At 38.5% G+C, this 288,358-nt stretch overlaps 2 protein-coding genes across 3 annotated transcripts; one reads left to right on the plus strand and one right to left on the minus strand.

Moving 5' to 3' along the window:
• Nucleotides 1-8,824: 8,824 nt before the first annotated feature.
• Selenof (selenoprotein F) lies at nucleotides 8,825-42,103 on the minus strand. Its single transcript, XM_048351705.1, has 5 exons — nucleotides 41,976-42,103; nucleotides 33,410-33,577; nucleotides 17,544-17,607; nucleotides 11,923-11,972; nucleotides 8,825-9,493 (listed from the first exon to the last, which is right to left on the minus strand). The coding sequence occupies exons 1-5, from the start codon at nucleotides 42,048-42,050 to the stop codon at nucleotides 9,362-9,364; spliced, it is 489 nt and encodes a 162-aa protein (XP_048207662.1). The 5' UTR covers nucleotides 42,051-42,103; the 3' UTR covers nucleotides 8,825-9,361.
• A 514-nt stretch (nucleotides 42,104-42,617) lies between these two features.
• On the plus strand, nucleotides 42,618-188,388 carry Hs2st1 (heparan sulfate 2-O-sulfotransferase 1). Of its 2 annotated transcripts, none has more exons than XM_048351706.1 (7): nucleotides 42,618-43,123; nucleotides 147,693-147,931; nucleotides 164,622-164,707; nucleotides 170,716-170,854; nucleotides 180,566-180,663; nucleotides 182,323-182,480; nucleotides 183,670-188,388. In XM_048351706.1, the coding sequence occupies exons 1-7, from the start codon at nucleotides 43,000-43,002 to the stop codon at nucleotides 183,897-183,899; spliced, it is 1,074 nt and encodes a 357-aa protein (XP_048207663.1). In that variant the 5' UTR covers nucleotides 42,618-42,999; the 3' UTR covers nucleotides 183,900-188,388. The 2 variants fall into 2 exon arrangements, with proteins under 2 accessions (XP_048207663.1, XP_048207664.1); XM_048351707.1 differs by having other exon boundaries at nucleotides 183,673-188,388.
• The last annotated feature ends 99,970 nt before the right edge of the window (nucleotides 188,389-288,358 follow it).

Below are 288,358 nucleotides of genomic sequence, written 5' to 3' on the forward strand. Positions count from 1 at the left end.
CATATGTCTCTTGGCCATTCTCATTTCCTCATCAGAGAAGTCTCTTTGTAAGTCTTTAGCCCACTTGATGAGGGGGCTATTGGTTCTTTGTGGTTTTGTTTTGGAAGAAGATAATTTTTTAGTTCTGCATATATTTTAGATATGAGGCCTTTGTCTGTTGAATGTCCGGTAAAGATCTTCTCCCTGTACACTTACTTTTATTTATATTTTTGGTACTGAGGTTTGAGCTCAGGGTTTTCATTTCATTAGGGAGGTACTCAACCACTTGAACCACACCTCCAGACCTATTTGTTTTGCTTTTGATAGGTTCTTGCTGACTTTGCCCAGGCTGACCTTAAATTTTCAATACCCTTGTCTTTGTCTTCTTAAAAGCTATGATTATAGGCATGAACTACAATATCTGGCTTGTGAATTTCATTGGATATTGTGTGTGTGTGTGTGTGTGTGTGTGTGTGTTGGTACTAGTTAGTGCTTGAACTCAGGGTCTTACAATCTTGCTGGACTTTTTTCTCCCATGGATGCTGCCCTACCACTTGAGCAATATCGCTAGTCCAGCTTTTTTGTTGTTGTTGTTGTTTTATGATGATAAAATTTTGTGGACTTTTCTGTCCAGACTGATTTTGGACTCAACCCTCGGTTTTTAGCCTCCAGAATAGCAAAATTCTAAAGTGTGAAAATTCTAAAGAGTTCTATGTTTTTAGAACGAAGGTTGTGCAAGTGGATAAAGCCCAAGCTTTGTTTTTATATTTATTTGAATATATTAATTTTTCACTTGTAAAGATGTAAAGCAATTCAAAAAGAAACCCTTAAGAATATAACTCCTTTCTTGTTTATTTGATTAGAAAGTGCAGGTGATCTTAATGAGGTATTGATTAATGCCAACAGCTGATCATCCATGGATTTGAAAGAAAGAAATATTGAAAAATTCAAAATCAAAAGAAATCTTCCAACTTCAATTTGTGCAACACTTTGAGAGCACTGGGGAGACCAGGCCTGAGCATTCCAAGGTCGTGAGAAAAACCAGCATGATGGCAAATAGTCAAAACAGGGGGCAGAAGGACCCACACAGACTGCCAGCAGCAGGAAGTGGGAGAAAGAGTAAATATCCATTCTTGAAGTTACAGTGAGAGAACCAAGACATGTCAGTAAGACAATCTCCAGTGATTACTCCCCTCTCCTCCTCCTTCTGATTTCTCCCTGCCAAGTTCTAGGATTCTAGCAAAAGTCATATCATAATGGGAAACTGAAGATGATGCTGGCTTTCTTCTCTGTTGATAGCGATCTATTGAAAGTTCCTCAGAATAAATCCGGTGTCAGCATTCTCAAATGCACCACTGAAGAACTGAGGCATATTTCACATTTTCCCCCTAGTTTACAAACATGTACATAATGTTAGACAGGATAAAATATCTTGCTACAATGAGGACAGATGATATTCTTCACTTTTACTCGTTCTAACAGACTAATAACTTGTTGATGATATAATTTGACAAGAGGTATTTCTTCCAGAGCTAGTTTATCACTCAGAAACTTTTTCACTTCTATTTGCAAATCAACTACAAAACCTATTTTTTGTGTCATATTGTTCTGTTGTTCTGCAAATTCCAACACCATTGTTTATACACAAAAGATGACTTTGTTTTTTACATCTGTTCAGTCTTTCCTTGTAAACAGTGTTAAGTGATTCATTTAATTAGCTTTGATGGTGTATCTTATGTACAATCAAACATAAACACAATCCCATGTGTTAACAGCTAATGAGGAAAACAACCACCTTAGAAAAGGCACTGGCTAGGGACTCTGAGGAGTAGTCTATCAGAAGTCTGTTCAATATCAGAGAGTAGTAATTTCAGAACACAATTTGCACACGGTCTACACCATGAACACTTAGGTTCATCTCTTTCTTGCAAATCTTATAACTGAAAGTTGATCATTAATGCATGGGGTTTTGCAAAAGGTGACCTAGTCAGTATTCTCTGGAGAAAGAATCAATAGAATCTGTCTAGCTATATAAAAATCTAAGGATTTTTTTTTTCAATTTTAAGTAAACTTGCTCATGTTAATTGTAGGGGCAAAAAAGTCTGACAACTGTAGTACAATACAGCTAACAGAAAGGGAGTTGTACTGCAATCTTCAGTTAGGTATCTGCAGTAAAGACTGAAGGCCAGAAAGTGTATTTCAGGATTGAGGAAGAATTCCTTCCACATACGGAAACTTCTGTCTTTCTCTTATTCAGGTCCTCAACTGGTTGGGTAAGGCCTGTTTACATTATGAAGTAGTTTGCTTTACTCAAAACCTACTGTTTATAATTTGCTAATCATATCTAAAAAGTACCTTTGCAAGAGCAGCTAGTGTTGACCAAAAACTGTGTGCTACAGCCTAACCAAAGTGACTAGAAATGGGAATGTTGAACTATTTACAATAAATCACTGTACTCATGAATATAATGACCATTTTTATAACAATTACAGATAAAGTGACCAGACCTACAGTTACTGTGTTAATTCATTGAGAACTGTATTTGCAGTATGTGGCTGATGAAGTTGATTTGCTCAGAGTAGAAACCTGGAAGGCAGTTTCTGTTTCTTGTTTTTGGTGCCAGTCCTGGAGTTTGAACTCAAGGCCTGGGCACTGCCCATGGGTTTTTGTGCTTAAGGCTAGTGCTCTAACTCTTTGAGCAACAGATCCATTTCTGGCTTGTTATTGGTTAATTGGCATGAGTTATTGGTGCCTGGTTGCAAATTCTTATTTCTAGTGAAACCATTAGAATTCCTAAGTGTGGGTATATCTGGAAATACATGCAGAAATTAATAATTTCTCAGAAAAAAATCCATAAGGCAACACACACAGGCACACACACACACAGACACATATACAGAAACCCACCCATATCACTCAAATGGTTTGGGCTGTAGATGAAGCTGTGGAAGTTTCATAAGGTATCCTTCAAAATTTGTTTGACACTTGCTATGTCTCTGAAAGGCTATAGGTTTGGTCCCCCGTCTGTGGTACTACTGGGAGGTGACAGAATCTTTAGCAGGTAGAGCTTAATGGAAGGATGGTAGGGCATTGGAGGTATGCCTAGAGGGAATATTGAGATCTTGGTCCTTTCCTGTACTTACTTTTAAATGTTTTTAAAGTTTAATTTAAAAAATGATACAATGGTGAAGTACAAAGGAGTTATAGTTCCATAAATCAGGCAATGAGTACCTTTCTTTTTGGATGTCACCTCTTCCCTCACTCTATCCCAGTTTTCCCTCTATGTACTTATTTTTAATTTGTTCTTCTAGCTATTGGTTTTCTCTGACATTGTTCCCCACTGTGATGTTCTGTCTCATCACAGGCATAAAAGCAACAGGCCAAGCAATCATGGATGGAAGCATCTGAAACTGTGAGCCAAAGTAAATACTCCTTGTAAGTTGATTATCTCAGGTAGCATCACAGCAACTGAAAGCTAGAAGACTTCACTGGGTCTATTCTATTCCTTTTCTTTTGAATTTGAGTTTTGTGATTCCCTAACAAGTAGCAAATAGAGGTGACTCTGACATGTCTGGGCTCAGGCTTTAAGAAACTGGCAGTTCCCCAAGCCAAATGAACTCCAAGATATGGAAACAAGAGTTTTTACATTGTTGTTATTTTTAATGTACTATGGGAAATTATTTTCTCTTTCGATTTTCTTTCCTATGGTGTATCCCCATCCCCTGTTGTCACTGCATTTGATTTTGGTACCCTGGGTATTGTATATACACTTATCTGAATTAGGGAAGGGAAGGGGAACAACAAAATCGTAAGACAAAGGACAAAAGGTGAACCAATACAACAGCAATACTCACAAGACACTATGTTGGAAATTAACTGTAAAACTTGGGGGTGGAGAGGATTGCTGGGGAAGCAAAAGGTGAATAAAAATGAGGGAGCAGGTAACAAGTTTGACAAGAAATGTACTCACTACCTTATGTATATAATTGTAACCCCTTTGTACATCACCTTGGCAATAAAATTAAATTAAAAAAAAAAAAAGAGGCCAGGTGCTGGAAGCTTATGCCTGTAATCCTAACTACTCAGGAGGCTGAGGATCGAAGTTCAAAGCCAGCCTGGGCAGGAAAGTCCATGAGACTCTTTATTTCCAATTAACCACCAGAAACCTGGAAGTGGTGCTGTGGCTCAAGTGGTAGAGTGCTAGCCTTGAGCTGAAGAACTCAGGAACAGTGCCCAGGCCCAGAGCTCAAGCCCCACAACCAGAAAAAAAAAAAAAAAAGAAAATAGCAGTTCCCACTCTTAAGATGCTTATTTTTGGAACCCAATCATTATGCTATGGGGAAGCCTCACATGCCCAAATGGAAAGTAAGCCAGACAGCCACTCCTTGTTTTCCAAGCTTCCTCTCATAAGTGGATCTTCTATTTCTATTTGAGCTACTCCAGTTGGTAATTTGTAAATGAAGTGGTTTTAAAGGAGCTCTGTCCACATTACATATCTATGCGCAAAAGAAATAGTCACTACTTTAAAACATTGTTGGGGTGGGAATAAAGACATAAGAAATGTGGCTAAAGTTTGGTTAGGGTTAGACATTGTTCACAGGTGGGAAAATGTAGACATTGTATCAGAGGGCAGTACCCAGGTGTTCAAACTAGAAAGGAACAGGAAAATAATTCAATCCAGAACAGACTTTACAAAATACAGTGGGAAATGGGATGTGTAAACAGGCCACATATACATTCATGATCTAGGACATCAGACAAGAATTAGGAATTGGGTAAAAACTCTAGCTGAGGAACTAACTTTGAGATTAGTGGATGTGGTGGAAAATGCTGTAGTGGGGTCTTAGGATGCGGGGGTAGGTGAGTCACATGGGTCCATGCAGTTCAAAACTAGTTGCGGCAAGGGGCTGGGAATATGGCCTAGTGGTAAAGTGCTTGCCTCGTATACATGAAGCCCTGGGTTTGATTTCTCAGCATCTCATATATAGAAAAAGCTGGAAGTGGCGCTGTAGCTCAAGTGGCAGAGTGCTAGCCTTGAGCAAAAAGAAGACAGGGACAGTGCTCAGGCCCTGAGTTTAAGCCCCATGACTGGCAAAAAACAAAACAAAACTAGCTGAGGCAATACAGTGAGACTATTATAACAGCCCCAACAAAAGATGGGGGAAGGAAGAGTGCCCAAGTATAGTTGAACTAATAGGCACTTCCCTTTAGCTCACATAGCTAGTGACTATTCTCAGGATTCTTTGAGTATATACAAAACAACCTTGAAATCTCAATTTAAGAGTTATGCTTAGATCTGTCTTTAATTTTTCCCCTCAAAGATTGATGTAGTTAAAAATAGTGAATTGGGAACAAAAAGTATAAAGCTCATGAGGATATTGGTCATAAGTTAAAGCACTACATAAAACATTCATTTCCTTAAGTGACTATCTGCTGATTGCCCATAAACTTCACAATTGATCATACTGGATTTTGTTATTCCCTTAAAGATTTTTCTTTATCTGGTTTTGTTTCCAATATCATCTTAAGATGGTATGAACAGTATCATTTTTACCTACTCTCCCAGCCTCATTTCCTATTACTTTTTTTCTCTGACCTATTGGTCCCAGACACCTTGACCTTCTTTTAGGTGTATGAAGATATATTCTCCTAGATCAGTAATTCCATCTGATCTCCCTTACCTGGAGGGCTTTTTACTCTGCTTTTCTTTTGATAGCGTCTGTTCATCTTTCAGCTAAGCTTCAGTTTGAAGGTCATATTCTCAAAGATTCCTAAACTCATTTATGTCTCCTTTGTAATTCACTCCTAGTCACTTCAATTTTGTTTTTTACTGTAAGTAATTGTATACTTAGGCTTTTAAGCTGTTCAAAGGTTGCCTTTCTGACTGGAATACAGAGAGCAGAAGAAACAGGTAAAATTGAGAATCTAAAAATATCAAAGATTTAAATACCAATCTGAAGAATAGTGGAAGGTCAAGTTCTTAATGCACTAAAGTGGCTCCTGTTGGTATGACTGTAAAATGACTATGCTCTTCATTAGATCAGAAACCTACAGGATATGCAGAAGTCAGGGCCCTCAAGTCACTGATGGTAATGTAGTGAGTATGACCACTTTGAAAAACTTGGGCAATTACTCAAAAAGTGGGGGCCGAAGAAGTGGATGTAATTTGCATATACAAATCCTTGGGTTTCCCAGCATGAGAAAAAAGAAAAAGTTGTACTTAAATGCATATAGTTGCATTATTCATTAACCCTCTAAAATTGAAACCCAAGTCTACCAAATAAATGGGGCACTAACTATATACAGGGACACTGCTCAGTCATAAGGAGACAAAGAACATTGGATGAAACTCTAAAATATACCGAGTGTAACATGCTAGACCCATGGCTAGTAGGGCAGGCTGGTGGGGAATGACCACTAATGGGGACAGAATTCCTTTTGGAAGGATAAAAACTGTATGGTGAACATATTAAATTACTGAATTGTATACCCAGTAGGTGAATTTAATGATATGAATTTTTTCTCAAAAAATGTTAACTCTTGTTACTAATGGTAGCTAATATGCCCTATGTTACTGAATTAACTGATATTGAACTAGTTTCCAGGAAAAATATGGAGTTTGCTTCTGGGCATCTGTGGGTCACCTCCCCATTAACCTTGTTCATGAATAGTCTTGCTTTATGTTTATGTATTGACTGCACTCCATTCTATATGCCTGGGTCATTTTAAAGTAAAATTCCCACCATCATGTGCAAAAACGTGAAAAATGGACATTTAAAAGGTATAGCTATGCCCCTATGAATGCATAAGATAATGCTAAGTGAAATGAACTCCATGTTATGGAAATGAGTGATATACACTGTTGTAATTACTTTCAACATGCCACGTGAAACCGTAGCTTCTATTGATGATGATCCTCTTGTATCCCCTTCCTGTGGTGTACCTGCCCTATCACTGTATCTTATCTGAGTACAATGGAAATGGTACATACTGGTATTAGAACTAGGAAAGTGAAAGGGAATACCAAAATCGAGAGACACAGGATAAAAAGACAAACGACTATAAAAGCAATACTTGCAAAACTGTTTGGTGTAAACCAACTGAACACCTCATGGGGGGAGAGGAAAGGAGGAGGGAGGAGGGAGGAATGAGGGAGGAGGGAACAAACAGTACACGAAATGTATCCAATGCCTAATGTATGAAACTGTAACCTCTGTGTATATCACTTTGACAATAAAAAACCCCAAAAAAACCAGAAAACAAAAAAACAAATGACAACTCAAAAATGAAAAAAACAAAAAAAGGTATGCCAATATTCAAGTAGAAGGAATACTTACCAGTGAAGCTATATGACACTGAAACTACTTCCTGCATATTTGTAAATATTTTCATACCCTAGCTACTGCTGATTCAATTCATGCATGTTGGGGATCAAACTTAGTCTTACGTATGCTAGACAAGTGTTCTAACACAGAGCTATATCTCTACCTTTAACTATTAAACTATGCAGGATTTCCCTTCAAAGGCATTTCCTGTATTTCATTAAATTTTTGAAAGTTCTCTGGCTTCAAATCTTAAAATATGATACTTTAGTTTTTATTCATAGTTTTACCCATAAGAGGCCTTAGCTGTGGGCTGGGAATGTGGCTTAGTGAGGATGTGGCTTAGGGGTAGACTCCTTGGCTAGCATGCATGAAGCCCTGAGTTAGATTCTTCAGTACCACATAAACAGAGAAATCCAGAAGTGGTACTTTGGCTCAAGTGGTAGAGTGCTAGCCTTGAGCAAAAGCTCAGGGACAGTGTCCAGGTCCTGAGTTCAAGCCCCAGGACTGGGGGAGGGGGAAGAGGTCTTTGCTAAATTTAGAGATACATTAATTTGTTGTTATATAAGTAATATAGTTTGACAAGGTGGGCAAAGTTGCAATGATTAAATAGCTATATCTGTGGTGATTCTGAATCAAATGTGAGACTTTGGCTATAAAACAATACTTTTTGGATTAGTATCAATACTCTTTTCCTGGTAATCAGGGCTTTTTTGTCTTTCAAAAGCTGTTCTTTGCTTGCAATTGGCAAAAACCACTCTCAATTGGCTGAATAAATTGAACCTCCCAATTAAAAAGTTGGGGCTTGGTAGACACTCTTATTATTCACCAGCTTGAGAACTGGGAGCTCTAAAATACAGTGGGGCTCTTCAGCTTCTTTGATCTCTCACAATAACATGAATACAATAGTTTTTAGGCCTCTCTTCACTACCACTCCATGTTAGGTACTCATTTAACTGGCACTTTCTGCCCAGAAATTAGCCTAATTATTTTGTATGCCAATCTCAAAAGTTTTGAAGTTTCATTCTTCAGTACCACTGTTGTTCTGTATGTGGTGGCAACTCCATTATTTTTTCCAATGCCCACAATTGGCTTAATATCGCTTTTGTGTTGAAATAGCAATAACCATTAGGGATCAGTGGCATGTTAAACAGGTCTAGTTTTATCAAATATTCATGCCATTGATGATCTAAAGTCAACCATAGTTTGCTTGCCAGGATTTCTTATGCTTAGCCCTGAGTTTCAGTCTCAAGATTGGCAAAAAAATAAAACAGCCAAGATGCATGCAGAAATAACATTAACATGAAAAGACAAATTAGAATAACTTTGACTTTTGAACGTTTTTATTTATATTTTGGTATCACAAGTGATCATCTTTTAAATGAATATTTTCTCTAAGACTGTAAAGCACAAAAATTTGCCAAATATCTGATCTGCACAAATCCTTAAGAAAGGTTTTCTGTGTAATCTTCATAGACGCAAATCTTTGTGTATGACCCATTCTTAACTGTAGATCTCCACGCTGTTTTCACAATAATGAAGCTACAAAGTTATTCTGAAGGACACTCATTACAATCTAAATAATATTTCTACTAAAAAGAAAGTTGTGGAACACAAAACACCAGAGGTTCTGAGGAGAAGGTAATTTGTTGAGGTTCAGTTTATCTTACTTGCTTTATAGTTTTCTGTCATTATTTTTGAAAGAACACATATCACAATAGTCATCTCCATTACTTCTTCCTCATTTAGAAATCTGTTGTTCATAAAACTTGACCAACTACCAAACTACCATTTGCATTTAACCACAAGCTTGTTACACAAAGCATTTCATTAGAGGTATCAACAAATGCAAATGGACCGAAATTTAGAAAAAGTAGGTTTTGTGAAGCTTGCTCACTCTTACATATTATGGGCTGTGCTGCCACCTCAATTTCTTACTAGATGTTTAATGCCTCACAGTGAAAGGCTGATCAATGGAAGCATGCAAAACTATTTTCTATGTGCCACAATATTTCATTTGATAAAGGCAACAAAACAATAGGATAAAATTTAAACAAGGTTTATATGCGCTCCAATTTTTCACTGAGAAATTCTTCCACACTATCCGTGTTCCATTTGAGGATGCTTAGCTCTTCGGCAATGTTCCCGTTGTCGTCCAAAAGCTTTAGTACAGGATCTGAACCACGAACATACTGTATAAAAGAGGGACATGATCATTTGTTTCTGCTGTGAAAGGGCCTTCTTATTCTCAACCAACATCAAAACAGCTTTAAAAATGTAACAGCAATTTAAAACATTTTAGATACAACATCACAACAGACCTTAAATGAAGTCTTTTAAGAAAGAATAAAATGATTCATAAAAATGAGAGAAAAAATATTCCTTCGAAACAGAAAAGAATCTGCTGGTATCAAGATAGTTTATTTGGGACTTACAGCTTATTATGAGTGTAACAAAATAGTTTTTGCACACATGACTCATACTCAAATGAGCTTAAAATCTGATAGTGGTGGTAAATGAATTCAAAATAATCAGAAGAACGGTATAAGAACCATGTTTGAAATACGCTGTGCATAAAAATAATTATACATAGAAACCTATACTGGACATAACTTTTCTTTGGCTTAAGAAATGTATTGATTTTGTTGTAAGCAGTTTAGAATTAGGTAGAGTTCGTGTAACTTCAGACCCATTAGTTGGATCCTTTACAGCTCTGTGAAATTCTAAAGCTGGGAAAAGACAGTAAAGTGAACTCATTTGTTAAAAGATTAACTCTTTGATTTTAAATTACTGGAACCTGATAACTAAGATACAGCTATATTGAGGAAGGGTACTTCCTTACAGCTTCTTTCAGCAATTAGACTTCATGTGGTATTTTTTCAAAATTCTGTGGCTTATGGATTCCATCTATGGAAAGAAGTTCTGATGTAATTAGTAACACTCAGTACATTCCAAAATGTGTTTTTGTTGTGTGTGTGTGTGTGTGTGTGTGTGTGTGTGTGTGTGTGTGTGTAGTTGGGGGTTGAATCAAAAGCCTTATGCATGCTAGGCAAGTATTGTACCATTGAGTTGTACTTCCAGTCACAAAAAAAAAAAAAACAACCCTAAAAATCAAGAATAGTCTGCTTCACTCAAGAGTATGAGAATAAAAATACAAGCTATAACCAGACATTGATGGCTCATGACTGTGCTTCTAGCTACTCAAGAGGCTAAGATCTGGAAGATCCAAAGAATGGAGGTTTCAAAGCCAGCATGGGCAGAAAAATCCTTGAGCTGGCAGCATGGCTCAAGTAGTAGAATGCCAATCACTTAAACAAATTAATCAAGTGTTAGGCACTGAGTACAAACCTGATGATAACCCCCACCCCCCACCCCCAAAGAAAAGATAAGCTACAGAATGGCAGGAATATCTTTGTAACACACACACACATCCAATAAAGGATTCATATTAGTCAACTCTTAAATTTCAGAAAAACCAGAAACAACCTCTTCCAAACAAAACAAAACAACCTAACCTAACAATCCAATTAAAATGTGGGAAAATAAGCAAAAATAGATAGATGACAGATAAGACTGCACTAAACTAAAAAACTTATGCACAATTAAAGAAACAATGGAGACACTGAAAAGACAACCTACAGAAGAAAATATTACCAAGTCACACAGAGGCTAAACTATACAATCCAGCAATTCATGTTCTTAGGCATTTACCCTAAATGAAATGAAAACTTTTGTGTACATAGAAATTATATTAAAAAGGCGTTAACTATTGGCCCAAACTAGAAACAACAGAGATGTCCTTACATAGATAAACAAGAAAAAAAAAAAGAATCTGTGGTACAACAGAATATTGTTCAACAATAAAAAGGAGCTATTGAGGCATAGAAAAGATGCTCACAGACTGTTATATGCACATTGATAAGTAAAAGAAGGCAATGTGAAAATACTATTATATGCATTCTACAAAAGGCAAAACTATAAATCAGGAAAAAGACAAGTGGTTGCCAATGGTAGAGAAGACAGACAGAAAGCTGAGAAGTAATCACGATCCATAGGGCAGACAAAATATTCTGCATGACAATGTTATTATGCACTTGGAAAAACTTCAACTACACAACAGAAAAACTGAACCTTAATACAAACTTAATGAATTCTAACAGAGGAAATCAAGGGTAAGGGTGGAGGCTAAACTAAAGAGTGTATGGAAAATCCATATTTTCTGTATACAAAGAACTACTCTAAAAATCAAAGGTTATTTATAGGTATTTGTACTTATTTATATTATATTTATAATAATAATAAATAGCAATTTTTGTGTGTGGGTTCTGGGGCTTGAAATTAGGGCCTCTGGACAGTTCCAGAGCCTTTTTGCTCAAGGTTAGTGCTCTACCACTTGAGCCACAGTTCCACTTCCAGCCTTTTTTGGTAGTTAAAAGAGGTTAAGAATCGCACAGACTTTCCTGCTCATGTTGGCTTAGAACCTCAATCCTCAGATTTGAGCCTCCTCTATACCTACGATTACAGGTGTGAGCCACCAGTGTGTGGCTATAATTACTATTTATACTTATTTCATTTCAAAAAGTAACAGTTGAGAAGAGAAGGTCCATTACGATAATCTTACCTTGATTTGTAGTCCTCGGAACAGTTTAGGTTTATCACTTCTGACAAAAGCTTAAAAGAAAAATGATTCAAATTGTTATGTCAAAATCTCAGCTAGCTACAAAGACCATTACCAAAAATGGAAATAAACTTAAACCAAGCATTGTCTTATTCAAACAGGTATTAAATAAATGGAGAGAAATGCCACATATTTCATGGAAGACCACACATTTTAAGACATTAGCTTTTTCAAATTAGTAAAAACACCGAACAGCTCATCTGTAAATGAGAATAGTCAAAGTAACTTTACAAAGTTAAAATATGAGGGAACAATTTAATTACATATTTCATGATACTGAGACTAGCATACTTGAACAATTAAAGGAGAAAAATAGTTATTAATCAGAGAAAAGGAGTAGGAAGGGATATAACACATCTGGTGCATATGTGAATTATTCAATGAAAACTTGAGAAAACTGTCTACTTGGGAAGAAAAGAAAACATAGGTACCTACATTACATCTTATATTTAAATACATTTCATATAGAGTAAAATTTAAATGAACACAAAAATACTGGTTATCTACTATATGTAAGATAGCAGAAATATAGCTACATCAGCATTAATTCCTGTCTTTATATAATTTACGGTCTGATGAAGAGGCTAAATGAATAATTACACTTGTGGCAAATGCTAATAAGACTCAGGATACTTATTTGTACTTAAATGAATACTTAAATGAATATGGGAAACAAAATTCTTTCCCTAAAAGAAATGCTTTATAGATTTGCTTGCATAAAAATGAAACGTTAGAGCAGCAAAATCACCACGATTATAAATATGACCAATTGGTAAAAAGTATCTCTAACTTACAATGTATAAAAAGATTCTTACAAGTAAGGAAAAAATCCCCAAGAAATGGACTGAAGATAGAAATGTATAATGTAACAAATATAAAAAAGTCAATCAACAATTGACATAAATGTTCAAGTACATTAATAATTACAATGCCAAAGAACAAGATATTCACATACAGAGCAATGAAGATTTTAGAGTACAAAAAAAAGGGAGCAGGGAGAGTTTTTTTTCTGGGATAAGCTGTGGGAAGTGGTATAAACATCCTGTGGAAGGGTATTTATTAGCAAGTAAGTGTTAAAATGTACTGTTTTAAGCTTGCCAGTCTACTCATAGGATTTACTTTATACTGATCCATTGTACTTTTTAATAATATGTTCAAGGTCCTCATAAAAATCTAGATATTTGGAAAGAATCTAAATAAGTGAAAGGCTACTGGTAAAATGAACACATCAATCACTAAAAAATTATACTCACCTATATTTATTTGCAAAGAGGCAAACTTCTGTGATGGATAGAAATAGTTTGTTTTTTTTCCCCTATGGGCATTGAATGATTGATAGATACTTGTCCCTAAATAGTTTCATTTACAAATAAAACAGCTCAGAAGCACTAAATAAATGCCTCAAAACCACTATTATTTAAACAGAAGGCTTTATCTGGAGCACACATTTGGGGAAAATTTTAAGAAGCATTCCCCTCTTTTTTGGTTGTTAATGTTTTGTGTCATGTCAACATTTCAAGAATGATTACGTCTAACTGATCAGATTGTAAAAGTTTAGAACACTTAAAAATACATACAGCATTTTGTTTAGGTACCTTATAATACTGGGCTTTGAAAACTGGGCCTTGTGCTTGGGAAAATTTTAAGAAGCATTCCCCTCTTTTTTGGTTGTTAATGTTTTGTGTCATGTCAACATTTTCAAGAATGATTACGTCTAACTGATCAGATTGTAAAAGTTTAGAACACTTAAAAATACATACAGCATTTTGTTTAGGTAGCTTATAACACTGGGCTTTGAAAACTGGGCCTTGTGCTTGGGAGACTAGTATTCTTAGGCCATATTTCCAACCAGAGAACTTATTCTTTAAACTTAAGAATTAGAAATCAAGTGCACTTATTGACTTTCATTATAAAGTTACAATATGTTGCATTTTCTTTTAAGGTTTTGTGGACTTGAGATAACCAGATAATGAATCTTTTTCCCTGCAAACCTTAATTCAGAATAAAACTATGCTTTTCTGGCTAAAGTTCTGTTTTCCATTTGATTTCATTCTTTAAGATTTGTACAAATATTCTGCTCATTCAAGAACTTCTAAACAAAAGTGATCGTATGATATCATACTGCATTTTAGACTGTTGGCTAACCCTCTAGGCATGCCTGGGCGAAACACTATCGAACACACTTCCAAATGTGTCAATTCATTTTTCCAATTACACTAAGAAACCACTCTGGGGAAAGATTATTCTTTTCTGTATACAAAACAAAACTGTTAGCACATTTAGTAATTTTCATTCAACAGACTTTTAATAAGATGAAATGAGTGAACAAAATTTAAAGGAGTACTAAGAGGAGTCCCTAATGACTGTGTCTATCAGCTCTTAACTCTCTTCTCTGCTAGGCAGAGAGATCCATAAAGCATTCTAATTCTGAATGAGGAGAACAATTGTTAGATACTTTGTAGCAGGCAAATCTTTTTACAAGCAGTAAAAGAACTTTTTAAAAACAAATCTTTTATGACTTACTATGTACACATGGCATTGGATCAGCTATCTGAGAATATGAGGAAACCAAGTTTTTAATTTCAATAAATAAAAAGAGCAGTAAGAAACCTACAATTTTCTTCAACAAATTTGTAAGAAAGAGAAGATGGTCATAAAGGCAATATGATTGGGGCCGGTGGTAGAGCGTGTGTTCAGAATGTATGAATAGTACTGGGTTCAGTTCCCAGAACCAAAGAAATCTAATTATTTGTATGCACAGCTGAAGGTCAAAATCAGCAGGGCTTCAGGCTTTTATATTAGAAAAGCATTCTACTCTTGACTGTATTCTAACCCACATGCTGTTAATTTAACAATAAGTAATATACACCCTGAATTAATAGAAGTAAGATTTACTATGTCAGAGTGACAAAAGGCAACAAAAATGTAACTAGAGACTGAAAATTTAAGAAATGAATATAAAATGATGCCCTTTCTGCAACACAATCTCAAAGACCAAGAGGACATTATCCTCAGCTCTCAGCCTCTTGAGTAGCTAGGTTTATAGGCATGAACCACCAGTGCCAGGCTTATTTTTCATACTTTAAAAAATAATAGCTCAATGATAATTAGTTCACAAATTTTGAAAGAAATCAATTCTATAACTATTTGTAGGAAATGCTCTAATGACAGTTTGTCAATTATAAAGGCAATTTTGTAAAGAGAACTTCAAAATGATACAGATGTGATTTATAACATGTATTAAATGTTTCATTCAGTTTTTCCCTTAGTGTTCTTATCTTGTCACTTATACTGTCCCTAAGAGCTAAGTTTTGTTATATACATTGCTGAGAAAGTTAAGAACCTCCTCTTAACATCAGAACGTCAGAACTAACGTTTGTCAGAACTAACGTTTAACAAACATATTTATACCAAGGATAGTGTAAGTGGGGACTAGATAATAAGTGTATGTCTTAAAGCTAAAGAAAAATGTTTGAATTACTTATTTCCAAAGTCATGTACAATGAAAATATAAATGAAAAGGGACAAAACAGACTTGGTGTCATATGTGTGTATGTGTATGTATGTGTGTGTGTGTGTATACATTACGACATATCTTTGATTACATAACATGTAGCCATTCAATGTAATATACTGATTACTGACTTTAAGATTTGATTATAAAAGTTTACAGCAGATATGATTAACACTTGTGAATAGCCATATAGTTCTTGTTCATTAAAAATGTGAATCATAATATACATTTAATAAAAATGTCATCTCCATCCACACTATTTCATATTATTATTTCACTCAATAATATAAACAGCACAACAAACTTCACATGGATTCTTAACTTTGCTCAATGAAAGCATTCATGTATTAAAAAATTGCTTTGTTTTTGGAACTTGGTTAGGAAGTATGATCTGAACCAATACTGGAATTGCTTAACATAGATATAACATGGCTGAGGCAGGGATTAAGTTCAAAACTACCGTAAGCTACACAATGAGACTCTATTCCCCATCAAAACCAATTTAAGGGCTTGGAATGTATGATAGAGTGCTTGCCTAGCGTGCATTAAGTCCTGGGTTTGATTCCTCAGTACCACATAAACAGAAAAAGCCAGAAGTGGCACTCTGGCTCAAGTGATAGAGCTGGTTAGCCTTGAGCAAAAGAAGCTTAGGGATAGTGCCTAGGCCCTGAAAAGCCCCAGACTGGCAAAAAAAAAGAAATAAAAAAAAAGAAATCAATGTTACCACATACATAAAACCTGATTTCATAAATAGGATGGCTTATTGCTGAATCAATGAAATCTAAGTCACAGAAGATTATTAATAAAACAATTCAGTCAGATGTGATTGCACACGTCTATAATTCTAGCATTAAGAGGCTGAGGCAGGAGGATTCTAATACACTAAGTTACACACTGATATTGTTTAAAAAAACCAACCAGCCAAAGAACAATATAAAAACACAAAAATACAAATCAGTAAATATAAATCATCAGTATAGCAGAATGTAATTGACAGAGCTTTGGCAATTACCACGTTATTTAAAATCCAGATCCAGGGGTAAACATTGCTTTTCTAATCACAGAACTTAAAATTTTCTTAGTAAAAGCTTAGAATAGGAATAAGAATAATCATGCTATCATTCGAAGAACTAATATAAAGGACCAATACAAGTTGCCATACAATTCTGAGTTTAGGTATCTGAGATGGGGGGGCAGGATAAGAGAGTAAGAATGTGTACGCTTAGCACAAGTAGAAATTAAAATGTGCACTATATTAGAATATATGCTTATTCTAACAAAGAATATATTTAACTAGATAGCTCTCTTCGAGACTCATTTAAAAATGACAAACTACTGGATGACACATTCCTGCGTCAAAATAGACATTATTTTATTATAAGCAAATCTCAGTTAGCAATAAAAGGCATGTATTCACATAGGAAATTTTTGTGAAATATGAAATCCCCCAAATATTTCACCATTAGTAAATAATGTAAGAAACAACTGAAAAATAAGTCAAATCAAAGTACATAAATAGAATAATTATGTATTTAAATAAAAGAGCTTCATTATTGTGAGTTCAGTGCATGCAAAGACAAAATATTCTTAGCCCAAAGCTTTTTTGAATAGGTAAAGATCACCATTGTTTGATGTTTACCTGAAGAATACACAGTCACAATGATCTTTTAACATATTTATCATTAAATTTCCTGTGAAGATATGCACATTATGACTCTCTTTTGTGTACTCAAATTAATTCTATTCTAAATTCACGCAATTTTTCATAAATTTAGTTACATTTAAAATATACTAGAATGCTGTGTTATTTAAAGAAATTACATTTACATATGCTAGAAGAAGAGTGTCATAAAAGTTGTTACTTGGCAACAGAATTTCCTTTTAAGAAAATAACTTCACGTGTTGTATTTTAAATTTCTATTTTATATACTGTCCATAAAAACAAACATGAACTAATTTCAGATACTGTTGAGAAAGTCTAATTCTAAGACTTAATAAAATTACTCTTGTGAAATGCTGACTTTAAATGATTCAACAGTTTACTACATACCTTGGACTTGAGGGAACCTCCCCAATTTTCATCCACAGACTTCAAGAATAGCTCCTGCATAAAGCTACAAAAGGAAAATCAGGCATTAAAAAACTTGTATGAGTTCATGTAGGCTGTGTAGAGAGTACTTGGCTGGCATTTGAGAGGCCCTGAGTTTCATATCCAGAAACATTAAAAGTCACTGTTAACTTTACAGGTAAGCAGATACACAGTTCCCCTTCCCCACCCCAAAAGTCAGAGCTTAGTAGGACTGTATGATTCCCGTCCCTAATAGGAGAGGAAATGGAGGAGCTATGGCAGGAATATCCCTTATCTGTGATTTCAGTTACTCATGGCCAGTAGGGAACTGAAAATATTAAATGAAAAATTAGAAAAATAAGCAAGTCATTAAGTTTTAAATTAAGCACTGCTCTAAGTAGTGTGGTAAAATTCTACTCTATCCTGTCCAGGGCATGAAATCATCCCTTTTGTCTAGTATATTCATGCTTTATATAGTTCCTGCCAATTAATCACTTAGTTCTTGTCTAAAAAGATGGACTTCTGTGGCACCACAGGGCTTGTGTTCAAGTAACCTTTATTTTTATTAATAATGATCCCAAAGTGCAAAAGAAATGATAGATATAAAAGCTAGCACTGTTATAGTTGTTCTATTTGGAGTAGTGGAATGTATTCCTTATGGTTAAGAAGGGACATTCTTACTGTACATTAAAAGCTTCAGGAAAACTTAAGCCCTCAATGAAGTATTTTTATATCTACCCCCAAAACAGAAGAAAACTGAATTTTACAGGATGTACTATTTAAAGGTATTACAGGAAAAGTAAAACGTTATTATAAAGGACTCAAATACAAACATTTTTCTTTAACGAAATTCAGATTCAGTGGCATACACTGATTTTGTAATTATGAAACCTAAAATTCTCTTAGGAAAAGCTTAGAAAAAAAACCCTCAAGTGCAAATATTTATTGCAATAAATTCAGCTGAAATAGATCCAACAGCAAATATTGTTTTGTTTTTTTTATAGCAACCAAAGCCTGCCCATTCTTTTATGGAATACTGCGATGCTAAGAGAATTCTGGCAAATTTTAAGAGCATAACACGTTGATTTCTTTTTAGTTTTTAGTCCAGGAGTTAAAAAACATGGATTTTTACCTTTAACTTTCTAAGACAGCATCTATTTAATAAAACCCGCACATATACCATGAATGGTTACTTAAATTTTTTTGAAAATGCACAAAAGCACAAAGAAGAAATTTCTAAAATACCAGTTGACTGCTTCAAGGTATTAAAAATATGTGTAGTAGCTCAGATATGATCTTCTCTAGAAAAACTTTGGTTGACTGATTTTTTTAGGGTTGCTTTTTTGTTGTTGTTGTTGGGGTTATTGAAATCAGGGTCTCATACTGGCTAGGTAGGTACTCTGCCATTTTCAGCCATACTCCCAAGCCTCCTGTGGTTTTATTTAGGGATCTTTTCAGTAAAGTTCCATAGAACTCTGCTCTGATTATTTTTATACATAGTTAACTCATGTCATCATAGAATTTAAATATTGCAAGATGAACAAAACAAAAGATAACTAAAAGTTGCATAATATTACTAATGTGACATTTAAACAGCATTAATTTGTGATGCTAATTGGCACTTTGCTTATGAATTTGTACTTACAGTTATTTGTACCTGCACTAGAACTTGATCTCAGGGCCTTATGCTCTCACTTTTTCTGCTCTACCATTTGAGCCACATCTCCAAATACAGCTTTTTTGTTAACTAGAGCTAAGAGTTTCCTAGGTTTGCTTAAGTTGGCTTCAGGTCATGATCCTCAGATCTCAGCTAGGATTACAGGTATGAGCTACCAGTGCCTGGTGAATTTTATAGTTTTTATAGAAAAAAATTGCTTCATGGCAAATAAATAATTTAAGTTAGTTATGATTATAGTAAGCTTTAAATGTCTTAAGGCACTTAATTATAGTTAAGTTTCAGTTGTATACATGAAACTTATTTTCATGCAGCTAGCAGAAGGCACTATGGTGGCTAGTCAGGGCTATTATTCATTGTTTTGTAACTAGATAGTCATTCCAAAATTTCTCATACCACAAATTTACACACAGTAAAATACACACTACTTACCAATAACAGGAATCCTCTAGGTCAAAGTATGAAAAGACTAATAGAAACTGGCCAAAACCTGCAAGACCCTAACTCTGAGTTTTAACCTAATAAATTTTACTTTTTAAAGTGATCAACACAAAAATATTAAACTTTTAAGTCTTAACCCTGTGGTTCATTTCTATAATCCTAACTACTCAGGTACTGAGATCTCAAGGATCTCAAGTTTAAGGTGAGCCTAGGAAGAAAAGACTACATTTCCAACATAACCAGCAAAACACTGCTGGAGGCATGGCTTAAGTGGTAGAATGACAGCCTAGCAAGCTTAAGGTCCTGAGTTCAAACTGGAGACCACCAAGAACAAAAACAAAAATAAAAACAAAAAACCTCAAACAAGTTAACTTTCAAGAAGGGTAATAAATAGAAAAAGGAAAATAGGAAGCAAATAATATAATTTCTCATAACCAGTTGGCAGTGTCTTTTTGCATGCAAGAAGTAAGCTTTATTTGTGCTAGATATGGTGGCTTGCTCACACCTGTATCCCAGCACTCCAGAGGCTGGGGCAGGGAGACTGGAAATTTCAGGAAATCAAGTGCTACAAAAGGAGACACTGGGGCTGGGGATATGGCCTAGTGGCAAGAGCGCTTGCCTCGTATACTTGAAGCCCTGGGTTCGATTCCCCAGCACCACATATACAGAAAATGGCCAGAAGTGGCGCTGTGACTCAAGTGGCAGAGTGCTAGCCTTGAGCAAAAAGAAGCCAGGGACAGTGCTCAGGCCCTGAGTCCAAGGCCCAGGACTGGCAAAAAAAAAAAAAAAGGAGACACTGTCTCAAAACCAACCAACCAAAAAACCCAAAATGAGGCCTTATTTGTACAGATAATCTAACTCTAGGCATCAGTAGTTCATTAGGATTTTACTAGCACAAATATAAAATACATGGACATCTTAAGTATTGCTAGGATTATATTTTAAGGTATAGGATCATGGATTAGTTAGGACTACTATTTGAATTACGGATTCTATACTTTTCATGTGCTTTTAAGATTTTGGAATAAAGCATTCCTTTTCTTATAGGAAGACTTCCCTAATAACAATTTACTATTGGAATACAAATTTTCCTCCTAACTACCTGTGGAACTTCTTGGAGGTATTGGATAATTTTGTTGTAACTAAAGTCAACTAATTTCTACAAAAAGGTTCAGATTCACAGAAAGACAAAAAGCTAATCAAGGCTTGTTGGGGGCATGTTTGCTGAGGTTTGTACTCTGAGACTTATGCTTGCTAGGCAGGTGCTCAACTGTTGAAATATGCCTCCAGCCCTTCAGTGGTTTTTCATCATACAGCTAGACTCCAAAATAATTTTAAGACAAAGTAACATCTTTTTGAGTTACATATACACAAACGTGTGTGTGTGTGTGTGTGTGTGTGTGTGTGCACGTGCGTGCGTGCGCTAGTCCTGGGGCTTGAACTTAGAGCTTAGGTGCTGTCCTGACCTTTAGTGCTCAAAGCTAGAGTCACAGCTATCCTTCTGGCTGTGTGTGTGTGTGTGTTGCTTATTAGACATAAGAGCCTCATGGACTTTTCTGCCTTGGCTGGATTTGGACTGCGATTATCTGATCTCAGCCTCCTGAGTAGCTAGGACTGTAGATATGTCACTGGTACCTGACCAACAAGTATTTTAAACAAAAAGAAGTTGTCTTTGGTAACTTGCTGTCATGATCATAAACACTACATCCATAGCAAATATGTAAACCTGGTCTAAGTCAGAAATATTCTGCTACTTTCCAAGTATAGACTTAATCTAATTTTTAACACTTAATATATTTAACTATGGTTCTAAAGAAACAAGACAATGACAAAACCTTGAAATGAACTTATTACATAAGTTGGAACAAATGAAGTATTAAAATTTCATATAACATGGTATATTAAAAGAGCTCAAGTTAAACACCAATCTGGCTTTTCCATTCACAATCTGCATACCTCTTTTGATATGTCATTCTCTGGGCTCTCATTTACTATTTGATAAGTAACTAACAATGGCTATTTCTACAGTACTTTCATATTATAGTTAATTCCTTTGTGTATATAAAACCCACTTTAATGCACAGGTAATAGTTTGCTATTTAAGGCTATCATTCATGGGTATCCAGTGAATAAAATGATCACTCTAAATTTTCTCAGGCTCTGAAAGACCTCTAGAATTTCCTGGGACATTTGGAAAATTACTAAACCCTGAAAACTATACAGATCAGTATCAGTATTGTAATTACTAATATTATTTTTTAAACTCCCCAAATGACTTTAATGTGTAGCCAGAGAAAAGAAACACAGACTTGTATATACTGTATTAATTAGGCAAAAATGGGCTTTCTGGTAAACAGACTAATCAAAGTGATTCTAATACGTGAACCAAAAATAAAACAACAACAACCACCAAGTAGTAAACCAAGTAAGCACCAATAAAGCAAGGCAAAGGTTACATTGTTTTCCTGGCTTTATGAAGTGTGGCTTGTAGCCATACACTCTTATCTTATATACGCTTCACTTGAAAAAAAAAGGCCTTGTGATTAAACTTGGATTTTATTCTCCCAAAGTAATAGTTTTATTCATATTAAAATAACAGTTAAAACAGTTTAATACAACGATTAACATGATTCTACATACATAAAATAATTATGAATAAAAGGCTACTTGGGTGAAGAAAAGCAAAAATTTTAACTTAACAGAATTCTATTTCTTATAGGTGCACTGATGATGGAATTCAAAAATAAGAATGTGACTGGGGATATATCTCAGTGTTAGAGTGCAATAAAACCCCCACACTAAACAAAAAACAAAAAATTTTAATTTCCTGTTCATTCTTGCATTTACTTATATTAAAAATTAAATATATTATTTTAAAGCACTAATTACATGTATACAAATAATGAAGGCACTACATTTTTTTGTGATCTAGTAGAAACTTTCGTCAAGATTTTGTATTTCTGAGAGGATAGCAAAGTAGTGACAGAAAAATCAGAGCTTCATTTAACAGTAAGAGTTTGTAAAAGGCTTTATAGCAGGAACATTCAGCCCAAAAGAGGAAGAAGCTGGGCAAATTATAAGCAAAGTATTAGCAGAGTATAAAGTATTAAACCTTAAGGTTTTTTTTTTTTGTTTTTTTTTTTGCCAGTTCTGGGCCTTGAATTCAGGGCCTGAGCACTGTCCCTGGCTTCTTTTTGCTCAAGGCTAGCACTCTACCACTTGAGCCAAACACAGTACCACTTCTGCCTTTTTTTGGGAGGAGGGTGCTTATGTGGTGCTGAGGAATCGAACCCAGCGCTTCATGCATGTGAGGCAAGCACTCTATCACTAAGCCCTCCCACCCCAAAATCTTAAGCTTTTAAGAGGAAAAAAGCAAACAAAAATTTTAATACTTAAATGATTGAGGATCTATGGCTGAGCACCAGTGCAAGCAGGGCGCTGGTTTTTCTTTCTCTTCTTTTTATTTTTAATGCACCTGACACCACATAGTCATCACACCAGGGGAGGGAAAACAAATCCACACCTTCAGATCTGAAGGCTTGGAAGCTTAGAAACAGTGGCACAGATGGCAGCTATCACTCCCTGAAGGCTCAGGCTACACAAGCTGCTCTAAACCACAGAAATGCTGCTCCTCATGAGGAATTCAGGAAGACCACTTGGATTTCTACCATTGTTGAGTGACCTACTTCTGAACCCCACAAGTTAGACTAGTGCTGCTGAATCTCCCTCCAATTCCAGAAACCTTCCTGGTGAGAGAGAAACTACCACCCAGACCCCACCCTAGCAGAGAGAGGGCTGTGGAACCTCACTCCAAATCCAGAATCTAGCCCACAGCAGTGGGTGAGTGAATGGCTTCGCCTTGGGGCTCCACATAAGCAGGGACTGGGACTAGTAGACTTTAAAACATACACAGATCCAAACCAAACGATCACTGGAGACTTCAACACACCACTGTCAACAATGGATCTATATCATGCAGCCAAAAACGCAGCCAATTGACTGACTGCATTAGACCAAGTGGACCTAACAGACATCTATAGAATATTTCACCAGGATGTGAGAATGACTATGACACACATTCTTCTTAGCAGCCCATGGAACATTCTCCAAAACAGATATTATCCTAGGTCATAGAGAAAGTTTGAACAATTTTAAGCGAATTTGAAATTCCCCTGTATCTGCCAAACTCATAATGGATTAAAATGAGGGCTTAGCAGTAAAAGAAACCATTTAAAATATTCAAACTCAAGGAGACTGAACAACACACTTGCATATTAAATATTTTTCTCAAGATACTAAAAGTATGATTAAAAGATTTAAGTCACAAAGCAGGTTTTCTTATAGCATATAAGCAAACTACATTTGTTAGCACTTTCATATTTATTTTGATGGAATTTTTCTTTACAAATCAATGGATACAGCTGACAGTAAGTGCAGTCATACGAATGACCCTAGTAATCCTAGCTTCTCAGGAAGCTGAAATTTGAGGATCAAGGTTTAAAGCCAATTCAGATAGGCAAGTCCATGAGAGTCTTATTTCCAATTGACCAGCACAAAGCCTAAAGTGGGGGAGTGGCTCAAGGGGCAGAGCACCAGCTTTGAGCAAAAATGCTAAGTGATAATGCTCAGGCCCTAGTACCTGGATACACATAAAAAATCAAACCAAAACCAGACAAACAATGGATACATATTGAGGGTTAGGGAAATAAATTTTCTTACAATTTTAGCAAAGCAAGCTGAAAAATACACTTCTCTGATACTATTCTCTTTGAGTTAATTATTCCTTTTTTGGGTGCTTCCTAGTAGAATTCTTGAAAATCTTATATTAGTGAATTTGTGTGAAATTGGAAGCTTATTAATTTTAAGCCTTATTCTACTATACTATTAAAGTGCTATTTTTTTCTGTATCTTTAAATCCTTTGAGAGTGGAAAGTTAACATTTACCTTAATTGAAATTAGGCTCTAAAGAAGTTAAGAATATGCTGGGGGGGGGGAATCTTTCCATAAAGATAAAATCAATATTCTACTAAAAACCAAATTGAAAATATACTAAAATAAAATAAAATGAAGCAAAGATGTTTCTGCATTGTCTTTACAATGTCCCACTGCATTCTACATCAGACAACTCAACCTTTATGAAACCTAAGGGGGGCGGGGGAAGAACTAGATTCCTTTTGATATCATAATGTATTTGTATATATACTTAATAGAATCTCTACTACTACCCCCTATCCATCTAAACATTAAATAGACACATGAATGATGAAGACCCATCATTTGGAACAATACCTTCAGTTCTACTCAGGAAATTCATACACAAAAAAGGAAACAATTTGAGAAATGAGAACATGACCTCTATACTTCCTATGGTCCAATCACCAGAGAATAGATAAAAATGACTTTTGACCTTGATATTTTCGGGAACAGTTTTTGAATAAAACCAATTTACCTCTTGATAATATTATATTTTAGAAAATGGCAAGCTATTCTCTGTATCATATACAATAAAGGAAGTATTTTGGTTTCCAGATTTTTAAAAAATACAACCTACATTTCTGTTAACTTGAAAAAAAATGAGATTTCATGTAAACCAACTCCACAGTTTGATGGGGGAAGGGAGGGAATTGGGGAAGGCGGTAACAAGTTTGATAAGTAATGTACTCACTTGTCTTACATATGAAACTGTAACTCCTATGTACATCACTGACAATAAATAAATTTAAAAAATGAGATTTCAGCTAATGTGGCATGTTGTATGCAACAAAAAGAGGAATTAATATAATCTTTTTTTGTGTGTTTGTTTTGTGCTGGCTTTGGAACTTGAACTCAGGGCCTGGGAAATGTCCCAGACCTTCTGTGATCAATACTAGTGCTCTACAACTGAGCACAGTGTTATTTCCAGCTTTTTAGTAGTTAACTGGTGGTAAGAATCTCATGGACTTTCCTACCCTGGCTGCTTCTGAACTGTTATCATCTCTGATCTCACCTCTCTGAGTAGCTAGAATTACAGGCATGAGCCACCAACATGACCACTATCATCTTTAAGAAAGAAACAAAAAATGAAAAAGGCTACTAACATCGGCTGGTTCAAGTATATCTAGCACACATGAATTATTTTTGTTCTTTGGTGGTACTGGAGTTCAAACTCAATACTTGTATTTTCTAATCAGATGCTCTATCTACAGCTTGAACCATGTCCTCAATTCACTGAATCATTTATAAAGAAATCAATGCATCTGGAAACTATAATAAAAACCGAACAGTACCAAAGAGGATAAAATAAGAAATCTTTCTCTGCCTCCCATTTTCCACAAAGTGATTTTTAAAATTATTTTTATTTGAAAATGGTAAAACTTTTGCACCACTGTACCTGGCTAAGACATACCAAATTGAAGAGATCTACTGATTCTTTCCTTCTGTTTTCTTTTTACTTTCTATTCTGTTTGGTCCTAATAAGCACAGAATATAATTCAAGCTATATTATGTCAGGTTCAAATCTCTAAAAAGAGATTTCATTACACATTTCTTCTTTCATTCTTAGAGGAGAGTGACTTTTGGCTCACTTTGGCTTCCTAGAGCCAACCTTGAGAAAAGTATTTAATATACAAATAAAACATTTATTTTTTTTCCTCTGAGGTAGCTATTTCTAGGAAATGTAGTTGTAAGGCAGCCTGAATAATTTCCTTTAAAAATATTATGATATGTGACAAAATGTTTTAATATATTTATAAGAAGCTGATCTTAACATCACATAAATGATATTAACTAAAACTTAAGTATCTGCACTTTACATAAATAGCTGTAACATTCAGATGTCACTATATAAATACATTCATTTATAATTACATACTAGCTGTGTGACCTTTTGTAGGACCTGTCTGCTCAATACTCAAACATGAAATGCAAGTATTAATGATACTGACCTTATTATGAGGATTATATGATGTCCATCAACTTACTTAAATTGGTTGGAATGGTGCTTTCATATAGCAAGAGCTTAATGTTAGTAGATACTACAAAATCAAATATTTATGTCATTATTTAATATTTCTAATTCTTAGTGATATTTATATCAATTTAAGTGCTGTCAAACATCACTCATCTAAACTTCCTTGGTGAAGAATAATTTATAATTAGAATATCTTTAAAGATACTTATACCCCTGTTTCTTTAGAAGAAATCAGTTCATGTATTGATGTTATAGACAACACAAAGGAAAGCTATTTTAGGAAAAGTGTAAAATTTCTTTAGTCACTACAATTTCATGTCCAGTAAGCTAAACTTCCATTTCATCTTCTTGTGTTTTTTACACAGTGGTAGCATTCTGTCTCTGACAGGTTAAAGCTGAAAATTTGCCAATGTCTTGAATAATGCTGTTTAAGCTGACTTTTGTATTACTCTGAAATTGGCTTTAGACTTTCCATTTAAATTGAAAGTCAATGAATATTTTGATGCCTCTTTATCAAAATAAAGAAAGATTATGGGGGAAGGACCAAAGATGACGCACTGAAGATAGAAGCTCTGTCTGCTCAATCAGAAACACAAAGCTATAATGGGAGAATCTAGCTCTAGAGTGGACAGCAGGCAAAGGCAAGCAGTCAGAGGCTAACCAATGAAGAAACCGCAAAACTTATATCTCAGAAAGTGGAGAAAAACCAACATAAAACAAAAAGTCCAAGTAACCTAGTTCTGATGTAGCTCCAGCATATAACTCGGCAAGGATCTACTCTTAGTGAGAATTATGGTTCCCCATGGATCCACACACAGCATTGATCTCTACTTTGGGCAGCCCACTACTTTTCACTGTGGATCTTCCCTCAACACAGAACTCCACTCAGAGCACCCTACTAAGCAATCTGCCAAAGCCCACTGCAACACAAAAGTACTTCTGCATAAGAAACCAAGGAGACCACCCCAAACATCGAACACAGTGCATCACAAACTTACCACTTTTAGGTGATCAGCAAGAAGGGAAGGAAGGGAAGGAAACAAGACCAGGGCTCTAAAGCAGGCACAGGATGTAAGAAGCTGAGGGAGGGAGCAGAAACAAGAGATAGAGTTCTGATCTCGAACTCAGACACCTCACGAGTATGGGGGAAGTATCTGAGATTGGTGCTTGAGGGAGCTGGGACCAAGGACAAAGTTTTGTGCTTGGAATTCCGAGACTGCACCTGTCTCAGCCCACACCAGACAAAACAGAATTCAGCTTCCATCTGACTGCATCAGAGACTGGCCCAAGCCAACAGTGACAGTGACCTGAGGGCAGTGCTCTGAGCTCAGCCCCAAATGCTATATGAGATAGAAAACCTGAAAAATAATAGCCAAACAGAAGACAGAGAAATAAAAAACTAAAATAGAAAGCCTCTCTAGCAGGAAAGATGACATGGAAGACAGTTTTGGGGCTTGAAGACAGAGTAGATATAATAGGACAGGAGATAACCATCCCTCCTCCCCCGCCCCCCCCAAAAAATCCTAGCAGCAAGGAAGGAGTTTACAAGAACTTCAGGACACAATCCAAAGACCAATTGGTGTGGCTGATAGGTATTGAGGAGGATGAGCAGATAACTGAGGGTACAGGAAATTATTTAACTTCAAAAAAGAAAAGCCCATTCAGCTAAAAGAGGCCTTTAGAATGCCCAACAGTCCAGACCAGACAAGAACCTCCCACCACCACATTGTGATTCAAACTGCTTCAGTAGAAACCAAGGAGGATACTCAGACAGAGAGAAAAGACTGATTACCTAATAAAGGAAAACCAGTTAGAATAACTCCATACTTCTTAGCTGAAACCTGAAAAGCAAGGAGGGCTTGGTATGTTGTATAACCAGCATTGAATGTGAATAACTACCAACCGAGAATATTGTACCCAGCTAAAACTTTAGTTCCTAACTGAAGGGTAAACACAAACATTCCATGATAAACAAAAGCTAACACAATTTATTGCCACCAAATCACCATTAGAGAAGATACTCAAAGATGTACTACATACAGAAAACCAACATGAACAGTAGGCAAAGGAAACAACACACAACAGATTAGGAGATAGTTACAGAAAGAAGAGAGACATACCCTTAAAAGGGTGTGTCAAATGATAGGAGCTATCACATATTTCTAGGTTTATACTTCTTAATATCAATAGGCTCAATTTTTCCAACCAAAAGATAGAGTGGCTGTGTGAATCAAAAGGTAAGATTCATCCATCTGCTGTCTACAAGAGCTGCATCTAACCGACAAAAACAAGTATCTAGTGATCGGGAAAGGTTGGAATGAAATTTTCAAGCAAATGATCCTCATAAACAGGCCAAAGTAACAATACTAATTTCAGAGCAAACAGACTTCAAATTAAAATCAGTAAGAAGAGATGAAGAAGGACATTACATATTAACACAAGGATCTCTCCCTTAGAAAGACCAAAGAATTTCCATTATCTGTATACTGAATTCTGGAGCTCCCAACTTCAAATAACTACTACTTGACCTAAAAACACACATAGACCCAAATACACTGATGGTTGGTGACTTCAACACATCACTGTCACCTTTGGATAGAACATTCAGGCAAAAGCTCAGCAAAGAAACATCAGAGCTAATCACATTGACCAGATAGACCTAACAGACAACTACACAATCTTTCACCCAGTAGCATCACAATATACATTCTTTTCAGCAGCCCAGGGAACTTTCTCCAAAATAGACCATTTCCTAGGTCACAAAGCAAATCCCTGCAAATTCAAGAAAACTGAAATTACTCCATTTATACTGTCAGACCAATATGGACTAAAATTAGAGCTCAGTAGCAAAAGCTATCATAGAGAAAATACTCAAACTCATGGAAACTAAACATTGCTGAATGATTAATGGGTTGTCAAAGAGACAAGGGAATACCACCCGCTTCTCAAAGAAACTGCAAAGTACTCAGAGGAAAGTTTATAGCTATGAGTACCAACACATCAACAAATTAGAGAAATCTCAAATCAATACTATGTAACTCAAAGAAAAACAAGAACAAGACAAGCTGAGAAAAACAGGAACAAGACAAACCCCAAACCGGTAGATAGAAAGAAATAACAAAAATTAGATAGGAACTAATCCTACAAAGCTAGCATTACACTCATCCCCAAACCAGAGAGGGACCCATCAAAAAGAAAGAATTACAGATCTATCTCTTTGATGAACATAGGAAAACACCGCCGGGATTTAGAAGCTTGGGATTCTAAAATGAAACTAGCTTCTCATAGCTAAATGCCACATTAATTTTTAGGCAGATTATGTTCTAATCTATTTTCCTGTTACAGGGATGAAAATATTTATATCATCAGCTCCTTGTAAAGATTAAACAGATAGTGTAGGGAAATATTTAGCACATAACAGTGTAAAATAAAGTCATATGCAAGGCAGTGCTAATTATGATGACAAAATTAAGAATTTGGAGTAATCTGTTTACAACAATAAAGAAAGTTAACAACAAAGGGAAAATGAAAATTCAGTTCTCTCAAAAAGTTATAAACACAGAAGGGAAGATATACTTCTACAGCAATATGCATATGTCAATACTGTATTATCACTGTATTGTCTCTGGTTGACTTGGAATGCATCTTAATCTCAAAGCAGGGTACAATACAAAATGATGCAACTATATAAAGCTGGCAAATTAAAATTGGCCCAAGTACACAGCGAGGTGGAAAGAATAAGGGGTCAGTCCTCAAACTATAGAAACCTAGAATGTTTGCCACAATTTATATTGGAAGTAGGTGCAAATAGTACAAATTTTCATATTCTAACTCTATAACCATAAGATACTTCCTCTTTGATCTAGGAGTTGAAAAATACAATTTTTTTTCCAATTTTTATCATCAGCAAATATACCATGTTGTAACAGTCTGACCTATTTTCTTTTATTGTACTTTGCCAATAGCAGGAAGTATTTTTTGTTTTCAATATTTTCTGCTTTTTTCATCACCAATTGGATACTACTAGTACATACTTCTACCACTGTCATCACCACAGAAGCAAAGGTAATTACCCATTTATAGAATAGGCACAATTCTAAGCAGTATAAATGTGATAAATTCATTCATCCTTAAAACCTTGTAACTATTATCTCTAATTTACAGATAAGGACACATACAAAACAATCAAATGACTTATCCAAGAATACTGCTGAGTAGCACAGACTATCTGAATTGAGGCAGTCTGATTTTAGGACCAGTGTCTTGACTGCTAAAGTCTCTTCTTGATTCAATCAAGACATGAAGAGCAAATTGTCTTGAAGATAAGAGAAACAAATGGTACAGAACTTTGGTAAATCTGGGTCCAAAAACCAAAACCAAAAACCCCAACCAAACAAAAATCCCAAAATAGGCACTAGCCTATTATTGCATTATAGCCTATATATTGCATTGTAATTATGTATCAACAATTCAGAGAGAAATACTGTACAGATTAAATTGAATACTACTTCAAATTTAAATGTACTCAATCTAAATAAAGGCTTGTCCAACTTGCCATATTTTTATGTTTTCAATACCAGTTCCATTAGGTTTAACTTGGTTTCACTAAACTTCTACCACAAAAGTAGGGTACGAAAGAATAATGAAAAAAAGGCAACAAGTAAAAACAGTTTTTATATGTGCTTGGCTTATAGTCTGGGCAGAGTTTGTATCAGGCAAAAGGTATAATCTTTCAGTTTACCTTCATGTACAAGGGAGAGTATAAGTATAAAGAAGTGCGTATTTATCGTAAAACACCCTTGCAGTCTTTGTGTGGGGTTCCAGTAAATAATTACTAACGGCGGAGTGTATCACAAAATAGAGGATGACTTATACAGATTCCTTCATCAATTTCTTGTAATTACCTCACCAAAAAAGACAGGAAGAAGTCATTTTAAATTGGTTAAATTCTATATTTTAAATGTATTTGAAATCATTAGAAAAAACTTACTGCTTAGATTTCATTTACATGCACAAGGACTAATTAACATATATAGAAAAAAAGCATAAAATACATTACTGATATATGTGAGCCAATCAAGTGAAAAACATATTAGACTAAAAGCTAGAGTTTGGGGGGACATTAGGAATATGAGGTTTATCATACTGAGAAATTGTTAAATTCTGCCTGAGCTGAGTATAGTACTATATTATTTGAGGTTTATCATACTGAGAAATTGTTAAATTCTGCCTGAGCTGAGTATAGTACTACATTATTTGAGGATGCATTACACCACCCAGTTGATTCATAGAAGCTTTAAGACAGTCCTGAGGTACAGTAAATTGTGTTTTAATTGCTCTGCATTTTGAGCACTCATGGCTTTTGCTTAATGGAGTTCTCTTGGAACCACATATGCATAGATACCAACGGTTTAATGTAGTGATACTTCAAAAGCTTTCTCCTGGTTTTTCTTTTAAAATAAAGGTGGGGAATAAAAAGGTTCCCCACTTGCCCGGCCATATAAGGGCTGCAAAACCACCTGGTCCATGATGGAACACAGACATGTATGCTTCTTGTCAGACTTCTTGTTGCCTATAATGATAAATTTTGTATGGCCTGGGAATGCTGTTATAAATATACATATGGAAAAGGTTCCCATCTCTGTCTTAGAACAATAAAAATGATCTTGTCACTGGAAATAAACATTAACCATGAAAAATTATCATTAGTGTTTGAAAGCTTTACAGATTTTAACATCTCAAACAGAATTTAACACGTACAAGTGATAGAGAATATTAAAAGGAAACTTAACGGAGAGATGCTAAATTTTTTTCTCCCTCGAAAGAGGGATCTCCCTAAACCTCTTTCTATCGTCCTTTATTTATTTCTGGAGATTGAATTAAGGGCAAAATTCAACTAGGCAAGTGCTTTGTACTGAGTTGCGCCACTAGTGCCTAAAACAATTTTACTTGGATAGCAAACATGGTCTTCTTAAGCTACTTTAGAGTTTAAAAAAACAAAATAAACAAAAAACCTGGGCAAATTCACTACAGTTCAAAACAGCAGGTTTTATAGGGCAAAACTACCCATCTCTAACTCAATTTTCAGGTGATAAAGGTAAAGTTAGGTATCTGGAATTATTAACAACAGGTGTTAATGTTTCTTTATTAACTAGATTTAGTTATAATTTATTGTCTACAATTATGCATCAGGTAGTATGTATTTTGCATTAATCTCAAATTTCTTCATAAAACTGGCTATCTAATATAAAGGCAAATGTATTTTATTAATTATCTTGTCTTCATTTGGCCAGAGTTAAGGAAGTCTGGACTAGGGCAGAATCTACACATGTAATAGTAGTTCCTTGTTGCTGGACAACTACTGCAGAACCCATTCCTGGTGACAGACTTAGTGGGCAAGGCAGGGCAAAAAAACCCGCAAGAGATAACTTCTTTATGTGTGTGCATGTGTGCTTGTGTTTGTGTTTTCCAGTACTGAACTCAGGCCCTCTTGCTCTGGCTCAGGTTTTTTTTTGCTCACAGCTGGCAGTCTACCAATAGAACTACACCGCTCATTCTGGATTTTGCTTTTTAATTGGAGATGAGAGTCTTGATATTTCTCTGCCTCATCTGGCTCCTAATTGTGATAATCAAATTTCAGCCTTCTGAGTAGCTAGGTTTATAGTCATGAGCCACCAGTGTTAGGCTCAGAGACTTCTTTGTACTTAGGTTGAAAACAACTTACATTTTTTTTCTTGTATCAATTGAACCATCTAATGGAAAAGGAATGCCAGAAAATAGTACCTTTTTGGTTTCAAATTGTGCTTCTTCCTGACAGCACCCTCTGCAATCAGGATCCAGCTGAAGTAGGCTGAATTGTCCAAGTAGATCACAAGAGCTGCAGAGTAAGTTGCTAGAGAAGCCCAACTCTCTGCATGCCTCTGATGAGAACTCTGCCCCCAAAGCAGACACCTGAAAATAAATATGAGCAAGAAAGCATAGTTTCATATACATATATGACTTTCAAAAGCAATTCCAACACACTGGTGATGAACTATGAAATGTTTCATTTGGAGACAAATTCTAAAATTTTTTTTTTTTTTTTTTGGCCAGTCCTGGGCCTTGGACTCAGGGCCTGAGCACTGTCCCTGGCTTCTTCCCGCTCAAGGCTAGCACTCTGCCACTTGAGCCACAGCGCCGCTTCTGGCCGTTTTCTGTATATGTGGTGCTGGGGAATCGAACCTAGGGCCTCGTGTATCCGAGGCAGGCACTCTTGCCACTAGGTTATATCCCCAGCCCCTCTAAAATATTTTTGAACTCTATAAGCTACATTAGTCTTTGGTTTTTGGGGCCTTAGCTTTTCCTGCTCAAAGCTAATGCTCTACCACTTATGCTACAGCTCCATTTCTGACTTTTTGCTGGGTAGAGATAAGAGTTTCAGACTTTTCTTCCCCAGCATGATTCAAACCATAACCATCAGGTCTCAGCCTCCTGAGTAGGTAGAATTACAAGTGTGAGCTACTGGTGCCTGACAGGCTCTAAAAATATGACCTCATTTATTTTAGTGAATAAATGGATTAATTAAGAAGATTTATTACATATCTTTTGTTAAACAATCACTAGTTTAAAAGTAAATTTTCTAATAAGAAAAATTAATTCCCATGTCATTTAAGAACTTAGTATCTGTTTTTACAACACTAGCTTGGTGTAGATACATCCAGCAGGGGAAGGACAGGAAGAGGAATGGGATTAGGGAAGACAGAACACATCAGAAATCAAACTTTTGGCTTTAGGCACTAGTTCAATCCATTTACATGATGTATAATCTTGGGCTACACTCTCTAAGCTTTAATTTCTGTACTAATAAAGCAGGAGACAATACTTTCTACATAAAACAGACTATGTAAAGATTAAATGACTTCTGTAATCATTCTGAATGACCAAAAACAGGCTTTCAAAAACATTAGCCAGGCACTGATGGCTCAGGACTGTAGTCCTAGCTACTCAGGAGGCTGAAATCTGAGGATTGCTATTCACAGCCCGCCCAAGCAGAAAAGTCTACGAAATTCTTATCTCCAAGTAACCGGGAAGTGTGATCGCAGTGGTAGAATGCTAGCCTTGAGCTGAAAAAACTAAGGGGTAGCATGAGGCCCTGAGTTAAGGCTCTGAAACCAGTACAGAAAATAAAACAAGCCCTCAAACCATTACCTCTCCTCCCTTATCCATTCGTCTTTCCCTTCTCAGTGTACAAGGCTTATCTCCATTTGTCCAAAGCCAGTCCGATACCTGCTTTGGATTCTATCATCTATTTCAGAAATTTAATTGCATTGTATATTTTTATTGTACATTCAAGCCCTATGGTTTTAATTGTTCTTGCTGCGTTGCCATTTAAATTTGCTAAAAAATGCCAAATGCAAAGGCATTCAAGCCTGTTCTTCAGCTATACCTTCCACAGGCTTGCCCTCTTTCCCTGTTTCCTTTTTTCTCTTTTGTGCATCTCTTAAATGTGGTTGCTTCCCACAATTCTCATTTTGACTCTGATTTACTTGCTTTCTGTGGAAAATATCTGCTGTGGCCATTACTGAATACTCTAAAGTTTTTTTTATTGAGTAGCAAGCTTCCAAAGCCAACAGCCTCCTTGATTTTGACTTAGATACTACATATGTATTAAAAATTCACAATCTTGCTATATCGAAACTTACCCGTCTCCCTTAAATCTAGCCCTCTGATGTATTTAGTAGCTTAAAAAAAGGGGGGAGGGTACCGTTTCTGTGACCACCCAGTTTCCCACCTACTCTCTCCACCATTCTTACAACTAATTATGTTTAATACATTCTCACAATTCTGTCCTTGAACAAACTCTCAAAACTTTTCTTCCTCAGTGGCTTAAATAATCCTTGCTCGCTCCCACCATTTCTCATTACTTATCTAATCCCTACTACCTCCTAGATATGAAGGGAGTACTGCAGTATTTTGAAGTAAAAAAAAAGCAAAACAACAAACAAACCACTTATTACTCTACATACCTTCCCCTCTAGAATTTTTTCATCACTTTTTCTACCTTGTTATTCCTATTTATTTCTAAGAACCTAATCAGTGCTTTTCTTTTAGGAAGACTTTTCTAAAGGATTCAGATCTCAATTTTAGCCATAGTACTTTTAGTCTCTGAAAAATTGGTGCATAATTACCCTAAAGTGCCACTTGGAAGACTGTAACATGTGAATCTAGGGTTTTTCTGACTCTCCAACAATATTGTGAGCTCTTCAGTTTCGTGAGGAAATGGTATTTTTGAGGGCTGTTCGATCATTGCTTTGCAGATTCAAGATTATGAATATAAAGAACATCCAGTACATATGTTTAAGCAACTTCACAGATGAAATTCCAATGATAAGTATAGCAATTCAAATCTATGTTACACCTGGTATGGTTTTATTAAAAAATAACTAAACAGCATGTAAATATGCACATGAAAGCCAAATACTATTTTATTTTATTTTATTTTTTTTGCTGGTCCTGGGGTTTGAACTCAGGGCCTAGGCATTGTCCCTGAGCTGCTTTTGCTCAAGGCTAGCACTCTACCACTTGAGCCACAAAGCCACTTCCGACTTTTTCTGTTTATGTGGTGCTGAGGAATCGAACCTAGGCCTTCATGTATGCTAGGTAAGCACTCTGCCACTGAGCCACCTTCCCAGGCCCCCAAATACTAAATTTTATAACAATTAGCCATTCTTATATGAAATTCTTAAGACAGGTCTTGACTAATAAAAATGAAAGTAGAATTGACCAAGAGATTCATTCTCTATTTTTCAATGCATTATTTTTGTAGTTATTTTACTCTTCACTGTCTGGAATGTCAACCTTCTCATGTAATTCTGAACAAATCTCAAACTTGGGACTGATGAGTTTAGAGAATGAACTCTAACATAATAACGCAGTCCAGATATTTTGCTAAGAGCTTGACATTATTCTTTAAATAGTATGGTTGTTTCCACTGAACAGAGAAAATAGGGGCTTAGGATAGTTAAGATAATTTGTCTGAAACTACACAGCCATTCTAATTGGGCTGAGGTGGAATCTCAATGTTGTTTTGATCTGATTTCTTGTAGGGCCAGAGATGTTGAGCATTTCTTCATGTGTCTATTATCCATCCTTATTTCCTCTTGAGAGAAGTCTCTCTTTAAGTCTTTAGCCCACTTATTACTGGGGCAGTTGTTTCTTTGAGGATTTGTAGTTTGGAGACTTAATTTTCTGAGTTCTAAGTATATTTTAGATATGAGGCCCTTGTCTGTTGTATGGCTAGAGAAGACCTTCTCCCAGTCTGTGGCCTTTCTATTTATCTTGCAAGCCATGCCCTTGGCCATGCAGAAGTTTTGCAGTTTCATGCAATCCCATTTTTCTAGCCTTTCTTTGATTTGTTGTGTTTCTGGGCCTTTATTAAGAAAGTTTTGACCTGTCCCAAGGAGCCCTAGTGTTTCTCCTATTCCTTCCTGTAATGTTTTCAGGGTATCTGCTTTTACCTTGAGGTCTTTGGAATAGCCATTATCAAGAAAACTAAAAAAATGAGTGAGGGGGCTAACAAGCATGACAAGAAATGTACTCACTACCTTACATATATAACTGTAACCCCTCTGTATATCGCCTTGATGACAAAATTAAGTAAATAAAATTACAAAAAAAAACTGCACAGAAATGATAGAGCAGCATTAAGATTCTAATCCTGGCCTACCCTCAGAACCTGAAATGAACAGGTCCCTATCAAATGTCATATGGAAGATGATTTCCCCTGAGCAGTGTTGGGCGGGGGAGGGGGGGGAGCCTAGTATGTGTGTGGTATTGGGGGTCTGCATGAGTACAGTAAATCAGTTTTATAGGAATGGATGAGCTAGTTGCAGTTTTCTCTCTTTTTCATGCTGTCACTTCCACTTACATTTTTTAACCATGAGTTCAAACATGTTTTAACCATGAGTTCAAACATGTAAGGCCCTCTCCAGAGGTAGTTGCTCTATCCCGGGCTTTTCAGACTGGAATGTAAGCTGAAATAACATATTGTTCTGTATAAATGACTAGGTCTCATGTAGTCCAAGGGAAAAAATGGGTTAAAACAACCTCTAACTACTGTTACTACCATACTGCACAACATCCGTAATGCTTCATTGAAATATCATCCCTTGCTTATAAGACATAGCAAGGTATGAGCCTATGAAGAACTGGGGTGGGAAATGGATCATCAGAATTCTGACTGAGAAAATATTATACATGATCTGAAAGGATTGAATACCACTTAGCTCTAAGAAGTTTTAGTAAACAGCTCTCTTAGGTTAAAAAAAATCTTTAGGTAATCTACTCTGAAAACACAAGAGAACAATCTAACAAAATATAAGTTATTTCCTGATGACAGGTTTCCTTTCTACCTCCTTTTTCTTTTTGTAACAAGTGCTGGATGGAGACTGAATCCAGAACCCAAGGCTTGCCAGGCAAATATTCTACTCTTGAGCTACATCTTGCTCTTTTGTTTCTGTATTTCATTTTTAAGATGGGGCCTTGCTAACTTTTGTTTAGTTTGGTCTCAAACTGAAGATCCTTCTACCTCTACTGCCTGAGTAGGTGGGAATACAGATAACAAGTCCTATAACTGTTTTATTCCTTTGAGACAAATGCACAATCCATGTAGTTTTTTCTCTAATTTCTGTTTATCCACAGTTCTCTACACTCCTTTTCATGTTTTGTTTTGTTTTTTCTTTCTTAAGAACACTACTAATTACAGAAGAGATGGGAATAAATAAACCTTAGAATAGTTAAAATAGTTCAATAAGGATGAATGTCTAGACTCTTTTGTTGATCTCTTTGGGGAGAAGTGTGTGTTAAGACCCCATATCTCTGGTTAGAGAGAGCTGGAATGATTCCCTATTGTTTGGCTACCATTTTCCTTCGATCTAGACTCTTATGAAGCCAATTTATAGTTTAGTGAGTGCGGTTTATCATTGTCCTAAAGCAACTGCAGTGATCTTGTTGACAAGAAATAGCATGAAACAAGACAAAGGACAAGGAGGTGATTTATACCTTAGTGGGACTTACAAAAATAAGCAAGGAACAATGACAAAAACAAAGTAAAGGAAAATTATCTGTTCTCTTTAGCAACACGAATTGTCATGGGGCAGGAAAAATGGAGGCATACACATGCATACACACCATGATCTGATTAAGATCATAGTGCAGGGCTGGGGATATGGCCTAGTGGCAAGAGTGCCTGCCTCGGATACACGAGGCCCTAGGTTCGATTCCCCAGCACCACATATACAGAAAATGGCCAGAAGCGGCGCTGTGGCTCAAGTGGCAGAGTGCTAGCCTTGAGCGGGAAGAAGCCAGGGACAGTGCTCAGGCCCTGAGTCCAAGGCCCAGGACTGGCCAAAAAAAAAAAAGATCATAGTGTAATGCAATGTAAAATATATAATAAAAACCAATACAAAGACATTACATCTGATTTTCCACATCTGGGAAGGGAATGTGAATTAAGCTATCATTCTAAACACCTTGCTTCACAGAGAACATAAAAAAATTAAGGACAAGAGTAAATTATTTGCCTTATAGTCAGTTGCTGAACTAAATTATATGACACCATGAATTTAATGGGCAGAGTATGGTAGAGGTGTATAGGATGCCTGTTTCTAAGAATACTTAAGTGGAATAGTGTGGTTGTAGCTAGGATTTAATCTGATTGGTTATTATTTTGTTAAGATGCTCTGATCTGTGGAGTCACATTTACAAGTGAATGGATAAAGTCACAGCATATAACATCTGAACTTTAATTTCTCTTCCTCCTACAACTCTCATACATACCTACAACTGGAATCAGATAAGAGCTATATGAAGTAAATTGTAACAGACTGTTTTATAGTAGTTTACAAATAGGCTTTGTGCTTCTATGCTGTCAGATCTTTGCTTATGGATTCCCTAATTCATTCACCAAATATCTTTGATAATCAGGTATTATATTATGTATGTCACTAGAGATAAAACAATAATCAGGAACAGTGAGCTGGTTTTTCCTTATGGCAAGGTCCAGTTAACTCAGTGAGAGAATACCATGTTGCAACAAGTTGTAATAGAATGTTAAAAGAACCTGAAAGAACTAGTACTTATCACTACTGGAGTACAGAGAGACTCCTAATCTCTACCTGGGCTGTTGAGAAGTTTGCCTGGAGAAAGGTGAGTTAAGTAGGTAAGTAGTAGAAACATTCAAAGAGTAGGAGCTGATAGGAAGCAGCTGCTAAGTGATGGAAACTCCATGGTCTGGTGAGGGATAACAGTATAGGAAATATAATAAAATGAGTGACTCCGATTTTCCATTTCTATCTTTTGTTCTCCCAGTAGAGCAAATATTGGGAAATAAGCCTAAATAAGCAAGTGCCTCGCTAAAGAACATCAAGGACAGACTCTATCTTAAAAGCAAGAGGAAAAGTATTAATTATGACAGACTTTAGAAAGAACACTTGGATGTAATGTAGAGATTTGGTTGGAAAGGGAGAAAATTAGACAGAGAAACTAGTTAGCAAAAATCTTATGGTACCCTCAGGCCAGAAACTGGCCTGAACTTAAAAGTACTACATGTGGAAAAAGAATCAAACATTAGATTTTTTTTTAAGGATTTAATGACTGATCCAGTTCAAAGAGAGAAAGAGAATTAAGAAGTTTCTGGCTTGGGCAACTGGGAAATGAATAGTCAGTCACTTAGATTTCCCAATAGAAATAATTCAAAGGGCAAAACAGAAACCTGGTATTTTTGAGAGATAACTGGAGAGAGATCTGTGGCCCAATGAAAAGATGAACAATTTGCTAACCAATTTCTGAGACATTCAGAAAGTAAAACCAGTAAGATTTGTTATCTGCCAGGATGTGAATTACAGCATACAAGGAAAGGAAGGAGTCAGAGATGCCTTTCAAGTTTCTGACTTGGGATTCTGTGCATGTTGCTGTGGTACACTGTTCAATGGCCTTGAGTTCCTCCTATCCTGGAATACTTCCTTCCTTCCACTGTGATTCTGTCATTTGTTCCATGTGGAGATGGAGTCTATTCCCCCACCTCCCCCACCTCTGAATCATGGACATGTCTTGGGCCTTGCTTTGACAAGTATTACACGATGGAAGTAACACATGAGATTTTCAAGGCAAGATCTTAGGAAGCATTGTTAAGCTTTGGTTTTCCTAAAGCACTGTCCCAAGATTGTTGTGAAGTTTGCAGTCTACTGAAAGTGAGAATTCACAAGGAGAACTACAGGTCTGAGCTGACAGTGCCAACTATAAATGATGATTCCCTTATATTTTGCAATTCAGCTAGAGATCCAAACTGGATAAAGGAGACCAGAGGAAATTAATAAAGCAATGCTCCTCTCACACACAGAATGGTTTACAAAATACTTTTAAGCCACGAAATTATTTTTTCTTGGGGATGAGGGGCTACACAGTGACACCAGCTTTCAGAGAATCAGATTATGAAAAGGCCGCTTGTTAGGGGAGAGATATCCCAGTAATTTCCAGATTTACTAAGTGACTAACAAAACTGTATTGGAATGTTAGAGACTTAAAAGAAATTGAGTTTGGGGCAAAGCGCGTGCGCACGCGCACACACACACACACTCCGAGGAGACTTTCAAATCTCCTTCAGACATTATTGCAGAGGACTGTGGAACTTAAAACTCCTAACTTCTTAGTTATATCAATTAAAGTCAAGTAATGTAGGAGAAAAATTTTCAGCAGTCCCAGCAAAGAATAACTTTAGCAGAATTAAGCTGCAGTAGTGCCTAACATGTTATCATTCACACAGCATGCAGTACGTGGAGTACAAACTCCTTATAAGTTAACTGAAGTTGCTTCCTAAGTAAGGCGGAAAAAGTCAATTTTCCTATTTCAAAGATTAAGAACACAGGTATCTGCTAATGGAGAAAATAGAAATTTAAAAAAAAAAAGGAAGGGGAACAAAGGAACACAGGAATTGCTCGAATGGACCAGAAATTCCTTAATGATGTAGAAGCCTTATAGGGATGGGTAAGGGTAGTTAGTTCCGTGTATTTCTGCACAATTTAAAAGAAATCTTCACTCCTTTCCAAGCTTTATTGCTTTTTTCCCCCTCTCGCCGCTGTGATGTACAACACGTTTCCAGTTAGAGTTGTGTAAGGAAAAAACTTCCCAAGACAGATCAGAAACTCAACCTGAAATACAGCCACGTAGCGCAGCGGCCAGAGCATCCGCCCGGAAGCCCGGTCCCTCCCACCCTGCCCCGGTGCGGCTCCCGTGCGGGACGCCATCTGCAGTCCTCCTCCTTTGCCAGGCCTCCGGCGGCCGCGGAACCGCCGCGGGGGTAACCGACACTCACCGCTTGAAGCACAGTCGCCAACAGCAACCTCAACCCAAACGCCGGCCTGAGCCACCCGCACTGCCCGGTCGCCATCGCTCCCAACTACCGTCAATCTCCGGACGCGCTGAGGACCCCCAAGGCTGAGAGGTGTCCATTCCACAGCCTGACTCGAAACCGGACGCCAAAGGCCGCTGCCCTCAAATCTCTTATTCAGCAGAGGCACAACGGAATGTAAGAACTTTAGGGCGATCGGATCTAAAGACAGTCGTCGGGTGCTTCCAATTACTCAAATCAGGCACTTTCCCTAACTCCCCATTCGTGGGTTTCCTTGGGCCCTTTCCTTTCATTCAGGACATTTCGTCAGGCAGCTACGAAGCCCCGCCTCCGCCAGTTTTAGCCCTGCCTTTTTCTCTAACTTGAGCCAATCGCATGCCGCTTTGGTTTAGCCCGGCGGCCATGGAGCCCAACCGTAAACCCAACTCCGAGCAGAACGCCGGGGGTCTGGCAACCAATGAACAGTGCCGACTCGGAGGGGGGGGGGGTGGAGTCTGTGGTTGCCGAGCAGCGTACGTAGATGCGCGCGCGTGGTGGCCGCGGGGGATGGGAAGGGGGCGGGGCGGAGGGCGGCGCAGTCGCAGCCGCAGCGCTGGTAGAGGAGCGCGCGTCCGTGAGCCGAGGAGGGTGGGAAGGAAGCCGGCGAGGGAGGCGGGCGGGCAGTCGGACACACCGGGGTCGAGGACTGAAGCAGTGGAGGCAGCCGACGGATCCCGGCAGCCTCCTCGCGCTGTGTTTCCTGTGCGGGCTCCTGGAAGGGGTGTCGGCTAAGTCGGCCGGGCAGGAGCGGACATCGGCGGTGTCGGTGCTGGCGCCTGGGGGCGGGGGACCGGAGCGGCGAGAAGGGGGGTTGCTGCGGCGGTGCGTTGCCCGGTGCGTCCTCTTCGCCCCTCTCCCGGCTCGGCGGGCTACTCCCGGTTTCTGCCTCGCCTCCGGGGCCCCGCTGCCCGCCCCCCGCGGTATGTCTTGATCCTGAGCGGCGGGTTTCATGGGGCTCCTCAGGATTATGATGCCGCCCAAGTTGCAGCTGCTGGCGGTGGTGGCCTTCGTGGTGGCGATGCTCTTCCTGGAGAACCAGATCCAGAAACTGGAGGAGTCCCAGTCGAAGCTAGGTGAGGAGCCGAGCCGCTTTGGACTGAGTGGTTTTGGAAGGGACCGGGTCAGAGGAAGCAAAGCAACCCGAGAAAAGTGGGCGTTCGTGTAACGTGGGGTCTGGTACCGGGAGCTGAGGTTGGGACTGGGGGTACATCGAGAGCGCACGCTCCGGCTCCAGGCTGGATCGAGCCCGAGTGGCGTTCAGAGCCTGCGAGGTCACGGGCCCGAGGTTGCAGGGGGCGCCCCGAAGTAGACATTCCATGGGGAGAGGAAAAGAAGACCGAACTCTGGAGAGCTAGCTGGTGCTTCTGGACTCCAGAAAGGAATGAGAGAAAGGATCGAAACGCCCCACCTCGCGTGTTCTCTGAGAAGTCCAACGGGAAAGCTCGGCGGGGTTGGGGAGGGCTGTATTCGAATTCGAGATCTGGGCACCTTGGTTGGGAAAAGAATCTTCTGGGCTTGGCGGGAAGGTGGACGGAGGAATGGATGCACGGAAATGGATGGAGATGCCGGGAATGCTGGGGAACGAGAGGAATAAATGCACTTGCATTTATTATTGACTTGAGTTGTACTCTTGCGTTGGGGGCGGTAAGGGACCTTAACCACTGACGGTTAGAGCGAGGCTTGTCAGGAAGAACTGGAAAGCGAAGGGAAAGCTTAAACGGCGTGGTAAACCATCCGGGGATTTAAATTCCTTCGCACTGGCGCTAAACTGATGATTAATTTGGGCTTCAGAATAGGGTTATATCTGCAGGCTGCTTCGCGGTGGTGTTTATGTAGTGAATGTAAAATAGGAGGGAACACTGAGAGAGGGGTTATAGTGAAATTTACGTTTGCGAAAGCAAAAAGATTATACAGGAAGGTAACCATATGGTAAAGTACCTTAAGCAGTTAACGATGTTTTAATGAGTGCAGGGATCTGAAATACAAAAAAGTGTGAAATTGCGAAAACCCACAAGAAAGCACAAATAAATAGTAAGGGCTTTCGGATTAGTAGAGAACTTTAACATTTAGCATTTTGAAGATGAAGACGTAAGTTTCAGAGTAATACATTTTGATTTAAAGGGTCCATGATACTTAAAAATAAGTCCAAGAGGTTGTAATTTGAATGTGGAAACGTCATGTGTATTTTCCTGCGAACACTTTCATCTCACCATCATCCCCTTAAACCTTTTGAAAAGCAAGCAAAAGAAAAAGTACGTTTAGCAGTATAATTTAACTGTAGTAGCTGAGGTTCTAGTTTTTTTAGACATTGAGTAAAGCTTTGGAACATTGTATTGAAGAACACCAAATAAATATGACTTAGAGTAACTATGTTTCGAAGAGAAACTAAAGATACTCCCAATTCTCACTTCTACAGTAAAATTTGAAGAGCTCTTCAATGTATTTACTATAAATAATTATTAATATTCGTTTTAACGATGAACTTGAAAATTGAACCGTATGCTTTTTCATTTGGAACCATTTATGTAGTATATGGTCATTTTCTGGCCTCAGTGATCAAGCTTTACAGGAAGAAAGTGATTCCTCTTGGAAGTTGAAAGTAAATTAAAATAAAAATTTGTAAAATTGTATCACTATTTGGATCTCTCTGGAGTTAATTTCTTAGATTGCTTATAATGGATTGCCTAACATTTTTTTCCTGTAGTACTTGCAAGTGATTTCCACAGACACAACTTGAATAATTTTATTAAGTAGTTACCTAAAGATGTAAAATGCCACAGGTTGAACATAATGTGCTTTCTCAGAATTTTCTTATAAGAAAATTCCATTGGGAATAGTAAATATCAAAATAGTTATATAAGAAAGAGTAAATATGCATCAAAATACTCTGAAAAAGAATTGAGGACTAGTGAGGGTGCCTGCCATGATTCTTCTACTCAGGTGGTTGAAGCAGCATGAGGATGGTGAAGGCCAGCCTAGGCCACATAGCAAAAAGATGTCCCTTAAAAAAATCCTAAAAAAAAAGAACCTTAAGTACAAAATACTTAGTAGTGTTTTGCATCTGAAGCAACATGACAAATAAAATGTGTAGCTTTATATCAATCCAGTCTTTACATTTTTTTTAAATGGGTTTGTGGTAGGGTGTGGTAGAATGGGATTGGGTCTTGTTGTATTATTTGGGCTGGCCCATAATTCCTAGCCTCAGGTGATCCTTCTACTTTAGCTTTCACAGTAACTACAAGTGATTTCCACTGAAAAGAGACATTGCCAGTAGTAATTTGACCCCTTAGTAAAGAAAGACAGAAGGCATATTTTGATAACCAGCCTCATCACTAGACTCTTTTTGTCTGTAATACTTTTATTCAGTCTTCTAAGATGCAATAAAAAGCTCTATTTCTAGAAATAAGATCTTGAGATTGCATAATTTTCCCAAGACAACATTGCTTAAGAGTATCAGAGCCAAGATTTTAACTCTGGTATGTCTGATCCCAAATGGAAGGCTGCTTTAATTATGCCAGGCTGATGGAGACTTTATATTGACCTGACATGAAGATTTCTGTTTGAAAAGAATACCACAAAATGAGTATCATTTTGAGAAAAATAACTTTCTATCATGAATTGGTTTAGTGTAATGTCTCCCCTTGTTTATATCCATATAATGAGCATAATTATATTACCCAAAGAAATGACTGAAATAGTTTATTTTGGCTACTGGAGAAGAAAAATTTTGGTTGTTTTCTATGAGTGTAAAATTATAAAATTGAACATTTTTGTTTGGCCTTAAGAAAAGAAAGAAATATTGAACATTTTGCCATTAAAGGTTGCTTTTTTGCTTTTTAGTTTTCTGCTATAGTGGACTACAAAGGACTGTATTGTCTGATAATATCTTTAATGCACCTTCATTAAAGGCATTGAAAGACAAAAATTTTCATGTTATTAAATTATTTTATTAATTTATTGTGTTTACTCATTGTATTTTTTTATTTATTTATTGTGCCTCTTCTGAGACTTGAACTCAGGTCCTGGGTGCTGTCCCTCAGCTATTATGCTCAATGCTGGTGCTCTACTACTTGAGCTACACCTCCATGTCTGGTTTTTTACTGGTTAGTTGATAAGAACCTCACAGACTTTTCTACCCCAGCCTGCTTTGACTCACAGTCCTTAGATCTCGGCCTCTTGAACAGATAGGACTACAAGTGTGAGCCACCAATCTTTGGCAGTGAGTCTCTTTGATTTGTCTGCCCAGCTGTCTTTGTCTTTTCCTTTTTTGTTTAAAACAAATAGGAGATTGCTCAATATATTTTTTTTGAAATTTTCTTTCTTTTTTTTCCATCTCTCCAGGTTAGTAGATATAAATTTGATTCATTCTAATAGCGGTACAGTAGTCTGCATTATGCAGGTACTACAAAATTTAAACCATTGTGCCAGTAATCGAAATTCAGTTTGTGTTCAGACATCCTCAACTCCTGCCACTCATCTTTATAAGGTTGCTTATCTTTCTTGGTGTTGTAAATGTTATGCTTATTGGTCTGTTTAGGTCTTTATTCATTGACACCTTTTTCACTAAGACATTTGTGTATGTGGGATTGCTTGGACAAAGGATTCATGAGTTTATGATTGAGTAGGCTTGAAAATCTTTTACTTTCCCATTTTTTTCTAAAGGTTACAGTAATCTATACTGCCAGCATACACTCAGGAACAGTGAGAACTCTCAGCTTTTAACTTTTGACACTCTGAAGCTGTGAAATATGTTGCTAAACGGATTCATATTTCCTTAATTTCTAGTTAGGTTGACTATCTTTATTCACATTTAATGCTTTGTACTTGTTAATTCATTTTCTACTTTTGTATTAGATATTTTGCTGAATTTTAGTTGCTTGTGTTTTTAAAAAATTAAAATTAATAATGAGTCATCTATATATTTATCTATTATCTACATCTATATTTTATTATGTATAACTATATTCCTCATATATATGAATATATATAAAACATTTCTTTTTCTCCATGTTTCTTACTTGTCTCTCAGCTATGACATGTCTTGCTTGTACAGAAGTTTTAACATTTATACAGATTTATCAACTGAGGCAAGTAGGTTTCATATGTTGCTTAAGACTTCCTTGAATGGAGTGCATATATTCTATATATTTGAATATGTTGTGATTTATTTTATACATTGAGTGCTATATATCATGCATATATTTATAGCATTTATTGTGATTTATTTCCTTGAATAGCTATGTATGACAAAGAGTATATTATAAAATAATCCATCTTTTCTCACTTTATGGTAATTCTTTTCCTTATATGTCAGGTTTTCACATGTTCTTTGATTTTGTAGTTATTTTAGTCCACTAGAGATTCTTTTTTTTTAAATTAAATTCCTTCATTTTCTCCCATCTATCCCAATTCCACCCACTCGGACAAGTTAACTTTGTTGTTCCATTTTCACATATGTATGTTGTTATTATGACTATGTTCACATACCATTCCACTTTCCATTTTCCTGCATCTTCCTCTTGAGCCTACCTCCCTCAAACAAAACACATTTCAGCTTCCTTAACCAGAGAGAGATTCTTTGTACTTGAAGAATCCATTTAGATTTCAAGACATCCATAAATACTTTGAAATTATATTCACACTTTTCATCATATTTGTGGAGGAATGTGATTCTCTTAATGGTAAAAAAATATAAAGTTATGGAATACAGTTTGAGGGTCCCTAATTGAAAAATCTCAAATCTAGAATACTGTCAAATCAAACTTTTTTGCACAATGGTATGATGTACAAATAAAATAATTCTCCTGGTTTTATGATGGTTACTTTCAAAATGTAAACACACCAAAAATATTATATAAAATTGCATTTGGGTTATATGCATAAGATGTATATGAAACATTTGATTTTGTGTTTAGATTTGGGTTCCATTTCCAATATATTTTACTTCGTATATGTGAACATTTCTAACTCAGAAAAAAAAAATTGAAATTTGAAAGACTTGTATCTCTAAGCAGCTTGCCTTCCACCATGATGCATTATTGCTTTACTACAGCTCTCCAAGCAAGGGAGCCACTTGATCACTGACTGGACCAAAGTCTTTACTTCCTTGGTAACCATCTCAATTCAACTGACTAAAACTGGGATTCATTGGGGACTTCTTGGAGTTCTGTGTTTATATTTTTTTATTACATTTAGAAATTTAGGGCCATTATTTTTTCAACTAGTTTTACTCTGCTCTTTTCTCCTGGGGAACTCAAATTATGCATATACTAAGCCAGATGGAAATGTACCACACTTCAGTGGTGTTGTATTCAGTTTTTTTCTTAGCCTTTTAAATTTATATATTGTACTAAATAACTTTTGTTGATAAAATTTCAATTTATGAATACTTTTATTCTGCAGTGTGTACTTTATTTCTAATTTCATTGAGTATATTATGAAAAAAGCACCTTCCATTTCACCAACTTGTTTGGATCTTAAAAAAAAAAAATCCCCCAGTTTTGTCCTAAGATGTTCTTACTTGCATATTATTGAAACTGGAGCATTGTTATGATATTTCTTTTGATATCCTTCTCTATTATTCTCATCATATATGTAATTTCTGATTTGCTTTCTTTTCTGTACATTATGGACCAAATTTTCCTCTTTTTTTTTCTTTTTACAAATTACCTAGGTAATTTTTAACTGAGGGCCAAACATTGTGAATTTTATCCTGTTCCATTCTGGGTATTCTCATATTCCTACTACACATTCTTAAAGCTATCCTTTGTGACATGTACATGTTACCTAGAAACAGTTGGAGTCCTTTGAGATTGCTTTTAATTTTGTTAAAGGGGATTATAGCAGCTTTTTACTCTTGGACTGATTTTGCTTTATTGCAGAGACAGCACAGGAAACCATGGTTTCCTCCAAAGCTTTCTGCCCAGTTCCCTATATATTACACCCCTCCCCCCCCATTTTGGCCAATGGGAACACTGGTTGAGTGAATCTGAAAGAATAAATTCACCTGCACCTTTTGAACCATCTTTTGAGGACTTGATTTCTTTATATGCATGCACTGATTGGGCTTTGCTAAAACTGTTTGAAGCTCCATCTTTCTCTGTAATCTGTCCAGCAAGTTTAACTAAATTCTCCCCCCTCCCCCAAACCTCTGATTCTAGGTTTTTGATTCAGGGAGCCTGTTGGAGTCCTGAATTAAACTGTCTGAGCTCTTCCTCTGTGTACTGTAGCCTAGAAACTCTTTTCAGGAGGTCATAGGACTTACCTCATTTTCTGAGTGGTTATCATTCTGCCCTAATTTCTGATTTAATATCCAGTGTCTCAAACCTGTTACACGTCTTATCCATTCTGTTTTAGTTAATGTAACAGTCCCTGTTACTCTGTCTTGCTTGGACAAATGCTTCTGTTTCCAAGTTGACAAAAGAAGTAAGTTTGCGACACACTTTACAATTGAAAACAGTAGCCAGGCTCCAGTGGCTCACTCCTGTAACTAGCTACTCAGGAGTCTGAGGTCTGAGGGCCACTGTTCGATGCCAGCCCAGGCAGAGAAGTCTGTGTGATTCTTATCTCCATTAAACTACTCTGAAAAAGCTGGAAGTGGCATTATATCTCAAGTGGTAGAGAGCTAGCCTTGAACACCAAGAGGCTCAAGGGACAGTGCCTAGCGCCTGAGTTCAAGCCCCAGGACTGGTAAATGTGAATGAGTGAATGAAATAGTACTACAAGTTGAAGAAACAAGTCGTGACTTAGGTTTCTCCAACTTCTTCATAATCTTTAACTTGGTTTTGAGCTCGAGCCCTTTGTTAGTTGTCAACTGAAAGTTAGAGGTGAGACTTATTCATTATAGCTGGATCTCCTCCTTTCCCCATGATCATTTCAAGTGAACTTAGATTAATTCTTTTATTGCTACCAATTTTATTCTGACTTTAAGAAACCAAGTTTTACTGTATTCATTTAGATGCAGTAGAGGCTTAGGTTCTTAATCTTAGACTCTTTCAGACTTGCCAATGAAGCATTTGGCTCCAAGAAGTGGTTTCTGCTTTTCCTGTAATGTATGATTGTTGAGCTAATTGTTCTGTTCTTGCTAGGTGTGGGTGGATGGATAGTGTTCTTTAGAGACTTCCTTTCTGTGTTATTTTTGTAATATCCTTATTCCAAACTAAATGATGGCAATAGTGGTGAGGGATGATTGGCGCTTGTGGTAATTATAGCCAATATTTTGCATGTACAGAAAATATAGTTATTTAATTCTCAGGTGTCCAACTCTATGATATAGATAGATATGATCCTTCTCCATATGACTCTGGAGTAGCTGGGATTACAGGTGAGTGCTATGCTTGGACATAATGACAAATCCCACTAGATTTTAGTCGGGAAAGGGAAATTCTGTTTGAAACACCTTAAAAATGGGCTCTTTGTGGTTATGGATTTGAGGTTAAGTGACTATTTAGGTGTGCAGTAACTCTTGGCATATTTATTTCTAATTATAAATTATGTTTGAATTGGGTTTAATGTAATTTAGAAACATTGGTTTGTTGGTAACCCAGTTTGCTAGTATGTATTTTCTATACTTTGTAAGAAAAAAGTTTAAGAAATGGGCTGATAATCTCGTTTGACATTTTTCTGCTACATTGCTTAGCAAGTTTTTGTGTCATAATCTGCATTTCTTCTTTTTCAACAATGAATTTTGCAACAAGTACCCAAGTGCAGAATTACTATTGTTTTCAAAATAATGCCAGTAACTCTTTTAGTTAATGGTAGCTTTAAAATGAGGCATTTAAAAAATTAGCTGTGTAGTATAAACATCATAGTTAAAGTCGTACTACAATGATGACTTTTTACTCAGTAAAGAAGCTGCACATTCTCCTCTGGGGTAGAGTTTAGTGATTAGAGTTGTCTGTTGTTCTTTAGTTCCCAAGATGCGATGTAAAAGTTTCAGTGTCTTAAGTATTCAGTAGCAAGAAGTACTCTTAACTTCAATATAGGCAGGTATGTTGAAGCATGGTGTAAAATTGGGTAATTACCTTAAAATAAAATTGACAGTTCCACTTGTGGTATGTCCCTACAATTCTAGTAATAGTGAGGCAAAGATGGAGCATGGTGAGTTTAAGGCCCTCAGGTAGCGATCATGAGACCTTGTCTCATTTAAGTTTTACTTATGCCTAACTGATTATCAAGCAGTCAATTTTGATGCTAAGATTTTTCAAGTTGCCAATGTTTTAAATTTCAGTGCAGTTTAAGATAAAATTGTTTAAAATAAAATATACTCAACTCTTTCATAACATGTTGGATATACACTCAATAAATTAGTTTAATCATTTTGTCCTTAGGAGAGCTAATTAGAATGTCTGACTTTCAAGGTAGGTGAGGAGGTTACTTCTTGGGAAGAAAAGGTAGGAGGATCAAAGTCTTAACGAAGGCCCTGGGCAAAAATGAGATCCTATCAGAAAAATAAACTAAAGCAAAACAGGTTAGAGGGGTGGTTCAAGTGGCAGAGCACTAGTTGGAGCCCTTGAATTCACAACATTAGTGCTGTGCTGAAAGGGTGGTTTGGGTCACTTAGCATGAAAGGCATATTTAGTTTCTTTATTTTTCCAAACAGGACAGAATAAAATCATTTACCATGGCCCTCTGGGACACACACACACACACACACACACACACACACACACACACACGTTTGTCTTTGAAGGTTAATGGGGTGGGGGGGAGGAAGCAAACAAATGGGTGGTGATCATTTATTGCCTTACAGGAGATTTCACAGTGAGGAAGTTTAGAAGTATTTGTGACCTTCCCTCCTGATTCTGGGACTTAGTAGTGTGATTTAGGAATGATGCTGTCTGGAATATCTGATAGAGGAAATGTCATTTTGTATGCCCCTTTTTCTTTTGTTCTAGGTTGGAATTTAGGATTAATTCTGTGACTATTTATAGTGTAGTCTTCCTTGTGGCCTCCACTTCCATAGTTTTCCACTCTGACTTCCCTTTCATGTAGTTTTTGCCCGTCTTCACCCTTTGCCTTTGGATCTGTTATTTGCAAATGGCACTTGAAACAAATAAGAATAAATTAACAAATACTTATATGTAGTAATTATATTCTAAGTGTTTTATATTATGATTTCATTTAATATAAATGATGCTTTTCTTTAAAGGTGTCAGAAAGATAAATGATCTTCAGATTAAATGTGAAAATGTTTGGACACTAAAAACACTATTGTTGCTGCTTACTATTGTTGTCCTAGAGTTCAATGAACTCCACAGTGTACATTGCTTGCTGCTGTAGACTTTCTGAATGCCCACACAGGAGTAGCATGTGCATATGTTCAGGTAAATCTAATGATACGATACTGCATGAGGTTTCAGAAGTGACATTCCAGTGAACCTTTTTCTCTATGAAAAGAGTAATCACTGGCAATTCTGACTGTTACTTCTTTCTGAAAATAGTAATTATTGGTTTTCATATAATTTCCAGGAAAGACTTGTTTTTATTTTTAACATTACTGAATTTTTATTTCTTACTAATCCTTGCTTACCTGACAGTTTTAAGTATAGACATTTTGAGTTGTGATGGGAATTATACATGTGCTTATGTATGTATAGCTAATTAAGTTTTAGTATTAGTAATGGCCAAATTAGTGAAGAAAGAAAGAACCCAAGCCCATTTCTCCATTTTTGAAAAAGTTTTGTGTGCTAGTTTTTTTTTTTGTAATTTTTTATTAATTTAACAAAATTTTTTTGACAAGGTGTTGTGCAAAAAGGGTACAGTTACATAGTAGGGCAGTGTGTACATTTCTTGTGATATCTTACACCCTGTTTTTCTTTCCCTTCCCTAGGTCAGGTAGATGTATATACAATTCACAATGTACCAAGAACATATACAGTAGCCACGTGGCCCAAGCCAAAGAAAGTTCACCTAGGGCGTTAAATGTAATGTCGTCATTAGACAATATGTCGACAATAGTCTAATATGAACGTACATACATAGCTTTTGAGCTATTGTATTCCACTGAGAGGTTAATTTTTGACTTTTATGTGTTGAGTAGTTGTTTGGTTTTAGTTACATAATGTAGGGTCACTGACCCAATCCTGTGGGAAATACCATTTGACAAGAAGTTTTTGGTTTCACAGACCTGGTCTCTACTGTCTCCCCTTCACCCCATCTTAACAGTCATATATCAGGGAGATCATGCCCCTTTGTTTTCTGTGTTCTAGGCTTGTTTCGCTCAACATTATTTGTTCAAGTTCTGACCATTTCCCTGTGAATAACAGTATTTCACCATTCCTAATTGCTATGTAGTATTCCATTGTGTATAGGTACCATATTTTTTGGATCCATTCATCTGTGGAGGGGCATCTGGGTTGATTCCATATTTTGGCTGTTGTGAATTGTGCAGTGATAAACATGGAAGTGCAAATGTCTTTTTGATATCTTGGGGTTTGCTGTTCAGGATAGATGCCTAGGAGTGGTATGGCTGGGTCATAGGGTAGGTCTATATTGAGCTGTTTGAGAAACCTCCATACTGTCCTCCAAATTGGTTATACTAATTTATACTACCACCAGCAATGTAGAAGGGCTCCTCTTTCCCTGCCCCACCTCCAGCATTTGTTGTTGCCTGAGTTCAGAGTATAGGCCATTCTAACTGGAGTGAGGCGGTATCTCACGGTTGTTTTTATTTGCATTTCCTTTACTGCCAGGAGTGTTGAACATTTCCTAATATGTTTCTTTGCCATTTTTATTTCTTTTGTGAAGTCTCTCTTTAGCTCCTTTGCCCATTTCATAATTGGTTTATTGGGCTTGGAGGGGCTTAGTTTTTTGAGTTCTCTGTAGATGACAGACATTAGGCCTTTGTCTGTTGCTGTGCTGGTAAAGATCCTTTCCCATATGGTTGGCTGTCTTTCTATTTTGGTGGCTATGTCCTTAGCTGTGCAGAAACTTTATAATTTGTAGTAGTCCCATTTGTCGAGTCTCTCCCCTATTTGTTGTGCCCCTGGGACTCTATTCAGGAAGTTCCTTCCTGTGCCTATAAGTTCTAGTGTCTTTCCTACTCTGTCCTTCAGTAGTTTCAAGAATTCAGGTCTGATATTGAGGTCCTTGATCCATTTTGAGTTGATCTTGGTGCATGGTGATAGGCTTGGGTCTACTTTGAGTTTTCTGCATATGGCTGCCCAGTTCTCTCAGCACCAGTAGTTGAAGAGGCTGTGTTTATTCCATTGTATGTCTTTAGCTCCTTTGTCGAATATCAGCTGACTGTAAGAGTGCGGTTTTATTTCTGGATCTTCAATTCTAATCCATTGGTCTTCTGGTCTGTTTTTATACCAATACCAGGCTGTTTTTGTTATGATGGCTCTATAGTAGAGCTTGAAGTCTGGTATTGTGATACCTCCTGCACTGTTTTTTTTTTTTTTTTTTGCCTAGAATTGCTTTGGCTATTCTAGGTCTTTTGCTGTTCCATATGAATTTATGGAATGCTTTCTCTATTTCAGTGAAGAATGTAACTGGGATTTTGATAGGGATTGCATTGAATTTGTATAACAATTTGGGCAGTATGGCCATTTTCACTGTATTGATTCTGCCTACCCATGAGCATGGGAGGTCTTTCCATCTCCTTGTGTCTTCTTTGATTTCCCTTATTAGATTTTTATAGTTCTCATTAAATAGGTCCGTCACGTCCTTGGTTAGGTTGATCCCTAGGTACATTTTTTTTTTTTTTTTGGCTACTATAAATGGAATTGATTCCATAATTTCCTTTTCTGCTTGTACATTGCTGGTGTACAAAAAAGCTGCTGACTTTTGTGGATTGATTTTGTATCCTGCTACTTTGCCAAAATAGTTTATTAGGTGTAGGAGTTTGGGGACTGAGTTTTTTGGGTTCTTCAGATATAAGATCATGTCGTCTGTGAATAGGAATAGCTTGATTTCTTCCTTGCTGATGTGGATCCCTTTGGTGTCCTCCTCTTGCCTTATTGCTATGGCTAGGGATTCCAGCACTATGTTGAAAAGAAGTGGGGAGAGTGGGCATCTGCCGGGCTCGGGTCGCCTCCCCTGGCACGGGGATTCAGGCTCAGCTGTGCTTCTAACAGCTCCCTTTCTCACCCTCTCCCCTGGTCACCCGACCCGCAGGTAAGGCCAGGGGGGAGTGGGGGGCTCAGGAAAGACCTCAGGTGCACGGGGCCGTACGAGATAGCTTTACCCACCTCCTTACCCGTGAAGAAAGCCAGGCGAGCGCAGATCTCGGAGACGCTTTGTGAGCAATCTGATTTATTAGGGCGGGGCAAAGGCTAATGGTAGGAAGGGAGGAGAGAAGGGTGATCGGCCAGAGCGCTGATAGGCTGGAGAGCTTGCCATAGTACCCCCTCATGAGCTAACATCACTTGGAAAGCGCCACGCCAGGGGTGAAAACCCGCGAGACTGGGGGCACATGGGCTGGCGAGAAAGTTTGAGGGGCTGTTCGCAAAGCCAGTTCTTCTGGTTCTGGACCCAGAGAAATGTGGCCTGCTTCCGCATTCCCCAGGGCTGGGGGAAGGGCAGCGTCTCGGGCACGCTCTCCAATGCCCTTCCCCCTCAAGGCCAAGGCTTCCCCAACAGGCATCCTTGTCTTGTTCCTGAGTTTAGGGGGAATGATTTTAGTTTCTCTCCATTTAATATGATGTTAGCAGTTGGTCTGTTGTATATGGCTTTTATTGTTTTGAGGAATGTTCCATCTATTCCTGTTCTCTCCAGAGCTTTTAATAAGTATGGATGTTGTATTTTGTCAAAGGCTTTTTGGGCATTGACTGAGATAACAATGTGATTCTTGATTTTAGTTCTGTTTATATGGTGAATTATGTTGATTGATTTACGGATGTTGAACCATCCTTGTGACTGTGGGATGAAGCCTACTTGGTCATGATGTATAATTTTCTTGATCAGTTTCTGGGTCCTGTTAGCTAATATTTATTGAGGAGCTTTGCGTCTGTGTTCATTAGTGATGTTGGTCTGTAGTTTCCTTTTTTTGTTGGGTCTTTGCCTGGTTTGGGAATGAGTATGATATTTGATTCATTGAATGAGTTTGGGATTTCTCCCTGTTTCTATTTCGCCGAAGAGTTTGAGGAGTATTGGTATTAGCTCCTCACTACAGGTTTTATAGAATTCGTTGGTGAATCCATCTGGGCCTGGGCTTTTCTTTGTCGGGAGGTTCTTGATTACCCCCTGTATCTCACTGTAAGTTACTGGTTTATTTAGTTGATTTATTTCTTCTTGGTTCAGTTTGGGCAGTTTATACTTCTCTAAGAATTGATCAATTTCTGTAAAATTATTGTTTTTTAGTGAGTAGAGGTTCTGGAAATAGCTCCTTATGATTGTTTGAATGTCGTGTGTACTGATTTTATGTATATGAGTCTCTTCTCTTCTCTTTTTTGTAAGTCTTACAAGGGGGTCTGTCAATTTTCTTTATTTTCTCAAAGAACCAGCTTTTAGTCTTATTTATTTGTTGAATGGTCTTTCTATTTTCAATCAGATTTATCTCTTCTTTAATCTTTGTGATCTTTCTCCTCCTAGTCATTTTAGATTCGATCATTTCTTGTTTCTCCAGCTGTTTCAGTTTCATCGTGAGGTTATTCACCTGCTCTGCTTCCATTCTTTTAATGTGAGTGCTGAGGGCGATGATCTTGCCCCTCAGTACTGCCTTAGCTGTTTCCCATAGGTTTCTTTGTGATGTATTTTCATTGTCATTGTGGCTTATGAATTCGTTAATTTCATCTTTAATTTGGTCTGTGGCCCAAGTGTTGGGTAACAGTGTGGGGTTTAGCCTCCAAGAATGTGTATAGCCTCTGTGGTAACCGTTGTTATTGAGGGTTACCTTTAATCCACTGTGGTCAGATACAATACATGGGATGACGTCAATACTTTTGTATTTGCTGAGGTTCTTTGTGTGGGCTATGACATGGTCTATTTTGGAGTATAAATCCATGAGTTGCTGAGAAGAAGGTGTATTGGGTCTCTGTAGGGTGGAAGATTCTGAATGGATCTGTCAGATCCATTTGGGATAAGGTGTTACTTAGGTCCTCAGCTCCCTTGCTAATCCTCTGGGTGTTGGATCTGTCTCTTGGAGAGAGTGGGGTATTAAAGTCACCCACTATAATTGTGTTTGGGTCTATCTTGTTCTGTAGTTCTGTGAGAATTTGCTTGACATACGTAGGGCCTCTTTTATTCGGTGAGTATACATTTATCACTGTGATGTCTTGATTCTGGAATTTTTCCTTGTATTAAAATGTAGTGACCTTCTTTGTCTTTTTGAGTTGATTTTAATGAGAAGTCCAGCTTGTCTGAGATCAGGATGGCTACTCCTGCCATTTTGGTAGGTGTGTTTGCTTGGAAGATCTTGCTCCATCCTTTCATTCGGAACCTGTTTTTATCCCTTGCTGTAAGGTGGGTCTCTTGTAGACAACAGATGGCAACTTTTTGTTTGCGGATCCATTCTGCTAGTCTGCTCCTCTTTATCGGAGAGTTTATACTGTTTATATTAAAAGAGATCAAGGTTAAGAGTGTTTTTTCTCTTTCCATTTTCTTGTTAGGCTGTTTTTCCTCTTTTTTTTTTTTTCTTGTCTTTAGTGAGATGCTCTTTCTGTTGGGATCTGGCTATTGTAGTTTCTTTCTGTTTCTGTCTGTGTGTCCTGTACGATTTCTGTTGGGTGGGGTTCCCCTCTTAGAATTTGCTGTAGGGCTGGTTTTTTATTCACATACTCCTTTAGATCCTCTTTGCTATGGAAAGATCTGGTTTTCCCCTTGAATATGAACTCCAGCTTCGCTGGATATTTTATTCTAGGTTGGCAGTTGTTGGCCTGTAGGACTCGGATGGTGTTCTTCCATTCTCTTCGCACGTGGTATGTTTGTGTGGAGAGGTCTGCTGTTATTCGGATCCTCTTCCCATTGTAATACATTTCTTTCTTCACTTTGGCTGCATTAAAAATTTGCTCTTTATTCTTGAGATCTGAATTCTTGATTATTATGTGCCTCGACGTGGCTTTTCTAGGGTCTGGTCTGCCAGGTGTCCTATAGGCTTCGGTTACCTGGATGAGGTCCCTTATGAGATGGGGGAAGTTTTCTGCAATCACTTTATTGAAAATATGTTGAAGCCCTCTGCTCTGGTATTCGGCTCCTTCTTCTATTCCAATTATGTGCAGATTATATCTCTTGTCTTTGTCCACCAGCTCCTGGATTAGTCTGCCCTGGAGCTTTACCGTTTCTTGGCGTGTGGTAATTTTCTGGACCTTATCGGCTGCATCATCGTCTGAGAGAGATTCTGGCTTCAATATGGTCACTTCTTTGTGCTGTGGATTCAAGTGCAGAGTTTATGGATGTCAGAGAGCTATTTATGGTTGCCAGATCAGCTCTGATCGTGGAAATTTCTTCCTTTAAAGAGTTGTATTTTAAATCTATTTTTTCATGCATTTCACTTCTCAGGATGTTAAGGTCTTCTTTAACGGAGGTTTGCACTGTATCCATTTTTTTCTTGGCTTCCTGGATGTCCTTCGAGACTTCCGCTCTAAACTCCGGGAATTGTTTTCTGATTTCGTTTCTGAGCTTTCCATCATTTCTACTATCATAGCCTCAGTTGTTTTTTTATTCTCTATCTCCTCTTCAGGAGGCCCACCTGTGCGCGGTACGCCCGGCCCCGGGTTGTTGGGGTGTGCTTGTGCCCTCCCGCTAGTTTGCTGTGGGAGGCGGTATGTGTGGGCCCCAGTAGGATCAAGTGTCCGGGCGCGCGTTGGTGCCCATGGACTTTGCGCCTCCGCTGCAAGGGGGGGCGTGTGATTGGGCCCAGGTGTCCCTGCTGGGCTGATATTGCCCACCAGTGAGCCTGTGACTTTTGTTCAAAAAGTCTGCAAGGACCAGGCACCTCAGGTGGGGCTTCTAATGCCTGCGGGTCCCCAGGCCCCTGTTGGGGAGTGGGTGGGGCCAATGCAGCCGGTTTAGGCTCCTCTGCTGCCTTGGCGCTGCTCCACCCCTGCTAGCTCCTGTGCCCTCCCAGAGTCTGAAGGGACCTTTTGCCACCTGATTTGGGGGTTCTTTGTTCCCTCAGGGTGGGGAGGGGGAGGGAGGGAACTCTAGCTTTTTTGTAGGTTTGGGTCTCTGATAGCTGGTTTCCCGTTGGGGGAGGGGGTAATGGGGAACTTACTGGGCCTGGATTGTGTTTGTGTCCTGCACTGCTGTTAGCCCTTCGGGGGTGGGGTGCTGGAGTGTGGCCATCGGTCGTTTGGTGGCAGTCTCGGCTCTCCCCTTCTGCACTGCCTGGTTCCCCTGCTGCTCACATCCGATCCTGGCCGTGGGGTCCCGTACCCCCTGGCCACGCCTTCTGTCTCAGTCGGTCTGCGCACCCCCTGGGCTCCATGGAGTCCTGCTGTCTGGACTCTGTGCTCCTGGCGTGACTTTTTGGCAGTTGGTTTGTTGGCGCCGGGTCCCCTTTCCCAGCCTGGCCCTGTTTGGGCCAGGGTCGGCAGGTGGGGGGAGGGTACCCTGAAGATTTTCCGGCTCTGTGCAGGTTATAGACTCTTCTTTTATTCATTTATTTATTTATTTTTGTTTCCTGCGTTTCTATGTTGCTTCTGCCTGCTGGTTTTGCTGGGTTCTTGATGGGGTGTTGGGTGCTGGAGTTCCCAGCTCGCTGTTCAGTTGGAGTGAGTTGGGGTGCCTCCCTATTGTGGTGGCGCCATCTCCCTCTCTCCATTTTTTTTTTTAAGTTGTCAGTTTTACCATGATGATTCATTGTCATATTCTCAATATGCAGAATAATACACAAATATGTTCCACAGGTTTTATTTGGATTTAGGAAGTTGAGCTTCCCTTAACTTTTTTTAGCTTATTACTGCATATTGAGTTAAAAATTGAGGATTACAGAATTAGAAGAAAACAATGAAGCCCTTATATGTCACCTAACCTTCCTCCATTCTTATGTGAAATGTGGTATTCCTTAGATGAAAATACTGTCTTAATTTTTATTTCTGTTTCAAAAGCTTAAGCATCAGTTAATCTAGTTTTGGACAATTATCTTCTTGAACAAAGTGACTTTATACTTTTAATAGATGAAGTTTATTTTAAGTATATAACTGTATGAGACAGGAGGTATTTGCTTTGCTTTTGTATTTAAACAATGTCTTAGGACACCACTCCTTGTTATTTTTGTACATACTGCGTTGCTACTTTAACTTGCAAACTTTCAGCCTAACCAATATGTAAGATTTTGTGTTCTTAAATCAATCAACAATTTCTCATGTACCAAAATTGAATACTAAGTACCAATATTGGCACTTAAGATAAATGTGAAAAATGAAGCAGAGAATGAAGGAAGAGCCTTTTTTAACTTTAAAATAAGTGATAAGTTTAGGTCATTTTTGAGAAATGACCAGTTAATGGGAAAAACAGAAAATTCTCTGAGATGAGAGGTAATCAAAAATTAATAAAGTCATAAAATTAATAAAGCCATAAAAATTAATAAAGCTGCTAGCTCATGTTTGTAATCCTAGTTAGTCTAGTGTCTTAGGTACAGAGGATTGTGGTTTGAAGCCAGCCAACACAGAAGAGTCCCAGAAATTCCATCACCAAAATAATCAGCAAAAAGCAGGGCTGAAAGTGTGCTGGAGTGATAAAATGTCAGGTGAGAAGAAGCAGATCAAGCACTCTTGGGGCTGAGTTGAGACCTTGGTATTTCAAAAACTTATGAAGTAAAATATAGTAGATTCTTTTAATTACAATTACAAAGTTAAATTGTATAACATGATGTGAGGCACCAAGCAACATTTGAGATTTTTTTTTTTTTTACTTATATGATGTTGAATGTAGTTACAAGTTTACAATTTAGAATTCTTTTTCCTTTTTCTTAAAAGTGACATTGGGGATTGAACCTAGTGTTTCACACTTGAGACAAGCATTCTATCCCCTGACCATGTTCCCTTACAATTTAAGTCTTATTTCACCTTTATTATTTCCTCTTAATTCTACTTCTTCCTGAAAAATAGTTTAGATTTATAGATGTCTGTGTGACACAGGATGGTTGAAAGAGGTAGAATGAGGAAGAAAAACAATATTTGTATATTGTTTTTATTTTGGTATTAAGCTACCCAAATATCTCTAGAGTTAACTTCTACTTCAGAGGTCTGTGGTAAAGTTTCGATTGCTAGCGTCATCATATCTACAGCCTCCCATTTAAGGATTGAAGGAAATATTCTATATTTGTGTTTCACTTCCAGAATAAAAGTGAGTTTCATTAATTTAATAATAAAAGGGAAGATCAGACATCTACACAAAAGAATTGAGATATTACAGCATTATGATAATGCTATTGTTACTATGATACAAATTACTTTTCAAGTTAGTCGTGCTCAGTGTAAAATCCATCAGTGTAGAATCATACTATTGGTTACATAGGAAAAAAAAACACCAAAACTTAGCTCCCAGTAATCTGTTTCTTTTAAATAGTAAAGAACAATTTGCTGGTGGCTATTGCATTTTTGTGTGTGTGTGTGTGTTGTACTCATTCCTGATTGTCCATAGTATACTATATATAATTTTGCAGAACAAATGCATTATATCCACTGCTAGTGAAGCCAACAACAGTCAAATCTTGCTTGCATGCTAGTTACTTCTGCGTAATGATTACTAAAATACCTGGGAGTCACAACTTAAGAATTTATTTCATAATTTCAAAGATTTTGGTTTGTAGCCCTTGGTATAGCCTAGGTGTGTGATGAGGCAGAATATCACAGTGGTGGGAGCCTGTTGGGGAGGAAGCTGTTTATCTAATGGAGAACAGCAAGCTGAGAAAAGAGACCAGACTGGGACCAAGTGTAACTTTCAAAGGCATGGACCCAGTAACCTACTTGCTAAAATTTCCACTACTTCCCCAAATACTCTCACCAATGTCACCAACTGGGGACAAGCATTTAAAACATGAGCTTGTGATGAGTGTTTCATATTTATCACCATTTATTTCTGAATAAAGTGATAAAGAAAAATTATAGACCTTTTAGGGTAGAATTCTCATGAAATATACCGATTTGTTGTTTGTAAAATTAAATTGATTATTTGATAAAGTATATTATTCTATTTTAAACAGTGTCAGTAATAGAATGTAGATAGTCATTAAAAAATATGCACTGTGGGCTGGGGATATAGCCTAGTGGCAAGAGTGCCTGCCTCGGATACACGAGGCCCTAGGTTCGATTCCCCAGCACCACATATACAGAAAACGGCCAGAAGGGGCGCTGTGGCTCAAGTGGCAGAGTGCTAGCCTTGAGCGGGAAGAAGCCAGGGACAGTGCTCAGGCCCTGAGTCCAAGGCCCAGGACTGGCCAAAAAAAAAAAAAAAAAAACAAACAAAAAAAATATGCACTGTAAGATGTAACAATTGGGAGCTCTTTTCAGTGGGAGAGAGAGACAGGCAAAGTAAACTGCTTTGCTTAGGCTACTACAAGGAGTCTGATTTTCTCAAGAGCTAGGAATAGCCCTGACAAAAAGGCAGCATGATTATGGTATACTAATTAACAGGACAAAGTATAGTACTGTTTGAAAGTAGTAACCTCAAGAAATTTATACACGAAGAAATCGTTTGTAGCCAGACACTGGAGGTTCACACTGGTAGTGTTAGGTACTCATGAGACTGAGATCTGAGGATCCTGGCTTGAAGAGAGCTGGGACATCGAAGTTTATCTCCAGCTAACCACCAAAAGCCAGAAGTGGAGCTGTGGCTTAAGTGGTAGAACACTAGCCTTAAGTGAAAAAGCCAAGGGATAGTGCCCAGGCCCTGATTTCAAGCCATAGCACTTACATTAAAAATATTTTGTTATTAAAATTTATTATTTTGAAATTCTTTATGTATTGGTTTTAGAGCCTTTCAAGCTATACAAAATCATTTTTGTGGTCATAGTTGAATTATATTTAAAAATTTAAATTACAAGAGTCAATATAGAACATTTTGAAAAAAGAAAAACCATCAGAAAAGTGATCAGAAAAGTATTATTCTTGGCATATTCTTTTGTATCTATTCCTTAGAGTGATTTTTATGTGCTTAGTTAGAGACTTGTTCTTTTCTGTTTATTCTGCTTGTTGACCTCTGAATTTTTCATGTATCTATTATTTGTGCTTCTCAAGTTTTTTCAAGTATTTCTCCAATTAATTTCTCTTTGTTCTGATATTCTCAGTATTCATGCTTATAGTTTGAGTAATTGACATGTCATTTTTTGTATTCAATTTCATTTTTATAAATAATTGTCTTCAGTTAGGGAAATTTCTTTTTTTCTTTTCTTTTTTTTTTTTTTTTTGCCAGTTCTGGGGCTTGAACTCAGGGCCTGAGTACTGCTCCTGGCTCCTTTTTCTTGTTGTTGTTGTTCAAGGCTAGCACTCTGCCACTTGAGCCACAGCGCCACTTCTGGCCTTTTTCTATATATGTGGTGCTGAGGAATCAAACCCAGGGCTTCATGTATCCCAGGCAAGCACTCTTGCCACTAGGCTATATTCCCAGCCCCCAGTTAGGGAAATTTCTATTGCTGTATCTTCAGACTTACTGTTTTTTTTTTTTTTTTCTTTTTCTTTGCTCTGTCCAAGCTACTGATGAGCCCATCAAAGGCATTCTTCAATTTTTTTTCTGTTAGGAATTTTTGTTATTTTCTCTGAGTTCTTAAGCATTCATTCCTTGTCTCTGCTTGCATTATTCATCCTAATTTTTACTTTGTGCCTACTTTCTTCCATTAGAATTTTTAAAATACCAACCATTATTAAACAAATTCTTGGTGTGATAATTCCACTATCTCTGTTTAGTTTTGATACTTCTGTTTCTTCAAACAGTTTGTTTTGCCTTTTAGCATGTCTCTGTTGCTGATAGCTGTAATATAAAATGGACTGTGGTTTTATTTAGGGTTTGGCTGTCTGTCAGTTTGTGTTGAGTATTGTGACTTTGAGGTCAGAGGTTAAAATATTCTCAGCTTTATTTGTTTTAGTTCTCCTGTATAGATTTCTCTAATGCCTTTTTTTTCCTATGTAGTTTTAACGATCTTATTATTACAGGAGTTTTGTTAACATGAGGGAAGGAGAAATATTCTTTAATCCTCTAGTTGGTTCTGTGAGCCTGTATCATTGGGTCTGTGAACCTGTATCTTTGGACTGTGATTTTTATAAGTGTTTTTTAGTTTCCCCATATACTAATGCTTCCCCAACAGATAGATGAGATAAGAAAGCCACAAGGTGCAGGAGGTTGCGATTTCCATTCCTGCAAATTAGTCTTTGAGGGCAAGCCTTTGTTTTTGAGTATTTGGCACATTTCAGAATACCTACATTTTTCTCCTCTGCTGAAAGCATGGTGAACTTTTCTCAGAACCTGAGAATATGAACTGTAAGTTGTCAGATTGTTTTTCCTGTTACAGTTTACAATTTTATTTTTTATTTCTTTAAAAGTATCTTAAAATGGTTTCAATTTATCATTTACATGTACAACACATCTTGATCAATCACTTCTTCCATACTCTCCTCTCTCCCTTGCCTACCCATCTTAAGTTTCCTAGTTCATTTTTACCTATGTACATTGAATGTTAAGACTGTATTTGTAAACATTGCCTGTTTGCATTTGTTGTAATTTTTGACTCGTTCTTCCCTGTGTCTGGAATTTAACAGAAAATGGCCTGCTTCAAGAGTCCTGTCACTAGGAGAAAGACTTATTACCTAGATGAAGATGGTCTCCCAGGTCTCTTACTTAGGGTCCACAGCTAAGTCTACATATGCATATTTCCTTCTTTCTTTTCATCTTTTCTATAAGTTATGGCTGCTAAGGGCAAGGGGGAGGCTGACCAAGTTTCTTTCTGTTCAGTTTTGGCCAAAATGGCGAAGAAATTAGTCTTCTTTAGAATTGGATGTGGCTGTGTTTATAGGTAGGGTATGAGGCAGATAGTGCAGGGTTCATGGATGCTAGGGCAACAGTTAGAACATACTTACCATGTACAGGACCACTTGCAAAGGCTCTCCCATGAGTCTGCCTACAGATCTGCTCCTATCTTCCATAGGAATATCCAGGGCCACTTGAGACTACCAAAATACATTAATAAAGATGCTAATAAAATTCCTGGTGCCAAACTGGTGCCATGTCTTCATTACTGGTATGTTTATCAGGCAAAGCAGAACCTTCATCCAGTGCATATGTGTGGGGGACACAGATGGTAACTGTACAATGAATGATCTTTGCTCCTAATATACCCAGGACTTCAATATAGAGCTATATAGAGCATGCTGCTTACAATCATCCCAAAGGGCCCTGACAAACCTTGGCATGCACATTGTTAGAAAAGCTCTACCTGTCAACTTGTCCATCAGTTTATGCTAAGCAAAGCATTGCCCAATCGCAACCCAGTGGCCCGCCTGCCTCATAAGTTATTAGTTCATTCTTTTCCCCAGCTGAACTTTTAAAAATTCTTTCTCTCCTTGTTAGCATTTTTTTTCTTTTTTTTGAAGTCAAGACTCCCTGTGTAGCTTTTGGATTGCCCAGCTGCCCATTTATTAGAAACAACGTGCTTGGGCATGCACACTTGTAGTCCTAGCTACTCTGGAGGGGGAGGCAGGAGGAATTTGAAGTTTGAGGCCAGCCAAGGCAGAGTTAGAGAGGTCTTATCTCAGAAACCCACAAACAAAATGCTGGAGGCCTGGCTCAATTGGTAGAATGTTCCCCTAACACATCTAAGGCTTGGTTTCAAGCCCTAGTTCTACCAAACCAAAATAAAAAACACTGGATAAGTGTTCATTTCATATAACTTCCTTTTTTTGGCATTTATGGGAGAATTAGTAAAATAAGCATGTCAACCAGTGATTGTTGGCAAGTGTTCAGATATTTCTTCTTTTATGTCAGTTACATTGGCACAGGTCATTAACTCCTTTTAAGAAAATTTTTTCTCACACACAGTCTCTTTGAAATAAGGATTTGAGATAAAGTGTGGCTAGCCAATTAGTGTCTACCCCACAGAGGTGTTGAGGTGTTGGCTGAATTAATTGGTTCTTAGTTCAGGAAATGATAAAACAGTGCAAATGCAATTTACTATTATATTTTGGGAAAAAATACTGGTAGAAGAAAATTCCTTAAGAGAAGACTTGAGTTTCTGGTAAGATCTGTAAAACTTGTGTTTTTTTTAAAAAAATAAAATACAGTTGTGAAATATTTGTGCAAAATAAGCTCCAATTTAAATTTCTTGGCATTATAAATGTACAGGAAGGTCTCTTAATGGTTTGCTTCACACTGCATTTTTGATTGATAAAGATGAACCATTTTCATCATTATTTGGACTTAATAAATGAAAATAGAAATGTAATGTAACAGAAGCATTTGTTTTCCAAATTTTTGGGGAAAGCAAAGAAAAATTACCTTTATTATAATAATATCAGTTCTGTCTTAATATTTGCTGGAGGCATTCATACTTTTTTTCTCAAGCATGAGCTCCCTAATGGTTTTTGCTATATAGTTCAGGCTTGCTTTAAACTCCCTATCCTCCTACCTCAGTGTCTTAGTGATAAGATTATACTAGGTATACCATCTTATCTGGCCTCTTAGGTCTTCTAAAGGCAAAACTTTTGAATATGTCCAGGCAGAAAACATTCTTAGAGTTTTTCTCCCGTGTGATATCATTTTTTTTTTAAGAACAAGAGTTAAATGCAGAAGCTTCATTCACACATTTCATGTTAACGAATAGTTGGAGGTAGTCAAAGTAATTAGTTATAAAAACATGTTTTCATTTCTCCCTAGTTCTTGTAGCTTACCTCAGTTTTCTGTACAACCTGTTTTAAGTTTACTTCTGTAGTGGGAAAATTGATTTGAATGGGTGGAAGGGGACCAGGATCAGAAAAAAATGTTACTGTATGTTGTCCCACAAACAAAAACTGCTGAGGTTACTTAACTTTACTTTGTTTCATGTTTGCATTGTTTTTACTTTGTGAAATTCTGAGTTAAGCTTATATGGTTAAGTCTTAGAGCAATGTTTTCCATCTTTCCTTATACATTTGGTCCACTTACAGAAAGTTCTAAAATTTCTGCTGCCAGGACTGGGAATGTGGCTTAGTAGTAGAGTGCTTGCCTAGCAAGCATGAAGCCATGGGTTTGATTCCTCAGCACTGCATAAACAGAAAAAGCCAGAAGTGGCGCTACGGCTCAAGTGGTAAAGTGTTAGCCTTGAGCACAAAGAAGCCAGGGACGGGTGCTCAGGACCTGAGTGCTAAGCCCCAGAGCTACCAATAAATAAATAAACAAATTCGGCTGCCGAGTTCCACTCTCCACAGTATTTCTTTTCTTTGATCAAATTTCTTTTTTGTTAATCATGGAACTTTCTTCATTCTGGAGAAATGGTTGGTGGTTGAGAGACAGATAAAATATGTATACCATTTTCCTCTCAATTATAGATTTACCATAAGCCTGAATACCTAGCATACACTTTTTAAAATATTAATGTTTCTTACATTTGTAATATAACACAGATACTTGAGATCTAACATTGAACACCGAACCCCTTTTCCTCCCTTCCCTTTCAGATACACACTATATGGATTTCATCTTTTCCAGAAGAAATATTTTTAGGGACCAAATTAGTCTCTTAAAATAATAAATCAAAATTCAGTGAAACTTGAGAGGAAAATGCTATGACAGAAACTTATACCCTATTGAGAGGTTACAAATAGTTATAAAACCAGTTCTGCATCTGCTCTCCCCCCCCCCCCCCCGCATTGAATGCTTTACACTGATTGTGTAAAGACTTTTCTGCCAAAAAAGTGTAAATGCTTGAAAACCTAAGCTGTAAGGGAACACAAAGGATTGATTTTGTTTTGTAAAAATTTACTGTGTGTTGAAATGTGATTATGGCTTGTGGACAAGGAACCTTTGGATGAACAGAAATGAGTGTTTATGGAACTAGGTTGTTGGCAGGCACAAATAACACTGCCAGTGTCACTCAAGCCAGCCGACTCTTTTAATCTGTTTTAAAGACTGTCAAATCAGAGATCAATCTCTTTAAATTTTGGATAATGAATAGAATTCACTTTATCTCTAATTTACAATACACAGTTATTGATTGAATTATCCTCGTTGTTTCTCCTTTTCTATTTGATTCAGATAAAAGGGCTGAAATGTTCCCAAAGGGAGTATGAGATAGCATGAGCATTTTTACAATTGTAAAATATAAGAAATTATTTTAAGAAAAAATCAACTTGGGAAGATTGTTGAGGACTCATTGGCTATGTATTTGTGGCATATTAAAACAAATTCATGTACTGGGTTGGAGAAAGATTGTCCTCATTTCAAACTGAGGCAAAGAGTAACTCTTGTCTCCTAGTAAGGTCTGAATATAAAATATAACCTAGAAGCTAATGCTTTGAATGCTTGGTCCTCAACTAGCGGTACTACTTTAAGAGTTCGTAGTTTCTTTGGAAAGTAGAACCCACCTGGAGGAAGAAGGTCACTAGGGGTGTGCTTTTGAAGGTCACAGTGGTTCTAGGTCTTCTCTCTCTGCTTTTTATCTGCCATGAAGTGAGCATTACCTTCTCATAGCCCTCCTTCCCCTCCTTAAAAAGAAATAAAAACCCTTCTTTATTAGTAAGGAAAAGGTAAATTCATAATTAGATTCTGTTCCCTCTGCATCTAAAGATGTAGCTTTTTTCTGAGCTCTCTTCAGTCAGTAATCCCTTAATATTTCCCTGTCTTGTGCTGGAGTTTGCCTTGTGCATCAAGGTTCCATCCTTAACACTGAGGGGTGGGCTGGGGGAATCTCATATTTCTCAAGTCTTAAAACTAGGAATTATTTTTTATTCTTTTAATATAAAATCAGTTAGCAAAGTTTTGGATTATATCTCTCTCAATGCTTGCTTTAAGACTTAGATTTCATAGTGAGCATGAGTTGTAAGGGATGTCACCTATCTTTTAAGTAACTTTCATGGCTGACCATTAAGATCTAAATTTAAATGTTGAAATATAGAACTAGAGGTATTGAGGGGTTATTAATAAAATTTGAAAAATTCACTGATATTAGATCCTCTGAAAGAATTTTAAAACTTTGGAATAGAATGTTTAGAAATTTGTACTTAGTGTGAAGTTGTATTAATATTATACCACTGAATAGTAATGTAATTTTTTCATGAGGAAAAACTGGGTTCTTTATTGAGGAAAGAAGAGGTAAGATCTCTTAACCAGCAGCTGGGCAAGTAGGAACCTCCAGCTACTGACCCACAAAGAAGTAAAAGTTTTGAGATAAAAATTTAACAAAGGATTTTGAAAGTCATTTTGAAACATTGAGTGTTATTTTCCACAAATCCAGCACTCAGTATCCCTTATCCCTAATACTATGTTTCCCTTTGGGAACCACCACAAAGCATCAAGAATCTGTCTGAGAAGATTAGGTTGTTAAATTTCTCTTGAAGGGGAATAGACTTTCTTTTTTAAAATTTGAATATGTGTTTCAACTCAACATGTATGAGTACAATGTGTCTTCATCAATATCACCTCCTCATTTTTGCTCCTTTAATTTCTCCTATCCCTACTCATTCCCCCAAGTTGACTGATTCACACATGCTCATTCAATATTATGACTTTTTCACCCACCCTTCCTCTCTTCATTGTTTTCCCTTGATACTCCCTCCCCACAATACACATTCCAGCTTTTGATATTCCTTTTATTACACTATAAGTCGTTCATAGGAGTTACACCATTGGACTTTTTGAAAGGGGGAATCAAATTTGATTAAGGATTCAAGAATGGATAGGAATTTGGCAGGGGAAAATTCAGACAAGGCGAAAAGCATAATCAGAATATGAAAATGGAGGCACAGGAAGTATATTTAACATAAGGTGTGAAATGTAGTATATTGTTAGGATAAAAGGATAAAGGGAGTATCAGGAAACTCAATTCCAGGTCATTTAGTAATGTTGTCTACTATTTATTGAGTGTTTATTACATTTCCAATTTGTTGGCCCTCTATGAAATCTCATTTAATTTTACTAGTAATTGCTTTGTGTAGAAGATAAAGATACTTTATGAAAAACTTGTGTTGAGGAAGTTTTGATGGTTTAGTAAGACTTAAAAGAGCTAATAAATTAAATTTGGGTCAGAATATCTTTAAAAAGATTTGAGTGGAGGAGTGGGATTGGTAGGTATGGGAAAGAATGCTGAAAGGGTTTTGATCAAGATTGGTTGTACTTATAGACTGATTTGTTGAATGGTAACCTCTTTAACTGTTTGAAGATAATAAAAATGAAATTAAAAAAAACAAGAATATACTGTCATTGTTGGATCCCTTTGTCTAAGTTTGGTGATGGGTGTTTTAGTTCACTGGAATTTCTTTATGTATATTTAAGTTTTTTTATGCCAAATCAATACAACTTGTTCCTTTGTTTTCTAACTCTCTTTTTTTTTAGCCCCCAAACATCTTTTGCATTGTTTTAATTTTAGCAAGTATTTGTAGTATCCCAACAAGATCTAGATATTCTGTACTACCTGAATGTATAGATATGAAAGGTGGTTTGTAATTCAGTGTTGTGTGCCAAATGCTTTCATTTTTATTCTCCTCACCAAGCTATGCCCTTTGAGGGAAGGAGACAGGATAGACTAAGGAGACACAAGGTAAGGTAGACAGGATAGAAACAGACTTCCAAAGAGCTTGAATAACATGTGCTGCCAAAGTTTTGTAGAAGACAGGATATACACAGAAGGACACCCCTCCCTAGAAGATGGCCATAGAGGGTATAAAAGTTTGAGTGTTTTAAAATATTATTTCTTACCTGCTTTTTTTTTTTTTTTTGGCCAGTCCTGGGCCTTGGACTCAGGGCCTGAGCACTGTCCCTGGCTTCTTTTTGCTCAAGGCTAGCACTCTGCCACTTGAGCCACAGCGCCACTTCTGGCCATTTTCTGTATATGTGGTGCTGGGGAATCGAACCCAGGGCCTCATGTATATGAGGCAGGCACTCTTGCCACTAGGCCATATCCCCAGCCCTCTCACCTGCTTTTTAAATTGAAGTTGTAAATTTAAAATATTTACATTCTTGCAAATTATACCATCTCAGGGAACAAGATCTGATTTTCATGAATTTTACTGGTTATGCTTAGCCTTTAATGCTTCATAAAAACAAATCTCTTGAAGAGAAGAGGTATCTCACTGTATATCTTTTAATGTTAGAATCTTACAATAAAAAAGATACCAGTTTTCTTTGAGAAGAATGTCTATTAGACATTAGATTATGTCTATTAGAATGTTTTCATTTTTATATCTTAATAATGACAATTTCAAAATGTCTTTAAGTCAGACCTTTGTTTTCCTGTTGATTATAATTATGGTTTCTTTTTGGTGGTACTAGGGATTGAATTCAGGCAAGCACTCTACTACTTGACCCAAACCCCACTCCTTTTCACTTTAGTAGTTTTGGTGATTTTGCTTTGGCAGGCCTCAATGTGCCCCTCCTACTTCTGTCTTCCTAGTAGCTGGGTTTACAGGAATGAAATACAAAATGAATCCTCGTGGGTAATTTTTCACTTGAAAAATTTATCATGTGGTCCAGGCACAGTGTATTTATTTTGTAAACTCTCTAGTGATAGTAGAAATAAAGTCTCCCCTATGCCATTTACTTTTAATTGCAATTGTAAAGGTATTGCTGCATTAAAGTTTAGCAATAGAAGTTATTAATTCCCTTCAGCTGAAAAATTTTCTATAGCATTAACATTATTAATGATGTATAGACTACATTAACATTTTTGTGGTCTTAGTTTTTATTTGGGGATTTATACTACAGTTTTGTGGATAATGTCACTATGACATATTTCTCAAAAAGGTTGAAATTGGGTTATAGCCAGGCTTAAATGAGAATATATGTAAAATACCTGCTATAAAGTATGACTTAAGAATAATTTATGAGATAATAGATACTACATGTGAGTATTCAATCAGAAGTATTTGGGTTTCAGATTTTGGAATATTTGCACATGTGTAATGAGGGGTTTTGGGGAGGGTTGGAATTGAAACACCAAATTCACTGACAGGTTGATTTTATGCAGTAATTTGGCTGTGCCTACATTTTCACTGTGGTCATGGCAGCACTTAAAAATTTCAGATTTTGGAAGAGTTTAGATTTTCAAGTTAGGAATCTTCAGCCCTAGAAATTTGGTGAAGTTTGTATTACAAGTACAGATGCTCCTCCCAATATCCATTGGATTTTCATTCACATCCTCGCCCCATCCTTGTGTTGAAAACATTGGCGGAGGGGGGGGTCATTCTCTCATCATACCATTAAAAATACAGTATAGCAACTTTCTGCATAGCATTTGAATTGTATGAGGCATTTTAAGCAATGTAGAGATCTCTTAAAGGTGCTGGTGGCTCAGACCTGTAATCTTATCTGAGGATCTGATCTGAGGGTTGCAGTTTGAAGTCAGCTCAGAGAGGAAAGTCTATGAGACTTTTATCTCCAGTTAACCACCAAAAATCCAGAAGTGGAGCCGTGCCTTAAGGGTAGAGAGGTAGCCTTGACCAAAAAAGCTCAGGGCAATGCCCAGGTCCTGAGCTCAAGCCCCAGTGTTGGCACAAAAAACAAAAGCAGAATATACAGGAAGATATGTGTAGGTTATATCCAAAAGCTATGCCATTTTACATAAGGGACTTGAGCACCTGCGGATTTGGGTAACTGAGAGGCACCTAGATCCCGTCTTACTCAAATACTTATGAATGATTATATTTGTAGTTAGGTGAAAAACTATCCTAAAAATGGAAATTTTAAGCTTATATTGTCTGATGTAATACCTACTAGCCATGTAGTTGTTTAAAGTAAATTTGTATGTGTTGACACTTTGGGCCACATTTTAAGGACACAGTGCAATTTTTAATCGTTTGCAGAAAGATATATTAGGAAGTATTTTTTTAATTACTGGTGTTCAGATTTCCTCCAATTATTAGATTTCTTAGAAAATTTTAAGAGTCTCATATTAAAAGGTAGTAAGTTTCATGTGCTCTTCTCAAGAAAGTTAGTATCCATTCTTCTCTTTTTTTTTCTGATACATGCATAATAGTAGTATGGCAGGGTCATAAGAAAGGCCTATTTTTAGTCTTTTAAGGAACCTCTATACTGATTTCCATAGTGGTTGCACTAGTTTACATTCCCACCATAAGCTTTTGAGGGTCTGTAACCCTCCTCCCCCCTTCATCCAGCATTTGTTGTTTTCTTGGTAACTACTAGCTGGGATGAGGTGGAATCTTAGTGGTGTGTGTGTGTATGTGTGTGTGTTACTGATGCTTGAACAAATTATGCAGATGAAATCAAGCATATGGCAAGATGTTTGACATGTATCATTAGAAAGTTACAAATTAAAACAATAGTTTGGCGAAGTGTGATTGTATATACTTCAGCGGCAGAGACACAGAGACAGGAAGAACATGAATCTGGGATACATAGCATGATCATTTCTCAAAAAATAAAGTTATATATGTAGGCGCTATGCAGTCTGTTAGAATGACAAAATCTTAAACACTGACAATACCAAATTATGGTGAAAATGAGGTTACTGTGAATATAGAACAACACACTTGTAAAACAGGTTGGCAGTCTCTTACAAACAAAAGAATACTCTTACCATATGTCCAGCATTATTATTTCTTGTTTATTATCCATAGAGTGAAAACTTTGGTTCATGCAAGAACAGTATACAAACAGTAGCAATTTTGCCCATAATTACTAAAATTTAGCAACAACAGGATGTCCTGAAAAGAGTGAATGTGTAAAGAAAGTGTGTTATGTCCACATAGTGAAACATTGCCCCTCCAGTAAAGGAAATAGGCATTAATTCATATAGTCAATTAATTTGGAAAACTCTTGAATTATACAAAAAAAACTACAGATATATCCAGCAATGTAAAGAAAGCATGGTAAAGTAAATCATAAATTTGAGTTAAGACTACATTGTTTAATAAGACTGGATACATGGTTGGTAGAAAAATTAATGCTGGGAAATGATTACTAAAAGGGCAGTTTCTATTTCTATGGGGAAGGCCAACTGTGAGGAAACACTTGAGGTTTCTAGGAATACTTGCAGTATTTTAGTTCTCACTGGGATTAGTTTTACAGGGCTCATTTTATAAATTTTTAAGCATACAGTTTTTCTTCACCTGTTTTTAATTGATGTGAAGTTCGTGTAATAGTATATTGCCATTTTAATGTGTACTATCCAGTGTGTTTATTATCTAGTGGGTTTATATTGATAGGCAAGCAACAGATAGTGTTGTGATTTTCCCCCTCACTTCATATAAACACTCCACATCAACCCCCTACCCCCATCCCCCTCAAATCCTATAGTAAATTGAATCCTGTTTTTGGTCTCGGTGGATTTGACTATTCCAAGAGCTAAAGGTGATGTTTCAGTAATCCCAGCACTTAAATGGCCCAGGTTAGGAGGATTTCGTGAGTTTGAAGCCATCCTGGAAAACATAGTGAGACTGCCTCAAAAACATAAAAGATTCAAGAATATGAAATTCTGAGTTCATTACTAAGAGTAATAAATTCCATTGTTTTGATTAAAAATAATCTGTTCTTCTCTGTGGACCACTTATCTCACATTAGTTTTTTATATTGTACTACCTAACATTTTAACTATTTTCTAAAATTACTCCATATTGTGAATTTCAAAACTATCTCTAAAGATTAACACTTTTTCTATTTCCCCTGAAATTTTCATTGAAGGTGAAGGTCCAAGCTTCTGGAAATGTAACTTCTGCCTTCTTTGTTTGGGGACTTAATCTGGCTGCAGATAACTCTTAATTTTGTCCCCCCTTGTCCATTTAGTGTTTTGTTTTTGTTGTTGTTGTTTTTATTTTGAATGCCAGCAGTTTTCTAACTTTTCCTGGTTCTCTCGTTCCTTAGGCCCACTGTGCTTGTTAGTTTATCTCCTCTTGATTATTTACCACCATTCATTAGTTCCCACTTTAGGCATGACATTTCTCCCAGAATATTGGAATCTCAATGGTCCTCTTCTTTGAGAACAGCTCCATACTTAGTTCCTTATTTTCTCAAATTTCCAGAATAGTTTCCTGCTGCCCTCTTCTGGCTGAGACATTAGATTGTCATTGAGCAAGTTTTAATTTTTAGTCTTAGAATTCCATTAATAACTGGGATAGACCAGTGGTTCTTAAGTCTTTGTGCACAGTTAGAAGAATATATATATACATATATGTGCATATATACATACATTTGTACACATATATATCTTCTAAGGATGTGCATCTCATTTGAAGACTCTTAATTGACCTGTAGTTGAGAAAGGGTGGCTTATTTTTGTATTTTGAGAAAACTTCCCTGGATGATAAAAATCTCCAACTAGTGATTAAATTTTAGCCACTGGAATAGAGGGCCCTTAGACTCCTATAGGACTTGTACTACTTGCTCTACGCTTGGTTCTTTATTGTTCATAATTTATGTCCATTTGAGGCATGATATATGTTTCTCTTTTTTTTTCTGTGCTTCTTTGGTGCTTCTCCACTGACACCCCCAGAATTGCAACAGCCAGAAATATGGGGAACTTCTTAAATTGGTGTCTCTTAATTTTATGAAATGTTATTTTTCCCTTTATGTTTTGATCTTGACATGCATAAAACATTTATATTATTTCTAATAGGAAACATCTCTTTAACATTAAGCTTTTGAATACAGTTCATTGTTAAGTACTATTTGTAATCATCTTTCTAACAATGCTTCTTGAATCAGGTATTGAGGCATATGCTTTAATCTCAGCTACTCAGAGATCAGGATGATCACATTTTTAGACCAGCATGGGCCAAAAGTTAAAAGACTCAGGGCTGGGGATATGGCCTAGTGGCAAGAGTGCTTGCCTCGTATACATGAGGCCCTGGGTTCGATTCCCCAGCACCACATATACAGAAAACGGCCAGAAGTGGCGCTGTGGCTCAAGTGGCAGAGTACTAGCCTTGAGCAAAAAGAAGCCAGGGACAGTGCTCAGGCCCTGAGTCCAAGCCCCAGGACTGGCCCAAAAAAAAAAAAATAAATAAATAAGTTAAAAGACTCCATCTCAACAAACAAGCTAGCTGCATAGGAGGATTGTAGTCCCAGGTCAACTTGAGTAAAAACTGTGAAACCCTCTCTGAAAAAAAATTTGTTTCTTGTCCATTATCTGTTTTCTTTTTTTTTTTTTCTGTCTTAAACCTTTTTTTATTCTTTTTATTTTTATTATAAAGGTAATGAACAGAGGGGTATGTTTTTGTGTTTGGAAGTAGCTCTTTCTAAGTTTGTTGATGGCTCACTTATTACATCATAGATTGTAGACTCTCACTGTTACCTCATTCCATACTATCTTATATAGAAAATCCTCAAGAAATTTTGGTATGATTTGAATTTAACTAAAAATAACCATATAGAATTTCATCATATGGGGGCTGGGGATATAGCCTAGTGGCAAGAGTGCCTGCCTCGGATACACGAGGCCCTAGGTTCGATTCCCCAGCACCACATATGCAGAAAACGGCCAGAAGCGGCGCTGTGGCTCAAGTGGCAGAGTGCTAGCCTTGAGCGGGAAGAAGCCAGGGACAGTGCTCAGGCCCTGAGTCCAAGGCCCAGGACTGGTCAAAAAAAAAAAAAGAATTTCATCATATGTTTGGTTAAATGAATTTGTTATTGCAAGATTAGGGATTGTGTCTGAGACTCAAAAAACTATTAAAAATCTTTTAAAAGCTTTTTATTTGCAACTATTTTGAATATTTAAGCAACCAATCATTTGAAGAAGAGCTAACACTGGTTTTTCTCAACTCATTTAATAAATAAATACAAACCAGAGAAAAATTTTGCTGAGCACATTGTACTAGGCTAGCATTACTCTGATAAGAATACCAAATATGGTTGTAGCAACAGCAATAAAAAAGATCAACTGTAGAAAATCTTGATAAAACACATACCTGATAAAATGGTATCAATAATACACAACCTTAAGATGTAATGATAAGGAAGTGAACCTTTTAAAATTGTAGAAAATTGAGTATAAATAAACACCTCACCCAACAAGGTATACAAATGGCAAATAAGCATATGAAAAGATGTCCAACCTATCTAGTTGGAGAATTGCAAACTAAAACCTTGGTAAAATATCAATATGTCTATTGGGATAGCTGAAATTCCAAGTATTGCAGCATGAGGATATGAAGTATTAAACATCCTCTTTCATTGCTGGTATGACTTGAAATGTATATGTTGAAGAAACATCTGCACTTCTATGTTTATTGGTGCAGGATTCACAACACTTAAGAAATGGGTAAAAGAAATGCATTACGTATCTATACAATGGAATAATATTCAGTTATAAAAGGAATAAAAACCTGTAATTTGCACCAACATAGATTGAATTGGAGATTGCTATGTTGGGCAAAAAGAAGCCATGCATAGAAAGATAAGTGTCTTGTGCTCCACTCATACACGAAATCTTACAAAGTTGATCGCGTAGAAGCTGAGAGTAGAATGGTAATTATCAGAACCTAGGGTGAGTAAGGGGACAGGAGGTGGACAAAAGCTCATCAGTGATAGTTAAGTTACAATTAGAGAGGGGCTAGAAGGCCTGGTGTGCTTTGCTATAGTAGGGTCACAATAGATAACAGTAGTGAACTCAAAAAGCTAGAATAAAGTATATTAGAGATTTTCACCATAAATGAAAAGTGTTTAAGGAGATAGATATGTTTAACCTAATTTAAAGAAGGCATAATACATACGTGTATTCAAACATCATGTTACTCCATTAGTACATGGATTTTTTATGTTTTTATATGTGAGTTTAAAATTAGGAAGGGAGATGGAGCTTGGGAGGATTGTGGTTTAAGGGTAACACCAGCAAAATGTTCATGAGACTTATCTTGACCAATAGTTCAGTCAGTGTGTACATGAGTCAACCCAGCTTTGTAAGAAACTGAGATGGAGGGTCCAGTTCAGGGCCAGCCTTGACAAAAATTATGGGATCTGTTCCTTTCCTTCACATGTTATTTAGAGTTAACTACTGTGGGCCCTTTGAGAAATTTTTATTCTTTCCTGAGCAACACTGAAACTGGCCAGGGTCAGACAAACATTTTGGTAATTTATAGTTAAGTTGGCTTACTCATATTTATGTAAGTCTTACATTTAATTTATTCTCTTCTAAATACTTAAAAGACTTTTGTCACAGAAATAAGTTTTGTATGTATATTTTTGTGTATATTTTAAAATCATTTCCATGTGATTTAAAAGTCATATTCGATGGAAAGATTAGTGTTTTCAAATTCTAGAATGTATCTTCCTTTTTTTAAACCTCTATTTTGGTGGTAGGCAAAGGAAGTAGTACTATAGTTCTCAGAATACTAATTGGCCAAATAAAAAAGGCATCTTAATTTTTAGCTTCTCTGAAATAAAGCTGGTTAGTAGCTCTTCCTCTGGAAGGATAAAGGCAAAAGAGAGAAAACACCAATCATCATATATTGTTGTTATAGTTATAGTAGCAATAGATTTAAATATAAATTCGGAATGTAAGTATAGCATGATAGTACTCACCTGTAATACCAGCACTCAAAGGAAGAATCATTAGTTCAAGACCAGCCTGAAGTACATAGGGCCACTGTGTCTCAGGAAGAAAAAAAATGTGAAATTTGTATATAACCTACTAAATAAGACTCCTTAAAGCCAAGTGTTTTAATGCACATATTATTAGTGTTTAAAATATTTAGTCAGTGATATTACGATGATCTTAAATTGTGCTGGATGAATTATAAGTATGTGTTTTAATTTATATGAAGTAGCCTTTATCATTGATAAGCTTAAGGTGTTATGCCATACCTTTGCTAAATATACTAATCTTTCAAGTGTAACTGATAGTTAACAAATCTCTGTCTCTGTGTGTATATCTATCCATTTATTATGTAGATGGATAGATATCTATATCTGTCTATATAAATCACTATATCACTATATAAATCACTGCCTTGGAGGCTGAGGCAGGAAGATCTTGAGGTCCACGCCAGCCTGAGCTATATATACAGTCATATGTTGTCACAAAACCAAAAATATTATTGATTTAAAAAGCTTATAAATTTTGTTTTCAGGATTTGTTGCTATGAGATTCTCTTTTGGTATGAGACACTGATGCTGTTATCTAAAAGTCACCATATTTCTACTATGTATTTCTATGAGCTGTAAATTTTGACGAAATACACAGAACGATTTACAGAGCTCAGATGATACCTAGTTTCACAAATTCAAATTAAAATGCCATGATAAATACATCTTTTGGATTCTTTATTGTCCTAATCTCCAGAATAAAAGCACAATGTATATCAAATACAAGATTATGATGACTGGAATGCTGTAATTTAGGTATCTGTAGCTGAATCATAGTGTTGTATTATATATTTAAAGCTTCTGTTCCATAGTGAATATCATCACATATTCCAAGTTGGAAACCTTCATGGGAATAGAATTTGATTGAGACCTTGCCAGTCATAGTAACAGCTGTTTTAAGACCACATTTATATTTAAACAGGAAAAATTGATCTGTTTGGAATTGTTAAAGTTGTTACCATGGTAAAGCAACTTGCTATCTCATCTTTTTATCTTTGCTGTTGAAGTGATCTTTGTGGCTACTTGTTCCCAGGAGAGTGGAGGATGAACTGTTCTGTTGGAAAGCTTTTCCTTAGGACAAATCCTGAATGCTTTTTAATAGGATGTAAGTTTGAGAGACTAAAGCTTTTTGAAACCATTGGATTTTGCTAGATATAATTAGAATTGATTCTTCCCAATTAAAAACAGGCATGATACAGCTAGAGCATTTTTTAAAGAAGAAAAATATGAGCCAAATTTAACATTATTTTTGACAAATTGAATAAATAACATCTAAATTACAGACTATGAAAATAATTTTATTTGAATGAGTCTATTTCTACAATTTACATGAGATGGTTTAAATTAATCCTGTCTATGAAATTGAATATTCATGTGAAAATAACATGCCTATTGCTTCATGTTGCTCATTTTTGCTTTTCTATTTATTCTCTTTTCTCTTTGAAAAGGTGGCATCATAGTCTGCTTTATACAAGTGAGGTGCTCCTCCTCCTCCCTCCTCCCTCCTCCTTCCTCCCTCGTCCCTCCTGCCTCCCCCTCCCCCCTCTATTGTTTAAGCTGCCCTCAAATTCCAGGTCCTTTTGCTTCTGTCTCCTGGGGACTGGAATCACAGGCATGTGTAACCTTGCCTAGCTTATATAAGTAATTTGTAAAGACTAGTTTCACGTTAACTTCATTTATATTGGATTGTTTCTCTACAGTTTTTATAATGGTAGTGGATGCTAAACTAAACTAAAATGTACTCTTTTTTAAAAGATTGAGTTTGCCATCACAAAATATAAAGCTACAAGATATAACCCTCTCATTGGAATTTTCTTTCTTTGTAATTTTTCTTTTAATTGGGAGACTTTTTCTTTGACTGATGACCTGCCATTCACTTCAATTTGTATGCCTTTAGTTATTAGTGTATACATTGAACTATGTGCAATATTGTACGTATATTGTATGGCTAACAGACAAGTCTGATTAATTTGAGCTATTTGTGTCATATTGGCTTGGCAGCTTTAGACATAGTATAGTTTTGTAATGTCATATCCTGAAATAAGGAAGTTATTGTGGTGACATTTACTGAGACAGAATTGTGATTCCTTGGTCATTTGAGCTTGTGAAAAAACATCTAAAAATATCAAAACAGTTTATATTTAAAGTGAAGAATACCAGCTCAATACTTAAATAGCCTTTCAAATGGTAAAGATATTTGAATATAAATCCATCTGTAAGGCAATCTAAGAATTTAGTAAGCTTTGTTATTCTATTCTATTGATTATTTGGTAATGTTTTATGGCTAATTACTTGAGAACTTAGTGAATTAACTAACACTTACTTCCCAGGCAGATGCTTTACCACTGAGCTACATTCCATACCCTGTTTTCTGTTTGAAGGGGTAGAAATGTGGAAAGTGGAGGACATCAGATTTTGTGACATTAATTAATACACATACGAAACTCTAGAGAGCCCAAAGTATTAGTATGATTTGGGAATTTTAAGAATTTTCAGCTATTATGTACCATGCATATTTGAGTCACTTAAAGATTGCGCAGTGTCACTAGGTGGAACACATTCAAATATATCTACAAATTAGTAAATGATCCAGTAATCTCATCACTGGGTACATATAGCCAAAAGAAATAGAATCATTATGTAAAAGACATACATGCAGCTCTATGTTTAGTGCTGGTACTGGGACTTGAACTGAGTCCTGGGCACAGTTACTGAGCTTTTACCCAAGACTGTTTGGTAATGAATTGGAGATAAGAGTCCCAAAGTCTTTCCTTGCTCTGCCTTTGAACCAGTATCCTCAGATTTCATCTTCCTGAATAGGATTACAGGTTTGAGCTTCCTGGTTTGCACTGTTTATTGTAGCACTATTCACAATAGCTAAGATATGGAGTCAGTCAAGGTGTCCATCAGGTGATGCATGGCTAAAGAAAATGTGGTATATGGTTGAATATTTTAACAATAAAAATAAAATATCATTGTTTCTATCAGAGTATATGGAACTATAGGACTTTATATTAAGTGAATTACACTGGTTACAGAAATACAAGTAACTATGTACTTGGTTATTTGTGGAAACTTACATAGTTGATCTCATAGAAAAGAGAACAGTAATCACTACAGATTGAGAAGTGTTAGGAAGAAGGCAATGGAAAGAAGCTAGATAAAGGACAACAAAACACAAATTGCAGCAATTAGTTCTGGTGTGGAATAGTCCAGAGCAAATTAGGATACATTTCAAAATAGCTAGAAGGAAGTACAAAATTCTCTAACACATGAGAGTGATTCATGATGAAGAGATGAAAGTAAACATTAATTATTCTACTTTAGTCAATGCACATTTTATACATATATACTATGCTTCATAAATATATAAAACTATGTGAACTATGAAAACTATAAAATATACAAATGAATTTATTAGAAAAATTTAAAACACTACTAGAATGATTTTTTTTTTCAGAAAGGCAGTTTTTGATTCTTTTTTCTAGGTCTACAATCTAATTTTGAAATTCTTTTATCTGTATTTGGCCATGAGTCAGATTCACTGTTCTTAAAATTTGCTTTCAAATTGTTAGATATATTGTGCTTAAATGTTTAATAAATCTGTGATTTGAAGAAGATGCTAACATTGAGAAAAAAGTACATATATGCTGGGCACTGGTGGCTCACACCCTGTAGTCCTAGCTACTCAGGAGGCTGAGATCTGTGTTTTTAAGGCCATCTGGCAGGAAAACCCTTGAGAACGCTTATCTCCAATTAACCACCAGAAAACTGGAAGTAGAACTTTGGTTACTTTGGTTAAAAGTTATAGGGTACTAGCCTTGAGCAAAAAAGCTCAGGTGCCTAGGCCCCAAGTTCAAGCCCCATGACTAACCAAAAAAAAAGTGTGTATTTGTAGTAATTATATTCTAGCTAAATAATTACAAAATATAATAGACATTAATTTCTCTCTCCATGAGACAATAATACCCTGTTTCTTCCTTCCCTCAGCCTCTGTCAACTACTGCCATTCTATAAATTCACCATTTCTCTGGTTCTTCACATAAGTAGGAGTGGTACCATGCCCTATTTGCCTTTTTGTTTCTGTTGAAAGCATCTTTCACTTAGCATAAAGTGTCAACATTTCAGCTATATTGTAGCATATATGAGAATGTCATTACCTCTGAAGCCTGAACAATACTGCATTTACCACATTTTGTTTATCCATTCATTATACATCCAGTGCATTTAATCCTGTTAGTGACATTTTCAAAGACAAGAAAACTTAGGCCCGGTAATGTTATATAGTTTTCCCAGAGTCAGTTAATGTATATTTGATGTTTAAAAATGATTATTAAGGAATTGGAGATATGGCTCCAGTCATAATTGAAAAAACTGAATGAGAATGAGAGGTCCAGAGTTCACCTAATATTGGCATAAAAACCATTAATAAAAAAGTAGTTATCAAGAAACTAAGTGTGGAGGTGGCTCAGGTGGTAAAATACTGAGGTATTGGGTTTATTCCCTAATACCACTAAAAAACTTATTCAAATTTCCAGTAAGACCTAGAAATGTATGCTATTGTATGATTTTGATGTCTGATTCAAAAGAAATAAAATATATTGCCCTAACTTGCCTACCGTTGAATTCATTTTGTCATTACAACATTTTCTAGAAAGAAGCTTTCTGGGCTTCCCCTAAATGGAATTAGAGGAAATGGAGATACACACTAATTAGGGCTTAAGTATATAAGAATTTAATAAAAGAAAGGAGAATGAGAGAGTTTTAAGATATACTCAGCTTAATCCTATTTTATAGGATTAAAGTAGTTCATTTGACTTAAATGTTCTAAGAATAAGTGATGTCATGCCATTTCTTACACATAATAGTTTATTTGAATATATATTTTTTGTAGAAAAATATCTTGTTAGCATTTACAGGAAATTAAAGGATAACATCTCATTATCTTTAATAGTGGAATCCTTTCTTTTGCGTTACTCATTAAATAATGTTTATTAGTTACCTGTTAAATACATTTTAACGTTTTTTTGAACATGTAGGTGCTTATTAGAATAATCATTGAAAGGTAGGCATAGAGACAGTCCTCTCTACTAGACCTTAACCTTTGTCTGCTAATCAATACTGTAAATTGGTTTTCTGGTTAGTCAGTATATGTTTAATGTGAATTTCTAAAGATTTTTATGAACCTATAAAACCAATCTTTATTTAATTTTGTCAGTTTTGTTTTGACTTTATTGTGCCTTAGGTGAAAGAGCTAGATTTAGATAATTTAAATTTATTCTATACTACGGCTACTGGTATTTGTCACCAATTAACTTTTGGAAGCGTATAAATTTGAAACAGAATAATCCCAATTACAACTTTGGTAATTGCTCTTTGGAATGTAGTTGAGGCGATACTTCCTGAAGAAAAATCAGCACTCTATTTATTTGACAAAATACTGGCAAGAGAACAAATACCACTCTCATTAGTTTAGGGAGATTTTATCAGTAAGGAAGACATATTTTTCAAAAGATAAAAACTTGTAAGATTTTTTTTTTTTTTTTTGCCTGGAGCTTGAACTCAGGGGCTGAGCACTATCCCTGGCTTCTTCTTTGTTTCTTTCTTTTTTTTTTTTCCTCAAGGCCAGCCCTCTACCACTTGAGCCACAGTGCCACTTCTGGCCTTTTCTGTATATATGGTGTTGAGGAATTGAACCTAGGGCTTCACGTATACGAGGCAAGCACTCTATGACTAGGCCATATTCCCAGCCCAAGAAATTTTTTTTTAATTTATGAAAAATAGAAATGTATTTTTCACAATTCTGATGGTTGGGAAGTCCAAAATCAGGGCGATGTCAGGTTCATTGTTTTGTCATGTCCATTCTCTCCTTCCGATGCCCTTTTGCTGTGTCATTTGGAAGAAGGCAGAAGGGCAAAATCCTTTGTTTGAATGCACTTATAAGCACACAAGTTCATTGGGGAGGAAAGTGCAGTTGGGCTCTAAAGTCTAGCCTTTTGATACTATTTATTGAATTGGCCTTAGGTTTCTATGTACATGACATAGCAGAGGCCTTTCCTACCTGTATTTTTCAGCCCAGGCATTTCCTTTCTTTCCTATCCCCAGAGCCATGGCCCACTTTGGGAAGCTGAGCCCCTCTGTGGGAAGAGTCCTGGAGGAAGCTTTCTGGGGAGCAACAGGTTTTCAGGCTTTCTCAGGAAAACAAGGTTAATATGAAAGCAGGTCCTCCTGACTTGTTTGTTTAGGAAATTGATCAGTACTCTGATGAACCAGTTGGGAGTTGAAGTAAAGAGAAGGACTGGGTTTTTTTTTGTTTGTTTGTTTTCTGTACCTTTTGTCTTGATTGTAAGTTTATCTATTTTGGGGAGGGTAAGGGCTAGCTCAGAAATGGTGGGACAAAGGGTGAACAAATGAAGCAGTGATACTAACTAGATACTGTGGTGAAAATGAGCTATACTACTTGTGAGTAGGTAGGGGAGAGACAAACTGGGAGAGAGCTAGGAAAGAGTTCCATTGCTCAAAAAGAAATATATTCATTACCTGACTTATGAAACTGTAACCCTCTGTACATAATGCTTTAGGTGTATATAAACCTTTATAATAATGATAAAAATGCAACACATGCACACAATTATGAATGAGTTTTCTTCATTCCCTTAAAAAACAAGAAAAGCTACCCTTAAGATTTTCCAGAGCAGTACTGGTTTCTTAGACTCAAGGATTATTTTCTCTGGTGTATTTGCTAAACATGATTTTCTTTTAAATATTTTATTAAAAGTGGTTTTATTAGATATGTGGCCTCTTGCCTTAGCCTACTGTCTCATTCTACTAGAGCAATTATTTTTTAATTCCTTTATGCAATTTCTGATGCCTAGGCCTTTCTAATTTCTAATGCTGATACTTTATATGTTCTCAATAAGAAATTTTCAAGTATTGCAAAGACTCTTTAACTCCTTATTTCCAAACTCTGGATATACCTTGATTATAAAGACTTAAATTGAATGTAGTTATTAATGTTAAATATAAATAGTTTACCAGATTGGTGTGTGTGTGTGTGTGTGTGTGTGTGTGTGTGTGTGTGTGTGTGTTTTGGATGAACTATTTTAAACTGTATCTAAGTTGTATTTAGCTATGTATGTCTAAATCTTTCAGAGTAACACAATGGAATAACTTCTCAATCTTTTCACACAGCTAACCACTAGTATTATGTATGGTCTTCCTGATCATTTATGGGAAAATCTTATTTGACATGACTTGTACAAAAATATGGTAGAGTAGTTGAACATAAATCTTGAAAGGTTTTTCAAAAAGACCAGTATTAGATACAGATATAAAAAAATTGTTTGCTTCCCATAGGTAAAAATAAGCATTACCAATGTTGATTTTATAAGATAAACAATACCAACTCTCACATTTTGGTGGATACATACAGTGAACTATTTATTGTTCAATCTGTAGATAAAAATGGAACTTGTTTATTCCTGTTTTCTGTTTGCTGCATATTTCAGAGGTTAGGAATGCATGTCAGTGAAAAAATAATTCTCTTAGAGCTTCTTAGCAACTGTGATGAATGGTTAGTGATTGCTTAGAAAGTAATCAACAAAATTAGAGGATTTTATTCATATAAAATTTTAAAATGTTTTCTTCTCTGTTAGCATGGATAGTTGAGTTGGTTAGAAGACATCCTTAGTTCTATCTCCTTAGTGTCTTATTCAGATTCCTTCAACTCTTTGTTTATTTGGCAGTCTGTAATGGAGGGAGCACTCTCTTTTATGCTTCTTATTATCTTAATGTTGCTTGTGATATATATATATATATATACGTGTGTGTATATATACATGTATACATACGTGTGTATATATATATATATATAGTTGTCTGTGTAAGCCAGAGAATTAAAAATCAGAAACAAGTTTATTACAGATCTTCCCAAACCAACACAGAAACCAAATAAATATGCATTTGGCACTGACAGCTATTAATCTTAATGCTAGAAAAAAAATGAAAGAGCACCAACTGTTCTTCTTGTTCCTATTGCTGTTTCCATGTATAGAATATATTAACGTCAAGGATGTTTCCTTTATAAATGTGACTAATGGTAAATATATTGTTAAGAAAACTTAGCCCACAATTTGATTGCCTGGCATAGTTATCAGACTCGTATGAGGGGTCATGGTGAGTCTTAGGATTTCATGCAATAAATATTTTACAATCAGTAGTCTTGCTTCATCTTATTTGAAGACCATAAAATAATATTCTGTTGTGCTAGATAGACATTTTATTTTCTTGTTTTCATTCATTCATTTGTGCAGAGCTGGGAATCAAACCCAGGATTTTGTGGACAGTAGGCAAGTATTCTACCATTGATATATCCCCAGACCTTTGATAGATTTTTTTAAGCAAAAGTTGAAACTTTACACACAGAACAGAACAGATGTTGTTCATGCTTTTAACTAAATGGGCTTGTTTGCATCTGTATATAAATCTTTCCTGATATCTCTTATTTCCTTCCTTCCTACTGCAGTTGATAAGGACCCTGCACTTACTAGTCAGTTGCTCTATTGCTGAGTGTTTTTTGTTTTTTTCTTGTGATAGGATCTTGGTTTTTGCACATGCCTGTGTCTGGATTGAGATCCTCTCTTCTTTGCTTCCTGCAATATCTGAGATGACAAGTGTGTGACATCATGCTCAGCTTTTTCCATTGAGACAGCATCTCCTGAACTCTGCTTTGCTTTGGCTAGCCTGACACCATAGTTCTCTCGATCTCAGCCTCCCATGTAGCTGGCTTGATAGGTATCTGTCCCTGTGCTCAGCTATTGAGATGGGGTTTTGTGAACATTTGACCAAGAGGGCCTTGAACTACTCTCCTGATCTCATCTTCTTGAGTAAGATTACAGGTGGAGCTACCTGGCCTGGATACTAGGGTTTGTGCTTGCTACATAGGCACACTGACACTTGAGCCACATCCTAGAATGTCTTTTTTTCTTAAAATATTTTCATGATACTAAAATGAACTACTGAGTCTATAAAGGTTGTTAATTAATTCAGATTCCAGGATGAAAAGTGAATTCTCATACTTATCGTAATATAAGCTGTCAATCTGGTACCCCTTGCACTGGGGATGGATTCTAACAAAAAGTCAAACATATTCCTTTTAAGATCCTATCAGGAAGATTGAAAGTAAGATTTAAACAGCCCTTTCTAAATCTTCTGAGGCCCTGAGATTAGAAGCATATTGATAGTTCAGGATTGGTAGGACCCTTCAATGTAACTTTTTTAAAGAACATATTTTTGTATTACTGCTAGTTTGGGAAGAAAAAATTGCAGAGTGATTAAAGCAGCATCTCTGACTACCAGAAAATAAATGTACACAGATCTCAGTGACTGTATCTGCCTTTTTGCTCTGTATACTGTAAGCCGGTTTGCCTCAGTTTTGACCATGCACAGCAGCAGAAAAAAAAAAACCCATTTTTTAAATTAAATAACTTTCAGAAAGGAAGGTTAAAATTTCCATGACTGCATTCCATGATTCTGAGAATCATGTCAGTCTCAAGTAACTGCCAGATTGTATTGTGTGATCTGCTGAGTATTTCCTTGTCCTTAATTTCATGAAAATATAATTCCCCAAAGCAAATTGTATCCAAAAAGCAAGAAAAGATAATTATGTTAATCTTCCTAAGCCCCCCAAAGGGCACATAAAGTTCTTAATTTGTCACAAAATACAAATTTTAGATGTGTTAAACAGCAGTATAGTAAAAATTTAGCACCACCATGGGAGGGAATGCATATCAGGCATCCACAGTATGTGTGATAAAGATTGAGAAATGAGATAAAGTTTTTGGTGAATAGGTTTTATAATATTGTGACAGTAATGTTGCCTTCTTCATACAGTTTCAAGTTATATATGCTCAGACCTTTTATACATATAGTATGGATAAATTTGAGCAAATTTGGAGTACTGATCTATGGAACATTCTCACCTTTTCCTCAAAGGCAGCCTTCACAGGTGTACTGTACTATCTCCTTTTAGTGTGTGTTTTGTTGTTGTTGTTGTTTAATTTTGCTTTAACTCTGACAGTCTTTATTCCATTACCTAAGTGGCTCTTTTTTCTCAGTTTTCTACCAATCAAGAGTACAATATGTAAAACTGAAAATTAAGAAAAGTCAATAAGATTTAGAAATATAGGAATATTCATCAGAAAATAAAGTCTAAAACAGTGGGGAAAAAAAGAAGACATCCTTTAAAAAAAATCTGATTTGTTTTGCTACTTCCCTGATTTTGTTCTTTTTTCTTTCATCATATTCTCCCATCCCTATTTATCTCAGTCTGTTTTGTATTTCAATCTGGTTTCTGGATTGGTCACAATTCTCTTATGGTTCACAGACTCAAAATGACATAGATCCTCTGTCTTAAAGACAGTTGTAGTTTAATATCTTTGTACCATAAATATATTTTACCTTTCTTTTAAATTAAACATGTTAGCAAACATTATACAATTACTTCTGTCTTCTCTTGCTTTGCAGATATTTAACTCACGGTATATAGTGGGTCATGTTCACTACTGAAGTTCTGTTTATATCCATGTCAGATAAAATCCTTGTTAACAGTACTTTTTTCTTTTAAAACAAAATAGGATGAGAGTTGTTGGGTTTGTTGTTGTTGTTCTTGTTGGTTTGTTTTGTTTTGTTTTGCCTGTCCTGGGGCTTGAACTAAGGACCTGTCCCTGAGGTTACATGAACCCTGCGTACATTCATGGGCTGGTGCCTCTTAAAAGAAAATTAGGAAAAAGACATCTAATTTTATTATGGTTCATATCACTTAATAACTTCTATAATAAAATGAAGACCTGAAGAAGCAGCTGAGCCTGTTTTTATTTAATTCTTGGTTTGATGAAGTGGGATATTGTGGATAAAGAAAAAGTTATGAACCAAGTATAAACTAGAGATATTTACAAAAACTTCTTGGTTTAGATTCCTCTTGCTGTCCCTAGGTCTATGGAGATAAGGTCCACCTTTCCTCTCTGTACAGGTGTACACCACTCAGCTGAAAGTTGGCAAAGTGAAATTTATTTCCCTGGTATTAGCAACTCAGGTTTGAGTGCCTGTGGCCCTCAACTCCTAGTGTTTCACTATGCCCTGAATGCCAGCAGCTCAGCTGCCAGTTACTCTTGATGGCTCCTGCAAAGCTGAAAGTAGTAGTTCTTGGCAACTGTCTGGAACTCTTCCCACAGCTGGGTATTACAGCTTTTCACCTACCACCGTCTCTGTTCTCTATAGCTCTTCATCTTTAGCAATCTCTGCTCCCAGCTGCTCTAAGGAACTTCTCGCCTTCCTTGTAGCTGTTAGATATGCTTGGGAATTGCTAATTCTGATATTTGTTCTTTGTGCAACCAGCTCAGCAGAATATAAGTAAGCAATAAAGTGAATGAGGCTTTATTGGGGCCTGTGTTGCAGTGTCAAAGGCTGTGTGTTTCAGACCATCCAAGTCAGAATCCATAAGGATGACAGTAGTTGTCCCTCCCTTCACTTGAGGCAGTGCACAGGAGAGGTCCCTCAAACCAAGCTGATGAGAGTGAGAGGATGACTGCTTCTTTAGAGAGCAGTTCATGTGCATAGTGTCTTGTCTGCTAACCGTACGCATATTGGGCCTAACTGCAGTGGATGGAAGAGGTGGTCATTTTCAACCAGTATAGATCATTTTCAGCGGTATAAATGGAGATGTCCTCACTGGGTCATCTGAAGTTGTCCAGAAGTGGACTCTCCCAGAGTCATCACAGGGTGTCTAAATTAACTGTGGTTGAAGCAGAATTTCCTGAAAAGGAGGTAGTTAAAGTAGCAGTCTCTGGAACATTCTTGGTGTCTCCTAGCAGCTATAGCAGCTGAAAAAATTCATTTTGCTAGAGAGAAATATCACTGGGTCATGCACAGCCACAGCAAAGTCTCTTCTGGGCAACCAGTGGAGCAACATTATCTCTAAACAGCTTTGAATTGTTTAAAGCAACCACAACTGACAAACAGCTCTTAGGATCACCAAAGAAGCAACTGCTTGATTGATGGCTCCCATGGCTTCTGTTGAAGTAGCAAGGTTGAAATTAAAGTTGCCACCACTTCCAATAGGACTAAGGGAGCAGTGGCAATATATCTCATAGTCCAATCAGAATCAGGGTAGAGTTTATGAAGATGACAGTATTTTCTCTCCCTCCAGTCTCTGGCCAACCTAGAACGGTTGTCATTATACCTGGGAGGATTTGATAGTTCTTCAAACAGCCTGCTTACCCTTATCAACTTCTAACAGCTTAAGTTATTTAAAAGGAAGATAAAATATTGAGAAGTGATTGTAACCAAGATCCAACGTGAAATTAATATGCTTATCCAGTAAACCCTGTCCAGTTCTTCTAAAAATTCTTCCAAAAATTTCCTATCTTCTTATGGAAAGTTAAACCTATGAATCTGTCTCACTCTTACATAAGAGTCTTATGACCTATGTTAAGGAGAAGATCATGCTGTATCTCAAATTCCTTCAGGTTAAACATTCTTGATGTCAGTTGTATTTTCAATTGGCTTTCATTTCAAAACCCTTTAATTCCTCTTTGATAACAGGTCCTATTTGTAATACAAACATAAAAATAAACAGAATGGGGATGGTGTCTATATTTCACATAGTCATCTACTACTAATGTCAAAATCATTTCCCTTTGCAAAACATCACATTGTTCTTGGAGACTGTAATTTTATGTATCTTCGGGAGAATACTATTTTAAAGTTTTGTTGCCTGTATGTAGGCAATTTAAGAATTGATTAGATATCGTCTTCTTAGGGACTTGTAAATTTAGTCTTATCACCAAGGTATATGCTTATTATATGTCTCATCTGGATTCTACATAAATTATGTCCTTTTATTTAACAGTACTCAGAAAATACTACATTGTTACATAATAATTTATAGGTGTAATGATGTAGAAAGCATGTTTTGAAAAAGCAATAGTCCCATTTCTGTGTGAATTGTGTTACATTCATAACATCATTTCACATTTACATAGATTCACATTTACCAAGTCATGCTAAAGGGAAGCCCAATATAATAATTTCACAATTATATAATATGTTCAATATGATTGCATTTTCTCTTGATGCAATTTGGTTAAATTGGTGTTAATATAGAGATACAGTAATGTTTTACAGATAATGCAGTTTTTATACATTTTGTTTTTGAATGCCCTTCAGTGGATTCATGTATGTGTATGGTTACTCTTTGTGACAACAAAAGTTCCTGTGAGGATGTGGTTTAGTAGGTCCCATAGTGAAACCTGGAAAACCATCATTACTTGAATGTTGGCTAATTCTAGAATATAAGCTTACATATGTAAATACCTTGGGTGGTATGTGCACGTACACATACGTATTGACTGAAGTGCAATAGATTCAGGGAGAACTCAAACTGTATAATTTCTAATTTCTTAGGCAGAATCATAGCTCAACAATTATAAATACCAGGAAACAGGAACTTGAAAGGATGGAGGGAAAGCGGGGGAAGGGTCCAGAAGAATGAGGAGAAAAAGCTAAGGGAAATGCAGTAATAAAAATTCAATGTATATCCTACAAAATTAAGAAAAGTTGAGGAAAGGGGTGAGTTAGAAGGGATTGGTGAAAATGTTGAAAGGGGTAATATTGATCAGGATGAATTGTACTCAAACTGTGCTCTGCACAGCTATTTAAAGATAATAAAAGTATTTTTAAAAGGAGTGGTATATGAGATTAAACCTTGCAAAACAAAACTAATCTCTATCCCTTTTTGAAGATTCAGTTTTTTTAAAAAAAGAATCTATACCAAGAATTACCACCAGACCCGAGCATTGGAAAGAGTTGAACATCTGGTCAATTCTCCTCCTTGTACCCACGTGTGCCAGGGAGAGAAACTGAGTAGAAAAGCTACTTTTTTCTATCCATTGGTTGGTTGGAGGTTGGGGAGGCTGTGGTAAATGAACAAAAATGAGCATAAAAGCAATGACTTTTCAGAACCTGAAATGTATTTGGCAGCAAAATTCAGACTCCTTATTTAAAGTTTGCCCTCAAATAGCTAATATTCATTTCCCAAAGATACTGACTTGAAACAAGCTACCCTTGAAAATTCTAGCTGGACATGGAACCTAAGATTCAGCATCTGTACTTAGTGGAATATTTTTGGAGTGAGAGAAAGGGAGGCTGTGAGATCTGTTGTCCTTCTGAAAGGATTAATACCAAAGGATTTTAGGGGTAGGAAGCAAAGGGACACCAGACCAGGATTCTGTTGTTTGCTCTGGTGAACTGAAGCAATTCACTAGTGCTCATGATACTCCAAACATGAAAACTAGAAAGAGCATTTCTCCTCATTGTCTTCTTCTTCCCCATCTACAATGTTTGGTCTGTCACAGCCACTGGATAAATTACACTAATGAAACAATGAATGGCCCTGGCTTATTCATTGAAGATTATCTGGAGTTTGCTTTTTAAAATTCAGGAGAGCCTTGGGGAAAGCTTCCTGGGTACTTGAGCCCTAACAGGAAGTAGTTTATCACTGAATGAAAGTTAAAATGAGCTCCGAATCAGCACGTCAGCTGGGATTCTCAGCTTTGTAGGTAGAAGGAAATGGCCCAAAAGGAAAGAAGCAGGGAAAAAGAAGAAATTCCATAAAGGGCTCATGTGGTTAATAAATGCCTTTTTTTTTTTTTTTTTTTTTTTTGCTAGTCGTGGAGCTGCTTGAACTCAGGGTCTGAGCACTGTCCCTGGCTTCTTTTTTTGCTCACTTACCACTTGAGCCACAGTGCCACTTCTTGCTTTTTCCATATATGTGGTGCTGAGGAATCAAATCTTGGGCTTCATGTATACAAGGCGAGCACTTTACCACTAGGCCATATTCCCATCCCTTATTTCTGGTATCTGAGCATAAAGACCAGAAAACCTGCACCGCTGTCTCAGGAGTAGTATATGTCTTTGATCAATATTCCCAACTTTGAAGCTTAAAAGTCCCTTCAACAGGGATTTTGGTGGCAGTCCGAGCTTAACATGGTTTTCTAAAACCGACCATATGTGTATTGACAGTCTTCCCCACTTCAATCTAACCATAAAGCTGAGATGATGGAATGCCTGAAGTTGGGATTGGGGTGGAGGTGGCTGGTACTGTGAAATCCTCTGCAACTGGCAGCTACCCAAAATATAGTCATTCCCATGAGCCCTTTGCTGTGTGGCCCCATTGCCCTGCTCATGGCAAAACATCCAGGTCTCCTGAGGTCCATGTCCTGTCTGGGACATGGAGGCCACAGCACAGTACAAGCTGACCAGTGGCAGACTATATTACCTGGACTGTGGCTCCAGCCACACCCTCCTGGCTCAGGTACTTGTCTGGGAGAAGTTGTCATGGATTCAGAAAAAGGGGGAGGGGGAACCAAACCAGATTGAAGGGAACCCAGATCTATGCTACACAAATTAGAATCTGAGGCGAAGAGATCCCTTAAGAGATATTAAGATGGTTTTTAGGATGAATAAAAAACTTACAGATCAGGGAACAGACCTGCAACTTGTTAGTTATAACCCAAGGTTTTGGCTGAGCCTATGGATAGCACTGAACTCACAGACAGCAGTTTCAAAGAGGTGTATAGGAGAATGAATTTGTGTTCTGTGGGACCCTCTTTCCCCAGCTCCAGGAAGGCTGAAGCTATGGAGGAGGACCCACCTCAGCACTACTACCACTCCACTGGATACAGTTCAGGATAACCAGTGTCGTGTTTTATTTCTGTCTTTGTATAGTAATTCCCTGGCAACATAAGACATGGCATGAAAAGTAAGGGAGGGGATTAGATTTGGCCACTTGGAATTGAACTGTTAGAAATTGTATTTTTGCCTAAAGAGACAAAAAAGTGCCAGGGGAAATCTCACCTTTTGTTTATTTGGTTTGATGTATTCCTTTAATATCTATTGAAACAATATACTGTCTGAATAATTATGGTAGCTAACTTCTAGGGATGAAACACTGAACAGTCTAGAAAGTGTTGTGCTTTATTAGAGTTTATATTCTCTTGAGGTATAGCAAAATAATAAACAGTTTCATTTCCTGTAGTACTTTTGTGAAGGAAACAATGGAGGACAGAGTATGGTGACTGGAGGAGCAGTTTTAGGGTTAGTGAGCAAGAAAGTTCTCTGAAAAAGTGAGGAAAGGGTGAGAGGGTGCCAGTGGTATCTTCCCACTTGAAATAGTAGGCAAAGTTACTTGATGACTTTTTGTGGAAATTAATGGAACATTGGATAAAACATATTTTAAATGCTTCAGCAACAATTCTTGTAAAGATACTTTCTCCCCAACAGCTAGAACAGAAAAATAAAATGCAAAGACATTTTTAAAGCAAGTACCATAAGCATGGTCCCAGACTAGCTTTCATGCATATTTTAAGTTTAACCTGGAGGTGACTCAGTCTATAGTATCCCCCAAATGAAATATAAGTCTGATTAGAAGAAGCATACTATCTTAGACTTTGACCAAACCCATATAAGTGTATTTTCAAGCAAGTAGTCAAAAGCTAATAAGGCATATGAAAAAATAGACAACCAGCAAGGAATCAGCAAAGACAGCAGTCAGAGAACTCCATAGAAATTTCAGACATAGAAATTATGGACATTACTAGACACAGATTTGAAGTTATGTAAACTGACACATCTTCTTTACAGAAAATAACTACAGAGATTTTAAGCAACATAGCAGATTTAAGAACCAGACAACATTTTTTTTTTTTTTTTTTGCCAGTCCTGGGCCTTGGACTCAGGGCCTGAGCACTGTCCCTGGCTTCTTCTTGCTCAAGGCTAGCACTCTGCCACTTGAGCCACAGCGCCACTTCTGGCCGTTTTCTGTATATGTGGTGCTGGGGAATCGAACCCAGGGCCTCATGTATACAAGGCAAGCACTCTTGCCACTAGGCCATATCCCCAGCCCCAGACAACATTTTAAAGAGATTAAAAACCATAATAACTGAAAGCTTGAGCCCTCTCTTTTTGTCTGTGATGAGTATCCTGCTACAAATTTAAGAAGTGAGCCTTGTTTATAAAACAGCTGTATGTATACCACATTTTCCTGATCCATTCATCTACTGAGGAGCATCTGGGTTGGTTCCATATTTTAGCTATGACAAGTTGTGCTGCGATAAAGATTGTTGTGCTGGTGGCTTTAGTGTGTTCTTGTTTGTGGTCTTTTGGATAGATGCCCCAAAGTGGAATTTTATGCCTCTATCAGAAAGAATGACATTGCCACATTCGTAAGGAAATGGAAGACCTTGGAAAAAATTATACTAAGTGAAGTGAGCCAGACCCAAAGAAACATGGGCTCTATGGTTTCCCTCATAGGGAATAATTAGCACGGTTTAGGCTAGTCACAGCAGAGGATCACAAGAGCCTAACAGCTATGCCCCTATGAACGCATAAGATTGTGCTAAGTGAAATGAACTCCATGCTATGGAAACAAGCATTAGTGTTATATCACTGTTCTAATTACTTTCAACATGTCCTGTGAAACCATAGCTTCTTTTGTTGATGATCCTCTTGTATCCCTTCCTGCGGTTGTACTCGTGTTATCACTGTATCTCATCTGAATACACTGGATACTGTATATACTGGTATTAGAACTAGGGAAGTGAAAGGGAGTATCAAAATCGAGAGACAAAGGATAAAAAGACAAACGACTCCAAAAGCAATACTTGCAAAACCATTTGGTGTAAAACAATTGAACATGGGGGGCAAGGGCAAGGGGAGGGAGGAGGTAACAAACAGTACAAGAAATGTACCCAAGACCTAACATATGAAACTGTAACCTCTGTACATCAATTTGACAATAAAATTTAAAAAAATAATAAAACAGCCATTTGAAAGCTCTTTGGAGAGAGCCACCAGTGTAGGTTCAATTTGCCAGACTCTGATTCTTGAGGAAAAGGGAGCTCGTGAAGTGATCCATATACATACATACATACATACACTTCTAACTTGAGAGAATTTTCTAATTCTCTGTGCTAGATGAAGCTCAAGAAATTGGCAGTTTTATATCTAGAGAAGGTAGGAATTTGAGTCCACATCCTGAAGGAAAAAGAACTGCAGAGAATTGAATATTTTATAATAACATCTGTATGTAGATTCTTAAGTCTGGTAAAATTCGATGCCCATGGCAAATCTCAGCAACCTTGGGGCGGGGGAGCGATACAGAGTAAAGTCTTGTTCATCGAAAATATTATCACAAAAACATCTATTTCCAAGATCTATTCACTGTATGTAATTACTTTGTTCTTAAGAGCTAAAGATGAAAATCTATTAAACAAATACAGTAATAGGCCAAGAATTTTGATCTTTTGTCTTAAAACATATGAAAGAGGCCGTGTTCCAAATGCAAATCTTGTTTGAGGTTTTAGAGGTTTAACTGTGGAAAAAAATGCTCTCTGGGTCTATTATCAGAATGAAGCAATGCATGGTCCTTACATGGTACAGGAGGTAAAACATTAATAGAGGTCAAGGATATCCTGTGTTGGTCTATACATAATTCTTTTAAGCTTTCCCCTGCATCCTTTCTTTCATACACAAGTCACTTTGAAATGGTTAGGGAAATTTGATGTAAGTACTAAAATATCCTCAGGATTGACCAGAACACTTAATGCATGACCAAATTCATTCAGCATCCACAGAAGCTTAGAGCACTCAGAAGCATGTTTTTTACAGGTCAGTGAATTCTCTTCAGATTTGCTACTGAGAAATATTTATAAAGTACCTTCTCAAACATGTTTGTCTTAGTCAATAAGTACATTGCACTAGAAAGTTTCCAGGTAATAAATAAAGCAAAACATTGAAGAAAACATTCTTGTCTCAAGTGAAATGTCTCTGTTTTTGTTATTACTCACAGAGTTTTTTTTCTGTAAAAGCACCAGTCATTCTTTTTCTCTTTGTGAGTACTACTAATTTTAGGTTTTTAGTAAGATTATTAGGTTTGTTAGGTTTTATTAAGATTTTGAAGTTTTTAGGTTTCTTTTTCCATATACAGGTAAAGATATTACTACTTTTTAAAGGTCAGTGCCTTTTCTAACAGTTTACCCTCACTTCCAAGTTTATAGCATCTTCTATTGAATTTTTCAATAAAACTCACTAGTGTAATATTTTGCCACCTCTTTACCAAAATCTCAAGTAGAGTGTTTAGAAATTCTTCTAAAACATTGCTACACAGATGGATCCATGGATTAACATTCTATAGTTTTTCTTGGGAGATAATTAGAAGTGCAGAATCTTGAGCCATACCCAAGACTTAAAGACTTACTGACATAAATATTCTTTTTTTTTAATAGTACTAAAATCTGAACTCAGGGCCTTGTGTTTTTGGTAGGCGGAATATACTATCTCAGCCATGCCTCTAGCTCTCATCTGTACATTTTGATAAGCTCAAATGGTTCATATACAAATTCATATTTGGGAAGCTTTGATCTAAAGATCTAAAAGCCTGTTTCCCATTGCTGTTATTGAATCTCTTATCACTTAAAGGGCAAGAGCCTTCTACTTCAGAAAATATACAAATGTAATCAAAGATGTAAAGATTGTTAATGCTTTCGGGTAATCTAGAGGCTCATGTGATATGTACTTCTTAGAAAATAATACTAATTTTCTTATTGATTTTACCATGTCTGTTAGTACCCCTCTTTCAGTTTAGCTAATCCAGTTTCACATCCTAGTCTTTCAGTTTTTTGGTATAGACTTTTTAAAACCAATAGCTCTAACCTCTCCTTCTTGGGCTCTTATACTTGTGACATTCCTCATGTACCAAATAGAATGTATTATCATCCTTTTTGAACTATGTCCACCTTCTCCCCACTCCAACTTCCTTTTGTTAGTCATATATTAACTAACTGCTTTAGGCTTAGTAAAATCTCATCTTCCAAGAGTCTTAACATTTTTTCTAGCATGCAGTGATTTTCTCTTGTACTCTTATTATCCGTTTTCATGTCTTCTTTATGAGATGGCAGTGAAATTCTTGTCTTCAACACATACTCCATTTCCTTACTATTTCTACCTCCATTTATAGTAATTTATGATGGTAAAATATATTTTGGGGATGCTTCTTTTCTAATTAAGATATTACTCCAAACCATTAAGTTAATGACAAGTACAATAACATATGGTTTGATTGTAGATGATCATTTTTATATTTGTATTATAGACTATTTTTCTATGTTGTAACATAGTAAAATACATTTTTTTTGCCAGTGCTAAGGCTAAGGCTTGGACTCAAGGCCTGAGCACTGCCCCTGGCTCAAGGCTAGCACTCTACCACTTAGCCCAGCGCCTATTTCCAGTTTCTTCTGTGTATGTGGTGCTGAGGAATCGAACTCAGGGCTTCATGCATGCTAGGTGAGCACTATACTACTAAGCCACATTCCCAGCAACAAAATACATTTTTTAACACTTATTTACTCATGAAGAAACAAAAGCTAAAGGAAATCCCCAACAACACAATAGTTCCTGTTAGTCAGTGCCCTTATCTGTAGGTGCATAAAATATGAAATTTGCATTTATATTTGATGGCTTAACATCTAAGCATAGTAGAGACAGGATCCTATCACTTATGTAGTGCAGGCTGGCCTGGATCTTGCTGTGTAGCCCAAACTACCTTTGAGTGTATAATCCTCCTGTCTCAGCCTCCCAATTGTGGGTTTTATAGGTATATGCCACCACATCAGGCTACAGGTAATTATTTCCTAAGATTGCATTAAATTATCCAAATTAAATGAATGCATGTTAGCTTAATTTTTAAAAGCTATATACAATTTTAAAACTGAGAAATGTTGAGGATCCTATTCTTTCTGTTTTATAGTAACAGAAATTGAGACAGCAGTTACATACCCTTTTCTATTTCTTGCCATGCAGTCTGCACAGTGTATCTTTCAGCTTTTGATTTTTATTCTAAATTCAAAAAGTTTAAAGATGAAAACCTTCCAAATTATGTTCTGCAATTTGGAACTGAAGATTAGCACTAGGATTAAATGGCATTTGGTCATATACTGGTATTCACTGAGTGTGAAAATCTCTAACACAAAGGATTTCATCTTCCAAAAATGGATCCAAAAAGCTTATGAGGGATCCCAAATTTTACTAAATGCACATTTTCTATATGGCCCAACAAACATTTTTCCCATTGCTGCTTTTGTATGCTTCACTCTATAGCACAGTGGGAACTTACTCAACTTTATACTTGGAAAAGTTCTACCTTGTTTGCTGGATTATAACTACAGGAACAATTTTAACAAATTGACCCACATTTTCTGCCAAAGAGTGCTTAAATATTCTTATCATTGTAGAGATTTTTTAAATCCACCCATTCTGAAAGTTACTGTTTGCAACAGTAGTTTCCAGAGTTTGTTTTAATGTTCACTAGATATCAAAAGACTCATCTTAGTGTGAGGGAAATGATTCAGACCCTGATAATATTATTGTATTACTTTGGGGAATAGAAAATGTAGATGAAAAGTTAGGCCACTCCCAGTAGTCCTAGCTCTCTAGGCTGAAATGAGGAATCTCCATCTTGAGGCCAAGTTGGGCACATAGGAAGACCATGTGTCAAATTTAAAAAAAACGAAAGTTTAAGAAAGTAATTTAAAAGGCAAAGTTAGAGCAAAAATATTTTAAAACTATTTTAGTAAATACTAAAATGTTTCTGGAGCAGTGAAGAAAGAGATGCTAGAAGTTATTGTGTGCAAACAATTCCTCAGAACCCGTTGTTTATCTTTCTGGACTAAGTTCTTGTCTCCATATAATTTTCTGGGTTAAATACTGTTCATGTCTCCATATAATTTCTGAGTTAAATATTGTTTATGCTATAAGATTCCATATGTCTTTTTAGAAAAAAATATTTCTTCTAGTGGTTGTTTGCCTGTCCTTTTTTATGTGGACTCTGTGGAAAGGAGATAAGCCGAAAGCTAAATTGAATACAAGTTCAAATACTTCCAGTTGACTGAAAAAAAAAAAAAAAGAAAAGAAAAAAAATTTGCTCTGAAAAGTAAGAGAAAAAAGTCTTTTGAAATTCTAGAGCTTACAGTTAAACAACAAAATTTAAAATATAAAGTGAACTTTAAAAGTAAAGTGAACTGGTGGCTTAGGTTGTAATCCTAGCTACTTAGGAGTCTGGGATGTGGAGGATGGTGGTTCAAAGCCAGCCTCAGGGGAAAAACAAAACAGTAAGACTCCATCTCCAATCAGTAGGATGGCTATTGTGTGAGGGCAAGCCTGGTGCAAGTATGAAGCCATGAGTTCAAACCCTGATATTAGTACAAACACAAATAAACAGAAGAGCAAGAAGGATTGAAAGAATAACCAAAAAGATAATTAAAGAATTTTATTTGTTTTGTTTTTTTGGCCAGTCCTGGGGCTTGGACTCAGGGCTTGAGCACTCTCCCTGGCTTCTTTTTGCTCAAGGCTAGCACTCTACCACTTGAGCCACAGCACCACTTCTGGCCATTTTCTATATATGTGGTACTGGGGAATCGAACCCAGGGCTTCATGTATGTGAGACAAACACTTGCCACTAGGCCATATTCCCAGCCCATGAGAATTAAAGAACTTTAAAAATAAGTGTGTAATCAAAATGATTATTATAGAAAATAAATCAGTTCCTCTTATAATTATTAACAACATTAGCTTCTAAGTGATAAAAAGTTTGTATGTAGATACTATTGATTTTTGTGGGGGGGGTTGTTTTGTTTTTTTCTTTTTGGCAGTACTGGGATTTGAATTAAGTACCTTGAGTTGCTAGGCTGGCCTTCTACCACTTGAGCCACACCTCTAGCTCTGTAGACACTATTGAGCCTGAAAAGTTAAACCTATGTTTCTCACTTTACTTCTATAGTTTGTTTTTCCATATAGTTTTTTTTTCTTTCTTTGATCTTTTAACAAAATAAACATGCATTTACTTTATCTTTTATACAGAATATTTTGTATAGTCTACTTTTTGGTCACTGACAATCCTGAAAAATCCTTGTTTGATTCCTGCTTGGAATCCTGAAGCCCTGGGTTCAATTCCCCAGCACCACATATACAGAAAATGGCCAGAAGTGGCGCTGTGGCTCAAGTGGCAGAGTGCTAGCCTTGAGCAAAAAGAAGCCAGGGACAGTGCTCAGGCCCGAGTCCAAGCCCCAGGACTGGCAAAAAAAAAAAAAAAGTATAGGTAGTATTTCAGTTAGGATTCTGTCTCTTTATATAAGGACAAAGTGTTTCATGGCCCAAACACTGAGGGTTATATGGACCCCAGTCTATAGAATGGTTCTTTAGTAAGTAATAGAGTGAAGAAGGGCCTTTGAAAAGGAAAAGCATACCTTACCTCCTCATAATTTTTAATAAAATCCTTAATTTATTATCTCTTTTTATAAAGTAGCACTATAAAATAAATGCTTATGTTATTTTCATCTGTTTTGTCAGTGCACTTCAGAGGACATAGTCTGTTTGCCTTAGAACAAAACAGATTTTTCTGCCAAGTGCTGGTGGCTTACGCCTGTAATCCTGGCTCCCAGGAAGCTGAGATCTGAGTATTGTGGCTCAAAGTCAGCTCAGGCAAGAAAGCCATGAGACTCTCATCTCCAACTAAGTACCAAAAAAGCCAGAAATGGAGCTGTGCCTGAAGTGGTAGCCTTGAACATAAAAACTCAGAGACAGTACCTAGGCCCTGAGTTCAAGCCTCACAAATTAAAAAACAAACAATTCTGTTGAATTGTGTTTCATACTGTTACCTTTATGTGTACAATCAAATCTGCAATTGTTCTTTAGTCAGCAGCTAACCATTTGTGTTTTTTAGCATTAGGATTCTCAGTATCTAGTTAAGGAAAATGTTTACTTAAGTCATCAAACATATTTCTTGATCCATGTTATTGTCCATTTATAGATTAAAATCTTTATTGAAAACAATGTACATATAGCAATTAACTTTTAGGATCTGAATTATTAGTGTCTATTGAAGAGATGCTTATCAGCACAGTCAGCAAATACTTTTTATAAGCATTCATAAAATAAATATGTACTTGATATTAGAGTCATTGACATCTAAAGAATGACAGAATAAAAATTGCCACTGTTATCTTAAGTAATTCGGTGTGGATAGTTTGATAAGAAGAAAAAATATAGCAATGCTATCTCACGGTGAAAAAGAAAATTGCTTGAGACCTATATGTATTTTAAAGAGTATTAAAATTGCTTTAGACCTGTAAATATTTTAAAGAGTACTAGTTATGCCATGGCTTAGACCTATATTAGCTACTCACTCAGCTAAGATCCAAAGGGTCATTGCTTGAAGCCATCCCTGGACAGAAATGTCTGAAAGACTCCATTTCTACAAAATCAATAAGGTCACTTTTTTGTTTGTTTTCCTGTACTGAGGATTGGACTCGGGGCCTAGTTACTGTCTCTGCGCTTTTCTAGGCTTATGAACTCTTTTCCTTGAGCCATTGCTCCACTTCTGTCATTTTGCTGGTTAATTGGATTAGAATAATCCTAGCTACTCAGGAGGCTGACATCTGAGGAAGGGCAACCAAAGCCCACTCTTGGAAAGCTCAGTTTTTATCGTTTGTCAGCCTTGCTTTCTGACAGTTTCTCAGATACAGAACCTCTCTCAAGCTTTTTTGCAAAATTATATTGATGGGCATTTTTCAATATGATGGTAAATAACAATGATCAAGAAAAAATAATTACCAGCAAAATGTTAGGCTGAAGGAATGGCTCAGCTGGTAGAATAACAGCCTAACAGGCACTCAGCCTTGAGTCCAAACTCTAGTCCATCAAAAGGGTGGGGAGGGAGTCTGGGAGGGGGAAAAGTGGGAGAAAAATGGAAGAGGTAACAAGTTTGATAAGAAATGTATTCACTGCCTCATGTATATAACTGTAACCCTTCTGTATATTACTTTGACAATAAAGTTTAAAAAAAGAATAAAAAAACCAAGTATTTAGAGTTACAATGAAATTTAAAAGACACATAATTTACTCCTTCAGGCAGTGTAGAAATCCATCCCATTATCATTTTTTAATAGACCAAGTAGTCCTCTACCTGAAATATTTAGAAATAGTAATATTAATAAAAGACAATCATACCTTATTTCTAAGTAACTCTTGAGAATAATTAGTTGAACTAACGATACCTCTTACTTTCTTAGTATGATCTTAGTTTTGACCTCTGGAGCTAATGTTTTAAGCTTAATCTAATCTGATTGCACAGGATGGCAGTTGACAAATTCAAAGATAGTTATCTTGTTCTTCCAGTAAGGTTTTCCCCCCTTTGTACCAATATCTTTTGAAGTTGATATCTTTTGCTATAAGTGTTGAACTAGAAAGATTAAAAATATTTTTATATTAATTCTCTCTTGCCTACGTTGATAGAAAAGTCTCGTGTGCATATGTTGGTTTTGTTGTTTTCACTTGAACTTTTCACGTTTTTAATCTTTATAGTTTGGAACTGTGTCAGAGGGCCTGAACCTGTAATTTCCCTAAATGTTCACAGAAATCTCATCTGGATAGCTTTTAAAAATATTATAATTGTCCAATTAATTGTATAAATTAATGATTTTTATTGTGACTTTCCATAAATGGCTATACCATGCTTTCATAATTTCATTATTTATGGCTAATTAAAACTCCAAACTTTTTTAAAACCTACACATCTTTTGATGGGTATCTAGGCTGATTCCTTATCTTATCTATTCCAATATGATGCCAAAATGAACAAGGATATGCCAGCCTGCATACATTTTAAGCATACAAAATATATTTGTATGTTTCAAAATTATCCTAAAATCATTTAAAAATATAATATGATTGTAAAGCCATTAAAAATCACAATAAAAGGCAAAATTGAGTGGGATTACATTCATGAAGTAAATAGATGTCAGTGACAGATACCATGGGAAAAATAGTAACAGTGCATTAATATGTGGCAATGATGGATTCAGTGATTAAACATTAAATGACTGTTTACTTTTAATAGTGTTCAGTAGTGACATGCAGAAAACTAAGGGGGGGATTGCGAAGATACTAGCTTAAAAAAGATGAATCTTAAAAATACAGTAACTAAGGAGAAGCATTAATAATGGTGTTAAATACATTTGCTTCTGATGTTTCCAAGACCACTGTACTAAGATTAAATGTTGTTAATGCTTTTACATTATATGCCATTACTTGCTGGATATGTTAATACTCGCATGGTTTCTGTTAATATGCTTCTCATTTACTAGGTGAACTGATATGCTTCTTTGAAAAATAATTAGTGAAAGTCCTCACACTCCAGTTACCATTCTCTAACCATGTTACTAAATTTCATGAAGTTGAAAGGATTCTTCACTGTAGAATAAATGTTTACTGACTGGGTTTTTTGTTTTAGAATGAGTACAACTATTGCAGAAAAAAGTGAATTTCTTTTAATTCGGTGAGCATTGGGGATTTCATTACCTTTTCTAGAACTTTATCCATGTTAATATCCTCAGAAATGACCTTATTAAATATTTAACTGAGTGAACAATCTAGTTTTAGAGCTGGAACACTTTTATGTTAAAAAGTAGGATTTTTATAACATTTTAAATGGTCAGTAGAATGGGAAATAATCCCCTTCCTCCCTCCCTTCCTTCCTTCCTTCCTTCCTTGCTGGCTTTTTTTTTTTTTTTTCGTGATGCCAGTATTGAGGCTTGAACTCAGTGCTTGGTACTCTTGCTTGACATTTTTGCTCAAAGCTGTTTCTAAAGCTCCACTTTTTGCTGGTTAATTGGAGATAAAAGTCTCAGATTTGTCTACCCTGGCTGGCTTTGAACCGTAATCCTCAGCCTTCTGACTAATTAAGATTATAGGCATGAGCCACAGGTGTTAAGCCAAAAGCCAAACAGAATTCCTGTTACACTCTGTTAGAAAGACAAAATTCTACATAATCTTGTTTTGTTTTGAAGTCCGTGAAATAAAACCGACAAGTTTGTATTAGGCTATTTAATATCCCATTGAGATTTAAGGAAATGCTTACTTCTTTATTTTTTTTTGGTAATGCTTTCCATTTCTTTAAAATTTACTACCTGTAAATTTACTACCTGTAAATACCATTAGAATATAGTGGTAAATTAATGAAAACTTTTAGCATTGATGTGACCCCTCTCAGGTATTTTTTGTTGTCAAGACATTCTGGAGAAGGTACTAAGTAAGTAAGGCTGTAAGCAATAGTTGTTATTGAGCTAGTTTCCTATTACAGCTCAACCCACAAGTATAGGGAACCCTTAAATAAAGCAGAGACATCCAAGTAAATAATCCTCACAATGTGTTCAGTAGTCTAGGGGACCTAGTTTGTATATATAAATAAAGCCTGCCAACTGATTGATTAGGGCTATTACCATAAAATTGTATTCATTAAAAGGAGTACTCCAGGAGTTCTTTCTTCAAATAAGTGCTTAATAGCCAAGTGATTATAGATTTTAGTTAATTAAAATGGTCAAGTTAAGCTGACAAGTTTGAATAAAATAAATGAAATCATTTATTTATACTGATTTATTCTACTTAAAAGATAAGTCATGCACTGAACATTCTAATGACAATTTAAATCACTTTAGTCAGTTCTCTTTAATATTAGCATATTATGATTAATCTAAAATTGATTCTTAAATATTTGTAATGTAAGGTATTACTTTAATCCTTCCAGTCACAATAATTTTTGTCTTCTAGCAGCTTCTGATTTAAAACCAAGTCACTACTAATATTGTTATATATATTCCAGTCCTTTCATTCTGTGATTGTTGGTACTTTTTTCCCCTTCTTTTCTTACAATAAGTATTGAGTGAAATAGCAGTCTTATAAAAAGGAAGGCATTTTAGGATGGTGCTTTTAACCTAAGTGGAGTATTATACAGTGGAATAGGAAGAAAGGTTAGATTCTTTCTTAACAATAACATGTGCTTGTAGTCAATAAGTTCTATATGGATTTTATCTAAGTAACCTCCTAATCCTTTTCCTTCAGCTCTACTTTAGAAACCATTGGAAGTCATTTCAAAACTCAGAGTTATCAACATTTCTTATACTATTTTGAGCTTTTTGTAAAAGTTATATTCTATAGTACACTTGTGCCACTCATTAATATAAAATCATAAGAGATATTTATGTGTATGTGCATATTTTTTACTCTATTAGATTTTGTGGTCCTTGGCTTCCTAACACAAAGAAAAATATTTGCCAAGTATTTCATGTGTAGACTAATTCTATACATTAAAGCCACAATTACCACAGTTACTGGCTTTGGCTTCTCAATATTATTTAGAATGCACAGTAGTACTTTAGAGTTACACTAATGCTTGTACCCAGCTAGCATAACAAGACTGGTTAAAATGTGATGGAAGATATATCCAATGCCTAACGTACGAAACTGTAACCTCTCTGTACATCAGTTTGAAAATAAAAATAAAAAAATAAAAAAACTGATGGAAGAAATCACATCTTTCTACTTCCATTTCCTTTTTTTTTGTTTCTCCTTAAAATACTTGATTCTTCTCTGACATCTCCAGGGAAACACAGATTTACAGTAACCTCTTCTGCATCATAAGAGATGGCTTTATAATATTTAAGCACTGTATTTTATTGTAACTACAGTTTACCATTTATGCACAAGTAATGTAATTCTCAATGCCCATATCCTATCTCATGTTTTCAAACATAATATTGTAGTTAATTCTCCCTTAGATTCATGTTTGTGACTTTTCTGTATATTTTTATGCATCCATTTAAAAAATTGTGCATAAACAAAACTGTTTGTCCTTGTTTTAGTAAACTATAATAAGCAAATAATTCTGCATTTAATCTTATTTGCAAAATTAAATAAAAATTTTGTATTTAGATTGTAGTATGTAACAACTTAAAAAGATACCAATGAGCAAAATTAAAATTGTAATACACAATGATTTCTTAGGCCAGACATTTTGAATCTTGCTTTAGGTCTAGAATTTCTTAAAATGAGTTAAATAAAATAACTCCTGTTTAAATCTCAGAGATGCCAAGTCTAGCTTTTTAAATTCTTCTTTACATATACTCAATAACTATGTGGAATGACTAGAACATTATAAGAAATGCCCAACTAATCTTATGTGGAACATCTGCCTCATTATTTTTCTTTTTCAACCCATGCTCTTAGGACAAAATGATATATGACATGTTGAAGGGTATGTGCCATTAGTGAATGGCTCATATTTGGAATTTGATAATTACATTGTGTCTTGAATTTAAACAGGAATGAAGACTGATTACTTGTATTATGTTTTGACAAGACATTTATATACTATAATATTTTGAATTATACTTGCTAAGCCAAAATGGCATGAATACTTTATTTAATTGCATATTTCTCCCATCAGTTATTCAGAAACTTCAATAGCACTCAAGTGAATTTCCTAAATTTAGCAGCAAGTATCCTTTTAGTCCAGCTTTCAAATTAAGGCTTTTACATGCCTTTTTGAAGGGGCAAGTAAGGGCTGTGCTTAGCATGCATGAGGTCCTGTGATTAATCCCAATATCAAATAATCATAATGCAGGAAATAAAGGAATATGTTAGTAAAAGACTTAGAACAGGCCTAATAACTTTCTATTTTGCTGACTGGCTTAAGGAAGGTTTGGCAATTCTTGTTCTGGGAAAAATCCCCCTTGACTAATATTTTGAAATATTAAAAATCTAGCTTCTGATTCTTTAGCTAACCAAATGCAAATTTATTTGCATTAGACTTTTGATTATTTGGAACTTTTCAATATAATCCTATTATCTCTTTACTTTGTATTTCTCAACACACACTTATAGAATCTAAATAGTTGTAAGAAAGTGACTGAATGTTTGAGAAAATAATAGTGATTTGAGGAGAGATTACATAAATCCAAAAATATCTATGTTTTAGTTTGTTTAGTGTTATCATTCTTTTTGGTTTGTGATACATATGATTTTGTTTTAGTTTGAGAATTGCTTTTAATTATTTCTATTATCAGTTGAGTTCTACAATTAAACAAAATTGATATTTTATTTTTTATTGCATCTTTTATTTCCATATGTTGTTTTCAGTATGTCTATATACATGTTATTATTTTGTTTTTAAATTTAATTTTATTTTCAAGGTGATGTACAGGGAGGTTGCAGTTACATATGTAAAGTAGTGAGTGTCAAACATTACCTCCTCCCTCATGTTTTGAAGTTAATTCCTTTGTTATAAGTAAACATACATTTTCTGTAAAAATTTTATTTTTCACACTATCAGCTTACCTAGAAAACGGCTATTAATAGTAAGTATGCTGGAAAATAGGAAAAACAGAAATAGAACCATTTCTTTCTCTGTTCTCTCCCTTACTAGATGTGTGTATAGAACAAATTCCTCAGCTTCTCCATGACACAATTCCTTGCCTATAAGATAAGCAAAAATATGGTACCTACCTTGTATGGTTGTCATTACAGTTTTTAAGGAAAACTTATGTAGTGCAGCATTCTGATAGAGTCCAAGTGAGATTAAAAACTTACCGTGTCTGGAAAAAAAATTCATTTGGAGCAACAGTGGCAATCCATTAATCTACAAAATTTCCAAGCTTCTTCACACTCTTTCTTCCTTCTTTCCTCCCTCCATCCATCTTTTATTCTCTCCCTTTTTCTTTCTTTCTCTCTTTATTTCCCTCTCTCTCTCTCTTTCTCTCTCTCTCTTTCCAGAAAAATATTCCTGTTAGTGAACACCAAGTCATTTTGGAAGTAAGAGAGAGATCTTGAGTTTTCTTCTTTTTTTTTATACTTATTTATAGTCAAAGTGATGTACAGAGAGGTTACAGTTTCATATGTTAGGTCCTGGGTACATTTCTTGTACTGTTTGTTACCTCCTACCTCATTCCTCCCTCTGTCCTCCCCCTTCCCCTCTCCTCCCATGAGTTGTTCAGTTGGTTTACACCAAATGGTTTTGCAAGTATTGCTTTTGGAGTCGTTTGTCTTTTTATCCTTTGTTTCTCGATTTTGATATTCCCTTTCACTTCCCTAGTTCTAATACCAGTATATACAGTAATTGTACTCAGATGAGATACAGTGATAGTGCGGGTACAACCACAGGAAGGGGATACAAGAGGATCATCAACAAAAGAAGCTATGGTTTCACAGGACATGTTGAAAGTAATTACAACAGTGATATAACACTAACTCTTGTTTCCATAACATGCAGTTCATTTCACTTAGCATCATCTTATGCGTTCATAGGGCATAACTGTTAGGCTCTTGTGATCCTCTACTGTGACTAGCCTAAACCTATGCTAATTATTCCCTATAAGGGAAACCATAGAGCCCATGTTTCTTTGGGTCTGGCTCACTTCACTTAGTATAATTTTTTCCAAGTTCTTCCATTTCCTTACGAATGGGGCAATGTCATCTTTCTGATAGAGGCATAAAATTCCATTGTGTATATGTACCACATTTTCCTGATCCATTCGTCTATTGAGGGGCATCTGGGTTGGTTCCATATTTCAGCTATGACAAATTGTGCTGTGATGAACATTGTTGTTTTGGTGGCTTTAGTGTGTAATGAATGAACCTGCCATCAAATTCATTATCCCTTATTCAGTTATTATTTACTTTTTTACTAAAAATTTGGCCCCAGTATTCTTAATACCACTTAAATTTAAGATTTGCATCTATAAACAGATTATCCATTCCTTTCATTTTTAAATTCACTCATCAATAATAAAAGTAGTGCACTCACGGTATATTGTTACTTTGTAGGGCAGCCACCATTCTTAGAACAGAGAGCACAATTTAAATTTTAACATTGTACCCAGTACTTGCATAAGGATAGACAGGAATTTTTCTTGTTTGGTCACACTAGAGTCCCAAGCCAGATGTAGTTTGTCAAAATGACAGATTTAGGTCTAAAGTGTGTACCTTGAGGAATTATGCTGTAATTTTCTTTATGCATAATTTTGGAGATGGAGGAACCATACCAAGACATATAAATTTTTCATCTTTTCCAGTGGCTGAGGCAGGTAAAATTGAAATCTGTATAGTAACAAAATTATCAAACTGTTCCTTTAGTGTATGTACAATACCATCATGTGTACTTGATTCTTCTCACCATAGAGAAATAAATCTTTATGTACTTTCAGACTTTTCAGACTACCAATAATGCTTCTGTGTTTTTCATAGTTGTTTTATTCTTTATTTCAGGGTTATTTCCCTAACAGTCACCGTTTTATTACTACTTGTACAACTTACAAATATTCCTGTCACTATTTTTTTTTTAACAAGGAGTGTTTATTTCTTTTTTTGCCAGTCCTGGGGCTTGGACTCAGGGTCTAAGCACCGTCCCTGGCTTCTTTTTGCTCAAGGCTAGCACTCTACCACTTGAGCCACAGCACCACTTCTGGCCTTTTCTATATATGTGCTGCTGAAGAATCGAACTCAGGGCTTCATGTATGCGAGGCAAGCACTCTTGCCACTAGGCCATATTCCCAGCCTCCTCCTGTCACTATTAAATTTATTTTGCAAATAAAATTTTGCAACACATGTATCTTCATTTGATTTTTTTTCAGTTTTATTGTGAAGGTGATTTACAGTGGGGTTATATTTACATAAGTTAATTAGTACATTTCTTTTAAAAGTTTATTGTAAAGGTGATGTACAGAGGTGTTACAGTTATATAAGTCAAGTAATGAGTACATTTCTTTTTGAACTGGGTTACCTCCTCCATGTTCTTCCAGTTTTCCCCCTCCCAGCCCCCCAAGTTGTATAGTTCATTTACAACATATCTAGTAAATATCATTGATGAATTGGGTCACCCTTTGTCCAACTGCTTCTGTGCTTCCCATTCCTCTCCTCAAATCAAATAAATTTATATATAAGACAAAGGGTACAAAAAAAGTGACAAAAGGGAATAAACCGAAGGGAAAAAAGAAAAATAGTAACTACAATTGAAAAAAAAACACCTCTTGTTTTCATTTCTTGGAATTCATTTTGTAAAGCATCATTTTATTTCAATTTAAATTTTATTGTTAAGGTGACATACAGAGAACTTACAGTTATATAAGGTAATGAGTACATTACTTTTTGAACAATGTTATCCCCCTCATTTCATGCACATAGCTTTTGAGCCCTTGTGATCCTCTCCTAATAATATCCTCCTTTGTTCTCACTATGTAAATGTTTAGAGTGCTGTTTAATTAATCATGTCCAAGTGTAATTATTTGTCTTTTACTGTCCATTGGATTTGCTTGCAGATTTATAGTCACAATCTAGTTATTACAAATGAAGGAAACTATGCAGTCCATGTTTCTTTGGGTCTGGTTTGACTTAATAAATTTATCCCCAAGTCTTTCTATTTCCTTACAAATAGGGCAATGCCATTCTTTCTCATGGAAGGATAGAATTCCTTTGGTGTAAGTTTTTTATGTTAGGTGTATTTTTAGAAGGACAGTTAGAGGGAAATGAGTGGCAGGTCTTACTCTTAAAATTCATATTTCTGAGTGAGGCAATTTTGAATGTCTAACGTAGATTTGAAAATTAAAGCCATTGAAAAGTAACTTCTTTCCCTCAATGAATATGAAACATATTTTTCTTGTTATTACATCTTCATTTAACTGAGTTTAAAATCAAATGTGCCAAACACTCTGGATAGGCTGAGTTAAAAGAGAATAGTGTAGCTTCAAAAGGAGTCTTAGTTTTCCTTCAGTGAAATTTAGTCTAGAAGTAATCTTGAGACCTAGATGGGAAGATCTAGGGAAGAAAGTATAGTGCAGCTGTTTTCCAGATCAACTAATGTCAGTTATTTCATTCTTTACCCTTCCTCTTCTTTGTCTCTTTTGCTCTTTCTTCCCTCCTCCCTGTCTTTACTCCTTTCAACAGAATTCTTTTTCAAATACAAATTTATAAAAACACATAACAATTACACTGTTAATTTTAGGTAATACTTTGGCATATACACAATTGGTTAAGAAATAGTATCAATGTATTATGGAAGTAGAGTTGGTTTACTTGGTTTGTAGTGGTTCCAGCATCTTAAGTTGATGCATAAAACACACTGAATTGGAATGTTGTAACTAAATGCATGCTGTTGTCTGGCTCCAGTTCTACCTTTTGTTCATTGGGTTCACAATCTTTCTTTTTTTTTTTTTCCTTTCATACATTTTTATTGTTATTGTAAAGGTGATGTACAGAGGGGTTATAGTTACATAAATCAGATAATGAGTATATTTCTTTTTGTACAATGTCACCCCTTCCCTTGCTCTCTCATAGTTTTTCTCTCCTGTCTCCACCCCTGAAGTGTATAGTTCATTTTCAACATAATTTCCAGTGAGTACCACTGCTGCATTTGTTCACCTTTTGTTCCACCATTTCTGTACCCATGTTTAAACGTGTGTGTGTGTGTGAGAGAGAGAGAGAGAGAGAGAGAGAGAGTTCTTTCCAGTATTAGAAACGTCATTTTTAGAGGCCTTCTTTCCCCTCCTCTTTTTCTTTTTATGATACTGGTGTTTTGAACTCAGGGCCTCATACTTGCTAAAGCATGCTACCACTTGAACTACTGTACTTCTAGCCTTAGAATAGGCTCTCCCACATTTTTTGTCTGGGTCAGCCTGGACCATGAACTTCCTATGTAACCTTCTCAGGCAGATGGCAACATAACCCCCCGTACTCATCTTTTTATTGCACAATCTTTCTTAAAACTATTGATTCTCTAAGCTTCACTTTTTCTTTTTTTCCTTAACTACTTAGAGTGCCTTGTTAAGCTTTCTTCACTTGGGGCCTGAGTACTGTCCATAAGCTTTTGTACTCAAGGCTAGCATTCTACCATTTGGTTCATAACTTCATTTCCAGATTTTTTTGGTAGTTAAATAGAAATAAGAACTTTATAGATTTTCCTGCCTGAGTTGGGCTTTGAACCACAATTCTCAGATTTCAGCCTTTTGAGTACATAGGATTACAGGCATGACCCTCCTCCCCCTCCCCCCAGTGCCTAGCTTCTCTTGTACTTTTATTTTAAAAAATAATGCCCTGGGGCTGGGGATATGGCCTAGTGGCAAGAGTGCTTGCCTCGTATACATGAGGCCCTGGGTTCAATTCCCCAGCACCACATATACAGAAAACGGCCAGAAGTAGCACTGTGGCTCAAGTGGCAGAGTGCTAGCCTTGAGCAAAACCCTGGGTTCAATTCCCCAGCACCACATATATAGAAAATGGCCAGAAGTGGTGCTGTGGCTCAAGTGGCAGAGTGCTAGCCTTGAACAAAAAGAAGCCAGGGACAGTGGTCAGGCCCTGAGTCCAAGCCCCAGGACTGGCAAAAAAAAAAAAAAGAAAAGAAAAAAAGAATGCCCTGTATCATCACAATGGTATACTGCTTAACTGTGGAAGGTTCTTGGAAGTGTGAAGTTAGCTGATTTCATCTTTGTATGAACTTTGAAAGCCAGTTGATAAAGGGCAGTTATGTGACATGGCTTCTGCAGTCAGAAGACATGGTAAACATGAGATGTGTGAGGCTACTAAAACCCAGATTACTCATATAGAAAATATTTTATAGGGAGGAGTATATTCTAAATAGAGCAATGTAAATATGTAAACCAGTAACATCATTTATTGTCATTACCAAATATTATGTAGAGTACATAATAATTACAATTATACTACTGGCAGTGCAGTTTATGTACATCATCACCACAAACACAGGAAGCTGTCTTGTTGCTAGGCAATAGGAATTATTCCTATTCATACTGCTTTATGACACTACTCTTGTATATTCAGCCCATCATTGACTGAAACATTTTGTGACACATAGTAGCAATCACTTACTAGGAACTTTACATTTCTTTTTTATTGGAGTTGTTATTATGTGTTCTTATTCACGTTATTTAAGGTGTGTAACACAAGATTTTTTCATAAGAATTTACACCATCTTAAAGTATAAACATCTATATGTAAGCATAAAGGTAGAGTGGCTGTGGTTTGTGAAGGGTTTTTTATTCACTCTCACTTCTTTCCTTACAGTAACTTGCCTCTGTAGCATTTCAAGGGGACTCAGTAACATTGCCTGTAACCAACCAGTAAATTATCCTTTCCTCCAGATCTTCTTTTTGTATACATTTGAGTTACTGCAAGAATATATACTGGGATCAAGGCAACAGGCTATTCTGTAGTATTTCTGAACTTTATATCTCATTTTTATACTTGCCATCAATTTGGAAATTACTGAAAGAACTAGTTTTATGAATTTTATTTATGTATTAGAAAACTTGTTGGAGATGTTGTTTGAGATTATATATGCAATTTCACTTTTGAAAAAATTCTAATATAGTTTAATGGGAACAGATTCTCCTTGCTTTAAGAAAATGGTTTGTTTCTTTGTTTTTTTATGGTGAAAATATCTACAAAAACTGAATTTATTTTTGTCTAGTGTGCTTGGATACTTCATATTTATGGCCACTGTTGACCTTTAAAGTTAGCATTGTTGATTTCTTTTCTCTCACTTGAAGCTTTTCTTCTTGACAGTCTTATTGCAGACATCTTTTAGAAATAAACTTAGTCTTTTGAAGACAGAAAATGATACAGACATTCAGTATCTAAAACACAAGAGCTAGAGACTCGGTAGAAAGAATAAGACGACAAGGGTCTGTTTGGGGGATAAGGAATCAGACTTGTTGCATTTCTGTTTTAGTAAGAAAACCATTCAGGAGCTGTGATCTAAAGAGGACTTGAGAATAAATTGATGGGGAAAAGGGAAGTGGGAATACTTTTTTTGTCAACAAAGTTTTCATTTTTATAACTGATTACTTAAGGGGAGGAACAAAATTGAAGACTAAATTACTAAATTTTTGGCAATTTGAAATTTTTATTTTGTTTATTGGAACTAGGGAAGGGAAGGAGAACATCAAAATGAAGAGACAAAGAGTAAAGGTGAACCAATGCAATAGCAATACTTACAAAATTGTATGCTGTAATCCAACTGTACAACTAATGCGGGAGAGGGGATTGGGGAGGGGGAAAGGAAGGAGAAAAATAAGGGAGGAGGTAACAAGTTTGATAAGAAATGTACTCCCTACCTTACATATACAACTGTACATCACTTTGAGAATAAATAATCTATTTTGAAAATGTTTTATTTTTAAAATATATATTTTAAGATTCATATTTTTATCACTTTTACCTTACTAATGAAATAATTTGGTTTATTTGAAATAACTTACTAATGAAATAATTTGGTTAATGAAACATACAAGATAGTTTAATTAGTAAACTATCCCATTGTTCTGAGGTTAAACTTTCTTTAGCTTTAATTTGTTATTATACATTTAACTTAATTTGCTAATATTTTAGCAAATTTGAGGATTTTTGTGTGTATGCCGATTTTGAGGCTTGATCTGAGGACCTGGGTACTATTCCTGAACTTACTTGGTCAAGGCTAGTACTATTATCACTTGAGCTGCAGCTCCACTTCTGGCATTTTTAGATAGTTTATTGGAGATACTTGACCTAGCTTCAAGCCATGATACTCAGAACTCAGCCTCTTGGGTAACTAGAATTATAGGCATGAGCCACTGGCTATTGGCTAGGGCTTTCATATTTGTATTAAAGAGTACCTGCATATATGACTCTATCATTGTACTATATGTATCCTATTTTGTGTTTGAAGTTAGTATAACATTAAATTACTTATAACCTATGATTGACTTTTTGAGAGGTATACATTTTACTTTTGCTTTGGGGAATGGAATGAGTTGCTGTAGAAGGGTGGAAATTTTTAACTACCAGTTTAAGTTCTTTAACAATATTATTTTTTCCAGTTTTCTCTTTATTTGAGCGGGGTCCATTTATATAACATTTTTTTCTAAGAATTTGTTTATTTGATGCAGCATATTTCCTTTAAAATGTCTTAAGATGATGGAAATTTAGGATACTGGTTGGTTGGTCTAAAGATTAAAATTTGGGCCTCAGCATGGGAGAAAGAAGGTATTTAAGCCCAAGTAATAAATTAAGAGCCGAAGGAACCAAGAAAAAAGTGGTGTAGAAGCCCATGCGTGTCCATTGCCATTTTCTTCACATTTACTATCACTCATTTCTTGTACTTACAAGACAACAATGAGTATTATAAATATTAGCTAAGTATGTTTAGAAGCCTAGTAGCAGACATGCTACCAGTTTTCTTGTTCCCACAAGAGTAGACTTGTTAAAAACAGTTACTTGTTAAAAAAAAAAACAAACTAGGTGTGAAGAGCATGCTTTCTTTTGTTGTTACTGCTGTGTTTCTGTTTATGTGTATGTTGAGGTGAAGGGAAGACAAGTGTGTCCTTTTTTTCTGGCTTATTAACCTATGTTTCAGAGGGAAATTAGGCACTGTCCTTGTCAACAAAGATGCCTTAAATAAGAATGAATGTCTTTTTCAGTACTATGGGTTTTGGCTTCTCCTTTTTAATGCTATTTTTATGTTCTTCAGAGTACTCTTTACTTCTTAGTATTCTTATTATTCTAATGAACTGTTCATGCAATAATCCCTTCCCTTACATGAATAAATTGCTAAGTGATTTCTTTCTTTTTTTTTTTTTTTTTTTTGGCCAGTCCTAGGCCTTGGACTCAGGGCCTGAGCACTGTCCCTGGCTTCTTTTTGCTCAAGGCTAGCACTCTACCACTTGAGTCACAGCGCCACTTCTGGCCATTTTCTGTATATGTGGTGCTGGGGAATCGAACCCAGGGCTTCAAGTATACGAGGCAAGCACTCTTGCCACTAGGCCATATCCCCAACCCTGCTAAGTGATTTCTAATTCCTGACTGGACTCAAAATGCATGGAGCTTGGTACTGGTGGCTTATGCCTGTAATCTTAAGCTATTTGTGAAGCTGAGATCTGAGGATCACAGTTCCAAGATAGCCAGGGCATGAATGTCCATGAGCCTCTTGACTCCAATTAACCAGCAAAAAGTTGGAAATGGAGCAGTGGCTCCAGTGATAGAGCACTAGCCTTGAGCAAAAAAATCTCAGGAACAGTGGCTAAGCCCTGAGTTCAAGTCCCAGGAATAACACATGCACTCAAAACATGCATAGTCTTATGGAAATTACTAAATTGAAACTGTTTTGTTTCTTATTCTAAGGGTTAAAGGCTATAGATAAGTAGGGAGTTTATGGTTAGTATCATGTGATACCCTGAGCTAATTCCTTAAAAAATATTTATTTTGGTGTACATGAGCCTGAAATATATGTCATAGCAATATCATTTCCCCCCCTGTTCTGGAACTTGAGTTCAAGGGCCTGGGCATTGCCCCTGAGCTTTTTCAAGGCTAGTGTTCTACCACTTGAGCCACATCTTCACTCCTAAGAATGTCAGTTTTGATCAATGTATTGATTTTCAAAAGTATAATTTAGCACCTACAATTTTTGATGCATACACCAATGATGTGATCTTTTATTTTGATTTAATAAGTTAGATTTCAATTTACTAGTAAGTTACCAAATCCTTGCTTATTAATTTTATGAAGTACATTGGAAGTATCATCACCCCATTTTCTATGTAAATATTAAGGCTGTTACATTCAAATAGTATTCCTTAATACTGTAGTATCTTCCTTCACTTTTCCTTTTTCTCTTCTTTTCTTTTCCTTTCTCTTTTCTTTTCCATTCTCTTTCCTGGCAATACTGGCTTTTGAACTCAGGGCCTCATGCGTGATAAGTAGGTGCTCTACTGCTTGAGCCACTCACTCTCCCAGCCCTTCCTGTTGGTTCCTTTTTGTTGGTTTTCAAATAATGTTTCACGTTTGCTTGGGTCAGCCTGGCCTGTCTGTTTATGTTCCCCACAGAACTGTAATGAGAGATGTGTACCATCACACCCAGCTTGGCTGAGGTGGGATCTCTTGAATTTTTTGCCTGGGTTGGCCTCAAATTGCAGTCCTCCTGAGTAGCTAGGATTACAAAGTGAGCCACCTTGCCTTACTTGTCCTTGGGTATTTCTTGACAGTTAAATAGAACGTACATCCTTTAACAAGCTAAAACAATTTATGTATAGTCATAGCAGTGGAAAACTCAATGAGAATATACTTGCCTAACATGTGAGGCCTTAGATTTGATCTGTGCATTTGTATGACTGTCCCTCTTGTACAGGCCTTGCATGTCTGTCCTTCCAATCCTGCTCTATCACTTTGTAACTGTTTTTGTAAGTCATTATTTTCATATACTTTTTCTAAAAGTTGCAGTACCTTAAATTGAAGGCATTTATGTTCTGTGTCATATTACCACCACTTTAGCTTACAAGATAGTATTTTGTTTTTAGTTGGTTGCAAATGTTGATTTTTTTCTTTTTCAGTTTGCAAAACTATATGACAGGAAATCTGTAGCTAAATGCCACTTTATGATTTCCATCTGTTCAAGTACAATAGTGTTTATGGCATAGTCCAGATTGTAGTGTCATAGAAATATCCTATTATAGCAGATAGAATTTAAAATGGTCATTGTACATTCTAATGAGAAAATATTTTTAAACAAGTACTTCACTTAATTTCAAAGTAGAGTAACTGAATGCTACAATTTGACGACAGCATCTGTTCTTCTGAGTGTGTTTATGCTGTCAACAATAAAAATCCTTTTTCTAACTCCTCCAGAAACCTATCAGTTTGTTTTTATTGGAACCAACAATGGAAGGCAAGAAGAAATTACTGCAAAAGCAATGTGAACAACCTTCAATTCTTTGATTAGCATAGATGTTTTTCTGTTATTATGTATTGTGTGACTTTAGGGTAGGACTAGAAATGTTACTTTGGCTCTTGTGTCAGGTAAGAGTATAATTTTTGTTAAATTATATTCCAAGAAAAGATTCACTTTGAGGGGGGGTGGTTAGGAGTGCTAATAATACTTAAGCTTGAAGTCTGGACCTCGTGCTTTCGCTCAGCTTAATTAATTTATTTATTTAATCTCATGACTACCTCTCTACCATTTGAGCTACTCCTCTACTTCTGGCTTCTTACTGGTTTATTTAGAGATAATAATCTCTCAGATAGACTATCTTTCAAATATTTGTCTGTCACAAGTGGCTTCAGACCTTAATTCTCATATCTCAGCCTCTTGCCTAACTATAATTAAAGGTTTGAGACACCGACAGCCTTCCAGGACCATTTCCTTCCTTCCTTTTTTTTTTTTTTCTGGTCCTAGGGCTTGAATACTTGAAATCAAGGCCTGGTCATTGTCCTGGAGCTTTTTTGCTCAAAGCTAGCACTCTACCACTTGAGCATACTTTTGGATTTTTTGTAGTTATTTGGAAATAAAGAATCTTCACAGGCTTTCCTGCCTATGCTGGTTTTGAACTGTGATTATCAGATCACAGCCTCCTGAGTAACCAGGAGTACAGGCCTGTGGTTCATATTTTTAAGAAAACAGTTCCCTTTATTACAAACAAGTCTTACCGGGGCTGGGAATATGGCCTAGTGGCAAGAGTGCTTGCCTCGTATACAAACAAGTCTTACCATTTCAAATCTTGCTGACTTTAAACTTGAGGGTTGAAAACGGAAGTAAAAATGGCCCTTGGAGTGTCATAAAGTGTTGGTAATCCCAAGGTTTTGGTTGAAATAATGTACATTTACCACTGTGACACTCTTGCAAGTGTGTCTTTACATCTCACATCTGATCAGGTGTTACTACTTTTTACTTTCTACTCTTGTGGATGTAGTGCTGAATGAAGTGGAAAAAGCAACACTTGTCCCCATCACATTACTACTATAGACAACTCAATAAGTAGCACTGCTTCTTGAATTGCCAAGACTCTACAGAGAGTTCTTAGTTCAGTCATTTTCAGAGCTTCTTTATTTCAGGCCTATATTAGTTTTCTAGGGCTGCCATAACAAAACACCACAGGCCAGGTGGCTGATACGGTTTACAGTTTATGTTACCATAATCCTGGAAGCTAAGAGCCAGAGATCCAGGTATTAGCAAGGTAGATTCCTTCTGAAGTGTCCCTGATTTGTAGGTGTTATTCTCTGCCTTTACATTGTTTCTAGCCAGTAGTTATCTATAGTCAGCACTTGACTATGTGACTTTTATACAAGAGATCCATCAGTTCTGACTATTTTACAACCAAAAATTTGTTCAGTTTTTATGCCAAATTTTAAAGTGATATCCTGCTTCACATTTGTGATATAAGATCACAGAATAATCTGAAGGTAACAGTTTTATGCTTTGAGATTTTTTTGTGTGTATTGTGTGTATTGGTTTAGTCACAGGTTTCTCAAAATTCTTTTGAGATATTAAAAAGGAAAATTAGTAAAATAGTTGAAGTCAATAGGTATATAATAACAGATTTATTCATTTATTTATTTATTTTTGTGCTGGGGATTGATTCAAGAGCCTCACATATAATAGCTACCTGCTGTACTCCTGAGATTAAAACCCCAGCCCAACAAATTATTTTAATCTGAAATGCAGATTAAATGACTGATGGGGAAAATATAGGTACTTTTATTTTAAAATGATAATTTCTTCACATTAAAATTATAATTTAAATGCAAGTTGATCCTTAATTAGTAAGGTACCTTCCTTAGCTATTGTGTCAATAAAAGTTTCTTCATTGGTAAGGTTTTGAAATTTGCCAACACAGTTTTCATGTTTATGCATAAACAGACCTCATTTTTATAAGAGTACAGTCAGTTTTGCTGTGATTCAGCATATGTTTCATTACAAAATCACTATGCTTGGCAAAATTGTTCAGTGAAGCACAAAATTGTGAACAAAGTGAGATTACAGTGCTGAAAACCTTGATCAGTAGCACAGAAAGAATGAAGAAGCTAATAGGTGTTATAGCACAGTTGTATACAAGTTATATGGACTAGTACATGAATACTATAATGAGCTTGGTACCTCATCTTGAGAAAGACCTGAAATTTGCTTCTGGAAGTGAGCCTTGAAGAGTTTCACCTTAGTTACTCTCAGGTGGTAGAGAGGTTAACTAAAACAGGATGGAAGCATTAGGTATGAATGGATGTGGCTCATGACAGGCGGTAAGCTGAGGTCAATGCTTAGAGTGTGAGAATTTGTATATTTCTTCTACTTTCAGTTTAGCTAAGTGTAGTTTTCTGCATTAAAATGTTTTATGAATGAAACCAAGCATAAACAAACACAAAATTTTGCGCTATACTCATATTGTTCTAGTATGTCATTCATACTGTAATAAACATTTCAAAGTTAGTGTTAGAGCAACACGGATTAAAAATTGGCCTAGATTTTCTGGAGAATTATTTGTGATAATTATGTGTGTGTGTGTACCTACATATATATGTGTGCTAATATATATGTGTAAATATAAACATATACATATACCTACAAATTGTAGTTATCCTAAAGATAAATAACTACTTATGCAAGATAATATACTAAGGGTTGTATATTAATAAGGATAATTATTTCAATAATTATAATAAAAAAGATTATAAGCACTGTAAATGCCTGTGAGTAGATCATTTGTTAAATAAGTTATGGCCCATGCATTCTGAGAAACACCATACTGTTGTTGAGGATGGCTGTTTACATAAACTGATATATATGGCGTTATTCATGATGTTTTTAAAAAGCAGGGTTTAGAATAATGATATGCTATCACTAGAACTGAAAGTATAGTTTATCTTTAGCCTCCTCCATGTGTTCTATATCTGTGGATCCCACCACCTATGGATCAAAAATTTGGAAGTAGAGCTGTAGTTCAAATGGTAGAGTCTTCAGTGAAAAGGCCAAGTGAGAATGTGAGGCTCTGAGTTTAAGCCCCAATACCAGCACAAAAAATAAATAAAAAGCTCAGTGCTAATGGCTCAAACTTATCATCCTAACTACTGAGGAGGTCAAGATCAAGATTTGATGTTTGAAGCCAGCTTTGGCATGAGAGTCCATGAGATTCTTATTTCTAGTTAACCAACAGAAGGCTAAAATTGAAGTGGTAGAGTGCCAGCTTTGAACAGAAAAGCCAAGTGACAGCACCCTGGCATTGAGTTCAAGCCCTCCTACCGGCACAAAAACAAACAAGCTAACATCAGCAACTAAACTTATTTCTGCACTAAACATGTAAGTATTTCTCGTTTTTATTACCTAAGGATATAGTTTAATGACTATATACCATTTACATTGTATTGTGTATTATATTATAAGAGATTTGCATAGCTCGTATGCAAATACCATGTCATTTATATAAGGGACTTGAATGACCACAAATGTTGGTACCAGTGAGGGAATAATGCAATACCCCATGGACACTGAAATATGACTGTGCACAGAGTAGAAAGATGAGACACTTGCTAGTGTCTCCACGATGCCAGGATTTGAGTTCCATGACAGAAGATGTATGTCTTATTTGTCTTCTCTCCTGAGCACCCAGGTAGCAGCCTAGCTTGTATCAGGAATACAATATATATGAAACATGCTAAATTAACATCTTGTCTCTAAGAAAATTTGAAATGCAAGTGAAAATTTGAGTAAGTTAAGATATTAATTTGTTGAATTTTTCAGGAGAAGAGATTATTTGTATATGCGTAGTAGCAAATTCTGTTTCATGTGTTTTAATTTAAATATTTGTTCTTTTGAGTCATACCACTGGAACATACATACATAAGAAAACTGATGAAGAAATTGGAAAAAAGGGATAACAGGACAAAGAGCAGATATGTTAAGTTGATAATAGTTGAAGTTTTAGCATTAGGAAACAGTAATAAAATAAAAAAATAAGGAATGTACAGGGAGACAGATTTCTGCTTCAGGAAATTTTCAGATTTCCCATGAAGATGTCCTAGCCTATTAACAATTAAAAGAGCAGTATCATGAAAGCTTTTGGTAGTGGCTGTGCAACATTTCTATCAGATGAATGTAATGCAAGGTAGGGACTGGGTAAAAAGAAGCAATTAGAAGTCATTTCTTAGAATTTAGTGAATCTGTGTTTGAAAGCTGCACACTGGGCAAGAGACTTAACCTTTTTAGTTTCCTTAACTATGGAATAAGAATAATAAATACCCATTATAGTGTTGCTCTGAGGATTAAGAAATTATAAAGAATGGAGGTAGAGGCAGGATGGTCAGATCATGATTTGGAGATCAGCCTGGGAGCCATAGTGAAACACAGTTGTTTTTTTTAAATCCCTCAATAAATATTTGAATAATATTTCCCCCAACTTTTGCAGTTGCAGTAAGATTTTTTTTTTGAGCTGGGCACTGTTGGCTCACGCCTATAATCCTAGCTACTCAGGAGGCCAAGATCTGAGGAGTAAAGTATAAAGCTAGCCCCAGAAGACAGATCTGAGAGACTCCTACAGTCTCCATCTACTGACTGACCTGTGGAAGGACTCAGAAATGTGAGAGACTCTTACCTCCAACTACCCAGCAAGAAGCTGGAAGCAGAGGTGTGGCTCAGTTGATAGGCTGGAGCCTTGAGCAGAAAAAGCCAAGTGAAAGTGTGAGGGCCTGAGTTAAAGTATGCTCTTTACCAGCACACAACAGAAAGCAAGTGCTGTGGCTTTGGAAAAGGTTCATTTGCATCAACTTGCAGAAGCATCTCAATATAAAAAAATGACTGGTTCCTTAAGGAAATGATGTCAATTTATTACATTCAACAAGTCCAGCAGTCCTAACAGTCAGTCGATGTCTTAAGAAACAGAAAATTCAGGAGATGATTGTGGTTGGGAAGGATAGGGGAGAACAATGAAAGGGGTGATGTTGTTCAAGGTGCATTGTATTCCTAAACAGACGAATTGGACTGTAAACTCTGCATAACTGCTTAAAGATAATAAATATATCAGTTAACAAATAAGTAAGTCCAGCACAGTAATTATGGATGGACTACAGTGCTGAAACTCTTAAATTTGTACATGCCACCTGTGTGACCATTGGATAAATTGATCAACCTCTCAGCATTAATTTTCCTATGTGATAAATGGACATAATACCTTCCCTATAGAACAGGTAAGAAAATGGATTTGTATAGAAATTGTGCCTGGAAGAGTGTATCATGTCATCTTATCTGTAACCAGCCCATCTTAGCTGCTGCTGTGGTATTGATCATCTGCTATGTAGTTTAGGATACGACCTTGAGCAGAACTTTCAAGATGGCTTCTCGCATAAGATTCACAACTTAGCATAATTGTCACAAAAGAAGAAAAAAATAATTTTTATAGAGAGGGTTTTACAGTTTGATTCTCATTTTAAGCTAGTATTTGATCTTACCTATTATTTTAAGAAAGTATACTAAGAAATATCTGTGCGTGAATTCTACCATAATTAAAATGTAGTTTTGAATTGTGAGAAATTACTTAGGAGGTGTCCCTCCAATTCATGTTTTAATAATTAAAAGTTATATTTTATAGTTAAATAGGTACATATGTGACCGTAAAGATGGCTGAGGTTCTGTCTATTGAAAAAAAAACAACAACAGTGTGGACTTTAATACGAAATGTAATGTGGAGAATTGGCTTAGACTTTGGAAGGCTGATGAGCACAATAAGAGCACCTAAGTACATGAGTGCCAGTAACTTCTGAAAGCAGCTGCCCCGGGACTGGAGAGATGGAGGAGTAGGGACTGAAGAAGTAGGCTCTGGGACATGGGGAGATGGTATACTGTCTGAATGGAGTTGCTGCCTGTAAAGGATTACAAGGAAACAGGGTTTGCTGCCACAAGCAAAGTGTTGCTGCTGATAAGGTTTTGCCAGGAAGCAAGCAGAGAACACATAGTCTCCAGTGGCCCTTTCTGAAGGAACTAGTAGAAAGGTAGATGCCAGATGGGAAGTTTCATTTGCAGATGTACCCAGCATAGGATCAGAGTACAGAAGGGCAAATTTGGAGTTATGACACAACAGCTTGAGAAATGTGTCAGAGAACCTCTGATACTGTATTTTATTTATTTTATTTTTAGGCCAGTCCTGGGGCTTGGACTCAGGGCCTGAGCACTGTCCCTGGCTTCTTTTTGCTCAAGGCTAGCACTCTGCCACCTTGAGCCACAGCGCCACTTCTGGCCCTTTCTAAATATGTGGTGCTGAGGAATTGAACCTAGGGCTTCATGTATATGAGGCAAGCACTCTTGCCACTAGGCCATATTCCCAGCCCCTGATACTGTATTTTAGTAATTAACATGTGTTGTTTACATGTAGAAAATTGTTATTTTGAAGGTTTTTCCTCTCCAGAAGGGATTACCTATATACTTTGTATTAATGACTTAAGATGTGTTTTAGAAAAGATGACTGAATTCACTAAGAATTCCACATAATTTTCTTTTCCCATTCCATCACTCTTAAAATTTTAATGTAAGATTTATGAGTAGCTAGGAAACCCTTTATATTGTATGTGATTTTTTTTCTGGAATTAAGATTTACAAACTGTAACAAAAACTAAATCAGAAATGTTTATGCTGTTAGAAGTTCATCATTTGAGCAAAATTATTAGGGTTGGTTGTTTTTTTTTTTGCTTTCTTGAAGTTAGAGTAGGGTGGATTTGTAGATAAAGTTGTGTCTGTGATTTAGAAGATACTGTGTATGAAAAAGATATGTTCTTATCTTCCTACAAAAGTAATCAAACAGATCACGTTTGCATTCTTGATTGAGGATCATTTGGTATTTTTCAGGTATCAATATTCACAGCAAATTTGCTTTTTTATGACAACAAGCATCCATTTATTTTGTTATGTAGTTCCCAATTAAATAACTTCCTAGGGATGTTGTTTATTGGTCTTTGCTTTCACTGAAATATGTTTATGGGTTCTAATGAGGAATACATAATTGTTCAGTAGCGTGCACATAACCTCTATAAAAATTTGGTAGCACCATACTTTTAAAAGGCCTAAATACAGCCCCTAGTTGGCTAATGATACCCACAGCATTGTAGCAATTTATAGAAGTTAAACTTGGTCTTAGTAAGTGTCCTTAATGCCTTTAAAAGTATTTGGAAAGGTTGGATTTTATACTTTTAAAAACTTTACAAAATTACTCAAAACTTATAGTTGTTTTCAGGTGTTAGTACATAAAGGACACACACACATATACACACACACAAAACTAAAAGTCAGGAAACATATTGGCAAAGCTTCTTAGTTCTTTTTTCTATACTTTTCTATATGGGTTTAAATGATATTCCCAAACCTTATTGGCATTTCAGGGGTAGTTTTAGGAACATTTTAGGGCTTTTTAAATTACATTTTTATTCTTAAGGAGTTGTACAAAGGAGTAGGCTAGACTATCTTTACATCTTTTAATTAGCATCAATTAGTTGTACAGGGGATTTCATTTTAACATGTTCATATATGCATACAATGTATCTCTCCTCAGTCACTTTGTCTAGTAAAATAAACATAAAGCTTCAGGTATTACTCTGGGAAACTACATCTGGGGAATAGATGTTGACATAAGTATAATAATCTAAATTGAAATGAGACAGTACTAATGTACAATTTTAGATATGTTGGGCCTAAGGAAAAAAATGAATATATGGAAGATAAATATCAGAAAATTGTTGAGTAAAATTTAATGGGAGCCATTTTGTGGATTTAATCAACTTTCATTTTTATTTATATATGTGCATATAGACATGTACATATATATGTATATATATATATATATATATATGCTGCCATCTGAGGTCTGTTTGTGGCATGACTTGTAAACAGTACACCAAATAATCTCAGAATGCCAGAAAGGAACATCAAAAAGGAAGATGCTGCCTGAGTTTCAGGCCCTCTTCAGATCACAGTACATCCACATCTACTAACTAGTTTATTATTTTATTGGCTTATTTGCAGAAGGTATTTTGTCTTTTATGATTAGCATACCTAGGTAAATTCTGTTTTTCTGAGCTTTTCTTTTTTATTTTTTACATGAAATTGTCGTTACTTACCATGCTTTGAATGTACTCTAAAGAAGTTAAAAAGCAAATTAAAACTTGCAACTTCATGTATTTAAACAATACATATATATATATATATATATATATCATGTTGGATACATACATATATCATACACTTGCTAATTCTTAATTTGGGGAGAATATTGACTTATTTATGAAGGGGTTTTTGAAGTGCAGGCACTATATTTGAATGGCATTGGCCATAACTGAGTTATTGCCATTCTTTCCCCAGAGCTAAAAGTAATATCAGCCTATCATTTTCAAACTGGAGGGTTGGAAGGATTATATGAAAAGACTAGTATAAAAAACAGGAAAGCTGTTATTTCTAAAGTTGATTGTCACCTTTTTTTTATTAGTTTCATACTGAAAATAAAATTTTCTCTAAAAAGTAGTTTGTGGGGGCTTGTTTTGTTTTTAATCTCTATTGAAATATAGTTCTATTTTATAGTGATGTATGAATGAAATGAAATGAAAATTTGCCCTGATGTTCTACTCTTGATTAAAATAAATGAATGGCCTTATTTTGGACAGCAGAAAGAAACCTTCCCACGCGTTATTTTTATTTTTATTTTTTTTGCCAGTCCTGGGCCTTGGACTCAGGGCCTGAGCACTGTCCCTGGCTTCTTCCCGCTCAAGGCTAGCACTCTGCCACTTGAGCCACAGCGCCGCTTCTGGCCAGTTTCTGTATATGTGGTGCTGGGGAATCGAACCTAGGGCCTCGTGTATCCGAGGCAGGCACTCTTGCCGCTAGGCTATATCCCCAGCCCCTCCATGCGTTATTTTTAGACTGGATTTATAGTTGGTCTTCCATCCATTGTATTAATTACCCACAGCCAATTTTGGTCCAAAGGTTAAATGAAGCATTCCAGAAACAAGAATTCTAAAGTGTAACTTATTACAATATATTGCTATAGATTTTTTTCTATTTTACTATGATATTATTTATCACAATGCTATTATACCATGCCTAGTTTATAAATGAAGTCACCATAACGTGTTAATGTAAAGGAAAAGCAGTGTGGCACCTACAGGGCATCATACTCATAGGGTATCAGAAATCATGCCTGCCCGACAGATTATCCAGGGTTTCCTGTGTAATCGCATGTGGGAAACTTGATTGTTTTCATTTGGGTTTTGCTTTGGTAGTGATAAGATGATGATGATGATGAACAAAAATGTCCATGAAAATACTTTGACCCAAATGATTAGCAATCCATGGAGGTCAGGCTCACATTTTCTACTTTGAGATTGTTACATAAATTGTTTGACATTTAACACGAAATTGTGGATTATGTGTGTGCTTTGCATCTTGGTTTATACCTGCCCCTTGGCCTTCTGAACTTTCTCTCTTTAAATGTGGGCATGTATTGGATTAAAGTTGTTTTATTATTTAATTTTTTTTCATAACTCAAGCCATGCTATACAGTTTTGCCTCACTCGTCTTAAAGAATATTTGCATTTTGTCACTGCTTTGCTCACTAATTATTTTCTGTCTAATCAGATCTTAAGCTAGCTATTGAGACCTTCTGTAATCTTATTCATTCTTTTTATTCGCTGGCATTTGAAACCAAATACTTCAAGACTCATTGAATCTAAGAAGGTATTTGTCTGATTTCTTTAACATACCACATTTCTTAGCACCCCAAGTGTTTTCAAAAATGTCATTCTTCTCTTGAGGAGTATTTTGTAGGTACTTCACCTCCAGTTCATATGTTCTAACCCCCACTGGGAAATAATAATGTCTAGGAAAGTTTGTCAGGATAGGGTCTTCATGATGGGAGGAGAACCCTTATAAAAAGAAAGACAGTAGAGAGCTCATTCACAGCAAGATGACTGGCATCTGCAAGTATGACCTTTACGGGGAATGGAATTGGTTGGAACCTTAATATTGGACTTCTTAGCATCTAGAATTGTTAGAATGCCTGTTGTTTAAGCCACCAGTTTGTTGTATGGTTATAGCCACTCAACCAGAGAAATAAACTCTGCTGGCTTGCTTTCCTGATTTTTTTTTGTATTTTATTTTACTTATTTTATTTAACTATTTGCATTTAGGAAAAATAGCAGCTCCCACCTGCGAGGAAGCTTCTTGAATCAAAGTGGTTGGCAGTGGACAGAGCCGGGGCAGGACTGGACTAGAGGATGGAGGGTGTGGAAATAGATGGATCCAGGTATACTGGTCTGTGGAACATTCTAGAAACTATTCTGGGAGGGGGGGCGTGTCTTTCCTAGATGATGAAATTGATTTCTTTTGGTCCCATGATGTTCTTGGAGGCTTAACTGCAGGACAGAGGTGCTATCCCTGAGCTTTTGTGCTCAAGGTTAGTGCTTTACCACTTGAGCCATAGCTCCACTTCTGGTTTTTGTGTGTTTGGGTTTTTGTTGGTGTTTATTTGGTTAATTGGCAATAAGAGTCTCATGGTCTTTTCCTGCTAAAGCTAGCTTTAGACCTCCATCTTCCAGTCTCAGCTTCCTGTATTTTATGGTATGAGCCATCAGTGCTGGCCAATTTTCAAAGTTCAACTCAGATCCCACCTCCTATACAAAGCCATCACAGGTCAAATTCATCTCTTGTGCTTCAGAAATATATAGCTTTTATTTTCTGAGCCACACAGTCAAGTACTCTCTTATATGATTCTTTGAGTGGTTTCATCTAAATTTTGCTATTTTAAGGAATTGCAAAGAATATAGGAGTAAAGTTGGGGATGTGGTTTATATCTGTTAATTCCAGCTCTTAGGAGATTGAGGCCAGCCTGGACTATATTAGGAGTTCAAGGCCAGCTTGAGCTATAGAGCAATACTCTGTCTCCAGAAAAAACAAGAAAAAGAATATATAGAATAGATTTTTTTTCCCCTGCGATGTGCCTAATTTAAGCTCATTGAGCCATAGCTTCAGTTTGTCATCAATATGTGATGAAAACAGATCGAAATCTGATTTCATTCAACTAGTTTATTATTATTTAATTTTTGGAGTTACTGGCTTTATCCTTGTTGGTCAAGCACTTGAGCCATGCCTCCCACCCTTTTTGCTGTAGTTACTTTTGAGATCGAACTCATTTTTTTTTTTTTTTGCTAGGGCTAGCCTGGGCTTTGATTCCCTATTTATACTTCCTTGCACCAATGTCTAGCTATTGGAGTCTTGTGAACTTGCCCAGGCTGGCCTTTAATCATGATTTTCCCAATCTCTGCCTCCCAAGTAGCTAGGATTATAGGTTTGAGCCCCCAGTGTATGGCGTCAACTGCAGATTTTGTTAGTTATTCATCACCACTAGAGCTCTTTTTTTTTAAATGTAGTATGAATCTTTACATAAAGATATAGTAAAACAAGGTCAAGGCCATGAATCAGTCATTTGGATTTTTTCTTCTCATCTAAAGTATTTTATTTCACTATTACCATTGGCCAAGAGAAAAAAAAAGCACACCTAAAAATATCCTTTCTTATACCTGAACAAAACCATTTCAACACTCATGTGTTACCAATGAGGGAAGCATGTATTTTACTTCATATCATGAGCTTAATCTAAGTATGAGCTCATGGGAATTCCCTGCAAGATAATTTTGTTTTCATTTTGTGATAATTTTGAAAAGTACATGTGCACTTGGTTTCAGTTACGTAAATAATTTTGTCTGAGAGTTTGTTGGCTGAGCTTACTTGAAAACAATTTGAAAACTTACTTTCACAATGCCATTTTTAACATACTTTTACAATGACATGTTACTTAGGTGACACAAAAGTTCAAATAGAGAAAAGTGTTGAGCATATTAAATCATCACACAGAGGACATGGTAGGCTTCCTGAACTCAATAGAATTTGCCCTATAAAGCAGCAACATTTTATATATATATATATATATATATATATATATATATATATATATATATATAATATACTATCAGACTGACTTACAGAGAGGCTACAGTTTCATACATTAGGCATTGGATACATTTCTTGTTCTGTTTGTTACCTCCTCCCTCCTTCCCCCTCCCCCCTCCCCCTTCCCTTCCCCCTCCCCCCATGAGTTGTTCAGTTGTTCAGTTCATTTTCACCAAACAGTTTGTAAGTATTGCTTTTGTAGTTGTCTTTTTTTACCCTGTGTCTCTTGATTTAAGAATCTGGCATCAAGTAATTTTGCCTTAAAATATTGCTATTATAGGTAGATCAATATTTAAATAACTTGAGTTTCTCAATCTTGAGTTTGGGAAATAGTTTAATCCTAATCCAAGTCACCATCATCTCCTAAACTACTATAGTGAACATCTATATTACTTCGGTTTCCTCTGATTATTTACCATACACCATCTCAATAGTTCTTCAAAACACAAATTGATTAATGCTTGAAACAGCTCCAATTTTCTGAAAGAGAATAATTGGCTTTAAAATATTTGCTGTAGGCTAGACATGGTAGCACACACCTATAATCCAACCTATTTGGAAGCAGAGAATTGGAGGATTGTGATTCAGGGCCAGTAGCTGGGCATAGGTGGTGCATCACTATCATCCCAGCTTCCAGGGAAGTATAGAGAATCAAAAGCCAAGTTGGCTCTGGCAGAAAGTGAGGTTTGAAGTTCAAGGCCAACTGGGCCAAAAGTTAGCAAGATCTCATTTCAACCAACAAACTAGATGTAGTGAGACTCACCATAATCCTACAATACTCAGGAGACATAGGTAGGAGGCTCATGGTCGAGGCTAACACCAGACAAGAGCCTGAGACCCTGTCTGAAAAAATAAGTAAAAGCAAAAAGAGACATGGCTGTGGCCTGAATGGTAGAGGCTCTGACTAGCAAGTTCAAGTCCCAAGTAGAGGAAGGAATGGAGGAGGGAGAAAAAAGGTCTTGTTACCGTAGACTATTAAAACTATAAACATACCAAAGTGGGCAATCTTTTCAAAGAATAAATTTTGATCAGATAAGACCCCGAAATTCAGGGATAGTTTAACATTAGGAATTATGCCTAACGCAGTGCCAAATAGTAGAAGCTTAAAGAAAACACTGTGCAAACTAAAAGCTACAATGTCCTAACATTAAGAAGAAATAACCACTTTCTTTTGTCAGCGTCATAAATTATTCCCCAGTATTTCTACCAGCTCTCCATGATTGTACTATTAACATTTGTTACAGTTTTAATTTTAAGTCAGTTTATGCCTTTGAAAAGGTCATCAGTGGTACTGTCGGCTCCAGTACTATCAAGCTTAGTCTGGAAATTAGTAAGTCTGGGGAAGAAATTATTTCTAGTAAAACTGTAGTGAAAATTTCAGAAAAAGAGCCCGACAAGGTGTGAGTGGTAAGGCTTTGAAAGCAAAAGTATCATTTATATAGCAGTGTCAGTGTTTCTAACGTGAGGTGTCCCCCAGCCTGGTCATCTATGCTTCCTTTACCTGTGGGCAAACTAGTTTGCATCACTGATCATCTCTTTTGTAAGAGATTTGGGAGGAAACCCTTACTGAAAGGAGGCATCACTCCATGTAGTGGAAATAAAAAGATTAAAAAAAAAAAAAAAAAGAGGCACCTAATTCAGGGCACAGGACAGGAAGATGATGTTAGAGAAGGTGGCAGAGTTGATCCTGACCTGGAAGCTGCAATTTCAGATGGTGAGGACACATATTCAAGGGTATACAAGTGGGGAAGGCTTAAAGGCAGTTTCTTATTGGTGGAATTGAGTCCGACTTTACAATAGCCACATGGCGTGGTTTCATGCCGAGAAGAAAACTATCTCAGTAAAAAATGAAATTAAGTTAATGCAATTTTCCCTTTAAGTGCTTAAGCTCTCCAGCAGTTAGTTACAGGTCCTCTCATTTCAGGCTAGAGATGAGGCGCAAGAACAGAGCAGAGTGCCTACCCACAATTGCGAGGCCCTGACTTCAAACCCCAGTACTGAAAAAACAGAGTATACAGGTTCAGTGAAATGAGTACTAATTTCCATTCCCTTCATCTGTGTTTTTACTAGTCCCCGGGAGAATTACAAAGCCCTTATTTAACTAATACATTGGTGTGATTCACTGGGGTAGGCTGCTTAACTGTTACATAGTGATCATTAAGTCCAGAGAGAAAAGTCCATTGACTTTTATATTCACAACATTTTCAAATTGGGAAAGAAAACACCTTTCCAATTGATATTAAAACACTAGAGTTAATTTGCTACTGCAGTAATCCCCTTTAGCTACGGATTTGCTTTCCTAGGTTTTAATTAACTTCAGTCATTTTGTTCCAAAAATATTAAATAGAAGATTCCAGAAATAAACAATTCATAAGTTTTAATTTGGCATAGTTCTGAGTCTACAGACCCCCCCCCCCACCCCAACACAGAGTTGGGTATGAATCACATTTGCTGTATGCTCTGCCTACTCAGGAATCAATTGGGAGCCAACTCTTATTGTACCTCCTTACCTGCTACTGAAGTGCTTTTACTTAATATTGCACCAAAGTGCAATAGTCAGTAGAGATTCTGTTGCTCTATAGGTTTTAATAAACATAAATAAACATCAATTCTGAAAATACCTTAAATTCATATCAAAAGGACATGAATGACCTGAGAATACTAGGTTCATGAAAAAATTTTGACAATGACAAAAACATTTAACATTGATTATATATTGTGAAACTTTGAGTTTATAAACTTTCAGATTTGAAAATAGTATTGATATTGGGAGCTGGCATGGTGGCACACACCTGTAATCCTAGCTACTTGGAAGACAAGGCAGAAAGATCTTGAGTTTGAAAACTCCTTGGACCAAACCAAAATAAAAATAAAAATGTTGGTTGTACCCTGGGTGCAACATCTAGGACTGCAAGAAAATATGTACATACTGAGCGAATATAATCTGTTCTAGAATTATAAGATGTCAAGTCCTCCCCCAACCCTGTGTGTTTTAATTATTTCAGTTCTTTCTTATTACATTAATTTTCAAGAATGAGCAGGGTTCTTCTAACCAGAGTCTTGCTTATTATTTTATCTCCTTTGAGTTCTGTTTCTAAGTAAACCATGTTTTTCTTCCACTTTTAATTTCTTTTTTTTATTTCCTTGTTGTTTTATTTTCTTTTGAGACAGTCATAATATGTAGCCTAAACTGACTTCAAACTCACTGTAGAGCCCAAGCCTATACTGAACTTTTGATCCTCCTGCTAGTTGCTTGGATCACAGGCATTCGCCATTTGCTGCTCCCTTTTATTATATTTTCAAAATCAGTCACTTGAAGGCAGGTCAAATAACAAGATGTTTTTATTCTTAAAAAGGATGAAAAATTATATATATTCACACATATATGTCTATATATAATACAAAAGATCCCTATAGTTAATATCTTTAACCATCTGTATTACTGTCTTTGTAAAAATCCATTTTCTTCCTTTCATCTGACTTACTGCCCCTCACTTTTTTTCTAATCATAACAGACCTTTGGACTGTATAATAATGGTGAATGCCATTGTTTGAATGTTGTAATAACTAGTGGGAGCTAAATTATGTATATTTCTGAATTACTACGGATATTTTCAGGATATGAATAATAGAATAATAAAATGGATCACTGCATATTAACCATCGAGCTACACCAATTCATGTCTGACTATATTTTTATCTTTTCTTTGTTTCTCTCTGTATAACTTCATTAGTGGTTTCTTTTTTATACAAATAATGGCGGCAGGGAAAGTCATTGAGATGAATAATGTTGCATATTTAAAGGGTTTTGTGACTTTATTTTCAAGAATTATTTAAACATTTCACTTCTGTGATGAAACACGTACTTCTGTGATGATGGTTAGAGGAATTACCTAACCTTAGGGGACATAATGGTTGGTGGGGGGCACCCAAGGATATGGGCCATTCTGTTAGCCCAGCAAATGAGTTCAAAGGTAAATACCCTGACCACTAGTTTGTATCACCAAGTTGAGTTGTTTTATTTTTTACTCATCTAAGCTATATCTAATGTTGTCAAATTTCAAGTTATAAGCATTATCAGTTATATTATGGAAAAGAGAACATTTTGTGTCTGTTTTCTTAATAAGTCTGTAGAAACACTCTAAAAACATTGATTATCAAAGTATTCCTGGACATTCTATTGCCATCACCTGAGAACTTAGTATGAACATTGTTAGGCTCTGAACCAGTAGTTAGGGGGAAGGCAGAAGTCTTCCTTACTCCAAAGAATTCTCATATTGCGAAGCTCTGTTCTAGAATATAGTACATATCAAACTCTAGTGAAATAAGTTTTCAGCATTTCAAACAAGTATTGCATTAGGTTTTTAGATAATGATCTGCAGGCCCAGCTAGAATTAAGTCCTTATTGTTCTGTATCTTTTTTTTACTTGGTAAATGGAACATTAGGTGCCATTGTTAAAGTGTGAAAATAATTCAGCTTTTTTAGAAAATGCTGGCATTTCTCTCTGGATTGAATGCTGTAATTTTCTTGGTATTTATTTCAACAATGCACATGTGCATACACATTTTTTTATTAATACTGTAGTTTAAACTCAGAGCCTCCTTTCTAGAATGGTATTCTACCATTTGAGCCATGTTTCCACCCCTGCTTTTTGCTGGTTATTTAGGAGATGGAGTCTAACACTTTTCTGCCCAGGCTGGCCTCAAACTTCAATCCTCCTGATTAGGATTATAGATGTGAGCCACTAGCACTCCTCTTAAAGCATATTTTAATGGAGGTTTGTGTTTCTAAGAACTTCACACTCTTCCTTTTACACCATAATGTATATAAAGTCAGATTTACATTAATAGCCTGTTTCTCCTCTGGTCCTGAGCCCATATATTTACACATTTTCTATTAAAATGCCTTTCTAATATTTCTAGGAATCTACTAGAGAGGTCTCTTGGTTTTGAGAGTGAAAAATCATATTTCCCTCTGTCTTCAATCATCAATTTGGTCACTTCTTTGTCCACAGGGTAACTATTTCTAAATTAACTGTCATCTCTGCTGCTGCTCCAAGAGAAAAAGTCAGTTCAGTACAATAGCCCTCACACTGCTAAGGTTGATGCTCTGTTCTATGTAGAAATGGAGAGCCTTCCTTTAAGTCTTTTGAGTGATGTAATGCTCCATCACTGTGCACCTACTTTATTGGGCCTCTGAAGAGATGGCTAACTATATACCAACTACTTATGCATACTTTTTATTGCTATATAGCAACGATACACGCAGAACTAAATTTCTCATTATGGCCCCTGCACTGTTGTCTTCCCATTTCTGCTAGCTGTGTGAAAAACCTTGGCAGTCCTGCGGGACATGGCATGTAGTTGCAAGAAAAAAGGAATCCAATATTCCCATATTACTGTATTTGCCAGTAAAGAGCACTCACATTGGTACCTGAACAATAACCAACTTTAGAGTAGAGCACTAGCTATCTTGAAATCCTTTCTTCTGCCCCAATTCTTCCTTCTTTAGTTTCTCAAAGTCACTGAATAGTACTATCTGCTTTTGGTTAAACTTAGAAACTAGATAGTAATCTCTTCCAATTTTTCTATCTACTTTTCACACTAAGCCTCTGTCCTATTCACAAAATAGTTCATAATAGTTCATAGTATTTGCATAATAATTCTACAATGTTAGTTACCTTTTACATTAGTTAATGTTTGTGCTCATGTTACTAATGTAATAGGGGTACCAAGCTAGAGTTCTTTTTATTCTTCATTACCTGCTGTTCATATTCTCTTCAAAGCCCTTCAAAGCCCTTTCTGTTTCAAAATGTCCTTCATCAAACAAAGCAATTAACTTGATTGAATCTTGACTCTCTGGTATGGATCTTCTTTATGTTCTCTCCCCAAGGTGAAAGTACATGAAATATACTGAAGTACACCAAAGTGTAGTGGCCATCTTTACTCCTTGTATGATTGTATTGCAAGCTCACAAATCACATTTTTCATGGAATGCTGTTTTTAATTTGAAAGAAAAACCAACTGAAAAAATAGGTTTATTCACACTTTTGTGTAGTTGGCAGATATTTTCTCAAACATGAACAAAATGAATGGTACTCAGAATACCTGAGAAAACAGTTTAGGAGGATTTTTGGCTTACGAGTTTAGAAGGTTCCGTTCATGATCGTGATTATGGATCTGTAGTGAGGCTGTTTACCTAATAGCAGACAGGAAACAGGGAGAGAGACAGAGAGAGAGAGACACAGAGACAGAGAGAGAGACAGAGACAGAGAGAATATAAGAGGTGACCAGACTCAGATACATCCCCCAAGGACATCACCCCCAGTGGCTTACTTCTTCCAATTAGGCCCCACTTTCTAAACCTTATACCATCTTCCAAAGTAGTTCTACCAGCTGGGAACCTGTTCAGTCTATGAGCCTGTAGAGGATAGGACATATTTAAACCATAACATGAACTTGTTACTTTAAGGAAAATGATTCAAGTACTGGTTGCCAGTTGTAATAATTTAATTTTTTTTTGTATTTGCTACTATGGATGTGACTTCCTTAGCTGTAAGAAAGATGTTCCTAGTAAGATTTGCTAGATCTGCTATATAACTCAACACATTTTTCAGATGCCAATACAAAGTAGATCAGTGAAACAATATGTATCCATTAATGTCTATATTAAAGTGAATATTGGTTAATATAATTTCATATCTCATTCCCAGTAACATTTAAGAAGTTAATGCATATTAAATATGAGAGTAATGTGACTAAGATTATTCTGGCTTAAGTGAAGGGGCTATTAAAATACTTATTTTCCTATAACATGTGTCTGAATCAATTTTCTTCATACTTTTCAAGCCAAATAATAGATAGTAATAATTTGAGTAGAGATGCGAGTATGAGAATCCAGTTGTTTTCTCTGTAGCCAAATATTAAAACAGATTTTCAAGAAGTTAAATTTTTTTGTAAAATATTTTTTCACAAAAACGGGTCATTTATGCTGATATTTTTATTGTTTTTAATGAGTTAATATCTTGCTTTGCAATTTCAATTTCTAATGTGGTATTGGTAGATATAACCTATATGAACAGAAGGTTAGAGGATCTTAACTTTTTGTATATGTGTGTGTGCCAGTCCTGGGGCTTGACCTCAGGGCCTGAGGCTTTATACCTGAGCTTTTTTTCTCATGGCTCGCATTCTACCACTTGAACCACAGTTTCACTTCTGGCTTTTTGGTGTTAGAGATAAGAGTCTTATGGCTTTGCATGCAAGCTTTGAATTGCTGTCCTCAGATCTGTGTCCCAAGTAGCTAGGATTATAGGCATGAGCCACCAGCACCTGCCTGAGTTTTTGTGCTCAAGGCAAGCACTCTACTACTTGAGCCACAGCTCTATTTCTGGTTTTTGTTGATGATTAATTAGAGGTGAAAGTCTGGTGGACTTTCCTGCCTGGGCTTTGAATCACAATCCTTAGATCTTAGCCTTCTGAGTAGCAGGATTACAGATGTGAGCCTGGCTCAGGATCTTAATTTTTAAACATATAAAAGAAGTTCTAAAGTCAGGCCCTGGTGGCTCATGCCTTTAATTTTTATAGCACCCAAAGAGAAACTCTTTTTCTCAAGATAGACAAAGATGATATATCTAGGCATCACTGAATAAACTAAGACAAAATAATATTTTGCTTCCTTCTCTCTCAGTTGTCATTGACCTGCTTTGTCTTTATTGATACTTTCTCTTATTTTGCAACCTTGAATGAGTGGAACTTTCAAAAATTATTGTGTATTGTTAAAACACAAGTAATATTCTGGCTTTACAGACTTTCCCTGGTCACTAGCGCACAAGTCCTTTCCATATCACCCTTTCCCAGGTCCTCTTCAAGCATCACCAGAGATAATAGCTAACTACCCTCTAAACTTGCTGTCTCTACTGTGTATGTGAAAACTTCTTTGTTGCTAGCCACAGACTACTGAACCTTCTGCAGTAGTAATTGCACTGATGCTTCCTCACTTACAGACACTTCAGGATCCTTACATTCCCTTTTCAAGAATTCTTTGTGGGGCATGATGCATCCGGTTCATTTTATTCTACATCTACTGTAGTTTTTAGTGTGAGCCTAAAATGATGTGTACTATATATCCATCCCTGTGTGATTAAATACAAATTTCTTAAGAAATGTGCCTTCCTTGATTTAGGATGGTGATTACTGAATGAGTATTAGTTAGGAATATAGGGTTTGGTATCAGATTACAGTTTGAATTCTGATTTTGTTCCTAACAATTTGGTAATTACCGAATACAATATTATTGTAAACAAAATTATTGTAAGAATGAAATGAATTAGTGTACATTTAAAAATGTAGCACTGTTCATGGCCCACACAGGGCCGAAGAAGTGGGAGCAGATGCTATTTTGATAATTACATTTATCAACCTAGCCTAAAGGGCCTGTAGATGTTTTTGAAGCTACTTTACATTATTGTTGAATAATTTTGTAATCATTGTACTATTGTATTCATTGCCACAACTCAGGATTTCATGCTTTCCTCCATTAGCCATGTCCACATTTTGAAAGCCAGTCCCCTCATCTGGGGCTCAGTTATGAGGTACATTTCCCAGCCACTTTGGAAACATTTTGTTTCATTTATTCAGTGTTATTCAAGATGGAAGTTGAAATAGGAACAATTTACTTGAAAAGTTTAATATAAAAGGATGAAACCTGGTTTGAGATATGCCTTGGTGAAGAAATAACAGATTAGTTAGACTTTTCATTTTGTCTCAGTTTTCATTTCAAGTTACTGAAATGAATGAATGACATCAGCGCATGCAATTTTTATTTTTTGGCAGCTCTATGGAATGGACTTAGGGCATCATTCATTCTAGGTAAGCATTCTGCCACTTTAGCCATGCTTCCAGTCTAGCACCTATGACTTTTTTTTAACTGCAGTACATTTAAGATAATTTATATATTACACATACACACACACACAGCCTCACGACACCGACATTAACAGGGCTGAAAAAGTGGGCAAGGGTGAATGACCATAGATGTGTGTAAAGAGTCTTTCCGAAATTCTGTCACTTTGGCTGGCAACTGCGAACTTATATTGTATTGGATACAAGAAAATTATAGCAGGTGAACCTTTTTCCTAACTATAATTGGAACAGGCTTCATTTTATAATTTTAATAATAAATCTCATATCTATACTTTGATCATACAGTTAGAGAAAAACTTAGGCCTTACATTAGATTTACCTATTCTGAATTCTCTAAATGTTTTATTTTCACTTTCATCCACCTTGATATGATTTAAAATTTTTCTTTCGATACTTATTTTTTGTTAAGTTTTTTTTGCTTCCTGGGGTCTTCAGATGTGTTTGTTTTGCAGATCTCTTTTGGTTTTCTGTGGAGTATTTTTAATATGTATTTGGATTTATCTATCTAAAGTGTCTAAAGTGTTTTTGAGTTTAATATATACATATTCTATCATGTAAATTTCATTATATAAACATATAAATATGTCATTTTACTGGTATCATTATATGCTAAGTCAAGTGAAGGATATGAAACTTCCCTCCATTCATGTCGCTTTATTCTCCATTTATAGCACAATTGGGTTATGTGGAAATATTTACTTTGTTCACATGTAGAATAATTTCATGCAGCATTATATTTTTTATTTATCTGTCACATATATTTGAAAAGCTCAAGAAGGAAAGGAAATTTTGTTGGTTATGTACACTATTTTTGTTTTTCTTTTTAGTGTTTTTAGATTCTTTTTTGATCTTTCCTTTTTGTTTAAAAATCTTTCTTTAGCCAGCAGGGTACTGAAGGCTTACACCTGTATTCCAGCTATTTATGATGCTGAGAATTGGAGGATTAAAGCCCATGACAACTCTGGGCAGAAAACTCCATGAGAGTCCATTTTTAAAATAACAAGCAAAAAGCTGGGTTCAAGGTATGTTTCAAGTGGTAGAGTGCCTAACACAGGGAACTACAAGACCTTGAGTTCAAACCTTGTAGTGGCCAAAGAGAAAGACAAACTAATTTAAAAATATTTTTCACATGAGAGTCATTTCCCCCTTCAATACTGAACAGTACTGTCTTTAGCTATGGAGTTCTAGCTATAGCTTCTTGAATCTATATATTTGTGTCTCTGGCCAATTGTGTAAGTTTGCAGCTATAATTCCTTTGAGAATTTTTTCCACCTTGCCCTCTTTCTTTCTGTCTCCTTCTAAGACTCCCCAACACTAATTTTAGATCTTCCATTATAGCCCACAGTTCCCTCAGGCTTTCTTTGTTGCTATTTTTTTTTCTTTTTTTTCAGTTTAGTTTCCTACTTGTGTTCAAATTGAGTAATTTATTTTGTCTGTCTTCTGGTTCACTAAACTTTTCTCCATACTTTCCATTCTCCTATTGAACTCATTCACTGAGATTTTTATTTAAGTTATTGTATTTCTGAGTTCTCAAATTTTTGTTTCTTTACTGTTGAGGCAGACCTTCAATTTTCTCCTTTGGTTTGTAATTTTCACATTTGGTTCTTAGTAGCTCATAGTTTGGGGAGGTTTTTTTTTTTTAGTATAACTGCTTTAATTTTTAAAATTCATTATTATTGTTGTTATCATTGTTATTAAGGAGTTGGTTGATAGAGTGCTTCTTGGTCAATCTCAACCCTTCGTTATCCCTGCTTTAAGTTTTAATAATTCTTTGAACTGAGTACAGTGTCTCAGACCTGTAATCCCAGCTAAAGGGGTGTCAAAGATTGGAGAGATCACAGTTTGAGCCCCATCTGGGGACAAAAGTTAGCAAGAACTCCCATCTCAATCAATAAATTGTGTGAGATAGGGTACTCCTGGTAAATAGACTGTAAGAAGAAAGATCATACTCCAAAACTAGCCCAAGCAAAAACATAGGAAAACCACAAGGCTTACCCCAAAATAAAAAAACAAAATTATCTGGGGGATTAGTTTAAGTAGTAGAGTGTCTCCCTGGAAATTGTAAGGCCCTGAGCTCAAACTCCAGTACTACCACCAGAAATCAAGGAGAGAAATAAAAAATAATATTTTTCTTGGATTGCTGGATGCCATATTAGTGTTGCCCTTCTTGATGTTCTATAATTATTGAATTTAAGAGTCTCCTGCTTTTTGGCATAATGAGGTGAGTGTGTGTGTGTGTATGTGTGTGTGTGTGTGTCCTGAACATTTTTGTATTATGTTTTGAGTCTGTTGTTTAAGTTTTCTGTTTTAACCGACTTTCTCTGGTATACTGTGGCAAGAAAAAGAAAGGGTAATGCTTTATAATTGCCATGTGGGAGTCTGTCATCTTTTTTAAAAAGCTGATCCACACAACCATAACTTACAAGTTTAAATGCTCAAGTAGGCATCCTTTGGTGACTACCTGGAAACCACACAAGGAAGCATTGCCCTGTGTTCTTTTTTTTTTTGTCCTGTGTTCTGAGTCTGTCCCTCGACATGCAGATGAAAGTTTGTTTTGTCAGTTTCACCTAGCGGATGAGTTCAAGAGAATGATTCCGGCTAACAATACTCCTAAGAAAGTATTGTATGTAATCAGACAACTAATTTATTTATTTCAGTAATTATAAAATACTACCAACAGAAGGATCAGATAGTGTTTAGTGAGCACCTTGCAAGTAGGTGTTACTGAAAAAATTTGGTTAAAAAGCCTGAGAACAGTTTTCTTTTACTCCAACTTGTCACTGCCTACTTCTCATTTTATAGGAAAGAAATTACACTTCAATGCAGTATTTGGAGGTGTGCACAGCTCGAGATTTATTCCTAGAAAATGTGAACATTCCACCTCAGTGCTGATATGATAACAAACCCTTTGAGCCCAGTCTGTCTAGCATTCCAGTAAGAATACTTGCTGGGAAGTCCTGAGTAGTCAAATTGATATGTCAAAACACTCTCACCAGGGACAGTTATTGGATGGGTATGGTGGTTTCCTCGATTTCTCTTGATTTTTGATCTTATAACTGATCTCTGTTTTCTGTGTGCTCATCAGTGCCTTTAGGCTGGGTACTACTAAAAAGCCTTACCACAAGAATATTTAATGGAGGGTCATGGACTTCCTAGCTATGGTTGGACTGTAAGATGAAATCCTGAAATGCACATGTCATTCTTTCTGGAGAAAGAAAGATCATTATGGGTAGCTAATGTGTATTTTTTTCCTACTCTATTATGTATATGTAGTTTAATCTCTGTAAATCACCTTGACTTTTTATCTGATAGAATCTTAATATTGTTGTTGCAGTTTCTATATTTTCTTCCCTTAATTGTAGATATTAAGATTTGGGGCATTCATTCTTAATAATTTTCTTTTGTCCGTCTTTTTTAGGTTGATATGTAGCCGTTTAGTATTTGAGAGCAAAGCAATTTATTGTTCATTTTCCTTTGCTGTTTTTTTTCTTAATTCCTCCAGTCCTAAAATGTTACCCACAATACAGAACAATTCCACATTCTTAGTTCTCTTTTTGTTATTCCGTAGTCTTGATTTATATATATATATATTTATATATGTACATATATATTCTTACAACTTTAATGCTGTATAGAGCTTGCTCTAATGAATATTTTATGTTTATACTTAATAAAATGAGGCTTGTATGACACTTCCAGTGTAAAAACAGATCAGTATTGCTATTATTAATGTTGTTTTGAAAGATTTGAGTTTGTTGCTAACCTGCCGCATGGAAAGACTCATGAGTTTCAGATATGTGGCCAATAGAAGCCTAGAGGAATTACAGTCGCCATTCCTTAGTGTTGTTGGAGTAGAATACTGGTGCCAGATATGGATGACCTGTCTGAAGTTTCCTAACTCACACTGTACCCCTTTGTTTGTAGGTTTTTCATTTTATGATGTTCCAGATTCCATGTAATTTATTCTTCAAATATAAAGAAAATATTACATCAAAATAGACCTGAAAGTATTTTAAATATCCTGCCAACATTCTCTTAAGTATACTACAAATGTGTTTTATCTAATAAGCCTTCCTCAGTAACTTAGGAGAGTCTCAGAAGAAGCTGTACTACATAAATAGCATGTATACTACTTAGTATATACTTACTTAGTATGTATAGAATATTGCCAACGGTAAACACTGTTACTTAAGTATTGTCATAAGAAAAATAAAACATAATTTACCATCAGCAGTAATAATGTTATTAACTACATGAAAAATTTTAAGTATTACTACTAAAATTTTTCTCTTAATTTACCATACTATTTTTATCTTTTTATATAATGTTTGACCTTACCTGTTGTTAATAATTGTCTTGCATAAAGTATAAACATTTAAAAATAGAAAATGCATAAAGGTATGTTACTTAGATGACAAAAATAGCAGTGCCAGCATCTGTCCATTTTCATAGTTAAAGACATTTTTTAATTGTGTAAAATACAGTTTCATATGATTTAATACACATAAAGAATAAAAATCACTTAAAAATAAACATATTCATTTCATGGCCCAGCTACTTTTACACCTTACATGATTAAAATATATATTGACCTAACAATTTCTTCTAAACCATGATTTTTATTTTTTAAAGCTAATTTTAAGGGTGTTATGTAGATAGAACTTTACAAGTTGATGGAGATTTCAGTTTATTACCTTATGTCTCTGTAGATAAAATGAATACTTGTTTATGAGGTAACCCAGTGGTTTCTTTTGTAAGTGGCTCATTTCAAAATACTAGGGAGAGTAAATTCAGCATTGTTGGATGTAGGTGACTTTTCAAGGCAATTTCACACATGTCAGGCTGCTAGGGGAAACATCACACTCTGACAGCACTCAAGTGTCAACAGAACTGTTTTAGTCCCCTAGAGGGAAAAGAGCTGTAGGCATAACAATACCATAATAGTTTTGAAGTGTGATAGGAGTTTGAGAATGCATGGAAGTTAAGAATGCTTTCTCAGTGTTGAATAAAATAATCTTCAAATTCTCAATACATATGTGTTGATTTTAATCTAAGATAACATCCAGATTCTATGTTGGGGCTCATAGTGATCTTGAATCCATGTTTTCTTGATTCATCGCATCAATGAACTGAATTGAAGTTTACCTTGGTTCATAGGATCATTTATACTTAAGTCTCTCCTAGCACCTAACATCTTCCTAACCTCTTTCATGAGGTGTCTTATTCTATCTTATCAGAATTGATATTTTCTAAGATTCTGTCCTAGAATCTACATGCTGGATGTTGTAGATCATGGTCTCTCTGTTCTGTCTTCTATGATGACCTTTGTTCTCAACTCTTGACATATGCACTTAGCTGTTTACATACTATCCCACCTGGTCCCTGATGTGTTCAGTACAAAGTTCATTTCCCTCTTCATTCCTATATCCATACCTTGTGTATCTGTGTACATATATAGTGCATACATTTATCTATCATATGCATTCTCCTGTTTTGGAAAGCACAGTGCTGGTAGGTAGCCTCCCAGAACTTACAGTTAAAGTCTTCTATATATGAGCACTCCCCTCAAAGTGTATCTCTCAATATAATATGATGACCACATCTTCTGAACCAAAATTTACAATGTGTATTTTGCCATTCTTTGAGACCTGAATTTGTAATTATGCTATATTGCTGTTTCATGTTACTTATTAAATTATAGGATGGAGACAGGGATAGCTACATAGTATAAAATCACAGATGAATATAGTGAGACATGTGTAATATAAGATATATTTGTATATTAAGATGATCTAAACTAATCAGGGAGATAATTTCCTGGGAGGTGTTAATTGAATTCCAACTTGAATGCTGAGGAGCTAAAGGATTTGAGTTAACGGAGGAGGAAGAGTGTCCAAGGCAAATAAGACATCTTGTACAAAGATGTGGTGATATACATTCCACATGTGTGAGCAACTACCTTGCCCAAAGTAATGTACAGTCTTGTTTCCCTCATGTTTCCTTCTTTCTACTCCTTTCTCTCTTTCTTGCTTCCTTACTCCAAACACACATACACACACACACAACACACACGTGAAAAAATTGAAGTTGATGCTTACATTAAATAGAAAATAGTAAATCTCAAAATGTAACTGCTTTTGGAACCCTATAATAGGTAGTAATTGAAATTAGAGGAAATGAGTATGAAGAAATGAACATAACTAGAACTTAACTATAATGTAGTACTCTTAGAGACCTAACGTCATATTAGCATTTATAATTGTTGTTCTCATAAATTTTGATAAACCAGAGTAACTAGCTTCTAAGTAATATATTTCAAAACTTTTGCTTAAATTAGAAGTGATTTTTTTTTCTCAGTGCATTTTTACTGTAAAGTTCATTATTCCATGCAATCTGTTCTTATGTGTTTGAGACTTAATTCAAGCTGTAGAAATTCCATTAGGATGTAAAATGGTTTAATTTTTTTGTAGCATTAGGATTTGAACTCGGGGCCTCATGCTTGCTAGACTGTCACTGTACCATTGACCCAGGCATCCGACCTTGTTTTTTCCTGGTTGCTTTTGAGATAGAGTTCGATACTGGCCCATGCCAGTGCATTGTGCTTTAATCTGGAGATGGCATCTCATGGGCTTCTCTGCCTGTGCTGGCCTGGAATCCTAATTTCCTTCTCCCACATAGCTTCGGATGACAGGTATAAACTACCCCATACCTGGCTATTGACCTACACAGGGAGGGGTCTCGTGAACTTTTCTCCTCAGGCTGGCACCTTAACCTTCGTCTTCCTCAAATTCTAGACTCCTATGTGAATTGCAGACGTGAGCCACTAGTACCCAAATTAAAATGACTCTGTACCAAATGCAGCTGTACCGAAGTATTCTCAGGTCTTTGCTGTTCTGTATTTGATGACTGTTCTTTATTTTTGATAAACCTTTGTCTTACTTTTCAAAAGAAATTCTGGAGCTTTGGTTATCGTAACTGTTCTTACCTAGTTTTTTTTTTTTATGTGAAAATGATTTACTGGGCTAAAAACTTGTTTAGAATAAACAAGATTTATCCTCTTAAAATGTCAACTTATTTTTATTTCTCTTATGTTTTGGTTCTTGTTTTCTTTTTTTTTTTTTTTTGGCCAGTCCTGGGCCTTGGACTCAGGGCCTGAGCACTGTCCCTGGCTTCTTCCCGCTCAAGGCTAGCACTCTGCCACTTGAGTTACAGCGCTGCTTCTGGCCATTTTCTGTATATGTGGTGCTGGGGAATCGAACCTAGGGCCTTGTGTATCCGAGGCAGGCACTCTTGCCACTAGGCTATATCCCCAGCCCCTCTTGTTTTCTTTTGTTCACTTCAGTGGTCTAACTTCTTTTGGTGTCATTTAAAACTTAAGTCATGTCTCTCTCTCTTTGCAGAAAGGGCAATCGCAAGACATGAAGTCCGAGAAATTGAGCAGCGACATACAATGGATGGACCTCGACAAGATACAGTGTTAGATGAAGAAGATGACATGGTGATCATTTATAACAGAGTTCCCAAAACTGCTAGCACCTCATTTACCAATATCGCATATGACCTGTGTGCAAAGAATAAATACCATGTTCTTCACATCAATACTACAAAAAATAATCCAGTGATGTCATTGCAAGATCAGGTAATCAATCATCACATAGGGAACATATGGATATTTTCTTATTCTTGGTCAGATTTCTTTATCTCTAAGGATATATGTAATGACTCCAATCATCAGCCTTGTAGAGGAAAGGACTGATCAATTTGTGTATAGTTTTATAGGCTTTATGGTATTTGATAAAATTTCTTGCATGTAGTATATAGTGAAGTACTTGTGAAATTAAGGGATTAATGATTAACTTGCACCTTTGTAGAAACATGTATATTCTTAAATATGAAATATTTTGGCAAGATGCCCCACAACAAAAACTAAGGCTTCAAATTAGGATAAAGAACTATTATTGAATACTTGTACTCAGTTTTGTGATTAGTCTTCTGGATCTCACCTATCTTCTGTAGTTTACATGAATATTAACTTTAAACTTCTGGAAAATAGAGATTGTGGCTTATATCTTTAACACAGTCTTGCCTTTTAAATCATCAAGGAATTTTAGATAAACATATGGATGCATAAACTATATGAAGTGGTTTGGAGACAAGTAGAAGAAAGATCTTAGACATCTAGTTTACTTTCTCTGGAGTAGCAGTAGTATACATTCCCCTTGCTGGAGTTTTGACTGTAATTATAAATAAGTTTTCTTCATAAATGTCAGAAGGAATGGGAAATTGATCCCATGAAAAGAAAATAGTTTAAAGTATTATTTAGGATTAAATGCCATATTGTAGTAGCTTTATTGGAAGATGTTAATTGTGGGTATTTAGATGGGTATGTGTCAGTTTGAAAGCAGCTCACTTGAACATTGTTACAAAATTGACTCTTTCTCTTAAGCATAGCTATAATTCCTACACTGAAGCGAGAGAATAACATTGACATCTGAGGTTAAGGTTACTTCTTGCTAGAGAGCTATTTTTGAAGGCTAGTGTTATATGGCATATCATCTGTCATATAATTTTTGACTTTCTGCAAGATCCACCATTAGTTTGGTGTTTTGTGTGTGTGTGTGTGTGTGTGTTTTTGTAGAACCAAAAATATACATCTGCCAGCCAAACTAAATAATTCTGTAAATTAGAAAAAAAATGAGCTTTTTGTTGTTGTTGTTCAGTCAAGTGGTTCATAAAAAAAGCTAGTCATTATACAACAGTGTGCATCTCAAGGGCACATGTTCTAAATACTATTTTTGTACATTATGTAGTTTGAAATTTGCTCACAGCACTGCTTCTCAGAGTCTATCTTAGTTTAAAAGGAATATATCTTAATGCTCACATAATAGTTAGATTTCCACAGCAATATTTTTGGAAAAATAAGATTAACTTATTTGTTTAATTTTTTTATTATTATTATTATTATTTTTTTTTTTTTGGCCAGTCCTGGGCCTTGGACTCAGGGCCTGAGCACTGTCCCTGGCTTCCTTTTGCTCAAGGCTAGCACTCTGCCACTTGAGCCACAGCGCCACTTCTGGCCGTTTTCTGTATATGTGGTGCTGGGGAATCGAACCCAGGGCCTCATGTATACGAGGCAAGCTCTCTTGCCACTAGGCCATATCCCCAGCCCTATTTGTTTAAGAAAGTTATTTTGTATACAATGCTTTCTGGCAACTACAAGATAACTGGCAATGTTGCCAACCATTTTTTCATGAAATATAAATCTGCAGAAGCACACCACGTAAGACATTTATAGGCATCACATAGTACATTTTTCTTGTTTCATTTGGATAAGCTAAAACTCAAGTTTTTCTTTCAATAGCTTGTTAGTTTCATGGAAAGAAAAGAAGCAGAAATGCTACCTTTAAAGCACTGGGTTAAATAATGAGCAACACTGAAAACACACTTGTATAGAGCAGAGTAGAAGAATAGTCTTTATCATTAACTGCCATACTTCCAAATGTCAGCCAGCAGTTCAAAACCTGGTCTTAATTAGGAATCTCTTATATAATAAATATTCTCTAATGTGTTCTCTGTGTACAATTCACTGGTCTCGTTTTACACCAAAGCAGTTTTTCAAAACAAGTCATATTTGCTGTTTTTCTTTCTTCTTTAGGAAATGGAAATTTCATCTAAATGTAAACTCTTTAAAATTGTACCACAATTCACTGGAAATATTTTTCAAATATCCCCAGGGAATCTTATATACTATACTTTCACTCTAGCACCATGTTTTTCTTGTGCCCTGTACTATTTGGTCAGCTGATTTAATAGGCATCAAATTACCTGTTTTGCTTTTCTTTCCTCTCTCATTGTTTCATATTAGTATCTGATTCAAGTGACACTGAAGAGGGAAGAAACAAATCTACTGTTCTTCAGAACTTCTATTTAAAGCCCAGTTTATTTACAAAAATAATTTGGCTTATCATAGGTAACTATACTCATATTCAAATCTTGATATGTCAATTGTAGTTGTATATCCTGCTCCACATCTGCCTTTAGCTTCAGTTTTTTGCAAGACATAATTTGTATGCACTATATTATATTGTATAAAACTTCTTACACACTTAATTAGTTCTCTCAAACTTTTAGAGGCAAGCCTGGAAGCAGTGGCTCATGCCTATAATCCTAGCTGCTCGGAAGGCTGAGATATAAGGATCACAGTTTGAAACCAGCCCCAATAGGAAAGTCTATAAGATTCTAAACTTAAGCAGCAAAAAGGTGAAAGTAGAGTTGTGACTCAAGTGATAGAGTGCTAACGTTGAACAAAAAATGCTAAGAGACAGTGCCCAGGCCCTGTGTTCCAGCCCCAGTACCAGCATGTGTTCACATGTACGCACGTGTGCATTTGCACACACACATATGCATGCACATACACAGTTTAGAGGCAAAATCCAAATATCTTAATCTGCTATAAAACTATTCAATATAATAATAACAATGCCATCTTTAAAAATACTTGACAACTTTTCTGTCAGGGTTTTTGTTTATTGACTATATAACATATACGGAGGAGGTGCTGTACATTCTTTCAGGAGATACAGAAGAAATAAAAAACAATGCCTACCTATTAGGGAACTTATTTATATTGGACTTAGAACCTAAAACACATATAAGGAACTGCAAGGACAACTAAAAGAAAATATTCATTTATGGTAATATCAATAAAATATTTAACAAAAATTGTTTCTAACCAGAATGCTTTTTCTGCACCTAATCCTAAGGAAACAGAAAAAATCATATTGTAGAACATTCTCTGGAGCAATGATTGTTGTTTCTTCTAAAGTAGCATTGTTATGATAATCAAAAACAGGGAAAAGAGGGGGCTCAGGTGGTAGATAGAATATAGCATCTAGGAACAGGGCAGGAGACGGCGGAGGAGCGGCTGTGCCCTGCAGAGCTCCCTCCGATACCGTAGTTTTCTCACCTCATAGAAACTGTTTCTCCGAGGTAGACAGCCAAAGTAAGTTCTAACAGTACAGGGATTCTCTACAGGAAGGAAAAATCGACTTTGCTGGTCTAAAAACACAGTTTTGAGCTCTGGGCGGCGTCCCGCCGCCGCGCCAGAGCCGGCTCCGGCACAGTGCCGGGCACAGCCCCCCGCACTCCGCGCAGCTAAAGCGAGAAATACTCCAGACGGCAGCCGAGCACGGAGGACCTGACATCGCAGAGACAGCGTGAGTACCCCGCAAAAAAAAAAAAAAAAAAATTACTCCCGCTTGTGCCCACAGTCCAGCTTCTGGAAGGGATCCCTGTCCCCACCGCCAGAGCAAAGCGCCATCTTTGCCACTGGCATAGGGTCAGACCAGACTGGAACTGAAGCGGGCCTGGGGAAAGCGAAGTCAAAAAAGCCATCTTTGAAAAGGGCAGGAGGGGCGGAATCAGTGAGAACCAGCTCCGCCCAGAAGAACACCCCCTGCCCTGGTGGGAGGCGAGTCCGGGGCCTAGCCAGAGAAGCCCCGCCCTGCCCGCCGGAACTTCTAAACTTAAAGCAAAAGCTGCGAGCAGCTACCAGGGGCGCGGAAACAACAGACGGAGGAACAAACAGTTCCGGGGACAGCTAAACGGTCCCGTCACAGAGGAAACTAATTCCCAGCCCAAAACGGAGCTGCATTCCATAGCTACCTATGCCAAGGAGGCCGCCTCCCTCAGGCAAGCAACTCTTAGTGGAGCAAAACAGGCTAGAGGCGCCACGCTCTGCTGAGTTCACAGTCTAGTCAAGTCCAGGCATCAAAGGCAGCGGCCCCGCAGCAGACAGAGGAGCCACAGTTCCTGTGACTGCCCACGTCCCCATCGACAGAGGACGCCCAAGGGCTGCCTGCAAGCTGTGCGAACCTCAGAGACCCACGATTGCACCAACAGGGGAGAAAGTCAGAACAGAACCACCCCTTGCCAACTGAAATCAAGTCAAACCAGCCAATCAGGAAAATAGACTGCAGTCCATTGCAGGGAAACGAGAGACTGGTTTCTTTTTCTTTTCAAACATTTTTTTTTAACTTTTCTTTTAAATTTTCTTTTTAATTTTTTCACACCTGAAACATCATTGGCTGTTTTTTTTTTTGTTTGTTTGTTTTCCATTTTTACTGGTTTGTTTTATCAAGTTTTTTTTTGTGTTTGTTTATTTGCTAGGTTTGTTCCTTTTCTGTTATTTTCCTTTTTATTTACTTATACTTCCGTGTTAAATAATTTTTCTCTGTTTTGTGTATCTGTCTTCCAGTTTTTTTTACTTCATTTCTCTCGTTGCGTCCTCTTCCTATAAAAATTACTTTCCTATAAATAACACCTACACCCTTTTCTGCTAACTCTCCAGTGTCTGTCATTTTATGAATGTTCTTTCTACTGATTCTACTCTTCTCCACATTTCCACGTCACTGAAACTAAACCAAAATCACCCCCCCCCCCAATACACTTTACTCTATTCTCTTTACTACCTCCAACTTACCCTCCGGACTTACTGCCTGGACCTCCAGGTTCCATTGACTCCTGGTTATTGGATAGAGGATATCCCAGCTTAATACGAGTGAATCAAAGGGGTTCATAGAGAAAGCCAGTCCTAATAGAACTTAATATAAAAATAAGAATTGCGTATAAGGTTGTAACAGTAAATAAGTAACTACTGAATACAGGGCCCAGGATCAGATGTTATATTGAAATTGTATTCTTTAGGAACACCAAATCTAACTTTATAGACAGGTATACAAGTTATCTGTTTATAATTGTGAAATTGTAAGATTTACACAACAGTGCTTGGTAAGGGCTGCGTTGGGTCTTAAACAGTGCTCACAGGTGCTGGTAGACTGGCATTCCCAATTCAAATGGGCAGAAGAAACACAAGAAAGATGGCAAATAATGAAGTCTTATCCCCCACCCAAAACAAGCAGGAAGCAGAGCAGTCAATCAAAAACATAGAAGAAAACCCTCAAAATGCTCTACAAAGTTTACTGATAAACATGATAAATGAAAAGTTTGAATCTCTTCAGTCAATTATGTTAGAGCGTGAGGAGGCAAAGCAAAAATTAATGGAGAATTTCATGGCATCCACAAATAGAAAGATAAGTGAGCTTCAAGAGTCAAATGAAAAGATAGCTACCCAACTTAAAGATTTGAGAGACAACACTCAAAACCAAAGTAATGAAGTTAATTAAGTAAAGAAGTCCATACAGGACCTAAGAAATGACATGGAAAACATCAGGAAAGACCAGTCAGAAGGAAAAGAGATTCGAAATCAAGTAGTTAGCCTACAGTCCCGACTAACTGAAGCAGAGGATCGAATCTCAGGAGCTGAAGATTCCTTAGATTCTATGGAGAAAGATCAAAAATCAATACAAATCCAGTCCAAGCAACAAAACAGATCGCTACAGGAGATTCAAGACACAATCAGGAAGCCCAATTTAAGGATAATAGGTATTGAGGAAAACTTGGAGAAAGAGGTTAATGGGATAGGCAACCTATTTAACAGAATATTAGCTGAGAACTTCCCAAATATCCAGAAGGAAAGGCCTATACAGATACAAGAAGCATTTAGAACCCCAAATCGACCAGACCAGAATAGGACTTCCCACCGACACATTGTGATCAAAACAGCTTCAGCAGAGTGCAAGGAAAAAATACTCAAAGCTGTTAGGGCAAAGAAAACAATCACATATAAAGGAAAAGCAATCAGAATTACCCCAGACTTCTCAGCAGAGACCATGAAAGCAAGGAGAGCCTGGAATGAAGTATACCAAACTCTAAATAAAAATAACTACCAACCAAGAATTCTGTACCCCGCCAAACTCTCCTTCATAGCCGAAGGTCAAATAAAAGTCTTCCACAATAAGGAAAAACTGAAACAATATATCTCCACCAAACCAGCTTTACACAAAATCCTTAAAGATGTACTATACAGGGAAAATAATCAGGATCCCAACACAGACAGCGAAATGAACCCTAATTAGTAAACACTAGATCAAGAAATGGGAAGACACAGCTTTAAACAAGACAGTGATAATGAAAGGAACAAACGATCACCTCTCAATCCTAACTGTCAACATTAATGGACTTAATTCTCCAATCAAACGACATAGGCTCATAAGTTGGATCAAAAATCAAGATCCATCTTTCTGCTGCCTCCAAGAGACACATCTATCCAGCAAAAGTAAACATCTTCTAAAAGTGAAAGGCTGGAAACAAATCTATCAAGCAAATGGCCCCCATAAGCAGGCTGGAGTTGCAATCCTAGTATCAGACAAAATTGACTTCAAATTAAAAAAGGTAAGAAGAGACAAAGAAGGTTACTACATACTAGTAAAAGGATCTCTCCAACAGGAAGAAATAACCATCCTAAATATCTACACGCCAAATGCAGGAGCACCCAACTTCATCAAACAAACACTACTGGCTCTAAAAACATTCATAGACCCAAACACAATGATAGTGGGGGACTTTAACACTCCACTATCACCTCTGGACAGATCAACACGCCAAAAACTGAACAAAGAAACCACAGAACTAAACAATTGCATAGACCAACTAGACTTAATCGACATCTACAGAATATTCCACCCAGCAAGGACAGAATACACATTCTTTTCGGCAGCACACGGAACATTCTCCAAAATAGATCACATCTTAGGGCACAAAGAAAAGCTGTACAAATTCAGAAGTATCAAAATCATTCCCTGCATTCTTTCAGACCACAATGGAATAAAATTAGAGCTCAACTCATTCAGCCACCACAGAAAATCCCACAATTCATGGAGACTAAAGAACACACTGCTGAACCATCAGTGGATCATTGAAGAAATTAAAACAGAAATTCAAATGTTTATGGACTTCAACCAAGTTGAGGGCACAAAGTACCAGCTCATTTGGGACACAGCAAAGGCAGTACTCAGAGGAAAATTTATATCTCTGAGTACATACATCAACAAACTGGAGAAACAGCAACTCAGTAATTTAAGGAAGCACCTTAATTTTCTGGAGAGAGAACAGCAAGCCAAACCCCAAGTCAATAGACGGAAGCAAATAATTAAAATCAAATCAGAATTCAATCAATTAGAGACGAAAAAAAACCATCGAAAGAATCAACAAAACAAAGAGTTGGTTCTTTGAAAAACTCAACAAGATAGACAGACCCCTGGCAAACCTGACCAAAGAACGAAGGCAGCACACTCAAATAAACAAGATAAGAGATGAAACAGGTAGCATCACCACAGAAATAACCGAAATTCAGAAAATAATAAGGGACTATTTTGCAAACCTTTATGCCAACAAATTCGAGAACTTGGAAGAAATGGATGATTTCCTAGAAAAAATTGATACCCCCAAACTCAACTATGAAGACTTAAACCTTCTAAACAGACCCATATCCAGTATTGAAATAGAAACAGCAATAAATGATCTCCCATCCAAGAAAAGCCCAGGTCCAGATGGATTCACCGCAGAATTCTACAAGGCCTTCAAAACAGAACTCACTCCAATATTTCTCAAACTCTTCAATGAAATTGAAAGAGAACGTTCACTGCCAGACTCATTTTATGAAGCCAGTATAACCCTCATCCCAAAACCAGGCAGAGACTCATCACGGAAAGAGGACTACAGACCAATCTCCCTGATGAACATAGATGCAAAAATTCTCAACAAAATTCTGGCCAATCGACTTCAACAGGTCATCAAAAAAATCATACACCATGATCAAACTGGATTCATCCCAGGGATGCAAAGCTGGTTTAATATACGCAAGTCAATTAATGTAATCCACCACATCAACCAGAGCAAGGTAAAGAACCACATGGTTTTATCGCTGGATGCGGAAAAAGCGTTCGATAAAATCCAGCACCCATTTATGCTAAAAGCCCTGGAAAAACTGGGATTCCAGGGAACATTCCTGAATATAATCAAGGCAGTTTATGACAAACCAACAGCAAGCATAACTCTAAATGGTGAAAAACTAAAGCCATTCCCTTTAAAATCAGGAACAAGGCAGGGATGTCCACTCTCTCCCCTGCTCTTCAACATAGTACTAGAATTCCTAGCCAGAGCAATTAGGCAAGAAGAGAATATAAAGGGGATCCAAATAGGAAAAGATGAAGTTAAACTTTCTCTCTTCGCAGATGACATGATCCTATACCTAAAGAATCCCATAGACTCTACCCCCAAGCTACTAGAGCTGATACAAAACTTTGGCAAAGTTGCAGGATATAAAATAAACCTTCAAAAATCAACGGCCTTTCTCTATGCTAACAACCCGAAGACCGAGGCTGAAATCAGGAAAGCAACTCCTTTTGCAATAGCCCCCAAAAACATAAAATACCTAGGAATAACCTTAACCAAAGAAGTGAAAGACCTCTTTGAAGAGAACTTTAAAAGCTTGAAAAATGAAATTAAGTCAGAACTAAGAAAATGGAAAAACCTCCCATGCTCCTGGATTGGGAGGATTAATATAATCAAAATGGCAATATTGCCAAAGGCTATCTACAAATTCAATGCAATACCCATTAATATCCCAACACCATTCTTTAATGAAATAGAGGAAGCAATCCAGAAATTCATATGGAATAATAAAAGACCTAGAATAGCAAAAACACTCCTAAGCAGAAAGAACAGTGCTGGAGGAATTACAATACCCAACTTCAAGCTGTATTATAAAGCTATAGTAATAAAAACAGCTTGGTATTGGCACCGGAACAGGCCTGAAGACCAATGGAACAGAATTGAAGACCCAGAATTAAACCCACAGAACTATGCCTACTTAATCTTTGATAAAGGAGCTAAAAGAATAGTATGGAAGAAAGATAGCCTCTTTAACAAGTGGTGCTGGCAAAACTGGCTCAACACATGCAACAAACTAAAACTAGATCCTTATATATCACCCTGCACCAAAATCAATTCCAAATGGATTAAAGACCTTGAAATCAAAACAGGCACCCTGAAGACACTAAAGGAAGGAGTAGGAGAAACACTTGGGCTCCTTGGCACAGGACAGAACTTCCTTAACAAAGACCCTGAAATGCTACAAATCAAAGAAAGGTTGGACAAATGGGACTGCATCAAACTTCAGAGCTTCTGCACGGCAAAGGACATAGCTCTCAAGATAAACAGAAAGCCCACAGACTGGGAGAAAATCTTTACTGGACATTCAACAGACAAAGGCCTCATCTCTAAAATATATGCAGAACTAAAAAAATTACCTTCTTCCAAAACAAAACTGCAAAGAACCAATAGCCCCCTCATCAAGTGGGCTAAAGACTTACAAAGAAACTTCTCTGATGAGGAAATGAGAATGGCCAATAGACATATGAAAAAATGCTCTACATCACTGGCCATAAAGGAAATGCAAATCAAAACAACATTGAGATTCCATCTCATCCCAGCAAGAATGTCATATATCAAGAAAACTAATAATAACAATTGTTGGAGGGGATGTGGCCAAAAGGGAACCCTACTTCATTGTTGGTGGGAATGTAAACTGGTTCAGCCACTCTGGCAAGCAGTATGGAGATTCCTCAGAAGGCTCAATATAGAACTCCCCTATGACCCAGCAGCCCCACTGTTGGGTATCTATCCAAAAGACCACAAACAAAATCACAGTAATGCCACCAGCACAACAATGTTCATCGCAGCACAGTTTGTCATAGCGAGAAGCTGGAACCAACCCAGATGCCCCTCCATAGATGAATGGATCAGGAAAATGTGGTACATTTACACAATGGAATTTTATGCCTCTATCAGAAAGAATGACATTGTTCCATTTGTAAGGAAATGGAAGGACTTGGAAAAAGTTATACTAAGTGAAGTGAGCCAGACCCAAAGAAACATGGACTCTATGGCCTCCCTTATTGGGAATAATTAGTACAGGTTTAGGCAAGCCATAGCAGAGCATCACAAGGCCCAATAGCTATACCCTTAGAAACACATAAGATGATGCTAAGTGAAATGAACTCCATGATATGGAAACAAGTGATATATCACAGTTATAACTACTTTCAATGTCCTATGTGTATGTGTAGTTTCTATTATTGATGATGTTTTGTATCACCTTCCTATGTTTGTACCTACACTATCTCTGTAATCTTATCTGAGTATATTGGAAACCGTGTTTACTGGTATTGGAAGTAGGAAGTTCAAAGGGAATACCAAATTCGAGAGACACAGGGTAAAAAAAGAGAAATAACTACAAAAGCAATACTTGTAAAACTGTTTGCTGTAAGTGAACTGAACAACTGGGGGGGGGGAGGGAAAGGGGGGAGGGAGGGGGCATGAGGGACAAGGCAACAAACAGTACAAGAAATGTATCCAATGCCCAACGTATGACACTGTAACCTCTCTGTACGTCAGTTTGATAATAAAAATTTGAGAAAAAAAAAAAAAAAAAGAATATAGCATCTACCTGGCAAATGTGAGGCCATGAATTTAAATTACCACCAAAAAAAGTCATTCAGATTTTCTAGTTAAAGATGGTGTTTGCTGTACCATCATGAAAATATCTTTACCTTAAATAACATTTTGTCTTTAGCCAAATGGGTAGACTGGTAGCATCTTAAGGCCTTTTAAATTCTCTGCTAAAACATTGGAAATAAGTAGGATTTTCTTCTACATAGCATAACATAATATTATGTGTATATTATATATTACTTCAGAGACTTTAGACAATATTTGAGATGAGTTGCTCTTAACTTACTGTATGTATGCCAATAACTGGTTTTAATGCAGATTCTGATTCAGAAGGACCCAGATGGAGTTAATAATCTAAAATTTTTTAAAGCTTCCAGTTGGTGCCCAAACTAATGCTATTGGTCCTTAAACAACAGTTTGAGTAGCAGTGATCTAGGGTGTGAGTCTTAGTGATAGTATGCAAAAATGAAAATTTTAATCTCAGGAGAATTTACTTAATTTTAAATTCATATTCCTACTTCCCTTACAAAATCCAAATCCTTACCTAGGCCAACAGACCCTTTTCAGTGCAACTCTCATCCATTGCCCTGATCCCATAACCACTGGTCACACTTGCCTTTTAGTTCACTCAAGGCTTTTGCACTTAACACTTCCACTTAGGATAATACTTATAATTTCTAGTTGTATTCATGGTGCCTCTTCTGTTTCAGATTACGTGACATTATATAGTAAATACCTCTTCCAAAGTATTGGAACCACAAAACTTTATCTCCTAGCACCCATCTGTTTATAAAATTATCTTATATATTGTTTTGATTGTGGTGTGCTTTTCCACAATTATACTCCGAGCTCTTTGTCTGTCTTGGTTACCACTACAACTCATTGTGACTGAGACATAGCAGATACACCATACATTTTGTTAAATAAATGGTGAATGAATGAATATGACCAATGAATGAACGCCAACTTATATTCTGATAGTAATTCTTCACTGGGTGTAACACCATGATACAATTACTGGCAGGATGAATTCCTCTAATGTGATTAGGGTCCCCTCATCACATTCTCCCCCCAAAAGTTGAGCAATATAGCTCTGAACTTTTAAGAATACTTGTATCTAATTACTACAGTTTTCCCCTTAATATAGGAAACTTCCCATCTGGTTTAGTCTCATAAAGTACTGATGGCTATCCAAATAATGTTTACTTAAAGCAAATACACAAATCAGAGAGATAACTACTCAATAGTAATTGTCACCTAATAGGGGGCAATTATGAAATTGGAATTTTGCCACGATACTGAAGAATGCATTCTTATTTTTTGGGCAATCAAAACAAATTTGTTTATGATCACAAATAATCAGAATGCTGAATTTATTACAAATGTGGGTCTAAACATTAGTATTAGTTAGATGATGCTTTCTGAGCATTTCCTTCAAGTCTGATTCAACAAGTAAATAAGTTGAAACACCACTACCTAATTTTTTTTTGTATGTTCCCTGAAGGTATATTCTGATTACTTGCTATCCTGACTCCACTTAAGTCATAAAATCTGACAAAAATCAGTTTAGGATGTGCTCCAGGCTAGCAATACAAGCATTTTTTCATGTACTCTGTCTAACTGCAACTTCTAAACCATCCTTCTTGGTAGCTTATTACAATCAGAGCGTGACTATTCTCTTTGGATAAAATCTCTATGGTAGCTTTATTTCTTCTCCCTAAGCCAGAGTTTTTAATCTCCTAAACTTCATTTTATACTGTTAGGTTTTGCTCCTTTTTACCTATCTTTTCTCTTTCATTAGTGACAAATGAAGTCAAAGAATCCATAAAGTCAAATGAAGTTTGCTTACCTAATCTCCATTTCCTCCTGCTCCTCCTCCTCTACTTTCCAGAGCCTTCTTATCTCCATTTAACCAATGGAAAACTGAAAATGGCTCAGTGTTGATAGAGTGCTAGCCTTGAGCAAAAGAGCTAAGGGATAGCACCCAGACCCTAAGTTAAAAGCCCAACAACCACCACCAACAACAACAAAAGGATAAATACTAGATTTGGTGGAAAGAAGTGACTAAATTAATACCTGGGAGATAATATATTTTTGAAATGCTATTTTTCAAAAGACACTATTTACATTTTTGAAGAACAGCTTTTAAGACAATGGAATGGAATTTCCCTGGTATGTAAATGATGCTTATAAATGCTCAGGCACTTTCCTGATTAGTGTGAATCACCACTTTACTATATGGACACCATTTTTTAGCACAGTTTTTCTTCACCATGAAAAAAGGTAAACTTCATCTCAATATCTTTTAATTTATTGCAAATTGTGAATCATTCACTTTATTAATGAGACTTTAACACATTGTCTTAATTACTTGTTGATGAGATGAAAGAACAAAATGCATATGTATATGTCTTGAGTATCGGTGGAGTTTGGATCTTAATTGCCCCTTAAAGGAAGAGACTATTGAAAAGTGCAAGATGCTTTAAGAAATGAATCTCATTTTTCCTTGATGAGGACAAACTTGTGTTTAGCCTCTTTCCTTTCCTTTTACTTCCTGTGTTCTCTGGTGATGAGGCCAGCTGGTTTGATATGCTACACACTTCTGTCATCATAAGCTACCTCGCCACAGGCCATTGATCAATGATAAGAGTCAAGAGAATTTGAAACTAATAATAACTCACTTGAATTTATCTCAGATATCATGTGTTTAGGAAATAAAGCTCAGCGTCCTACATAGATTCTTACAGTTACTCTCGTGGTTCTCATTAATATGCTTAGCAACCTCTGACTAGGTCAAGGATCATTGTTGGCATGGGGTTATCCAGGGCTAGAAGCCAGCAGTGATCAAAATGATTTGAAGTTGAGGTTAGAATCTGGGTGATGAGTAAATTCACAAAGAAAGAAACAAGAGAGGAGAGTAAAATCAATTGCAATTTGGGAAGTGGAGGTTTATTTACATTACGTGTGCTTTTATTTGCTTCTGTTTATCTATAAAATAAATTGTATGGCATATCCTTGGTCCCTTTCATCTCTAAAATTTGAATTCCATAAACAGCGAAATGAAGATTGGTTATACATGAGGTTCATTCTTGTTCTGTTTTCTGCCTTCAACAAACTCCTGAAGCTTAACTACACTGGCCTTTTTTTTTTTTACTTTGTTGATTTTTTATTTTATTTATTATTATTATTATTTTTTGCCAGTCCTGGGGCTTGGACTCGGGGCCTGAGCACTGTCCCTGGCTTGTTTTTGCTCAAGGCTAGCACTCTGCCACTTGAGCCACAGCACCACTTCTGGCCATTTTCTGTATATGTGGTGCCGGGGAATCGAACCCAGGGCCTCATGTATATGAGGCAGGCACTCTTGCCACTAGGCCATATCCCCAGCCACACTTTGTTGATTTTTTGAACTATCATTCTTTGGAACATTCGAAGTTTAGAAGTGGCTCATACCTGTAATCCTGGCTACCAAGGTTTGCAGTTTGAACCCAGCCTGAGCAGGAAAGTTGGTGAAAAGGCCAGAAGTAGAGCTGTGGCTCAAGTGGGAGAGCACCAACCTTGAGTGAAAAAACTAAAGGACAGTTCCTAGGCCCTGAATTCAAGCCCCATAACCAGCACTCAAATTAGATGGATGAATGGATAAAGACAGACAGACAGACAGATAGATGAATCTGTAGCCATCTAGGTATTATCAGCTGAGTTCTTTACCTTACACTGAAGGACAAACATTAGTGAAATGTCATTCATCCTCAGGATGGCTTGGTTTAGTACTGACTAGCCTTAGGAAGGTTGTAGGACAGTTTGAATGGGACTCTCATTTCTGCTAGTCTTTCACCACAATTGATTCTGCATGTATACTGTGGTCTTCTCTAACATTTGGCTTATGTGGCAACATTGTCTCAAACATGTATCTAGTATTTCTTACTTTTCCCTCATACTCTACCATATCCACATTAAATCTCAGCTTCTAGAAAACAGCTGAATTTCTAAATATGTCTTAAGCTTCCTTTAATCAACATCTCTTAACTCCGTGTTCTCTTTACTTTCTATTTCCCTCTTATTTTAGACTGAAATGCTGGAGAAAACATAGACCCAAAGGCTTAGCAATTAACGTTTATGTAGCAGTTATAAGGACTTTCCATGTTCAACATGTAATTGTTTTTAAAGATGCAGATTTTTGATTGTTTAATATTTTGTTTTGATTTGCTGTCTGGTGCCTTATTAAAAAGATTAAGAAAGAACATGAGAACATCCAATCACACATTTATATGCAGCTCTTACCATTTATCTTACTTTATATCATTTTTCTCAATTGCATATCAGTGTATGCTTCCCATTAAAAGCAAATTCTCCCAGAACCTTCTTCTCCCTCCCTTCCTCCCTCCCTCCCTCCCTTCCTTCCTTTCTTCCTTCTTTCTTCCTTTTTTTTGCCCTCTCACATTTTCTGACATATGGCTACATCTGCTGTTTCTCTTCCTTACCCTAGCAATAAGCCTTTTCTAAAAAGCAGCCATCTTCACTTACTGCTATTAACTAGATGACATGAATACATTATGAAGTGCTCAAGAATAACTCCACATGACTACCTCTGTTTTCAAATGTAAATGAAAGGTTGATAAGTTGTTAGAGGTATGTAATTGAGAAAACTGTCACAGTTTGTACATGCCCATCAGTGCAATGTAGAGTGGAGGGCTCACCGTCCCCACACCCTGCACTCTATCTAGTCTCCAGAAGAGATTCGTCACCATCTGCTTATCTGTTTATCATGCAGAGGTTTGCTAAAAAGCAAACCAAAAAACTATACCATATACTTTGAGAAATTATGTATTGTTGCTTGGTGGCTAGTGATATTTACATTTATCAACTTCAATATAAATAATTGAGATAAGGCTGGTGTCTTGGTTCATAGTAAGAGAGCACTTGCCTAGCAAGGCCCTGGGTTCAAACCTGAATACTACAAAAAGAAAACTATATTCACATTTACTGAGTTCTTGCTACTAACATTTTGTATACACTCAACTTCAGCAAATTAGGAAGTATTTAGATATTTCTTAATTTTTTTATTTTGAACTCTATCATATCTAATTTCATTAATTTTATTAACAAGATTATAATATCTGCTCTTAACTTCATTTGGAGTTTTCTGGTAACACTCATCTTTAATCATTTTGGTGGTAATATTAATTTGTATTGATTGAATTGAGTAATAATGAATTTTTAACCATTTCGTTTTTCTTGTTATTATAAAATAGGAGTTGTACAAAAGGATTACAGTTCCTTACATCAGGAAATAAGTACAGTCCTTCTTGCACAACATGACACCATCCTTCACTTTTCCCCATTTGCTGTCTCCCATCCCTGTCCACAATTTGCATAGTTCATGTTTTACATAGTATGTATTGAATACTTTGACTGTATTTGTTCACCCTTCCTCCTTCCATTCCTGTTACTCCCTAAGAAGACAAAAACAACACCAATAATAACAATAAGAAATAAGTTTTTGACTATCCTGCTTCTGAATAGAAAACCTTCCCTACTTAGAATGTCCTCTGTGCTCTGTGTGTGTGTGTGTGTGTGTGTGTGTGTGTGTGTGTGTGTGTCTGTGTATTGGTAGGAAGTGAATATATAAAACCTCTTTTCTCCATCCATGTCAGTGCACTTACTCCGCAGTGCTGTAAATGGCTGCACTTTCGTTTTCAGAGTCATTATTTTTCTGAATGCAGTGTTAGTAGTTCTCTGTGTGATGAATTAGTAGTTATGGTTACACTACACTTTCCTCTAAGCCAAACCTGTGTCTCCAGCTCAGTAATTGTCAAAGCAGTGTGACTGGTTTTAAGTTCCTAAATGGAAAGTACTTTTATGTGAAATTTCTCTTTCTGTAAGTTGTACTTAAATAATGAGTATATGCTCTTTTTTAGGTGCGCTTTGTAAAGAATATAACTTCATGGAAAGAGATGAAACCAGGCTTTTATCATGGACACATTTCTTACTTGGATTTTGCAAAGTAAGTTATATCCAAAATGAAACACTAAAAAATTCTTAATACCACAGCAACCTAAAAAAGAAATAAATTCACTAAACTGTTATTTTGATTTTCCAAAAAACAAAAAAGCTGACTTGTGTTTGCCCCTTTCAGATCAGTAATTTAAATATTCCTTCTAGTCTTTTACTGCCCTCTAGTGTCCATAAATTGACAGTTTTGTGTTAATTAATAGAAATTCAAGTGAAGTTAAATTCTAGTTATCATTATTACATCTATATTTCATACACAACCAGAGAGACACAGTTCCATTGAGAACTCAGGTTTTAATGTAATTGATCTCGTTATGATTTTCCATGTCATTCCCTGAGAGAAAACCAAACTCTTACTTGGTTGTTAGAACCACATTGTATGTACTTCTCAGCTGAGAGTTAGTAAAGGGTACACTTGCTTTGGTCTACCTTGGTTTAATTTTAAAGTTATGAAGTATTAGGGAGAGATTTTTAAGATTAACGATTTTCTTTCGTATTTAAATTTGAATGTGATTGGCCATAATTCTTATATCCCACTTTGTTAGAAGTGTGGAATCAGAATATAACTATCATATTTTCCTCAAGGAAAACTGAAATAAAGATTATGTGTACTTACAGTATTCAGACACTGTGTGAGCCCCTTCAGGAGTCTTTGTCACACTAAATACTAGTCAGGAAATTAGTAGTGCTAACATGAGTCCAATGAGTTCATTTGAGCTTGTTTTATAGTACATGCAGTAAACCTCACATCCAAACAGTCTAATGATATTCTGCAATAACTTTCGAAATACCAGAAAAATTACTCTTAGACACGTTCACTCAGAGTTTAAATTAACAGTCATGATTTAAAGGAATACATCTTCATATACTTGTTAGCTTTAAGATGAATAATGTTTAAAAACTTATAAAGAAAGTGGTAATCTTGCTGTCAATTTAACTTCTTAAAATTGAAAATATAAATACTGGAGTGAAGTACTAATTCAGATAAGTAATAACTCTTAATGTTTTGGGAATCATATTTTTAAAAACAAATCACACAGATATTGCCTACATAAATTATATACTCTTATTTTTAATTTTTCTCATTCTACTCAAGATCTCTCCATAAAGTGGTAGTTTTAAATTTAGATCTATATTTTTCTATAAATAATTCATACTGCAATATTGAAAACATTTTATAGGCAGCTTTAAAATAAACTAATTATTTTTTCTTTGCACAGGCACTGAACCAATTTCATAAGTGTAATTGATATGCATATTTCCCTCGGGGCTGCGTTATCCTTGAATTGAATGTTTGTTACCCTTTCACCTAAATGATTTCTTTATTCTCCACACACAGTTTGGCTTCTAATACTTTGAATTTTCATTATTAAAATTATATATTGAGTGCTTTTGCTTTTGGCAAAATCTTATACTTAGAACAAAGCTCTGGTATTTTCAGAGGTACTTGTACTTGAAAAGTATAAAGCTTTATGAAAAGAATCTTACTTATTAAATACTGATATGAATGTTTAAAGGTATGAATATTTTCATAGTGGGTTATATTATTGGAAATGAGAAAAAACATAAAATTTTTAATAGACTTACAAATTTTAAACAAATACCTATACAAAATTAGTATATACAGTCAGTCAGGATATACAAGGGTAGATGTAACTAGTATCTTTTTTTTTGGCCAGTCCTGGGCCTTGGACTCAGGGCCTGAGCACTGTCCCTGGCTTCCTTTTGCTCAAGGCTAGCACTCTGCCACTTGAGCCACAGCGCCACTTCTGGCCGTTTTCTGTATATGTGGTGCTGGGGAATCAAACCCAGGGCCTCATGTATACGAGACAAGCTCTCTTGCCACTAGGCCATATCCCCAGCCCCACTAGTATCTTTTAAATATATTTACATAGCAAGAAAGAGGAAAGAAACAGTACTTTACTGATTTTTAAAATATCCCTTGAAGCATACTCTTTTCCCACCCCCAGCTGTTATTTGAGCGTGAATTTCAGGGGCTCATGTTTGCTAGGCTGGCACTTCCTTACCATACCTCTACCCTGGCTTTTGCTAATTACTTTGCATATGGAATATAGTGAACTTTCTGCCTGGATTGGCCTCCAGCCTCTATTCTCCTTATCTCAGCCTCCTGTGTAGCTAGGATTACAAATGTGAATTACAGAGTTCATTCTCCCACAGAATGGCTTTTATAAGTGGCTAATTAACAATAATATACCCATCCTAATTGTATTAATATTTGATACATAGGACATTATGGCTAGCACTGATGATAAAGCCACAAGTAAGAGAAAAATAGTCCCTGCCCTAATGGAGCTTCTACTGATAACTTGTGTGACAATGTTATATATTTGCACCTTACTATTTTCCTCAGGAAACGATAATGCTTTTGGAGAGAAAATATTTGCAGGTGAAACAGTAAAATACTAAGCTAAAAGTTGAATTGCCCATTTTCAATAGCTTCTGGATATAGGAAGTATCAGATGAAAACAGATGTTACTGTGTGATGTGTGACATGGTGATCAGGAAGAGAAGTCATAAAATTTTACATCATAAGATTTCAGTCTTTCCAAAACAGTAGTCAGTGGTCTTTTAAAATAAGTTATGTGGTGAAATTTCTCTGTTTAAATACTCGAATGCCTCCCTTCCTAAATCCCCATTAAGATTAATTCTTAAAATGCTCTACAGGCTCACCTGAGCCCACTGTGCCTCTGCACCTATTCTGTTAATATCCTGACTGTGTAGTCAGTGATGCTGCTTTTCCTTTAACATCTGGTAATTGGAAGAAATGTTTCATCCTAGAACACTATCAGCTCCTTCCACATAACATTGCTGATGCCTTCTTAAAAGTTGTTTTCTCTCTCTTCCTGTCCTGGTACACTCTGATCTGTTTTACTGCCTTTTTCTTCATAATACCTCCTTCTGTTTGTTTATTGCCACAGTTATCGAAACTACAAGCATGCACTACCATGCCTGAACTCTTTCTTTTTGTTGATTACACCAGCTAAACTAAGATTGTCAATATTATTTGTCTTTTTAAATTTTAATTCTTTTACTTAATTGATTTTTTCCAGTATCTATTTTCTTTATTTCAGCTCAAATTTTTGTTATTCCTTTCCTCCTAAATTTGATTTGGTTTGTTCTTGCTTTTCAAGTTTACTAAATTATCATCAGGTTACTTGAAGTTTTTGTTTTTGATGTAGGCACTTTGCATGTCCATGCTATGACCGTTGTGAACTCCTCTCTAGGAGTACTTCCTTTGCTATATCTAGTAGGTTTTTAGTGTGTGTTCTTTTTTATTTTCCTCTTGATTTCATCATTTGGCTCATTGATTATTTGAGAGAATGGTGTTTAATTTGTATACATTTGTGTAATTCCAACATTAGTCTTGTTGATTTCTAGTTTCAGTTCATTGATATTAGAGAACATACATGCTTTAGTCTTGAAAGTATTGGTTAAGATTTGTTTTGTATCCAGATTAGGGACTATCCTGGACAATTTCATGTACTAATAGAAAAGGTATCTGTTCTGAAGCTATTGAATCAAATATTCTTGAAATATCTGCTAGCTCCATTCCTACAATTAGGTTTAACTCCAATAGTTATTTGTTGATTTGCTTGTCTGAATGACCTCTATTGACAAAAGTAAGGTGTTGAAATTTCCAGTTGTTACTGTATATAAGTCTGAGTCCTTTCAGTCTAAAAATGTTGGCTTTATATATTTGGCTTCTTCAAAATTGGTTGTGTATATATTTATAGATTGCCTCTTATTGAATTGATTATTTTACCATTATATTGTGACATTTTCTGTCTCTTAAGGTCTGTTTTTTCTTCTGCTTTTCATTTGTATAATTTATCTTTTGCTGGCATATACCTTAGTTTCAGTCTATATGAGTTACTTGTAGGCAGAATATCATTGAGTATCTTTATTATCTATTCACTCAGACTATGTTTTAATTGGAATAATTAATCACCCTTAGCTATTTTTGCCTCATTTACTTTTCAGCTAGAGTTTTACCTGTTATACCAGGCTGCTGTCACCACCAGTTTTACTGTTAAGATAAAGTCTTGCTAACTTTTGGCCAGGGATAGCCTTGAAATGTTATCCCCTGATTGCCATACGAGGCATCTCATGTGACATCTTTTATTTCTTAACATTTTTCTGAGCATAATATTCCTCCTTGCTGGGTCTATTTCTGTATTTCTTTCAGGACTTAGAATATCTATTCTGTTCTCTCCTAGCCTAGAAGTCCACTATCTGTTTAATGGAGGTTCCTTTTATGTACTTTATACTTTGCTCTTACTGTTTTTATAGTTTCAGTGCTTTTTTTCTTCCAATAATTTGACTATTATGCTTGAGAGGATCTTTGTCAGTTAAATTTATTAGAAATTTTTTAAGATTCTTCCTGCACTTGAATAAAGTTTTCAATAATTATTTCACTAAGAAGGTTTTCTATGCCTTCCTTTCCCCTTCTCTTTTGGTATATCCAAAGTGCAACAATGGAAAATGCTCACTTATGTAGTCTTGTAAATCTTAAAGGGCCTCCTACATTCATACCTTTGTTTGTTCTTCTGACTAGATTGTTTCAAAGACATTTATAATTTCAGAAAGTCTTTGAATGTGAGTGTGTGTGCATATATGTCTGTGTGTGTGCACGCATGTCTTTGTGTGTTTGTGTTTGGTTTGAACTCAGCCTTGCACTTCTAGGCAGGTGTATCTCTGCTTTCAGCTCATTTTTCCCATTGGTTGTTTTGAGATAAGGTCTTAGTTTTTCCATAATTATTCTGCTTTTATACTTAATATCTTGCAGGGATGATAGGCACACACCACTGCACTCATCCTCTTACTTTCAGGTGGAATCTCAAGAACTGTCTTGCCCCTGGTATCTTGGACCCACTATCCCCCAATCTCAGCCACCTGAGAAGCTGGGATTATTAGGTAGGATTAAGAGCTACCATACCCAGCGCAAGTTCAAAAATTCAAGTTGATCTAGTTAGTGATAAAACTCTTAACTATATTTTTTTTTGTTGAGTTATTAAGCTTCAAATGTTTTCTTTGGTTTTTATGATCTCTCTTGACTGAATTTCCCATTCACATCCTGAATTGTCAAATTGTCTTACTGATTTCATCAATTTGTCTCTGTAGTTAGATTCTTTTAAAATTATTTTAATTCTTTACTAAACAATTTATCAGTTTCCTTTTCTCTGAGATTTCAGACTTCCTGTGTCTGTGTATCAATATTTATACATCTGACTCATTTTTTTCTAGTTGCATAGGATAGCTTTCATAGTTCAAGGCACAATATCTATTTGATAGCATGGGCTGGCATTGGTTTTAGTGTTCCTGTAACTGTTTCAGTTGTAATCAGCATCTACAAGTAGGGGAATCCTGTCAGTTTCCACAGACTGTATGGAGGGAAGGCTTCTCTGGCAGCCTTGTGCAGGCAAGGCAAAATTGATGTGGTAGTATATGCATGTTACCCATCAGTTTCAAGGGCTGACTGTGGATGAAGCTGTCACTGTGTGTCAGGGTAGGCACAATGCAATGCACCTAGTCTCAATACTTTCCAACGTTAGAGGGTCACTTGGAGACCAGACCAAAGAGTGGACTCAGATGGGAAACCTGTCAGTGTCCAAGGTCAGCACAGGTCGCTTCACAAGGCCTCTAGGGCCCTCCTCCTCAAGGTGGGCTCTTGATCAGCTTCTCAGGCCCTCTCTGAACTGTACTTTGAAGGGCAAGTTGCTGAGAGTCTGGGCAGGGCAGGCCTACTAAGGACAGGCTGCTTGTCTGCTTCCCTGTCCATAAGTGGATATTCACCATAACTTTTTTAAGTCTCTTGTTTTCCTTATTGTGACATAAATAATCATGAAATATTTCCCAGTCATCATGTATTTTATTTAACTTAATTCAAAATATTCTTCAGACTTCTACATACAATTTAAGAAGATTCCTAAGTATGTTGAAAATGTTGATTTCACCATTTTAATTTTGTTTTTATTTCAGATTTGGTGTGAAGAAGAAGCCAATTTACATTAATGTCATAAGGGATCCTATTGAGAGACTAGTTTCATACTATTACTTTTTGAGATTTGGTGACGACTATAGGCCAGGATTAAGGAGACGAAAGCAAGGAGACAAAAAGGTAATTTTTCAGTTTTAAGAATTTCAGAGAGGGCTGGGAATATGGCCTAGTGGCAAGAGTGCTTGCCTCATATGCATGAAGCCCTAGGTTCAATTCTCCAGCACCACATATATAGAAAACGGCCAGAAGTGGCGTTGTGGCTCAAGTGGCAGAGTGCTAGCCTTGAGCAAAAAGAAGCCAGGGACAGTCCTCAGACCCTGAGTCCAAGGCCCAGGACTGGCAAAACAAACAAACAAACAAAAAAAATAACAAGAATTTCATAGAGACTGTTGTTTAACAAAAGCTTTTATTAAGCAGTGTGCTTTTAAATTTTTCTGTTGATTATAAATGTACTGCTTGCTTATTGTGGAAATTTTGAAAAGAGCCCCCAAATGTACAGAAACAAAAACAGCAAAAATACTTGATAGCTTGTTTGATCCATAACTTTTTGAATTTTTTAAATTTTTCTTCTGTTCTAGGATGAAATGTTTGTTTTGTTATAACTCTGTTAACAGCTAGAAACCATTGCAATTCCTTCTCCTTAGTATGATGTGTTTCCATGGCATTTTGGTTCTCTTAGTCTTAATAATGGCAGTTCATATTCATTCATAGTCATCACTTTAGGGATACTGTTTTGCTAACACTGCTATGCTCAGGCAAGGAGAGTGGTGATTCAGATTTGATAGGATACAAGTACTGAAGGCTGTTGTCTTCCATTTTGGAGCATCAACCAGTTTTCAATTTACTTCTGTAGTACCTTTGTGGGATCTCAGTGCTCATGAAGTCCTGCAAAACACAAAGAAAGATCATCTGACATGATTGTACACCTGCTTTCCCTGCCTGATTCCCCCACTCACCTAGCCTCATACTTCACCACTACTCCTTGTATTTTCAGTGCTTTTTCCTTCACTCTGGGAAAGTGTTTATTGACCTTTAAGGTCAAGGTCCAAGTGACCTTTTCCATGAAGTCACTGTCCCTAGGCATTCACATCTCTTTCAAGATTCCCCATTGCTCCATAGAATCTTTGCTTTTAAGCATTTACTTTGTAGTACTTGCACTATTTACATGTTTTTGTTTCCAAAAATGTGGTGAACTTCCCCAAGCATATGTTTCATTCACCATAAAGTCCCTAGTCTTAGACCCTCATGTTTCCCAAAACTGGGTGCTAGTGGCTCACTCCTGAGTGGCTCACTCAGGGACTGGAACTTGGAGGATTATGGTTCATAGCTAGTCCTTACAGAAAAGTCTGTGAGACTCCATCTCCATTTAACCAACAAAAATCCAGTTCATTACTAGCACCCATCAAGAATGACATCATTTTATATTTTTGCAAAAAAATATTTTAGTATCTGCCTTAACATAGCCTCACTTTCATTATCTATTTGTGATCTCAGTCTGTTCTATAAAGAAAATACAGCTTCATTCAGATATGTCACTGAAAAAGAGCTGTATAGCAATCTTTTCAGAAAGCTGTGGCGGTTCTTTATATGAAAACCTGAGAAGTTTCCTCGTTGTAATGTGGAACCTGAGGACAGAACAGTGAACTTAATACTATTACAATAAAGTCCATTCAGATATTGTGCTGTATCATTTAAATTGGTCTAGAAACATTGTATATTGGTCATCTGAAGTATATTGGTTTCTTGAGTTATATGGCCTTTCCAAATGTTTATGCATTTACTATACATTATAAAAAATTTATATATTAATACCACAGAGCTCATTAGAAGTTTTCTAAAATTGTATTCTTTGTGAGGTTAACTTTCATAATTGCCTATACCATAGGATTTTTTAACCTCTATAGTTACTGTTTTGAGCCAGATAATTCTTTGTCATAGGGGACTGCCTATGAGGGTGTTTAAAGGGGTCACTGGCCTGTACTGCATCCCCACACCTTAGTTATAAGAACACGTCTCCCAACACTGTCTATGCCATCTGGGAGCAAAACAACTCACACTTAAGAAATAATTTGCTCACTAACTCTGTTACCTTTTTTCTTTCAAGTGAGAAGCACAGTTTATTCAGTTTTGAAAAAAGATCCCCAACTACCCAAGGTGGAAAAGCCATACTTTGTCCCTCCATTGTTCATTCAGCACTATATGGCTCCAAAGTGTTAGGCACCTATAATTCCCATCTCTCACGCAAATTCAGTTTTGTCCTTCTCTACTAGATTATTAGGTTGTTGTTTTAAAAAAAAATTGCCACCAAAACATTGAGGAGGTTACCTGTACAAAGAGGAAATGTGTGTGCTCTAAGTAAAAATTCAAACAGAATCCATTTACATTTATTAATAAGTATTTACTGGCTCAAAAAAATCACAATTCCTACCCCAAATTGATGGAATTTTGGTGGGACACAGGAATATGCCATGGGAAAGAATTAAGGAAGAAAGAAAATCTGAAAATGTCTTAAAGTAAGAAAATAATTTTTATTTCAAAAAGGAGAGAATTGAAAAGTCTGTCATAGTTTGTCCATGGTGAGTGAGATCATTGGGGTCCTCCAAGAAAAGAGTTTAAATATAATCTATAGGGTTGAGGAACAACTGTGAGAGAGAGTTGGGGAGTGAGTGTCACAACTACCCCTGAGAGGTTTGGCTTTGAAAGGAACCAAACCATCAGGAAATGTGTTTCTTAAATGACAGACAGGTATTTGGCCCTATCCACATATCTGAAGAAAGCAAGAAAGTGAAATGGCCTAAGAAACAAAAAGACTTGATGAAGCAGGATCTCAGAAGGGAGTGGGTTCCAGGCTCAATATAGAACTCCCCTATGACCCAGCAGCCCCACTTTTGGGTATCTATCCAAAAGCCCACAAACAAAATCACATTAATGCCACCAGCACAACAATGTTCATCGCAGCACAATTTGTCATAGCGAGAATCTGGAACCAACCCAGATGCCCCTCCATAGACCAATGGATCAGGAAAATGTGGTACATATACACAATGGAATTTTATGCCTCTATCAGAAAGAATGACATTGTTCCATTTGTAAGGAAATGGAAGGACTTGGAAAATGTTATACTAAGTGAAGTGAGCCAGACCCAAAGAAACATGGACTCTATGGCCTCCCTTATTGGGAATAATTAGTACAGGTTTAGGCAAGCCATAGCAGAGCATCACAAGGCCCAATAGCTATACCCTTATGAACACATAAGATGATGCTAAGTGAAATGAACTCCATGTTATGGAAACAATTGTTATATCACAGTTGTAACTACTTTCAACGTCCTATGTGTATGTGTAGTTTCTATTATTGATGATGTTCTTGTATCACCTTCCTGTGGTTGTACCTACACTATCTCTGTAATCTTATCTGAGTATATTGGAAACCGTGTTTACTGGTATTGGAAGTAGGAAATTCAAAGGGAATACCAAATTTGAGAGACACAGGGTAAAAAAAGAGAAACAACTACAAAAGCAATACTTGCAAAACTGTTTGGTGTAAGTGAACTGAACACCTGGGGGGGGAGGGAGGGGAGCATGAGGTACAAGGTAACAAACAGTACAAGAAATGTATCCAATGCCTTACATATGAAACTGTAACCTCTCTGTACGTCAGTTTGATAATAAAAATTTGAAGAAAAAAAAAGAAGGGAGTGGGAAGTGGGTATTCAGAGAGAGAAGGAAAATAGCTCTTAAAGATGAGAGCAGAAGGAGCTACAGATGTGGGTATGCTTATATCTACAGAGAAAATTGAAGGAGATCACTAGTAGCTTTGGTTATCTATATAAAATAGAAAGCAAGACCATTTCCAGAAAAGAAATCCAGTCACACATAAAATTGTGTTTACGTGTTTAATCTTTAATTAAATGTCCAAACAAATGATTTTGATATTTTATGGTTTTAAAAATCATTTGTATCTAGTTCATAATGAACTACTTTTAGTTCATAATGAACTACTTTTTCTCTTTTTTTTTCTTATTTATTGTCAAAGTGATGTACAGAGAGGTTACAGTTTCATACGTTAGGCCTTGGGTACATTTCTTGTACTGTTTGTTACCGCCTACCTCATTCCCCCCTCCCCCCTCCCCCTCTCCCACTCCCCCTCCCCCTCTTCCACTCCCCCTCCCCTCCCCCCATGAGTTATTCAGTTGGTTTACACCAAATGGTTTTGCAAGTATTGCTTTTGGAGTTGTTTGTCTTTTTATCCTTTGTCTCTCAATTTTGATGTGCCCTTTCACTTCCCTAGTTCTAATACCAGTATGTACAGTTTGCAGTGTACTCAGATAAGGTACAGTGATAGTGCGGGTACAACCACAGGAAGGGGATACAAGAGGATCAACAATAGAAGCTACAGTTTCACATGGCATGTTCAAAGTAATTACAACGGTGATATAACAGTCGTTTCCATAACATGGAGTTCATTTCACTTAGCATTATCTTATGCTCATAAGAGCATGGCTATTAGGCTCTTGTGATCCTCTGCTGTGACTTTCCTAAACCTGTGCTAATTATTCCCTGTGAGGGAAACCATAGAGTCCATGTTTCTTTGGGTCTGGCTCACTTCACTTAGTATAATTTTTTCCAAGTCCTTCTATTTCCTTACAAATGGGGCAATGTCATTCTTTCTGATAGAGGCATAAAATTCCATTGTGTATATGTACCACATTTTCCTGATCCATTTGTCTATTGAGGGGCATCTGGATTGGTTCCATATTTTAGCAATGACAAATTGTGCTGCGATGAACATTGTTGTGCTGTTGGCTTTAGTGTATTCTTGTTTGTGGTCTTTTGGGTAGATGCCCAAAAGTGGGGCTTCTGGGTCATAGGGAAGCTCTATATTTAACCTTCTGAGGAATCTCTGTACCATTTTCCAGAGTGACTGAACCAGTTTACATTCCCACCAACAATGAAGTAGGGTTCCCTTTTGGCACATCCCCTCCAACATTTATTATTGTTAGTTTTCTTGATAAAGGACACTCTTACTGGGGTGAGGTGGAATCTCAATGTTGTTTTGATATGCATTTCTTTTATGGCCAGTGATGTAGAGTACTTTTTCATATGTCTCTTGGCCATTCTCATTTCCTTATCAGAGAAGGTCTCTTTTTAAGTCTTTAGTCCACTTGTTGAGGGGGGCTGTTGGTTCTTTGCAGTTTTGTTTTGGAGGAATTTAATTTTTTTAGATGAACTACTTTTTCTTAGCACACATGGTTTTAAGTAAACAGGCTGATCATATCTTTGTTTTTTATTTCTCTGGGTCTGTGAGAGACAGAGTTTGGTGTGTTTTTGTTGATTTAATTTGTTTCCTTTTTGTTTGAAGGATTGATATTTTGAGGAAAAAAGTTTTGTTTTATAGAAAAATTGTGTTTCTGTAATGTGACCATAATACAGTGATAAAGAGATGGCTAAGGGGAAGTAAGCAAGAATGTTTTCGGCTGGGCACTGGTGGCTCACACCTATAATTCTAGCTACTCAGGAGGCTGAGATCTGAGGACCGGCATCCCATGCAGAAAAGTCCATGCGACTCTTACCTTCAACTAAGCACCAGAAAAGCTGGAAGTGGAGCTGTGGCTTAAGTGGTAGAGCACCAGCCTCGAGCAAAAAAGCTCAGAGACAGTGCCTGGGCCCTGAGTTCAAGCCCATGACTAGCAAAAAAAAAAAAAAGAAAGAAAAGGAAAAGTTATGGTTACTAGTCATTTGTGTTAGTCTTTGAGGACACGAAGAGAAGCCCTAGTGAGATGCTGCTTTGCAGCATTTCATCTGGACTAAGAGCTCAGTGGCTTGACCTTAAAGTATATAATAAAGGTGGGATTTACTTGTCTGATTTTTTTCTTTCTCACTAGAAAATAGTTGGTTTACTTTATTCATTAAGTATTTGTGTAGAAATGGGGAAATTTCTGCTATGCTAAGGTCTATCAGTTTTCATTATTTGTAGGGTTTATTTTAATTGTTGCTGTTTATCTTCACATCTTCCCTGCTTTTGATCGTGTTTGAGTTCTTTTTGTTGACAGGAAAAAGATTCTTCTTCAAAATTAAGAATCTGTAAGGAAGGCAAAACACAAACTATTTTCTCCTTCTGTATTTTCTAATAAAACATTTGTGGTGAATTAAAGCAAATGTTGTTAAGCTGATAAAACCTAACTAGTTGAAATCCAATTCTTTCTCTCACACATAGCTACCTCTAGAGGTCCAGGCTCTTGGGCAGCTTTGTGCCCCACTATGCTTGAGCAACCTAAGTTCCTTGAATATTGTTGTGCTGTTCTTTGGCAGTATGCTTACCACCTCTGGGTTCTAGCCTATGAGAAGGAAGGAGGTAGAGGGCAAGCACCTCATTGTAGGCGAATGAGGCAGAAGTTACCCACATCACTTCCCCTCCAGTCCTCTAGCAGAATCTTAGTCGTATGACCATATTCAACTCACTGCAAGAGAGGCTAACTCTGACCTGTGGAACAAAGTAAGAATGGGTTTGGGAAGTAACTTTTAGTCTGTCAAATTGAGCTTGAAGATTGGAAACTACTGTCCAAAACCAGATTTAAAGGCTTTCTAAATTTTTGTTGCTTGAAGTACTAAAATACTTCAAGAATACAGTTATTAAGAGTATGCTAATTAGAGAATTTGAGTTAAAATGGCTGTCTTGCATGCTCAATTTATTTTTAGTTCAGTTTCCTTCCAAGTAGTATGCATTTCGATACCCTATATGTGTACATGTAACTTTATGGTAACTGTTAATGTTGGAGCCTCTCTTTATTATGCTAGCTTCTTATTTTTAGGCAAAACCTGTTTAAATATCTATGAATGTCATACATAGAATCACATGCACATGTAAAAAGGTGGTAGAAATTGTGGGCTTATGCATATTCACTTTAGTAACTTATCCCTCTTCTGTCTTATACTCAAATGGAGGCATAAGGCAGCAAAGAAAGGACCTCTGCTGAGCTGGAGACATTTCCATGAGCTAGGGCCTGTTAGAAATTGGATGGACAAGCAGTCAGAAACCTTGGGATCAATCATCATTCAGTTCATTGAGCCAGGGACTTCATGGAAATTGGAACATGATACAGAGAGATACATAGGAGTGGTTTTTTTTTTTTTTAATTTACTTGCTGGCATAAATGATAAAACCACTTTTTTAGAAAAATGGCTTGGCTTAGGGAATATAAATCAGACCATCTAGAAAAAAAAACTCAGAAATGATGTAATGACCATTAGAATAGCTGTTACAATCTTGAATGTATTCAGTCTTGACTGTAGCCTTAAAAACACTGAAAGAAAATTTGAAAGAGCTCTAAAGGACTGTCAGAATTCTTCCTGAGGGAAATAAAAACCCATTACTTTGTCTTCGTTTCCACTGAACTATGTTTTTCATACTCATGTAAGTCCCCAAAGTGCACTCTTTCCAGTAGCAGTTTACAAATACTTTGTGCAAACAGTTTGTATTGCATTATACTATGTGCTATGGAAAATACATGCACATTACATGACATTTTCAACTTTACCATTGTTAAGGAGCCAACACACATTTAAAATATATGAACCTAGTTATAGAAATAATCATGTAGTTAGGTAGGTAGGTAGACAGATTCACATGCATATCTAGAACCTAAGAGCTGGTTGTTACAAGGCAATGTAAAATTACTTTATGTAACCTGAAAGGAAATCAAAGTGACTTATGCCAGAATAGTCAGTGGAAAGATTATAAAGATTATATATTTATATCTTCCTATAACCTAAACTGCTAGGAAGAAAATTTAATCAGCAAAGGTATAGAGAATTGGAAATACACATAACATATGCTAATCTGGTAGAGAAGTTATGCAAAGAGATTAAGCAAGACACTGAGGTCAGATTATGAAGCACTCATGAAAGGTGAGATAAAGAGTTTGGATTTTTGTTAACGTATTCAAAGCAGCGGAAGATTTCTGGGTAGAAGTCAGTGACTACTTGGGCTAATCTAGTAAGTGCACAAGCTTGCCACAATGAAGATATTTAGTATTGTGAAATCCTCATGGAAGTAACATGAAACTGCACTGGAAAGACATTGCCTCAGGGATTCAAGGTGAGGAAGGAAAAAAGATTAAGAACTGTTGTAGTTGGGGGGGGCGGGTTGCCAGTCCTGGGGCTTGGACTCAGGGCCTGAGCACTGTCCCTGGCTTCTTTTTGCTCAAGGCCACTTGAGCCACAGTGCCACTTCTGGACTTTTCTATACATGTGGTGCTGAGGAATCGAACCCAGGGCTTCATGCATACGAGGCAAGCACTCTTGCCACTTGGCCATCTTCCCAGCCCTTAAGAACTGTTTTGGAATCTTAAGTTTGAGTTGCAAGGGAAAATATAATCAGAAATATTCAATACAAAGTACACTGGGAATTCAAACTAAAAACACACAATATGTGCCTGGCTCAAGTGGTTTGGCAGCTACATAGCAAGCAGGAGGTCCTGAGTCCAAACTCCAGTACTCCCTCCCTCCTCAAAATACATAGTAGTGTTTAAAAAATAGATAGTTGGGCTGAGACTGTGGCTTGGTGGTAGAGTGCTTGCCCTGGGTTCAATTCATCAGTGCCACATACCAGAAAAAGCTGGAAGTGGCGCTGTGACTCAAGTGGTAGAGTGCTAGCCTTGAGCAAAAGAAGCTCACAGACAGTGCCCAGGCCCTGAGTTCAAGCCCCAGGACTGCCTCCCCCCCCCCCCCAAGAAGATAGTTAAGGGTTGGGCAAAGAACCATAGCTAAGATGAATTAATGACTACTTGGTAGAAGAACCTGAATGTGCATCATCAAAGATGATGGTAATACATTCAGAAAGATAAAGAAGAACCAACAAGAGCGAAAAAGTGAAAAGATTCAAAGAAATAGAAATTAGTACATTAGTGGCAGAGCTTTTTCACAAAGGAGAAGATGAGGCCAAATATTGTGAGGGTTAAGGAGGTAAGAACCAATAGAGCACTGTATTTGAGAAGAAAGATGGAAAGAGATGTAGATATAAAGGCTTTTAGGAATGCATACTCTGAACAAGTCACTGTGATAAATTCAGTCCTTAAGGTAAGAGAATGCCCTCATTTTTAAACTGAGGATACTAACATAAAATTTAAGTGTTCTAGCATTACGATCCAAACCCAAGTCATGGATCTTTTCACTGTCTCATGGGATAGGTCATCTGTAAAGGAAATAATGTAAAGGAAATAAATTATAGGCTGTGATTTGCTGTTGTCTATTGAATGTTGCCAGAATAAAGAGAATCATCCTACTGTAGCTTAATCTATGCCGGTTCTAAGGAATTGATGCCTTCATTGGTTAAACAGGCCCTCTGAGTTTATCTAATCTTACAGATTAGAAAAGTACTGGTGGAGGCAATGAAGACTTGCTTGACACAGTGTTCGTCCTTTTCTCCCATACTTACTCTTTCTAGAAATAACAGGTGGTAATCCCTGATTTCCTCACAGCACCACCCAACCCCCCAGATTTGTTCTCTGGTATCTCGATAGCATCTCAAATAGATAATTTCCTTTAGTAAGAAAATACCTGTAAGGATTCAGTTTCAAAGACAAGGTGTAATCTGAGGAAGTTTCCTCAGTGAAGAATTCTTACACATTGCCATACAACAAAGCTGTGAGAAAAATCTGTGTTTAACTGTCCTCAGTATCACAAGTCTGCTTTTGTAACCTGACTGTTCTTTTTGTTGTATAACTTTCTCCTACCTGCTCCTGCTCAAGTGTTTAGTAACAGGATATTAAGAAGTTTCATAGGAGAAACCTGGATTTATGGCCCAACCGGTGCTTCTTTTTCTTTCTTCCAGACCTTTGATGAGTGTGTGGCTGAGGGTGGCTCTGACTGCGCTCCGGAGAAGCTCTGGTTGCAGATCCCATTCTTCTGTGGCCACAGCTCAGAATGCTGGTAGGGAAATAACTCCAGCCTGAATTGGTTTATCTTTCTTCTTTTCTCTGTAATCGACCTTACAAGTATGTATGTGCTCATCAAGAGTTAGGCATAGATAATGAAAAACCAGCAAAGTATAACATGTAATTGGCTAGTATTTTGCAATTATGTGGCATTACCTTTAAATTCATTTAAAAGATTCCTCATAGCCAGGCGCATGCCTGTAATCCTAGCTTCTCAGGAGGCTGAGATCTGAGGATCATGGTTCAAAGCCAGTCTGGGCAGAAAAGTCCTTGGGACTTATGTCCAATAAACTACTCAGAAAAAGCTGGGAGTGGTGCTGTGGCTCAAGTAGTATAGCACTAACCTTGAGCACAAAGAGGCTTGGGGATAGCACCCAGGCACAGAGTTCAAGCCCCAGAACTGGCAAAAAATATAAAAATAAAAGATTACTCATATAAATTATCTTGACATTATTTTCTCACATGCTGGGTTATTTATTTATAGCTTTATTAGAACACAACCACATATATTCGTTTACTTATTGTCGGTGGCTGCTTTCATGCTATAACAGAATTGAGTAATTGTGATCTAAATCATGTAGCCTGCAAATAAAATAGCTACTCGATGGCCCTTTATTTAAAAAAAAAAAAAAAAGTCTTCCAAGCCCTCCTTAAAGTGTATTGCTCTACTGGGCATTTCTAAGGGATTTCAATTGGAAAGGAGATTTAGTATGTTTAATATGCCTCATACTGTAGAACTTGTGGGGAAGTAGAGTCCTTAGAAATTCAGTAATTCACTTCCTTCTCACTTTATCCCCCCTTCCTCTTTTTGTTTTTCTAATAGCTTAGAAAAAATGGAAAGGTAAAATCACCAGCTCAGGTGATCCCAGTGCTGCTACTTAAAAGGCAGTGCAGATGGTACGTGTAGCTACTCAGGAGGCTGAGATCTCAAGATCTTGGTTCAAAGCCAGATGGAGCAGGAAAGTCCATGAGACTCCTCTCCAGAAGTGGAGCTGTGGCTCAAGTGTAAGAGCACTAGCAAAAAAGCTCAGCAACAGGGTTAGGACCTGAGTTCAAGCCCTAGGGCTAGCACCAAAAAAAGAAAAAAAAAAAAGATTGTTAGTGCTCAGACCCAGTAGTATAGTCTAGGGCAAAATCTACTAAAAGCACTCACTATAAATATAAACAGATATAAACAAGAGATCTTAGCAAAGTTATATATTATTTCCTTCCTATTCTCAGAAACTTTAGGAAACTAAACTCACCAAAATCCAAACAAATCTCACCTAATCATAAGTTAACCATTAAACAATGCTTAGACGTCATTAAAGAGCTCATTAAATGAACAATGCTCAGAGTTGTTAAAAAATAAATTTACATTAAATCAGGTGGGAGGAATATATGTTGTATATATGTTCCTTTTTAAAACTACCTTTAGCTTGTTCATATTAAAAGTCCTCCAGTCATCTGAATTGGCACTGCATTTGAGGAAAAATGGTATATGGAAGCAAAGGAAATTAAAAACAGGTGTGCTTCCCAAAGGAGGTTAATAAAAGGCCATTAAGTCTTTGGATGTGCATGTGTTTTATCTATTATCTTCATAATGTATGGCATCAGAGCCATCAGAAATACTTAACAGATTTCACAACCAGGTTTTTAATTCCTTTTCTTTCAGGAATGTGGGGAGCAGGTGGGCTATGGATCAAGCCAAGTATAACTTAATTAATGAATACTTCCTGGTGGGAGTTACTGAAGAGCTTGAAGATTTTATCATGTTGCTGGAGGCAGCTTTGCCCCGGTTTTTCAGGGGTGCAACAGAACTCTATCGTACAGGTATTTAAATGAGCAGTTTCTTTTTCAGACTGTCCTTACCTTTTTGTCTTTGTTCAGAACTAGAAAAACAGGTGATTTGAGGTTTGTTCAGTAAAGCATAGCCAATAGCTCCAGAAAGGCAGCCTTACAACATCTGTTTCTTCTCACAGTTTTCAATACAAGGTCTGGCAAGGTCTAGCAATATAGACAGTACTCATTCAATATTTTTTGAATGAATAACCATATATTAGTTAAGAATACAAATAGTAATGTAGTGAAATAATTCTACCAGCTTTAGAAATGTGCTATATTGAATAATGCCAGATACAAAATACAGGAGTACAGAGTAAACCCGTAGACCTGTCTACCACTGTTTTAAAGTAAGGACACAGACAGTTAGCACTGGGCCACACTGATACGAACATCATGTGCTGTGTTTGCTACCGTGTGCTTATTTGTTTGTTTGTTTAGTGCTGGTACTGGAGCTTAAGCAGGGCCTAGGTTCACTCTTAGCTTTTCCATTGCCACTGGAGCTACACCTCCACTTCTGGCTTTTTGTTGTGTTTTTTTGGTGTTGTTTTGTTTTTGAGACTAGAGTATCACAGGGTTTTCTTTCCAGGCTGGCTTCAAAACTCCATCCTTATATCTCAGCATCTTGAGTAGCTGGGGTTATAGGTATGAGCCACCAGTGTCTGGCTTATAGTGTGCTTTGAAATGGGTTTCAGTTGCTGGAACATAACTATGTTGGTGTAGTCTAATTATGATTTTTTTCTATTAACCATTGTTTGATAAGGGCAGTCCTAAAACCACTTTCCCTGAAGTGTTTATATGCCCTGGCTAGCAAGTACTGTTTAGAAGTTAGAATTAAGATTGGCAGTAGATATATTTTGTCATATTTAAAAAATAAAGGTAGAACACCAAGCATTTGCATATATAGTAAGAAGTAACAGCCTACACTTTACTGAGTGGTGATGTTTATATTTACTGTTTTTATATTTCTTTAAGTTTTTTACAGGTTTACATTGGAATAAATCACAGTTCTAGTATGATTAGGTCTCTAGATTGGGATTGGTTATACTAATATAAGACAATTTTGTTTCCTGCCCCTTCAGTGTGTTAACTTGAAACCATTCCTTCATATAAAGAGACATCGATCTTTTGTGTGTTTCTCCTAAGAATTATTTACCTTTTCTTCCTTTTCCTTTGTAAGTAGGAAAGAAATCTCATCTTAGGAAAACCACAGAGAAGAAACTCCCCACTAAGCAAACCATTGCTAAACTGCAGCAATCTGACATTTGGAAAATGGAGAACGAGTTCTATGAATTTGCACTAGAGCAGTTCCAGTTCATCAGAGCCCATGCTGTTCGAGAAAAAGATGGAGACCTCTACATCCTTGCACAGAACTTTTTCTATGAAAAGATTTACCCTAAATCAAACTGAGTACAGGTGTGGCTGTAGGATTCTTGAAGTAGAATGTTGACTCTGTCTTCATCATCACTCTCAGCTTTACCACCTAAATTGCTGATATAAGGATAAAATATTTTTATTGAGTTGAGTTAGGCAACTCACAATAACATCAAAGAATTCTATACTGGCAGGTGTGCCAGTACTGTGTGAAGTGTAAGTTTCAGGCATTTTTATTTTTTTCTGTTAAAATTTTTGGTGATAGTTTTAACCTCCTATTTGGATTGAGGAGGTGCTTACATCAGTTGAAATAAACACATAGCAGGTCTAATCAGAAGTCTAAATACAATTTTAGAGACAGTTCTGGTACTTTGCTTTTGACAAAGCCTTTTTAAAGCTAACCATGAATGAAGATGAGTTCATTGGCCGTTTCCACGCTCACTGGAGGTTTGAGTTCTACACCTCTACTGAATAGTGTTAATAACTGACAATATGTGATTTGTTTGAATTTGTGTCAATCATGCCTCATGAAATTTAGTGGAATGTTTGATCATGTTTACTAAGAAATGTTTCTGCTGTAGTTGGATTTGCCCATATTTATGTAGGTGGTTTTAATTGTTTTGATGATCATTTTAGTGTTAAAAAATGAAGTTAAACCATGAATGATATTATATTTTTAAAAAAAGAGTTGAAGCAGTATTTCTCATTTCTGTCTCCCCACTGTCTAATATTGGGAAGATGTCACTAAGAATGTTGGCATTATCTTCAGGTTCTAATTAAGACTTCTGCACATTACTATCAGAAAAGTAAGGTTTGTATTTGTTTCTCCGTAAGTGATTTGTAAAGCAGTAGGCTGAGCTATCAGCCCATAGTATGACTCCCTTAGTGAGCTGTGGTATGGTTAGGGTTTTCCTTTTCCAACTTCTGTACTTTCACCTGTAGACTATTTTTACTAAGGTGCTTTATAATGTGTTTTAAAGCATTGCATTTACAAACAACAAAAAAGAAACTGCTGTAAATATTGCATATTTTATGTATTTGGACCAAAAGGTTATAATTAGACAAAAGTGGTTTTGCACCAATTTTATTATGTCGATAAAGTCATCAGACCCACTGTTCTTGCATTTCTTACTTAACTTTACTGTTAAGACATCACTGAAATGATCTTTAGTAACCTTACAAGTTAGAGTATATTATTCATAACTGGAGGCAGTAGCTAGAGTGGAAAGAACACAAGAGTGTAAACACATTGATTTCTGGTTCTGTCTCTGTACCGTTCAGCTGTGAGATCTTGGGCAAGTTCTTAACTTCTCTTTGCCCAATTTACCCACCTGAAGTGAGGATAATAATACCTGCTGTACCTACCTCACAGGGCTGTTGTGAGGACTGAGATGGCATGTGAATGCACTTTGAAAACTTTAAAGCAGTGAATAAATGTAAGGAATTGTTGTGAAACCATCTTAAACAATATAGTTTCATAGCATTCATTTTGTAACAGTTAAAAGGAAGAAGTCTGCTTTTAAGCTTTGTGACAAAAACGTTTATCTTGATATAAATTTGTGTTTTATAAATATTTTCTCAGTGTTTCAACAACTATTGAAATATGAAACACCTGTGAACTTTTAAAGATTCCTAAGCAGCTGCTTGAGTTCAGGAGGTTCTGTGGCTGGAAACAGACTTCATTAGCTGACTAAGAGCAGGAAATTCTTGTTCTTCACATCTGAAAGATGTGTTTTGATTTTACTTTATATTACCATTCTGAAATGGTAGCTATTTTATATCTATGGGGTTTTTTTAGAGTATGTTTGTCAGACTTTAATTTTCCTGTTCATTCTTTACCTTTTCCTCTTGGAGTAACAGATGAAAAATTTTAGAAACCATTTTCCAAAAGAATGATTTTTATTGTACAAAGCATTTTAGGCAGAAGTCCTTAAAGGTTACTAAAGATGGGAGGGGGATAGTAGGAAACACTTCATAAACATTTGCAAAGACAAACTAAAGGAAGAACAGAATCACTTTACCACTAACAACATGAAAATATCAAGAGACATAGGTAGGCATACTTTTCTTTTTTGTTATTCCTTTATTTTTCTACCATATTTTTCCTTTTTAACTTTTTGAAGTATTTGCTAAAATCATTCACAGATTGTTTCCTTGTCCACAAGTGATTCCTATCCATAGTAAAAACCCCAGCTTGTGCTTGGAGTACCTATTGAATCTTCTAGAGGTACACTAACTCTCAGACAGCTAGAGTAGCACTAGGTCAGGGGGATCAGTAAATTTTTTAGTAAAGGACCAGAGAATAAATCTTTTAGGTCTCTGTCATCACCACTCAGCTCTGTGACAGTGGTGTCGGGAGCAGCTGTAGGCTCTACAGAACCAAGCCTGATCTTGTTCCATTAAAACTTTATTTACAAAGATAGATGACAGATCAGATGTAGATCCTAGGCTACCAATGCCTACGCTAGAGAAACCATTATTTGTGGAAAGATCATGTTTGGGTGTGTACTCTTATTGTCTAATAGAATTTATATGCTTTCAAAAGCTCCTAACTTACATCCAAAGAATTGTTTTCAGATTCATGCAGTCTTTCCCACAGATTTTTAAACTTTTATGTATATTGCTTGTGGGTAGGTGTGTATTTTTCTCTTTGCTAGTTAAGAATTGGGACATGTACTTTATCTCTTAGGGTGGGATAGAAATGTCCTTTCTGGAGACTGAGAAAGGAGAGGATCCAGAACAGGCCTAGAGTCTGAGTCTTTGTAACATATGACTTTTTATAATCAATTCAATGAATAGAATCACTGATGTAGTATCCATTTTTTTAAGTGGCAAATGTGGTTTCTTTTTTTTTTCAGACTGTGTTTATTCAGTATTTTGACCATAGAGAGATTTTTTTCTTTTTTAATAATACAAAAGAAAGTAAACTACTTTGAATTTTAAAAGATAATGTCATCTGTGTATTAGTATTTCTATGTTTATTTCCTAAACAGTATCTTTTTGTTCAACTTGTATCAACTCCTATTTTCTAATTGCTGTGAAAATAGCAACTGTTGCTCTATTATTGTGACTGTTTTAAAATGTAGTAGGGAAGATATATTTTGGTTTTACCTAGCTTTAATCTGTGAAGTATCACTTAAAATATTGTAAGGGAATTACTTTTCTGTCACCCATAAGCATTTGTGCAGTTTTGTGACAACAAACTGGCTACATCTGAATGATTGCACTGAAAATCAGAGAACCAAAACTTACATTCAACTTTTAAATTTTTATTTTCTATCCTTAAAGTACAGCTAATGCCTATAACTTGAAATCTGTTATTGTTCTTTCTCTTTATACGTCCTACTGGAAATTCCTAAAATTGTTAGTGCCATCAGTGATTTACCAAACAGTATTTTGATACTGCAGATGATTTCCTCATTGTATTTGCATAGTCAGAAAAAAAATAGTTTGTAGACAATGATTCTTTTTTAATAAAAATGAAATAAAATTCTGAAAGCATTAGAGAATTCAACTAAAGGCTGGTTCCCAAATGCATAGCTGGTATTTTAATTTGTTTAAATTATACTTAGAGAACATCTGTGTAAATCATCTCACTGGATTTTCCCATTGGTCATTGTCAAACATGTATGGTCTTCAAATCCTTTATTTTGAGAAACACCTGGTACTGTAACCTTTTATGAAGTTTGTCTTTAAGTGGTCCGTGTACTTCTGTTTTTCTATTTTGAAAGTTTGCCTCTTCCTAAATCAGTGCTGTTTACTTTGAGAGGAAGGAGGGCTCTTGTTAGGTGCTGCATCCACGTACCTGCTGAATCCGTGTACCTGCTGGCGCTCAGTTGCCATGGGTCGCCATCTGAACTGCTCCCAGGCAGTCTTCCGAGAGGAAAGGCAGCCCAGTTTCCAATGCACTGCCAACTGAGCTCCTCTGGGGTGGAGCTTGCTTTTTTGATTTCCTGAAATGGGAATTGTAGAAACTGAAATAAGCGATCCTTTAGTCAGATGTATCCTGTAATTTAACTTCATGCAGCTTTGTGACCTTTGTAGTACTATTTATAAAATGGCCTTGATGGTGGTGATCTCTTTAAAATATATTATTGGTAAGCCTGTGGGAAGTCCTGGTGCAGTCTATCTGATTTTTTAGACAGATTTTGTAGCTTTCTATCGAGGGGTATATGAGCATCTCTAAAGCAGTGTTGGATGTAACCTAGAGAAACATGGATTGTCTATTTCAACTTTTATTTAATAGACAGTGACTCAGTGCCTTTTCCTCCTCCCAATCCTGTTGGAAGATGCTCATTACTTGCTGTCTTTTTTCTGTTTCTCTTTATCTCCTTATCCTACCCTCCCCACCTTCCAGTTGATTCATTTATGCAAGACTTTCCAATTTAAAACCATTTTGTCTCATCTGTTGGAGAGATAATAATCAGTCCTTTTCCTCAGCACTCTGCCAGCTTTCTGTTCAAGTGTTTCAGTTGACTACCTGATGCAAAAACTATAAAATAAACAGTGGGAAAGGGAGAAATGGCTTGGTGTCCTGTCTTAATATTTTCTTCTGTAGGTTTGATACTGACATTTTCCAAGCTGACACAACTGTTCAACAGCATGGTCTTAAACTCGGTATCATCATTGATTCGCAAGATTTTGTAGCTTATCTGTGCCAAGAAGTTAGCCAGACTGAAATGCTCCCTCTGCTTTTGCTTGTATTTAGTTACTGATATTGAAATTTCAGACAAGGAATTTGTAAGGTACATTTAGGTATGCCCTTAACTAGAAGAAGAAAATAAAATGGGGAAAAGGCTACTAGAATAAAAATGACTATTGGATAATTTTTATATTATATAGTACACTTAATAGAAATGCCAGGTATTTTATAGTATGTGGAATAAAATACCAGTTTAGTGATGAAGTTTCTAAACAGGATTTGATCTGTACCCACAGAGGCCAAAGACTATGCTTTGAGAGTCAGGTGGTCCTAGCTTTAGCAGCATGACATTAATAAAGGAGGTAGCAGGAACACTGTAAAAGTAGACATGAATATGAAGTACTGGCCCAATGCAAAGCTTTTGTATGATATGTTGGGATGTATCATTAGAAGCTGAGGTCTTAATTGTGTCACCTCATAAAAGATATTCATACAAGCTGGGTACCAGTGACTCAAGTCTATAATTCTAGCTACTTGGGAAGCTGAGATCTAAAGATTATAATTTGAAGCCAACTTGGGCAAAAAAAAGCCCATGAGACTTATCTCTAACAAAAAGTCAGAGTGGAACTGTGACTCAAAGTAGTAGAGTACTAGCCTTGAGCATCAAAGTTTAGGGACAGTGCCCAGGCCCTGAGATCAAACCCTAGGACTGACAAAAATCTTTATTAAAAACTTGTTTTTGCTCTTTGGGTAATGCTCTGGGGCTTGAACTCAGGGCTTAGATGCTATCTCTTAGCTTTTTCACTCAAGGTGGGCACTGACATTTGAGCCACAGCTCTATTTCTGGCTTTTTGGTAACTAGTTGGGAGATAAGCTTCTCACAGAATTTGCTGCCTAGGTTAGCTTCTAACCATGATCCTTAGACCTCAAATCTCCTGAGTAGCTAGGATTAGAGGCATAAGGCACAATTCCCAGCTGGTTTTTTTTTTGGGGGGGGGAGATGGTAAAATAGATATTTCTGGAAAGATCCCTCACAGCTAGGTTCTTCCCCGCCTACCTTTATCTCTGTGTTTATTCAAAACTAAGCAAACAATTTAGTGAGGCTACCATGCCTTTTTAAAACAAGACTTCCATAGTAGAAGGATTAAACCAAAGGCCTTATGAGGCAAGTGGGTTTTTTTGTTTGTTTGTTTGTTTTTTACCTTGAACACCGAGGCCTCTGGTTTTATTTGACTTCTAATATTTTCCTAGCATTCTGTATACGGTCTCTTTTCTTTCGCTAGGGAGCCCTTTACCTTGTTCATATTGCTTCTGAATGTTTTCATAGCTGAGCAGCTAGAGGTCACTGTTGGAAGATGAGGAGATCTACAGTTGGCCCTGAAATAAAGGCCGTTGGTAGATTAGTTAGAGCATGAGCTCTGGTGTGCAAATATTCTTTCTGACCTTGAAAAGATTACTCTGATGGCTGGGTTTCCTTAGCTGTAAAGTAGAACTAACAATAGCAGCAGTTTGAGAATTACATGAGATTAGTTCTTACTGCCTTTTGCATAGTAAACAACGAAGTACTGACATGATTTTTTTTAAAAAGGTGAAGATGAAAAGGATAAAGAATCTATTTGAACATAATATTGAGATCTGTATCCCTTCATTCATTAACATGAGCTAGACTTGGGAGCATAGACAATAAACAAGGCCTGGCTTTTGTTAGGGCAAAATGCGTAAAGAGGCAAGAGGCCATGAGTTTTGTCACCAGCCCCCACACATGCATATACATGTCTTTGTTTTATAACCCCACTCCAGCCCCCAGAATTTTAACTTTATACACTTCATCTGAGTTTTAACCTGGACGCAGAATTAGCTGTCAACTTCTAAATGGAATTGAGGTTTAAAACCAGCCTACGCAGAAAAGTCCTCGACTCCATTGCCAAATTAATCAACAAGTTGTTGGACTGATGGTGTGGCTTCTAGTGGTCTGAGTGATCAATTGCGATATATTTTTCTGGGTAGCCAATCTCAGCAGACATTCCACTGAAGTGGGCACAGCCTACCTGAAAATGGCTGGCCAGGAATAAGTGACACTTTATTCAGACAAAAGTAACCAAAGACATTTTTTCCCTTGAAAACTAGTTTAGAATTCTCCAGAGGATTAGGAAATTGGGTCTCCTGGCATAGCATATCAAGACAATCTGATCAGACCATCCTGATCATAAAATGTGGAGGTAAACTACAAATTTCTACGTAGGCAACTGGGTGTTAGACTTGCTACTCTTTTATGCCTTCTTTGTTTCATGTTGCTGCATCTATATAACACCTGAGACAAAAGCAATGTGAAAACTTGGCCACTCTTTGCTTTTCCATTTCTACCATACCATTGGCTTCTTATTTATCATTTAAACTTTGCTCCAAACACAGATGGAATTAAGTGTTCTTCCTGCTGTGGGCAGTCAGCTTGTAATGCTTGATATGAATCTTCAAGGTGGACAAGAGGATATTAGATTGGTTTCTCTGGGACCAACACAATTCATTTTGTAAGAAAGTTATACTGAAGGCCCCAGGTTTGCCAAGAGCAAAATGGAAGCATTTCAGCTTTCTCCTCTTATCAAGATCCACAGTTGGTTCCACATTAAGCAGTGGAGTGCTGTATGGTAAAAGGATTTGAATAATAATGAATTGGATCAGAAGCCAAGAAGGAGGTTCCTGCCACCCATGATTAGAAGTTGAATTTCATGTATTACAACTTTATTACCATTTTCTGCCATGTAGAGTCAGGACTGAGTTCTGCAGTGTGGAGTGAGTTGCTGTTTTTACTGCCTGAAGTTTTTGTTTTTCTTTTTTCTTCCTATTTATGCACACAAATTTATGGAACTATGTTCTAGAAACTAGTAGAAACTCTATACCTTGAGTTTAAACCTTTACAATAATCCCCATATTTAATTCTTCATGATTTTCTGGAGATCTATCATTTTACAAGGTATTTTCATATATATATCCTTACATCTGATTCTCATGTGGAAGATCTGTTATCCTTATTATACAGCTGAATCTAGCTCTGCTAGTAAATGGAAGGTCATTCCCTTCCCACCCCCATGTCTCCCTTTAACATTATCAGAGGCTCTAGAATAGAATGAACACTTGAAGGGCTTCCTAGAGCCTAGTCCCATTCTGGATCAGCATCAAAATCACCTGGAAACATTCTGAATAGGGCCTAGCAATCTGTGTATGAACAATATGGTGGTTCAAGATCCACTGGACTAGAGTATAATTCCTAGAAGAGATGACTGAAATCTAGGCAAGTGTAACCTAGCTGGTTAACTGCTGGAAGTGACAAGCTAAAACTTTAAACCCAGGTTTGTCTGGCTCTAACTTGTTTCCTATCTTGGGCTGTCTTCAAGATTATAGTCATATCTTACAAATTCCAGGCCTTGTAATTCCTTTCTGAAATACCAGCGGAGATAAGCACATCAGCTCTTTCTTCTAGAATAAGGCACACACAAATTCTACCCTTTCTGGTGAATTCTGTTTCTATGTGAGCCAACCTTGGGTAAGAATGGAGAAAGAAGATCTCGGTAATTGCTGTTAGGACATGGAAGGAAAGCCAGACATTCAGAAAGAGTGGAGGGCCCAAAATGGCCACCCAGAATAAGCACATCCATCTAGACCTTTCCTATGGTGGCTAGGGTTCCGAGAGAGAGAGAGAATCAGTCCCCGTCCTGGTGCCTGAACTCAAGAGTGTGGGTACTTTCCATAAGCTTTTATGCTCAAGGCTAGTCACAGCTCCACTTGTAGCTTTTTTAGTACTTGGAGATAAGATTCACCTGCCCAGACTGCCTTCGAACCTTGAGCCTTAGAGCTCAGCCTCCTGCGTATCTAGAATTACAGGTATGAGTTACTGACACCAGCACAACTATTTTATTAGGGTAGATTTAATGGCAAGAGGGGCTACTTGCCTTGTCTTGGCAATCTCTATGGAGCTATGGGTTGACATTTTATGGATGACCTGAAACTGATGGGAATCCTTGCTGCTGTACTCCACAGCAGTACTCAGCTGAGAGTTTCCTCCTGTAGTCACATGTGGAGTCTTACAGCCATGTGGCTTATACATAGATACCCACCTGCATTTTACCTCCATGAAGTAAGGGCCCACCCTGAGGCTTAGTCAAAGCTCCAAGGTTATCACGGAGCTGAAAACCATCCGAACATAAGTGTTGTTAGGCCCCCTTCTCCATTCTCTGTGGTACTCAGAGTAGCTACCTGAACATGAGCCTGCAGATGCAGTGCATCCGTGAACATCTTGAATGAGGAAAACTGTCACCCACCATAGATCCTTTTCTATGAAGGGAGAATATGAAGTGTAATGTGCCGCGGTTGTACCTGGGGACCTCAGTTGAAGAACGAAGGTCTTGGACATTAGAGGAGCAGTAAGCAGAAAATTTTATTGAGAAAGACAGATAGAACTTCCACGAAGGACTCAGCCCGAGACAGTTCGATGGCATTGTCTGGGAGTTTTAAAGCACCTCATTGGGGCAGATTTTGCAGGCCCTTGGATATAATGGTACAGCTGATAGGTTTCTTTTCCATATAAGGTTTTGGTGTCCAAAGGTTTCATATTTATCCCTATTTTTTGCCTTCTGCCTTTATTCAACATGTTTTCCTGGTCTTGAGTTGGACATTATCTCTCTAGCCCTGTACTTTATCTCTCATATTTCTTTTTCCCCATCCATTTAGGCAGGATGCCAGGAGCTGTCTGACTGTAGTCCTGACACAAACATAGGGGCCCTGACACCCCAGAGTTCCCTATCTGCCTATTGTTCCATAGACTCCCATCACTGGCACTGTACCAAGTGCTTTGACTTTCCTATCTCATTTTCCACCCTCAGAGGAAAGTCTAGCCACTAGCCCCATTTTACAAATGAGGGGACTAAGACTTGCACAGTTCTCTCAGCCACAGAGCTAGGAAGTGGTGGAGGCAGGAATCACATCCAGGGCTGACTGCAAATTGTCCACTCTTAACCATGTGACAGACAGGCTGTGACAGCTAAGACAGGCAGGGGGATGGCTTGTTTTGAAAGTCTTGACTCATGTCTTTTTCAGCCCCACAGAGCTTGGCAACAGAAGTGGGATCTGGTATGGGGGCGCTCACCCATGTGGGCTACAGCTGTGGCTGGAGCTCTGCTGCAGTCTCACACTGCAAGGACTGAAGCACACTCAGGCCATTTTGTTTCTTGTAGTGCTTCTGTGGAGTCTCTTTTGTCTAACTTTCTATGTTATTCTCAAGTCAGTAAATGATAATGCTGTTTTTGTTAGGGTCTACAGAGTTACTAGACTTCCAGAGGCAGTGCTGGGGAAATCTCTGCGCCTGACTCAGATATCCTTCCCCAGATGCCTGAAGTGAGTGCAGGTCAAGTCTTAGCCCCAGATTCCCAGGGTCAGCCAGAACATCCTACGGATTCTCCCAGCATTCTCTAGTTTTTACAGTCTTCTGCATGTAATGCTTGCTTTTGTATAACCATCTCCATGACAGGATTCTGTCCAGACTCTTCTCAGCATGTAGAAGGTGCAGAGTAGCTGGGAAGTACATGGGGCAAGCCCAGTCCCAACAGGAGCACCCAGCAGTGTACTTGTCTCCAAGCATCCCTGGACCCTGACTGCCATCCCTAGCATGTGTCTTCCTCACACACTCAAGGGCCTTTCTGCAGAGGAGTGGGAGAAATCCATAACGCAGCCAGATGTCCTTCCCAGGGTGGGAGGGCAGAGCAGAATCTTACAGGGCATACAAGACCAAAAGCTAGAGAAATAACTCCTCTGCTTTGGGGAAACCCAGGTGTCCTGGAGCAGGGAGGATGGCACAGTGCCAGCAAATAGCAGAGCTTCCTACCCATGATTTCTCTTCATACAAGTCATCTGCTCTGAGCTCCCCAGAGGCCCTGAATCTGGGTGTATTCCTGTGACTGCCGCCCTGCCTCAGCCCTTCAAATTCCTTTGTGTTTAGGGAAATTTTCAGATCCTTCTGTTGCTAGCAGATCGGATCCATCTGATCCACACTGAACCTCCCATTTACTCACTTAGGCCTCTGGAGTCCGGGTGGCCCAGGCCTCATGCCAAACTCACTATGTCTAATAGCAGTACTATTATGATGGCCTTTATACTTAAATTTACTTTCTTCCAAAAGCCTCCCAGGTCTTTAACAAATTCAAGAATTATGCTGTAAGCCAAGAATTAGAGTCTGAAGGAAAATTTCTACAGTATTTTAATTCTACTCCTTCAGTGGCCTTGCAGTTGCTTTGAAGGATGGATTAGTTAAGATTTAGACTTAGGTGGGTAGGTGCGTAGAGAAAGGATGCCGGAGGCATTGCGGCATCCTTCAGGCCCCACCCCCTTTCACCATCTCCTCTTGCTAATGAATGGAAGAGATCAAACTCACCATAAGGATGTTTGCCCTGTCAGATGATGCTGGTCAAGCAAATGCATGCTAAGCCCCAAGTCTTGTTCACTTAGGACAGAAAAGAACAGATATCTGGATGGATAATTTGGCTTGTAAGATATGAGATAGGTTTGGGCCACATACCTCAATCATCAATGCCCAATTTCAGGTCACCAAGAGAAATACAACTCACAAGCCACACCACTGTGCCTGTCACTGAAGGACAGGGAAGTGGAGGGACAGAGGGGTCTGAGCAGACTAGGATTTGTCTTCTTTTCAAGGATCTGGCCACCATTTTTTATGTGGCTCTCTAGCTCTGATTACTCCTACCTTACTTAGGATTCTAGAAATGTCAGCACATTTTGTTCTCTCTATAAGAGGAGAGAATACTATCTTGGTACAGGTTAAACAACCTCAATCTGAAAATCTGAAATCTAAAATACTCCGAAATCCACATTTGGAGGAGCATAAACATAATACCACAAGTTGAAACTTCTATACCTCCCTTCATGTGATGAGCTGAAGTTAAAACTAAGGGGTGCTACCATTCAACAAATAAATAAGACTAAAAGCTGGTTCTTTGAGAAAATAAACAAAATTGACAGACCCCTTGCAAGACTCACAAAAAAAAGAAGAGAAGAGACTCATATTCGTAAAATCAGGGACTCCACAGGAAAAATTACAACAAATACACACGATATTCAAACAATCATAAGGAGCTATTTCCAAAACCTCTACTCAATAAAAAACAATAATTTTACAGAAATGGATCAATTCTTAGAGAAGTACAAACTGCCCAAACTGAACCAAGAAGAAATAAATCAACTAAATAAACCAATAACTTACGGTGAGATACAGGAGGTAATCAAGAACCTCCCTACTAAGAAAAGCCCAGGCCCAGATGGATTCACCAATGAATTCTACAAAACCTTTAGTGAGGAGCTAACTCCAATACTCCTCAAACTCTTCCGCGAAATAGAAACGGAGGGAGAAATCCCGAACTCATTCTACGAAGCTAATATCATACTCATCCCCAAACCAGGCAAAGATCCAACAAAAAAAGAGAACTACAGACCAATATCACTAATGAACACAGATGCAAAGCTCCTCAATAAAATATTAGCTAACAGGATCCAGAAAGTGATCAAGAATATCATACATCATGACCAAGTAGGCTTCATCCCTCAGTCACAAGGATGGTTCAACATCCGTAAATCAATCAATGTAATTCACCACATAAACAGAACTAAAATCAAGAATCACATTGTTATCTCAGTCGATGCCCAAAAAGCCTTTGACAAAATACAACATCCATACCTATTAAAAGCTTTGGAGAGAACAGGAATAGATGGAACATTCCTCAAAACAATAAAAGCCATATACAACAGACCAACTGCTAATATCATATTAAATGGAGAGAAACTTAAATCATTCCCCCTAAACACAGGAACAAGACAAGGATGCCCACTCTCCCCACTTCTGTTCAACATAGTACTGGAATCCCTAGCCATAGCAATAAGGCAAGAGGAGGACATCAAAGGGATCCACATCGGCAAGGAAGAAATCAAGTTATCCCTATTTGCAGACGACATGATCTTATATCTCAAGGACCCAAAAAACTCAGTACCCAAACTCCTACATCTAATAAACCAATTTGGCAAAGTAGCAGGATACAAAATCAATCCACAAAAGTCAGCAGCTTTTCTGTACACCAGCAATAGACAAACAGAAAAGGAAATTATGGAAACAATTCCATTTACAGTAGCCAAAAAAAGAATAAAGTACCTAGGGATCAACTTAACCAAGGACGTGACGGACCTATTCAATGAAAACTACAAAAATCTAATAAGGGAAATCAAAGAAGACACAAGGAGATGGAAAGACCTCCCATGCTCATGGGTAGGCAGAATCAATATAGTGAAAATGGCCATACTGCCCAAATTGTTATACAAATTCAATGCAATACCTATCAAAATCCCAGCCACATTCTTCACTGAAATAGAGAAACCAATCCATAAATTCATATGGAACAGTAAAAAACCTAGAATAGCCAAAGCAATTCTAGGCAAAAAACATAGTGCAGGAGGTATCACCATACCAGACTTCAAGCTCTACTACAAGGCCATCATAACAAAAACAGCATGGTATTGGTATAAAAACAGATCGGAAGACCAGTGGATTAGAATTGAAGACCCAGAAATAAAACCACACTCTTACAGCCAACTGATATTCGACAAAGGAGCTAAAGACATACAATGGAATAAACATAGCCTCTTCAACTACTGGTGCTGGGAGAACTGGGCAGCCATATGCAGAAAACTCAAAGTAGACCCAAGCCTATCACCATGCACCAAGATCAACTCAAAATGGATCAAGGACCTCAACATCAGACCTGAATCCTTGAAACTACTGAAGGACAGAGTAGGAAAGACACTAGAACTTATAGGCACAGGAAGGAACTTCCTGAATAGAGTCCCAGGCGCACAACAAATAGGGGAAAGACTCAACAAATGGGACTACTACAAATTAAAAAGTTTCTGCACAGCTAAGGTCATAGCCACCAAAATAGAAAGACAGCCAACGATATGGGAAAGGATATTTACCAGCACAGCAACAGACAAAGGCCTGATATCTGTCATCTACAGAGAACTCAAAAAACTAAGCCCCTCCAAGCCCAATAAACCTATTAGGAAATGGGCAAAAGAGCTAAAGAGAGACTTCACAAGAGAAGATATAAAAATGGCAAAGAAACACATGAGGAAATGCTCAACATCCCTGCTAGTAAAGGAAATGCAAATAAAAACAACCCTGAGATACCACCTCACCCCAGTTAGAATGGCCTATACTCTGAACTCAGGAAACAACAAATGCTGGAGGGGCTGTGGGGAAAGAGGAACCCTTCTCCATTGTTGGTGGGAGTGCAAATTAGTACAGCCACTTTGGAGAACAGTATGGAGGTTTCTCAAAAAGCTCAATATAGACCTACCCTATGACCCAGCCATACCACTACTAGGCATCTATCCTAAACAGCAAAACCCAAGATATCAAAAGGACATTTGTACTTCCATGTTTATCGCAGCACAATTCACAATAGCCAAAATTTGGAAACAACCCAGATGCCCCTCCACAGATGAATGGATCCAAAAAATATGGTACTTATACACAATGGAATACTACATAGCGATTAGGAATGGTGAAATATTGTTATTCGCAGGGAAATGGTCAGAACTCGAACAAATAATGTTGAGTGAGACAAGCCTAGAACACAGAAAACAAAGGGGCATGATCTCCCTGATATATGACTGTTAACAAAGGGAGATGGAGAGACAGTAGAGACCAAGTCTGTGAACACTGTATATGTGCTTGATACATTGTATACTGCATATGGGTCTACCTGACCTAGACAAGGGATGGGAAAACAGGTTGTAAGATATCACAAGAAATGTACACACTGCCCTACTATGTAACTGCACCCTCTTTGCACAGCACCTTGTAAAAAAAAAATTTATGTTCAATTGATAATTAAAAAAAATTAAAAAAAAACAAAAAAAACTAAGGGGTGCTAAAAGTACTATGCAAAACTGGATTGAGGCTATATGCAAAAGTTGTATGAGACAAAAATGAGTTCCATGTGTAGATTTGGGCTCCCTCTTTCAGGTATCTTAAAATCTATCTGCACATATTCTGCACAAACAAAACTAAAATCTGAAATACTAAGTGTTTTGGATAAAGGATACTCAATCTGTATTCAAGTTTGATCTCTTGGCTCAAACTGTCCATTCATTTTGATGCCAGTGGTCTTACAGAGAAATGGTTCATGTTGTTCCTGCCTCAGAAAGTACCAGTAGCTTTGCACCATTATAACAAGGAGTTTCAGCTCTTTTACAGTCACACTCTCTTTAAGGTCAGTCTCACACTCTCCTCTCAGCCTTTTTTACCACTATGGTTCTCCTATAGCCTTGGCACACCTGACCCATGCCTGACCCTTGCTAAGACATTTGTTTTGCCATGTTTCCTCTCAGTTTCCTATGGAAATTTTCCTTACCAGTCAGGGCCTGGTTCAAAAGGAATCTCTTTGCAATATTTTCTCTGATTTTGAAAGTCAGAATCTTACTCTTGTCACTACAATCACAAAGCCCTCTGCTTGTGTCTATGTTCAATTATGGTGACAATGTCAAGTGCATGCCTCTAGGATGAAACTTATGAATTGAGTCCTTCTTTCCTCATTTACCTGCCATAGACTTTTGGGAAATCGCTAATTCAATTCCTTGTCCTATAAAAAGTAATGACAATTGAGCTGGGCCCTATGGTGCATGCCTGTAACCTCAGCCACTTGGGAGGCAGAGACCAGGAAGGTTAAAGTTTGATGCCAACTAGGCAAAGGGCAAAACTGATATCTATTCAACAAGTATCATAGTGCACATCTATCATCAAGCATAGGTAGTGGCATCATGATTCAAAGCCATTCTGGCTTAAAAAAAAAAAAGATCTTAATCTGAAAGCTAAAACATAACAAAAAGACTGAGGGGCATGGCTCAGTAGAACACTACCTTAGCAAGCTTGAAGCTGTGAGTTCAAACCTCAGTACCTCCACATAAACAAACAGACATAAAGCCAAGTCTTGTTTGACCTTAATGGGCACAGATTATATAAAGTCATATCTATAAAATTCTAGAGAATAAAATCACTATGGATGAGCTAAATCTTGTAATCCTGCCCATCTCCTCTACATGGTACACCCATCAGGGCCTAGGCAAGCCACCTTGAGGTACCACCATCTAACTCCAAGCCCTTAATGTTTCTAGTTTCCCTACTGGAACTATGGTAGCAAACAGTAGTAAAAAGAACATTGTGGGCTCTAGATAAAACTCCCAGGACAAAGTCTATTGTTAATTGGAAAATAAATAGCTCTCCTGGTGCCTCTTTTCAAGGGGCCCCCTGCCATGCAGGTTGGGAGAGAGTTACACCTCCTTTGAGGATAATAATGACTGCCCAGACTCCTTCAGAGGAACATTGGGAAGATGAATGAGACAGTACACGTGGCAACTCTTTGAGGTCTTATGAGGAAGATACCTTGAAATATAGAATACAGGTGTGCTCTGCTATGACTTGTGAATTTGGAGCATTTTATGAAAATCTGAACCTACAAAACAGGCAAATTAAGGGGTGAAAATTAGCATCACAAACAGCCTCTTGGCTAAACAAAAAGAATCACAGCAGGATCCCTTTAAATAGCCAGCTCCCCTGGTGCATTTAAAATATGACTCAATTTGCAAAGAATTTGATTTACATATACCCAGTGAGGAACCCATCTACTACAGAAGGAGAGGCACATATGGTTCTTAAAGCATTTTTTAATATAATAAAGATCGATAACTGTGGGATTTTAAAAATACAAAATATTTCTTTCTTCTCATCATCTTTAATCTTGCAACTCTGAGAAATGTGTGCCTGTTGCTGTGGAGGTTGGGTGTGGCCCTCAGAAGCTCATCTCTAGAAGCTGGCAGGCAGAAAGGAGTGGCCAGCTTATAGCTGGTGCCTGATTGAAATAAATAACTGACTTGAGATCACTTCAGAACACAATGTGCTATCACTAATAGGGTTAAAGTATTTCCAACTTAAGATAGATAGTGAATCTCTGATGTCTGAAATGGTCCTGAAGTAGGGAGATGGGGCTTGGCCAGTGCCATCTTGGCCACATGGTGGATGGTAGGGTCCGGCATCTTGTCTCCATGATGGGGGAAGTTGAAGCCCCCTCCTCCCAGGTGATGGGCATGCCTGAATCCCTGGAGGCAGGGGCAGGGACTTGGATGATAGGTTACTGAACCTGTCACTACAGTGCCTAGGACTTTGTGGTTTCTGTGACCCTGCCCCCTGACCTGATCATATTTAGGCCTGGACCAGCTCAGGCAACATTACGCCATGCCACATGTCTCCATGTTCCTGTTCTGGCTTCTGGCTTCTGGCTTCTGGCTTCTGGCTCCTCTCCGGTCATCATGGTGTCCCACTTCAGCTCTCCATTGGAGCTCAGTTGGTCTCTTCCTCTTCCATAGCCAGAGGTCCTGCCAGCCATCTACAAGTGCCTAGCCCAAGATTGTCTTTCTTGCTCCCCTCTTCCTCACACTGTTTCACACCTGTTTTGCTGAGTTGGAGAAGATCAGATCTTTCTTAGAGCAGGAACTAGGGAGGCCCACCATGTGCTCCACCCACTTCTCCAGCTTTAACCTTAGAGACTTCTCAGTAGAGCAGCCCCAAGCCTGGAGACAAAGAAATAGGTTGTGTTTTTTATTTCCACATGGAATGGAACATATTACTTCCTCATCTTTGATTAGAAATGACTAGAAGTGATCAAAGAACTTCATTGTCTCAACTGATAGGGTAAGGCATAGAGTGGTCCAAGAAACACCAGCCCATAGAGTGAGAATAGAACAAATAAATGTCCCCTCCCTCCCTCCTCCGTTCCTACCTACCTTCCTTTTCTCTGGTAGGTCCACCAATGAAAATAACAAACTATCTCCAGTCTGGAGGTCATGAGAGGGAGGGAGAGAGAGGAAGAAGAAGGAGGAGGAGGAAGAAGAGGAGGAGGAAGAGGAGGGGGTGAAACTGAACTACAAGACAAGGAAAGTTTCTAGAGGAGATGGCTAGGAGGCTTGTGAGACAGAAGAGATAGGAGATAGGCAGAAAGATGAGTAAGGTAAGCCTAAACATGTAAAACTTCTGACCATTTATCATTGTATTAGCAAAAACCATGGCAATAAAAATAAGGTGGTTTTGGCTTTGTGGAGTCATTTAGAGAGTTTCTGTGATCAACATTGAAGGGAGAAGTCTCTGGGGATGTAGAAAGTAGATAAAGGCAAGAAAGCTGGAGTGGAGCTCCTTTGTCAGTTCAGATCCTTGGTCAAGATGCAAATTAACCCTCAAGAAAAGAAGAGGAGATACAAATTAACCCTCAGAAAAAGAAGAGGGAAAAATCCAGTGACTCCTGTAGGTGCTATAATGTAAGGTTAGGGCTGAAAAGGAGACTGGCACATAATCAGAAAGTTTATTAGAGGTATCCGAACTGCTGGCCCACACTAGGTGTAGCTGTATAGAGGCTGATGGATGGAGAGACTGGGGTTTATGTAGAGAGGGTGAGGAGGAGGAATGATCATGGTGGAGTTGGACATGACCTCCCTTGGTCAAAGGAGGCATGACCAGGGTTGTCCAGGATGTGACCTCAGAGGAAAGGGAAGTAACTTCCTAGACTGGGTGACCTTCTCCTGCCCCCAGGTGTGCCAGTCACCTGGGTTATGCAGGTGCTGGGCAGAGACTTCTGAGAAAGGACACCTGCTGTCTCACATGGAAAACAAAGGGGGAGGAGAGTGTACATGGTGCAGCTTTGCATGGAGAGAAGGGGCCATTTTCCCAGGTGACCTAACACCTTCCTTCCTTTCCTCTCCATTCTGGTGTTCAAATCAGGGGCTCAAGTTATCCTCCTTCCTCAGAGTTCTAAGCAGCTGAACTACATGTGCATGTCACAAGACTTGGCAGTTTCTGCCAAAACCCTGCATTTCCTACTTGTCAAAGATACTGATTATATTATTACTACTACCATCCTCACAGTTCTTATTTTAATACAGTCTCATGGATATTCTGGCAAATGAGTACTATTACTAAAGCTTTGTCCTGTAGCAATAGGGATAAAGTGAAGACTTAAGTTACTTAATATTCTCTTCAAAGACCAAAAGACAGACCAAGAGAGAAAGTTGCATAACAACACTCATGATTACACAAAGTTATTTGCTTATGAACATCCATCATCATTCTTATCTCACCCTGCTCACAAAGTCCTTTTGTGGATCAGTCTCCCAACAACCGACTGTGAGCTATAATTAACATCTGATAGGGCAATGAAAAGTACGCAAGTCTATTTCATAATCAAGTTTTGTATCTTGCAAACGATGGAGAAGTTTCATAGTATTGAAGACAGTGAAATCAGAGAATTGTTCAAATTGTAGCATGATGCAAAAACTATTGAATGATAGAGATGTGGAAGATAAAAATGAGGGGGAAAAAGTCGGAGGTGGTGACCCTAGAAGAAGGTCAAAGAGAAAAATATATGTATCCAATGATTAAGAAAAGCCTTTAGAGAAATTCATAAAGCTCTTGAATACTTTGGCACAAGTGTCCCTTTATGTAATTGGTTATAAAAGTAAAATATAAGCAGTCACTTTGTACAATCACTTTGATACGATGTTCCAAAGCAGAGAAATTAACTCACTTATCCAAAAAATGATCATGAAATACAGCAAAAGACATTAATGATTAATGGCAGTCATGTAAGATTGGATGTCTGGTAAGAAAAGGCCTTCGAAACAGTCAGGACAAGCATTGTTTCCAACTAGCATGCAGGTCCCTTCCCTGATTCTTCATTGGCTGAATCATACATATGCAGAGCAGACTATCCAGGGGAACAGTAAAGGGCAATCAGAACCCCAATTATCTAAGGGAAGCATTAGCTTCCCTGGAGCCCTACAATTCATGACATATTTGCAATCTAAAGAGTATGCTCTATAACCTCTAGAGTTCTCAGAAATTCCCTGTCTAAAATAATGTTGAGTGAGACAAGCCTAGAACACAGAAAACAAAGGGGCATGATCTCCCTGATACATGACTGTTAACAAAGGGAGACGAGAGACAGTAGAGACCAAGTCTGTGAATACTATATATGTTCTTGATATATTGTATATTGTATATATGTCTACCTGACCTAGAGAAGGGATAGAAAAACAGGACGTAAGATATCACAAGAAATGTACACACTGCCCTACTATGTAACTGTACCCTTTTTGCATAACACCTTGTAAAAAAATTTGTGTTCAATTAATAAACAAATTAAAAATAAATAAATAAATAAATTAATTAATTAAAAAAAAGCAATTCCCTGTCTACTATTAACTTCTATCAAGATGCCAAGATGGCATTACCTAGATCCAGTATCCATATTTCAATACTTAGCTTTGAAAATGGTCCATCAATAATTATTTCCTACAAAAGTAAATGACTTATTGTTCAGATTTAAGAAAATAATTTATGTTTTGAATATAGATAGCATTAAATATAAATTTTAACAGCTTAATTTTGTAATTTGAAGTTTTGAAGTTTGTTTTCCAAGTTCAAGCCCCAATGGAAACATTCCCCCCTCCTAATGAGTATAAAATTGTCTCTTGTAAATGACTTACTGTTAAGTTGCTTCCTAGAATTAAATAAGGAAGACTTTCTTCTAACATTACAGTCTAAAGTATATTCTATGTGTTCGGATGGCTGGTAGCTTTACCAAGGTCAGGACAGAGCGAGTCACTTGACATATCTGCATGATAAGAAAGTCATGAAAGAAATTTCTAGAACAAAGGAAAGCTCTGCTTCAAAGACAAGTTTATGTTCCCTGAATTTTTTTATTGTATTTCTCTGCCCATAGTGTTTCATAGTGAAATACCAGTCACTTGTCACCCCTATTGGAAGGCACCTGCCTGTCCTCCTCACCCTTTGGCCCCTCTGCCTGGACTTAGCAGCAGGACATATGACTGGAGGGGGATAACCCAACACCAAGAAGCTGTGAATCTCACAGAGCCTGAGGCCAACACTGCCTGAGTTGCTCTCTCCACACCAAGTGACTATGGCATCTTCACTGGGGCCTTTCAACCTTTTCTAGGGTAGAGTGGAAGGAGCTGTAGCCCATGTATCTGTAGGTTCCATCTCCCTCCATTAGTCACTCAAGTGTCTTATGAAGAAAACCCTTAGGAAAGAGGTTAGCCACAGTTCCAGTGACCATCTTTTTGCTTTTTTATCTCAAATGTGCACTTCCTATAAACCCTTAGCTCACTTCAGATGACATGTACCACATTTCATTTTTTCCTTGTAATGGAATAAGGTAGAGGGATTTTTTTTTTTTCCCATCTGCTTATTTCAAGTCAGAGAATGCCCTACTGTTGTAAGGCAAGAAAACAGAGAAGCCACATTTTGAAACTTGAATCAGAAGTCTTTATTAGAAGGCCAGCGTTCCCAGGCAGACTCTTGTTGCAAAGACCTTTGGCCCACGAATACACTTAACAATGTCAGGAAACTGAGCTATGAGAGCCGGAGAGGAAAGAAAGAGTAGAAAAACAATACCAACAAACCAGGTCTCCAGTGGAGAGCTGAAGTGGGAAGCCATGTTGACACAGAGGAGAGCCAAGGGGGGCTGGGAATTTGGCCTAGTGGTAAAGTGCTTGCCTCATATACATGAAGCCCTGGGTTTGATTCCTCAGCACCACATATATAGAAAAAGCCAAAAGTGGTGGTGTGGCTCAAATGGTATAGTGCTAGCCTTAAGTCAAAAGAAGCTCGGGACAGTGCTCAGGCCCTGAGTTCAAGCCCTAGGACTGGCAAAAAAAAAAAAAAAAGCACAAAACAAAACAGAGGAGATCCAGGAGCAGAACAGGAGCAGACAGAAGACATGTGGCACAGTGTATGAAGGATTGACCTCCACCCTATTGCCTCAGGCCCATACAGACACCACGAAGAACCTCAATATGCCAACCTACTTTGATTTGCAGGCACCAGGCAAAACCTCAATATGGGAACCTGCTTTGATAGGCAGACAGGACATCTCACCTAGGCCCAGCTGTAAACAACCCTTTGTGGGCCAAACAGAAAAGCCTCAACTTCCTCTACCTAGTGGTGCTTTCAATAACCTCTGCCTCCTTGCTCAGACCCCATATAAGCCTGGTCCCAAAGTCACCCCCTTGCACAACCTCCAAACCTGCAGGAAGGTCTGTACCCCTCACTGTTTCTCAATAAACAGTCCTTGCCTGTTGGTGATAGAGTCTGGCCTATTCCTTTTCTGTTCACCTCCATTTTCCCAACAGTGTACCAGTACCCTGAGCTGATCCAGTCCTAAATAGGGTCAGGTCAGGGAGCAGGTCACAGGGAGCTTGAGAGTTCAGGACCCAAGATGGGTAGGTCCAGTAACCTATTGTCCAAGTCCCTGCCCCTGCCTCTAGGAATTCAGGCACATCCATCACCTGGGAGGTGGGACTTTCCTGCCTCTACATAAAGACAAGATGGTACCAGTTAAACCCAAACCCTCATCCATCATGTGGCCAATATGGCACTGATTAGATTCAGCATCCCTATGTCACGACAATCTAAAAGGCATGCTATCTCTGATCAACTTTATGATGACCTTCATGTGGGTTTCCACTATGGGAAAGTTTGGGGGATGAGGAGAATCCCCACTAAAAGAAGGAGAATCCTTGATTCAACTCTCCATTAACTTCCCAATCAAAGCCACCTTGAAATCTTCAATAAAAAAGCATTTTGACAGGCATGTGAAAGGAATTTCAAAACCTGAAAATGCAACAAAAATTTATTTGTCAGCTCAGGACAATGCAGGGAGAAATAGAAAGGGAAAGGGGAGGACTGGGTGCATGGATCAAGTGGTAGAGTGCCTGCATAGCAAATGTAAGGCTATGAGTTCAAATCTCAGTATTACTAGAAAAGAGGAGTCAGGAGCAAAGAGGCTCAAAATGGTGGTCCTTGCCCAGGTAAATTTATACCTTCTAGACTAAGCTGGTGTGAACCTAGCTTAAACTTTCCCTAAATAAGTGGTCATTTCACCTGGCAACTTTAAATGATTTTGTTAACTTCCTGTTTTTTTTTTTTCTAAATGTGGAGACAAGTTCAGAATGGTTTTAATATTACCTCCATATAAGGTGTCTCTCATTTTATATGCTCCTGGTAAGGGGAACACATTATATCTCACTCATTTTTCTTCTCTTTCTATCATCACTTCAGCTTGGGAACTTGATGTCATCGCTGAGTGAAGTCTACCAAATCATTTCAGTTTTCTGTTGTTGATTTGTTATTGGTCATGGGGTTTGGTCTTGGGGCCTGGGCACTGTCCCTGAGCTCTTTCGCTCATGGTTAGTGCTCTACCACCTTGGGCCCCAACATCACTTCTGTTTTCTGGTGGTTAACTGGAGATAAGAGTCTCACAGACTTTCCTGCCCAGGCTGGCTTTGAACCATGATCCTCAGATCTCAGCCTCCTGATTACAGGCACGAGCCACCAGCAGCTGGCTTCCTTTAAACCTTTGACAAGACTTTGTTGTTGTTGTTGTTGTTTTTCAAATAAGGCCTTACTACATAATCCAAACTGGACTTGAACTTGCAATCCTGAGTGCTGGCATTACTGGTACCTGGCTGTAGGACTTCCCCACAAAACCCAAACATTTGGATCTCTGAGGCTCAGTTCCATTGAGACAGAAGTACCTCATGCCCACTGCTACATGTGGAAGTCATGATGTAACAGACACCAAGAATATGTTAGCATATTGTCCCTATATACAACAAATGGGTATAAGATGCTGTCTACCACTAGTCAAAGATAGAATCTGGATGGGAAAAGCAGAGCCTGTTCTCTATAAACCCATAATTACAGGCACTGAGACTTAGAATACTCTATTCTGATGCAAGCTGAAATCTACCAGTCAATTTCCTTTGCCTAACTCGAAAGGTAGTTACTGTCTTACTTCCGTAAGTATATATGGTCATTTGGCATCTTTAGTTTTCTGTGAACATTTGTCTGGAAAACAGTCTCAGCTGGTTGTACGTAGTTAAGTTTATTCAACATATAAATCTCTTAAAACCCACGCACTTAAATACTTGTGGTCATGTGGGATATTATCAGCGTGAGGATGGCAGGGTTGAAGGCATTTGGGGTCAGCCTACTTTCTTTAAACCTTCTCCCAACATTTTAGGTTTGGCAAAACCTGCATTGTGTTTTGCCAAATCCCTGTGCCTATAATTTGCAAACCCCTGTGTATTTTCAAGGAAATGTAGTCCATATGTTTCTGATTGATTTATACTTAACTCATCTAAATGTTGTTTTGTTACTGTTATTTGATGTCCAGAGCCTCAGAGCCTGTTTATGTCTGTCTAAGAAGCCTTTTTCTCCCTTGAGATGCAGGAAGAGCTGTTTTCCAAAAGTATACATGAATTTGAATGCTTTACCACCCCTAATCCCCCACATCCCCAAATTTGGATCCGACTTGGGTTGAAGCTGAAATAGAGATCTAAGGAGGCTGCACAGAGCTTTGAAGTTGACCTAACACCACCCTACATGTCACTAAGAGGATTCAGAGCCCAAGGCCTCCTTGCTGGGTGAGGACAGTGTCTACAAGCACCAGTGAAGATAGCAGTCCCCAGCCAGCTTTTCACTGCAGTCCCTCCATCATGGCCCTTCTTCCTAGCCACAAATGGCCAACAACTGTATCTCTAGCATCCCTCCCATTAGGACCCTGTCACCCAAACTTCTTCAAGAAGAGTTGATGGGATGTATTTTCTACAAGGAACAAAGGTCCTCTTGCTAGATCTTAGGTAATAATCTGGCAGGTCATGGATATATACTTTTTTTTTTTTTGCCAGTCCTAGGGCTTGAACTCAGGGCCTGAGCACTGTCCCTGGCTTCTTTTTGCTCAAGGCTAGCACTCGACCACTTGAGAAACAGTGCCACTTCTGGCTTTTTCTTTCTTTCTTTTTTTTTTTTTTTTTCAAATTTTTATTATCAAACTGATATACAGAGAGGTTACAGTTTCGTACGTTAGACTTCTGGCTTTTTCTATATATGTGGTGCTGAGGAATTGAACCCAGGGCTTTATGTATGCAAGACAAGCACTTTACTGCTAGGCCATATTCCCAGCCCCTATACTTTTAAAATTATTTTTTGTGCTAGTACTGGGGCTTGAATTCAGGGCCTAGGTGCTGTCTCTTGGCTTTTTCACTCAAGGCTAATACTTTTACTTGAGCCACAGCTCCATTTCTGGCTTCTTGGTGGTCAAGTGGAGATAAAAATCTTATGGCCTTTCCTGCTTGGGCAGGCTTTTAACCATAATCCTCAGATCTATGCCTCCTGAGTAACTAGAATTACAGATGTGAGCCACTGGCGCCTCAGTAGAGTTATGGTTTTGAAACAAAAGAAATCCTCAGTTAGTGTCCCACACCGCTGAGCCTTAATTTTAAACAGTCTGTATTTGTCTTGCAAATGAATCCCCAAATTACCAAGCCACAGGCATTTCAGGTCACGTGTCCAGTGACAGTGTACTTGGCAGCAGGAGGAAGGCCAGCCCAGCACTGTTCCCCTGTAGTAGCAATGAGTGTTAGGGTATGGCTTGAGTTCAGATGACCTTTCACATTTTGGGGCAGAACTGAGAAGATAACTAAGAATGGGAATGATGTCAACTGCTTTGTTATAATTCATAATGGAAGGAAATGCCATTTGTTTTGGAAGCAGTACTTTGACGGCCATTGGTTGTGTTCAAGCAAACTTGATTTGGAATGGAGTTGTTTGAGACAAAAATGAGCTAAGTGGGTCTGTGAGAGTATGCTGTATTTGGGGGCCAGTCTAGATGTTGCTGTCTTTTTTATGGACCCGCAAATTATTTTAAAAAACACACCTTAGATGCTAGATAATATTTAATTGGGGAAAATAGAGTGGGCCCCAAAATGTGGGAGCAATTTAGGAGGTAAGGACAAAGATAGCTAGGGCTCCCTGCCTACAGGATTTATGTTATTGCTTCCATACTGTAATTCTCTTCTGCTTCCCTTAAGTTTTCAGAAGAGCTTGATCAATTCTAACAGTTTGATCTTGGTAATTTTCTGGGGACTAAGGAAAAGACAAGGGAGGCTTTAGTGACTGCAGAGGATGGAGACTTGGAGCATGGTGGCATATGGATTTCTGAGTGTGCATGCCATGCAGGGTTGCTCAGAGACATCTGGAATGGGAACAGCACTTCACTACCTTCCCTACAAGCAGTCAGCTGGGATGGCAGCCAAGGACAGCCATGTGGGTATGAGAGAGGAGTGGGGTCTTGAAGAAGGGAGAGCTTGGGGACCTGGGTTCCACGTTGTGTTGCTTCTCATTGGTGGCCCACTGGGTAAGTCTTGCAAGTCTGTCATTCACACAGGGTACCGCTGGTGCTGTCATGAATTTCCCTGGGCTGGGTCCTGTGCAGGGGAGAGGCAAGCTACTCTTCCATAGCTAGGCACAAGCCAATGGCTTCTTCTATCTCCAGAAAGCATTTATTGTGGGAACTGGACTGGGTCACATCCCTTTCCCTTTGGTAGTGTTTCCTCTGAATGTGTTTCAGTAGGAAGCCCTCAGCCACACCGAGGGTAGAGAAGTACAGGACAGTCATCCCGGGCTGTCAGAGGCTAGCAGCGTCTCCTTTAGGGGGCACTCTAAGGAGAAAGTTCTTCAGCTAGCATCAAGAGTTTCTAACCCAGCTTCTCCCAAGGCCTTGTTTTATTTTGTCTTTCATTTTTAAATTGTGACCTTTTGGAATTGCTGTAAAATGCACATTGCCCAAGATTTATCATGTTAACCATTTCCACACGTGCAGTTTAGGGGCCTTCCATGCACCAACACTAAGCCTGTACTCCTCTCTTCCCAGAAAGGAAACCCATCAAAGGTACTGTCCCTCACCTTGTCTTCATAGCCCTCCCACCACCACTTGCCTTTGGGCTCAGAATCTGACTATGCAAGGCTCCTTGTGGAGATGGGGTCGCACAGTATTTGTTCTTTCTTGTGGCTGGCTTATTTCATGGCCTTGGCTTGCTTTTATCTTACAGCCACTAAATTCTCTCTAGAGCATCATCTGTTCCCCTCCCCCAAGGTTTTGTTTTGTCCTGGCAGCTAGGAAATAATGCCAAGTCCATGCTTGATCCAAAATAAGCATATGTGCTAGAAGTTGTTGTTACAGCCATATCCTTTATTTCATTCTCTCCTTACAGCCTTGAGTTTTCTTTTCATTTCTAACTACCAGTCATTTCTCATATGGATTTTTCTAACATAGACATTTCTAAAAAGCATCTCTGAAAACCCTTTGTAATAAAAGAAAATCTACACTTAAAAATACTAACAAGAGCCTGGCACCGAGCCTCACACCTGTAATCCTAGCTACTGGGGAGGCTGAGATTTGGGGATCATGATTCAGAACCAGCCTAGGAAGGAAAGTCTATGAGACTCTTAACTTCAATTAACCACCAAAAAGCTGGAAGTAGAAGTATGGCTTAAGTGGTAGAGTACCAGCCTGAGCAAATAATCTGAGTGAGAGTGCTAGGTCCTGAGTTTAACCCCTAGTATCAACATATATGCGCGTGGGCACACACTCGTGTACACACATGCACACCCTCACCCACACACACTCACACACATTATTACCAAGTAGTTGATGAGGGGACTTAGAAGATTGGGCCAAGTTCTCACAACAGTAGGTTTTCAAAATCAGAAGAGGACAATGCTTAGCTACCCTGCTAGATCTGTGATCCTTTGGCCAGCATAGACAGCTGAGTGCCATCACTGCTGCTGTCTTCCACACTGCCTTTCTCCACTGTAAACTCAGTGCCTGCAGATCAGGGCATGGAAGCCTAGGAGCTTTTCTTATAAACAAATGTACTGGTCTAAGCTGGTAGGGCCCTGGCACAATTCTATATCTTGCTGTAAACACAGTGGTTCTTCAGGGACTCCACTCAACTCTTGCTCTCAAAAGTGCTTTGTCTCTGGGTATAGAGATAGTGAAACTTTGGGTATCAGAGTGGGGCCAAGGTTGGCGGTAAGGACTATGACTTGAATAAGTAAAGGCCCTCCATGTCCTCTTCTTCCTCCTCCTTCTGCTTCTACTTCTTCTTTGTGCTATAACTGGGACTTGAACTCAGGGCCTCATGCTTGGGTTTTTCTCTCAAAGCTGGTGCTCTACCACTTGAGCCACAGCTCCACTTCTGGCTTTTTGCTTGCTAATGAGATAAGAGCTTCATGGATTTGTCTGCCCAGGCAAGCTTTGATCCACGATCCTCAGATATCAGTCTCCTGCCTAGCTAGGATTACAGGTGTAAGCCACCGATAACTAACTCTATAGTAATACTCTCAAGTCAAAACCTGAGTTATTTTTTGGAGTTATCTTTCTACATTAGAAAACTGATGCTAGCCTTTAGGCCCTGTGGGTCTATTTCTTTTTGCTGAACATCCTGAGCTAGCTCATCTTCAAAAGTCAGGGCTGGGTGGGGTTTGCAGCTAGACCTTCAGGTGGTTCTTTCTCTTTATAACCTTTCCCACATGTTAAACTCCCTCATTCTACATAGCCTTCAGTCAAGGAAGACTGGCCACTGCCTGTCAGTACAATGAGGTTTACGTAGGTCACAGTCTCTCTGAGACTGCCATCCCTACTCCTTCTGGAGTGGAATTGTCAGCCCAAGGAGAAGAATGGAGCCACACATTTGATAACATGTTGTTTTGACTGTAAGTGGGGAGTAGATAACTGGTTATTACCTTAGCCATGAGAACATGGAATCAACTCTCATATATCAACTTTGTGCTTAGTTCTTTGCCTAATTAAAAGGAATCTATCTATCTATCTATCTATCTATCTATCTATCTATCTATCTATCTGTCTGTGTATGTATGTATGTGTGTATATGTATGTATGTATGTATGTATGTATGTATGTATGTATGTATGTATCTGTCTGTCTATCTGTATGTCTGTGTCTATCTATCTATCTAGATATCTATCTATCTATCTATCTATCTGACATACAGTGCTAAAGGATCTTTTTTTTTTTTTTTTTTTTGCCAGTCCTGGGCCTTGGACTCAGGGCCTGAGCACTGTCCCTGGCTTCTTCCCGCTCAAGGCTAGCACTCTGCCACTTGAGCCACAGCGCCGCTTCTGGCCGTTTTCTGTATATGTGGTGCTGGGGAATCGAACCTAGGGCCTCGTGTATCCGAGGCAGGCACTCTTGCCGCTAGGCTATATCCCCAGCCCCAGTGCTAAAGGATCTTGAGGAGGCTGAGCAATCTATATCTTAGTCTTTTCTTTTTTGAGGAGATGACACTGGAGGTTGAACTCAGGGCCTTGCCTTTGCTAGGCAAATGCTCTACCACATGAACCACACCATCAGTTCTTTTTATTTTAAGGTTATTTTTAAGTCAGTGTTCTACATGTGTTGTTGTTGTTGTTTGTGGTTGGCTTCATATCTAGATTCTCCTATTTATGGTCTCTCAGGTAGCTAGGATCACAAGTGCATGCCATGAAGTTTAGTTTTATTGTTTGACATGACAGATCTCACTAACTTTCCCCCTGAGCTGGCCTCATCTCTGCTTTCTGAGTATTTGGGATTACAGATTTAAGCCACTGGACATGGATTAGGGTTTAGTGCTTTAGGTGTTTCTCCCTGGTCTAGCTGCTTTTTCTGCTATAAGGCAAGTATGTTATCCTGCTCCTGCAGGTAACCATGCATCCTGTGTTTACTGATTTTAATGAGCAACACTCCACACATTACTGTGGGGCCTATCCACAGTCTCATAGCTGTTAGCTGTTCCCTTTTCCTTTACAAAGGTTTTGAATGGCCTGTGCTTACCATGTAGCCAGTTTCCTTGTTGCCAGTCTGGTCGCCACCTCTGGACTCTAGGTTGGGAGGTAAGGTCTGTCTTCTGTTTCTTCTCGAAATTCTCCTGATTAGAGTTTTGTTGGATTTTTTTTTTAATTCCAACTCTCCATTCTTTCTCTACACTTTCTCCCGTCTGGAGTTTGGGTTTATTTTTCTTCCTGCCTAACTACTTCTAATATACTAAGTCAATAAACAGATTCTCTGTGGTTACATATGGCAAACAGCTGAAATTTACAGTCGAGAGTAAAATTTCCTCATTTGGGAAAAAAAAAGCCATCATTTCACAGATTTAAAAAGTGGTCATTCTGATCTCCAGGGCAAATAAAAGTGTTTTATAACCTTCCACAAAAGCTTATGCCTTGATTAAATTTTTATTATGAATTATTAATTAAACCAAGGAAATGCAGAGGCCTAAACCTTTACTTAAATTTGCTCCAGATTGAGACACAAACCAAAGGCGGCAAGAAACCCTGAAGGGGAGGTTTAATGATGAGCTACACATATAAAACTATCTGAGCTCTTTCATCTGCCACAGGCTCCAAACCAGCCATGTAAATGAGCCCACGTGCCCAAGCCAGAATGGAGCTTGGCAATGGGCCTGAAAGAAATAGGACCTCCTCAGCTTCTCTCTCCCAATTTCTGTGTTTGGGCTTCAGGAAGTCTTGTTGCTTACAGAGACCCACAGGCGTATTCACTTTGTGCATAGCCACAGGAGGCAGAGAATGGTAAGCAGCCCAGTGGCAAAGGAAGCCAAGGCCTTAGAAACAGCCAGAGGTCAGGAGCAATGAGTACTGCTGTTAAAATCAAGGAGTTGCTTTAACTGGGGCCATCCAATACAGTTGCACAAGTTACCTACAGGTAAGGGCAGTTATGGCTGACATTCAGCTTATGGGCTCCTGGTAATATCTTGCTCCCAGCTTCAAGGCTGTGTGACTCTCATTCCTGACTGGACCAAGGTTATGTGGCCTTGCCCAGGGGTGAAAGTACATGCAGAAGTGAGTAGACCAGGGGCTGTCTTCTTATTGCAAAGAGACTCTTTTCTTTTGTCTAGATTTCAACCAAGACATGCTTGGGATAACAAGATGATCAAGATGCTGCCTTTAGCCAGGTGTCAATGGCTCATGCTTGTAATCTTAGCTACTCAGGAGGCTGAGATCTAAAGATCAAGATTTGAGGTCACCCAAGAAACCTTATCCCCAAGTATCCAGTAAAAAGCCAGAAGTGGAAGAAGTCTGGCAGCATGCCAGACTTGAGGGGGGAAAAAAGCCAAGTAAGAGCATAAGCCCCGAGTTTAAGTCCCAGTATCAGCATATAAATAAATGAATGAGTGAATGAATGAATAAATAAATAAATAAAGCTGCCTTTAAGTGCTTACAATAACTTCAGGAAGCAGACAGACAAGCAGAGCACTACAGATTGGTGGTGGCCCATGCTGGTCATGCAATCCCTGATGGAGTCGGGCGGCAGGACACTAGGGAAGCCTCTTGAGGATGATGTACATGGAGATGAGCACTAAAGCTTGGACTTCTAAGTTTTTCTCAAAAGGCACACACATTAAAGGCTCAGTTTAGTTTCCTACTTGGCGTTATTGGAGGTGGTAAGAACTTTAAGAATTGGGGCTTAGTGGGAGGCCCTTAGGTCATTGGGGAAGTGCTGTCAGAATGGACATGGGGGACTCCATATCTTCTGCTCTCTTTCTCTCCCTTTGCCATGATTAGCTACCATAGGCCCAAAGCAACAAAGCCAGATAATCATGGAGAGGCTTTCATAATTATGAGCCCAAATCACCTCTTTTTTCTTTATAAGTTAATTATCTTCAGTATGTGTTATAGTAACAAGAAGTTGAGTAGTTCAATGAGTCTTGAGATGTGAGGAGTGGGAGATGGGGTGTGAAGAGTGGGAAGATGATGAAAGCTCTTGGGATAGTAAGACCAGGAAAAGGAGAAGGAAGAAGCCGGGTTGGTCCAGTGAAAAGGAAGAGCTTTTAGAGAAGATGTGGAGGTCTATGGGCCTCCACATAGCACATGTGTTTATAGTTTAAGACATTATCAAGCATGAGCAGCTATGCAGATTGGAATGAAGAAGTTCATTCCTTTTCCCCACTAGATGAGACTTGGAGAGCTTGGGGTGATACCAAGTTTTCAACACAGCACTAGATGCTGCAGTGCTTCTGTGCTGGTTTAAAAGATATGCATCAAACCATGAGTGGCGGCACATCCTTGTAATCCCAGAAATTGGGAGGCTTAATAGGAGAACCATGAGTCTAAGTCCAGCTGAACTGCATGATGAAACTCCTTCCTCTCTCCTTTCCTTTCTTTCCTCCATTTCTTTTGGTGGTACTGAGGCTTGAATTTGGGGCCACATGCTTACAAGCCCTCTACTACTTGAGTCACCTTACCAACCCTTTCTGCTTTAGATAGGGAAGGTCTTCCATTTTTGCTCAGGGCTAGCTTTGGACTGCAATCTTCCTACATGTGCTTCCTGCACAGCTGAAATTACTTGAGCGTGCTTATATAGCATGTGTGTCTTTTATAATATTCAAAAGGGAACTAACAAATGTGAAATAAAGGGTAATGATATGACCCTTTGGCCCTGGGCAGCCCTTATGATTGCTTGTGTTGGCTTCTTATGCTGAGCTAGAAGCTTATATCCCCTCATCAATTGCTTTAGAGAAGGAAAAGAAAAGGGAGCTCTCCACCTGCCCAAGTAAACAAGCCTTGTTGCTACTAGATTATCTTCAGGAGTGCCCTGCCTTTCCCTGGGGCATGCAGGATTCCTGACGGAAACTCTGTGGCCTCTGACTGTTATTCATATTGAATTCCGAGCTCACGGAAAGTGATAGGTTGACAACACAGCTTCCTAACATGACATCACATAAATAAGTCTGCCTAATATGGACCCTGTAAAGATAAGGATAATGGTAAGAAGAATTGAAGGATGTCCTTCCCTTTCCAGTATCTGAGATAAATCACAGCTCAGAGGGAAGGCAGAAGACAGCCATTGGCATGGGGGTCGGGAGAAGGGCTTCCACGGGAGTAAGCTGGGCAGAGAGGGAAGTGGGGAACTGTGGGAATGCTCTGAAGGGTGACTGGGTGGGCATCTCGTTTTGTATATAGTATATCTCATAAAACTATCAGCACTAGCCCCAAGTCACTTAGTTTGCCAGCACCTCATTAATACTTCCTGTGAGGGGCTGGGAATATGGCCTAGTGGCAAGAGTGCTTGCCTCCTATACATGAAGCCCTAGGTTCGATTCCCCAGCACCACATATATAGAAAACGGCCAGGAGTGGCGCTGTGGTTCAAGTGGCAAAGTGCTAGCCTTGAGCAAAAAGAAGTCAGGGACAGTGCTCAGGCCCTGAGTCCAAGGCCCAGGACTGGCAGCTCACAGCAGAGAGCTATGAAGTGACAGTGCTGCCACCCTGCCTCAGCCCTGGAAGACCTAAAAGACGGTGCTTTCCCTCATCATCTACCAGGAGTGAAAATAAGGCACAAGATTCCTAGTTTACTTTGAGTTTATTTATTTGTTTGTTTGCTTATTTTTGTGTTCCAGTACTAAGGTTTGAATTCTTCAAGCTTTTGCTGGGTTTCTTTGCTCAAGGCTGCCACTACCACTTGAGCCTCACCTCCACTTCTGACCTTTGGCTGGTTAATTGGAGCGAAGAGCCCTATAGATTTGTCTGCCCAGGCAGGATTTCTCAGATGTATGCCTTCTGAGTAGCTAGGAAGACAGGCATGAGCCACTGACACTGGCTTACTTTAAGTCTGTTGGAAGGGGAAAAGAAACAAAACAAAACAAAACCCTTCAACTCTCTCTTGGAAAATACAATGCCAGAGCGCAATCTTAATTATCTTGCTGTTTTGTTGAACCAATTGCTTCAGAGCTGGAGAGTGAAGAAGGGGTGTATTTAGAGCTAGCGATTGCTCAGTGTTCAACCCCGACAATGATCTTGTTTGCAGAGAATCCCCATTATACACAATTAGAATATTTTTGGAAGCTGAAAAGTCTACCAGTGGGAGGGTAGAGATGGGGAGGAAAAGATGGGCAATTGATGGCTTCTCTTCTGTAAGGTTTCTTGGTGGTGGTAGAGGATTAGAACCCAAGGCCTTATATATGTGAGGCAAGGAATCTCACTCTAAGCTACTTGCCTAGAGGGGCTTCACTTCTTTGTGAGTCCAGGCAGATAAAAGATATGTGCTTCAAACCATTCCAAAAGCAGTACTTACAAAACCATTTGGTGTAAGCCAACTGTACAGCTCATGAAGGAAGAGGGAAAGGGGTAGGGGGGAAAGAGGAAATGAGGGAGGAGGTAACAAGTTGAATGAGAAATGTACTCACTGCCTTTACATATGAATCTGTAACCCCGCTGTACTTCACTTTGACAATAAAGAAAACAATTCAAAAAAGATATGTGCTTCAATGTAAGAAAAATGCTTTTGATTGGGCTGGGTCATGGTGTGAGGGTCTAATTTGTGCTTCTTAGCTGATCTACAGTGGAGGGCAGGGTCTGAGGGCAAGGGAGATGTCTAGGAAGAGAGGCCTGTATGTGGTAGTGATGAGACAATAGGGAACTGAAGAGGAGTGTGCAGTGAGGGAAATAGAGCTTCTGGAAAAACCTATGGCTTCTTCTAAGCCGTGAGGGGACCCCACTGGTTTCATTCAGGTCATACAACAGATCCAGAGACTCTGAGAGTATTTAATTTGGGCTAGTGATTATAGCACTGAGATAACTGAGTGGGTCCAGAGAAGTTTTAACTTGCTCTTGGTCACCTGGTAAATTTTTGGCCTAGTAGGATTGGAAAGCCTCTGAGCTATGGAACAAGGTCCTACCCCTGGTAGGCAAGTTTACAGTTCCATTAGCTTGTCCCTATAGGTTGAGGAACAGCCCAGGAGGAAGCAGAAACCTCAGAGTTAGGTGACCTTGTTTTTTGGGTCTGGTTGCTCCACCCTCCTTTTTTTGGATAAGCTTTCCAGACAAGGGCAGGATGACCTTGCTTCTGGTCAGGTGACCTGTCAGAATTAGAGGACTTAAGCAAGACCCACTCAGCCCTCTGTGAGGGTGTTCCCTCCCTGCCTTCTTTCAGAGGTGGTGGTTACTTGGGCTCCATGACCTGGGAAGGGGAGATAAACTGCCTCAGATAGGAAGGTTTTATCTTTGGGGTTATTGCAAATGTGCTGGCCTCTTTCATCTCCTTCTGTCCAGATCTGAACGGGTAGCTAGATAAACAGTTGGCTCCTGGATTTCAGTACTTATCATGTCTAAACAATTGTCAGAAGGCAATTATCCCTGGGGAGGCCCGAGGCTCCAGATAAGCAGGGCCGTGCAGTCTAGTTTTGGCTGGGTGGACTCCATTGTGGTCATTCCCTGTCTGGGGACATTTTCTCCTCTTTCCCTGCTATCTTATATTTTAAAGGGGATTTGATGTTCCAACACATTTGTTTTGGTGTTCTTTTGCCCATAGCTGAAAATAAAATCCAATGGCTTTTATAGGTGGATAAATCCTTTTTAAAGGCCCTTTTGTTATCACCACAGGGTTTGTGAGCACTAAAACTAGGTTTTAAGGGACCAGTGAAACCTTAGAATCACAGCTTGCTGTATCTGGATGGAAGGAGGATATGGCCCCTTCCTGCTACAGAGGGGGAAGTCACGGGATCTAGGAACTGTGTCCTCCAACAGCCCCTCCCCCAGAGTCCCTCCCTACCAGAGATTGAAACCAGGGCCTCTCAAGTGCTCTATCATTTGAGTTTCATCCCTAATGTTTTCTTTTTCATTTTTGAGATAGAATCTTGTTAACTTTGCAGGGGTTGGCCTTGAACTTTTGTTCTCTTGATTCTACTTCCTGAGATGACAGATATGAACCACCATGCCTGAGTAAGGGCTGTGTATATCAGCAGAAATGTTTGTTAGCTGGGTGCTGGTGGCTCATGCCTATAATCCTAGCTACTTGGAAGACACAGAATTGAGGATTGTGGCTCAAAGCCAGCCAAGGCAGAAAAGTCTACGGGAATCTTATCTTCAATTAACCAGGAAAAAAACCCAGAAGTGGATGTGTGGCTCAAGTGGTAGAGCACAATCCTTGAGTGAAAAACCTAAGGGAGAGTGCTCCAATGCTATGTGCCCCAGTATCGAGCGAGGCACACAAAAAAGGCGCAGTGGGGGGTGGGAGGGGGGATGTGAAAACTGTTTGTTAAAGTGGGGCAGATGTAGATTTGAAGCTTGGTGTGGCTGATGACCTGCTGCTTGACCTTAGATCATCTCCTGGAGCTCATCCTCCCCTATCATAAAGAAATAAGAATCTGCACATCCCACCATTGTGGTAAGAGATGCTTTCCTCCAGGGCAAGGTCACATAGATAAGTAGCAGAATCCATGTCACATGTTAATATCCTGGCTCCCAGATCTTTATTCTTTCTATCGCCCCATGGAATCTTTACAGGAGGCCTTCAATTTACCATTAAATAAAAAGTAAAGATTCTCCTTCTTTGTCCCATCCAGAGTTCAGTATTTCTCACACACCAGTACCTCCAGATGGTCTGAGGCTCAGTTCTGCTGGGGGGAACTCATGTTTATACGATGACAACATCTATATTTTTTCTGGATGAATTAATAATCGACTTGCCATTGTATTTAGGAAAAACCAGACATCACCTCATGGACGTCTCATAGAGAGGCAGCGTCATTTCTTCCATTCGTTTTGGCCGATTTTCTATTTAGGCTTGGTGGCAGCTGGGAGAGAGATCTGGGCGGCTTTTTTGTGTGTGTGGGGGTCAAACTGTGTTATTGGACCACACCCAGGAACCCCCTAGGGCGAAAAACCCCAGGAGGCTCCGGCCAGCGTCCAGCTTCTGAGGTCCCAGGACTGGCCTCCGTCCGTCCTCAAGGCCTCGGCCAGGGCGTCGTCTTTACGTTGGACACTAGGTGGCGCTACAGGAGCATCCTCGCGGCTGGAGGCGCGGCCAGGGCGGGAGGAGGACTCTCCGCCACGCGGGGCGCTTCTCCGGCTTTCCACCCGGGTCAGGGTTCCGGCCATCGCCGCGGCCCCCGAGCCCTCCCACCCAAACAAGAGAAAAACGCCTAGGGCTGTCCTGCCAGGTGCCCCGGTGGTCCTTAGCGTCCAGCCCCGCGTTTTAACCACCAAAGGGCTGACCTCGTGGGTTGTCGTCCGTCCATTGCTGCCCGCGCCCCGGGGTTATCCGTGACTCAGTTCGCATCTGCGCACAGGTTCGGGGTGCCGCACGGCCCTCCCTCCCGCGCTATCTGTTTGCAAGAGGCTGCCAGCGGGCCACAGCTTTTGACTCGCGTGGCACGCGCCTGGGTGCTGGCGGGAAAAACGGCCTCATGGAGACGGCGGGGCGGGAGAGGCCGCTGCGTGCCGGGCCCGCGCGTGGCCTCCAGCCCTGCGCCCCGCGCGCCCGCCTCGGACGGCCCGGGGTCCCCGATCATCTCCCCTCCTCGGCACCGGCAGGGAGTCCTAGCTGCTTTTCAGATCGCAGGTTTACCCGCTGCCAAGTCATCCCCGGGTCTTCATTCCCACGGACAGGTTGCCATTTGCGAAGGGCCCCGGTCCCCGAGGAGTCCCCGAGACTCTGCCCTCTACCCAGTGCTTTCACTGGGATTGCACCCGGAGGCCCCCCGGCGTGGCTGTGGGGGAGAGGGAGGGTGGGACGTGCCCTCCCACAGCTTGGGACTTGCCCTCCCACAGCTCCCCTTGCCTCCCCCAGTCTGCAGAACAAGGCTTTAAGCCAAGGGTAGCCACTTTCTTGCCTGCAAGCACAGGTAAAGTACTCCTTCCCTGTTTGTCACTGCCATCAGATTTGAAAGGGAGCTGGGGACCAAGTCCGTGGTGTCCTCTTCCCCCAAAGTTGCCTCCTGTCTGTGACCTCCTAGGAACTGACCCATACTGCTGTTCCCTCGAAATGCAAACCTGCTGAGCAGATGGAGGTTCCAAAGTGAGCTTCGGCTGGGAGGCCAACAAGATGACCGGAAAAGCAGGAAGGACACACACACACACACACACACACACACACACACACACACGGGGGGGGGGGGGGAGAGAGAGTAATGCATGTCTGAGTCCTACCTTCCCTGCAGAAGGTTCTTAAACCTTGAGCCTCAGTTTCTGGTTATCTACAACCAAAATCCTACTGCCTGCTTCACAGAAGGATTGTGAACTCTGATGCAAAGGGCCCTCTTGGCAACCAAAAAGGACCCCATAAGTGGGAGCTGTTATTGTCAAGTCTGAGCCTCTACTTTGTATCTTTCACCAGTCAATCAAAAGGCACCTGCTTTCCCCCCACTTGGTTGGGATTAGGAGACAGTTTTCTTTGAGCTATTGCTGTTTTCTTTCATTTAATGGACCTTTCTCTCACAGCAGTGGAAAGGAAAGAAGGCAATTGGCTGATTGTCTTCTAGGGCTCTTGAAGAGGAATTGGGGTGGGGCCCAGCCATAGGAAGAAACTGTACAACACTGGGCTCCTTGCTCTTCTTATTTGCAAATAGGGCTTTATATACACAAGCCCCTTCCTTCCAGGAAGTGTTGAGACAACAGACACTGCTGCACCATCTCACTAGATGTCCCTGCAAATGGCTGAAAGTCCACTTGATTGCCTTGTTGAACATCAGCACAACTTGTCAGAATCTCTCAGCAGGAGACCTATGAAAGCATCCCTTGACTAAAATCCCCTCATATTTCTTTGCTATGAATGCTTTCTGCTGTTGAAAGCATGAGGAGTTCTAGTTAAATCCTTTGCTTTATTCTGTAGCATTAGCCATGTGCTGTTAGAGAATGCCCTTGATTTAAGAATTGAAATACTGTGGGTACCAGTGGCTCATGCCTGTCATCCTAGCTGATCATGAGGATGAGCTCTGAGGATCACAGTTTAAAGCTGGCCTGGGCAGGAAAGCGAGAGAGAGAGAGAGAGAGAGAGAGAGAGAGAGAGAGAGAGAGAGAGAGAGAGAGAGAGAGAGAGAGAGAGAGAGAGAGAGAGAGAGAGACCATGAGACCAGCCAATAACCAGCAAAAAACTGGGCTCAACTGCCAGAGATAACCTTGAGCAAAAAAGCTAAGGGATAGCATCCCAAGTCCTAAATTTGAGCTTCAGTCTTGGCATGTGTGTGTGTGTGCACGCACGCGCACACACACAGAATTTAAATATAAACACTATTATATGGGAATAATCCTTATTCCATACTTATTTTGTTGATGTCCTGCTAGTGATAAATCATTGTACAGGTGGAAGCTAGGTCAACAAAAGAGGAAACCCCAATGAGCCTCCCATGGGAGTTCCCAGCCTTACCCTCAGGTCCTGAGACAAGGAACTCTGAGGTCTCCTTAGTTGCCTTGCTATTCTGTGGGAAGAATCAATGGACATGGTTGGATCCCTGCTGAGATCCTTTCTGAGAACAGGCAACGCCTCTTCTAATTTAGGACTGTGAATGACAATGACAGCTTGAAGACAGGAGCTGCCTGGGCTCAAGGCTGTGGTCTGTGGGCCTTGGTGGAGAGCTAAGGTTGTTTACGAATGCCATGAATGTGATGATGCAGCTAGCCATCCCCCAATGGGAACAACTCAGCTTATTATTGGCGGATCTTTAAGGCTTTGCTAAGGATGGCTCCTTTGCTTGTCAGCTACCTTAAGCAGTATTTCATTAAAACTGGCTAATTATTTTGAGTAGATGGACCTATTAGACTCTATGCGTATCTCCCTTTATGTGTGTGTTTACATAATGCATAAGTATGTGTCTTGTATATGTGTATATATGCATACATGTATATATACATATGCTTAGCAATTTAATTACCTGGGATAAATTGTTGGAAAAATACTCAGGAGCTCACCCCCTTTTTTTCCTGCTAGCCCTGGAGTAGCGGCCACCCTGGAAGGAGATGGTGCTGGTGGCTTGTCATTAACGGCAATGGGGGCCCCAAAGGCACGCATCTTGTCCCCTTGTCTGGAGCCAGCAGCCATGGAGGAAGCTCTGACCTCTGCTCTCCTTGGAGGAAATCCCCTTCTTTTCCTTACTGGGAGGCTGGGGGGCCAGGGAGCATTGGGAAGAAGTGTCCTGTGGGCACTTTGTTGACATGGACTTGGGACTTTTGTGTCTGGAGCTGGCTCTCTAGTTCTCCTAATGAGCAGAGATGTTCTCTTTAAGGAAACAAACAAAGCCAGAGCACCAATTCATTTGGATTGTCTTCATTTGTTTTAAATACAAACAAACAAAGGGAGAGTGGCTATTTCTGCACCAACTACTTCCAAAGCAAGTACCTCCATGGCTTGGGGTGGTTGGCTGCTGCTTGTCACCATAGGACCCACAGGGCTAGTTCCAACTGTTATTCGGCAAAGCTTTTTTTTTTTCTTCCCCAAATTCCCAGTGTTCCTTTAAGGCCCATTTAGCTGCGGGTTTTGTTTATTCTCCCGGCAATCAGCATTTAAAATAAGACAAACAAGCATTTTTTCCTGGGCTGTGAATCCCTGCCGGCCAGCCTCCACCTGCACACCTGAAGCCAACGTGTCCAATTGAATTTCTCTGTAACCCATATCCCCTTTAGAGACCTGCCCCCTCTGCCTACCAGGCTGGAAATAGAGAACTTGAGCAGGGCAAATGTAATTTTAAGAATTGCTAATGATGCTAGAAATCTGCAATGCAATTAGCATCATTGGATTTGGCGTTTCTCCGAAGGCACAGAACTTGTCATACCGCAGTGGCGGCAGCGGCAAGTGGAGCCACGTGTGTCTGGGCAGCCTTGGGTGTGCTGGCAGCTGCTTCCCTCCAAGATGGGAACGGTTGGTGGAGCTTCCTCTCTCCCCTCACGGTTCCTGGTGTCTTTGTCTCTTTTATGAATTGCAGGAGGATGGGTGTTTTCCATTGGTTACGACCTTTGCGTTCACTCCCCCAGAGGAGTTCGCCCAGTTTCCTAGGAAATTGGGCTCCAGTTCGATGTGACTTCAGTGATCCAGGTCACCAGAGACCTGCCCAGAGATCTGGTGATGATCATTTGTACCACGGCAGTTGTGGGGGCCGCTCATTGTTACCTACCACAGGACAGAATTCTCTCTGTTTTCCTTGTGTCACTTGTTTCCTGAGTCACTCTCTGTGACTCAGAGGTAGTATGAAGAGTTAAAAATAGGGATATGAAGAGAAGGAGAGGCGGAGTGGGAGGAAGGGGGGAGAGAAAGAGAGAGAGAGAGGAATACAAATTATTAGATTAAATGAACCCTTTCTTTTTCATAGGAAAATGATTTTTGTTCTATGGAAAAATGACATGGGCCAAGCATGGAAATCATGCTAGCTGGCCCAGAGGTTGCCAAATCTTGATGATGATCTTGATGGGTCTGTTCAATTTAGCAAAGGTTTCTACTCTGGGGATCCTCTTTCAAATCCAGAGGCCCAAATCAGAAGCTTGTAGAGGAGAGCTATTCTTCCAAGATTCCAGATGTGTCTGTGAGACAACATGTTATGGGGCAAATTGATTTCACCCTTGGGAAACCGGAGATTTTTCAAAGTTATGCCTGCAAAGCCAGCTAATGCAATTCCCCATTAGTGCATTAAAGTGTGCCCTTATTAATTCAAACATAAAGGCAACAAAATAAGCTGTTAAATTTAAAATATAATACATATATAATGAGGAGAATGTGTGAAAGCCTTATTCAAATGAAAATACAGGAGTGTTTGAACTACTGAGGTATCTTTTGTATTGAATTATGAGCATATGTAATAGATTTAATTATTAATTTCCCCATTGTTCTATGCACACAGACAGGGTTCAAGGCACAGTCATTCTCTGGCTTTCATAGATCTAATTTGTATAATTATTGCCTGAATAAAGAATTGCTCCAATTCCTAGCTCTCTTTCTTTCTTTCCCCCTTCTAAATACTATTTCAATGCTGCATTCCAAAAGGGGAACACCTGCCACTTCTTCAAAGTCAGCTGATCATTCGGAATGATGGACGGCGCTGCCGCCGATGACGTCCCCTTTCAAGTCTCTTTGTCTAAGTGAATTATCGTGCATCCTTTTAATTTTATTGAACAAATTACATTTGTCAAGGTCTATCTTTGTAAATAAATGATAACTAGAGACACATGGATGCGTATTTCTGCTGTTCAAGGGCTCTTGTTCCATTTCTGGAAGCCAGATGAACATGGAACAAAGGAGAAACTTTCCTCTAAAAGCAATTATCTTTCTGCATTCCCATCAGTATAATTATATTGCAGGGAATTTTAAGAAGCTGTAGAAGTAGAATTGAATGCTTAAAACTGTGTTTGCTGAATTGCTATGCAAAAGTTGAACAGGCTGTACTGCATCACACAAAATAGTCTAACTCTCTCCTGGCCACATTTCTGAAAGTTTAGAATGTTCCTGAAGGATGGAGATAGTGTGGGGAGGGACTAGGGGTGAGGTGGTCACATTCTGGGGTTCCTCTGTTTCTTGAGTGGAATATTTAGTAGTATTTCTGAAACCTGAATGTGGTTTTCAAGGTGGCTGGGAATCTAGACACTAAAACCAGCCATTTCCAGTTGATTTGGAAAGTATCTGATTTGCTGATCATGCCTGGAACAGAGCTATTCTGGCTTATTAACTAGCCCACGAATGGTGGAAGACTAAAGAAGAGGTCTGTTCATGTAACGCTGGCATCGGCAATCTCAGTGGCCTTCCCTCAGAGCTGGTTCAGGAGTTATTGAATGTGGTTTGTGTGGCTGCTGTGTCAGACTGGTATGTCAACAACGACCATTTCTTTGTAATTGGCTGCATCACAAAATAGTAACATGCACTACAGCTATGAAGTAAACTGTACCTCACTCATGGCTCGGTAAAATCTCATTTCTCCTCTCTCAAAATTTCATTTCCTTCCTTCCTCTCTTCCTCCCTTCCCTCTCCATTCTCTCTCTCTTTCTTTTCTTTCTTTCTTTCTTTCTTTCTTTCTTTCTTTCTTTCTTTCTTTCTTTCTTTTTCGTTCTCTTTCTTCCTCCTTCCTTTCTTTCTTTCTCTCCCTCCCTCCTTCCTCTTCCTTCCTTCCTCTCTCCCTCCCTCTCTCCCTTCCTTCCTTCCTTCCTTCCTTCCTTCCTTCCTTCCTTCCTTCCTTCCTTCCTTCCTTCCTTCCTTCCTTCCTTCCTTCCTCCTCCCTCTTTCCCTCCCTCCCTCCCTCCCTCCCTTCTTTCTTTCTTTCTTTCTCTTTCTTTCATTCATTCTTTCATTCTTTCTTTCTCTCTTTCTTTCGTTCTTTCTTTCTTTCTGGTGCTGCTAACTAGGGCTTAAAACGAGGGCTAGGGCTCTCTCCTTTAGCTTTTTCACTCAAGGCTGGCACTCTACAACTTGAACCACAGCTCTAATTTCAGCTTCTTTGCTAGTTAATTGGAAATAAGAGTTTCATGGCCTTTCTTGCCAGGCTGGCTTTGAACCACAATTTTCAAATCTCAGCTTCCTGAGTAGCAGACATGAACCCAGCTTTCCCTCTCTACTTTCTAACAAACTACCTTATGGGCATATCTAGAAACGGGCACCAATGAGAAGCAACAGAAGCATGGTTAGCTTAGTGTGGCTTGTAGGTTTTGAACTATAAGGCAATGAATGGGATAACATCCTACCTAGGAATTCTAAAATGTGGTGAAGGAACCCAGAAACAAGGGTGATTTTGTGTCTTCCAGGAGATATGGACAAAGGGTGAATCATAAAGCCTGTAGTCAATATTCCCTGTTGATAAGATGCTGTGTGGGACAAGGGGGCAGGATTGTATGCTTGGGGGTCAGGACAGGAGCAGCATTGGACTTCAGTACCTCACTATCCTCAACTGCAAGATGAGGGGTCTGAATGGTACATGGCTTATGTTCAAATAGTGGGTCCACATTTGGGACAATGAATTCCAATAGGGGAATGGTAGAGGGAAGAACCAGGCACTAGGATTGTGTTTCTAGAGCTTCATGAATGTGCTGAAGGGAAAAATAGTTGATTCTATTATGAAAATGAATCCAGTGTTTTCTATATCCAGTTTCTGTGGCTGAAATTTGGTGATCAGCAAAGACTGCAATTTGCAGGATCATTGGAGATAACATGGTCAGAAAGTGGCAAACTTATAAAATAGGTTTAAAATGATGTGTTGGGAATCTCAGCTAATGAAAACATTCCTCTGTCAGGAGGAAGTAGTTGGTGTGACTGGTTTGTCTGATTCAGATCATCTCAGTAGGCAGGCAATGAAGGGAATGGGCAGAGAGCCAGGGTGCTCAGCTTAGGATGGAATTCAGATGCTCTGCCTGGTGGTAGGATAGAAGGTCATGTGGTCCCTGTGGTCAAGATCACGTTACACAAATGTGATGGTGAGGCCTGGTATGACTCTTGAGGTTAAGGGACACAGTGATTAAGACCATGACAGAAGCTGAGCATTGGTGGCTCATGCCTGTGTAATCCTAGCTACTCAGGAAGGTGAGGTAGATCTGAAGGATTGCGGCTCAAAGCCAGTCCAGGTAGGAAAGTCCATGAGACTCTTATCTCCATTAACTACTAAAAAAGCCAGAAGTGGAGCTGTGGTTCAAGTTGTAGTCAACTTTGAGCAAAAATGTTAAGGGCTAGTACCTAGGCCTTGAGTTCTAGCCCCAATGCCTGCATAAAAACAAAACACAATAAAATGACAGAAATCTGTTGGGGAAAGGAAGTCAAGTTTGAGTTGATGCAGTCAGATATACTTGGGCTGGGGAATGACTATAGAAGAAAGAATTCATGAGGTCCAGTGACATAAAGCAGCAGGGCCCAATCAGGTCACTGCTAATGTTTCCAGATGGGGCAAAGAGCAGGGTGAGGGTGGGCAAAGTGACTCAGTCAGATGAGGAAAGATCTGGGGGCTCAGCCAGAAAGCATGACTGGCCAGTGCCATCATCAGGGTCAAGGTTGAGACACAGCCAGGGGCTCAGTGCAGAGTTAAGATAGGAGGCCCCTGTTTTCAAGGCCAGGAGAATGTGCTACTAAAAGGTATTAAAACACAGAGTCTTTTCTTTTATTCTGCAGTCTCTCTGACTTATTTGTAGTCTTGGAACTTTTTATTTGCTTTCTAATGTCACCTCCTTCAGGCACTCAGAGTAAAATACTCATGGGGCAGGCACAGCCTCTCCTGAGAGTCTTAGGCTTTACCCTCAGACTTGGAAAGCCTGGGGCCTGCAAGCAGTGGGTATCCTTCTCAGCTGTCACGCTGGTAGACTGTGCACCAGCTAGATCCTGGAAAGTGGAGCCAGGCAGCTCTTCTCCTAGAGGCCTGGTGTATTTTCTGAGATAGAAGGCAACCATGTCTGTATGGGGACAAGCACAAGGCATGATAGCACTATCAATTTGAGGATAAAGGTTAGGGCTGTGTCCACCCCTGGACCCTCTGAGACAGGCTGCCTCCCAACTGTGTTTCGGACCCTAACTGGAGGTGGAACGGGAAATGGTCATAAAGAAGCAGTAAAGGAGACATGGCAGGGCCCATAGCACAGGGGGCAGGAGAGTGCGTGATTAAGAATTTGTCCTAAGAGGTAGGGAGACAGGGAAGGACACTGCACATGTAAACAACGACTCTTAACTCCCAGCACATGATCCATTGTCCAGTGCTAAATAATTAGGAATTCAAGTTCACAAGCACAGAGCCTTGACTCTCAAGCATTAGTCCCTCTGTGTGTGAGGCCTGTGCTGTATGAACACAATGGTCACTCAGGGCCTGTACAGGAGTCAGGCTCAGGAAACCATGGGGAAATGACCAGAACTACCTGGGTAGTGAGTCATGAGGGCCTCAATAGGACAGTGATGCCAGAATGAAGAGGAAGCAGAGACAGAGACCTGAGGGTAGAATGTGTAGGATGAAGAGACTGACAGGGAACACAGTGGCTGTGAGGCTGGGGGACAGAGGATATCTTCTCAGTTTCCAGTGTCAGCAAGTAGTATTGTGTGAAATATTTTTCTCATGAGTTTTATCATTTATTCTGTAGAATACCTTCTGGAAAACTTATTATTGTTACTTCCAGTTTAATTGGAGAAATAGCTCAGATTGGGGAGGTATTCACCCAGGCTCCTTTGATAGAACACTGAAGACTTAAACCAAGGCATTTTATTTAAGCTTACCATGCATTTGACCTCTCTGTTGTTCTAGATGACTTTGCCCTGTTCCATTGCTCATTGTGTCATTCAACAAATGCTCCTTAAATGAGCACAGTGTGCCAGGCCCCTGCCTAGGTGCTAGAGACTCATTGGTAAATGAGCCAGGAAAAGGCCCCTTCTTTCACACAACACACAGCCCACAGCACACAGCTCTATGAAGGAAAGGCCCAGGTGCCAGATTTAATCAGAAGTTCTCACAGGGGTTTAAGGGCTAGTGGGAGCCATTATTTTATTTTTCTCTTCTGTTTCTTGTCCCAGTTTCCAATGAATTAGAGTTTGATTAGCTACAGCAGAGTATTCAGGATGACAAGAAGAGGAATAAAATGTCCTTTCACTCACCCCTATCCAAAAGTTGTGTATAAGTAGAGAAATTACACCTTTTCCCTCTTCACTTCCACCTGGGTTGGCAAAGATCCCATAGATAAATAAATATACTGTTTTGCTTTTTTTTATTTAAAAGATAAGTTATCTGTCTTACAGAATATCATAAATCTTAGACTAGGAGACTAGACACGCCTTATAAAGGATACATTTCAATGTATTAAATTGTTGATGAGCCAATAGAACTAGTTCAGACAACTCAAAAATGGGTCAGGAAGGCCAATTAACTGGCTTGGCCTCTCCCAGTGTCTTGTGCCATAAAAAATCATCAGGAATGCATGTGTCAAATGGCATTAGCATGGAACAGTTTGGTCCCTGGTACCCAGCCCCAAGAAACTGGCTGCTGGATGGCTCTGGGTGCTAGAACATGAACATTCAGGGTATGACAAAATTTTGGGAAATTTGGAAGCTGAAATCCTTTTAAAGTTAATGCTGTTTTTGGTAGGAAAGGACACTATAATAAGCCTAGTAGAGATCAGCAACTTAGTAGTCACAGAGAGCTAAAATTACTGTTCTCCTAAGACAGCTAACTGGGCCTGATAACCTCCCAATGGCTTGCCAGGAAAATATCTGATACAGGGGGTGCAAGTGCATGGCAGTCTATGTCCTCTAGAACATTTGCATCTTGTCCTTGGTGGTTGAACTGATGTTGAAAAGCTCCAGAGGGACTAGCGGGATGAAGAGTACAAGGCTGGTCCGAGAAAGTCTGCTTGCTATGCAGTAGGCCTAAGAGAGTAATGAGTCGAGGAGCCTGAGTCAAACCAAAAGGATCAAGGGATCTGAAGACCATCTTGGCCCATCGCTGCTGCCACCACCACCCCCATCATTATCCTCCTCCTCCTCCTCCTCCTCCTCCTCCTCCTCCTCCTCCTCCTCCTCCTCCTCCTCCTCCTCCTCATCATCATCATCATCATCATCATTCTGGGTTCAATGGGGCTGCCATCCTGTACAGGAGGCCTCTTATTCTGTGTTTACTATGTGTGGCAGGACTCTTCTTAAATGACATTCCCTTTCCCTCCATGGCATTGCTCTGTTCTACACAGCCCCTCTCCATAGTAACAGAAGCCTCCACTGAGTTAACACCTCAACCCATTAAGCCTAAGTGCTTTTCAAAACATTTTATTATTGGCTAAGTGTTTGTGAAGCAGCTTACCTTGGACTCCGACCGCTTCAAGAGGTTTGTGCCTGTCTTGTGTTCCAGAAAAGCTTGTCACAAACCTGGCGCATTCCAGCATCTGTGATTCCACCCATCCCTTGCCTTTCTCTACAGGAAGGGTGATCATGTGATGACCTAGAGAAGGAAAGGCCACAGGGGATTCTGAATTCAGTTTTTATATCACTACTTGGCTAATTTAAAGGGTTATCATTCTATAAAAAAACCTAGACATTGAATGCTACATGGATCGAATTTGCCTATGTCGATTAGGCAATGAGCACCTCAGTAGAGAGGTGAGGGTGAAACTTGGCATGTCCTATCTAGTGAAAATCTATTGAGTTGTCACATTCTGGGTCATTGATGGAGGCTTTCTTCATGACAATTTCTTTAACTTCTGTTGGCAGCTGGGCACCTGGGTCTTCATTCAGGTTGTAATCATGACAAGACAGTTTGGCTATCCTAAGGGAATTACATTCATTTGTTAATATCATGAATCTCAAACAAATTTGACCCATTTGTGAGGTATATTTAGAAACCATTTTGGTTTGTGTACATTGTATGAGGGGAATAAAGAGCTTTTCCTGAAGCTACAGAGCTACAGAGCTGCATCCTGCTGCCCCATTCACATAACACTACTGATCGAGGTAACACAAAATGTGAGGTCTTTCATTCAAAAGTTATTAGACATCTTCATATGCCAGATGAAAGACCTCCCATTTTTGTGGTGGTTGGATACAGGGATGGAAATGATAGAGTGCTTACATCGAAGAAGACACAATTCAGTAGTCAGTACTCTACTGAATAGTTAAAGGTATAGAAGGCAAGAATTGCTACTTGTCCTCAAATTGATGTGTATTTAAATAGAGCTGCAGAGGCAAACAATTTGGCTCCCAGGGAGTACGCATGTGCATAGCATGAGGAAGAGAAAAGGAGGCCTTAAGAAGGAACTAGGCTCTCTTACTGGATTTCAGTTCATAATGTGGCCTTGACCAAACCTTTATTTTAGAACACTAGAATGAAAATCTTGAACCCTCATTTTATAGATGAAAAATCAGATGTTCAAAAAGTTTGCAGTCACTAGGGAAATATTTGAAGACTGAAAAATTCTACAATTCCTTTCCAAATCCTAAGACATGATTCTTTACTTGTGAATGATTATTAATTTTCCAATAGTTCAACAAGTACATGTCAGGGGCTTTGGTGAGCTGTAGGTTTGGGTGTACAGTAAGTATCAAGAGGGTTTTCTTGAATCAGTGAGAGGAACTTCAAAGGGTAAGCAGAAAGCAACACAGACGACAGCAGGGGGATGCTGTCAGCATCTGGGCATGCTTTGAGTAGAGCTGGGAGGTGAATGAAGGCGGCTGATAGGACTGGCAGAGTCAGAGTTGGCTGGAAAGAAGCCAGTGGGCAAGAAACAGAGGTCGCATTTGGGAGAGTGGGAAATGAAGGAGGCAGTGTCGGGATGGATGTTTTCCCAGGCTTAAACCCTTTTCTTATTTATTCACCTACATGACTCATGCTTTATGACAAATTCCTGCATAAATATGTGTTGGACTTCTGCACGGCGCTTGGTTAAATGGATGGGCTGTATCCAATACCAAGTTTAGGAAATCGTAATAGAGACAAGGCCTCCAAAAGTTCCTGCATGAAAGCAGATTCTTTTCCCTGATACTGGGAATCAAAGCCAGGGTCTTTACTTGCTGGTGACTACTTGACCATTTGAACCATGTCTCCCAATTCTCCATGCCCCTCCTCCATCCCAGGCTTTTTCTGCTTTTAGTTGTATTTCAAATATGGGCTCATGTTTTTGCCCAGAGCTGGATAGCTTTGGCTTTTGATCCTTTTAGCTATGGAGAGATTGAAATAGAAGGAAAGAGGACGCGATGGGCAAAGGTGCACATTGTGGTAACTCTAGTTTCTTTGGGCTAGATGCTCGCCTCACTCAGATCTCTATATGATTTTCTCCTACATTATTTTTTGCTTTTTACAACAAATCAACAATTGCTCTAATTCTAAGAATAACTAAAGACATGCTGTCTAAAGGGTACTAGAACCTCTTTCCTAAGATGATAAATTTGGCTGCACCATTCCGTCTGCACCTGTCAGGGAGAAATGGAGGCAGAAGGCCCATCCCAGGCACATATTATAAAGCAGATAAAGAAAGATGTTCTCTTCTGGAAGACATCACATTATACCCTGAATACCTTGCCTCAAAGTAGACACAGGTATTCCACAGATTGCCAGAACATTTTGGAATGATATTTGACCAGCATACAAAATATATTTGTGGTAATAAAAATGACATGAGGCCTGGAATCTGAAGACACAGGCCTGAGATCCAAGTCTTTTTACTTCCTAGTTATGGGTATGTTTCTGTCTTCAAAGCCTAATAATGAAAGGCATGTGAGTAGTTATGAAAAATACTTTGTAAACCACAAAGCTTTGTACATATTAGTTTATTATCATCACATAGCCATATCCAGGAACTGTTCTTTTCTAGGTGTAACTGAAGGCTTAGTGGGTCTATTTACAGCTAAAGGGTGAAATTATATGGTAAGGGATTTAGTACAGGATGTGTGTGTGTGTGTGTGTGTGTGTGTGTGTGTCGTATATGTGTGTGTCTGTGTGTGTTTGAGACATGGTCTTTCTATATAGCCCAAGGTGGCTGTTAACTTTCCATTCTCTTGCCTCAGCCTCCAAAATACTGGGATTATAGGCATGTAAACCAATGCTTGTCATGGATTTCATTTTGAAGACTTAAAGCATCTATGAATAATTTCCCTACATGATTTCCATGGCCAATTCCCTTTCACCAGCAATTGCTTATGTTTTTAATCACCTGGTCCCCCATAGTCTGCTGTGATTGCTTCTGAAGATTTGGTACCTTAATAGTGTCTTTTCTTAACAGCACCATGAGTTCAGCCTCTGTCGTCGTCGTCGTCGTCGTCCTCCTCCTCCTCCTCCTCCTCCTCCTCCTCCTCCTCCTCCTCCTCCTCCTCCTCCTCCTTCTCTTCTGTCATGGGGCTTGAACTCAGGGTCTGGGTGCTGTCCCTGAGTGCTTTTGCTCAAGGTTAGTACTTTACCACTTTGAGCCACAGGACCACTTCTGGTTTTCGGGTGGTTAATGGGAGATAAAAGCCTCATGGATTTTCCTGCCTAGTCTGGCTTTGAACCACTATCCTCAGATCTTAGCTTCCTGAGTAGCTAGGATTACAGGTATGAACCACTGACTCCCAGCTGTCAGTGCTTTTTAGGTGATTGTCCTCTTCAGGCCATTTTCTGGCCACTGTCTACTATCACCCTTATCCTTCCTGAACTCAGTAGCTGATCTTTTCTGATTTCAATTCTTACTTCCCATCTGCTCCCTTGGATTCCTGGCCTTGGATTCTGCCTTGCTTCCCAGAGCTTCCTCTCCCTTGAGGATGATCATGTGAGAGGGAAGGGGAGTACTGAGTACTGAGCGTCTCTAGTTCCAACTTGGGGCACAACCCATGTTGGAACATTTTTTTTTTTTTTTTTTTGGCCAGTCCTGGGCCTTGGACTCAGGGCCTGAGCACTGTCCCTGGCTTCTTTTTGCTCAAAGTTAGCACTCTGCCACTGAGCCACAGCGCCCCTTCTGGCTGTTTTCTATATATGTGGTGCTGGGGAATTGAACCCAGGGCTTCATGTATACAAGGCAAGCTCTCTTGCCACTAGGCCATATCCCGAGCCCTGGAACATGTGTTTGGACCACAGGTTCTCCTCGTGTTCCCCAGAACTTCCTCATGGGGCCTTTCTGATGTCCTGGGCTCTCACTGTGGCTTCTGTTCATCCTTCTCCAGTTCACTGCTGCACATTGCATTGTGCTGAGAACAGAGTCATTTTTTCCTGTGTAGGAGTAAACCTCTGAGTGTGGTAGGCAGGCTCAGTTGCCCCTGTGTGCTTGGCTGTCTGCTAGCCAGGACTCAGTTTCCCTGTGCTGAACTCACTGCCGGCCCACCTAACCCACACTATCTCATTAGCCTGCTTTTCCCATCTTCCTACCACACCACTTTTCCTGTGACCACTTGTCCCCAGGGGCCAGTCTCAAGCCTCAGGTCTCCAGAGGAAATCACTTTGTCCTCAAGGATAACTTTTCTTCCCTACTGGACCATTCAGCCTTCTGGCTTCACTGTTTGATCTCTGCTGAGCCTTGGGTTTCAGAGTTCCAATAATTCATGTGTACCCAGCTTCTGGGGCTGCTCTGCCTAACCCACCTCCATGTCCCACTGGTGGAGCTGTGAAGAGTGTGTGAGCAAGATGCTGTTCAAAAGCCTGTTTCTGGAAGAACAACAGCCAGTGTTCTCCCTGGTAGTTTTGAATTCTTCCCTTCCCCTCGCAGCTGTGTGAAAAGAAGCCAAATGCCCATTCTTAATGTGCAGTAACTGAGGCTCACTGCACACTGCTGTTATCTCAGCAGGAGAGCAATTTGCAACCATTTAAAATCCTTTCACTCCTCCCTTCCCCTCAGTGTACAGTTACACACACACCAGTCCATATTTATTAGTGCAGATGGTGAGAAACTCCTCATTGAAAGGGCTTAGAGCACAGAGGGAAAAGGATTTTTGGCCTCACTCTGGCCTTATAAACAAGAAGGCTTAAATGATTTTAGGTTCCTGATTCTTGCCTCAAAAGAGCACAGTTTGCTTCTCTCCAAACACAAGAGGTTGTAAATTGGTAATTCATCTCAACCAAAGGCCACATGATGAGCAATTGTAGAAGTATTTTTTTTCTTGTTGTGCAAAGGAGGAACCAGACATCTGAGTGTGGGTTCCAGCTGGTATTTGCCTTTCACCATTTGCAGCCCAAAGGCAGTGTCTTGGTGAGCCTTAGGCTGGGGATACCTAGTGACTTTGTGCCTGAGTAACCAGCAGCACCACCACTTTCCACCTAGAGCAGAAGGCAGCTAGCTCACCATTGCCATACAGCAGCCTCTCTCTCTCTCTCTCTCTCTCTCTCTCTCTCTCCCTCTCTCTCTCTCTCTCCAGGTAAAAAAAAAAGAAAAACTCTGTTCTAATAAAAACATTTATACTCTATTCTTTATTGTCAGCTAATCCTGACCAAACTCATTAAATAACAGTGTGTGGGTTATTTGCTGTCAGTGAAATTATCAAAGGCATTTTTCAGCTGGGGCACCAGCAAAACATATGCTCCAATGCCAGCTAACACAATAATGAGGAAATGTTATGATCAGTTTTGACCAGATGACCCTGCCCATTTCAGATTAGTTCTTAATTTCAGCACAAGGGTCATCCTGTGAATTCTTACAATAAGTCACTACTCACCACTCACATGAAAAAGATGTGACTTATTAGAAACTCACTGTACTCATTGCAGTTAATGAGATGTGGAAAGCTTTGTAATTTGATTTGCTGGGCCATATGCCGTAAAGGGATACTGCTGATTTCATTCCTTCGTATTTAATTTAAGCAATATGCCATACCTTCTTCATATGGCTACTTATATAATAAAAATTAACTCGAGGTATAAAAAATACACCATTGTGGGGTTTATGACTTGGTGTGGTTCAGTTTCATGTGTTTTGCATGGAAACATCTGTAAGTAATGTGTGTGGGTCTAGTTTTAAATCCCGCCAAATATTTTCCATTTAACATTTGGTTTAAACTGACAAGAGCACTTGAGGTGGCTTGCAGAGTTGTCTGTAATAGATATGTATGTTATTCCCAAGACTGTAGACTTTTTGTTTTTATGTTTTTGAAATGGAAGATAATAGTAAATCAAAATTTTGAGCTTTTTTTACATTTCAGTGAACAAGAAAGCCACTTAGGCTGGGCACCAATATCTCATGCCTGTAATCTTAGCTGCTCAGGAGGTTGGGATCTGAGAATCCTGGTTTGAAGCCAGCCCAAGCAGGAAAGTCCATGAGACTATCTCCAATTAACTGCCAAAAAAGACAGAAGTGGAGCTGTGGCTAGTGGTAGAGTCCAAGCCTTGCATGAAAAACTAAAGGACTACTCCTAGGCCCTGAGTTCAAATCACAGAACGCACATATGCACATATGCACGCACACACACGTACACAAACACAGGAGTTCAGAATGTAGCCATTTCTATCTCTTGAAAGCCCAGCCTCATTTTAATCTTAAAAAATTCTTACCGACTTTCATGGGGAGCTTAGGCCCTGTGATCTATCCTTGGATCTAGTCAGAAGCTGAGCTATAAAACCATAAAACGGAACCTCTCCTTCCTTTGCTAGCTAGGGTTACCCAATAAAAATTGCAGGCTCTGAGTGAAACCTGGGTTTCAGATACACCACAGATATGGTTTGGTATAAACAAGTCCCATGCAGTATTTGCAGGGGCATAATTATACTGAAAGCTTAGATGTGGCATATCTGAAATGCACACATAACTGGGCATCCTGTGTGTTCATGTGCTAGCAGGGCAGCATCACTGCCAGGGTCAGGCGGGTTTGCTGACTCCACTCCCTTCTTTGGGTGGCCGAGGAGGCGTTATTTCAGGTTGTTTGACTTCCCGGGCTGATGGTATGAAACAGCTTGAACCGGCAGGCGTGTGGGTAGAAGCCATAAATAGCCACCTCGGGGGTCCCCTGGTCCCTGGCTGGCTGCTCTGTTAATAAACACACGCGAGCATCCCCAGGCTGGGGAAAGTACTGACTCAGCAGCAGGGCAGTAAGAATGCAAGGACCCCAGAAACATAATTAAACGGTTTCCATGACTGACTCGAAAATACAAGTGTGTGTGTGTGTGTGTGTGTGTGTGTGTGTGTGTGTGTAAAAGAAACTTGAGGGGGAAGTTAAACAACAAATGGCGAGGTGTGGAGTGAAACCTCAGGGAAACTGTTCGTTTTGCTTCAAGGGAATTGAATTGTGAAACTTGCAGTTGCGAAATTTCACTCTGGTTGATTCTTGTGAGAACTGAAGTTTGTTTTAATTGTCAATTAAAGCGAATGGTGCTTGGGTCCCTGGGATCCAGGGAACCTTAAGGCGATGCTGGCCTCTGCTCGGCTGCCCAAGGGGACCGGGTGCGGGCCAGATGACAGTACCGGCCACTGGGGGTCAGGATAAGCTTGCAGAGTGGCTGTGCTTCCCAGGAGGGGTCTGCCAGCCTGAGGTCCTCCCTTCAGTCCCCTCCCTTGGAACCCAGGCTTGCCCGTGAACTTGATGAAAGATGCAACTTAGGTGTCTGGGGAGCTAGCACCCCTCCTCCCAGGTGGTTCCCTAGGCAGCATTTATTTGTAAGGCAAATTCAGGCCTGGCGCATCCATGTAGCTCAATGTCAGGTACTAAATTGCCTTTATGAGAGTGGAGCAGGCTTGCCGATGACAACGCTCTGATAACAAAAGAAGTGTGGCCTTGTTGAAGATTTTATGTAAAAGGAAATGATTCATTTGAATTCACAAGGAACCTTAAAACAAGGCACACACACAGCCAAGCCCTGGATTTTCTGCCTCATGACTTTTGCTTTTTTCATTAAAAAAAAAACAAACACAAAACTTGTTTAAGAAGAAAAAGATGAATTTTTAGAAAAGGGGGGGGGCAAAACATTTTAAGAAGAAAATCCCCCCTCCCCTTCCCCTGCCCGCTCCCCTCTCCCATGAGATTGTTGCTGTTTCCTTCTGCTGCCTGCTTGTTAACCCTGGACCAAAGCGCAGAAGAGAAACAAGGGCAACTGTGGGATTAACCATACTTGCCATCAACCAGTTTAAAACCTTTAAAAAAGAGAACGTCCTCACTGACGTGCGAGCTTCATGAAAACACTTTGAAAAAGCATCAGAATTGCCCTTGTTTCAGAGCTTTGGAGATCCAAATTATGTAAGTCTCTTTTCTTTTGCCAAGACAACTACTTTCTCCTTTTGTGTGTGACTTCCATGCTTCAAGGAAATGATGGGATTCCTATCCAATCTCTAAGCCAACTTAGAACCAATTGAGTAATTTTTCAAAGCTCATTCTCCCCCCCCCCCCAAAAAAAAAATTTCTGGTCCATTTGGTGATGTTATGTTAATGAGAGACTATGCTTTTGCCTGTAGGAGAAAAAAATGCCTGAGGTCTTTCAAGTGGGCTGGAGGGCTGGGGCATCTGGGCCCCTTGCAGTGGGACTGGAGTTAAAGGGTTCTCTGATAAATTTAGAGATGATGATGATGATGATGATGATGATGATGATGATGATGATGTGTGTGTGTGTGGTGTGCCAATACTAGGGCTTGAACTCTCTTAGCTTCTATGCTCAAGGCTGACACTCTACCACGGGAGCCACAGCTCCTCTTCTGGCTTCATTGGTAGTGAATTGGAGATTAGAGACTCATGAACTATCCTGCCTGGGCTGGCTTTGAACTGTGATCCTCAGCCTCCTGAGTGGCTAGCATTACAGGTGTGGGCCAACAGTGCCCAGCTGGCTGGAGATGATCTGTTTTGGGCACTCATTCATTCACACATTCAACCAGCAATTATTAAGCTCTCACTACATTTTTGCAATGTGAAGTGTGAGGGACATGATCTTTGACAGACAGTAGTCATAGTTTCTTCTTCCAGTACCTTGCACTCTGGTGAAGGTAAAGAGAGACGGGAAATTTATTATTTTGAAAAGATCCTCACTTTTTTTTTAAATCTAGAAGCTTGGGTGAACAATATTCAGAAAGAAAAAAACAAATGAAAAACTGAGTTGGTCAGCCCAATTTTGAACCCATGGCTTTGTAAACAGGTGGTTCATTAGTGATAGCAACCAAATACTCATTTAAGCTACCTGTGACAGATAGCCATTTTTGATGATAGGCCGGCTTCCTTTTTTCCATTGGGCCCACTTCTTCTCAGTGACCCAAAGTGCCCTTTCTTGAACCACATCCTCTGCCTGAAACTCTGCAGGATCAAATGGGGATGGGGCAGGCAGAGAGCAAGTGGATCACTTGGGGTGTCTGACTTTATAACTAGCTGTTGAATGGCCTGACCTGGCATTACTGTGTGAATGGGGAAAACATTCTTTTCTTTCTGGAAGGAGAAGAAGCCAGAAGTTTATTTAATCTTTTCTAGGCAACTTATTTTATTGCATTTTTAATTTCCTCTCTTGCATTAACATGACCCTTTTCACTGGCTTCCCACGCCTGGTGCTTAATTACTTATCATTAGCAATGTACACGGGGGCCTTGCTGCATATTTATAAATGTGATCATTAGTACATGGAAAGACAAAGGATTCTTTAAGACTGTCATTAGTTATTCTGTTTTCATGGAAATGTTCATTAGGAGAAACTACCCACCTGGTTAAATAATTATAATTAAGAACTGGTAATCTCCTTTGCATTTTTAACTCGATTTTCTGTCTGTTTGTATGCAGCTAAACAAGCCATATTTGGCCAGTATTGTATCTTTCATTTTCTCAGGAATTGGCAACAAATACAAATTATTTGTTTTGAACCTATAGGTGCTGACAGATTCACTGTAGGGTAGAGGTAAATTTTGTAATCTAATAGTTCATCTCTAAGCCTACTAACTAGCAGTGGAATAGTGAGTCAGAGAATGGAGTCAATGGAACTCTGGTTGATTTTATTTTCTGGGCTTTTGTTTGTGGTGAAAAGTGAGCTGCACTGTGGACTTCCAATCCAACTTTGCTAAGGGTCTCCTTAAGCTCCTTCAACCACAGACATACCAGGCTGGGTGGCCACTGGACACTGCTCCTTTGGGTGTGCCAAGCAAGACAAGTGGCAGTTGGATAGCACAAGTGTTTGACTGTCAACATCTGAGTCTTTCTATGTTTTTGACTAGGAGTAACCACAACAGTGTCATGGCCGTGGGCCTTCCAATTCCTGGGCAAATACAGTCTATGTGCAGTCTTGAGTTGCTTGGTAAATGGCCATGAGGCCCATCCATGGTTATGTGTCAGCTGAGCTGAAACAAATGAGGTGACAGAAACACAATAAAGAAAGTGTGGTCATGCAGCCGCCCACTCCCCTCTGCCCAGACTGGTCCGCCTCGAGCCACCACCCTGGCCTGATGAGAATTTGCCAGTGATAAACCACAACTGTGGGAAACGCTGGGTAGGGGCATAAATATCATCTGTAAACAATTAGGCAGCCACTGCTCATTCAGTGCCGTTTTGAGAAGCTAAGGAAGTCTGCAATCAGTTATATCTCCAATTACCATAAAAATATATTAGCCATTCATTCATTTATTAATGATTCATCAGTTAACCACACATAATGAGCAAATAATTAGCAGTGCTGTACGGTTGCCAAAATTGAAGAAGTGTTGGCATTTTAAAGATGAAAGGTTGCATTTATGCAAAAGTCTGGCGATGATAAAGTTAATATGGAAGATAATTATAAAAGTGGCTGTCCTGTATCACAGGCAGAGGTACCACAAAACTTGCCTAATTGAACTGAAATTAATATTCTCCCAAAGTCTGCATGTTGCCACACACAAACGGCTGGATTTCTCTTGAAGATCTCCCCTCTGTAAGGTGCACTGCACAATACAAGTTAATAAAATGCCAGACAGCTAGACTGTGTTCTTTGTTTGCTTGGTTCAGGGCCTCGTGGAAAACAATAAATTGCATTCATGTCAGCTGAGGCCCATCCCTTTGCTAATTACCGTTTGGTGCTGAAATGACTTCTGTGAAATTGGGAGCATGAGGAAACGGAGAGCCATACAAGGGAGGCTTTTCAGAGTTTCGCAGTAAATGTGAGATAGGCCTCAGGCACACAGATGTTAAAACAGTGAATTCCCCCACAGATTACACTAATGGAAACCCTGTCAGGGTAAGTCAAATCCGGGTCTGTGGTCAAAATCTAATTAAGGTTTCTGTACTTAAAAAGAATATGAATGCCTGGGGGTGGCGATGAATGTATAAGAAACTCACTTGTTTGTAAAATTGTTAGCATGAATAGTAGGTACCATGGGGCTGTTACCTGCGATGTAACACCTGCTTTCTCAGTGGCTCTCTGCCTGGCTGGATGTAGAACTTGGGTTATTCCTGAGGTCAGTGAACTCAGCTCAGGCTGCTCTGGCCTCCCATTTTGGGGGCCTGGGACAAGGCATGGTTTGAGGTCACGGATGAAAACAAATCCTTAGAAGTTGCCCTGGAATCCCAGAGGATGCTTAACTTTGCCACATGAAAACCACCCCAGATGATCCTGCCCAACTGCCTGGCGCCACGGAGGAAATAGTTCTTGTGGAGGGTGTGGGGCTGGCCAAATCTGCCCTATTGGGGAAACAAAGGGTCGTCTGCTCCCAGCTCACCCTCCAGCATGTGGGGGGACAGCCTCCCCGAACAGCTGCATGTGTGCAGACACGGCCCTGCGTCTAATAGAGGAAATGAATTTATAATGCTGTAGTCTCTTCATTTTCACCAAGCACAAATTTCCCCTTAAATACTTAAAAACAACACCCAGAGCTGGATATACCTTAAATTTCAAATAAATGAAATCTTAATCCAGTCTGTTGCCGACTCTGAGTTGTTATTAAAGAAATAAATTTGAAACAGCAAGTGGTTTGAGAATTTTTGAATTTAATTATTTAAATCTACTTAGGGTAACTCTCATGCGCTATTTCAGTTTCCCATGGAGAACATGAATTCTGGGAAAGGTATCCCACACAGGGTTCTGGAAATATTAACTTTCATGTACAACCGTGAGCTCAGGCATAGACAGACGACCATCCTCCTTCTGCCTGGTAAAGCAGAGGAAAAAACTCTGAGAATTTTTTTTTTTCTATGTGAAATGCAACCAAGGGGTATCAGATACATTCTTCAAAGATGGAAGTCCAATCTTCTTGTAGCCTGGGCTTGGTGTTTCACGCCTATAATCTTAGCTACTCAGGAGGCTGAGAGTTGTGGTTTGAAGCCAGCCAGCCTGGGCAAAAAAGTCAGTGAGATGGTTCAATTAACCAGCAAAAAGCTGTAAGTGAAGGTGTGGCTCAAGTGGTAGAGCACCAGACTTGAGTGAAAAGCCAAGTGAGAAACACAAGCCCCAGTATGGGGGCACATACACAGACATGGACACACACACACACACACACACACACACACACACGTCCTTTTTTTTTTCTTCTTCAAATTCTATGGTCTCTTTAGATGTAATGTTTATCTATCATTTACTTGTAGCTCTGTAGAGAGCAGGTGCTCATATAATGGGCAATGTTAGGAAGGAAAAATTGTAATAGGTATAACTGAAATAGCTAGCAACTAATTAAAGGTGCCTAGCACATGAGTTTGGACATTTTGTGAAAATATATTATCAGCTGTGACAGTCCTAAGGACAATAGTTCTGGGCCTTTTGTGTGTGTGTGTGTGTGTGTGTGTGTGTGTGTGTGTGTGTGTGTGTGTGTGTGTGTGTCCTGGGGCTTGAACTCTGAGCCTGGGCACTATCTCTGAGCATTTTTTTTTTTGCCAAAGGATAGAGCTCTCTCACTTGAGCCACAGATTGACTTCTAGCTTTTTTGGTGCTTAATTGGAGATATGAGTCTCATGGACTTTCCTGCCCAGGTTGGCTTCAAACTGTGATCCTCAGATCTCAGTCTTCTGAGTAGCTAGGAATACAGCAGGCATGAGCTATTGGTGCGTGGCTTACCTGGGCCTTTTGATGTCACTGTAGTCCACGGGCTTTCAGAGAAGCTGAAAACAAAGGATACCTTCCAGAAATTAGCAAACCAACTTTTTAATGGTGTCCTCATTGGGATATGCGGGGGGGGGGGGGCACAGGCTTGTGATTATTTTTCCTATAACACTTGATGGGTTGGTTCGGGACCCTGTATAAGGGGGTTAAATTACCATGCACCTGTGAAGACTCTCCCTGGAGCATAGTCTCACTCACAGGAGAGACCCAAAGGCCTGAGTCAGAGAGAAGCTTCATGTCCAAGTTACTTCTCATTTTGTGCTGGCCATTTGATAGTCAAGACCTCAGAGCTGCCAAATGGAACTTTCCCACACACCCAACCCAAACTAACAAGAGGATATTAACTTGGAGTGATTTCTAGATTCAGAATTCTATTTTTCCACTCAACAGAAAAATCTTCATGGAAGCCAAAGTCTTTAAGCAAAAAGCAGATCTTAGTGTGGGGCCCAGGCTCAGCCCAGACCTTCCATGTCCCCAGCTAATGCAAAAGACTGGAAATTGCATAATTCACAGTGTTCAGAAGATGAACACTTTTACATGATAGTTTTATCTTACCTAAATAACCAAAACAAAGTTAAAATAGGGATTTCTCTGGGAAGTCCTATGACCAGCTAAAGATTAGAATTCCAGTGTTTCTGGGTTATAGTTTTAATATTATGAACATAGATTTATAGACAATTCTGTGCATTTAATTTTTTTGTACAGTCCTGAGGCTTGAACTCAAGGCCTGGGTGATGTCTCTGAGTTTCTTTTGCTCAAGTCTAGTGCTCTCCCACTTGAGAAGGATCAACTTTTGGCTTTTTGATAATTTATTCGAGATAAGAGTACTTTCCTGTCTGGCCTGGCTTTGAACCCTCATCTCAGATCTCAGTTTCTGAGTTGCTAGGACTGGAGGCATAAGCCACTGGTGCCTGGCTATCCTTATTTAAAAACAACAACAACAACTTTACACTTTTATGGAATAGCCATTCTTTTCTAGGTACAATGCTGGGTCTTTTCTTTTAGAACAGAAAAGTCATGGTTTCTGCATTTAGAAGGTTCTTATTGTAGCTGGGAGACTAGGAATCCAAACAGCATGAATCAAATTCCATGTAGCCAAATTTCTGCATCATTACAATGCCTAGTGTGTAGAAACCTAATAAATGTTTGCTGAATGAATGGATCTGTTGAAAAGGGAGTGTCATGCTTCCTGTCTAAGGAGTTATTGTATGAGTTAGAAGTTAACATTTATAACTCATTGCATACCCCTTCATGCTACTTAAATAAAATTAATAAATATCATAATAAACAAGGGCTCTAACCTGCTAATTACAGTCTTTTTTTTTTAAATGAAGTTTGTGACATTTAGATTCTTTTGTGGGCAGATGGTGTAATGTGGCACCTGTTGGAAAAGTAGGCATTTTGGGAAGGGACATTAATTCAGAACTATTTATAATACACCATAGCACTCATTTCTTAATAACTGTATTTGTATTGTTCCCCAAGGAAGTAACCCAGCTGAGCACATTCTTTGAATTGGAGCTTTTGAAATGAAAAGACTATCATTTCTTAAAGTTCTATTGATACTGCATTTCTGCACTCCAGTTTTTTCTCAGCCTTCTATCTCCTCACCCCTCTCTCCAGCCTCTTCCCTTTTGCTCTCCTATAAAATTTCCCTTCATTAGGAATGGGTAAGGATCTCTAGCTGCCAGGCTAATGTCCTCTTTGCCCTGCAAATGCCATGTTTGTTTCTCAGGCCTTTGCCTTTGTAAATAGCCTACTCAGAAGACTTCTTTCTAAACTCCATGAGGCCAATGATCATCGCTGCTTTGAAACTATTCTATGTTTCCTTGATTTTCACTGCTTCCAAGCTTCCAATGCCACAGTTTAGCAGTTCTTTCATGGTACCCCCTAATTTAGTCTTAGCTTTCCATGTAAACCCTAAGCCTCTTAGAACTAAAAGAAGCTACAGTGCTTATTATGCACAATACTCTGTATTAAGGTGTGCTACATTATTATTCCATTTAATCTCCATGACAACCCAGTGAGGTTGACATTTTTTTTAACCTGTCACTTCCATTTTACAGATAAGGAAACTCATACCCAGAAAACATGACTGATTTACCAAAGGTCATACTGTTAACAAGAGCTAGAGCTGGCTTTTGCAGTAGTCACTTCAGGATGGAAGGCTTTGCTCCTTCAGCAGCAGGCAGTGCTGCTGGCTGATAGCCCTCAGCTTTGAGCCCTCTCCTAATTGCCTTCTGATGAACTGAGCTACTCCTCCCAGTGTGATACAGCCTTTGGTGGGGCAGCTTATATCCAGACTAGTTTAGTAGGGGTATGAAGATGTGCTTACCAATGTAGTACAACTCCTATGTATCAAATAGCTTCATTGATCTCTGTGAAATCTGCTGAGGCCTTTTTCATCACTATATCATAGTCCAACTTCTCAGTCCAGTCTGGTTTCCTCTGCTTTGTTTCCCTTTCTACACATACATGAACATATTTCTTCATTTTTGTTGGTCATGGGGCTTGAACTCTGGGCCTGAGGGCTGTGCCTGAGCTCTTCAGCTCAAGGCTAATGATCTACCACTTTAAGTCACAGCACCACTTCCAGTTTTCTAGTGGCTAATTGAAGATAAGAGTCTCGCAGACTTTCCTGCCCAGGCTGGCTTTGAATGGTGATCCTCAGATCTCAGCCTCCTGAGTAGCTAGGATTACAGGCATGAGCCACCCGCCCCTGGCTATGAATGACCTTAACAGAAAGTGTCTCGAAAAGCTAACTTGAATAGTTGGTAACAGAAGTTGTCTGAGAAGATGACGGCAAGTTAAGATTCTGTGAGCTGTTGGTAATGAGGCCCCCATCTCAGGGGTAGGTGATATAGAGACATCTTGGCATATGAATTGACTGATACACTAGTGAAAGGCAGTGTACTAGTAGGAGGACACATTGAGCATTTGACAAATGTGGGGGTGATGAAATTAGAACAATAGCATCAAATAGCTTATTACTAGGGACAATGAATGACTTGGAAAATGAGAGCAATTAATTAGCAACTCATATAAAAAGCTAGATTGCCTTACTGATTGAATATAAAGTGAGCCCCATTTTCTGTGACGAGGTGGTAGAAAAAGTTGACACCAGGCACAGAAGTTAATCCTAAAATTGACAGAGTTCTAGGGGAGAGTGAGTCCTCAATCTAGGTGGGTAGGCTGTGCAGGTTGGGTAGTGATAAGGAAAGATTAGGACCTTGAGGTACTAGATGGTAATATCTGAGTTGATAGATACATTGGAACACCCTATCTTTAATTCCCCTATACTCTATGGGCTTGAAGAAGTGGCCCACTCATATTAAAGGGTAGCACTACTACTCTCTAACTTGAGGAAGATGCAGAGGCCTCTACTCTGTAAGACAGAAGTGTCTTAATCACTTCAAGATCTCCTATGTTCTTCCTCTAGGCATTCATACTAATAAGCAGGGTTAGATCACAATACTACCTGGCTAAGGAAGTCCTGGGCCTGGTAGAGGTAGAGCAATAATACTGTATCTTGATGGAAATGAAGAATCTAACCAACAGTACTGGAAGGATATGGAACATTATAGGACCAGGTTCTGAGAGTATTGAGCTCAGATAGGTAAAAGCATAAACTTAGGTAAAATTTTATGTTTATAGCCCAGCGTGAGTGGCTTATGCCTGTAATCCTAGCTATACCTGGGAAGCTGAGATTTTAGGATTGCAGTTTGAAGCCAGCTTCCACAGGAAAGTTTCAAGAGACTCTTATCTCCAATTAACTGCATAAAAAAAGCCAGAAGTGGGCCTGGCTCAAATGAGAGAGTACTAGCCTTGAACACAAAAGCTCAAGGACAGCAGCCAGGCTGTGAGTTCAAGGCCTGACACAAAAAATTATGTACATAAGAACACTCCCCTTAAATATAGGGCTCAAGATCTGACAAGGATCCTACTGTAATACTGTTTGCAAAGCTCTCAAATACTTGGAGAATGAGTCCACATGAAATGAAATAGGAATGAATTATCAGGACAGATAATGGGAGAAGGGACAAAAGATTCAGGGAAATGGGCATGGCAGAGTAGAAATATTATAATAGAAGAAACCTACCAAATAACTATTCAATGGGCTGGCCCAGAGCACAGATTTTGCAAAACAGTTCCTGGTATTTTTTTGGTACTCTCTGACTGTCATCAAATAATTATGAAGTCAGAATTGCCCATCATGACCTTTGAAACAGAAGCTTTAAATTGGGGGCTAGAAATATGGCCCAGTGGTAGAGTGATGCTTCATATACATGAAGCCCTGAGTTCGGTTCCTCAGCACCACATTTATAGAAAAAAAAAAAAGAAGCTTTAAGTTGAATGGGAGGCCCCAGATATAACCCACTGTAATATGGAAGAGTTTATTCCAGAGTGAGCATGGGCAGGGCCAGAAGGCCCAAGTAAGCTGCATGATCAAGAGGCTCAGATGCGCAAGTCATCATTGACAATGATCACTGCCTACCTCTCCCTCAGTGCATACCTGAAGCCAATTGACAGAACCTGTGAAAGGTCAATCTTGGTTCATGAGTAGGTTGTCTGATATGTGGTTACAAGCTGAAAATGAACTACTGCTGGGCTACAACCCTACTCTTGGTGAACTTGAGGTCACTAATTAGTGAAAATCTTCCCAGTGGTGATAGTTTCAAGTGACCTATCTACTCCTCCACTTTGTAAGGAAATAGCATGTTCATAAGATATGGAAAAGGAAAATGGCTTGGTCAAATGGACAGACGTATGAGTGGAAGAGAACAAGGAAATCTGGAGAAGAGATACTCCTGTCTTTCATGCAGGGCATGAAATGTAAAGGCATTTTTTTCATGAGTTAATACCCTCTAGAGAGTATACAACACAGAAGAGGCATTAAACAACTAAGGAAACAGAGTGACTAGGCCACTTGACATGATCTAGCCTTTTCCTTGTCACATCACTGCTGCCACAATGGATGTAAAAATGGAGGAGCCATGATGGCAGGTTGGAGTCACACCATGGTTTCTACTAACTGAAGTCATAAAGCTTGATCTGAGCTGTCAGCAACAGAGAATAATTCCTAAGATAATGTGATCCTTTGGGGTCACAAAACACCCACTTAGTGGCAAGTAAGTACCATGACTGTAAGGAACAGCAATTCACTTGAAAAGCCCACATTTCAGAATGGAATTGCCCTTCCTGCTTACAGCCTAAGCCTGCACCATCACTGAGGGATTAGGGAATGTACCAATCACAGGGATTCCACATCATATCAATCGTATGTAAGTACTCACTATATATATGGCAAGGGAGGTGTACGAGGAGATACCATGAAGACTCTGGTCTGCTAGGGTGACGCAATGACCTATTGAAGGCACATTCCAGTGACCAGCTTGAGGATGCCGTGAGGATCAGGCACTCTCTGCTAGGCTGCACTGTTCGCTGTGTCATGTGGCCATGATGTGGACTATTATTCATCCACTGAATATTTATTAAGCCTCTACTATGTGTTAGGCACTGTCCCAGTATAAACAACACAAAAATGACCAAGAGAAATAAGATAGAACTCATGTCCTTCAGGGAGGAGGGGTGGGAAGGAGAAGTTTCCAGGAGGAGTTCATGCTTAAGCTTATCTTTTGGGACAATAAGAAAGAGAACAGGGTTTGCTGGGAGGATATTCCAGGCAGAACACAAATACAGGGTGAAGAACAGCACAGAAGGATGCTGCTGGAATACAGCAGACAAGGTCAGAGATAAGGAAGGAGTTAGGTAATGAGGGCTTCTACATTTCATGGGAAGAAACATAAATTTTATCCTGTGGATTCTGTAGAGGGGAGGTATTGATAGGTGTTCAGTGGGGAATGTGGTTTTCAGTTCCTTCAGTCTCTTGCAGGCAGCACTTCCAGTGTGTTTTAGTCATTGTATATGCTCCTTGGAAAAAGCCATACCTGAATGCATCACACCTGGGGACATGATGCATTTACACCAACCCTAAATTCTAGTTCTGGCAGATACCCAACAAAGCCAAAAGACTGCTCAAAAGACTTCTTTGAGTCTACTGCCTGTTGGTAGGAACTTTAGCACAAGGATTGCTGGTTGTTATTGAGCTTTTCCATCTCTCTGAAAATTTTCTTCATTTTTTTTCCAAATTATTTGAAATAGCTTTGCCCAAAGCACAGCAGAGGAAATTGCTAATTGATCAGAGGCCCAGAGGTCCAGGGGAAGACTGACTTTTTGTTAAGCTCACTGATGATAATTATGAAGGCAGAGAATCCACACAGGACTACCATGTAATCCTAGCATAAAACCAAGACTTCATCATCCCAAGGGAGCTTCAAAAAAGCAATGAACTCTAATGATCAGATGATGTGGTATCCAATAGTGAAGTGATGGGCAAAGAAGGAAAAATTTCAGGAAAGACAGCATGTGCTGGGAAGCAAGGAGACATGTGAATGGCATAGGCAATGAGTTCCTGATCCAATTCAAAGTCAACACTGAATTTCATGTAGAATCCAGTTGTAAGTAGATAAACTCCAAATGACTTCTAGTTTCTTAATTGATTTCTTCAATAATAACCATAATTGCAAATTAGAATGATCAACAATGAGTTTAAAACTTTAGGCAGTTTATGAAGTTGGAAATCACACTTGTAGAAATGTATTATTGAAAAGCTGTGGTGTTGGCAAAATATGTCATTGGGGTTTGTTGCTCCAAATAAAAGATCTATGAAAATCTCTATGAACAGAATGGTTTGTATTCTGATTCAGCATGTGATCTTCCCTCATTTCCCATCTAGGCTATGTAGACATAATATTGGATATTATTCTAAAGTAGTTTAGTTGTCTACTACGTGCAGTGCACAGAGACTCACAATCAGGCGTTACTCCTGAAAATCAACTTAGAAATAGTGCATCATGATTGGAAGATACAGAGTACCCTTTACAAGTTAGGAAAAAAGTTTATGATCACACAGACCATGTAGTACATCAATAAAAGGGTGAGTGATACAATTGAAACTGTAGGGCCATCCTTTCAGGAGTAGCTTTTCGTGAGCAAAACACCTGGTATAGGTTGAATGTGAGAAAAGCTTTAAAAGTTGTTTTTTGGCCTATTAAAACCACTGTGAAATTTAATTCAAATGTTATAGACGTGCATAAAAAGGTCAGATTTCCAGATAGATGGTAAGAATGAGAGTTGATAGTCCTCTAAGGGTTTCTAGTTTTCTAACTACATCTTTCTGTCACCTCATTCATTCTGTTGCTGCTTTCCTTTTCTTCCCCAAATCCTTAGTGAGTTGGATTCTTTAAGCACAGTGAAACTTGCTTTCTGTTTCCATTAGGAGCTCAGTGGCTTTCACAGTGATTCGCTTGATTGTCCTGCTCAGAAGCAACCAAAGTACAGACATCAGTTGACAGATTCTTGGTGGGCTGAAAGACTGTCTTAAAAAGGAAGTTACATTTGGTTCCCAAAACACATTACAGCATGCCTTCTTGGTAGAGAGACTGTTTAAACAAATGATATTGGACTCCAGTGGACTTCTTTTTTGTTTAAATGTGATATTTTAGTCTCATCTTATGTATGTTTTTAATTGTGCTGTTCCTGCTGTTTGAACTCAGGACCTGGGTACTGTCCCTTACCTTTTTATGCTCAAGGCTGGCACTCTACCACTTGAGCCACAGATCCGCTTCTGGGTTTTTGGTGGTTAACTAGATACAAGAGTCTCACAGACTTTCGTGTCTGGAATGGCTTTGAACTATGTTTTTCAGTCTCCTGAGTAACTAGGATTATAGGTATAAACCATAGTCTCTGGGTTTGTTTCATCTTTTTTTGAGGCATAGAAAAAGAGGTAGATATGTGAGGTTTGTAGACCAGTTCTCTTATCATCTTGAGGATCTAGATCTCCTTATTTAGAGTACGAATGATAATACAATGATCTATGAATTTCCTTTCAGCTTGAAAATTTCATGAAAAAGAAACACATACAGCTGCTCTGGATGACTGGTTATATTGCTACTGTATGTTTTCTTTAAACCAAATCTCAAATCCACTCAATATGAAATATATTAGTAATAGGAACCAGACACTCTGAAGAGGCCACCCTCATATTCGAGGAATGTACTGCCTTGCCTTGTATGTTTGTGTTTATTTCTTCTGACTCTTTGTGGGGGTCAATTCTAAGGAAGTAACATTTATATGAATCCAAATGGAGGGAGAAGTTTTCTCCTTCATCTCCCCTTCCCAAACAATCTAGCTTAGTTCATCATCTTGTGTTGACATTACTTATGAATGCTAATTAACTCATAAATGATAATTAATAACTCCATGTGCTTCTATTTACTGGCAAATATAAGAATCCAGGTGCAGAATTCAGACCTGGCCACAAACACAACACATTTCTTCATCTATGAGCTGAGAAGATAGATGAGATGACTCTGTTTCAGTTCAGCCAAAGTCAAGGCTTTATTTATTAATTTTTTTTAATACACAAGGGAGTTGCAATTAAACTCTCACAAAAGCATCATCCTCTAATTTCCCACTAAGAAATCAGAGCCACATCCAGTGGTATTAATCAAGGTTTGCCAGAGAAACAAACCAATAGGATATACATAGATATGTGTAAGAGGGAATTTATCATGAGTGATTGGCTCATGTGCTTATGGAGGCTGAGAAACAAATGTCTGCCAACTGCAGAAGGAGAGAAACTGGTGATGCACTTATGTTCCAAACATGAAGGCTGGAGAACCAGGGAAGCTGATGTGTAAGTCCAAGCTTGAGTCTGAATGCCTGAGTATGCAGAGCTCAGATGTCTCATGTCAGGAATAGTGGATGTCCTTGCTCAAATAGAGAAATACCTTGCCCATCCTCCATCTCCTTGGTCTAGTCTAGTCCTTTCCTTAATAGATTAGATGATGCTCACCCAGCTTGGTGAGGAAAATGTGGTTTTTAAAACATTTACTTATTTTTACTAAGTCTTCCAATTCAAATGCTTATCTCTTGCATATACTTCATCATAGATATAACCAGAATGAATGGATTACCAGCTCATTGAGCATCATCACTTACTCCATCAAATTGATGCATACAATTAATCATACAACAGCAAATGGCAAGATTAGCACGGATTCTCCATCTTTAGGGCAAAGTCAAAGTAGAAGGGCAGGTAGAGAATCTTTCCACAGCCTGGAGTACACCAAAGTGTTGTCTTCTTGGCATAGAATAGAGCAGGGGGACCTCTCAAAGATAGGAAAGAGAGATCTGCTAGGTGAGGTTTAAGAAGGTCAATGGTATCTGAATTGCGCAGGATGCTGGTGCCTTTGGCCTCTTATTCTGTAGCTGCCTCTGCCTCTGCCTCTCCCTCAAGGTGGTGAGTTCTGAAGGGTCCAGGGCTCAGCCTGAGAGCCAGGTGTTGCTACCTCTGTGCTGTGATAATGTCGTTGAAGCTTGGGTTCATGATCTTCTTCAGAAAATAAAATGATGACACCTACTACACAGAATTTATCAAATGCTTAGTACATACTTTTAATATGTTTTGGTATGGAATTCTCAACAGTGAATTTTTCCCCCATTTCCTAGAGTTCATTTTGATAAAAATTATTTTACATGACCAGAGAAGTACATTGGCGTTGTGCCTTTGTGTTTTCCCCTAAGAGTATCCTCTTTTGGTCTCAGTGTGTGTAATTGCCTCGAGTCCTGTATAATTTATCATGTGCCAGTGTATTTTAGATCTAGCTTTTGCATATGAGAGAAAACACATGCCTTTGTCTCTTTGAGCTTGGCTTACCTCACTTAACATGATTTGTTCTAGGTCCATCCATTTCCCTGCAAATGATACAATATTATTCTTTCTAATGGCTGTGTAAAATTCCATTGTGAATAGGTACCACATTTTTTTGGATCCACTCATCTATTGTAGGGCATCTGGGCTGTTTCTACAACTTAGATGTTGTGAATAGTGACAGTGAATCTTTATATTATTTTTGGTGACAGACTTATTTGTGGGTTTTGTAAACTGAGGCGGGAAAATTACATAACTTGCCTGACATCTCAGAGCCAGTGAGTCGTGGAGGACATGGATATTTGATCTGATGCATACTCTAAATGAAGGTCCTGTCGAGACTGTGCCTTGAGTGTAGTTGCCTAGACTGCAGACTTTGTTGGGGGGGGGGCGGTCAGTTCATGCACAGGTGGCCCTGTGTGCAGGCCCAGGAGATCCCCATCTTGCTTTTTGAGCCAGTTTTCTTTCCAGCTTGAAGAGCTAAGGTTTGGATCCCAGTTTTCTTGCCTATCTGCTATTTGCTCTGAGCCCCCTGAAGCTTTTTGAATTGAAAATTACCCATTTCTTCCCATCAGTGCCTTCTTAGCCTTCTCTCCCTTCTCCTCTAAGGCCCACCTCCATCCCTTATAAGCTCTACCCTCAGTTCTATTTTTAAAGTCACTGTTAAATAAACATAGGATGGACCTTCTTGGGGAGACAGAGGTGGGTAGGGGGAGTAGAGCTGCAGGCAAACATTCACATTCTTGTATCAGCACTGGGCTGGGTTGCAATGCAAGGTACTGCTTTTGGATGAGCTTCCCAGGAGTGGGGCACCTTTCCTTCCTAAAGAAAGAATCATTATAATCCCTGTGCTCCTGCAAAGGTGGTAAAGATAAAGCTAGAAAAGGCAGGACAAAGAGTCCCTTCGTGCATGGCAGTGTTACCTGCTTTGTTAAATGGGTGTGGGAAGTGGGAGGGGAGCTCCCCTTCCAGGGCTCTTTCCCAGGAGGCAATGCACACATGGTCCCTTGACACCTCTGTCCTGCTCTCTGGGGAAGGGAGCCCCTCCATCCCCTAGCTCCCCTCCCTGGGTGGTGCTGCAGGAAGACAGGGCCAGTGGCTGTGTCTGCCAGCCCCAAATGCCAACAGCTGCGCAAGCCTGGGATAATTGCTCATATCTGTTTCTTCTCTTTTCCAGGCCTTGGAAAGTGTTCCAGGAATGGACTTTGTGCAGTGTGATGACCTGCAAAAGCAGCCCTTCCATTTACGTTTCAAACTCTAAGTCAGCCGTGTCAAAGTTTGAACCAGGACTGGGGAGGATAATGGGTCAGATGCAATTAGCAGCTGAGAGAGCTGCACACTGCAGTCTGATTTATTTTTTTTTGCCCATCAGATTCCAAGAATCCTAGTGCTTAAAAGCAACCAAACAATCACTCTATTGTACTGAAATAAAGCCCAGTTAATTCAAAAATCAATTGTACCACCAGGTGGGGCACACTCTGGCCCCAAACAGATGGGATGAACCCCCCCCCCCAACCTCCCTACCCCAAATGAAGTCTTGTTAAATTAAAAACTTGATCCAGAAGTGGAACAAATAGGGAGCCATGAATGGAACGGAGTCAGGTCCACTCAGGCGAATTCTTTCTTCTCCCACTCTTTTTTCCTTTCCTTTAAAAAAGAAGAAAAAATCACCATTCCACTTTCATCAGTGTTAGCATCTAAGCAGAAATGCAGCCATCCACCCTTTGCAGTTCAATGTGTTACTTTAATTAGTCTGAAAATTAAAGGGCAACTCTGGGCCAATGTGAATGATTATGAAAATACATGTGTATCCCAAGCAATCCTCTCCTTTAATTAATAGTCTTGTAAACTATAAGGCACACTTTAAGTCAGCCGAGAGGTATAGCAACTACATTTTAAATATCCACTTAATATGTGACAGGATGTGAAGCACACACTGTAGCATATGCTCCCTTCTCAAATTTCACTGTCTGAAAAAATTTCAAAGCTGACCCAAGTCAACCTGAAAAATGTTTAACACCCTGGGCTTGAACACAAGAAACTCTGTGATGAACAGACATTCAATTACATTTTTTTTTAAAGCGAGAAACATTTTTTTTTTTTTTTTTTTTTTTTGTAAAATAGAGACTCTGGAAACTAATTGGCAGTCACAAAACTAGTGAGAGAAGGCCAAATCTTGTGGGGAACTTTTTTACTACAGTAACACGACTCAAAGAAAATGTGAATAAAAGACATCTTTGTTTCCCAGTAAAATTAGCTGATTAAGAAATAAAACATCTTAACGTGTTTTTAAATGTAGAATTAATTATTTATAGGAGAAAAATGAAAGCCGGGTTATGTGAATTCGCCTCTGTGTGTGAATGGAATGTGGCAGAAATAGTGCAGAAATAGTAACCCTTGCAGATTCACCCATGTCTTAGATCATTAAATAAAATAAAATATGAAGGGTTTGAATTAATGGAGAAACAAACTGCACTGAGGTTGTATGTTGCACTGTCTGTTTAGGTTTCCAAAGTCCAGATCAGTTATGGTGAAGACTGGAAATATGGTGATTCAGAGCAAGAAAACTGCTTCACATAACCCGGGTACTGACTGCCGAGTAGAAGAAAATACTGATTTCTGACAGTACAGAGAAAATTTGTTCTTAAGGAACCCAGGAAAAAGTCACCAGAAGAATTTGAACTGTTCAAGCCCCACAACCAACAACATCAACAAAAAGAATTTGAACCGGACATTCTTTAAGTCTAATGGGTAAGCTTGAAATGCCTGAAAACAAGACAACTTAAGTTATTCCTTACACTCAAAAAAGAACTGAGCAGGTGACCTTTGACATCTTAGGCCTCCATGTTTCAACCTCAGCCCTTCGTCCCTGACCTCTTAACATTCCAATATCCTGAAGCCAGGCTCTCTGAAGCCAAGGCTGCAAATTATCTTGGTGATGTAGATAAACGTTCTCTGTGTCAGTGTGTTTTGAGGTGTGGTCTAGGGAATACCAGCAACAGAAGTATTTGATAGCTTTTGAAAAGTGGATTCCTGGAATCCAGAAGTACTGGGTTGGGTGGGACAGGACCCAGGATTCTACATTGTCCACAATTTCCCTAGGACACTGTAAGGATACAGAAGTTTGAGAAAGCATTGTTAATTCAGGATTGACTCCCTGCACTAAGGCAGGCAGGCCTTCCCTTCCTTCCTTCTTTCCTTCCTTCCTTCCTTCCTTCCTTCCTTCCTTCCTTCCTTCCTTCCTTCCTTCCTTCCTTCCTTCCTTCCTTCCTTCCTTCCTTTTTGGCTCTCCCCCCCCCCCCCCGCCCCACCGTCCTCTTGGTACTGAGGCTTAATCTCAGGGCCTGGATGCTGTCCCTTAGCCTTTTCACCAAAGGCTGGTACTCTTATCACTGCCAGCCTTTTGGGTGGTTAATTGGAGGGAGCTAAGAGTCTTACGCACTTCCTTGCTTGGGCTGGTTTTGAATCACGATCCTTATGTTTCTGCCTCCTGAATAGCTGAGATTACAGACATGAGCCATTAATGCCTCACGTTTACTAGATTTCCTTAACAGGTTCCCTTTAGTGAAAGTCATTTTCTCAAATGTGAAAGCCTGTCCACAAACCCCTCACTGGACAAAATAAGTCCTCTAGCCATTTTCATTTCTTATAGCATCTCTTAACCAAGGGTGTGTAGGAATGCTTTGTCCTCTAAAATAAGTCCAGTAGTACTTGAAAAGTCATTTGGCAAGAGATAAGGGATGAGACAAAGGGAGAAGATTAATGATGAACAGAATCAGAGTCCTTACTAAAATAAAAATGGATTCACACCCAACTTCTTCTGAAGGCTAAGACATATGGCAGCTCATGTGGGAAGCGAGGGTGTTTGGTAGTGAGAGGTCCTGCGGCAGAGCTGTGTGATGTAGGGGACGGCTTTCTCAGCCAAAAACAGAGCATCACATACTATGGGGAGATGTACTGTCTCTCCTATGTGACAAGACCGACTTTTTTTTGAGACGTTTGAGTGAATTAGTACCTTTGTGATTTCAGTAAGTTTTTCTGAGTTAGTCCTTTGTTGTGTTTTTCTCTTTGAGTTTGGCCTGATAGCTCAATATTTTCTGTGACTGTTCATGGAAGTTGCCGATAGTGTAAGGTTCCTCATTTTATGAAGTAGAAGCTACATTTTTCCTAAAGTTTTAAGAACCTACAGGAGAAAAGTTCAGGACACTAAAAGTTGAGAGTGGTTTTGAGCTTTTTCGTTTCTTCTTTTTTTCCAGAAAAATGCCAAGAAGATTTCTTTTCTTCTAAGAAAGAAGGGGCACCAGTTTGCTCCATTTGGACTTTGTTATGTGCCAACTTTAGAGTAGCAGTTGCCCAGTAGAGTTCAGGATTCCATTTCTAGGATTCATTTGAACATGTAAACCCCTAAACAAAGGCCATTTATAAATATGACTCTTATTTTGCTTATAGTAGCAGTGACATCAGTTCAGCTTGCCTCCATGGAAAATTGATGCTTAATAAGAACTTTCCAGAAACTCATGTCCCCTGGGACATAAAAATTTCCCCAATAGATTTTATCCCTTTACTAAAGTTTTCTTTGCAATGTTTGGACTAAATTCTTTTTTCCTTGATGGAAGTATACAACACAAAATCTACCTTTAAGATTTTATTTTTTTTGGTTTCTTATTTTTAAAGATTATCTTTAGGAAGTTGTACAAAGGGCTTCAATTCAACATGTCAGTTCACCAGTACTGTGCATCTTTATCAGTGTCACCCCTTTTATTCTCCCTTAACTCTTCCAACTCTACATATTTCCTAGTTTCATTTTCAATTATATATATTGAATATTTATGACTACATTCTCCCACCCTTTCTCTGTTTAAGACTTTAAAAAAATGCCCAGGGGGCTGGGGATATAGCCTAGTGGCAAGAGTGCCTGCCTCGGATACACGAGGCCCTAGGTTCGATTCCCCAGCACCACATACACAGAAAACGGCCAGAAGCGGCGCTGTGGCTCAAGTGGCGGAGTGCTAGCCTTGAGCGGGAAGAAGCCAGGGACAGTGCTCAGGCCCTGAGTCCAAGGCCCAGGACTGGCCAAAAAAAAAAAAAAAAAAAAATGCCCAGGAATGCATGGGCACATAGAATGATATGGGGGACATTGGTCGGGGGGAGATAGAGGATACTTGGAAAATTTAATTAAACCCCTTTAATAGTTAAGGAGTGGTTTATTTGGTACATTCAGTATTTTGAATGCTTGAATAGTAGGACAGTATGTGACTTCATTATATGCCATGGGCAACTCCAGCAACCCAGTTTTACTTTAAAAAGTTTCTTTTTTTTCCTCTCCCGTTTGGTATTTCCTGACTCGATGTGTGCAGTTGTGAACCTAATTAACACACTAGTGATTCTGCACCCTCAGGGAAAAATGGCAAATTTTGTAAAATGTAAATACAGAAAAAAGGAGGCTCTTTCCTTCCTGTTCAGAGAGGTTTTTAGTCTCTCTCTCCTCTATTATGGATCAGGAAAACAAGAGAACCACATGAAGCAAAAAAAAAAAAAAAAAAGGAGCCAAGGCCTCACACCCATTAAGGCACAATACATAGGAATTCTTCTAAATCATTCTGTGTGTTCTAACGCTTCTGCGTGCATGGGACAAAAACAGGGTAATAGCAGAAGTTAGCCCTTCCAATGATAACATGACATTCTATGTGCCTTTTTTTTTTTTATTATATTGCTCTCATTTGGAAGTAGCGCAAACAATTCCCTTTCGCCCTATAAAATTGATCAATATCATTATTTTCATGAGGCAAGTTTAAACCAATAAAGTTGTCTTGCTTCGTCCCTTTCCTCTCCCACCCACCCTTTTAGAAAAAAAAAATGAAAGAGAGTCACAACTTTGGCGTGTAGCTTGAGTGTGAAGCTGTGGTATGGAAAAGTCTATGAAAAGATGACATTTATAGATGGGTACACATATATATTTAATTTCATATGTGTATATATATTTCTACTTCTGTTCATCAAGGATACAACATCATAATTAAGGACATTTTACTTTATCCAATGAAGATTTTTTTCAGTTCTTTTTAATTGGTAATGTAATTACAGAGCTAATTAGGAACATAGTGGGTGTTGGACTACAATGATTTTCTTTAACTGGAAAGTCTTACCACTTACAAACCAAGGAAGTTTTTAAATTATGGAACACTTAAATAATGGATTAATAAGTCTGTAAATACAACTGCATAAAGGTAGATTATTCATATGCCCTTCTGTTGGCAAAATTCTTAGTGTGAGTCTGATCTATTCCACTAAGTAATTATCACTCTGCTTTTCCAGCTTACTGGGGGGTCTATACTGAGGCCTCAGTGAATTTATATGCTAAACTCCAGGGCTGGAATTTCTGGACCAGAGCTGGGGTAGACCACTGGTGGAGAGCACTAAAGCTGTCTGGAAGGACTATTGTCCAGCACTTAGCTAGCACATAATAGAATTCTGTTACCAACCTCTGCTGAGCATGCACACATGAAGAGGAGCGAAGGAAGAGCTTCTGCCCCTGCCTTAATTTCTTTCCACCTTTGCCCTTCGTATTGGACACCTGTGCTCAAGACAAATAGCATTTAGATATGGTGGAAGGATTGCTTATGCAGAAGTGGCATTTGCATACACTAAGTGGTAGCCCAGTGGGTCTTAGGCCACCTGACGGTGAGGACTGGAATTGAATGAGAAAATGCATTCCTTTTTTGTCTGGTCTGGGAAATGAAGGCTTTCTGAGGACTGAGCTGGGATAATGAGGTACAGTGTGGCAGCTAATAGCAAAATATACAACATAGTTGTGTGTGTGTGTGTGAGAGAGAGAGAGAGATAAGGAGAGAGAGAGATAGTATGGGGATTGAACTCAGGCTCTCATGCTCTATGCTCAACATTTTTGTGCAGGGCTAGTACTCTACCACTTGAGACATACCTCCACTTCTGGCTCATTAAGGGTTGATTAAAGTAAGAGTCTCTCAGATTTGTCTGCCAGCTTGGCTTTGAACTGGGATCTCAGCCTCCTGAGTAGCTAGCTCAGAGGCATGAGCCATCTGCGCCCAGCATAGTTCCTATATTTTGAGAAGACTTTTATTCATTTATGTAGTGTTTGGCAGAATTTGTGTTAGGGGCTACTATTGCAAAATGCTCATAAGAAGATAAATAAAATATAAATAACATCTGAATACAGAAAATTTCCTAGAGCATTGATTTGTACAAGTCTGAAACAATCCTAGATCAGTGGCCCATCCATTTCCTGAGACTTTTTCTGGGATGGTCCATCTGGAACATTGTATCCCCAGAGAGGTCAGTAGCTTGTACTAGAAACTACTCAAGACAAAGTGGGTTCCAAGGATACACTTGGTGAACTGAAATTTCTCAGCTTTCTATGGTGACTGCAGGGGAAGGTGTGGGGGAGAGAGGAACAATAAGAGACAGCTGGGCCACATGAAATCCAAAGATAATTTCTCAACTTGGTTTCTACTATTAGTCTATCTCAAGTGTTTCACTGTAATCAGCTCCCATGAATGGAATTATGTTGTGCTTTGCTTGTGCCTTTCTGCTGCTTCTAGCATGGGCAAGGAAGGTCTTGAAGGGCAGACTGGGAAGAGGCAAATGTACAATGCCAGAGGTTCTGGCTGGTCCACACACCAACTGCCCCTCTGCCTCCCTTGAAAATGAAACTTGAAAATGAAGGCAGAAACACAATTATCCTCCCTGCAAAGCACAGAGTCACTTGCCAAGGGGTTATTTTTAATAATCTGGAGAGCTATGAACTCTACTCAGTTTCTCCTCATTCATCAAAAGAGAGAAATTTCAGATTCATTTCCATGTTACACTATTGGCTTAAATAACTCATTTTGTGCAGATGTGTCCACATCCTGGGTGGAGTAGGAGAGACTTCTCCTTTAAGCATTTGTGTGTTTCCTGCTTTGTTTCAGAAATGACTTCAGCTGAGATTCTTACTGCTTTCCACCCATGGGAGAGGAAACTGGACAGACACTTGAAAGAAATGAATCAAATTAAGTCCCACCCTTAAATATTGTCCTTTTATTAAATGATCAAGTTGAAATTTCAGCAGAATTTCCTTTCCTTTACTTAACAAATCTGTAAATATCTATGGAGGGCTTATGATAGGTCAGGATCACATAATTTTAATCAAAACTCTGCACTCTGTGAGTTTCTAGTTATATCAGTGAGATATGTATACAATTTATTATGCGATATGACAAAGAATAATAAATTCCATGTGGGAGCCATTGATTATATGAGGCATTTGAGAAGGCAGGAGAGAAAGGTCAATGTCAGCTGGACTAATCAGAAAAGACTTCACAAAATGGAAAAACAGGGGGCTGCCGGGTGCTGGTGGCTCATGCCTGTAATCCTAGCTACTCAGGAGGCTGAGATTGGAGGATCATGGTTCAAAGCCAGCTTAGGCAGGAAAGTCCATGAGCCTCTTATCTCCAATTAACCACCAGAAAACTGGAAGTGGCTGCAGTGGCGCTGTGTCTCAAAGTGGCAGAGCACTGGCCTTGAACTGAAGAGCTCAGGGACAGTACCCAGGCCCAGGGTTCAAACCCCATGACTGACAAAAATAAATAAATAAATAAAAAGCAAAAAGAAAAGAAAAAGAAAAATGGGGTCCATACTGGGGTTTAGGCATAGCCTGAGACAGGTTATTTTAGGGCATTCTAGACAGGGATGGAACTTATATTCATTTGTCTCTTCTTTCTTTTGTGTATATGTGGGGCAGTGTTAGAGTTTGAACTTATGCTTTGTGCTTACTAGGCTGGAGCTTTGCCACTTGAGCCATGCCTCCATTTCTGTATTTTGCTGGTTATTTTGGAGAGACTAGAAGACTTTCCTGGCCATACTGGCTTTGAACCTTGGTACTATAGACCTCAGCCTCCTGAGGAGCTTTGAGTACAAACGTGAGTCACTGGTGCTCATCATGAGGCTTATTTTTCACCAAGCACTCAGCTCAGCACTTTAATACCTCAACTCAGCTAATTCTCTGCAGGAGCTAATGATGGCAGAGCAATTATATTCCCCACAATGTAAGTCCTAACAATAACATCTTTGTGCAGCATCAACTGGATGTCAAGCATCTTTTAAAGTGGGTCCAACTACTACTACTATTTTCATTTTACATATGGACAAACCTAGGCACACAGTAGTATGTAACTTGCCCGAGTTCACCTAGTTAGTGAGGTAGGATTTGAACCTAGCACTGTCCATCTGGAGCCTTTCATGAAACCTGTTTTAACTGGTGAATAATAGTTTTGCATGTTTATGGGGCAAAGTGCAAAGCATATCATTTGCTATACATATACAATGAAAATTGATCAAATCAGGGTATTAGTATTTCCTTCTCTTTAACACCTGATTATTTACACTGGAAACCTCTCTTTCAATATTTTGCAGAATGTATAATATACTGTGGCATAGGACTATGGAACTTACTCTTCTGATCTAACAGTGTTCTGGTACTCATTTTCAGACATCACTCGTAATTTTAGTCTAGACTCCTGAGGGAAAACCCACGGACTTGGGAAGGGCTAGTGAAAATGCCTAAAAACTCAGTATTACTGTGCCTTTGAAATGTGTTTGCAAAGTCCACACAAATCAAAGCATTTTTAATATTGACTGGCTTCAGAAAATATTATGATTTAGTTCTGCTGGTTCTAGGGCTTAAACTCAGGGCCTGGGTGCTATCCCTGAGACACTTCTAGCTTTTTGATGATTCATTGGAGAAAAGGATCTCAAGGACTTTTCCTTCTTGGGCTGACTTTACATTGTAATCTTCAGACCTCAGCTTCCTGAGTAGCTGTGATTGTGGGCCTGAGCCAACAGTGCCTGGAAGATGTTTACATTTTGTATTTCTTGTTGCTGAGGAGGCAGCAAGATGATTTCTAACTAACTTTTGTCTGCTGACTTCCAGAGCCATGGTGAATGGGCCTCTGAGGGGAGAGAAGGGTAAAGGAGGCAATCTGCCTGCGGTGATGCTCCAGGAATCCTTCTTCAGCACTGCCCCAAGTTTTCCTTCCCTTCCTTCCTCAGAGTAAATCTTTGTCAGGCCCAGAGGATGGTAGTGAGATTACACAGGAAGTTTGTTGGCGCACAATGATAGGCCTGAATGTGTTCAATTGCTGGGCTCGCTCTCTTCAGTTGGAGCTTTTGTTGTCTATGGCACTGAGGTGACAGGTTTTAGAAACTGGACCTAATAATTAGAGGGGCCATGCCTAGAGGATGAGGGATTGGCATTCTGCCACCTGGTTTTTCACCATACCAGGATAGTCTTGCTTTATTCTTGGTCTAATAGTCACTTGAGGGGTGAAGGAATCGAGGAGCATACTTGGGCAGAGGGAGTATAATGTCCACTACTCCACAGTTTGCAAAGTACTTCTGAGGGATCCTCTGGATCCCTCAGGGGGAGCAGAGCAGGGCCCTTTATCAGGAGACTGAGATTAATGAGTCTAAGCCAAGGTGCAAATGTCACCTGCTGGATTGCGTGCTGACACCTGCTCTTGCAGTCACAGAGACCTTGGCCTCTCTCTGACAAGCAGGGTCTGGGAGATCAAGGAAAGGGACCCCTGATGGTGAAGGGGGGCCTGGAAGATAGATAAGGGCCAAATAAAGAGTTCAGACTTGCTAAGGGCTGATGGCCAGTGGAACTAGATGACCAGCTTCTCCAAATGGAGGTTGAGGAAGGCAACAAGACAAAGCAGGGGAGAACTCAGGGCAGGGAGCTTGCAGCTTCATTTCTTTTAAATTAAGAAACATTGTGTCAAAATAGTTAGAAATAGAATCCTTAACACAAATCTCAGCTCCATCTCTGTTCTTAAGAAACTCCTGGGGAGAGTGGACAAATACATAAGAACATCAGGTAACAAGTAGTAAACTAGAAACACACTACCTAAGGGCCAGGGAATGCACCACATTCTCATGTGGACCAATTATGTGCCAGAATCTTCTAGATAGACAAGAGGCATGGCTCAAGTGGTAGAGCAGAACCTTCAAAGCATCTTTGTGTATGGCCCCTCAGAAAAGGCTTGCAAGACCATCCACTATCCAACTGTTAATGAAAGGAAGCTCAGTAACACGAGAAAATTGTTCAAGGTGACATGGTTTTAAAGGGGCAGAGAACAATTCAAACACATTTGATTGTCTTCAAAGCTCATACCAATTAAGCTGTCCATGTTCTGAGTGTGTCATTTTTATTTATTCTTTTTATGAGTTCTGTGCCTAGCTACCTGCCTTGTCCAGGTGATGGAGGTACGAGAAAGGAAAGAATAGGAGTGAGCTTTGAGTGAAAGGTGAAGAGACACTGGCAATGTGGAATGCACCTCTCTTTCTGACACCTAATCAGAAGATTTTGCAAATATTTGAGCATAGATCTGGGGGTGGGGATGGAGCAAAGAGTTTCAGAAAAGAAAGCTCCCTTCATGGCGTGTGCTAGTTTGTGGCTTTAACAAAACTTATGGTGATTTCTTTATTTTTGTGATCTTAGGTTTAGGGAGAAACAGAAAGTAAGGTATTAAGGAATGGATCCACCTGCCCTGTTCCACCTCTTAAACCATGTTTTTAAGATAGTGGTTTGTCTGATTGTATCAAGAATGTATATGCTCACTGCTTCAATGATCTTCACCCATTGTGGCCTAGCTCTCTTCCAGAAAGGAGACTGTGATAGACCCATTCGGCCTGTTCTCTACTTCCCAGTGTTGCTCTCACCATGAGGACTGATGCACAGAGACACTGCAAGTAGAGGCCTTGTCCCTCAACAGAGGCACCCTGGAGGTTGACTCCTAAATAGTTCCGCACCTTTGGTTTCTATTTGTTGCAACTGAAGCCTGTGTTTCCTGGTCTTAGTAGGTCTTGCCACCCCTATTTCCCTCTTTGGAGTCCTATAGTAATACCATTAACATCCTTGTAAATATTAGATGAAAGGTTTCTGCTGGTTACAATCCATGAAAAATGTATTGGAAACCAGTGTGGGTGGGTGGCTAATGCCTGTAATCCTAGCTACTCCAGAGCTTGAGATCTAAGAATCATGGTTCAAAGCTAGCCCAGGCAAGAAAGTCCATGAGACTCTTATCTCCAGTTAATGATACCCTCCCCTCGAAAAAAAAAAGCCAGAAGTGGAGCTGTGGCTCAAGTAGTACTGCTAGCCTTGAGCAAAAAGGCTCAGGGCAGCACTTGGACCTAGAGTTCAAGCCCCAGGGATAGACAGGCCCACAAAATAATGTCTTGGTTTAGGAAAGCAGTATTTTTCCACTAGAACCAATTGCCTATAACAAACATGTTTGTGGTAAGTGGGGTTCACTATAGAAACCTCCATATAAAAGGCAAAATGAAAGACAACTATTTCATATGGCAGCTAGAGCTATATCAGTAGGATTGCAGCTTAATTATATCAAATAATGGATGTCCATTTTTAAGGCTTTTTGAATTCAGGTCTAGTGCCATCTAATGGCAGTAAAGCACACAATGTATCTGATACCATTCCTGATAAACTGCTTACAAGTAAGAATGGTTACAAGTAATGAAATGCCTACAAGTAATGAAAAGGTAGCATTTCTGGAGCCATTTCTGTCACATGATTCCTTTCCAGTGTCCTGGTGGGGGTCTAGTCCTCCTTGCAAAAAGTGTGGATGAACTGGAAAGCAGGTTTGCATCCATATCTGCTCCTGACCAAGGGCAGGTTCTATTCTCAGCTACAGGTAGTTGGAGGCCTGTCCGCTGCTGGGAAGGGAGAGGAGAACAGGGAGCTTAGACAGGAGTGCAAGATTCTGCTCCCAACAGAAGTAGAAAGGGCATATTTGACCTTCCTAATGGTAGCAAACACTTACATGCATAGTTGTTACTTGTTATACTGTTAATTCATTTGATCCTTGGATTAACCCCTTGAGCTTTGTGTTTATACACTGCTGAAGAATTCAAGCTCTGAATGGAACTCAGGACTCCAGCTCTAGAGCCTTTCAGATACCAGGCTGGCCCAGGATGGAGGGAACATCAAGTATGTGAATATTTTACTGTTTTCTTAGAGTACACATTGACAGCTCATGACACTGTAGCTGACATCAGATCCCACCCACAAACACATTTATCTATCTATTTATTTATTTACTTGAGACACACTCTTACTATGTAGTTCCAGGCCAGCCTAGAACTGTTCCAGTTTCCTGAATGCTGGGATTATAGGTGTGCATTGCCACACCTGCACTGATAGTTTATTCTTGGGAGGAAGCCTTCACCTTTCTACCCCTTTCCCAACTCCATGGTGCAGCCAATAACCTTTCTTTTCCTGCATTCCCTAAAACACAATGGTTCCAACCAGGTTCTTCTCTAGGTATACATAAAAACAGGAGGGTAACTCTTCAGCATAGTGCATCAGGGTTTACTTTAAACAGTTGTTTGCACACACATATTTGTACAATACATATATGTTATGTATATATATGTATGATATATACACACATACACGTATGTATATTGTGTTTTTTAGAACAAGTCGTTAGTACTAAGTATAAACTCCTGGGACAGAGATCATTTGCTCTATTTGTTGCTGTCTTCTCAGTAACAAACCAATGGTGAGCCTTCCTTAAAGTATCTTTGTTTCCATTAAGGAATGAAATTCCATAAGAATCAGGACCCTCCATATGAAACCAATGCTACTTCCAAAAGTCTCACAGGCTTCGAGACTCACAGGCACACACCCCAGCATGTGCTCCATTAAACCCACTAAGTGCTCTCGTGTCCTCCCATGATGCTTCCTTCTTCCCGAGGAGCAGGCATCAAAGTGTGATCCCACGGTGTCGGTGGAATCCTCCTGAGGTTCACTTGCTTTGGGAACACATGCAGATACTCACAGTTTAGCACATGGGTCCTGCCTTTTCAGCAGTCTTTTAATCTTTGGTAAATTGAACAAGCGTGGAGAACTTGCAGGTGACAACCAGCTCACAGAGACTGCAGGGATGAAAACCATGCTGGTGCAGTCCCTAAAAGTCCTCCAATGTGCTTGAAGCATATCAAGAGAACCCTTGATCCCGGCTATCAAAGGGTGCAGAAAGATCAAGAAGAATTAAAACTGATGGTGTGCCAGAAACCACCTGCAACAGAAGGTCATTACTTCCCCTCGTTAAAACAGCTTCAGTTCTGTGGCCTGATCTGAAGCTTAATTGAAATGTTTCAAACAGTGGATTATAACGAAGATGAGACGTCCCCTGCCCATTTCATGACCTCTGCTAAGAAAGGCAGATTGGTAATAAGATAAAAAAAAAAGAAGAAGAAGAAGAAGAAAAAGAAAAATCTAAGCGATTGCCTGAAGACAGCCAGGGCCTCTTAATGATATGAGCCAAAGCAGCTGTCGTGGTTAAGGAGGAGCGCTCTAGGAAGCTAGACAGGGATGATCATTGGAAAAGCAGAAGAGCAGGGCTTGGGGGTGAGGGTGGGGGTTCCTAGCCACTCCCTGGGAATCCATTTCTCTGTCACCATTGCTGTGACCTCTCCTTTCTTAAACAGGATTGGAGGGACCTACATGCAGTAATTCCCTCTGGGGTCATAATTTGTCCATTGTTCCAATTGTTATTTTTTGGGGCCCTGGGCTCACTGCCCCTGCTGTGCTTCATTTGGTATCTTTTTACCTAACTTGCATAATCACACACAACGCCCTTGATAGATGAAGATCAGTAAGGCCTGCTAGGATGGCAGAGGACAGGACCACACTGGAATGAGAGACTGGCAAGAGATAGCTCTACACTGATGCTATCAATGTTTCTATATCCTGAAAAAAAATGGCAATGCTGCCACCACTTATGCTTTCCATGTGATAATAAAATTGCAAGTCATATTTGCCCAGAGATTTGAATGCCTTTTGGCTCTCTTCCTCTTTTTGATTTGATTATCTGCCCTGGAAATAAAGTCCATGTCTGAAGTCCTGTGATTATCTCAACCTCCAGCTGGCACATTGTGAAAGTCACTGTTTTGGGGGCACGGTGGCAGTCGCTGATATGAAAGCTTTATGGAAGTTCCTATGTCTTTTGGGCATTTCTTCTTGGGACTTACCTGTTCTAACTAGACCTATGCTTACAGTCTCTTAAACGATCCCTCAGAGGTTGATCTTTGGGAGCCCCCACATGATCTCACCATGAGAAGTACCCAGCCATGGCATCAGGATCACAGAAGAGGAGGGAGATGGTTAGAAATTGAGTCCTGCTAACCAGAATCTGTATCTTAACAAGTTGCCTAGATGAATGATATGCACATGCCAGTATGAGAAGAACTTTTGGAGGTGGTACAATCCTGTTGAATGTTCTTGGTACAGAACACTTCCTAGTATTGAAATTTGTTGATCCAGTTGCCAAGTGAGCCCAGAGTGATCCTATTTCTCTTGTATAGTTCTAATGGAAAAGGGTTAATAAGTCTTTCAACAGCTGGAGCTCTTTTGCAATCAAGGCCTGACATAAAAAGACAGCAGGCCAGGCACCAAGGCCAGCCTGCCAGAGCCGTTGGATTAGAGTGCCTACGACAGCTTATGGAAAGTACTAGTTGTTCCTTTGGACTTTATTAAACTTTTGTGTGGTGGCAAAGTTTGTTTGAACTTCACTAAATCCTCCAAATAAAAGACTAGCTTGGACCATCTGGTTCTGTCAGATGAAATAATTTAATTCAGGTCAAGCAATTATCAATAATTGTTTTAGGGTAGTTCAGAGTGAAAACTCTTTGCTCCACCTGCTCTGTTTTCCTCTTGGGAATACTTTTTTTCATTCAAGCTTTGAGTGGAAAGTTGAACTAGGGAAATTAGTTTTATTTTTATGCCTTGTTATGAGTATCTGATTCTATCTCATTTAATCCTAATATAACGTTTCCTTCATAATTTGGTAGTTAATGAATTTTACCTTCTTTATTGTCTGCATTTTTCCTGCCTTGGATGGCTCCTTTATGTCTTTCTCCTTGTGTTTCAGCCCATAGTTATTCAGGATTCTCTTTAACACGAGGAATTCTCCTCTTCAAATATTTTTTTTCCATAGATTCTATTATACTTGTTAGTCTCCAAATTATTTTTTGTTTTAATTTCTCTTTAGTTTTCTAACTGAAATATAACTGAAAAAGTCACCATTAAAAAGTCTAAAAGAAGCTGGATTCTGTAGTTTACTAGCTAAGATTGGGACTGGTTATGGTGCCAGGTCAGTCCAAAGAAAAATATCCAAAATTCAGTGTCTGAAGGGGGAAGTGAGAGGGTGACCCATACTTTCAATCCAAGGGATTACAAGAAGCTGAAAATTAGACAGATTGCAGTTCAGATAGGCTCTTAGGCAGAAAGCCCGATTGACCATATCCTCAAAATAACCAATGATAAACGAGGCTGGAAGTGTGGTTCAAGAGTATAACACTAGCCAGGCCCTGAGTTCAAACCCCTAGTACTGTTAAGAAAAGTTTACAAATGGCACTTCTGCTAAGATATACCATGATATAATCTATATCTATATTCAAGAAATCCAATTTCTATTTCTATCCTTTTATGTTTCCAGATCCTAGAGTTTCTGAGTTACTTTTTCAGGTTCTGTCCTCTTTAATCTGTGACAACAAATGAGATAGAACACATGGCGGTCAGCGCACTTTAGATCCTCAAGCCAAAAGTTCTCAGATGATCTCAGGACCAAGTTCCTCATCTCTCTCATATGGTTTATGTTCCTTTCTGAAAGTCAGAGAGAAGAACTATTTCCACATTCTCATGGAAGTGAAACAGCTCATGAGGGAAAAAGCCTTGAACCTGTGCTTCTATAGAACCAAGAACCTTGAACTTGATTGATATTTCTTACACCGATGCCACAGAGTCCATCCTAATCTCTCTATACCTGTTTTATCTCCCTGCATCTGTGTTGCACCTGCTGCCTCAGTACACACAGCTTTTTTATAGTTCCCTAAACATACCTTTATCTTCCTCTATTTGTGTGTGCATCTTCTCTGGGAGAAGTCTGCACCAGCCATCTTTCAAGATACCTTGTCTGTACCGCCTCCTTGGATTAGTCTTACCTGATTTCCCCAGATGACATTCTCCACACTGGCTTTGTAACTCCATGATTCCGATTCTACTCCTGCATCGTTTTATCTACCACCTACACTTCCAGTATTTACCTACATCAGTATATACCTGCACTGTAGAATTTCTTTTTCTGCCCAACTAATCATGATGGTTTGAAGTCAATGATTGTGACTAATTTGTACTTGTGACTTCGGGGCCTGGTTTGGCAAATGATTGTGGAATAAATGAATGCATTGGCCATCTAGAATAGGCCATACTTGAGTTTTAAAAAGCAAGCTTTGGCCTGGCGATGTTGGCTTACACCTGTAATCCTAGCTACTCAGGATGCTGAGATCTGAGGGTTATGGCTCAAACCCAGCTTGGGCAGAAAAGTCTTCAAGACTCTTGTCTCCAGTTAACCTCCAAAAAGCTGGAAGTAGAGTGTTGGTTCAAGTGGTAGAGCACTGGCCTTGTACAAAGAAGCTCAGGGAAAGGTCCCAGGCCTTGAGTTCAAGCCCCAGGACTGGTCCAAAGGAAGGAAAGACGCAGGCTTTGGATAAGGCTCTTGAAATGCAAGCAGCAGAAACAAATATGAACTTCATTCATCTTTGCGAAACATTTCATCCTGTTTTCATTACTAATGGTAGGATGCAGACAAAATCTAGGTCTAAGAAAGCTCTGGGAACTTAAAAGAAAACAAAAAATGGAATTTCCTTGTTTCTCCTTTCTGCTTATATTCATTTATCTTTTCTTGTTCTTTTACTTTTGCCTCCTTTGTCTCTTCCTCCTTTCATTCTCCCTTATTTCCCCTTTCCTTTGCTTTTCTCTGTTTCTCAGATCATAAAAAGAAATTATATGATATGTGTCTAGGAATATTCAGTCTGGTAAGTGTTCTAAGTGGAGGTTTTCTTGGTCAAATGGGCACAAGTGTCCCTGTCTGCATCAGTGATCTGGACTCAGAGGGAAAAAACAGAACTTCTCAGGTAATAGGTAAGTGCAGACACTCCCAGATATGGCCACAGCAATTACAACATTGGAGAATAATGTAACTCCTAAACTGGAGATGAATTTAATGGTTAACTTCTACCCATTAGGCAGTGTCTATTTAATTGCATGTAACAATAGCTTTTATGAAAGCATATGCCTCTTAAATTAATTTCCATAGACTTTTGGGGATCTTTATGATTTTAATGTGGTTCTTTGTGCTAGTCTTTTAGTCCTTGATAATCACCTCTTAATATTTTTCTAGAGAAAATATGAAGTAATATGCCACATAAGACCTATATTGCTCTGCTAGTTTATATGAAGTATGGGAACTGGCTGTCTGGTTTTCCTAGAATTTTATAGCTTTCCTTTCACTTGAGGATTCATGGTAAACCTTCAGTCAAGCCAGGTCACTGGGAGACATTGGTTGTGACAGAGGAGAAATGCAAAGGATTTATTGAATCCCTGAGTTTCACTTCTAAAAGGAAAAATATGTATCTTTGTCAACAAATTACATTTTCATTTTCTTTCTGAATTTGTTATCTTGCAGACATGTACCAAACACAGACTGTTTAAATATGGCTGACCTGTTCCCTGGAGGCTAGGGACAGAGGTGGGTAGGAATTGACAATGGATATCACAAAATCTCCCAAGATTGGTGTCAGACCACAGAGTGCTTGGGGCTATGTCTGACAATCTCCCAACTAGTGAATGGCAGTTGCACAAATGGAAGGGCTATAATGAAAGGTAAGGTGGGACCATCTATTGGGAAGGTTTCCTGTGGAATTTAACCTCTCTGCAGCCTGACTGGGCAATAAATGAGGATTTATGTATTTGATATCTGTTAATCTAGATTACTACCAGCAGATATCCATTGTTCTTCTGTGACAGGAACTGGATTTTCTGAACAAAGTGATTACCTCCAATGTAATTCTCCACTATCATCCTCATTGTTATTTTGATATGGAGTCTATTTATTGTGAGCTACAATAACAACAACCAGATCAACATTCATAATGGCAACATCTGACTTCTAGTTTAATTTTGAGATCAGCCCAGTAATAAGTGAACACGACAGCACTTTGTCCTTCTACACATGTAAGAGCTCCATATTACAACCAAGGATCTTTGGAACTCACTTAAGCTCCTCTCTGCGCATGGTCTGTGGTGATGGCAGGGATCTGCAAGGCAATTGTGACACTCAGCTCTGCTTTCTAGGAGATTCCATGCTCCTTGAGGAGGGGAGAAACAGGAAAACTATATAAGAACATCAACCTGTGGGATGCAAATGTGGAGAGCATCAGAGATCTAGAATACAAGTTCTGTAAGGTCAGAAATTTTGTTTATTTTTCAATTATTATTTTCTTTTTGTCAGTCCTGGAGCTTGAACTCAGGGCTTGGGCCTGTCCCTGAGCCTTTTGCTGTATCACGTGAGCTACCACTCTACTTCTAGCTCTTTTTTGGCTAATTGGGGATAAGAGTCACATGGACTTTCCTGCAAGGGCTGACTTTGAACCATAATCTTGAGTAGCTAGGATTACAGGCATGAGCCTGTAATAAGCACTAGTTTATTTTTCAATTATCTTAGTAAGCTGTACAAAAGATTTCAATTCAACATACCAGTTTTGGCGTACAGTGCATCTTGATGTCATTCTTTCCATCATTCTCCCCATCTCCCAATCCCACCCATGCCCTCATTTTTCTTCCTCCTCTCCTTGTGATGTCCCACCGTCCACTGTATAAAACATATATTTCAGCCTCCTGGTATTCATTTGGTTAAAGTGTAAGTTAGTTGTACAAAAGAGCTACACTCTTGGAATCCTCCTGAGTAAACACCATACATTAGTCAATTTGTATATATATATGTACATGACTCAGGTCAGGAATGTTTTTACTTGGAATAACCATGATCATTGTCTAAAACAAGGCCTAGAATATAGTGTCTGATTAATAAATAACTGGTGATTATTTAATGAGTGAGGAGGGACTTCGTTGAAAGATAATATAATTTGTATATGAAGAAAACCCAGAGAAGAAAACTTATGGTTGTGAAACAAACCATATCTAGAAAATGGGCACTGTGGGAAAAGCAGTGAGGAAGGTTGGACTGCTAGCTGTGGCACATGGAGTGGCTCAGAGATCACTTTAGGTGCAGGAAGAGCAGTGGAGAGCCTGGCAGAGTAATTCTACATCTAATCTGTATCCTGTTGGTTTCACCTGTCATATACACTAAATACTCAAAGCCAGCCTGGGCAGGAAAGTCCATGATACACTTATCTCCAATTAGTCACAGAAAAAGCTGGAAGTGGCTCTGTGGCTCAAGTGGTAGAGTGCTAGACTTGAGCAAAAGAAGCTCAGGGACAGTGCATAGGCTCAGAGTTTAAGCCCCAGGACTGGCAAAGCAACAACAATAACACACCAACAAAACACTTCAATATTAATAGCTAAATCTCAGTCTCCTAAATCAGACAGTTTTCCATTTTTACTCTTCACAATACCATTATTCATTGGGTCATATTCATACTACTATATGTCAAATGAACACATGGGGGAACTGAGGCACTCAGCGATTAAGCAATTTTCCTAAGGTAGCCCAGTGGGGTGTAGTATGAGATTTGAATACAGGCAATCTGATCTCTAAACACATTCATATAACAGTGCTGTGTGTTATCCTGGGTCCAACTGCATTCCTAAGCACTGAGAATATTTGGATCTTTTTCACAAGAGAGAGTCTAAGGGAAATGGGAGTAGTTGAGAGCCCAAATCCTGTCAGAGTAAAACTGCTAACCTAGGCCTGGTTTCTGAAATGACTGTCATCCTAAGCAGCCCTCCTTTCCCAGTGACAGAGACGATCTGTCACAATCTACCTGTACTCCCAACCTGGAGGTTCATTATAGACCCAACCTTTGATTTGGGAGAGTATTGTGCAGAGGTGGCTTTGGGTGGCTTCCACCTGCCAGAGTCTCGGGCTGTATTTATAGTCATGTTTGTGCATTAATATTTTATACTTAGCTAAATTGCGCACATTGCATTTAAGGCCAGGTTTGCCTTGTTTAAAAACATCCAAATTGGGATTAAGTATTCAAGCTGTAATCTCTTTACTGGGCGTCTGTCTATTGGATTTGTAGGACATAAAGAGGGTTAGTGAAATACTGTAACTTTAATATTTTTATCCTCTATATTGAAATGACTTTTAAATGAATTTAGAAACTAGGAAAGATATTGGACAGCTACCAAAGAATAGAGAGCAGCCTGTATTATTTTCAGGCCAGTTAGAGGAGAGACCACATCTGTGCCAGCTTTCTCATCCCATTCTTCCTTTTATAGAGTCATCAGCTATGTGCTCAGGACAGGACAGTTTGTCCCCTTGGGGTCTCTAGTTTTCCCACAAGCTGACACAGTTTCCCTCTCCATTTCATCTTGGGCTGCTGGAGAATTTGGCTTGAGTATTTCGAGCAATGGGGCAGGAGTGGCAGGATCGGGGGTTAGAATGCATATCATGAAATCTTCACATTTGTCTTTAATTGAAGAGTGTGAAGCTCTAGTTAGCATTCTGTAAATATTGAATATGAATGATCAGATAAGGCGCATACTAGTATAAGGAAACCAATAAATTTTATTTTTTGTGGTACATTAAAATAAAATCCAGATAAAAATTTAAAATCACAGCATATTCAGAATAACCATTTGATAGCTACATATAAATCTATTTTAGAGATATGAGGGCACAAATGATGGGATGCCAGAAGCAAGTTGATTTAGGCTGCTTTTCCTCTAATATAAATAATGCAGAGTGCTGCAAACATTCAAGTACACTTAACTGAGCATAATTAAAATATTGGAATATATTTTAAAAATAAATAATTAAGTAGTTAGAAGTATCTGCAATACTAATTCAAAGTGATAGTCATATGGTGATTATATTATGCAGTTTACCCAGCACTTTTGCTTTAAAGTACAATAATAAAATTTGCATTTAATAAAAATTATGATTCTGTAATATTTGAGGATCTGGGCAGATTCCATTTCAAGTACTAAACACACACAACCCTTGTCTCTCTGATCCATCAACAGATGGACTGAGAACAGACATTTTCAGCTAAGCCGAGCAGCTTGCCTGCTGAGACATACTTACCCCCATTATCACGTTTGTGGATGCCATGTCGTATTTTCTGTTTGCCTGGCTTTCTTTCACAATAGTCTGCTCCTTGAGGGTAGAGACCTAGGTGTCTTTGCATAGCAGAGACTGAGGACAACGCTGGGAGGGAGTAGCATTGGTAAATATTGGTCAGGTAAGGTCTCAAAGGGCAGATTTCTATGCACTTGTTCTTGGTTCTCAGCACAGCAGCAGCCCAGGAGTGATCCAGCCCTAGGCTTTGGCCCCTTGCACTTCCCTTGTCCCCAGTGATCTCCCAGCTCCTGGGCAGAGATTACCCCTCACTCCTTCAGTCTTTGTTCAAATGTCAGCTTCTCCAGGAGGCCTCTTTTCTTATTCTAGATAAAATAGTGCACATTCATACTCCCTCTCTAACTCCATTTGAAGCACTGTAGGAAATGTTTTGCAATCTACCTGCTTGTTTTTATTTATTTTCTCTCACATATACAAAACAAACAACAACAACAACAACAAAAAAACCCCACAAGCTCCTCCAAAAGGATAAAAGATTTTGGGGTTTTTTTTGGAGGGGGAGGTGAGGACTTGGCTGGCTGACAATATCTTCAGTCTTCAATGGTGCTTGACTTGGGCTGGGAATATGGCCTAGTGGCAAGAGTGCTTGCCTCATATACATGAAGCCCTGGGTTCGATTCCTCAGTACCACATATATAGAAAAGGTCAGAGGTGGCGCTGTGGTTCAAGTGGTAGAGTGCTAGCCTTGAGCAAAAAGAAGCCAGGGACAGTGCTCAAGCCCTGAGTCCAAGCCCCAGGACTGGCCAAAAAAAACCCAAAAAACAAAAAACAATGGTGCTTGACTCAGTTGATGTTCAATAATAATTTGTAAATAGCTGAATGAGTTGAAGATGGGATAAAAGCTTGCCCCCGGAGTGAAAAAATGAAGGAATATGATTGGAGCATAGATTCAGTGTTTTAGGGTCCATAGAATTTACCCACCATTAATGCTTCCATTATGGAGACAGAAGCATTTTGTTTTGCTTGGAATGCTTGTGCAATGTACTATTGACTGTGATCTCTGAAGATCTAAGTCTTCCCAGGCACCTTGTCCCCATTGAAGACACTGACTCCATCCTGTGTGCAGGATGGATTCTCAGCCTTTCTGGGGACTAAGGCCAGCCTTTCCTCCCAGATGTTCACTGTCTGTGTGCTTGTATTGGGTCTCTCCCCACAACCCTGACACTTCCATAGCTTCAAGTCCTGATTGCAGCATTATTCTTGCCCCACATTCGCAGAAAGTTCTGGGGCTGTTGCCTCTGTAGGGCCTTAGGCAAGACCTTAGGGAGAGATTGAAGGTGGCTACAAATTTCTTGGAACTCCTTTCTTTTGGACATGTTTTTGTGTTTATACTAGGGGGGTAGGAGAGAGAGAGAGAGAGAGAGAGAGAGAGAGAGAGAGGAAAGAGGGGAGTGGGAGGAGAAGGAAGGAAAGTTAGAGAGAAGAGGAGACAAAAAGAGAGGAAAAGAGGAGAGGAGACAGTGTGACTAGCATTCTAGCTTTATCTATCCTCCTAACTGTCCTCAGCAAGGCACCTACCATGCAAGTGACCCTAGAAGACCAACACAAGATCTCATCAGCTAAGCCCTAGTCAACCTAAAAAATCAGGAGATGTGGTAAATTATTTTATAAGATACTAAGCTTTTGTGGCAGCTTGTTAGGTAGAAATAGACAACAGAAATAGGCAAATTACAGAAAAAAAAAAAAAGGTTTCTTTTTCTTCCAGTGCTAGGCATGTGCTCTACCACTGAGCTACATTCCTGGAACCTCTCTATGTGTGGTTTCTTTCTTTTTAAATCTGGAAAATGGAAATAATCACCTCTACTTCATGGGGCTGATCTAGATAAGGCTGTAGACAAGTAGCTAAGACAGTGCCTGAGAGATGGAATCAGTCAGTGAGGATGTTCCTTCCCCTTCCTTTCCCTAGGCAGGGCCTTAAGCTCCAGGATTGTCCTTCCAATTGCATCACTCATCAAAGCCTTACATCTCCCTGTCCAACCCATTTCCTCTTACAATTTGTTTTGAGAAAGACAACTTGAAAAACTCTTCCCAGAGGATATGGGCAACAGCTCCTTTTGTTAGTGCTCCAGGGCTGTTTGTACTGGGGCTAGGCTGGGAAAGGCTCACATCTCTTTCCCAACGCTTCTGAGCCTGGCAGCAGATGGTCGGTGAGGGATGGGAGGAGTGCTGGGGGCAAGAGGAGAGTGCTGGAGAAGCAATCCCTTCCCTTCTTGTGCTTTCTTGCTTGTGAGCCTCAGGAGGACAGAGACAACCCAAGCCTCAGACATTTGCAGCGAAGGGAGCTTGTAGTTCTTTCTGCTCAGTAAGCACATCACTTCCATAATCCATCATCACGGCCATTTCTTCTCTGGCCTTGACTTGAAACTTACACAGTCTGAGTTTGCAAACAGACGAGGAGTGAAGGTGAACTTCATTTTGCTGTTTCAATTCTGACCCATTCTCCCCTAGGAGAAAGGAGGTAAAAATGGACTTAAAAAGGATGCTCCAATCGCAGTTGATTAATTCCTCTCCTTCATAGATCTTTTCTGACTTAGACCTGGGAGCTTCCTTCCCTCCCTGCCTCCCTCCCCACTTCTTTCCTTGCCTCCTTTTTTCCCCTCTTTCTTTGATTTTTTTTCTAACAGCACTGAGGCTTGAATTCAGGCTCTGGATACTGTCCCTTAGCTTTTGTGTTTAAGTCTGGTGTTCTATCACTTGAGCCACAGCTCCACTTCTGGCTTTTTGTGGTTAACTGAAATAAAAGTGTCCTGGCCAGGAGCCAGTGACTCATGCCTGTTGCTGTAATCTTAGCTGCTCAGGAAGCTGAGATCTGAAGATTATGGTTTGAAACCTACAGGACAGTTCTTGAGACTCCCAAAATGAACTTCTAAAAAAAAGTCACAAATGGCGCTGTGGCTCAAGTGGTAGAACTCTAGCCTTGAACAAAAAAAAAAAGCTCAGGGGCAGCACCTAGGTCTTGAGTTCAAGATGTAGGACTGGCACAAAACAAAAAAGACAAAAGGAGTTACATGGCTTCAAACTGTGATCCTCAGATCTCATCCTCCTGAGTAGTTAGGATTACAGGTGTGAGTGCAGTACTTAGCAGAACGGGGAATTTCTTGTGCACAGAGATTTGTTCTGTCTACTCAGTAACCACTGACTTTTTCATTTTTCATTTCTGCTTTAGAGAATGCGTACTATTCTTCAATTCACGCTCCATTCTTTTTTTTTTGGCCAGTCCTGGGCCTTGGACTCAGGGCCTGAGCACTGTCCCTGGCTTCTTCCCGCTCAAGGCTAGCACTCTGCCACTTGAGCCACAGCGCCGCTTCTGGCCGTTTTCTGTATATGTGGTGCTGGGGAATCGAACCTAGGGCCTCGTGTATCCGAGGCAGGCACTCTTGCCACTAGGCTATATCCCCAGCCCGCTCCATTCTTATATACAGAGGTTATGACAATATTCAAGAAAACTGTCCTATAGTCCCATGAAAGACAATAAAATCCCTTGATAAACCTTGAGATTTATTTTCCAATGAACTCAAAGCTACTAAAATCTGATATGATTATGCAGAAGCACAGTATCTTTAATATTGAGTCTTTCTTTTGTAGATATTGAGGGACATGTAAAATAGAGAGATGAAATTCCCAGCAAATATCACAAGCTTGGTGAAGATTCCATCCCACAATGTGGTGCTATGTACTGAGCCTAGGTCCTAATATGTGTGAGGCAAGCACTCTCCCACAGAGCTACACCCCCATCCTGTTCAAGACTTTTAATAGGACAAATAATAATGATGATTGAGGAAAGTGGGGACATTCAAGGGACAGAGAGCAAAAGGTAAGAGGGAAAAACACAGAGTAAAACAACAAATTGCAAGAAGTCTGGATAATGCATCAATTGTATGATTAACCGATAACTAATCTGCTTCTTTCTCTAGGAATATTTTTATGTCTGTGTATAATGGAAAATGGGATATAATAAATACATTGAAATGATTTCAGATTTCAGGGGAATGTTTTATTTTGTGAATCCATAGCTAGGTAGAGCAGACAGACTAAGAAGGAGAAATATTTTCTTATTTTCTTCTGTAGTTTGATGAACTGAATTGGTCTTAGCTTTAGATATGTATCTGATGAGAATTCATGACTTTCTCATCAATATCATTCTTATCCTGGGTATCTGTGTGGTAGATACACCATTCCCTTGCTTGGAGTAATGTTCCTTTCTTCCTATCTGTGCATAATAAGGGAATGTGACCAAGTTAAGGTATCCAGTACAAGTGCTGGAACATGTTATTTAGTTACTTGCAACCCTCATTTGAGCAGCTACAATCTGGTAGTAGTAACAGTGTCCACATCTACCACAGGAGGTAATGTCCGCACACTCATGTGATGCGCTTGAAAGGGATGGGTCTCACTAACCATGTCAATGATCCTGTGGCTGATGATTGTCCTTGTAACTACAAGCATATTCAATAGAGGCTGACATGCAAGATGACTGGAGCCCCTAAGAACCTCACTCCATAGCTAGAGTAGGTAGCACTGTCAGAGGGAGTTTTCTTGTAGATAATTCCAATTTGGTAGAATGATCAGTTTTTGGTTTTTTTTTTTTTTTTTTTGTTTGTTTGTTTTGTTTTTGGCCAGTTCTGGGGCTTCGACTCAGGGCCTGAGCGCTGTCCCTGACTCCTTTTTGCTCAAGGCTAGCACTCTACCACCTGAGCCACAGTGCCACTTCTGGCCTTTTCTTTTTTTTTTTTTTTTTTTTGGCCAGTCCTGGGGCTTGGACTCAGGGCCTGAGCTCAAGGCTAGCACTCTGCCACTTGAGCCACAGCGCCACTTCTGGCCATTTTCTGTATATGTGGTGCTGGGGAATCGAACCCAGGGCCTCGTGTATACGAGGCAAGCTCTCTTGCCACTAGGCCATATCCCCAGCCCCTGGCCTTTTCTATATATGTAGTGCTGGGGAATCGAACCCAGGGCTTCATGTATACGAGGCAAGCACTCTTGCCACTAGGCCATATTCCCAGCCCGAATGATCAGTTTTTATGGACAACATACCAAGAGATTTTGCTCCCTATGATTTCATAGGCATATAAATCCGAAAGTTTTAAGCAAATTATGAGAGTAATATAAAATGACAAACCATTGATAGGTAACTAATATTAAGGTGTTCTCTTGAGCTCTTATCATATGTGCTACTGTAACTGAAATAATATACTTCTATCTAGGAGTCATCAACTTAGGAGTCATTAACTCCTAACTACAGAGTACCAAATATTTAGTACAAATGCAAATGTCATCCATTTCCCAGCTTGTACTCTATTCTTAGAATTTGTTAGTTATATTTAGTTTTTACAGTGAATATATGGTATAATTTGGCTGTTAATGTTTCCCAAAGTCTCAGAAGGTTGAGGCTTGGTCCTTAGCTTATGTTACTGCTGAGAGGTGATAAAACCTTGAAAAGGTGGGACTTTGTATAAAGGAAGTTAGGTCATCAGGGAAATATTGGCCCCAAAGGAGTACTGGGACACTGGCCCTACCCTCTTACTTCCTGGCTTTCACGAGGTAAGCAATTTGTCTACCTTGAATTCCTCATCACGACATTATCCCTTGCCACATAAACAATGGAGCCAATCCACATAGAATGGCACATCTGAAACTCTGACCCACAATAAAGCCTTCCTTTATGCTGTATACTACGTGTTTTGTCACAGTGACAGAAAGCTAACATACTTATACTGTTAATTAATATATAAACTTTCTTCTACTTTAATTACTTAGTGTCATTAGGCTTTTGTAAATGCTATGAAAAGTTTATGTACCTACATTTATTTGCTTTTAACTCTTCTTAGCTGAATTTTGATTATTTGACTATATCTTTTAAAAATTTATTCTTAAATTTTTTTTTGGTGCCTGGAGCTTGAATTCAAGGCGAAGGTATCATCTCTGAGCCTTTTTTTTTCTTCTCAAAGCTAACATTGTACCACTTGAGCCACTGCTCCACTTTCACCATTTAAAAAATTGTTTCATTGTTATTATAAGGGTGATGTACAGAGGAGTTATAGTTATATAAGTCAGATACATTTTTTTGGGACAATGTCACCCCTTCCCTTGCTGTCTCCTCATTTACTTCTAGCTTTTTGCTGGTTAAGTAAAGATAGGAATCTCAGGGTTTGTCCTGTCCAGGCTGCCTTTAAACCAACGATTCTCAGATCTTAGCCTCCTGAGTAGCTAAGATTACAGAGGTGAGCCACGAATGCCTAGCATATATAATTTTTGCACTGTTAAAATTTATATTTTGTTATGTTTTATGTATAATAAACATTATCTGTATTTCATTGGTTGGTTACAAATTTAAAAAGTAGTCTTACAAGTAGAAATATATTATTCATTCCAGCATGAAGAAATGAAGCTTGGTTTACCAACCTTGTTTTCCATATAAGAATGTTCTGGGCTGGGAATATGGACTAGTGGCAAGAGTGCTTGCCTCGTATACATGAAGCCCTGGGTTCGATACTCCAGCACCACTTATATAGAACATGGCCAGAAGTGGCACTGTGGCTCAAGTGGCAGAGTGCTAGCCTTGAGCAAAAAAAGAAGCCAGGGACAGTGCTCGGACTCTGAGTCCCAGGCCCAGGATTGGCAAAAAAAAAAAAAAAAAAAAAAAAAAAGAGTGTTCTGAATGGGCAGTTAAAAACTTTTTTTAAAAAAATGTATTTTTCCAGATGAATTTCTTTTGCTTTAACTGCATTCTTTCATTTCTTATGTACTCTATTTCTAACTCTTTTGTTGGTTTGGTTTCTGGAACATTATCTTGAGTAATTCTCTGTTTTTTTTTTCTTCATTCGTTCCTTTCCTCACTTCTTCTTTCCTTCCTCTTTCTTTCTTCCTTTCTTTTTTCTTTCCTTCCTCTTTCTTTTTTCCTTCCTTCCTTCCTCCCTCCTTCTTTCCCTGCCTCCCTATCCCTCCCTCCCTCCCTTCCCCTCCCTCCCTTCCCTCCTTCCTTCATTTATTTGATATGTATCTCTAGCAGGAAAGGAAAACACTGTGTAGCCTAGCCTGGCCTTAAACATATGATAATGTTTCAGCCTCCTGAATGGTGGGATTACAGATGTCTACTATTACACTTCTTCAAGTGATTAATTTTTCAGGTAGAATTTATGGTGGCAAAATTTTTAGCTTTTGCATTTCTTCAAATATCTTTGCTTTGTCCCTATTCTCTATGTTGGTACATATATATGTATATACATTTATATGTATAACCACACACATATTTACAATTTGTGTTGAAACTCAGAGAGCAATGCCTTGAAATATGGAGCCTTGGCTTAATAAGTGCTTGGGATGGAAGGAGAAAGACCTCCTTTTAGAAGCAAGTGTTTTCTGACCTCCTGACCTTCTCTCTATATATCTTTCTTTCTCGTTATCTATGTCTTCCTCCCTCTCTCTTTCTGTATCCCTAGAGACACTCCAAAAATAATCTAAACAGATAGGCCTTGCTGGGTTCCCCTCTCAAATTATAATGTGATCATACCTTTTTGTCCAGTCATCTGTCTCCATTGCCATGCACAACTTTTATCAGACTCTTAATAAAAATAATTTTTATTGGCTCTTTTGGTTTTGTTTTAGACCTTCTGTGTCATATAAGACCATTAAATAAATTGCTTATGCTTCTTACTTACGAATCTGTCCCTTATAGAAGTGTTAGCCATAAGTCTTGTGATAGATAAAGAAAAGGTATTATTTTTCTGCTCATATAGCTGTAAATAAAATTCTAAGATTAAGGTAATTTTTTTATGTTTCAAGGCATTTCTGAGCTTGAAAAGCTTGTAATCTTAGCACTTGAGAGATCAAGAAAGGAGAATGATGAGATTCTTGATAGCCTGGCTGTATCATGATGCTTTATCTCAAAAACAAAACAAACAAACTAATCACAAAAAAGAAAGTTTAAGGGCATTAATTTCTTAACTTCTTTAATGTCAAATATTATTAATGAGAAATCTAGTGTTAGTTTCTTGTGGAAAGGCTAAAAGATTTTTCTCTTTATCCTTGGGTTTTTGAAATTTCATAAGGATATGTCTTGAAATGTATTTTTTATTTTTCATTCATACTGCTCATCATTTAGATTTTTTAAAATCTGAAGAATCATTTCTTTCTTTTAGCTTAGAGAACTTCTCTTGCATTATTTCTTTTTGTTAGTTCTTGTCTTCCATAGTCTCTAAAATTCCCATTAGTCAGTTATTGAGGCTATGACTCTTGATCTCATACTTTCTTGTGATCTATTTTGTCAGATTTCATGGAGTTTTTCAGAGCTACTTTTGTCATCCCAAATAATGTCCATTTATCCAGATTTTCAGTGTGTTTTTGCTTAGTTTTTTTAATTTCCAATAATTTTTTTTTGTTCTCTGAGCACTTGAAGAAAAAGAAGCATTATTTTTATTGGATAATTGTCCTCATGAATCTTTCCCAAAACTAATTGAATTTTTAAGCAAAATTATCTTGTACTTTCTGAATAATCTCTTTTTTTTCTTTGAGGCAAATTGCTCCCTTTCCCTTTTTCATGATTTCCTGGAATATTTAATAATTTTTGGAATGTGTCCCCACATATATTTTTAGGAGTTCCTGAGGCTCTAAGAGAATTTTAAATTGTGGTTTTCATTTTAGTGGCAATCTTATAAAATAATGAATGCAGATTCAGGAACATATAGTATAGCAAACAATGTCAGAACTAATGTTTGCATTTGTGTTGTCTGTGACATCCATGTCCTGTGTTGACCAAGTGACATGAGAGGAAGCCACCGTATAATGATAACTTGTACAGACAGTGCCTGACCCCGTCTTGAAAAACATGACTTCATTGTATTTCACACATACTTTCTCAAGTGACTACATAGTTTATTACTCAAACTGGAATATTTTTGAGAAATGAAGGCTATTAACAGTTGTATGAGGATTATAACACAAACTAGAGCTCTTTGGGCAGGATGATTGGCCATCTCATTCAAGGCTGAGGAGCTTTCCTTTTCATAGTTGTCTCCTCAGCAGCTGTTTGGGAAATTCAGAATTGTCTTTGACTCTACTACTTTCGTACCCATTCCCAACATAGGACTCTCTCCAGGAAGATCACTTCCTTTCTCTAGGGAGAAATTCTCCAAACTTTAAGCAGAAGGCAAAAGCCACTAAATTGTTAGCTGATCTGCAGGCATGAGTGAGGAGGGTGGGGGTGGGAGAGGGGGTGTTTGTCTGATTGGTTCAGCTGTTCCAAATGCAGTTCTTGTAATTAATTGCTCTCATGGTTTCTCACTCCCCTCCCTGCCACCTCCCCCTACCCTTCAGCTTTGCGTTTGTTGACTCTGAGCTTGGAACTTGTCCAGGGTTTCCTTGCAGTTCCTTATTTCTCATTTCACTGTCATTCTAGTTTCATGTGCTTTCAAGAATTTCTCCACTTCTTGTCTACCAATGTTGTACCCTACTTTTCTTTTTACAATTTTTATTATTTTACTTGTTTATTTGTTTTGGAGTGCTGGGATTCGAACTTAACACACATACTAAGCAAGCACGCTTCCACTGAGATACATTCCCAGCTCCCAGTTTCATTATTTTAAAACATTTCTTTCAAAATAATGTCAATGGGATCTGTGGAGGATTGGGAGGCAGAGATCTGTGCTCAGATCCTCTATTTTATGACATGCAATTTGTATCTGAAATTGGATGCATTCTTTCTCCCCAGCATAGGCATCAGCACTATGCAAATAATGAAGTTGCTCTGAGACATACCTACTCAGGATACTGCCACCTTTTCTATTCTTCCTTGCCCTTCCCTAAATAAACTCCCAACCCTTTACTGTACGAAGGAATCAAGTCTCAGGAGAGAATTTAATTAAAACTCCACTCACTGCTTTCATTGTCTTCTTGGCTAATTTCTAGACTGGATTAAAGAAGGAATTGTTACATCTTTTAAGATAGAGAATATTTTCTAATGTTCTTTGGCTGTGTCATGAAAGAATCAACAATTAAAAACATTTTTGAATAAACAGTTACAATGTTGGGTTGAGTAGACAATGCAAAGAAACAAAAAAGTTATATCTTCATTATATAGGTTATCCAATAGAGTTGAAACAGTTGACAACAGAAGTAAGATCCCATATCTTGGTAGCTTTGGGCTCACTGAAGGATTCTCAGTGCTGTAAGACATATTGTAGCCTCAGAAAGAAAGAATTGGAGCTGGACTGGTGGAGAAGGAGACAAATAATCAAAGCCAAAAAGATCTGATGATGGAGAAAGTGAAGACTGCTGGGTTCAGGGTTTGTTGGGTGAGTCAGGACACGGAGCAGAGAGTTCCAAGCTGTAACAACACTGGAAGTGATCAGCTAGCAAGGGGACAGAGATGGAGTTCTACAATATCACTAAGGGAGCCTTGGTGGATAATTTGATTAGCAATACATGACTAAAATCTTGTATTGGCAGGCTATGGTGTATTTAAGAAGTATTTATGTGTTTTAGTTATAAAGGACAAAGATAAGAATGATAGTGTAAAGAGCAGATAGACAGATAACTAGTTAACTACATCACTAGTATCTATAGAAGAGTTGGTGTTTTAGGTTATATTGTTAATAGAAGTATCAGGAAAGAAAGAATGGCACCCACCTGCACCCCTTGTGTTGCATAGAGGGTAAGGCCCACAAGGAGTGATGTGAAGCCAGTGGACAGAAAACAAACAGAAAGAGAAAGAGAGGCAGGGGGAGAATGAATGCTTACCACACAATTGGAATCTGGTTCGACTCTGAGCATTGTTGATGCTTGAGTCCACAAATTCTCTGTTTTTCTTAATTTGAATTGGTACTCCATTATATGTAACCAGAAGAGCCCTTGTCACCATTATGGCATCTGCCAAGTGAAGTTAGCACAGCTGCTGGGAGAATCAAGCCTCACTGGTTCTCATGAGGGAGGGTGGACTTTCTGAGAAGAGTGACTTCTAAGCTGAGGCCAAGTAGCTTCCCAAGGAAACAGGAGATAGAAGGGGAGTATGAGGGGTTAGGAGTTCCAGGCAGAAGGAACAGTCTCATGTAAAAACTTAGAAATAAGAGGTGAAGTGGTACATCTGGGGAGTTTTGAGGACTTTCTCTGTCGCAAATGTGCCAGGTATGGCTGTCTTCCTGAGTGACATGGGAATAGTCATTAAGGAGGTTCCTGTTCCTGTCGTGAGACAAATACAGAAATGAAAGAACAGGTATGTCTCATTGTCAATGACTTCACATTGTCAAGTAAGCAGGAAAGGGTCATGATTATTCAAAGACAAAGATCACTGGGAGTTCCAGATAGGAACAAAGATTGGATGGAGTCTTGAAGAAATGACAGTATGGGGTTGAAGAGCTGGCCACAGCTGATTTGGAGGCCAGATAAAACCAGATGGCTGGCTCAAGGGAGTTGAACTGCAGGATTGTGGAATGTTAGCCAGCTGCAAAAGGGGTTGAATGTCTAATTGCTCTATACTTTATCTGGAAGCCAATGTAGAGCTTGAGGAAAAGATGGGGAGGATATTAAAATAGGTCACACTAAGGAATGATTTGGAGTGGACATCAAGAAGCAAATTGGCCCAATGGAGTCAGAAGGCCAAAGGGGACTCCATGAAGGCCAGGGCTGGGGATATAGTGGGGAAAATAGGAAAGGATAGAAGGGAGACACATACAAAGGCAAGCTTCATGTGCTTGAATTCCTGGACACAAAGAAGAAAGGAGAAAAAAGAGCAGGACTGTCCATGTGTCAGATAGAATAGCCTCATGGTATTGCATGGACACTGGGCTCTGCCCCCATAATCTCCACACACCGGATGTTCACCCTCACTAACTCTCTGGGGAAATAAGCAGCTGCTTCCCTAGTATAGCAGCAGCTCTGTGACAGATACGGACAGGGGAGGATGACAGAGGCAATTATGCAGTGATTCGTAACAATTGAATTGCTATAAGATAACACCTTTTGTGTCAATATGCAGAACTGGTTCCACTGAATTCTGAGAAAGGAACACCTGGATCTAGGAAGACAACACATTTTTTGATATGTCAGCATGACACCAAGGACCCTGATGAAATGCATCTACCTTTGAATTTCTTCTTTAAAAAAACAAAACAAAACAAAACCAACAAGCGAACAAATACCACTAGGCGCCAGTGGCTCACACCTGTAATCCTAGCTACTCAGGAAGCTGAGATGGAAGGATTGAGGTTTAAAGCCAGCTCACACAGGTAGAGTCTATGAGACTCTATCTCCAAAATTACCACCCAAAGAGTTGGAAGTAGAGCTGTGGCATAAGTGATAGAGTTCTAGCCTTGAGTATAAAAGCTAAGGCACAGTGCCCACGCCCTGAGTTCAAACCCATAAACTAGCACACACACAAAAACAGTTGTATTGTTACTTAGGCAAAATAGTTACTGGATAGGGCAAAAGGCTAATGAGAAGAGTGGACTCCAGTGACTTGGGCAGGAGTCACTTAGCTCCCTATAGACTTCCTCTAATGATGTTACCTCAACAGGTATGTGTCTATGGGCTCTGAGTGCCCATGCTGGGGATACTGAAGTACATACAGTATGAGTCACAGCTCAGGTGCTAATTACTTAGGGAAATCATGCTTGGGAAGTGCAGAAAGTCCTATTTTCCAATCTTTGCTTTGCCACCGACCAGCGGTTGCCCTTCAAATCTGCATCTGTTGACTAGAACTCATATCTTGGATGATTATAGCTACGACAAGAGATGGTTTGGTGTGGGAT

This window comes from Perognathus longimembris, chromosome 7 (genome assembly GCF_023159225.1).
Source record: "Perognathus longimembris pacificus isolate PPM17 chromosome 7, ASM2315922v1, whole genome shotgun sequence".
Lineage (NCBI taxonomy): Eukaryota > Metazoa > Chordata > Mammalia > Rodentia > Heteromyidae > Perognathus > Perognathus longimembris.

Excerpts from the sequence above, each read along its gene's own strand:
- Hs2st1 (XM_048351706.1), top strand. The coding sequence starts at position 43,000 with ATGGGGCTCCTCAGGATTATGATGCCGCCCAAGTTGCAGCTGCTGGCG. Across the intron at positions 147,932-164,621 it reads TGATGTCATTGCAAGATCAG|GTGCGCTTTGTAAAGAATAT; the intron begins GTAATCAATCAT and ends GCTCTTTTTTAG. Across the intron at positions 182,481-183,669 it reads AACAGAACTCTATCGTACAG|TAGGAAAGAAATCTCATCTT; the intron begins GTATTTAAATGA and ends TTCCTTTGTAAG.